The sequence below is a fragment of the Myxocyprinus asiaticus genome, chromosome 9 (genome assembly GCF_019703515.2).
Source record: "Myxocyprinus asiaticus isolate MX2 ecotype Aquarium Trade chromosome 9, UBuf_Myxa_2, whole genome shotgun sequence".
NCBI lineage: Eukaryota > Metazoa > Chordata > Actinopteri > Cypriniformes > Catostomidae > Myxocyprinus > Myxocyprinus asiaticus.
This window is the reverse complement of record NC_059352.1, coordinates 5,865,761-6,118,747: the sequence shown is the minus strand read 5'-3', so window position 1 is coordinate 6,118,747 and position 252,987 is coordinate 5,865,761. Positions and strand designations below refer to the sequence as shown.

At 37.1% G+C, this 252,987-nt stretch overlaps 6 protein-coding genes across 11 annotated transcripts; 2 read left to right on the top strand and 4 right to left on the bottom strand.

The window, feature by feature from the left end:
• Positions 1-18,858: 18,858 nt before the first annotated feature.
• Positions 18,859-79,780, bottom strand: LOC127446431 (angiopoietin-4-like). The gene is made up of 9 exons (XM_051707333.1): positions 78,352-79,780; positions 43,403-43,558; positions 41,798-41,919; positions 31,815-32,047; positions 29,439-29,551; positions 29,205-29,306; positions 24,951-25,117; positions 24,696-24,826; positions 18,859-20,899 (listed from the first exon to the last, which is right to left on the bottom strand). The coding sequence occupies exons 1-9, from the start codon at positions 78,661-78,663 to the stop codon at positions 20,739-20,741; spliced, it is 1,497 nt and encodes a 498-aa protein (XP_051563293.1). The 5' UTR covers positions 78,664-79,780; the 3' UTR covers positions 18,859-20,738.
• Positions 79,781-100,633: 20,853 nt separating this feature from the next.
• Positions 100,634-130,537, bottom strand: LOC127446438 (R-spondin-2-like). 3 transcript variants are annotated; one of them, XM_051707341.1, is made up of 5 exons: positions 130,402-130,537; positions 122,847-123,029; positions 120,555-120,692; positions 120,084-120,281; positions 100,634-102,143 (listed from the first exon to the last, which is right to left on the bottom strand). In XM_051707341.1, the coding sequence occupies exons 1-5, from the start codon at positions 130,502-130,504 to the stop codon at positions 102,052-102,054; spliced, it is 714 nt and encodes a 237-aa protein (XP_051563301.1). In that variant the 5' UTR covers positions 130,505-130,537; the 3' UTR covers positions 100,634-102,051. The 3 variants fall into 3 exon arrangements, with proteins under 3 accessions (XP_051563301.1, XP_051563300.1, XP_051563302.1); XM_051707340.1 differs by lacking the exon at positions 100,634-102,143 and adding an exon at positions 114,832-114,964; XM_051707342.1 differs by lacking the exon at positions 100,634-102,143 and adding an exon at positions 118,435-118,714.
• A 13,072-nt stretch (positions 130,538-143,609) lies between these two features.
• On the top strand, positions 143,610-159,950 carry LOC127446436 (proteasome inhibitor PI31 subunit-like). Its single transcript, XM_051707338.1, has 7 exons — positions 143,610-143,991; positions 145,752-145,904; positions 145,992-146,074; positions 149,625-149,813; positions 158,399-158,452; positions 158,585-158,743; positions 159,172-159,950. The coding sequence occupies exons 1-7, from the start codon at positions 143,863-143,865 to the stop codon at positions 159,221-159,223; spliced, it is 819 nt and encodes a 272-aa protein (XP_051563298.1). The 5' UTR covers positions 143,610-143,862; the 3' UTR covers positions 159,224-159,950.
• Positions 159,951-161,961: 2,011 nt separating this feature from the next.
• Positions 161,962-168,942, bottom strand: LOC127446441 (transmembrane protein 74B-like). Of its 2 annotated transcripts, none has more exons than XM_051707345.1 (2): positions 168,866-168,942; positions 161,962-168,086 (listed from the first exon to the last, which is right to left on the bottom strand). In XM_051707345.1, the coding sequence occupies exon 2, from the start codon at positions 168,035-168,037 to the stop codon at positions 167,333-167,335; it is 705 nt and encodes a 234-aa protein (XP_051563305.1). In that variant the 5' UTR covers positions 168,038-168,086; positions 168,866-168,942; the 3' UTR covers positions 161,962-167,332. The 2 variants fall into 2 exon arrangements, with proteins under 2 accessions (XP_051563305.1, XP_051563306.1); XM_051707346.1 differs by lacking the exon at positions 168,866-168,942 and adding an exon at positions 168,768-168,860.
• A 5,338-nt stretch (positions 168,943-174,280) lies between these two features.
• Positions 174,281-177,207, top strand: LOC127446444 (bladder cancer-associated protein-like). Of its 2 annotated transcripts, none has more exons than XM_051707348.1 (2): positions 174,281-174,383; positions 176,307-177,207. In XM_051707348.1, exon 2 carries the CDS (start codon positions 176,427-176,429, stop codon positions 176,688-176,690), a length of 264 nt encoding a protein of 87 aa, XP_051563308.1. In that variant the 5' UTR covers positions 174,281-174,383; positions 176,307-176,426; the 3' UTR covers positions 176,691-177,207. The 2 variants fall into 2 exon arrangements, with proteins under 2 accessions (XP_051563308.1, XP_051563309.1); XM_051707349.1 differs by having other exon boundaries at positions 174,283-174,379.
• A 3,946-nt stretch (positions 177,208-181,153) lies between these two features.
• LOC127445997 (RIPOR family member 3-like) lies at positions 181,154-249,929 on the bottom strand. Of its 2 annotated transcripts, XM_051706572.1 has the most exons (26): positions 249,655-249,929; positions 247,926-247,947; positions 247,018-247,052; positions 244,256-244,292; positions 219,593-219,701; positions 206,222-206,371; positions 205,970-206,048; positions 205,759-205,782; positions 204,809-204,862; positions 204,564-204,713; positions 204,071-204,134; positions 203,932-203,975; positions 200,588-200,713; positions 198,063-198,208; positions 194,543-194,672; positions 194,022-194,228; positions 192,637-193,014; positions 192,309-192,451; positions 191,557-191,713; positions 191,177-191,306; positions 190,771-190,926; positions 184,579-184,737; positions 184,155-184,357; positions 183,926-184,009; positions 183,270-183,360; positions 181,154-181,746 (listed from the first exon to the last, which is right to left on the bottom strand). In XM_051706572.1, exons 1-26 carry the CDS (start codon positions 249,712-249,714, stop codon positions 181,649-181,651), a joined length of 3,036 nt encoding a protein of 1,011 aa, XP_051562532.1. In that variant the 5' UTR covers positions 249,715-249,929; the 3' UTR covers positions 181,154-181,648. The 2 variants fall into 2 exon arrangements, with proteins under 2 accessions (XP_051562532.1, XP_051562533.1); XM_051706573.1 differs by lacking the exons at positions 244,256-244,292; positions 247,018-247,052; positions 247,926-247,947; positions 249,655-249,929 and having other exon boundaries at positions 181,156-181,746; positions 219,532-219,678.
• Positions 249,930-252,987: the final 3,058 nt, after the last annotated feature.

Below are 252,987 nucleotides of genomic sequence, written 5' to 3'. Positions count from 1 at the left end.
CAAGACTCGAAAATGCTAGGCTAATTCTCTTCTGAGAGTTTTAGGACTACAACATAAAGAGCTCATTGTTGCCTTTTATGTTTCTATTTCTGAAACAAAGTTGATACTGAAATGAAACATAACTGAGAACATTATTTGTGAGCTATGAAAGAGCAACATTTGAGCAATAAAATTGTCTTCTGAGTTAGGTGTAAACAACACAAAACGATAAAGGAATATTTCGGGTTCAAAATAAATTAAGCTCAGTTGACAGCATTTGTGGCATATGTTCATTATCAAAAAAAAAATAAATAAAAAAATAATAATTTAGACTCAGAAGCAGAAATCGAGGTTACAATGAGGCAGTTACAATGGTAGTGAATGGGCCCAATTTTTGGAGAGTTTAAAGGCAGAAATGTGAAACTTATGATGTGGTAAAAGCACTAATATTAATTCTTCTGATAAAACTTGTGTATTTGAGCTGTAAAGTTGTTTAAATCTAAAGGGTTTAGGATTTACAGTCTTATATTGTCATGGCAATGAATTTGTAAAATTTGATATAACTTTACACAGAATAGGATAGTAAGTGATTTGATCACACAAAATCGTATAAACATGCATATTGTTTATGTCTTGTTACTATACTTTTGAAACAGTAAGAATGTTTGAAGAAGTTTTGAAAATTTACAGTTTGGCCTACTCACTTTCATTGTAAGCACCTCACTGTAACCCAGATTTTATTTATTTTTTATAAAAATGAGGTACAAGTCGGCATCAACATTATAACACAAATACTGTCGATTGAGCTTAGCTTGTGTTGAACCCGGAATATTCCTTTGATGCTGTTAGCATTAAAAATACATATAATATTTCTCAATAGGCAAAACACATAGACATTCAGCATCCTTGTACTTTCCAATGGCTAATAATTTGATTGCATCTTTAATCTCACTCTGGCATTAGCATTAGAGATTGCACCATAGCTGCATATATCATGTTGTCTCCTTTCATGTTGTCATCTCATTAACTGGCTGTGAGTAATGGCTAATCAACACTGTGCTACATTGTGACATTAGCACTGCACAGTAGTAAGTCGTCTCATTTACAGGACTACATGTCACAGCAAACTAGCTTAAATACACAGAGCAATGGTGGTCTGGCAGCTTGGGTATCATTACAAACTAGCTTGGATATGACAATTAGTGTCCTCATAGTCCGTTTGGTCCCCGTAAACAAGCCAGCCCTGCATTTTAGTGCAGAATTAGCACACAGCTGTATTGCTAATTGCTTCTGTTAATGCTAACAACTGAAAACATGGGTGATTTAAAATGTTTAATACTAAAAAAATGTATGTGTAGGACAGTGTGCTTTTTATGGTCTCAATGTTGTTTATTTTCACACAGTGCTCACTATTTACATATACTGTGGACTAATTGGCATAAATTAGTCAAATTTTTCAGAAAACACTAATTTTTTTGTTTTTTCCCCTTTTTTCTCCCAATTTGGAATTCCCAATTCCCAACGTGCTTTTCAAGTCCTCGTGGTCGTGTAGTGATTCGCCTCAGTCTGGGTGGTGGAGGACAAATCCCAGTTGCCCCCGCATCTGAGACTGTCAACCCATGCATCTTATCATGTGGCTTGTTGAGCGCGTTGCCATGAAGACATAGTGCGTGTGGAGGCTTCACACTATCCACCGCAGCAACCACGCTCAACTCACCACGCGCCCCACCGAGAACGAACCACATTATAGTGACCATGAGGAGGTTACCCCATGTGACTCTACCCTCTCTAGAAACTGGGCCAATTTGGTTGCTTAGGAGACCTGGCTGGAGTCACTCAGCACACCCTGGGATTTGAACTAGCGAGCTAGTGAACTCCAGGGGTGGTAGCCAGCGTATTTTACCACTGAGCTACCCAGGCCCCCCGAAAACACCCAAAATTAAAAAAATGACTCAATTTGTTCATAAATAATATTGTATAGGTTTACAATATTATGGTGAATAGAAATATTTTTTTTTTTATTACAGATCTGAACTGTTGGTGGCGCTCACAGATGTGCGTGTCCATAACATTCAGTCTATTTTCATTTCATGCACCACCCCCATTGTTTCATCGAATATCTCAGCCTCTGAGTGGACTAGAAGCTCAATCAGTATGTCATTAGAAAGCTGAGATAATTTCCTTTGCAATTTTATCATCAATAGTCAATAACATATATTTCAGATGATTTGTTTAGCATGCTTTTCCTGCTGGACTGCATATTTTGTTCTAGACAGATATGAAGTTTTTAGCTATTTGAGGCTTACAGAAGCAGTTATCGGTGCAGAAATCCTATTTCACTTTGTGAACTGTGGTATTAGGGCAAAAAAATAAAGTCGCATTCCTGAGAATGAGAGCTTTCATTTGACATATGATTTGTCTATTTAATAGGAATGGATTTTGGCCATTTTGTCTACTCGATTACTCGGACTAATAACTCGTTGAGTAACTCGAGGGACAATGACATGTACATACCTGTATATATAATCAGGGTTGGGAGGGTTACTTTTGAAATGTATTCCACTACAGAATACATGCTATAAAATGTAATTTGTAACGTATTCCGTTAGATTGCTCAAGGTCAGTAATGTAATCTAAATACTTTGGATTACTTCTTCAGTACTGGTAGATTTTTTCACTTGTTTTGACTATAAAAACTCTGCCAGTACAGTAAGACAAAATACACATGTTAAAAATACATTCTCTGAAAAACCTAAATATCTTATGCAGTGTTGTTTCTAAAACAAGATAAATCAAATTGATCTTGTTTTAATTTTTACAGGAAAACAATACAAACATTATTGTCCAGAATACGATTTTTGCCCAAATATCAAAAGTCTTACTAGAAAAAAAGAAATTATGATCCAACATGTATTTTCTTGATAAAAAGTATGATCGTGCCTGGTAACGTGCATGTAAAATGGCTAGAAATAGCATTTAAGCTTAGTGTAAAGCTGACAGTTTACACAAGGTTTATTTCTATTTCTTCTGCTCCAAACTTACTTCAAACTTACTTCTCTGTCTGCTCGTATGAATGTAACACATCATAAGAAATTGTTTCACCGCTGTTCAAATGCACTTTGGATCGCATCATTTATATGTATAAATGTTTTCCATCTGAAAGGACTAAATATTAAATGAAATAAATGACAATAAAATGTAAAGTAATCTCTTCAGTATTCAAAATACTTTTTGAATGTAACCGTATTCTAAATACCAATGATTTAAATTGTAACTGTAGTGGAATACAGTTACTTATATTTAGTATTTTAAATACGTAATACCGTTACATGTATTTCGTTACTCCCCAACCCTGTATATAATAACATGTCTGACAAACTTTTTTGGCTGATGCATTGCGTCTTGTTGTTCCAATGTATCCTCTATTCATTATTATTGGCTGTTATAAAATAATCTGTTACAAAATGTACTAAAGATTGCATAATCAAAATATAATGCATCATACATGAAGATTCGCTGCCCAACTCAATGAAAGAATGTGCACAACGTGCATCTGTCTATTCTTCCTTCAGGTTACCATAGTAATCTTAGTAAGCGTGTACTAGTTTTTTTGTGACAGTCTAAACCATATATTTTCAAATCGTGGTTGACTTAACAGGAGACACCATAACCATTGCGTTTTAAATATGCGTATTAAGTTGAAGTTCAGTTTTTTAAAGATGCTGCATTCTGTTCCATTTAGCTGCACTCTGTATAGCTATCTGAAACACTCGCCTGCTGTATATGCGTTAAGTCCACTGCCACACGCCTTGTGTATGTGAGTGAGTGTGTGTGTGTGTGTGTGTGTGTGTGTGTGTGTGTGTGCCCAAGTGTTCACTCCTGTGGGGAAATGCTCCATATTGTTGTTGTTGTGGTGATTCATGAAGTGTTCCATTCAACTAGGAGAGTCGGAATTTCCACCTTTCAGCTGTGGATAGTACAACGGAATGACACTTTATGTTGGACTTCTAACTTGAAAAATTCGACCGGAAATCTTCAACTCCCATTTCGTCGAGACACAGGTGTGTGTTACGCAGTGTTGGATAAGCTACTCTAAAAACGTAATTAATTACTAACTACTAATTGCATCTTCTACACTGTAATTAGATTACTGTACTAATTACTCTGTCTGAAAAGTAATTGCATTACTTATACTAATTACTTTCTAAAACCCTTATCAACCTCGACAAGATGAAAAATATAAGGATAGGCATGAAATCGTTCTTTTAATTCTTTCAAATAAATCATATAAAATCAAGTAAATTATTCATGAACTGGCCAAAGAATTTTAGGGGGCAGTGTTAAATTAGAAAAAAAATATTTTCACATTAGACGTTAAATTTAGATTTTTCAATTCACTATCGTTTTATATAGAATTGTTCTAGAGTCTATAAAGTATTTAACACAATTTCATTAGAAGTAACTGTAATTAAATTACTGAGAAATTAAAAGTAATCCCTTACTTTCCTTTTTTCAATGGAAAAAGTTATTTAATTACAGTATTAATTACTTAGTAATGCACTACACCCAACACTGGAGTTACGTCACCCAGGGCAGGGAGGTTTACAGTCAGCGACAAACATTCACATTTATTAAATAATATCCATTAATGAGTCAAAGTTCTTACATTAAATTAAAAAACGTTTTGCAGAGACTGGTGTTCAAAACACGGTTAATTACACTCTCTTCTGATTATCTTAACGATAGTATTGCAGCGTCGTATATTAGTTTGGTTGCTAAGAGACCTCTCTGACAATCAGTGTACCCCTCAAAATCACAACGTAATCAATCTCAAAATTAAAAATAAGCTCCCTCTTTGACATGTTTGTGTTTAGTTGTCAGGTTATTGTCACTGAATTTCGAATTAAGTGAAAAGTAACATCATGCATGATCACCATCGATCATCGTTTTCATGATTGATCATTGCTGCCATGTTCGAGTTCTCGAGTACTAGAGTACTTGTGCCCATCCCTACTATTTAAGTGCTATTTTAAGACTTTTATATTCATATTAATACTTCTACCACATTACCTCTAGGTGGTGCCTTATTTTGTGATTTTATGTAACATAAATGAAGAAGTGATGGTTATCTATGAAAAGTTCAGATTCTAAGTGTTCAAACGATACCACATATGCCTGACTTATGTATATGGGAACATTTTAAATGTAAAATTTTTTGTGACATAGTGCCCCCTTTTGGACCAGCCACCGGGTCCGCAGAGTTGAAGAGGCTAAATAAAAGTAGACTGTTATATAATGATTTTTTAATGTTAAATATAATGTCATTTTTCTTTTGATTTTGGGGTAAAAGATGACATGATTTTGAGAGATTCACCCTCAAATTTGATATCATATTTGTTCCATGGTACTGCCAACATTTTTTGTAAAGTTTGTTTTCTTGTCATAAGCAATAGTTTATTTATCTCATGTAACATCACTGTTGTGGCAGGAACCCTGTGTACATGTTTCCACGGTGTAAATGCAGAACTATATTTTCTTGTTTTTCCAAACATAATGAATGTACTCTATTAATATTGGCTTACTATGACTTAAACTTATTCGCCTTATTGATAATTTTAGAATGACATCAGATAGTTGAAGTCACTCAGTATTCGTGTCTGTTCTATTAATGGACAGCCTGATCTACAAAGTGCATCCTTGAACTATATATTCACAGCAAATTATTTTACCTAGCTATGTCAGTAGCTTTGGTATGCTTGTTGTGCTCTCACCATGATAGCTATATTGTTTCCTTTCATTGTCTTGCTCTCTCCTCTCTCTCTCTATCTCTCTCTCTCTCTCTCTCTCTCTCTCTCTCGCCAACTATTCACACACAGGAGTACTGAATTTATCAATTTACAAGCAGATTCATTTTATATTTGCATTTCACTAACAAAGTATGAAAAATTACCATGGTATTACCATGTTTATTGGGACAGTGCCATTGTACTACCAAGGCATTATTTTAAGAGCCATGTTTAAACTAAGGTATATGAATATGGTAATTATTCACTAACAAAAAAGTACTAAAAAGTTTTTTGTTTTGTTTTTTGGAAAAGTACCATGGTAATACCATGTTTTGGGATATGTACCATGGTAATTATATGGTATTCTTTGAAAACCCATGTAAATATTATGGTATATAGACATGGTAATCATTCATCATTACAGAAAAATGATAAAAAGCACTTTAATATTACCATGGTTTTTCTAACATGGTACCATGACATTCTATGTTTTTTGGATATGTGTAGTACCATAATAAAATACGATAATCTTTGAAATGATATGTAAATATTATGGTATATGGATATAGTAATCATTCACTTTTGGATCTGCTACATGGTAATACCATGGTTTTGTACATGTACTATGGTAATACCATAGTATTATTTGAAGAACTATGCATATGAATATGGTAATCCTTCACTAACAAAAAAGTACCAAAAATGCCATGATATTACCATGTTTTTTAGACATGTACCATGACAATACCATGCTTTTTTGGACATATGCTGTATCATGATAATAGAATCAGAATCAGAATGATCTTTATTGTCATTATACACAGGGACAATGAAACTCTGTTTGGCTTCTCTAGTAATTAAATAAGACAACTAAGTAAAAACAATAAACACAATAACAATAAAAATAAATATAAATATAAACAGTACCAAAATATAGCAGCAACTTTGGAGAAGACAGCAGTAGCAGCTACATGTGCTGAAGGTGACTATTTTCAACTGTAAAAGTGACGTAAGTGCAAGCATCTTAGTCCTTGATGTATGTGTGTGTGTGTGTGTGTGTGCTCACAGTTCTTTTCACTGCTCTGTGGGAGGGGTGTGATGGAGGCCACAGCTCTGGCATAGAAGCTGTTCCTCAGTCTATTGGTTCTCGATTTTATTGTCCTGAACCATTTGCCGGACGGCAGCGGTTCAAACAGGGAGTGGCCGGGGTGTGTGGTGTCTCTGATTATGCTGCTTTCTTTCTTTCTCAGTTGGCATAGATGGTGTAGAAGCTCTATCCCGACAATGCGTTGGGCCGCCTTCGCCATGCAATGCAGGTCTTTCCGCTCGGTGGCTGTGCAGCTGGCATACCACACTGTGGTGAAATTAGTCATGATGGTTTCAGTTGTGCCCCTGTAGAAATTCAGCAGCAGCTTCTGTGGGAGTTGAGACTGTTTCAGCTTCCTGAGGAAGAAGAGTCTTTGTTGGGCCTTTTTTTTTTTTTTTTTTTTTACCAGTGTTGAGGTATTGGTGGTCCATGTCAGCTGTTTTGACATAGTGACTCCAAGGAACTTTAGGCTTTCCACACTCTCCACAACTTCTCCATGTATATGGAGGGAAAGGTGTCCTTTGTTCTCCTGAAGTAAATGATCATCTCTTTTGTCTTTGAGGTGTTAAGGACCAGGCCGTTGTCCTTACACCACTCAGCCAGATGATCCACCTCTAGCCTGTAGGCCATTTCATCATTGTCCAAAATCAGAATTTGTCTTGGTGACAGGAGCTTCCAGTGTACAACAATACAAAAACAGCAGCAAGACATAGATAATAATAAAAAATAAAAAATAGTTATACACATACGTACATACACACACAGACACACACATACACATACGTAGTGCAATCTAATACAAATCTGTTATCTGTTCTGTACAGTGCAAATACAAATCTGTTATGTACAGTGCGTTTTTTTTGGGGGGGTTCCCAGAGGAATGAAATGGCAGAAGAGGTTGGATGTGTTGGATAAATATAAAAAAGACTAAACTGTGTATTGCACATAGTTATTGCTTAATGGGGCAATTTAACTGTTCATGAGATGGATAGCCTGAGGGAAAAAACTGTTCCTGTGCCTGACAGTTCTGGTGCTCAGAGCTCTGAAGCGTCGGCCAGAAGGCAACAGTTCAAAAAGTAATGGGCAAGGTGAGTGCGGTCCAGAGTGGGGGGGGGGGGGGCAAGGGGCAACCAATAATCCTCTCAGCAGTCCGAACTGTCCTCTGTAGTCTTTTGATGTCTCCAGATAGATATTGAAGTGCAGAGGACAGACTCAATGACTGCTGAGTAGAACTGTATCAGCAGCACCTGTGGCAGGTTGAACTTCCTCAACTGGCGAAGGAAGTACAACCTCTGCTGGGCCTTTTTCACAAATGGAGTCAATGTATGTCTATTGGATAATACTATGTTCTGGGTTATGTACCATGGTAATACCATGATATTATTTGAAGTACCATGTAAATACTGTGGTATAATGTTATACTCATTCATCAAAAAAATAAAAAAAATAAAAAAATAAATAAATTTAATTAATTAATAAATAAATAAATAAACCTAAAAAGTACCATGATATTACCCTGTTTTTTCTAATATTGTACCATGATATTCAAGGTTTTTTTGTAAATTGAACCATGGTAATACCATATTCTTTGAATACAGTATGTACCATACTACAACTATGGTAAACTCTGAAGTACCACGTAAATAACATGGTATGTGAATTCACTTTTGGACCTGCTACATGGTATGTATTTTTACATGTACTATGATATTACCATGGTAATCTTTAAAGTACCACGTTAGTTCAGTGGTATATGAATATGTAATCCTTTACTAACAAAACAGTACCCAAAAATACCTTGATATTACCATGTTTTTGGACGTGTTCCATGACAATGGCAGTTTTTTTTACTTTTACAATTATAATACCATGTTTTTGGATATGATCTTTGAAGTACTATGTAAATAGTATGGTATAGAATGAATAGAGTACTCACTCACTTGAAAAAAAAAAAGGTACTATGATAGTACTATGATGGTTTTTCTAACATGATTTTTCCATGATATTCCACAATTTCCATTTTTTTTTAATTGGTACCATGAGAATACCATGTTTTTGGATATGTACCATAGTAAAACTATGGCCATTTTTGAAGGACAATGTAAATACCATGGTATGTTAATATGATAATCTTCTTATAACAAGAAAGTACCAAAAATACCATGATATTACCATGTTTTTTGAGCCAAGTTTTTGGACATGTACCATAGTAATACCATGGTCTTCTTTGCAGTACGTTGAAGTACCATGAAAATACCATGGTACAGTATAATATATGGTAATCATTTAGTACTAATGTATACATCACAGTAGGCCTACCATATCTGACATCATCGCTGTGCCATGATATCAATACAGTTATACAGGCCTTTATAAAAGAGCATGGAATAATTCTCCAAGCTCTCAAGAAAGAGATGGTATTTTACCACATTGAGAAGACCACTCTCTAATCAGCACACACTCAGACCTCTCCCTCCCTCTCTCTCTCTCTCTCTCTCTCTCGCTCTCTCTCTCTCTCTCTCTCTGTATTTTGAAAAGGCTGGTGTAGTTAGTGAGTCATTTCTGTGTGACTCAGATCAGATCCTCAAACTGTCCTCAGACGCTCAGCACGCCACAGCACTTGCTTCAGTTGCACACTCCAAATAAACCTGCTCTCAATTTTCCCCTCTCACCTCCCTATCTTTCTCCTTCTCTTTTTGATTCCTGATTCCGTTTCACTTTTCTGCGTTCTTTCTCTGGTTCTTTCTCATATCAATAGATGCAATCAGTACTGAATCGGGTGTGTGTTGCGACCCCCGACCGCATGCAGACGGAAGTCACTGATTGTGCTTTGTTGCACTTCTGATAGGAATTGACAGGTTATCATGTACAAGATTTCTTTTTTGCATACAAATTTCAGCTTTTCGCAACCATTGCTTCCCGTGCATAACTGAATATTTTATTTCCCTTTAAATCTGCAGCTTTTGTTCAAATTAGTTTTCAAGAAAGTGAAAGAGCAGGAAAGTGGTTGAGGAACATTTTCACCTCTCTTGAACTTCTATGACCTGTTTATTCCTGTTTCATGCAGCACTTTTTGTAATTTAAGAAAGTACTTCTATAAAGTGTGTACCAAACTTTCAGCATATGCTCTGGTCAAGCACTTTGTAATTTTATTAAGTATAACTTGATTATTTACACAATTTGCAAGAAAATTTACAATCAGGATGGAGCAAAATCATAAGATATTGTACGACTTAAGCCAGAAACACAAGTACTGTATGTGTACACAAATGTGCGGTCCAGTTGAACATGCTTAAAATGCTAATTTTGCTATAGCGCCCCTTGTGGCAGCATTGAGAATGCAACACGTACTTGCGTTGTGTTGTGAATATTGAATATTCTCAGTAAACTTATTTTGTTTAAAGATTTCTGTTAAAACAACAAAGAAACACCTGGAATATTTAATAATATATTGCAAGTTTTTTTCTGTTTTAAAGCCAGTGCATAGCACCCAGGGACATAGAAAAAATGACAGTATCTACTCAAAGTAGTGAAATTATTTAGAATTCACCCTTGGTTCACTTAATGTAATATTGTGATGAAAGAAAACTAATAACTAATATGATTTCCATCTTCCAAAATTAGTTTAAAATTTTATTCAATAATTAAAACACACATGATGGGACATGAAAATGTAGTGCAAGTGCATAGTTAAAACATCCTTGTGTGGCCTGTATGCAGTGCACAAAACTGATAGTAGTGCAGCACCAGATGATGCAACAGAGAATTCTTTATGTCTGTCGCACCGATCAAAAGAGAGACTCCATAATGTTTGTCTTTGTGTTATTTGTGTGTTTGTCTGTATGCGAGATCACAGAGCCATGCTACCCCCAAGACAGGAACCTGCACTGGTTAAATGATTTATCGATCTTCCTATTATAGCCTCAGCATATATTTACTTTATAACCTCTTGGACGGCAGATTGGAAACATGTAATGAAAGGTGAGGGAGACAAATGCTAAGTTAAAGTGTCATGTCTAGTGTTAGTGCATGAGATGTGCAGACACTACCAGAAAAAAACAGCACAGCATGAGTTCATTACAAAACATATATACTGCAGTTGTACACAATTTTCATGTTTGATTATACCTGTATGTGTCTGCTTACTGTGATTTTTCATTATCAAACAGAATACCATGTGTGATAAATTAATGAAATACCACAGTTTTTTTACCCACTATAATCAGTGTTGACAACTGCAAATATAGTGCACAAATGGTTCTCTGTAATGTAAAGGTCTTTTTGTCACTGTCACTAGGTTTCAATAAGCCTGATCTCATGAAAATTACATGACTTTGGCGACATTTTTGCAAAATGATATAACATGGTTCATTACATGTATTGCGGCAGTTTCAAGGTCAAATGTCCATTGTGTAGGGCTTAAATATTCCCTGATGGGAGTGGCCTCTTTCAGCAGGATAATGCGCCCTGCCACATTGCACACATTGTTTGGGAATGGTTTGAGGAACATGATGAAGAGTTCAAGGTGTTGCCCTGGCCTCCAAATTCCCCAGATTTCAATCCAATTGAGCATCTGTGAGATGTGCTGGACCAACAAGTCCGATTCACGTCGGCTCAACCTTGCAACTTACAGGACTTGAAAGATCTGCTGCTGTCTTGGTGCCAGATACTACAGGACAATTTCAGGGGTCTTGTAGAGTCCATGCCTCAGCTGGTTGGCGCTGTTTTGGTTGCACGTGGAGGGCCAACAGCATATTAGACATGTGGTCATAATGTTTTGGCACATCAGTGTATTTATATACTGTAAAGTAATGTGCATTAACCTGCTAGCAGCCCACCAGCTCGCAGGCACATCGTGAAATGTCCCGACTCACCGTGTGGCCAATCCGACCCTGTGGGAGATCAAACATTTTCATAATGACATTCGCCTGAAACGGCTCATGTATAATTTAACCTCAGTGAGTCAGTTTGTCAGTGGTATAGATCTAACGAGTTATTGATAATAGACTAGTGACGTTAGATGATCACGTTTCTAAATAAAGAATAACTAATAACTTACATTCATTGGACACATATTTTAACTCAAGTGCCCTTACAAAAAAGTCCTGCAACTGTGATATACCATGGTGCTGTATGATTACCATGATTTTTACATTGTACTCCAGTGTACTTCAAAGGATACTATTATATTACCATGGTATCATGTCATAAAAAAATAAATAAAAAAAATAAATAAAAAAATCATAATAAAGCTATGGTACTTTTTTAAACTTGTAATTTGAGACATTTTCAAATGTTTTTTAATTCTATAATCCCAAAATAATACAAGCCAAACAAAATACATAAACATATAGCCTACAGTACAACGTCATATGCTAAATAAATACCATGCAGTCACACAAGCATACAGTTCAGTATAAAAGTCTTCGAACTATCCATACCTATAATTATGCTTAAGTATGATAAAAAATAGACAATCATCAGAGCAGCCATTTTATGTCAAGCCAAACAAATATAGAATCAAATTAGGCGAGCGTTCTGGAATTCGCTCTAGAATGTTTACGATCACTCTAGAATAGCTAATGCAGATTGTATGTACAGAGCATTAAGAATGACAGGCCTGAACAGCTGCATCACCAACCCTTGTTTTGGAAAAGTGTTTAACATGCCAACATTGTGGACAATTTTCCATTTCAAAGGCATATGGGCATGGGTCACATCCGTGACAGGGTGCCCAGAGTGAATTGTGCTTACATTATCTTACCAGTTGCTACCTGATAATTTAGATTAAAAAAGAACAAAGGGTTAGGTGCTTTTTATTGGTGCGTTACATGTCCCATTACCATTTTCAATGGCTTAGGTTGGGCGGAAGTTCCTATAATTATAATCATATTGGATCTGTTTACTTTTTATTTTTTGTGTTCTCTTACTGTAAAAGACTATATATGCTGGGTCATTCTGTGTATGCAGTGCCTTGTTTTGTCCCTAAGGTTAATCATCTCATATAACATTTAAAACAAGGACTGAAATTGGACATGGGTGGTTCTTCAACTTTGGGCTATTTAATGTTCCAGGTGTTGATTTCCATCAAAACAAACAGTTTTACTTATTTCCCTTCCTTTTTGATATATGAGGGTGTTATTAAAACTGAATTAGAAAGTTTTTACCAGTACATCATCATTTATTTCTGGTACTTTTTTGTCCCAGATCCAGACTTTGAACCAAACTTCACCCTGAAAAAAACAACTGATAATTTTTATGGACACCTTTAACATCTTCACTGACCCCACATATGACTCATGTGATATATTAAATGTTTTCTAAATTCAAACGTAAGTTTTGTGTGGGTAACTGACCTACAGACCGAAATTGCACATGTTGTCAGCCACTGACTGTCTTGTGAGACACAATATTTTATTCCTTCAGGGGGCGCTTGACGCTCTGAAAACCAAAGCCTCCATGCATCTGCATTTAAATCTCAGAATGTTTTATATCTCATTGGAGAAATTTTACACTGGATAGTATTTTTTAATCAAAACTGATAATTGCTGAATTCATACCTTTGAATCCTCCTCTGCATTATATATAAAAGCATTTTAAAAAATACTCATCCAGTGATAATGAAACTGTGATTGGCCCATCCTGGTCAGCGCTGAGAAAAGTAAACAGTAAAACGTGACACCGCCGTCTACGCTAGAGAGGGATTGCGCGACACTAGTTGGGTGATACCTTTTCATACATCGGAGGGGGGACTTCAGTTTTTTGTCTAATTATGACGGACTCACAGTCACACAATTGCAAGGTATCTCATACTAAGTTTTTTTTAGCATTGATAAAGAAATATATAAACAAGGACAGATGCATTATTGGGGGGACAAATCACCCCCATGTCCCCCCCAATTCTATGCCAGTGTTTTTTAACTAACATTAACAAAGATTATCATTAGTTCATGATACCTAATGCATTAACTAATGTTAACAAATGGAACCTTATTGTAAAGTGTTACCATAATTGTTTTTTTTTTTTTTAAATAAATATTGTCCAAAGAACTTTTTTTCAACATCTCTACTAATAGACCACTATCATTAACTGCCCCATACTGGTGAAGTCTGACAACATTTCTATAAAGAACATTACAGTTTTTCAGAATGCAGAGGGCATCTTGCTAAATCTACGAATTAAAAAATAAATTATAGTCAAAGAGAGATAAGCCAGGGAATGATGTCTGAGCACCTAGAAGGGAGAAATCAGGGGGCGAGAACCTAAGAAAAGTTTTTGCTTTTTAGTTGAGACATCATAACCTAGATTTCCCTCAAGCTTCTTCAGACAGAAGACAGAATCGAGGTCGAGGAAGAGGGGATGGTTGGAAGGAGAGAATAAATGAACAAGAGAGAATGTCTGAAAAGAAGGAGAGCATCATGGATTTTAAGCAGCTGATTTAAAGGAATGTTCCGGGTTCAGTACAAGTTAAGCTAAATCGACAGCATCTGTGGCATAATGTTGATTATCACAAAAATTAATTTCGACTCGTTCCTCCTTTTCTTAAAAGAAGAAGAAGAAAGAATCATGGTTACAGTGAGGCACTTACAATAGAAGTGAACGTGGCCAATTTTTGGAGGGTTTAAACAGAAATGTGAAGCTTATAATTTTATAATAGGACTTGCATTAATTCTTCTGTTAAAACTTGTGTAATATTTGAGCTGAAAGTTGGTTAAATTGTCATTTTTACAGTAATTTTAGTTTTTTTGTTGTTGTCGACTACATTATCATGGTAACGAAGTTGTAAAACTGGCTATAACTTTACACAGAAAAGGTTTATAAGGGATTTTATCACACTAAAATCATGTTTACACACATAACCTTTATGTCTTGTGGTTAAACTTTTGAAAAAGTGACTATTTTAACGTTAAAAAATTGGCCCCCCATTCACTTCCATTGTAAGTGCCTCACTGGAACCTCGATTTTTTTATTTTTGTTTTTTTAAAATCAAAGGTAATCAACATTATTCCACAAATGCTGTCGATTGAGCTTAACTTGTATTGAACCCGGAACATTCCTTTAAGCTCACATATTGCCTTGACTGAAAAGTGTTGTCAGTACAGAATTCTTCAACCAGACCTGCGATAAAACTTTTGAAATTTGTACAAATAATATAATTCTTCATAAACATTAATGATAGTTTTGAGGTGACTCTAACTGTGCTAAATTTATATCAGGTGTATTAACTGGGCTGGTCACCAGATGGCGCTAGAGAATAACTGCTCATAAAAACATTAGCCATTATCGCAACACGTTACTTTTAGGGTCCATAACAATGCACTAGTTAATCATTAAAAAGAAATGAATTAATAATTAACTGAATGTAGATTAAGGATATCTTAGCCATAATTTACAACTTATTAAACATGTTGAAAGTAATGCAATTAATGCCCAATTTCAGAGATCCATCATAAATCAATTTCACTAAACAAAATTCAGCCATTAATTATGGCTAATTAGTATTGGCTTTATAAAGCTACTAATAAATAACTAAAATCTTCTATTAAAGACAACTTGACCCCTGTTCTTAATTTTACCTAATTAAGTTATTATTATTTTTTTGCATTTATTAGGTGATATTCAAGTGTATTTAAATATATTAAGACAGTAATTATTGGTACTGGCTTTGCTAAATTGTTACCAATGAACTACTACAAATGAACTAATTTCATTCAATGAAATGAATTTTAAAATAGGCTAAAGACAATTTGATTTATTTGTTAATAATTTGTTTGACATTACATTTATTTACAGAATTTGAAGTAAAAAAAAAAAAAAAAACAGTTTTATTTTAATTGAAACATACATAGATTTTATAATTTATTAGCAACAGATTTGAAAGGCCAATACTTATTAGCCTTAATTACTGGGCTTAATATTGTTTAGTAAACTTTTGAAATTTGATCTTTTAAACAGAGCATTAACTACATTTCTTTACACAGAAATAAGACATTCAGTAAGTTGTAAATTGTGGCTAAGATAACCTTACTTTACATTTAGTTAATTAATTTCTATTCATGCTTAACTAGTGCATTATTGTGGGAACCTTAAAATAAAGAGTTACCGACATTATGTTTGAATGCTGTCACCAAGGTTAACTAGTTACTGGTCATATGGGCCCTCCTGTTTTCAATATTTTTTTGAATGAAGTAGGCTACATTTGTTTTTAAGTTCATTGAAATGTATGAAGAATAAGCCAGCTCATACCTTGGAGTGCCCACGCTCAAAACTGTTCTGAAGGATTGTGAGGACCTACTTTGGGTTAAATATTTCCGAACCTCAAGGGCTATGAAGGTAAAATAGTGCCTAAATGATTTCCATATGCAGTGTAAGATTTGTGAAAAAGTCAATCAAATTGCAAGTAAAAATAAATTGCATGCGCACAGAACGTTTTGTAAAGGTGTAAATCAAGTTGCAAGCGTAAGAAAAAAATATTAGCAATACTTTAATGCTTTGCATAAGTGTAATTCATGTGTTGTAATTACGTAATTTGTAATTACGTATTAACACAAAGTAAATTTTTCTGACTTCCTTTTTGTCACACTTACACTTTTGGCACTGTTTTTGTGCCTAAACACGGCCAAAAACATTGCAAATCTGCAGTCAGCAAGTGTAACCAAGTTGAACAGTTCAGTTAATATGTAATTACAGATTCACAACACATGAATTACACTTACTGTATGCAAAGCATTAAAGTATTGCTAATATTTGTTTCTTACGCTTGCAACTTGATTTACACCTTTACAAAACGTTCTGTGCGCATGCAATTTGATTTATGCTTTCACAAATCTTCCTCTGCGCATGCGAATCATTTAGGCACTATTTTACATTTACATTTATGCATTTGGCAGACGCTTTTATACAAAATGACTTACAGTACACTTATTACAGGGATAATCCCCCTGGGGCAACGTGGAATCAAGTGCCTTGCTCAAGGACACAATGGTGATGGCTGTGTGAATTGAACCAGCAACCTTCTGATTACCAGATACCCTTCTGATTTTACCTTCATATTAATGCGCATTTTAACTAATGCGAAACTCTAGAAAATCCACCTCTGCCTAGCACATTAAATTTAAAGTGAGGAGTGTTTGAGAGTTGAGAGTTTTTCGCATATCAAGCGTTTCCATTCAGGATTACTTATGTGCAATTTCAAAATTCGTATCTGAACTTTTTTGCGCACATAAATCCTACATACTTAAGGAACTGCAAGACGGAGACCCGCCTCACAGGCTTGGCACTTAGAACATTCACAAAGACTTTGGATTAAAAAAAGTGAGTACTGAATGAATTTGACACATCAGGGACCAGGAGGTTGAACTTTTCACTGTAAGGTGAGCATTGGTTACTTTAATCAGAAATGTTATGTATATTGTGATGACAGGACAGTTGACAGATTGCACGCATGCAAATTATTGTGCAAATGATCTGTCAACTTAAGAGGTTTAAATGCAAGTTTATCATAAAAAATAATTTAAATTAAGACTAAATTAAAATATTTAAATTAAAGTTAAATTAAAACGCTTGGAATTAGAAAGCATAATGTAATCAAATAACTGCTGCTGGGGTTCAAATACGAGTATTGATTAAAAAATATTTTGTCTTCTGCATACCATGGATCAGAATCCTGCGGGCACCCCTGGTATTAATGTTTGGGTGTGGTGTTTTAAAAAAAAGTAAAAACAAAACAAAAAACTATGTTACATGTCCAAAAATATAGTAATTCCATGGTACTTTTTTGTGTGAATTATTTGTATATTTTGGCTGTAAAATGACTTTACCTGCAGTAATGAGTTGTTTACCATTGCTGCAATGCACATGTAGAACATAATTAGGACCTTCTTCATCGCTGGCAAACAGGATGCAGTTGCAGGTTTTGTTTCAATAGTGAACTTTTCCATTGATTCAAACTGAATCACGAACCGTTTGTTCAATTCCTCAAAAAGAACCGGTTCAAATGAGTGATTAATTTGCGAATCGGGTTTGACTAGTTCTGATTTTGAAAAGCCGACTTTATATACACGACTTTATTGCTGAAATATTGTCAGAGAAATGTAAAGTTAGCTATTGTATGCGTGTTGTTGTCATTTAGTTCACCCAAAAATAAAAAGATCTCATCATTACTCACCCTCATGCCATCCTAGAAGTGTATGACTTTCTTTATTCTGCTGAACACAAACGAAGATTTTTAGAAGAATATCTCAGCTCTGTAGGTCCATACAATGCAAGTGAATGGCGACCAATACTTTGAAGCTCCAAATAGTACATAAAGGCCACATCGAAGTAATCTATATAACTCCAGTGGTTTAATCAATGTCTTCTGAAGCGGTTTTCGGTGAGAACAGACCAAAATATAACTCCCTTTTTACTATAAATCTTGACAACAGTCTCCATACTGATCATGATTTCAAGCTTAATTACACTACCTATAGCAACATCTAGCGCTCTGCGCATGTGTCAAGCACTAGGAAATGTAATCAAGCCTGAAATCATGATTGTGCCTAGAGACTAGAGAGAATGGCAAGTGAAATGTACAGTGAAAAACAGTTACATTTTGGTCTGTTTTCACCCAAAACTAATTGGATTGATTTAGTTTTATTTACTGTTTTATTCAATGTTATTTTCCTTACTGGTAAGACACTGTGTACAAAAATATGGAACAAATCGTGCAAATAGCGTTTCATGTATTAATGAACTCTTTTTGAAGAATGCAATGGTGTATCTTCGCCTTGATTTCCCAGTGTAAATCAAACTTTTTTATATTTAGATAAATTTTTTATTATAATCTATTGTAAATTTATAGTATCATTCTTTGTGTTGTATAACCCTGTCATTAATTTTCACAGGTTTGAACCTGCAACCAGTGGGCTGAGCTTGATGTGTGTGAGTTGTTAGAATTGTAATGTAGTATAAAACTCATTAAGATGGTGACAACAGAATGCACCCAACATTAATGTAATAGGCACTTTATTGCTCATGTAGACCTCTTAAAACAAAACAAAATGCATATCTTAATGAAAAATTGGCAATTTGCAGTGAGAATAAAGCATGATGAAGAGGGAATGTGTTTCATATGCTCTTGTTTTTGCTGTTCTTGGCAGTAAAACGGAATTTAGTTCAATAAAAAATCACAAAAAACATATGAACTCGGAAGCTCGGACCACAAAGAGACAGAGAGGCCTTTGGCGTCTTCAACTTTTGTTCAGGATAGTAAAATAAACTTGGGAGGAGTTGAAAGCTATTATCCAGTTTGACTGTAAAGCTGATCTTTGTTGCAGGGTTTATTATCAAAAAGTAATGAAATGCAATAAAAGATTTATGGTCATAAAGTAGCTAATATGTGTTGAAAGGTTCATGCTCTAAAAGTAATAAGGTATATACCATAGTAGCAACTAATAGCATCATTCATATATACAATGTTAGAAACAGTCAATGTGTATCGTTTTAAAATGTATGACATTTTTGAAATGGGAACAACAGGTCACATACCAAATGTAAAGAATTTAAAGACATCAGTAAACAAAATACAATATCTTTCTCTCTCACACACACAAACACACAATACGAATACAAATCACACATGTAAGGCCAGCACAGACAAGAATGCATTTTTGTACATATATAGAGTATGTTTCAGGCCTAAGATGGACAAACAATTGAAAGATATGCACAATATAAAAATATCCAGTTATTGAAAATACAAACAAAACTAGGCAATATCAATTTAAATGAATGAATGAATGAATATCTATCTATCTATCTATCATCTATCTATCTATCTGTCTGTCTGTCTGTCTATCTATCTATCTATCAATCATCCAATCATATGTTCAGAAAATTTTGTACAACCTAAAAATATGAAGGTGCACATGGTCTTCATCTGGGCATCTTTGCCTAAATTCTTGGCATGTAACCATCCAAAAAAGTTTAGAAATTCCCAGGTTGGGTTTCTCGTTCCTTCAGTCCTCCTTTAGTTCGAAAAGTTCTCCTGGGCATGGGAATTACTTCATGTCACAACAGTGGACTCTTGCCAGCAAGTGGAAGTTATCCAATGAAATCGCCATTTTCTTGTTTGTTTTTTCTTTTTAGATTTTCTCCCCTTTTCTCCCCAATTTGACATACCCAATGTGCTCTAAGTCCTCGTGGTGGCATAGTGACTCGCCTCAATCTGGGTGGTGGAGGACAAATCTCAGTTGCCTCCATGTCTGAGACAGTCAATCCACGCATTTTATCATGTGGCTTGTTGAGCGTGTTACCGCGGAGACCTAGCGTGTGTGGAGGCTCACGCTATTCTCCACGGCATCCACGCACAACTCACCACGTTCCCCACTGAGAGCGAGAACCACATTATAGCGACCACGAGGAGGTTAACCCAACGTAACTCTACCCACCCTAGCAACCGGGCCAATTGGTTGCTTAAGAAGCCTGACTGGAGTCACTCAGCACGCCCAGAATTTGAACTTGCGACTCCAGATGTGGTAGTCAGCGTCTTTACTTGCTCAGCTACCCAGGCCCCCCAAGACCATTGTTAACATTGATTTAGGTTGTGTGTTGCCTGGATTAATCCAGACAAAAAAAGTAGCTGGGAAGCGTGTAAGTGTTTGTGCATGTGAAAGAGAAATTGCAACGTACAAAGATGTCAAGTTTTTAGTCTGCTCTCTTTTGTCCTCTTGAACTCTCTGATTTGCAGTAAAACATCACCATTTATCCATCAAATGACAGATGGTTTATCAAAATGTACACTCTATCTGCCTCCACCAGGGTTTCCTAAAGCAACCCGATTTGAAGTCCTGTTATTCAGTGTGATGAGTTTCAATGTGACAACATTCAATGTGATTTCTCCATGTCAGAAATCCGCTGGTCGGATCATCATGGAAGTGGACTGGAGTGAATAGCTGGGTCCTCGGAAGTGATGCCACTTTATACCGTTGAGTTTGCGGATGTTGTGACCAACTGTGTAGTAGATTCCATTGAGGTTGGAAAGGCCGCATGCATCGAACCACCAGCCTTAATGCATGAAAAATATAATGAGACTTTATTAAAACAATATATTGTTTAATATAAAATAATAACTATATGCTTCTGAATTACAATCTGGTATTGATTTTGGGTCCACAATTTTACTATTAACAATTTCTGTTAAAAGGTCAACTGTTTAAATTTTTCTGATTTCAAATTCTGGCTCAACTAGTGGCATGAGTTTGGGACTGGATTACCTGCAGTTCTGTTTGATGTCGCTACTGTCATAGAAATTATACACTTCACCTTTAAAGGAATAGTTTACGCAAACATTTTAATGATATCATTGTTTACTCACTCTCGTTCGCACACGTTCAAATTTTGTAATTTGGTAATTATACAGGGGACCTTCTAAATTGGTACATTATGAAAATATTAATTTAACATTTTGTGTTTTATCATAATTTAATTATTTTGGTCATATTTTATGCTTTATAATTTAGCTTTGTTAAAATGTACAAATTCCATGTATTCCATTAATAAATATGATGTCTTGAAATAGCACGTATTAGCCTATATATATATATATATATATATATATATTTATATAGTATATATTGTCACATGTTCATTGTTTGGATGCATAATTTGCACTATTTATATTGATATTTAGAAAAAGTGCTCAAACGATACTGTCTCTTTAAATGTGCACTCAGTAATTTTTTCCTCATTAAAAAAAGTTTAACTCTTAAAGACATGAATTGTAATTATGAAATCATGACCACTCACATTAAAATGAAGACTCCAGTCATATCAGTAACCTTATAAAAGCGGTTTTATTCTACATGGAGAGGGTCCGCACATGGGGGCTGCCATATTAGAATCACATGACCAGCCCAATACTACTCGCTTAATCTCAGTAACCGTCCTGTTATTTGACACTTTCACTCATTGATTAAAGTAATCATGGCTGACTGTGAATACTAAATTTCAACAAAGTCATCTGAAACTGAAAACGATTGACTTTAAATGATGCTGCATCCAAGCTACTAGGTGTCGGTGTAAGTCCAAGACCGCATCTGTGCTATGTGTGAATAAAATCTAATTTTTTTGATCAACAACTGACTGTACAGAACAGAATGGATGTTAAAAGAGACATTATTCAATGACAAATAGATTGCGTGGATCTTGTCTTAGGACCACCCCAGGCCACCCATTTGAATACGCCCCTGCTCTCAACACACGGTGAAAGGATCTTGGCGTGGAACTTCTTCACCACTATAATACTCAAACACTGGTGAGTGAAATCTGAAATTTTCAGACATTTTTAGTCACATAGCATGAAATTTGGTGGCATATGTGAGTTATTTACTCTCAGTGTAAAAGATTACGCATAGAGTAAAAGGTCAATCTTGGAATTTTAAGAACCAATATCGAGATTGCTCAAATGAAGATTGCTATTTATCAGAAAATTAAAATTTTTACCCAGCCCTGGGTAAGACATTTGAGAACCAATGCTGAGTCATACAGTTTTGGAACAACATGAGGGTGAGTAAATAATGTCAGAATTTCTATTCTTGGTGATCTATTCCAACAGTATAAGGATAAAAAATGTGGAGGTCAACTGAACTGAAACATACATCTCTGCAAAACAATCCAACCTCTTTACCCATCTGTCTAAATAATGTACATTTTCTCGTCCCTCTATTTCGCTGGGTATTCTTTTTCTGTCTACAGGCTGTAAGTGTTTGAAAGGGCATGTATTCCCAATGTGTGCAGGGCGTCTCGGCAAGACCTGTCAAAGCAAACTGTGATTCTTCAATAGAAACCAGGCTTTCTTCTGAGAGGATACTGTCGATCTAACCCTGATTAAATCACTAACATCTCACTCAATGCATGTTTAGTTTGGAAAGTGCACACCGATGCATTCGTCTTTGGATTTTCTGATTACGATTTGAAATGCAAACATAAAGGGCACTCAAAGGTCTGCAGCCATAGCGATGATAATTAACTCCAACAACTTTCATAATCAATTGTAATGCGCGCTATTAAAAAGCTGTTTATCTTGGACTCCAGAGGTGTGGGATCTGCTGTTGAGTGCAGCCTTCAAGTAAATTGTTTGCATAGTGGGTGTTGAACTCTGGATGTGTTTTACATAATTGTGCGATGAAGTTTAGATTTCTTCAATCAGCAGAGGATCAGACGGATTGGGATTTTGGATGATGGCGTCGTCTTCAGATTCAGAAAAAAAGTGAAGAAATGTGACTGGAGCATCTAGAATCAGATAAGTGTTCTCGTAACATGTATTGTATTTCAAATGACCCAACGGATGTGGCAGGACTATTTATACTCTAAGATGAAAATCATTATTCTACTAAAGTAATGTAGTTGTATTCTATTCAGTGTTAATCTCGTCAATGAACATTTTCGTCAGTAATTTCGTTGAAGAGATTAACATTGAAAAGAATAGGTCTACATTAGAGAAGTTTTTTTTTGTGTGTGTTAACATGAAGATGAGACGAAAAGGACGCATCGTGACAATAATCAAATGGTTTTATATAAAATATAATATTGATGAAAATATGATGAGAAAAAAATTATATTGCAAGATATTAACAATGCACTTACACTGTTTTTATTCATTTATTTATTTTAAAGAAAGACAAATCTAGGAAAAATTTCGCTAAACACCTGTAAAATTAACTTTACTAACGGGTTAATTACCTCACTCAAATGCATCCTATATACAGGTAATATCCACAACATAAACGTAATATTACAACTTATATCTGCACAGACAATGGTACGAATGAACAGTTGAACTTGAAATAAGTTCTTTAATATGTTTGATACAAGTTTATATAATTGTAAGTATTTTATACGCTTTTCAAAATGTTTGAATATTTGGTTAAAGTTTGGTCTGTTACAGTTGGATTCACGTTTTTGTCATTTTGCACATTATCGTCAATAAAAATGTTATTTCTGTTGACTAAAGTTGACATGATAAAGACAAAAAAAATTACTAAAATATTAACACTGATTCCATTGCAGTGGGATTAATGAATATTACATTTTAAGATTTAGAAAAGAAAACATTTGCATTGTTTGCTAAAATACATCCAATAATGATGGTTCAACCTGAATATTTTTCTATAATTCTATGCTCAAATATATAACTTTAGAATCTTCTTTAATTCTGTTTAATTTAGCTAATTTCATAGAGCACATGGGGATTTTAAACATGTCAAACATGTTCTTAGATCTGAAAGGAAAAGATGATCTATTTTAAAGGAATAGTACACCCAAAAATGCAAATATTGCTAATGACAGTCGTTCACGAGATATGAAAAAACTCCCCAAAAAAACATGTTCGATGTCATTGGTCAAAATCTGACATGGTGCATCTTAACGTGCCATATTTGAATGCACATAAGTGTGACTAAGATTTGAGAGCCATGACATAGGAGAACATTTTCAGTAAATAACTATTTAAACTTTGTTGTCTTCCTCACACAAAGGTCATATGGCTTCAGAAAACTTTGAATATAGTGCACAAGATGAACAATATGCGCTTTTTGTCATTTCTGGAGCTCGAGAGCCCTTGTCGCCATTCAGAATTGTATGGAAAAGAGCGGCCAGGACATTCTGCAAAATAACACCTTTTGTGTTCCACAGAAGAAAGTCATACAGGTTTGGAAGGACATGAAGGTGAGTAAATGGTTTATTCATTTTTTGGGTGAACTATTTAAAACTTTCATACAGTAGCTGCCCTAAGATCACATCAGAGTAACTAAAACTTTTGTGTTTTCAGAGAAGTTAAAATATGAAAATCTACATAGCTCACCTCCGGTCATCATGAGGGCACACTTGCAAACACACTTATCGTTGTCAGCATCGCGAGTGCTGAAGCCAGTGCCGTTTGATGCTAAGCTACTTAGCTGTCCTGCTGTTCCACTATAGCCCCCTGATGAGAGTCTGAAGAATGAGAAAACACAAAGTTCACAGCAATTGGTTTTAGTTAGTTAGCAAAAAGTATCTCAAACAATTTAACAAAGTGAAATCTATCTTTTATGTTGAAAGCAGATTGACAAAATGATACCTGTACTGCTGTTTTTCACTGGCCAGCTGGAATTTGTCATACAGTGCATAAACGCCGTTATCTTCCCAGTCCTTTAGTTCCACTCGGAGGGAGTACTGGGCTTGACTGGTGATCAGGTGAACAGCCTCATTACCCAACCAATGCTCTCCACTCGGATCACCAAACCCCTGCATGGACAGAAACTAGGGTTGTCAATCGATCACAGTTTTTAATCAAATTAATTACATGAAGTGCCGATTAATTAATCGAATTAATCATATATCAATATCTACTAAGAAAGGCCCCCAAATAAAGATATTTTCATTTAATCAGTATATAACAATGCAGTTTGCATTATAAAATATTATAATGCAAACTATTCAAATACATTACATCATATACATCTATTGTGGCAGAAGGCAAGTAAATTATCTAGACCAGGGCTGCATTTCCCAAAAGCATCGCAAGCCTAAGTAGATCGTAGAATCCGTCTTACGATTCATCGTAGTTTTGTGGCCCATTTCCCAAAAGCATCATAACTTAAGTAGTACTTGAAAATGCTCATAGATTTACGAGTGCTCTGGAGTAAATGTACAGCGCTAAGAACATCGTCAGGACACAGGCTTATGCAGACACCTGCAGGACAATCATGAAATTACACCTGATACAATTTAAATACCTATAGCTACACTTTATGCTCATTTAATATCAGTATAAATATGTTTTATATTATTATTATTATTATTAACCAACAAGGCTAAAAATAATAACAAAAATAAATGCAGAAAATGGTTGGTCAATATTGGAAGAACAGATAAACTAATAAGTAAACAAAGATATTTGTAGACTAGTTGGTAACAACAAAGTGGTGGCATGATTGTTGCAGAGAACTGTAAAAATTAAAATCAGAGATAGAAGGAAAAAAAGTCAATAACTTGCTGCCATGCATGAAAATCGTCCGTACAGTATATTGGCTCCTCATCCTCGTCTCCTCTTCCTCTCTGACACATAAGGGCGCTCTCACCTGCACCACGCATTGTGTAGTACCGCACTTAGTGTGCAGCATTGCTGTTACTGTTATCACTTTTGGGAGTAAAGAGCAGATCTCCCTCTGATTGGTGAATGTCCCTAAAGCTCAGCTTCCATGTGTCTCCTTATTTTGCGCTCCGCAAAAACATGGTGAACCTCATTATATTCAATTCATGCTTAATGCGGTTCAAAAACAAATTATATTTAAACAAAATATCAGTGCATTATGACTGCATAATAATATGCAGTGCCCCCGTGTCAACAGGCCTGGCCCCCCCAGTGGCCCCCCTAAATTGGAGTGGTAGAATGGTAAGAGTGGTTTTCTCATTTTCCATCCCACTGAGAGTTCAGTGACCCCACATCATAATAAATAGACCAAACAAATTATATTTAAACAAAACCAACGCATGATGACTGCATAATAATATTTAGTGGAGTAAAGTTTAATTAAAGTTCAATATTTATTAAATATTAGCTTATGGTTCATAAGAGATCGTCTGAAAAGTACACACACTGTGCTAAAACGTCACTGGTGGCCAAGTGTTCAATGCAACTGCCATGCATGTTCTGTCTTAAACACTTATTAAAAAAACATTTACACTTTCTATAAATTGTAAACTGTATGCATAACTTACACTCTAATTAAATGAATAAAATGAATACTTGGACACTTCCGACGTTTTAGCACTATGGGTGGAATTTTCAGTCGGTCCCTTACAAGCGCTTGTTAATGAAATCCCATCAGAGCACTTTTAGGCATAATTCTCGAGCTACAACAAGCGTTGACCATTTGAGTTCAATGTTTTATGCCTGTATGATATAGTCATATATTCTTTAACCTAACTGTGCTAATGATATGTTGTAAAATTGTCAGCGCCAGAGAAAGCGGGTAGGAGAAACCGAATGTAAAACGAATAATGAGCCAACAACTTCTGGAGATAAGGTAGAATTCAGCGTTAGTTTCGCATATTTGGACGTGCCAGCTCCAGTTTCAGTTCTACATAATATGGATTACACGTGCTGGTGTAAATGTAAGTGTAAGTTAAGTTACTTTTGTAGCACAATTTCCCACGTTATTATCACGAAACCAGATCTGGATTTTCAGCCTTATTGAATGCACCTGATCCCAGCTCGTTAGAGATCGCTCTTATATGGAAAGCATTCATTCTAAAATATATTTTGTATGTGTATCTGTCGGGTTTTCATTTCTGGAACAACATACAGTACACACTTATTATAAATAACATGAGGTATTTTTTTTATCACTGTCTTTAATTCAATGTTTTGCACTGTGCAATGCAGAAATGAGACAAATGTAGTGCAACAAGTTTGGCAAAACAAAAAATGAAGCAACTCTGCTGAAACAGCACGCTGGAACAGATGTAAAGAAACAGGTATGAAGAAACAGCAGCTAGTGTTATACAGGTCCACTGCACCTGCAATGGCAAATTTATTATGAATACACTTAAAAACATAAAATTGGAACCCTTATAAACCACCCCACTAAAGCCCAAATAAATGCCTTACCTTCAGTGAGAAAGGCTCTTATACACTAAGCTCACCACATCAACACACTTCAACCTAATAATATATATAGATTGATACTAGTAGACTTCTGTTGGGTACAGGCGCAAGAATAAAAAGCAATCGCACAACTCACCAGGAGAGAGAGAGAGAGAGAGAGAGAGAGAGAGAGAGAGAGAGAGAGAGAGAGAGAGAGAGAACAAAGCTGCAGGGTTGCAAACGAAATGCAAGAGAATCACTAAATAGTTTACAGGGAAGATAACAAACACAACGTCCTCTTTATGAACACCATTTATCAATCAAATACTTAATGCGTGGTGCAACAATCACAAGGGAGAGGTACACATGTGCTCAGTAATGGAGAATTGAGCTTAATATTAGCAACCACATTCTCTAATAAGAGGCGCACACCAAGCACGCCTAGACACTGACAGAAATAATAATGATAAGAAAAAGCACTTTAAAGGCATCTTATTGGTCACTTATAATTACGATGCATGCAACTTTTTAAAACCCATAGTAATTGAGATAGATAAATGCATTTAAAAATTCACTTGTTACACTGGACCATTTAAAATTAACTAGTGAATTAAAAAATGTAAAAAAGAATCTTAAAGGAAATAGTGACCATTTACAAGACCTGTGCATGCTGAATATAGCCTACTGATTAAATTCTAACCTAAAATCTTGATGCCTATCATTCATTTTACCCAAGACTTTTACTGCATTAGTCATTCTAAAGAACAGCATGGCAACATGGTTTAAAGTTTGTGGGGAAAACCAGAATGTCAGGGTGTATTGACTAATTAAAACATCTGTCATGAGACTGTTTATATATTTTAAATTTTTTTTTTTTTTTTTTTTACTCAAAATTACTGAATCCTTGGTTGTCTTTAAAAAATTGCATGTCTGCAAATATTAAAACAATGAAACAATTTTTTTATATGTGTACAGGGGACATTTAAGGCATAATACTGTTGCCCCCTTACAAGCACACCCAGGCCCCTCCCTGGCCCCCCCAGTCAAAATGGTCTGGAACTGCCCCTGATTAGCAGGACCATGATTTAGCACTTCTTTAACTTTTTTGCACTTTTGTTTTTGTCACATTTCACATATTATGATTATGAATTATTATATTTACATGCTTTACATTTTTGAATTTCATTCATTTTGGTCAGTATTTCTTTATATAACACACAGAAATTATTATAAACTTAATACAACACAATAAATGTATGTAATTAGTTATAAATAAATCACTGTTTTTTTCATAGTAGCGTTTTCATGCTTATGCAATCATAAGCAATAAATGGCGATATGAAAATCCAATGACTGTTATTGCCGATTTATATCGATGGTTATAGCTGATGGTTTTAATTTGGTCCGATAAATATGGTGCATCCCTACAGATAATATTTTAATAATTCATTTTGTCTTCAGTACAATAACAATATAAAAGCTAATTATTTAAATGGAATTTATAATATCACACTTAAAATGTTTCTTAATTTTTCTCTGCTCTTTATATGCATAAATATATAGTTTATAAATTTTAGGAGGGGGTCCCTTGTAAGGTAATTATTATATTTGAGGGTCCTTGGCATCAAAAGTTTGAAAACCCCTGATTTAGACAATACAAAAAGTGACTTAAAAGTCAAAGGTATTGTTTGTTTTATTTCCATATCATTGAACATAGGCCTATTATTGGCCTACATCACTTACCAGTTTATAGTCTTTCCAGCCTCTCTGAAAGTTCATGCTGCCATTGACTCTACGTTGGAATAACGTCCAGCCGCCTCCACTTGTCTCCATATCACAGAAGACCTATCAGAACAATATCATACATCTCAGAGTCTCTCTTCCCCTTTCATTCGCTCTCAAGTCCTTTACACGCTGCACATCACACCCGAGTTTAAACTCTTATTTCCCATACTTAAGAAAGAACGCATCCCACACCTTGGTTGGCTCCATCATGTCTCCAATGTAAATGTGATAGATTCCACTGGTGTTGTGACCGGATTTATAGGCCTCTGCACAGTCTCGGAACCGCTGCTCATTTGGCAAGAACCCTGTAAGGGAGAGATATAGAGACTTTGGGGTTTAACATTTATATAAATGCAAGATAAGCAAGAGAATCAGCCAACAAAAATATAAAAAACAGTCAAATATGTCTTTGAGCTGAAGGGTAGTGGTTCGTGCATGATCTCCAGATGGATGCTGGTTTGAATCCAGCCAGCGTCATCACTCCCAATACTTTACGCATAAAGGCACTTAAATGAGGAGGGGCAATTCTTTCCGAATGAATTGTGTCCGCATATAGCATTGTTTCTTTACATGCACACCAATGTGATCCAAACACCTGAATCAGAATGCCAAAAGTGTGCTCGACTACACTGTGCATCTGGATATATGTTTAATCATAATGCTTTACTCTCTAATTTGATCACCATTTGTGATCAAATATCTCTTTAAAAAAAAAAAAAATCTGTGGAAAGCAGTCGGAAATAGTTCTATGCTAACTGAATAAGGCAAATAGAAAAAATACGATTTATATTAATTACGTGTTCTTAACTTTTTAAATATAAAGTCCTAGTCGTCTGGTTTGAGATGAGACATTTAAACATTTTTGTTTCAACAGAATGTGTTTGTTCATCAAGCTTCTGAGAGCTTATTTAAAATAATTCAGTACATTTGGTTCTTAGAGTGAACCTCCAAATGAGCATTTATAAACTGACATGTATTCAGTCTGTATAAATAGTCCGATTCTTGATTTAGCAGAGCTTATCAGCGTGTGCTGTTATGACGCATGTGAACTTCATCCAAGACTCGAGAGCACACTGCCAAAGACATCATCAGCTTATCCTTTCTCTCTCTTTATGAATCATGGCAGCTCGATTTATCATTAATGTCAGTTTTAATTAACCAGAAATTTGAGGTCATATAAGAATTTGCCACCAGATTTAAAGCCTATTGTAACCCCCAGATTAAAAGATGTCTTCGTTCTGATACATGGATTATCTAGCTGTCTGTCTGCTTAACTATCCTAAATCGACAACTTTAATTGAAAATGAATGACTTGGTCTTTTTGTCACTACACTGTGAAAAATTTTCATAATTTTAACAGAAAAGAATGCAAAAATGCTACAGAAAAAAAAAAAAAAATTGTTAACTGGTGGTAACGTATATTATTACCTTACCATATAAGGTGAAAAATATTATATATATATATATATATATATATATATATATATATATATATATATATATATAAAAGACAAAACATGTCATTTACTTTAAAAAGACAGTAAAAACTGATGAATTACCTTATAGTTAAAGGTGAAAATGTACATTATGTTTAACAAGTCATTTTTTTTTTCTTTTATGGTAAACTATTGGTAAAATTATGGTAAAAAAAATAAATAAAAAAACAACTATCAGGCATTCCCAGATATATCTGCATGACTCATAACATTTGATTGTATTAAGTTGAAATATTTATGTTTTGTCTTATTTTTTTATATCAGTTGTTGTATGTACATTGGGGTGATTTATGTTACATTTAATGCTCTTTTATTAATGTTTATTGCAATATTTTAGTGATGTGTGTTATCCCTATGGTGTTATGTCTTGGCATGTGTAACGTGTGTAGTTTCTTTATATGTTTATTGTCATCATATGGCATTTCGTTTACAACCTATGTTACTATGGTGGTTAATAGTACATTTTAAAATACAAAGCAGATTTTAGTAGTTCCAGTAGGTTAGTTTATTAAAGGAATATTCTGGGTTCAATACAAGTTCAGCTCAATCGACAGCTTTTGTGGCATAATATAGATTACAGCTAAAATAAAATAACATTTCTTTAAAAAAAGCAAAAATCTGAGTTTCAGTGAGGCACTTACAATGGAAGTGAATGGGGCAATGTTTGGAGGGTTTAAAGGCAGAAATGCGAAGCTGATTATTTTATAAAAGCACTTACATTAATACTTCTCTTAAAACTCGGGTATTATTTGAGCTGTAAAGTTGTTTAAATTGTTGTTTTTACGGTCATTTTAGGATTTTAGGGTTTACGGCGATGACCTCACGTAATGCCCAAAACAGTATAACTGTATTTTTTTTTTTCTTTTTTTTTTTACAGAAAATGTTGTTTTCATAAAAGAAAATCTGACATTTTATGATGAGTTCTCTCATACTAGACATATTAGACCTATGTGAATAATTTCACAAGCTTACATTTCCCACAATTTGAAATGACAATAAAATGCAAACAATACAGTACATCAAAGAACCAATTAAAGGGATAGTTGACCCAAAAAAGTGTGTGTATTGTAACCTGTCCCAGCAGACACCAGGCCAATGAGTGTGTGGACAGACTTCATGAGCTGTTGATGTTGTCTCTGCAGGACTGAGTTATTACTGCTGGCTGCTCTCAGCTGTCTCTCCAGAGATGTTATATCAGCTGTCTGTCTCTTCACCAGGTCCTGCAGTCTCTGTTTCTCTTCCCTCATGTCCTCCAGCTCCATCCTCTGCTGTGACTCCAATACTAAGACTTTACTCTCTAAATGACTGAGAGAAAAACACAACATACAAGACATTCACAAATGACTGAAGGGCCATGGTTCTTGTAGCAGTTTGTTCAACTTGGTATGGTAATGTTATTCAGGAAAATCTTTTATTAATGGTTTGAGCCGAATATCATAGAGAAGCTTTATAAGAGGGCCTTTGGCTTTGTTGACATATTGTGAGGTCACAATTAGGGATGCACCGATAAGAAAATTTTCAGCCAAAGCCGATACCGATTTTAGCAACAACAAAAAAAAAAACATAGGCCGATACCGTATTTTGCCACTTACCATATTTTGTCATCAGATAGTTTGGAATTATGCTTTAAAAATGTACAAAGAGGTACACAAGTTTTTTCACTGTTCTAACAATAAATTATTTCCATTGAACATGGATTGGATCTATTGAACACATGACAAGAAACATTTTTTTTAAAAGAGAGTCACAATGAGGGGGTCTGGGTAGCTCAGCGAGTATTGACACTGACTACAACCCCTGGAGTCGCGAGTTCGAATCCAGGGTGTGCTGAGTGACTCCAGCCAAGTCTCCCAAGCAACCAAATTGGCCCGATTGCTAGGGAGGGTAGAGTCACATAGGGTAACCTATTCGTGGTCGCGATTAGTGGTTCTCGCTCTCAGTGGGGTACGTGGTAAGTTGTGTGTGGATCACAGAGAGTAGCATGAGCCTCCACATGTGGAGTCTCCGCGGTGTCATGCACGACGAGCCATGTGATAAGATGCGTGGATTGACTGTCTCAGAAGCGGAGGCAACTGACACTTGTCCTCCGCTACCCGGATTGAGGTGAGTAACCGCGCCACCACGAGGACCTACTAAGTAGTGGGAATTGGGCATTCCAAATTGGGAGAAAAAGAGAAAAAAAAAAAAAATCACAATGAAAGATAAATAGAAGATCTAAAAAAAAAAAAAAAACGACATATAAAAACTTGATGACTGATATGAAAAAAGGTTATTTTGTACTTCTAAAATATTTTTGTTTATTAACTGACTTAAGTTCTGAATGCAGAAATGCAGCCTTTTAAGGTTTAATAATCAAGCAAGGCCATATTGCGATTTTAATCTTTCTTCAATCAATCATGCAGGATTAATGGATATCACACCGATGTCTCAGAAGTGAAAGTCTGCTGGTTTCAAAGCTTTTTGGATGGTTTCCCTCATCATGTAGCCTATAGATAAGTACCGTATTCACAACTGTCAAATCCATTTATGTGACATTTATGAGTTTTTTTCCGCATTAACATAAGAACGAGAAAGAATAAAAATTAAATATGACATGTTCTTAAGAGTGCCAACCCTTCTACATACATTTGTGGCTATTATTATTTCTGGATTGTGCATTTGAATTCACAGAGTTTTTACAAAGTGTGTTAGTAATTAATTAAAAATCAACCATCGGTTTTTCATATCGCCCTTTTCATGCCGATATGCCGGTTTTAATTTGGTGAATAATTGGCCGATAAATATCAGATGTTTTTATAAATCTATAGATGTTTTTCGAGAAATGTGTAGATGAAGCAGAAATGAATGCTGTCATTAGGCCTCTTGTGATGGACATCAAATGGAACAATCACCAGTCATTACAGTTTAAAGAATGAAATTTGTGACAGAAATGTCTCCTGAGGTGATAAATTATGGCTGAAGCAGGGTAAAAAAAAACAAATGAGTTAAAATATGACTTTTTCACCCAAATCAGGGGAAAACACTGATAAAAAAAAAGAAAAAAAAAAAGAATAATAATACAAATAAATAATAATAAAATAAAGAAATAATAATAATAAAATATATGGCTCTTCAACTACTTTCTTTTAAGGGAAAGATTATGAAGGGGAAAATTTGAGGGAGCCAGACATTTTTTACAATATTAGTATAATGAATTTCAATTAACATGAAAAAATAAATAAATAAACACTGTTGATACTGTGCAAATATTTTCATTAAAATAGTAAAGGGTATTTAAATCTTTTTTTTTTTTTTTTAAGGTTTGGCCAAAAATTCCTTAAATTAACAAAATAAGCATGACCACATCTTAAGCTGACAAATAGGTTTCGATAAACTTTACATTAAAAGTAAATATAATCATAATTCCCTATCTGTTACTCACTTGATATTGTGTCGATGTGGTGACACTAGGGGTCACTTTTGGGAGCCCCAAACACCTCTGATCTTTTTTTTTTAAAAGGCCAATGAGAATTGACGAGTGGAATTTGCATGCCACTCCCCCGGACATACGGGTATAAAAGGAGCTGGTATGCAACCACTCATTCAGATTTTCTCTTTGGAGCCAAGCGGTTCTATTCATTGAGCTGATTTCATCCGCCGAGTTCATTCACCTCTCTCTGCTGGATCTTACAGCACATTTCAGTGGCTTCTCCCCCTCTGCATCTGTGGTTTGCAGAGAACGTCCCTGGGCATTTCGGCAGAACATTTAAAAAGAGTATATTCTAATAGAGTATATTTTCTTTCTGAAAGAGCGGAACGTCTTTTTAAAGATGCCTTTCCGTTTGTGTGTTATTCCTGGTTGCGATCGTTATGTCTCCATTTCCGACGGCCAAGATCGCTGTCTTACGTGTCTGGGCTCTGCTCACGCACTGGTCCTTCTACCTACGGGTTTGAGGCTGCGTCGGTTAGCGCTGGGGGCGATTTGGGGACCTCAATGGGACCACCTCCGCTGGGTATCCCCCCACGGACCTCCCATTCCCCAGCATGCTTGCTTGCCCCGGTCGCGCGCTCGGGCTCTCGTTCAGAGCCCGGGAAGAGGACGAGCACTCGAGCGCAGCATCGGAGAGCGGGCTCATCTAGTCTGATGCAGAGGCTTCGACTGAGCTTCCTCCTTTGTGAATGGTCGCCCAGTCCCAGGCTGACGCGGAAATGACGGACATGCTTTCCTGGGCGGCCAGGTGGAACCCTCCACTCTCCCCTGAACCCTCGCAGCTCGATGATCTGTTCCTGAGCTCGGGGCGCCGCTCACAGCCGCGTCCCGCCCCGTTCCTTTCTCGTGGAAGTGCATGAGGAGCTGACAAGATCGTGGGAGGCACCTTTTACTGCCCGGTCCTGATCTTTCAGCTCCCCCACTCTCGCTACCCTCGATGGTGGAGCGGCCAGGGGGTATTCGATGATCCCCCAGGTGTATCCCCTCATGGTGCACTTATGTCCACAGAGCGCTGCCACCTGGCATGGGCGCCCAAAACTCCCATCCAGGGCCTGTAGGTTTACGTCGTCCCTGACAGCTAAGGCCTATGGTGCCGCTGGACAAGCCGCCTCTGCCCTGCACGCCATGGCTCTCCTGCAAGTACACCAGGCCAAGGTGCTAAAAGAACTGCACAAGGGTAGTTCTGACCCAGGATTGATGCAGGAACTGCGCTCGGCGACCGACCTCGCTCTCCAGTCAACGAAGGTCATGGCGTAGTCTCTCGGGCAGACGATATCCACCCTCATGGTCCAGGAGCGCCACCTTTGGCTCAACTTGGTTGCGATGCGAGAGGCTGACAAGGCAGGAAGCAGACGCCACCTGTCTCACAGCCGGCCGCTAAGAACCCAAGGAAGGCTTTGAAGCGCCCCTGAGATGGGCAACCCAAGGGCAAGGAGACCCGCTACACTGGAGCTGGTGAGCAGACCACTCCATCCCCCGGTGGAGGGCCGGGAGGAGAATCTTTTGTTTCATTTTCATTTAATTTTGCCGCATGCCCAAGAGGCTGCGGTACCCAAAAATTCAAAAGAGCAGTTTCCTTGTTCCGTGGATCACATGTCCGGTGTGCACAGCCATCGTCACTGCCACCGTCCACCGTCCCATCTTTGCAGGTATGGTGCTCCAGCGGCGGTACCCCCGCCCCTGTGCGCCCAGCTGTGGCACAAACACGCCCACACGAGATTGGGTCCGGTGGACTATGGGGACGAGACTCCTCCTGCCCCCCCCTTCGGCCAATCTTATGGTGGGCAGCAGGAGCCAGGTAAGTGCTTCGATGTCCCTGGACTCAGCATGGCCACGGGGCTCGGATCCCCTCGAAGTGGCACCTCAAACTCCGCCCCCGCCACGAGACCCCACCCGCCGGTACGTCCGACATGATCATTCCCTTGGTCCCCCTCGCCCGGAGTTTGGGCGCGTGGCTCGCGCTTTCCAACCCGTTGCAATGGCTGGTCTGGACCGTCCAACTCAGCTACGTGATTCAGTTCGCCGGGCACCTGCCCAGGTTCAGCGGTGTCCGTTTCACCTCGGTGAAGGGCAAGAATGCTGCTACCTTGCGTGTGGAAATTGCCATCCTTCTGCGCAAGGGCGTGTTAGAGCCTGTCCCTCCAGTCGAGATGAAGAAAGGGTTCTACAGCCCTTACTTCATCGTACCAAAGAAAGGCAGTGGGTTGCGACAAATCCTGGACCTGCGAGTACTGAACCAGGTTTGCACAGACTCCTGTTCAAGATGCTGATGCAAAATCGCATTCTAGCAAGCGTCTGGCATCAAGATTGGTTCACGGCGGTAGACCTGAAGGATGCGTACTTCCACGACTCGGTCTTACCTCGACACAGACCCTTCCTGTGATTTGCCTTCGAAGGCAAGGCGTATCAGTAAAAGGTTCTTCCCTTCGGCCCGTCCCTGTCCCCTCACATTTTCACGAAGGTCGCAGAGGCAGCCCTTGCCCCGCTAAGGGAAGTGGGCATCCGCATCCTCAACTATCTCAATGACTGGCTGATCCTAGCTCACTCTCGAGAGTTACTGTGCGCACACAGGGACCACGTGCTTCGGCACCTCAGCCGACTGGGGCTTCGGGTCAAATGGAAAAAGAGCAAGCTCTCAACGGTTCAGAGCATCTCTTTTCTCAGTTTGGAATTGGACTCAGTCTCGATGACAGCGCGCCTCACGAACGAGTGTGCACAGTCGGTGCTGAACTGTCTGAAGGGGTTCAGACGGAGAACAGCGGTTTCACTGAAACACTTTCAGAGGCTCCTGGGGCATATGGCATCCTCAGCGGCGGCCACACCGCTCGGGTTGATGCATATGAGACCGCTTCAGCTCTGGCTTCAGACTCGAGTCCCGAAATGGGCATGGCACCATGGGACACATCGCGTGACCATCACACCAGTCTGTCACCGCCTCTTCAGCCCTTGCAGGTCTCCAGGTGCGTCATGGTTAAAACAGACGCCTCCAAGATGGGCTGGGGCACCGGATGCAATGGGCACACAGCCACCGGCTCCTGGACTGGCCCGCGGCTGTGTTGGCACATCAACTGCCTAGAGTTGTTGGCAGTACTGCTCGCCCTGTGGAGGTTTTGGCCATTGATCCAAGGCAAGCACGTGTTGGTCCGGATGGACAACACAGTGACGGTAGCATACATCAACCGCCAAGGTGGTCTACACTCCCATTGCATGTCACAACTCGCCCGCCGTCTCCTACTCTGGAGTCAGCAGCCTCAAGTCGCTACGAGCCACTCACATCCTGGGCGACCTCAACACTGCAGCAGATGCGCTGTCATGTCAGGTTACCCTCAGGGGAGAGTGGAGACTCCACCTTCAGGTGGTCCAGCTGATTTGGCATCGATTCGGTAGAGCACAGGTAGACCTGTATGCTCCCCGGGAATCCTCCCACTGCCCGCTTTGGTACGCCCTGACCGTGGCACCTCTCTGTATAGATGCGTTGGCACACAGCTGGCCCCCTGGACTACGCAAGTATGCATTTCCTCCAGTGAGCTGCAAGGTCAGGGAGGATGGGGAGCAAGTCATCCTAGTAGCACCCTACTGGCCCACCCAGACATGGTTCTCGGATCTCATGCTCCTCGCGACAGCACCCCCCCCCCCCCCCCGGCAAATTCCCCTGAGGAAGGACCTTCTTTCTCAGGGACAGTGCACCATCTGGCACCCGCGACCAGACCTCTGGAATCTCCATGTCTGGCCCTTGGACGGGACATGGAGGACTTAAGTGGCCTACCGCCCGTGGTGGTAGACACGATCACTCAGGCTAGGGCTCCCTCTACAAGGCACCTGTATGCCTTGAAGTGGCGTCTGTTCACTAAGTGGTGTTCTTCCCGACGCGAAGACCCCCAGAGATGCACAGTCGGATCGGTGCTTTCCTTCCTGCAGGAGAGGTTGGAGGGGCGGCTGTCCCCCTCCACCTTGAAGGTGTATGTAGCCGCTATTTCAGCTCATCACGATGCAGTAGATGGTAAGTACTTGGGGAAGCTTGATCAGGTTCCTGAGAGGCGCTAGGAGGTTGAACCCCTCTAGACCGTGCCTCATCCCCCCGTGGGACCTCTCTGTAGTCCTTCAGGGTCTTGAGTTTGCGGAGAAACTCGCTGCCAGCTCAGTAAGAACGCTAATAAGGCCCTGTACTGAGGTAGGTGCTCCGCATGTGCTGGTTCCCCCGAAGGCAACCCCATGTGATATTTTCCGCAAAATTGTTTCCCTGTCGGTAAACAGCATCTTCCTTGGGCAGGGGCCCCTCTGTCCCCGGTCACCATGCTTTGTAGAAACTCCTCCCCCTTTGGGTAGGACCTACCATGAGACCTCTCCACATGACATACTTCCGACAAGGCTCGGTAAGACCATGTGACGTATTTCCACTCAAAATACCCCCCCCCCTTTTTTTGGGCGGGGTGTGGTCTCCGTGGTGTCTTCCCCTTGGGAGCTCCCAGTCAGTTAAAAAATTCCACTCTTTTTGGGGAGAAAAGAGAAGGAAAAGAGGTCTCGGCTGGGCAAGCCTGTCCACCTATTCGTTGGGCAGTCGACTTGTTCCTGATGGACTGTTCAACACTCATAAAGAACACTGGGGGAGGTTACGTGACGGCCTGGTGCACTGGCTACGAGGCTCACAGCAGTCTGCCCATCACACACCGCCAGTCCACGTAACACAGTTCAGTTAGTTGTGGCATTTTGTATAGGGACCCCTAGTGTCACTACATCGATACAACGTCGAGTGAGTGACAGATAGGGAACGTCATGGTTACTTTCGTAACCTCCATTCCTGCCACAATGCTGAACTACTGCTGAAATGGCCGGGACCTTATCTCGGCTCCTCAGCACAAAACCTGAATGAGTGGTTGCATACCAGCTCCTTTTATACCCATATATCCGGGGGAGTGGCATGCAAATTCCACTCGCCAATTCTCATTGGCCTTTAAAAAAAAGATCAGAGGTGTTTGGGGCTCCCAAGAGTGACCCCTAGTGTCACTGCATCGACACAACATCTCGTTCCCTCCATCAGGGAATGGAGGTTACGAAAGTAACCATGACATTTTAACATTTAAAGGCTATTGTGATATGTATATTTATATATATTTACACTCACTGAGTACTTTATTAGGAACACCTCTACACCTACTTATTCATGCGATTATCTAATCAGCCAATTGTGTGGCAGCAGTGCAATGCATAAAATCATGCAGATACGGGTCAGGAGCTTCAATTAACCATCAGTATGGGGAAAATTTCAGTGATTTCGACTGTGGCATGATTGATGGTGGTTCAAGTATTTCTGTAACTACTGATCTCCTGCGATTTTCACGCACAACAGTCTCTAGAATTTACTCAGAATGGTACCAAAAACAAAAAAACATCAAGTGAGTGGCAGTTCTGTGGATGGAAACACCTTGTTGATGAGAGAGGTCAACGGAGAATGGCCAGACTGGTTCGAGCTGACAGAAAGACTGTCAGTAACTCAGATATTTGAGTCAGTAACTCAAATATCTGCTCTGTACAATTGTAGTGCGCAGAATAGCATCTCAGATTGCACAAGTTACATCGAACCTTGAGGCGTATATACTCTCTCTCTCTCTCTCTCTCTCTCTCTCTCTCTCTCTCTCTCTCTCTCTCTCTCTCTCTATATATATATATATATATATATATATATATATATATATATATATATATATATATATATATATATATATACACATACTCTTTCGCATCCCATACAGTAAGGACAAATTAGCCGTTCTGCAAATATGTAGTATCACATTTGTGTTTCTGTGTATTTTACTTTTTATACAGCAGGGGTGTCAAACTCATTTAGATTGAGAGCCAGATTAAAAAAGTTACATTTTAAAATAAGTTAAACATTGGTTTGCCTTTGCAAAGCTTCTGCAATATGCACAACACACATTCTTCTGGAGCTAATAAAGTCCACAATCAGAGATGGGACTAAACCAGTCGCGTTTGCTGTCTAAAGAATTTATAACAGCACAACAATGAGCCACTGCAACAAAAATGAGTGTCTGAGGAACTCAGTTCCTGCAGGCTTCAAACTGTGTGTGATTGTGTGTGTGGGGGGGAAGGGGGGATAACACCACCCCAGGGTCGAAGCTGAAAATAACTGGAAACCAAATCAAAAATCCATCTAGTCATGTAACCCAATGCTTGCTTTGTTAAATTACAGCACACACTCGTTAAAGATGCTTTTGTTGCCAGCTGATGAAAGGTTATTTTTATCAACTATACAAAACTGATTGTTCATGATTGATTACACACATCGTTTTCACACAATCAATTGGCAAACCCCATTTAAATTCCTTGCCAGAGCTTATAATGTATACACAATGGTTTAAGTGGTGTACTGTATATCTACTGGACGTTTGTTTGTTGGCTATTATGTTATTAAGCTGACCCTGGCTAAACTTGCATCAGTTCTGCAAGCAATTATGAACACTTTTCGCTTGCACAGTTGTACGTTGGCTTGGAAAGGTCGACAACTCTCTGTTCTCACTCAATACAAGCAAACATGAAATACTGAATAGCTTTGGCTTGTCTGTAATGTAGTGGTCCATTATAATTGCATCTGATGCCCCCATACAGCTACCAAAACACTGCTTACAACACAGTTCAACTGGTCGTCGAAGTTGAATGACAACAAGCGTTATCTGATTAATCTAGCGAGAGCCAAGTACAAAGCTTTCTGGGAAAACCCTTTGTCCGTCTTTGTAAGTGTGCAAAGGAAATTTGCCTGGGGTCTGCTTTGTGTGCTGTGCTTATTCCGGAGTTATTAAACATTATAAACAATCAATTAAGTGGCTGATTATTTCCCTTTACAAAGGCTTCACCCCTGTCGTGCTCTCCAACTCCTTCAGAGCGGGACGAGTATGGGAAAATACAGTTTTTGAGCACAACAAGATCTCTGAGACAGCCAAAAGTTGCTCAACATTGTAAAAAGTGACCTTTGAGTTTGTTTGTTTTTTACCTGATCTGACCCTTAAAAATTTGTTTTATTGGCGAAACCCAATGTTGATTGTCCCCAGGGAAAAGATCGTAACGGAGTCAAATTCCATAATGGAGTTCTCTGTAATGTTTAAGTATTAATTTTGTCTCAGATATTCCTACATTTTTTTTAAGAGAAATTAAACTAGACACAAATTAGACAATTGTTGCTAAACAGAGTCTAGAGCTATAAAAGTTATGTGGATAGTATAGCTAAGATAATTTGGTCTTGGAAGAATTTGATGAAAAATGTTTATATTTAAATCTCAAAATTTTGATTTTCAGAATTTAGTGTCAGAGACATTGTTGAGATCTCTTCTGAAACTCAATATAGGAGATAAAGCATGTGAGATTTTCTCAGGAGAAACATCTGAGATGTCTCTGTTTGCTCTCCATTTAATCTCATTGCTGTCTAGTAGAAACAATCGAGACAAAAAAAGATCTCTTTTGTGATTTTTATTTCCAATTGGCTAGGTTGATTTAATAATATTAAATACATTTGTTGGCTTAATTAAAGACAGTTCAAAGATAAAATCTTAAAATGATAAAAGATAAAACCTTACCTGTTCTTCTCTCGAAGTTTTGAAATTTCAGTAATCTGTGTCAAGAGCTCCTTCTCCAGTTTGTTTGTTGATAATGAACTCTCCAATAACTGGATTGCAATTCTTGATGTCTGGTTTATAACCTTCAAACAGCAAAGAATTAAAGGGTTAGATCACCCAAAAATGAAAATTCTCTCATCATTTACTCACCCTCATGCCATTCCAGATGTGTATGACTTTCTTTCTTCTGCTAAACACAAACTAAGATTTTTAGAAGAATATTTCAGCTCTGTAGGTCCATACAATGCAAGTCAACATGGTCCAAAACTTTGAAGTTCAAAAAAGCACATGAAGGCAGCGTAAAAGTAATCCATACTGTATGACTCCAGTGGTTAAATCCAGGTTAAAACTTCTTCAGAAGTGACCTACTGGGCTGGGAGGAAATTTTATAGTAAAAAAAGATTTAAATTTTGATCTGTTTCTCACCCACACCTATCATATCACTTCTAAAGGTATAGATTACTTTTATGCTGCCTTTATATGCTTTTTGAGCTTCAAAGTTTTGGACCCTGTTGACTTGCATTGTATGGGCCTGCAGAGCTGAAATATTTTTCTAAAAATCTTAATTTGTGTTCAGCAGAAGAAAGAAAGTCATACACATCTGGGATGGCATGAGGGTGAGTAAATGATGAGAGAACTTTAATTTTTGGGTGAACTGTTCTTTAAAGAAGATGAGATTAATTTAGATCAGGAATACTGTCTTTGGTAAATATAAGGGCTGTCTATTAAAATTTGTAAACAAATTCAATGAATTATATAATGTACCAATTATTTAATTAAATTAATCACATATCAATATTTACAGTGAAGTCCCCCAAATAAAGGTAAATTAGAATATAATAATTTAATTAATTATAAAAACTATATTTAACAAATACTATAATTCAGACAATTCAAATACATTACAGCATATACATATATTGTGTCACGTCTCACTAGTTTGCAGATCCTCTAGTTCCAAAAAAATCCTTAGGATGATGTGCAAAGTTAATTATAGTTTGAAACTTTGAAAAATGTGTCTGGAGATTCCAGCTCGGTCCAACTGTCTTTTTGTGTGCAAAAGCATGTCTGTAGAAGGCCACGATGGGAGAAAGGTGCCTCAGGTTGTTCCTGGCAGGGTACTCAGCCTTACAGGCTCTACATGGTTAAGATTAGGGATGGGGGCGGGGTTAGGGCATCTGCTGCCTGCCAGGAACAAACCCAGGCATCTTTGTACAATGGGCGTGGAAGGCTGAGTTGCTTGCTTGTTGGTTTCAGGAGGCATGTTGCCTGTACATCTGGAGCACTGATTGCCCCCTATTGCATCAAGGAGGTACATCAAATTTATATTTGGGTTGGGAGCATGATAATTGCATACATTTTTCATTCAATGAATCATACTAAATCAACACATTAAATTGACAGCCCTAATTTATTTAATATATACAAATCTCAGTTATAGTCAACATACAGTAAATCATTTAATATGACTTAAGTATTGTCATGATGCCATGATTCTATAATCCTCATAAATCTGCTTTTCCACATTTTTTGCATGTTGTGACTGCTGATGTTAAATACAATTACCTTGGCTTCAACTACATTGAGTTTCCTGGTTTGCTCTGCAGTCTGTGTGAGCAGGTTGGTGCCGATCTCCAGCATTGTGGCTGTCTGGTTATGGACTGCATCAGCTTGGATATGCACCATCCCTGTCTTTACATTCTGCTGAATATATTTTTCTAACTGTTGACAAAACAAATGAGAAACAGAGAGACATGGTGATTAAAATGAATTTGCACTTTGCAAAAATGTTGGCAACCAAGTGATAGATTGATTAGCAAATTGTGATAAACAAGACCTTCTTTGCATGCACAATGCACATGTACAGTACATTTGTGTCATTTTCAGCATTATTACTGTATCTTTCTGTAGAAACAGTTTACAGGAAGTTGCTGTACATTTTTGTTACAACCAGAAATAAAGGAAAGGAGAAACTGTACCTTAACCTCATTCTTTATCGTGTGTCTCGTGATTCTGCCAAGTGTTAACGAGATTTGACAGTTAAGGCAAGATTTTCACCAAATAATGACTCAGTCTCTGTTCCAAATGATGCACTTAATGTGGACTTGCGGTCTCTTAGCCTTCACTTGCCTTAAATATCTGTCTGTTTCTCACACAAAACTATTGTTTGGTTTCAGACGATTTGGAATACAGTACACAATAGAGATAGACCGATATATCGGTTTTAATGATTAATCAGTGCCGATAGTTGCTTTTTGGAACGATCGGTTATCAGCTAAAATGTATGCCCATAGTTGCAGATAGTATTTTTATTTTTTTTATTTCTCCATGTTCTGAAATTAAAGCGAGGGAACCTACTGTATATATTTATCTGGTGAATATATAGGTTATAAAAAGCTTAATTTGGTAAATACTTAGTGTTTCATTGTAACAGAGTCAAGTCTCTGTCATTTCAAAATAAGAGTCCCCTGTGTATTTCTGGCTTTTTATAGATAAATGTACAGAGTTATGCACTAAATCTTACTTTTTTCTGGTTATAATTGGGATTATGGTTGTACAGTAAACTGCATTTGGACTTTCATTTCTTTGGAATTTTTTTTAACATTCTTTAAATTGATTTTTAAGACTATCGGCCAATTAATCGGTTATCTTCCTTTTCCACCTCCATAGTTATTGGTATCAGCAAAATGCACTCAGTCGACCTCTAGTACACAAGTTACAGTTGAAGTCAGAAGTTTACATACACCTTAGCAAAATACATTTAAACATTTAAAAGTGTTTCACAATTCCTGACATTTAATAGTAGAAAACATTCCCTGTCTTAGGTCAGTTAGGATCACTACTTTATTTTAAGAATGTGAAATGTCAGAATAATAGTAGAGAGAATTATATATTTTAGCTTTTATTTCTTTCATCACGTTCCCAGTGGGTCAGAAGTTTACATACACTTTGTTAGTATTTGGTAGCATTGAGTTTAAATTGTTTAACTTGGGTCAGACGTTTTGGGTAGCCTTCCACAAGCTTCTCATAATAAGTTGCTGGAATTTTGGCCCATTCCTCCAGACAGAACTGGTGTAACTGAGTCAGGTTTATAGGCCTACTTGCTCGCACATGCTTTTTTCAGTTCTGCCCACAATTTTTCTATCAGATTGAGGTCAGGGCTTTGTGATGGCCACACCAGTACATTGACTTTGTTGTCCTTAAGCCAGTTTGCCACAAATCTAGAGGTATGCTTGGGGTCATTGTCCATTTGGAAGGCCCATTTGCGACCAAGCTTTAACTTCCTGGCTGATGTCTTGAGATGTTGCTTCAATGTATCCATATAATTTTCCTTCCTCATGATGCCATCTATTTTGTGAAGTGCACCAGTCCCTCCTGCAGCAAAGCACCCCCACAACATGATGCTGCCACCCCCATGCTTCACGGTTGAAGCAATTTTCCAAGCTGCTTAAAGGCACAGTTAACTTAGTGCATGTAAACTTCTGACCCACTGAAATTGTGATATAGTCAATTACAACAATCTGTCTGTAAACAATTGTTGGAAAAATTACTTGTGTCATGCACAAAGTAGATGTCCTAAACGACTTTGCAAAACTATAGATTGCTAATATGAAATCTGTGGAGTGGTTAAAAAATGAGTTTTAATGACTTCAACCTAAGTGTATGTAAACTTCTGACTTCAACTGTATATGGAATACATTTGTGGAGCTATTATGTCCTTTTAGAAGCTTCATATGTATGGTTGCAGTCTACTTTCATTTGGCCATTCTGATAAACATCTCCTTCTGTGTTTTCCACACACACACACACACACACACACAAAAAAAAAAATCAGTAATCAACCATTTTGGCCAAAGTATTGGCTGTTAACCTGTCATCCTTAAATACAGCAAATGATCTGTGAACATTTCTGCTCTGACAACCTAAACTAAATCTTTGTTTACATTAACAAAGCCTGATAAAAGCCCTCAGCATCTTTCAGTTACAGTGAGAAAGAGCCGAAAATTTGATCAAACACAGTGTTGCTCCCTTGTCAGTGAGCTTTGATTCCTCAGGGATAAGATCCAGTGCCAACCAAAGGTGCTGTATAGCAACCTTCTTAGTCCCAACAGACTGCAAAATAAATATGCCATCACCAGAATCACATCGACCCTGAGAGAGGGACTAATGAAGGATAATTTTATCCCAGTGGAAATAAACAGGTTGAACCCTGAGGGTTCAGTATGCAATTTAGATGCAGTATAAAGATATGTTTGATGGAGAGACTTCCTAATTTGTCAATGTGACATTTTAACAGTGTTTGGGGAAGCTACTTTGAAACAGTAACTTCCTAAGCAACAAGCTACTTATATTCGAAAGTAGTTAAAATACAGTCAAGATACTCTTTTGAATAAAGCAGTTAGCTATACTACAAGCTACAAACAAAAAGTGACTAACAACAGTAAATATACGTCAAGAGAAACATCTTTTTAAATATACAACTATACATTTAATCCATTAATCAGAGCTGCATTTTCTGGTTTTGAACGAATTAACTGTCTCATTAAATGTAACAGCACTTAATTTGAATATATGAATTTACACTAAATACAACTAAAACTAGAAATATACACCCTAACTGCAACGTAGTCACATAGAATGAACATTACTACAATTGCATTTTTGCAAACTGAGTTTTACATGCCTCATTCTACATTTGCCAGTTTCCTGGTGAAATTAACACTAGATGTGCTACAACAACTGTAAGTTATTTTCACTGTCACACAAATCAGGAGTATAACAGCTGATTATGACTTTATAAACACTTATTTTTTGGTCTTTCATTTACACACTGCTATGTTATGATATCGAAAAACTTTTACTCTAACACATCTTTTGAAAAATTATACATTTTAACGCTTGTATTACAGACCCACCTACATTTACACACTTATTCTAATATCAGCTTTTGCGGTAGTTCATCTGGTAGAGTGTTTGACTTTGGACATGGAAGACCATGGTTTGAGCCCAATCAGGACGCAAGCTGACACGTAAGACGAATGTGTCATAAAAGTGACACGAAATGACGTGGTTGCTTCAGAAACTATGCTTTTCATGTCACATTTGCTTTTAATACTATCGGTTATGTTTAGGTGTTGGTTTAGGGTAAAAGTTGTCTATTTTGTTCACCTCTCATTTGCTTTTAAGACACTATTAGTTAGCTTTAGTCTTACGTTTTAGGTTAGGGAATTTCACTCACTTTTGGTGCCCCCCGCTGGACATTGACTGGGAAACTGCAGCTGCAGAATGTGTTCTACAGCACGTAATTTTGGTTTGCAAAAATGTGGCCATGGTCACGAAATTCCGAACAAACTGATTGTTGACCGTTTAGGTGAGTGTTTTTTCAATTATTTCCTCAGTTCTCTTGGCTTTAAAGCATATTACGCAATACAATGTGCCGTTTTGTTGTGCTGCACTGCTATTTGTTGGAAAAAGTATGTCGTTACTGAAAGAAAGTCATTTCGGGTTTCGAACAATGACGGTGAGTAAATAATAACATTATTCTGACTACCACCCCTGGAGTCGTGAGTTCAAATCCAGGGCGTGCTGAGTGACTCCAGCCAGGTCTCCTAAGCAACCAAATTGGCCCGGTTGCTAGAGAGGGTAGAGTCACATGGGGTAACCTCCTCGTGGTCGCTATAATGTCTGGTTCTCGCTCTCGGTGGGGCATGTGGTGAGCTCCGTGGATGCTGCGGAGAATAGCATGAAGCCTCCACACGCGCTATGTCTCCGCAGTAACGCGCTCAACAAGCCACGTGATAAGATGCGCGGATTGACGGTCTCAGATGCGGAGGCAACTGAGATTCGTCCTCCGCCACCCGGATTCAGGCAAGTCACTACGCCACCATGAGGACTTAGAGCACATTGGGAATTGGGCATTCCAAATTGGGGAGAAAAGGGGAGAAAGTCCAAAAAATGTATACAAAATAAATAATAAAAATAATAACATTATTCTCATTTTTACATGACTATTCCTTTAAGTAGTGTTGCTACTTTCAGTTAGTTCCCAAACACTGCATTTTAATATCAAACCATATTAAGTCCATTCAGTGCACCGGCACACTCCCTTCTGCTTTTGATATTCACAATTAATGCATATGATGGTTGGTTTAGAAAAATGTATTAACATAAACATGAAACCAAAAGGTGGGGATTTCTTCTGTTGTTGTTGACTCCCCAAAGACACAATTGACCCAAGCTTCCTGCCCTGGATTAAAATCACACAAGACAAGTACAGTTTGGGAACACTGATCTGGATTCAGTTGGATCAGTGTTACGAGCACAAACCAAAACCAGATGTTTCATCTCATTTTGATTGGAACTTAGTCTCCATACAGAATACAAGACATATCAATCCATATAGTGAGTTTGGAAAACATGGCTGCTCACTGTGGTTTTGCTGGTCATTATTACCGGTAGGTTTTGGTTTGCCAACCCTGACAGAAAAGACACTCTTTTAACATCAAGAGATTTATCATATTAATTTGAAATCATTTGAAAGCACCTCGGAACATACAACACACTGCGGAATTAATTCGTTATTTAATGTACTGTTGTACTAGTCGTTTTTTTTTTTTTTTTTTCGTGAATGAAACTGTGTTTTTGAAAGAATCTTTTAATGTTTTTTAAAAAAGTATTTTTGAAAGAATCTTTTGAACCAAGCATGCACCGTGAATCATACCACACACTGTGGATGTAATTCATTATTTTATGTAATGTTCATCACCCTTTCATCGTTTTGTCTAATCTTTTTCACTTTTCTAAAACACTAGTGTTTTGTTCATGAACAAATCTGTGTTGTTGATCGACTCTTTAAAGTGAATAAATAATTTTTGTTCACTTCCATTTTTTTCGGTTGTGAATGAGTGTTTTTTAACGAATCAGTTGAATCAATGATTCAAAAACTCACGCAATACACATTACACACTTTACACCTACTGGTTCAAAGATGTGATCTAAAGAAATGGTTACTGACCACATCTCTGAACCAATTTCATTGGTGAACAGATTCAAAAAGACTCGAATCAGTTGGATGAATCAAAATCCCTGTAATATTGTGACAAGCACTTTGGGGGGTTGAAACCCTTATTCTAGTGGTCCATTTACTCATCTTTATACTGTCTCTGTTGAGTCATAGAGATCTGCATGGAGTCACAGCATATGAATTCATGACATCATCCCTTGATCATTCACCTCAACCACAAATGTTTAGAAGACATAACTTTGGCTAGAAAGTGTCAGCTTGTTTGGTTAAAGATTCAGAGACCCACATTGAGAGAACAGATTACATAATTGTATGGTTTGCGTTTTGCTTTTGCTCAGAAAAAGCTTCACCATAAACAAATATAAGCTTCAGCTTAGTGCTGCATGGCCTCACACAATGAAAATGAGTCATTTTATGTTTTAAAACTTGTTACTACTTTGTAATTTAGCTGTCCCCCCGCCCAAATGTGATTTACAGTACATATATTACAATGATAGTCCCTAAAGAATAACCTGGGGTTAAGTGTTTTGCTCAAGGGCACAACTGTGGTAGTGACATCTTGAGGGGTTTGAACCTATAACCTTTCTTTCAACAGCCCATGAACCCAATTCTGAACCACTAGGCTACATCACCCACGTGGTATGGGTGAAATAGGATTAAATGCTTAAATGCAAACCTTGAAACTTTTACATTCAAAAATTAATTCCATGTAATAAGCAAAAGAACCAATATTCTTCTCAATAATTGTCCACCAGAAAGTTTTAGAATGAGGGAACCCTTACACTCTAATAAATAAAGGTTCTTCAATGGTTTGGCAAAGAACCCTCTTCTTATAAAGACGATTTTAGTTATATCCAGTTCTTCTTAAGGTGGTTATATGGTTCTTTGTGGAATAAGTTAGCTTGAGCCCATTTACTTTCTTAATACACATTTCTGGTCTTATTGTGCACGGATCATCAGTGCAACTTCTTCCAAAACATACAAATTTTAATCTTTGTAATCTTTCAATTAAATGTAATGACCGACTCTGAAACAATTTTTTCTGTTCGGCTATTGGTTTATTTTAATCCACAACCAAATATCTATTTAGTACTGAAAAGTTGTAATGCAATGCAACAGTGCCTGCCCACTGCTTCCAGCTGTCTTGGTTCTGGAAGTATTTTTCCAATTCATATTTTCCATAGGCCATTAACCAAACCAATCAGCTCTGAGGTGAATCACAACTTTACAAACTTTGGTTTAAAGCCAAAAATTATCTGAAAATTGGACAAAAAGATAAAAGGTACAAGACTGTTTACCTAACATCTTTAATGAGGGCAAGAACTAAAATCCCATAAAGCACTGCCATTGATGTAATCTAATTAAAAATGATGGAAAAATAAAAAAATATTTATTTGAAGTATGGAAACAATATACTTGAATTTTATTGAAAAATATTCATATATATGCAATAATATACAGTAAGTAGTTTGAAGAGTGTAGGGAGACTTGCTGCAGAGCTCTTTTGGCGCACTTTGATTGCTGCAATTTTCTGGATTTCTGTGGACTGATGGCTTCAACAGAAGCATACACTATCGATTAACAACCTTGGAGCTCACGGTAGGTCTGTCTTTAAAAGTTATCGTTAAAAATCCATTTGTATATTGAAAAATAAAATTATTCGCTTTTTACTTGAGGAACCCAACAGTTGTGACCGATTTTTTTAAGATTGGAGGAAAGTAGAAAGATGACTTGATTAACCTTCTAATTAAACAACTAGAAGAAATAACACATCAGTAAATTCGAAGGCAAATAGCTGAGGGTGTGGGCTGGAAAGTATTTTTGTCTCCCTGCTGGTCATCTATATCTCCACACAGACAAAATCCCATCTAATCCTGGCTCTGGGGCCCTCTGCCATCTCAGTCCTTTCAGTCCGACATCTACCATACACCCCGAGAGCTCTCCAACCATCAAAACAATCAACAACTTCCCGCAGCACTCTTTCTAATACAGGCCCAGCATAACCTTTAGTTTTTAATCCACTCTCTCTTCTTGTTAGTCTCCAGGGGTATGTCTAGACACATACATAGCAAACCCTCCCAGGATGACAGCCGCAAAATTTGTTTATAGCTGGGTTCTGGAATGCAGTGGATTACTGAAAAGGTTTCCCGTAGCTAAGGTATTCATTTCCTAATGAGGATTATTGAGCATAATAGACGGGAGGTTTCTCTAATCTTTATCTAAACAGCGAGGGAAATATGCTAAGAAAAATGTTTGGTTTAAAACTAATGGACCGTAGCGTTTTGCTGTAGTTCATGTACGAAAGACACATGTGCTCAAAGGCAGGAAATTGGCTTTAATTTGCATTAATCTTTTATTATTTTTACATTTCCAAACAGAGTAGCTGAATATTTCCATGTTAAAAAAGGTTTCATGTAACTAGATTTACATTAAGATTTAATGTTTCTTAATACACATTTCTGTTCTTATTGCGTACGGATCATCAGTGCACCTTCTTCCAAAACATTACATTTTTTATCTTTGTAATCTTTCATTGAAATGTAATGACCAACTCTGAAACAGTTTTTCTTTTCGGCTGATGTCAATTAAGTTGTGCAGGCTATTGGTTTATTTTAATGCATAACCAAATATCTATTGAATTGAAAATGCAGTGCAACAGTGCCCGCGCACTTCTTCCAGCCATCTTGGTTCCAGATGTATTTTTCCCATTCATATTTTCCATAGGCCATTAACCAAACCAAACTTTGGTTTGAAGCAAAAAAATATCTGAAAATTGGACAAAAAGACAAAAGGTACAAGACTGTAATTGCTGTCAATATTAAGCCTGTTTCACATGCTTGACTCTGTTCAGTCATCAAACAATCTTGTGATTCGATTTCATTAATTAAAACAAGAGTTCTAGTTTTGTCATGCCATGTCGCTCACTCTTAGTGTAAAAGGAGATTAGAGCACCATTCAGAAATTGTATATATGGCAAATTGATAAATTTGAAGTTTCTTCAACTTCAGTCACTTTTAGAACTGTAGACTTAAAGAAAGTAAAGTCTCGTTAAAACATTTTTCACACTCTCACTAAATTGGCAAATCTGTATTCTAACAATGTCACACAGTGTATATACATGCTTTTTTTTTTTTTTTTTTTTAAAGTCATGAAAATTCCCACCACGGCGTCATTTCCAGCACATCTCAAATTCTGTATTGTGTATAATGGAATACTGTGATTTTTTTTTTGTGGATTTTCTCCCCTATTTGGAATTCCCAATGCGCTCTAGGTCTTTATGATGGCGTAGTGACTCGCCTCAATCTGGGTGGTGGAGGAAGAATCTCAGCTGCCTCCCTGCCTGAGACCATCAATTCGCGCATCTTATCACATGGCATGTTGAGCATGTTACTGCGGAGACCTAGTGCATGTGGAGGCTCACGCTATTCTCCGCGGCATCCACGCACAACTCACCATGCACCCCACCGAGAGAGAGAACCACATTATGGTGACCACGTGGAGGATAACCCAACATGACTCAACCAGGCCAATTGGTTGCTTAGGAAGCCTGACTGGAGTTACTCAGCACGCTCTGGATTCGAACTTGCGACTCCAGGCGTGGTAGTAAGCATCTTTACTAGCTGAGCTACCCAGGCCCCCAGAAATGATATTTAACTTTTTTGAAATAAAATGGCAGAAGCCTTTGTCTTGCTAATGCTAATTTCATAGCTAAGATTTTATGTATCCTACGTACACACAATTTAATCATATGTTCACACTTTTTTACATAATTTGGCAAAATTACAGCTTGATTGGAAATGACCACAATTAAAATATTATGCTCCCAAGTGATATTAACCTTGATTTTTCTTTGTTTTCTTCAAACATGTCTTATTTTTTCTCTCAAGCAACTTGGTGTGGTGGAAATGACACCGTAATTTTTGAAAAATTTATAGAAATCATTTCCCCTCTAAAAATATTGAAATGGTTTAACTTTTTGTTTTGTATGGTACAAGGCTAAAATCTATACATAAAATGCATTTAAAAAGTACCAAAAAAATAAATGATAAAAGCCTGGTTTTAATGTGACCTTTATATTACAAAAAGAAAAAAAGTGTGTCCGCTTTTAAAAAAAATTTTTTTTTTTTTTTTTTTTAATATTTGTGACTTATTTTATATCAATAAAAATCTGAACATCAATATTATATACAGTATACTATATGTTTTAAATATATTGACTGTATCAGATTTCAGTATGGCAATGTCTGAAATTGCTAATGTCCTTCTGGATTTTGTCAGTAAATCAGGCTTGATTTTAGTTAATAGAATAGATTACAACATACAGTATGACTTTGAAATAGAGGAGGATTTGTAACTCGAGTTTTATTTTTCCTCCCGTCAAGATTTGCTTGGACATTCTCCGCAAGGCCCGGAAATCCCAAGATCGTTTTTAATTCAATGACTTGAGGGACTTTTTCCTTGACACCTTTCTGTAATTAATTACAGATAGTGAATGAGTTATGGAGATATGTTACTGATGTGTGGACAGAGGTTTTGGCTTAAGTTCAGTATTTTGCTCAGGAAGTCATGAATTCATCATATATCACTGATCAAAGTGTCAATCAGAGGATCAGGAAAGCATGGCTTGTGTTCTCAATGTAAGCTCCATACTTGAGATCTGTACAAATTATATTATAATATATAATGTTATTATTATGTTTAAAGCGATAGTTCACTCAAAACTGAGTCATTTACTCACCCTCATGCTGTTCCAAACCCATATGACCCGTATGTAGCTCACCTCCCCTCAACAGGTTGCACGGTTTGAGATATCATTCATGCAGTAGTAATAGTAATGTTTGCCTTAGTCAAATATAAAATTAAATTGAATTCAATTGAGTAAACTAGGAGGGTTCTTATGTAGATTATTGGGTCATGATTTTGCATTATTCATAAAAATTTTAAAAATCTTTTGTTATATTCATGTTGGCAGCTTTAAAATATTACCCGTCAGAAAGTTCACCCTTCAGTTTAGCACATACCATTTTTTGTAGTGTTTTTAGGGGTTAGCGCACCAGATTTTACCACAAATCATATCCAGTTAGGTCTTGCAGTGTAGATGACCTGTGGAGGGAAATGTCTTTTTGTGTGTGTGAATGGGAACATATATCTTGATTATTTCCATGTTTTATGTAATAATAGCGATACTGATCTTTTGTATGCACTGAAGCAGGAAATTCGATATATAGAAACATTTCTGACAGGCTTGTGTGAGAAAAGCGCTCATTCTGTCAAGGGTCCTTATGGAATTTTTTTTTATAAAATCTGTGTGGTCTATAAGAAGGGTCTTCCACCCTTATTTGATATTCTGTCTGTTTTGCAAAGCAATAAGCATCAGCTTCAAGCACAGGTGGTCAAGCTGTGACATTAAACACATGCGTTGTATAGCTACAGTATACAGAAACAGCAAACTACCATAGTACGTTTACTAGTATGCAGTATACAGGTGCATCTCAATAAATTAGAATGTCGTGGAAAAGTTCATTTATTTCAGTAATTCAACTCAAATTGTGAAACTCGTGTATTAAATAAATTCAATGCACACAGACTGAAGTAGTTTAAGTCTTTGGTTCTTTTAATTGTGATGATTTTGGCTCACATTTAACAAAAACCCACCAATTCACTATCTCAAAAAATTAGAATACATCATAAGACCAATAAAAAAAAACATTTTTAGTGAATTGTTGGCCTTCTGGAAAGTATGTTCATTTACTGTATATGTACTCAATACTTGGTAGGGGCTCTTTTTGCTTTAATTACTGCCTCAATTCGGCGTGGCATGGAGGTGATCAGTTTGTGGCACTGCTGAGGTGGTATGGAAACCCAGGTTTCTTTGACACTGGCCTTCAGCTCATCTGCATTTTTTGGTCTCTTGTTTCTCATTTTCCTCTTGACAATACCGCATAGATTCTCTATGGGGTTCAGGTCTGGTGAGTTTGCTGGCCAGTCAAGCACACCAACACCATGGTCATTTAACCAACTTTTGGTGCTTTTGGCAGTGTGGGCAGGTGCCAAATCCTGCTGGAAAATGAAATCAGCATTTTTAAAAAGCTGGTCAGCAGAAGGAAGCATGAAGTGCTCTCAAATTTCTTGGTAAACGGGTGCAGTGACTTTGGTTTTCAAAAAACACAATGGACCAACACCAGCAGATGACATTGCACCCCAAATCATCACGGACTGTGGAAACTTAACACTGGACTTCAAGCAACTTGGGCTATGAGCTTCTCCACCCTTCCTCCAGACTCTAGGACCTTGGTTTCCAAAATAAATACAAAACTTGCTCTCATCTGAAAAGAGGACTTTGGACCACTGGGCAACAGTCCAGTTCTTCTTCTCCTTAGCCCAGGTAAGACGCCTCTGACGTTGTCTGTGGTTCAGGAGTGGCTTAACAAGAGGAATACGACAACTGTAGCCAAATTCCTTGACATGTCTGTGTGTGGTGGCTCTTGATGCCTTGACCCCAGCATCAGTCCATTCCTTGTGAAGTTCACCCAAATTCTTGAATCGATTTTGCTGGACAATCGTAAGGCTGCGGTTCTCTCGGTTGGTTGTGCATCTTTTTCTTCCACATTTTTTCCTTCCACTCAACTTTCTGTTAACATGCTTGGATACAGCACTCTGTGAACAGCCAGCTTCTTTGGCAATGAATGTTTGTGGCTTACCCTCCTTGTGAAGGGTGTCAATGATTGTCTTCTGGACAACTGTCAGATCAGCAGTCTTCCCCATGATTGTGTAGCCTAGTGAACCAAACTGAGAGACCATTTTGAAGGCTCAGGAAACCTTTGCAGGTGTTTTGAGTTGATTAGCTGATTGGCATGTCACCATATTCTAATTTTTTGAGATAGTGAATTGGTGGGTTTTTGTTAAATGTGAGCCAAAATCATCACAATTAAAAGAACCAAAGACTTAAACTACTTCAGTCTGTGTGCACTGAATTTATTTAATACACGAGTTTCACAATTTGAGTTGAATTACTGAAATAAATGAACTTTTCCACGACATTCTAATTTATTGAGATGCACCTGTATATACTGTTCCATACATGCAGAAATCTGCATACTATGCACAATATACAGTACATACTACATACTGCAAAAGAGTAGTATGGTAGTGTGTTTTTCAAAACATAGTAATTACTTCACTGGACTGCCAAAAGTTAATATACTCTTTTCTCTCTAACAAAATTGAGAATAGATTAGAATAAATCATGTACACTGTCATTTAGCTTGCAAATCTTTATTAAATCATGATTTGTTAAGGGATCTTCGTCAGGCAGTTTTTTATAAAAGTAAAAATCCAAAATAACTTTATTTCTGAGATGATAACTATACACCACTTGCTGAAATTAACATGCCACGTGATGAGGTCATACCATTTGAAACGTTTATCGTTTCGTATTGCATACGGTTTCGTAATAAAATAGCAGGCAGTACACATTACTGAACATACTGTGCAGTATGCAGTAAACAGTATGCTAGTCTTCTATTCAAAACATAGCTTTCATTATCATTCCAAAAGATTTTGAGGAACAATAATATAAAATTTTATATTTATTCAGTAGCGATAGTCAAATGACAAAGGTTGTGTTTGAAACCTTAGGGCAGAAATGTACATTAGGCCCGGTTGAACATGCTTAACATGCGTTCTTGCGTTACTCTGGCGGTAATTAACCTCAAGACTCAAGGGGGCGATAGAGTTACCTTAAACTGAATGTGTTATTATTCAGGCAAGTTGTTATAAATATATTGACTTTAAATTACTTGCTCAGCAAAATCCTTTTCAAACTGTTTCTTCGCCATGGCAGTAGTTGGCTTCAAAGAAGAAACTTGCCATAGAAGTGGACAGATTGAGAAGGGTCTGTCTGCATCCTGCAAGACCACTACAAGACACGCCCACTTCAAGGCACGCCCACTACTAGTTACACCCCCCTTTCAAATAAACAGCGAATGCTTAAGTCTTGCAACTGTTGGATGTCACATTCATACAATGTGTTTGTTCTGTTTATTTAGAGTCCAGCAGCAAACCTACCCCTAAACCTAACCCTAAGCACAAAGATTAAAACTTGAAGTGTGTGAAATTATTACATATGCCACAACTTAAAAACTCTATCAATTAGAATCATCTATATAACTAGGTGGCGACAGTGAGGAGATTTGTCATGAAAATTAAGAGTAGAAGAAGCTAGCTGTATGCTAAGCTAATTGGCTAACTGGTTAGCTTGTGAGCTAACTGGAGAAAAGAGAACAGTGAAATGTTTAATTCCAACATTTATATCTCCGGTTTAATAATATGATATGTCACATATATTTTAATAGTTATTCTTGTTATATAAACACAGTTAAGACAACAGGGATCATAAAGCGATTGCATGGGATTTTAATAGCCCTTACAAAAAATCTTTCTGGCAAACTAGCTGCAGATGTGCTGTAAATTTGCCACTAATATTTTTCACAGGCAAATGAGCTTGTGATTTGCTGCAAATATTTACCACAAGTTTACAGCTCTTCACAACTAGTGGTGAAGCTGCAGCAAACCTTTGGCAGCAAAGCTCACGTGCATGTGAAAATAAACAGTGGCAAATTTGTGACAAGTTAGCTTTATGATCTAAGGAGGGTGTTACTTGGAGTGGGCGTGTCATGTAGTGGGTGTTCCTATTATCTTGCAGGATGCAGACAGATAGGCTGAGTTCAGATTTGCATACTACCATACTACTCTTACTATTTCTGCCATAGACATATATGGCAAAAGCAGTAAGAGTAGTATGGGTAGTATGCCATTCTGAACTCAGCAATAAACTTGGACAGATTGTTTTAACGTTGATAATGCAACACCTACATGCGCCAGTGGCGCCTGCAGCTGTACGGCCATACGCACTGTTTGTACCATGAGAGCTCTGACTGACCTGAAAAATGTGTACTCTCAGAATATTTCACCATTCATGAAATGTGTCCGGTATTATAAAAAGAACTAGCAATGCCCAGTTTGCGAATGAACAGTTCTTTTGAGTCGGTTCTTTTCAGTGAATTGCCCAAACGAGCAATCGATTCGTGATTCAGTATAATTCGTTCAAAGCGCTCTCTCACTGAATCATTTGGAGCGGTTTCTCACACAGAAAAACAGTATCGGGATATTTATGAATACTGTGGTTGATGCAGTGTAAATTTACCTACAGTCAACTGAAACAAAAGGCTGTCTTTTTGAGAGGTAACTTTGAGAAACTTCTGCTGTGTCATGTGAACAAGGGGCTGTTCAATCTGAATGTATTTTTGCATCCGCTCGTGCTGTTTTTCAATCCTTTTCCATATAAACATTCGCTAGATGGATGTCTTTTGACAACTGCGTCACGTTTCATTGTGTATTTAGCATCTCTCACTGGAGCGCTGCATTTTTAGATGCTGTGTCAAGTTAAAAAGAACTTCTTCAACTGATAAAAATGCATCTCGATACACCTGCATTCTGCTTTATTCGTTGTGGTGCATTTTGCTTTTTTAGCGCGAAAACGCATTTGTTCTGAACGGTTTCTGGAAGAAATGCTTTAGCCAATAGTTACATGAACGCTACTCATACTCGAGAAAATAAATAAATGCTTATCTCAAAGTCACCAGAATTGAATGCTTTGGTGTTGTTTTTTGCAAAAACAAATCTCATGGGGGAGCATGCCCCCGGACACCCTAGGTATAAGGTTTATACTTGACGGGACCCAAGAACCCGTCAGGTTTCAGATCGGGTTCAGGTTTGTAATTAATGAAAAAATAAAAAGGCCTACTGATCTTGTTTCGCGCACGCACTCTCACTCACAGACATGCGCGAACAGACGAGTTAGGGGCTGTTCACACCAAATGTGCTTTTGCACACTTCTGTTCTGTTTTCCCATTGTTTATACACTTGCTGGATGAATGTCTTTGACATTTGCACCGCGTCTCGCTTTTTCTTCAGCATCTCGCGCAGGACCGTTACTATTTAAACACCATGTCAATTTAAAAAGAAATTAAAATTTTCAAAAATGCATGTTGAGGCAACTGTTTCATTCTTTGCGCTATGTCTAGATTGTTTTTAGGGCAGTTGTCACAAAGATTCAACAACCTGAACAAGTTCAGGTTGCATAGAGGGGACTGTTGCATTGTTTCATATTATTTCAGATTTCATATTATTCACTCCAGGTGAAGTTTCAGAAAATAAATGGTAGGGCAATGCTTTTTTCCCTTCTGCTCTAGTGTACTAAGGGGCTGATATGCCTTGTTAAAACTGTTTATGTTTACTGTTTCAGTACTGTACAGCTATACTAGTAGAAGATACTACGAGAAGAAATTAGATAGTAAGCGATTTTAGGTTTGGGTCAGGTTCGGGTTTAAAATCTGATGGTATCGTTCGGGCCGGGTAGGGTTGGGCCGCACGGTCCCGGGTTCGGTTCGGGTTCGGGTTTCATTTTAAAGCCCGTGCAGACCTCTATGCAGATTTCTGTGCATACCCTCAGATTAAATCCTGCAGGCGCCCATGACTTGCGCTGTGTTATGAATTGCGGTCTGACACATTTTGGAACACAACAACGCACAAAATGGAGTTTGCGTAGCTAGAAGCATATGTTTCGGAAATGAAATTGTCCAAAGTATTAAAATTAGTCATTGTTTAACATTGCTCAATTTTACAACATCCCATTACATGAAGTAGTGTTTATCTTTCTGCACGGAGTAATGTGTTCTCCCCAAATATTGCTTAATTCTAAAAACATTTTTTTTAATAAACATTTTTTTTAAACCACTGTTTAGGTTTAATGTCTGCAAACAAATCCTGATATTTTTATTAGGGATAACATTAAGAATATCCTTTCATTTAAAATATTAAACATCCTTTTGAGGATTTCATTTCATAAATCTGTAGGTGTGAGAAATATGGCTCGATAGACGAGATATTTATACAGACCCGTCTTCTTCTGGATTCATTTTATCCTGTTACCTTTCCGCTTTAAGTCTTCGGCATGCCCCACAGCTTCAAAACACGACTTGACCTTTCATGGCTCAGCTTGACACCGTGTGGCACGACAGGGTGTCAAGGCCAAGGAGCAAAATTAATAACATGACTAACATGATTAACAAGACTAGGTTTGAGCTAAACTTAGCAGGACTACTTTAGTCTCAGAGACATTTTTGAACTTCCTGGACTTGAAGGTTTGTATTAATACTTGGACCAACTGTACTAAATATTAGCTTGTGTAGGGGCAGATAGAGTCGAACCGGGGCTGACCCACAGGGAATAATTCTAGTAACAATCATCTCACACATCTAGGTCTTAAATCAAAAGCAGATGGACAAAGTCTGTTCTGGTGAGTCTTTTTGGAATTTCCTTTTCTTTTCCAAAGAGGCATATTGGTTTTTCCACCTGCCTGTCCATTTTGCCCTACCACTCACCTTCTTTCACACTAAAAAAATCTAAATAGAGTCACAAATGTCAGTTTGAGCATTTAAAACTGAAGTGCAATTTTTTTATGATAAAATACTTTCTCTTATCCCAGCTTATAATGCAGAGACATGTATAAGTAATTTGTTTCTGACCAGCCTATTGCAACCAATCAGGTGAGTCTGGGGCGGTACTATCTGTTTGGATGACCAATTGAAGACAGGGGGAGAGTTCGGGAAACCTCTTTGAAAACAATCATTGTTTTCGCAGTTCTGTTTGGTGATGCTAGTGGCACAGAAACTACACACTTATAAAATTAACAAAAGATGCAGTCCAGATCAGAATCCACAAGGCATTTTACAAGAAAAGTATCAGACAATGTTATTTTAAAGAATTGTTTCTTTTCCAAAGAGGCTTTCTAAAGGAACGTGAAGAGTATTCTAATTAGTATCATAAAATCATATAATAATAAACATCTTAATTTTGTATATCATAATCATAATGGGATCAAAGAAGAATCCTCTAAGAATCAAATAAGATCCAACTGGATAAACTGCAATTCCTCCAGGATTTTTTGTCATTTTTATTTGATTCTTAGAGTCCTATTAGATATTGTGCTATCTTTATCAGAACCCTATTGGAATAATGTTAAACAATGTGGAATATGTTGCTATTGGACATTTAAAGTGGCTCGTCATACGTATCGCCAGGGGCGGATTTAGGCATGGGCGACATGGGCAGCCGCCTAGGGCGGTATCTTGCCGGGAGCGTCACAAGCTTGTTCAAGCGTGATCTAATTGCACGGTAGCTCAACTGTTAGAGTCAAAGTGGCACTTGTGATGTTAAGCACCGGGGTACGAGTCCTGAAGAGCATGCTAGTCAACACATGAGCTGAAAGGGTCATAGAAGCACCAAACAATGCATTGATTTTTCATGTCACGTTTGCTTTTTATGACACTATCGGTTAGGTTTAGGGTAGGGAGGTCGGTTTTGTTGATTTAACAAAATTTTAATTTTGTTAATGCTCGATAGAGCATTAACCTTCAAAATCTCATCTGTTTGGAAGAAAATGTAACTTGCTTTTAGCACCACACAGAAGAAATTTTACCTTAGAACTGCTGTAATATCGTTTTGCAAAAATGTCGCCACAAACAGAATTTGTATCTACATTTTCATTTGATTTGAATCCTTTAATATATTATCATTAGGACCCTTTGGGATTTTTTTTATGCTTTCCAAAGCTTTACAGGGATCTTTCCAAAAGACCTCAGAGTGTAAGTGTACTGTAAATGGTGAATTAACAGTGCATAAAATCAACTGTGTTGATGGTTGAGCTGTTTAAATCCATTGTGACAATATGTTGTTGACAGTGAAGGAGGAATGCGGTGCAAAGAAAACAGACTGGTCACATATATTTCCAGCTTGTCCATCTCAATTCATTGGTGAACTGTACAAACATACTATCAAAAGAAGAAAAAGAGGGATGTTATGTACCCCTAATGGCTAAAGTGTTTGGAGAACCTGTTGAATGTGTATGTAGGAATACACTACAACCCAGTTGCTTAGACATTCAGAGTGGGGTCTCTGAGTATCTACACACTCACACACACACACAAAAACTTTCAAAGAACCCAAAGATCCAGCCTCTATTCTCTTGTATTGAATGCTCCAAAAATAGCCCTTAGTCTGAGAACATCCTTTTGCTCATTTTACCAGCATGGCCACGGTGAGCTGCCACACTGTCACAGACACTGGTGACTTCAGTGATAGCGACGTTTGCATAAATAGCTCTCATTGACACATACACCATGGCTCATTAAAGAAAAGTTGATTTGAAAAACTTGCATGCATTTTAGAGGTATTTCTAATGTCCCTCTTTTGCTTAAATGACAGCATGCACATGAGCTGGCATGGACTCCACAAGTTTGTGCAAAACCTGATTATCTATGTTATCCTGCATGATTTGAGTATGTTCCAAAAAGCATTGTGTTCTTCAGTGGAAGAGGTAAAATCTGACCTTTTGTACAAAAGAGTTAATATGCTCAAAGTCTCAGATTTGCTTATTTACGGTAATTAGCCAACAAAAAATAGTGCAGAATTGTAAACATTTCTAATTCAATTTGACATCATACATTTTCTTTGTTTATTTTAAGGTTTAAAAAAAAAAAATCAGATTTTCATTGTTTGTCTTAGAATTTTGGACCCTACTGTATATACTGAAAGGAATATTCCAGGTTCAGTACAAGTTAAGCTCAATCAAAAGCATTTGTGGCATAATGTTGATTACCACAAAAATTAATTGTGAAAAAAGCACAAATCTGGGTTACACTGAGGCACTTACAATGGAAGTGAATGGGGCCAATCTGCAAACATTAAAATACTCACTGTTTTAAAATTATAGCCACAAGACGTAAACAAAATGTGTGTTAACATGATTTTAGTGTGATAAAATCACTTACTAACCTTTTCTGTGTAAAGACATATCTAATTTTACAGCTTCGATGCCATGACGACGTAAGACCGCAAACCATAAAACAGTAAAATGACCTTAAAAACAATTATATAGACAACTTTACAGCTCAAATAATACACTAGTTTAAAAAAAAAAAAAAAAAAAAATGAATGCAAGTGCTTGTATAAAATTATAAGCTTCACATTTCTGCCCCATTCACTTCCATTGTGAGTGCTTCATTGTAACCTCGATTGTTGCATTTTTTAAAGAAAGTTTTTTGCATTTACTACCAGAATTAGCTTCTGTATTGAGACTAGAATTTATTAAATAGCCAAAGAGAGAGAGCCGAACTTAATGCGGTAGGCCACATTTACGATTTCAAGTCTTTTGTTTATGAATTTATCATGGAGATGCTTCAAAGACTGAGCACACAGGTTTATAGAAACGAAGGCACACAAAAACAAATCTAAAATCCAAAGCTGTGTTAAAAGATGTGCAACGTACGATTTGTCAGTCAACGTTAATATATGTATTGCAGCACAGCCTGATAATGTCTTCAGGGAGAAAGCAATCCATCAAAATCTCTATGAATAAAAGAGTCACCAGCAAAGGAAATAATGGATATTATATCATGTCATATTTTAGTCTTTTATTGTAAATCACCATTTCTGGTAATGCAATCAGAAAAAGACTGAAAATGTATCAGCCATAAACAATGACATTCAACATGCATCTCTGAATTATGTTTCCACCTTATGTATTTTTGTGAAGATTTTATTTCTTAATAGATTAATCTGGTAATGTGTAGTGTATTTGACTGTTTTTTTTATTATTATTTTTTTATTCCAGGCATCCAAATATTCAATCCAAATATCAGACTGTAACAGAATAGGCTAATACTATACAAGTATTTATAAGTGTGTATATATACTGTAATTATAGCATATTAGGTGCATTTTTGACTATTACAATGGCTAGAATAATGGGCTTAAATTTTGACTATCAGCATGATGAAAAAGCAACATATCACAGGTTTTGTTTTTATGTATGGTGTACTGACAGGTTTATCTGAAATAAAATATATCAATAATAGAAAAGCATGGAAAAACTCTTTCAAAATAATGTCACAGTCAGGCCACGAATGAGTGAACAGAAAACACCCAAAAAAGTAGTGCAAAATGTGTGTAGATTTTGTAATTTCTGTCCATCCAAAAATAATAAGCAGATTATTTCACAAACATAGCACAGAAAACAAAGAAGAATATAAAATTTCCGACAGATCATGTGGTAAATTCTGCAACAGTAGGTCAAAAGTTTTGCTGCTGAAATCAATCTGTGCTTACTGAAATTAAAATCACTGCCCCCAGTAGCCGAAGCTGGAGGTGTTGTTGAACATTCTCTTAAGTGTGAGCTCCAGTTTCCAGGTAAAATGTCCACAAGGTGGTGCCAAAAGCAATCTGTACTTTTATGATGTAATACATTAAACAGGAATGCATATTTTATTAACTCAACTCCCTAACTCAACCCCCAACCCTAAACCTAACCATCAGTGGAGCAAACATGCATCATCCGAATTGTGTTCACCATTGTTTATGCCAACAAGATTACTTCCTGGTTTTATGGGACCAGAACCATGTCTCGGAGGTTGCGCAACACGCTATCAGTAGTTTACAACCATTTGATGGCATTTTATTAGTACCGAGGTAGTTGATTTCCCATGATGCACTCCAGTCTTTGTTCATTTGTTCTTTTTATTTAATTGTGTTTATAACAGCTGTTATGCAATTGTTTCTTATCTATTCAGGCAAGGACACATGTTCAATTGATGCGCTTGTTATTGTTATTTTTTTAAATGTTATTTGACCCCTTTTGGTTACCATTGATTAGAACCTGGTTGTTTTGATGGCTTAAGGGTTGTTCCTATGAGTATATTGTGCATGTTTATATAGTTTTTGTTTTTTTGTTTTTTCACAAAGTGACTGCATCATTATGGACCCACTTGCCTCAGCACAAAGAACACACATACAGTAGTGTTAAAAGTCTGAGATCTCTAGTGAAAATACTTCTATTTAGCTTTTTTTTTTTTTTTTTTTTTGTGTATAAATTTTAATTTAATGTCATTGTAAACCCGTTTGAATTTTAAGCTTATAAATGACAACAAAAAAAAAAGTATCATAAAGTAGTCAATGTGACTTGTGTGTAATATTCCAAGTCTTCTGAACGCAAGCAAAAGGTTTTGGTGAGAAACCTTTTGTTCACAAGAGAACACTTTTTTCTTTTTTTTAGCACTTAATAGTAGTAATCTAAATAGTGTAGACATCTAAAATATTTCTTATTCATTTTACATCAAAATGTTTCTTAGATTCAAATGTTTCAAAATCCAAAAACGTTTTTTGAATCCCAGATTTTCAATGTGGACTCCACTGTATTCAAACAAGCAATTATCCAACATCTATGTCAGTAGATCTCACTGTGAAACACACTTGGGAGATTGTTGCAAAAATGTTTTTTGTTTGTTTAGACGAGAAAAGTCGAATGAGACACTCCAAATGACTGTGACTTAATTAGTTTTTTCTAATCCTGGGTTTATTGTTACTCCAAGGTGGAAGGGTTAAGACTATATTTGATTGAGCCAGACTCTACCATCAATTATAATTATCAAAAGTTACTGCTTCTCTGAAAAACAACCATGTTTTCTTTGCAGTGCAGAAAGAGCTGCAACCAATCAGAGAGTGCCTGTTGACCCTGTGGCGGGTGGGGAGTGCAGCTGTGCAGCCAGAACTGTGATTCCTCTCTCGCTCTCTGAGCTAACATAAACAAACTAACTGTGGGCTAATGCTCGAGACTGGGGACAATCCACCCTGGAAGACAGGAAGCTGATTGGGTAATATTTAAGCACATAGAATCTTTTTGCTTTTTTTGTAAGTGGTTAAGATTAAAGGATGAAGAATCGGTTTTGTATTTTATAACGCTTGCAACGACAGACAGCTAGCAAGCTACATATATAGACTCTACATTTTTTTGTAAAGTAGCCTAAAAATAGACAGACAGACAGATAAATAGATACTGTAGACAGACAGACAGACAGACAGATAGATAAATAAATGGATAGATAGATAAAAATGAAAGTAATGTAACCAAGACTCCCATCTGTTCGATTTCTTGTAAAAGCATTAATTTTATTCCACATCACAGATTATTGCAATTGTGTAATGTGCTGTTGGAAATTCTGGCAGAAACTACCAACTGAAATTCTATATGAAAGTCCTTCACATCAACAAGAACAAATAGAGGAGATCTGACACAGTAACTTAGCACAAGAAAAAGTTCAACAGATGGTCCAGTACTTGACTGTTTTTCCCTTTTTTAATACTTGCTCTGGGAATCAACACTAATGGGCTCTCAAGTGGGGACTGGACAAGGTGAAAGCGTCTATTTCCATGTGAACGCAATGTCTGAGTTCTGCTAAAACAGAATGAACATTTATTATCCTGTTGTGCTGTTCTTCTTATTCTAATGCCTCATTACTTTTTTAAAGGAAATTAAGGGAGACGGTCATCTCAGTTTTAAAGAAGAAATGCATGTGCGTAATTGTGCAAGTAAATTGCTGCTACTGGTTAGAATGAGTATACCTATAAAACTGCCTTTGATCATACAAAGAAAAAAAAAATGCTGTGCCTCATTAGAACAAACAGAAAACTTCAAGAATCTAATCATTCATATCTAATCTGAAAAACACAACCACAAAAAGACCAATGAGCTACTGGTCTGGAATCAGTTTCTGCTGCATTTCCAGGTGTAGGATAGAATCTGTTTTTTTAAATAAAGTCTTGCTGGAGCATAAGGCTGATTTCCAGGTTTAAATGGGGGTGGAGGGTTGGGGGTGATCCATGATTTTCAATGAGGTTTCAGACTTTTGGATCTTATTTATGTATTATACACCAACTGCAAATACCCAAAAGCTAAGTGTAAATGCATGCACAAGAACAGAGTATGAGAAGTACTGACTCAAGCAGCCATAATCACATGTTTCAGGACACTTCTGATGTTAGCCAAGAGCAGTTTGCCAGTTATAAAGAACAAGCCATTTAAGCGAAACCAGGTCTCTAAACCGCTCTGAATACAGCCCATGCTTACGTGAACCATGTTTACCTTAGGTCCCTCACCATTACTGAGACAAACTCCAGATTACAAAGTATGATTAGGCCCAAAGTTTATCATATTTCTGCATGAATATGTACTTAAATGCCATGAAAAAATGAGCTAGTAATAATATCAATCTTCACATCTTGCAAAATCAATGCAATACTACATTTATCAAGCATGTAGAGGAAATAAGAGCAGTATCTTCTCAGTGAGAAAAATGAAACACTTGCATAGTTTTGATAAAAAATTGTAACAGTATATAATCAATTAAGTTGATATTCTGACAAGGGATTGGCACGCCTATGTTTCAGAAATGAGTTTTGCATTTGTGGAAGGTCTCTTTGGGTTAGACACTGTGCAAAAGTGAACCATAAAAGCCAGAGTACATTCAATGAAGGGCTAATGAAGGGCAAGCTGAGAGGATAGTGTTTTCCTCTTTGCATTGCACAAATGCTATTGGGTTCCATATTTCATGATTCGTCATAAAACCCTATTTTCAATAGGTAGACACACACTAATGTGACTATACAGTCATTTATATCACATACACAATTAACATAATATAAAACACGCTCTAACAACACCGCAGATGTCTGTCACAGTACAGATATCACAGCATTATTTTCTGTACAGTTGCTTTGAGATTATGTGTATTGTGAAAAGTGCATGCCACACCCTCAAAACAGATATGATTTCATCAAACACTCTATCAGATTGTCAACGTGTTTCATAACCAGATACATTTTAGAGGTAATGAGCATTCCGTCAAACACTCTTTAACACGTTTCGTAATCTGATTACTTTTTGGAACTAATGAGCATTCCGTCAAACACTCTATCAGAGTTTTAACACACGTTTTGTAATCAGATTACTTTTTGAAACGAGTAACCATTCCATCAAACATTCTATCACAATGTTAACTTGCTTCATAATCTGATTACTTTTTGGAAATAACAAAAATATTGTTTAATACGCTATCAGAATTTTAACTTGTTTCGTAATCTGAGTACTTTTTGGAACGAGCAAGCATTCCATCAAACACTCAGAGTGTAAACGTATCTTCGTTTGGAATCAACAAGCATTCTGTTTAACACTACCAAAATGTTAATATGTTTCGTAATCTGATTATTTTTTGGAACAAACGACCATTCCATCAAACACTATCAGAGTGTAAATGCGTTTCATTTGGAACTAACAAGCATTCCATTAACACTATTAAAATGTTAACATGTTTTGTAATCTGATTACTTTTGGAACTAATGAGCATTCCATCAAACACTAATCTGAGTGTTAACTGCTTTGTAATCTGATTAATTTTTGCAACATGCATTTTGTCAAACAATTATCAGAGTGTTAGCGCGTTTCGTAATATGATTACTTTTTTGAAGTAACGAGTAAATAAAAAAAAACTTTTTGAATTAACACCACAATGTGTTACTTCTTCAAATAAGTAAAGTGCATTTCTTTTCTATTTAATAATAATACGTTTATTTTACATAGCGCCTTTCTGCCAACTCAAGGTCGCTTTACAATTCAAACAATTCAACACATAAGAGAGAAAACATACAATGCAAAAGTGAAAGACAACACAATACAAAAATAACACAATATAAGATATAATGGTATATCAGACAGGATATCAGCAATTAACCAAGAAAAGTTAAAGATCATGGAAACAGTTAATGAAAAGGTAGGTTTTCAGTTCGGTCTTGAAATCAGAAATGGTGGAGATATCACTGAGAGTTTTTGGTAGCGAGTTCCATAATTTGGGGGCTGCAACACTAATCGCCTTGCCGCCAAGTGATGACAGCTTAAAGAGGGGAGTAACAAGAGAACCAGAGCCAGATGAACTGAATGCACGAACCGGAGAATAAGGGTGAAGGAGGTCATTGATGTATTGTGGAACAAGTCCGTGTAGGGCTTTGAAAGTGATGAGGAGGATTTTATATTGAATCCGATAGGAAACAGGTAGCCAGTGAAGGTTATGGAGAATAGGAGTGATGTGAGAAAACTTTTTGGAATAAGTGAGAACCCTGGCAGCCGAGTTTTTAATATATTGAAGTTGTTGAGTAATTTCTTGGGGAGACCAAAGAAGAGAGCATTACAGTAATCGAGTCATGAGGTGATAAAGGCATGAACAAGGGTCTATGCATCTTTGGAACTGAGGATGGGACGGAGCCTGGCAATGTTACAGATATGAAGAAAGGCAACTTTAATGAGAGAGGAAATGTGAGAAGTGAAAGAGAGTGAAAAATAAAAAATGACACCTAGATTGTGTGTGAGGGTTGGACCATAACTCCATCAATATAAACAGACAGACAGATTGTAGTATGTACTGGTAAAATTATTGGTACCTACAAGTAGGATGTCCGTTTAATCAGTATTAAGTTTTAGGAAGTTATGAGTCATCCAGTCCCTGATTTCTAGAATGCAGGCTGTTGTATGAAGCGGGGGGTAGAGGGACAGTGGGTTTGGAGCGGACATAAAGTTGTGTATCGTCAGCATAGCAGTGGAAGACCATGCTTTCGAATAATTTGGCCAAGTGGGAGTATGTAAATAATGAAGAGTAAAGGGCCAAGGACAGAACCCTGAGGAACACCTTGGGAAACTGGAAGAGCAGGGGACTTTGACTGCTTGATGGATACATAGTGCTGATGGTCAGAGAGGTAGGAGTTAAACCAGGTTAGGACAGTACCAGAAACACCAATAGCAGAGAGGTGAGAGAGAAGTATGCAATGTGAGATAGTGTCAAAGGCTGCACTAAGATCTAACAGAATAAGCATTATGAGTTCACCAGAATCAGCAGCAATTAGCAGGTCATTAGTTACTTTAATTAGTGCAGCCTCGGTGCTATGTAGAGGACGGAAGTCAGATTGGAAAATTTCAAAAATGTTGTTGGTAGAAAGGTGGGAGTGTAACTGTGAGGCAACAGCTTTTTACTGCAGTTTGGAGAGGATAGGGGAGGTTTGAGATAGGGTGGTAGTTATTGAATTCAGATGGGTCCAGACCAGGTTTTTTTTAGGACTGGGGTGACAGCAGCAGTTTTTAATGGGACTGGTACCATACCAGTGCAGAAACTCCTATTAATTAAGTGAGAGATAGGTGTTGATATTAGAGACAAAGAGTGTTTGAGCAGTGAAGTGGCAGTTTGTAGGGTTGGAATATTTGATTAGTTAATTTATTTATGCCAGACAAGATACAGGTTATGGTAGTTAAACAGTTAGTGTTCATCACACGGGGAGGCGGCCGAGTATACAGTCTATTGGGCCAAGTGGATGGAATAGCAGAAGCAGTTGAAGAGTGAAAGGAGAAAAAACGGCAGGTGGAGCAATGAATGTAGCGGGGGCGATGGGCAATTCCAAGCGCACTGTAAATTTTATAGTAGCAGTATCAAGTTGTGGTCGAATGTTCATGCAGTGAAGTTGAAACGATAAATAACTAAGCACCATAACAATGACGCAACAGAACAGCCGGGCTAGAGCTGAGGCTCTTGCTAGTCCAGTGGCAGATGATTTTATTCCAGTTATACTCTTATTCAGATTCATAACAGATGGTGCTAGAGGTATGCAGAAGGGTTCAGGGCATAATCGCTACTTAACAAGGTTAATATTGACGCTAACACCAACTAGCAAGGCAACAAACCTAACCCAACCAGACAGTGGAGGACGGATGATAACCCACCATCCAATGTCAGTCCGCATCAGACTAGCAAGAGAGTGGAGACTCACTCACCAACTGAGAAGAGAGTGGTAAAGTTGAGAACCCACTGGGGAGCGCCAATGGCAGGCAGTAGATGTAATTAGTAGCTTGTAGGAGTAGCAGCAGAGCCCCGAGCAACTTCAAGAGTCCAGCCGCTAAAGAAATCTTAGTCGTAGGAGATAAACCAGGGAGAGATAGCTCAGAGTAGTTCGTCATAGACCAGTTATACAAGGAACACAAAAGATAAATGTAGCTTGTAGCAGGTGCTTAGCAGTACTCGCGAAGATCGATCAGTAGGTGTATAATTCAGAAAGGTTTGTAGTAGTCCAGGAATCCAGGAAAACGATGACACTTGTAGCAGATGCTTAGCATTACTCTTGGTGATCGACCAGCGGGTGAATAATCCAGAAAAGTTCATAATAGTCCAGAAATCCAGGAAAACAATGACAATGGATGAAGCGCTTAGCTGTAGTAGTAACTTTACCAGGAGCTATAGTATCAAGCCACCAGTGCAACTGCAGGTAGCGACAGAAGAATAAACAGTAGATGTCCAGACTGATTCAAAAGATGCACAAAAGTAAACATCCAACGTGAATAAAAGGATGCACAGCATGTAGAAAAGTTAGAGAGTTTGAAAGGTGTAGCAATGAGAAGCGGCAGCCAAACACGCACAGCGTACTCTCAAACAGAAGTGACGGCTATTTATTTACTGACAAATGAAATCGCAAAACCTCTCCCTTTTCACATTGTATAGTCAGTTGTCAGTGACTGGACCAATGCAAGTTCAGCATATAAAACTAGACACCCATAATTCTAATTAACAAAACTGTCTACACTACAAGTGGCGTAGCATTTAATGTAACATCTCCAATTGTGGTAGCAGACCTGCATTTCAGTAATATTTTAATGTCAGCTGAATTTGTTCAGTAGTGTGTAGTTGATACAGTGCTGGTGCCAAAAAAGCTGCAAAGTTCATCACTATCAGTGAGGCTGTTGTCACTCTGTAGGAGTTCTGGCTCCACTGGAGATCTCCTAATGTTGACTAATGTCAGTGAAAGCAACACGACTGAGCCCACACTCAATTCTTCCCCAAACCCGACAACTTTTTGCTCTCAAAGACACTTCCCCAAGAATGATAAACATGGGCTAAATGTTTGTTTAACAAGCCAAAGCCTTGTGCTGTGATCTGAGCCAAACTCAACATACACACACACGTAGTCACACAAATAGAAATATGGAGAGAGTTAAAACTTATAAAAGACAAGCACTCACATATATACTGTACATTAGGGTCTAAAAGTTGAAGACAACATTGACAATCTGGGATTAAATTTTCATTTAAACCTGTAAATTAAAAAAGTTTTAGGATCAATCAATGAAAAGTTATGACATAAATTGGAGAAATATTTAAGGTTCTGAACTATGTGTAGGTCACTAATCAAATGCAAACAAATTCATGAGATTGACCATGTTAATTCTTTTGCGAAAAAGGACAAATTTCCATTGAAGCACACACAATGCTCTTTGGAACATTTTCAAAGCATTCAGGGATAACATAGAACATCAGGTTTTGCACAAACTTGTCCATCCTAGCTCAAATGCATGCTGTCATTACAGCAAAAGGGCGAAATATTAAAAACTAATACATTCTCAAGTTTATGATTTAAATTATATATATTATATATATATATATATATATATATTCATATTTATATGATGTATTGATTTAGAAAAATGCTTTTTCACTCGTGGTCTCAGACTTTTGGATCCCTGTGTTCATGCAAACACACACATTTCTTTTTCTCTTTTTTTTAAATCACTCCTGTTGTGCGTATTAATATTTATACTAAAAGTATTGCTGTGCCACTGGACTCCTGCAGAGATCCAGAACATTTTGAGTTTAACGAGGACAGTAAAATACTTTCCCTCTTGTTTTCCATTTTCTCTTTCTACCTCTAACAAGCATTTGGCTTGAGCAATCATTGCTGTCAAAAATTTTAATAGAATTCAACAGCAGATTGAAGTGTACTGTATGTACAACTAATTGAAACAGACATTAAATTCTGTCTAGACCAAAAGTTATGTCACAACAGTCATGTTTACAACATATATTCAAGTTTTGATTACTTGGACCAGACTAGTCTCTAATTCTCCAATGGGTTCCCCAACATGTTTGTATGTTTCCCTAAAGGGTATGGCTTTTATTTTAAGCACCAGAGAAAATTCTTTACAGGAACATGTGCTGAGTGAGAATTTGATGTGCACGGCTCTGATTCGGCACATTGATAGTGAGATTAATCAACAGTCCGGCTCTTAGTCAACTCCGAAGGAAGCCCCACAACCGTGCATTTTATGGGGTCATTAAAGACAGTACCAAGACACTGTAAACTCAGCAGGCTTCCCATGTTCCCACCCTCTCCGCCAGCAATCCTTCCTTCAATCTCTCAATTCTCCATAGAGATATAAAATGAGTAATAGACCAGAGAAAAAAAAAACTATTAACAGAGACACAAGAGGCTTGTTAATGTGATGTTGCATTAGCAGGAACAGCACATATTAAAGCCAGTCACACACTGAGAATTTTTACTGCATATTTAAAAAAAAATAAAAAGATTGTTTCTTTCATTTTCGTAAGTAGTTCTTTTATGGAGTAGCTTAATAACTAAGTCACCTTTTCTCAAACTGTTTAGAGTGTGTTCAGCTCTAAATGTTGTTTTCAGACCGTCCAAGTAAACTCTTGGAAATTAACATTGATTGCAGTGATGAATGCTCAGCCATTACCAAATTACAGGTCTTATTTCAATTGTGAGGCCTTCTGACCTTTGTCATATTGCCAATAATTAGTGGTGTTTGATAAGCCGAGCATCACTATTATTGCTCATATTAACGGTTAGGGATTCATACTAAACTCCTAACCCTAAGTATTAAACGTGCTGAAATTAATATTTTTTGAACATCCATGCTTAAAATATCCCAAAAACAGGTGTCTTGAGAAATCACAGGTCTCTGTGAGCACTGTAGAAGACCCTGTAAACAGCAAAATAAGAGTCAGGGAGAGGTGGCTCACACTTTTTTTAGCCAATCACAAAATGTATGGCAAGCTGAAACATCTTTGGAGAGTGGGGCTTTGGATAGAATGCGTGCGGTTGAGGCGAACTCTAGCGGATGTTAGAAAAACAGCTGAAATCGCTTACAGCAGCTTTAGACTTCATTGCATAAATCTCACAATCTTTGTGCAATAGATATGGGTAGCTAGGTTTCCATCCACATATTTTTATGCCAATTTTGGGATATTGCATCAAAATACTGAAAGGAAACACAAAGATGCGGGAAAAAACTCAAATAGGTTCTTAAACCCGAAGTAGGAATTGTTTTACATTTAATAAAAGAGCCACAGTGGCTTCAACTTAATTTTTTTTTTCGCACCAATTTCCCCAGAAGTAAAAATGTTGTTCTATTAAACACTGCATGATTTGCATATTATTTTTGCGAAATTTTTCATAAATTAAATTCATAATTTGGATGGAATCATGACTAGTGATACCTCAAATTGTGTAGCATGTTGAGGAGAGGTGTGCTATTACTTTTCAATTAGCAGTCAGATTACGATTTTTGCCTGGCAGACAATAAAACAGGCACATGCAAAAAAATCCCAGATTTACATTGAATGAGGGTCCCGAGCCATATCTAGACTAGGGACCAGAATATCATTAACTGCTTTCCACTATCGGGTCAGTGCAAGCCAGGGCTATCAACTGGTCAGCCGGACCAATAGCCTTGGACATCGAGCCACGAAATCAAAATCGATCTGCGTTCCCACCATCAGGCCAATAGTCCCGCAGTGCTGCACTAAAACCCACCCTTAACACGCTGCCCTGGTGCCAGCGTTACACACCCCTCCAATTTACAAGCAAGAGGGAAGCTCAAGCTGAGGTATCATGTTATCTGGTTATCTAGAATATTGAGTTTTTACCGTTTGTAATCATTAGCTAGCTAGCAAGATAAGTTAGCGTTGACAACTCACTGACTTTAACTCCCATGGTGTCCCGAGTGGTCTCTCCACTAATAGCAGGACAATGTCCCAGCACACCATCCATGATCTCGAAACATGGAAAGTTTTTTCTTTGGGCACCGCTTTGTCCATTGTGAGTTTTAACAGATTTTTACTGTACCGTTGCGCGCTGGATACACAACCTGGCAAGTTCGGAATTGACCCTGCCTCACTCCCCAATTGGCCTTTTTTGGCCTGAGGGTAATCGGTGGGCCAAAGGCCATTGGCTCCGAGAAAGCTCCGAGGTGACATGATGAAGCCCCGGAAGTGACAGCGGGAATGCAACTGGCCCTGGCACGCACTAGCACACCCTCATTTGGCCTGACAGTGGAAACGCAGCAATTGAGACTTTGAGGCCAGAAAGCAACCACCCAGAACACCCTAGCAAGCAACCACCTGGCAATGCCCTATAAATCACCCCGAACACCCTAGCAACCTAGCAATGTGCTAAAAACCACTCAGAACACCTTGGCATCATGGCATCAAGTTTTGCTCTAACAAGCACCATTCACATTTTCTTCAATAAATGTAAAAATCTACTTCTCCATAATACTTGTATTGTGCGACCCCACATAGTGGAACATAAGCTAAATGAATCAACATAAAATAAGATGCCTAAACTAGTGCACATAATTTTAGAAATGGCAAAATTTTCTTATGAAATGTTTGTTATCAGCTTCACATTATCAGTTGCTTCTTTTTCCTCGACTGGTGGAATCGTGTCACTGGAAGGCAAATCCAAAGTGTTTTTCTCTAAACCAGTCAGAGTATTAAGCTGAAAGTTTGTGAATTGAGGTTTGTAAAGTTCTTGCTTTAAATGGGACGTACAATCACTAATCCCCCTGGCCTTTGAAGAACTCATTTCCAGAGAGCTTTTGGTTCAAGGTCATTAGACAAAAAATAAGCAAAGACTTAAAATGGCTCCTCATGCTATCCATATACCCCTATATACACACCATACACCACCCGCACTCCTCTTTCCTCTTTCAACTATTTGAGTCAGAAGCAAGGTATGTCGTCAATTGCTTGTGAATGCAGTTATCAGGTAAGGGGTGAGCTGCGGGAGCAATCTAAGGGAGCATATTCGTTTAGTTTCAGTCATTTGCCAGTAAACTAAACACTCCTCCTCTATAAACACTTTGCCCAATTATACAGCCATGCCAACACATCTATCAGACCCTCAAAGGATTTGAATAAACTTGCATAACACCTAACATTCAAGTCAGAACTTTCAGGGGCCAGTTTAAATCATTGCTTGTGTGCAAGTTAGAATTGTAGACCCATGAAAGATTTTCAGAAACAATTAGTCAGTATATACAGTGGCCCCAAAACATATCTGGACAGTGTGATGAGGAGGAGGGCGTGGCTGGGCCATGAGGATGCATGCCCGGCATGGAGTTACCTAATCAGCGGGAGGGAGATAAGGGAAGAGCCGGGGATACCAGAGAGATGGTGCCTGCTTCCTCCTTTCCCAACCGAACAGAGATCCATTACATTGATCTCTGTTCAGTCAGGAAAGGAGGAAACAGGAGCCTGATCCACATTCATCAAGACTTTAATTAAACAGAACATCAAACTGAAAACACAGCAACATAAACACACACACAAAGTGACCGTGTATGTCTCTCTTGCGCTCCCTCTGGCATCCATGGCTTTTCCCTTATCTCCCTCCCACTAATTAGGCAACTCAGCATCGGGCGTGCATCCTCACGGCCCGGCCACGCACTCCTCCTAATCACAGACAGATAAGTTACACTTATGTTAGATATGTGAATGTCATTGCATCAGACAAAAAAAAATAAAAAAATCAAACCAAGTGAGGATAAAGAAGGAGAACAAGCACAGACAAAAAGTCAAGATGAGACAAAAAGTATTTGGACACTTTCTGGTTGTCAGACTTTAGTGTAACATGTCCATAATTAAGGTAATGGACTACACCTGTGGTTACTCTGAATTCAGAACTTGAGAGAAACTGACTTCATACATCTACTTAAAATTGCCTTCACACAAGTTGGTTCAAAGTAATTGCAAAAACGATTTAGAAAAGTGAAGTTAGTTCTGAGAAAAGCTCTAGGATAATTTGTTTGCAGATGCCATTAGTTTGATATTTGGTATCTAATGCTGTGACATTCAGAATCAGATATTTTAAGCATGGTTTAAGTGCCCAAATACATTTTAAACACTCCCTTTTATTGTATAGAAAAAATAAATGCAATGATAGTGAACAGTGACTAAGGCAACCTAACAATCCCCCTCTGTGCTCCACAGAAGGAAGGAAATCATATGGGTCTGGAACAATATGAGGGCAAGAACATTATGACAGAATATTTTTTTTTTTGGGTGAACTATCTCTTTAAGTATTACATACTTATTGCTTTTTACCATCAATTTAATTTAAAAAAGAATTCCATATATTTGGCAATGAAAACAGCAAATGTTTATAATTAAAAAGGCTCTTATCATGATCTGACCTCTTCTTAACCAGAGTCAAGGTTCACGCCTCTTCTTTGGAGGTGTGAATGGACTCCCTTTGAGCAGTATAGATTGTTAACTTGGGTGGTGCACTGAACACACAGACACAAAACACGCACACATGGCAAACTTTCACTCGGCACTCTAACGCTTCATCCATTCATTAGCTCAATTAGTGTCAGCTAGCAAAATTCCCTTGAAGTGCCATTCAATCAATCAATCAATCAAGACTTGCATTCTTCACATTTGAATGGAGCAATAAATCAATCTGCGGTCACTTATGGAGATCAAATGCTTCTCTGGTGTTGTCATCTGGCTCCTGTTTTAATTAAGAGAAAACACTCTCGGATTATTGCTGAAAAGATTTTCTGCAAGCTTACATTGATGTCTGAAATGTTGCTTAATCACTGCACTTGAAAATGGAGATTAAATTGCATTTGTCAGTTCATAGAAATAGCACATGGCAATTTGTCAAATGACCGTGTTGCCTTTCAACAGGATGTATTTTTTGATTTTATGCAGTATTAAGTGTTCAAACAGATTATTCCTCTCATTCAGCTTTCATAAATGTACTTACATCGCTCAGTTTCTCAAACCCTGTCAGCCATCTGGTTTTTTGGCCACTATCTGCAGCCTAACAATTCATCTATAGAAATATAAATGGGCTACAGGTTTTTTCAGATAATAACCTCTGAAATAGGGCTGTACATTTTTGGTCTGACCAATATCTGATTAGATTTGATTACGATTATTTACTAAATGATGTAATACATCAGGGAATCTGAAATCTGGTCAAGATTTGGATGATTAGATTATTTTGGTCTGATTCATATTTATGTTTTACATTTTATATTCTTTATTTTCATAATTTTATTATGCTTAAGACTTTGTATTTTAGCATTTTCCTGCTGCCATAGAGAATGATGTCATACGAGCCTGTTGCCTCATAAGCCGGCTAAATCAGAAGTACTTTTTGCCAAGCTTTATCGCCAGTCTTCAACAGTACTCAAAATGTGTCCATTTTTTTTTAGGGAGCGTAAAGCTTAAATCCTGAGTTTCCCACTGATAATTACTGTAAAGTTTTGGTGTTCATGTGCACCCATCTTGTAAATACAATCATTCCAACATGACTTGAAGGCATCATTACACCCTTACTCTAAAATACAGCAGGGTTTGAGGAAGTCAAGAAACTAACAATGCTGACAGGCACCAGTATCCAATTAAGATGTCATTCTCACCTTTTGTATCCACTGCGTGTTGTTCTCCATGGCCATCTCCAGATTTTGCAGCTTTTGAGAGGACCACTCACTGTCCCCCGGCGATGCGTCCCGCTGCACAACGTTAGTCCCACTAATCTGGTCCGCTCCACCCTGACAGCTTTCTACCTCTGGCAAGATGAAGGTATAGCTGCACTGCCCGTGCTGCATTCGGTGAAGCTTCCTCCGCCTCTCGCCTCCCCCGCGTCTCTGACTGTTACCATTTCCGCAACTAACCAGGCCAGTCGTCGCCAATAGCAGTGCCAAGTGCCAGCCGCTTCTAGCAAGCCTCATTGCAGCAAGAGCAAAGTTCACGTTTCTGGAAAGGCCACCTGCGGTCAACGGATTGTGCCAACTCACCAGTTCACACTCATTCAGTAGATGAACACATGGCTAGATGTAGATGTGGCTTCTTTCACTTTGTTTTGGGTTGCGTTCTCTGTTGCAAGGACTTTTAATTGGTTTGAGTTCTTTGCTTCATGACCTTTGATGGCATTGGTTTGCGTTCTGTGCTGCAGGACCTTTGATGCTGTTGGGGTATGTTCTTTGCTGCAGGACCTTTAATTCCGTAGGGTTGCGTTCTTTGCTGCTGCACTTTTGATTGCGTTGGGTTGCCTTCTTTGCTGGAGGACCTTTGATGCTGTTGGTTGTTTTTTGCTGCCAGACCTTTGATTGGGTTGCGATCTTTACTGCAGGACCTTTGAAGGTGTTGGGTTGCGTTCTTTGCTGCAGGATCTTTGATGCCACCAGGTGGTGTTCTTTCCTTCAGGATCTTTGATGGCGTTGGGTGCTGCTCTTTGCTTCAGGACCTTGGATGGTGTTGGGTGTATTTTTTGCTTCAGGACTTTGGATGGTGTTAGGTGCGTTCTCTGATGCAGGACCTTAAAATGGGTTGCGATCTTTGCTGCAGGACCGTTGATAGTGTTGGCTTGCGTTCTTTGCTTCAGGATCTTTGATACCATTGGGTGGCGTTCTTTGCTTCAGAACATTTGATGGCAAAGGGTGGCATTCTTTTCTTCAGGACCTTGGATGCCGTTGGGATGTGCTCTCTGATGCAGCACCTTTGATGGCGTTGGGCTGCGTTCTTTGCTTCAGATCTTTGATGGTGTTGGGTTGCGTTCGTTGCTTCAGGAACTTTGATGGTGATGAATTGCGTGTTTTGCTGTAAGGCTCCTTTGATTGTGGACAAGCTCTTGCTTCTTTTAGACACTCTCCTGAACTTCTAGAAGAACTGTGCAGAGGCTCTTAACCTTGAGTAACCACAATATACTCTTAAAGATAGATAAGAAGGGAATTAAAAAATCTAAGAGAAAAGGAGACAGCCAAATTAGTTTCCCAGTCTGTGAGCTCTTAACACGAGAAAAAAGTAAACAAGAGAGGAGAACTTTGCATTCTATCCCGGAGCGGTGTGTGAAATGACCAGAGTGAGAGAGTTCTGCCCTCTTATCTGGGAGCAAGGGAGTGTTTGAGGGTGTTGAGGAGAGGGGGGAGGCTGAGGGAGGTCCATTAACACACGTTCTGTCTCTCGTCTCCTCTGAAGTATTCCCCCCCCCGCCTAGAAGATAGATAATCTTTCTCCGTGTTCTGTGCTGTTCTCAAACTGATTATGGGTCAGACTTTGTTCATTAACAAACATGGAAAAAGCTTACCAAAGTAATAATTAGTAGTGCTTGCTAAAGTAGGCATCTATTAATGTTTATATAGATTTGAAGAAACCCTTAACAGTAAGTATTAAACCTTGGAACATAACTCATCCCATACCGCTTACAGACAAGAATGATACCTCATGAGGCTTGTTGAGGAGAGTTGTGCTATTGCTTTTCTAAGTGATCCTACATATGATTTTTACCTGGCAGATGATTAATCTGTTGGGGGAAAAAAATCCTATAAACTTGAAGGAGAGTCGTGAATATCGTAGAGACTTGGGGTGGGCTCTTTTGACTTTTGGCCAAAAAGCAACTGCCCAGAACACCGTAGCAGCCACCCAGAATACCCTAGCAACTGTAAAGCACTAACTGCCACTCACAACACCTAAGCAACCAAAATGCAACACACTGGCAGCCACGCAAAACACCCTTAAATTGTGGAAGAGATTTTTTTACGGACTAAAATATTTACAAATTTTATCTAAATATTGAACAACTGCTAAAGAAAACTTTGAAGATAAGTGATGCATGACAAATGATGTAGTCATTCAGAATATTACATTATATTATGGGGATGGTTCACCCAAAAATGAAAGTTCTGCCATCATTTACTCCCCGTCATGTTTTCCCAAGTTCCAGTTTTTGAGTGAACTATCTCTTTAAGATGCCACATCTGAACCAGAAATGGCACGGATGCAGTTTAAAGTAATTGCAACGGTTCACCTTCATTTGTAGATTACATAAATGCTTTTTGAAGGCTTATTTCAGACTGCAGATTGATGTTAGTTTTCATGAGACTTTTTAATGCACTATGCCCCTTACCCACTTGTTTATTTTTACATAATTCTTATTTTGGTTCAGTTTGTGGTGAGGCTGTGCTCTTGGGGATAGGGGTCAAACCGAGTGACTCTTTGCCCCGACTGAAATCATTCTCATGGGAAACATGGGACAGAGAGAGAGGCAATGCCAGAACACTCCTTGCAATTACTGAAACTTTAGGGCCCTTTTCTGTAGGTGAAACTTCACCTTTCCTTTTGGAATACCAAAGGCGGATTGATCCTATGTTTGTTTTCACATGTTGTGCATAGCTCTCCTTCACTCTAGGGTAGCTGTGTTTTATGGAGCCTCCATCTCAGTTTTATTAAGGTGTCTTACCAAATAGCATCTATGTAATCATGATACTATGTAATTGCAAAGGATCAACTTAATGTAAGTTTAAGAATGTGTTATAGTTTAATAGCAGCAGTGTTCTGCAGTGTAACATGCTGTACTCCATCTATAACTGTTTTAAATAACATTTTGTTATACTAATGTAATCATTAGGCAGGCCAGTTTACATTTTCAAAAGTAAAGTAGAAGAAATATTTCATGTAGCCTCTTAGTTGCTGTAATATAAGGTCATAAACCCTCATACTACAGCAACTAAGAGGCAACATGAAATATTTCTTCTACTTTACTTTTGAAAATGTTTCCTGAAAATGACCTGAATACAGGTGAATAACTTTAAATAAATAGTGACCAATTAGTTACAGCATTTACAATATAATCTTTACTTGTATGCATTCAGATAAATTTAACCTAACCTAATTTAACATAATCTTAATAAAAAAATTTAAAAAAATTGAAAGTTCAAGTCCATGTTATTTGTAAACCCCACAACCATACTCAGTTAGTTAGTAAGGAATTGTTAGATTCAACAATACAATATTAAAGTTGATGTGTCTATGAATGCACTCAGTTCACATTAAGACTGCATTGCTTTTCTGCATTTCTGTTGGCCTGATTCAATCAGGTCTGCTGAGTCTGTAAGGACAAGACAGAATGTAGTGACCTAATGTAGAATCTGAAGATCAAATCTTTGTTGTACAACAATAGAAAGAGTCTAATTCAGTTCAGACTTGAGCAGGCAGGGAATAACAGCTCCCTGTCAAAAATTATCGGTCCTGAAAATTCACTCAAGGTAATCTGTCTGGACAGTTCCACCGTTGTCCTTTTATGGAGCCCTTGTCATCCTTCAAACTGTAGGATTTAATTTCATTAATTGTGTAAATAGTTTGAGATTTGCTGAACACTTATATTAGACTAAAGTGCATGAATAAAAGAGAATTTATATTGAGGAAATAAAACTACTGTGGTGTTTCACACCCAGAAAATGTATTGTCAATTAAGAAGGTTAATGTACAGGTCACGAATTTAATGTAAATCTAACCCCACATCAAAATTTGGCTTTGTCTTCATAATGATGTGCTCTCTACAGTTAGTACTATCATACATTCTGTGTATTTGATACTGCACATCAGTTTTCACGCGTATATGTCCTTACATGTAATTATTCTGGGTGAGAGCAGCAGCGTGCACTCTTTCAAAGGACTTTCTCTCTCTCTCTCTCTCTCTCTCTCTCTCTCTCACCCGCACGCGTGCTGTATGTGTGTGCGAGAAAGAGATCGCCACACGTGCTCTGCTACTCTCATCCAGAAATATCAATAATGTAAGTACACTTTTAAAAGTAAGTTCCCCAACTCTGCAAATTATTAAATAGTACAAATATTTTATCAGACTCACGTTTCTACGCAAAGCCATTTCTAACTGAAAATGTTGACTATCGAAACAAAATCAAATATGCTAGATATTAGGGATATTTAAACTAATATGACGGATGAAACAGACCATGATGGAAATTGTACAACTCAGTCTGTTACATATTTGTTGTGCAACCTCTGTGTGTTACCTGTATAGCTGGCACTTGCGTTTCAATGGGAAAAAAGTCAGAAAATACAATGAAGAACAGAAGTCTCTGTTCACCTATTATCCATACTAACTATAATGTGAAAAGAACAATATGTCAGCTCAAGGACAGCTTGTCATAAAAACATTTGATCTTAACTTTAGGGAAGTAGGCTACACCTGGACACAGCAGGAGGATGGAAAAGTATGAAGTGTAGTAGAATAAAAATATATTTCTAATGGTATCTGATCTTTTCTGTTTTTATTTTCTGTTTAATTTTATGGGCATTATTAAATGTTTTAATATTACCATTTATTAAATGAATTAAACACATTAAATGTATATAATTAATTACATTACATGTATTTCACCCATAATTTTAGATAAAACTAAATTATATTGAATGGACAAATTGAAAATGAAGTAGAAAAAAAAAAAACAAATAAAAATTTGAAATAATAACAACTCTGGTTGTAATGACTAACGCAGCTTTCACTTTCTTTAGTCTATGTTTGAGTGGAGGGGAAAAATCAACAAATAATTGAAATGTCAACAGAACGCAATAAGAAGTGTGTTGAAGGACAGTTTTGTCTTCATACACCTAAAGCATATGCTTTAATTCTGAAACCAATTTGAAGTTTGTTCAACAGGATACTAATCATAAAATGTAAATGTGAAATGCAACAGAGGTGTTTTTGTTACATTTATATTGAAAAATTGTTTTTTCTTGTGAAGGTTAAAATATTGATGTTGAGTTTACGGTTACAATTTTAATTCAGATTCATGAACAGTTTATTTCGGACTCCACTCGGACTCAGCCTGTTATGGACTCAGACTTGACTCAGACTCGACTGTTTAAAGACTCAGACTTGACTCGGACTCAACTAAGGTGGACTCGAACCCAACACTACTACAAAGAGAGTTTAGTAGAGGCTTTAAGCATTATAAGAACAAAGCAAATCTATCATTTCCCTACAGTTTGTGAGCTGCTCAGCATGACTTTTATCAAAAGACAACAATAATAGTCTTATAATAATTTTGAGTTTCAATAAGGTCCATATGTTTTCATGTATAAAAAAGTGTCTAAATATCTACTGACTTCAGTAAAATGCATGTGTTCTAAGAACACAGCAGATCTATCTTTTTCCCTACAGTTTATCAATTGCACACCAACACAGAGGTAAAAAACAGGAGCTGATATTAAAAATAGCTTTTCATATTTAACACAGATCTAGTAATCTGCTTGAATTGGCAAAAACAACCAATCAAACTATTACCTCAAAACAATAATGTAAAAAGCATAACTTAATGAAGACCCAAGCGCTGATATAAACTCCACTTACAATGTGCTTAAAAGAAGGATTGTCCTTTGTTTGTTTTTTTCTGCAGTGCATTTCACGTAATACTGCCAATCAAGAACGATATGCAGATAAATAACTCTCGTTTGTGTGTTCCTCATGTCTAGATTATTAATTTAGATCAACATCAATGCCGATAAAAACATGGATAAATGAGCATTGTTGAAAACAATTTTGTAGAAATTAACAGAGCCACGTTGATTAGACTGTCTAACTGATGGCCTATTACGTCAGAGTTGTTTCAGCTCATGAAACTCACCTGTGATTGGTTGGATGGTCGCTAAATCAGCCCACAGTAACAAAATGCAAATAATACTGTATACAAATCCACCATTTGGACTCGATATTGGTTTAGCTTGAAAAATACGGGGGACCAAATCACCTTTTTAAAGAGTGTGGGGGATGTGTCCCCCATGGCTGCTACGCCCTTGGTTGGCATAAATAAAATGACATGTTTGATGTACTTTAGCACCGGAACATGACACCTTTGTTTGGCAGATTCGACAAGCTGTTACACTAAAATTTACTTGCCATTTGCCATTGGTGTTCAAGCTCTCAGCTCGCCTATGTAGACTAGTTGCTCTGTTTTCCTGTGAGTGCTCAGCGCCACCTATCTGGGGAGGAGACCATTTTGCAGATCTCAGTGTTGTATTGCTTGGATTTAATCACACTTATGTATTTATTTATGTATTGTATGACACATATGATATCAAATCATGAGCGTTGTGTCGAACGATACAATATAATACAATATTTTTTTATACCCCTGTGTGCATCTGCTGTTCACACAACAAACAAATAAACAAATCTGAGTCGAATAGACCAAAAGCCTGAAAATCTGAACAAAGCCTTTGATATCAAAACCTACAATATGCAGTTATCCCTGCTGAAATATTCGATTTATCTAGTCCCATAAGGTAGTATATTGACTCTGAGTGCCATAACTACTGCAACCCAAGGTAAATGTTGAGAAATGTTATGTTATGTTTTTTAGGGGTCTGACGTCTGGCACAACAGTAACACTGCTGGTACTCAAAGTGAAAGTTCTTATCATGTCTAAAGGGACCGCTAGCTTCCAACAAGCAATCGACTGCATAATTTATCAGTAAACTGCTGATTTATCATGCTTGCGTTTGTGGTTCCAACTTACGACAATGTTTAGAGTACAGATGACGATAAGCAGAATCGTAACGATTCTAAAAGTTAATTTCACTTTTAAGCCTCGTTGAATCAAAGCGCTCTTTGTTGAAGTACAATAGTGATTTTTAAGCACATCTGACATTTAAGTCAACCAATCATGTGTGTGATTTGTGCTGATATTGGCCTCTGACAAATACTGCTAAAATGTTTGAGTAACCCTTAGCAAAAATTTCCATTATGTGTTACAAATGGAAGCACACACAGCCTTACATTTGTTTCATCAAATACAAAGCATATTCAAAATATGTTTTTACTTCTAAGAGGTCTCTTTGAGAGATCAAACAAGTGTGAAGATTTATATTTAGACAGCATTCATGTCTGAAAGCTTAGAAAAACTGAAAACAATACTGATGTATAAACCAAAATTATAAGTCTTGGGCAATCCACACTTTCTTTTTTGGTTGACTTGTCCTCTCTCATTTTCAAAGATTAGGTCAAGATGTGCCTCACTCTCTCAGTAATGTTCTCCACCTGCACAAACACCCACACGATGCACACACACATTTAAAGCCTAACAAAAATAAAACCATCAGATCGGTACGACATCTTCCCAGTTTGAGCTGTCTCAGTGTGATGATAAGGATGATTAATTTACTTCCCCCACAATGATTTAGTAACGTTTATGGTTCTCCATAAAAATGCATGAAACTCTTCATTAGGTTGATGGAAGTGAGCATATACCCCTGAGCAGGCTTTAAAAATATCTTTTTAGAGATTTTATTTGACTAGAATTACAGTGCTCAATTACAGTCTCTTCCTTGGTATCAAGTATCAAAGAATAGTTCACCCAACAATCATCATTTACTCATCCTCATATCATTCCAAACCTCTTTTGAGGCTTCAAGGATTTTTTTGAGCTAATCACCCAAGCCGTAATATGACATGTGATAAAATACTCTGGAGCTGCAGGAATTGCAACACACTAGTCCCAAACCCTTCACTAGCAATCATCCTGAGCTGTGAGCCTGTGCCATCAAAGGCAGCCCATAGGGAAAAATATATTTCCACCTCTTGATTTTAAGAGCCCTACACACAAAAATGGTTAAATGGTGAAAAACATGTGCTATATATTATAATTAAATATTGGATTTCTAAAGTTGCTTGCTTGCAAAAAATATATATATATATTTCATCAGGAAAATACATGTTACTCCAAGAGAAGTCAATACAATCACACAGGAAATCGATATGTTGATACCTAATGTCCCGGCACTCTGAAATCAACCCCATTCTGCTGAATTACTGACAAGCGGCATCCCCCATCAGACATTTTTACATCAATTGAAATGTGTTTACATTTTCCTGTGCTGCTACAGATAGTGTGTTGCACGAGAATCCACAGATACATAGGTTCTGGTCCCCTGGGAACCAGGAAGTAAACATGTTTTGCACTTAAACAATGACGAGAACAATTCGGAGGTTGTATTTTCCCTTTAAAGTTCCATGTTTACTACACTGACGGTTAGGTTTATGATTGGGGTTTGGGCTAGAGCATAGGGTTATTAACAAATGCATTCCTGTTTACAGTATTACATGATTTACAACTAAAATACAACTCGATTTTGGCACCCCTTTGTGGACATTTTCCCATATGTTCAAAAACACTTCCAGTTTAGGCCACTGAAGGGCAGTGGGTAACTGGCCCATGCCAATGAGTTTGGCATCAATGACATCAAACCTGGTGCAACGTATTTTCATGTACTATACTTTGATATGTATGAACAGTAAACATCTGCCATTAACAATTTACAACACTTAGAGCTTATAACAGCTGTAACACTAAAAAAATTAAGATAAATTTGTAAAAAAAATAATTGACTAACTGTGTAAAAAGAGTCCCAAAAGTAAAACGCTTGTTTTAGCATATTATGTTGAAAGTCTTATATCATTATATCAGTCTTATATCATGGAGTGGTGGTGGCGTAGTGGGCTAAAGCACATAACTGGTAATCAGAAGGTTGCTGGTTCAATCACAACAGCCATCACCATTGTGTCCTTGAGCAAGGCACTTAACTCCAGGTTGCTCCAAGGGGATTGTCCCTGTAAAAGTGCACTGTAAGTCGCTTTGGATAAAAGTGTCTGCCAAATGCATAAATGTAAATGTCACTGCCAACAGAAACCCCAACAATTAGTCAACCAATACCCTGATGCATATCTCACTTCTCAGAATATTCAATCAACTGCCTGCTGTTTGGCCCAATTATTTGATGAAATCATGATGAAATCTTGACAAGTTGGCTTAGTATACAGTTAATTACTTTGGATTGCTTTGTAATCATTATCCTCAGCTCTAATCCCAAATTGGTCAATGTGACGACTGTAACCAGAGAGCTACAAGGAAAGCTGTCCTACAACAATCTGTTTTTTTTAATCTTGTATGTGATCTACAGTAGTCACTGCACTGTTCTGCGAACCAGCGGAATATCATATGAAAGTCAGAGGGAAGTCATACCTTTGGTCCAAGCTGAATTCATCAGCATTTATTACAATGGCATTGCAATTAAGCTGGTTTTAGTATTTAGGGCCCTATGATTTCCCTATGATGGAATCACGGAATCCAGTCATAAAAACGGAATTAACTATGTAACATGGAATGTCATGGATTTTGACATATTTGGGATATAATGAATGTATTAATGCTCGGTTAATCAAATTAAAATAGTGATATGTCCTGGTGTGATGAATAAACCACAAAATGCGAGATATAATTAAATATACAGTCTGAATGTGCTGCACGCTTCAAAGGGAATGTGTGAATCCAGCTCATACACAATTAGGTGCGTTTCATGCGTATGCAATGAACACAATCAATCTCAGCAAGCACTGTGTCAGCAAGGGCTCAGCCCAGGCTATATACAGCACTTGTTCTGAACTGGCGAACTGCTTGATATGGAGAAAAGGAGGCACGCAAGGCTTGAGCCTGTGACAAAACCCTCCTAAAATCTCTGCACTCTATATCCCATCCTCTCGCGTCTCACTCATGCAGTCCCTCAGAAGCCACAGAGGAGCGTTAGTGAAAGGAGAGGGGCGTGGCTTTGGCCTTCAGAACAAAAGCGAGCTGAAAGTCAAGCATCATGAGTTTCATGTGCTCATAGTGAACACAACTAGTCTGAACACAATTAGTCTCAATGAGCACTGTTTAGAAAACAGCGCTCATGCCTGTCAAACAGACGGATATATTGCTCATTTTCATGTGCTTGTGGAAAAATTTACAAAGATGTAGCTAAGCAAAAGGCTCTTTTAGTTTCTTTTCACTGAAAGAAAACACACAATGCAAACAATAAAATAACACAGAAGTGTTCAAAGGATACGCTTCGCTTTTTGTTAGAGCACACAGGGAGAAGGAGTTCTACTCGCTGACCAGGTGCAGATTAGAATAGAGAAGTGTTGGAATTATTTGCACTACTTAGCAGGTGCACAAGGTGGCAACACTGACAGACGAGCCGTTGCTGTCACGAAGATGCGCTAAAAGAAGATATAATCGCCAGCAGGAGACGAATGTGAAAACAACAACAGTGGATGTGCACGTCAAAAACACTTGTGTGAGGAGGTCTGGAGATACCTGCATTTGTATAACTCGAGTCTGAAGGAATATAAAGACATTTGTATGTGTCTTAACTCTTAAAGATAAATAGTCCAGCATCTCATAGCAATCATTGCGTGCATGCACCAACTGCTTGTGAATGCGCACAGTCAAATTAAGAATAATTTGACAGGCTCACGTTTGACTGTATGCAGACGCTAAGCGTTCGCGTCAAAACCGACGTATACTTTGGGCTTTATATGCAAGGGGTGACGCATGCATAGAGCACCAGTCGTCACAAGCCAATCAAATTGAAGTGATGATATAGGGTTTCAAGGTCACCGCCCCTAGGAGGAGCTCCCACAACGTCAGATACTGACACAGCGTCGAAGTTCCAACTTGAAAAGGAACAAATTCCAACTTGTTACACATGAACAGACGAAGGAAACTTTTTCAGGCAGATATTAATATCAGAAATACCAGGAGAAATAGGCTATTATTATGAAAAGGCATACACAAGGCATATTTTATTAATTGTAAATGTAAGAGTAACATTTAAAAATGGGTGTTTCATTTAGTTTTAATGCATTTCAGGTTTAAGCCCCGCCCACAACCGGTTCTATCCAAATAAAGAGACAGATAATTTTGTCATATGACCAAATACAAATAAAGATACAGATAATGACTTAGCTTCACACCCCTAGTGTTTACCATAAAAGTACACATAGATTAAATGACCATGAACTGTAGCCTTGGATTTCGGGTTTCTGTCAATAACAGGAAAAGACAAAATAAGACAACAAATGTAACGAGCAAATGGCAGAGGTAGTTGACAATTTTAGAGTGATCACATAAACATACTAGTTCCCATGACAACATGAACCAATTCAAATTTAATTACCATGCCAACTTCAGGCTTTTTGATTATTCACTGTTTATCTTAGCCTCTGGTGCTTTTTTTTTTTTTTTTTTTTTTTTTTATCAACCAGTAGGTACTTAATTGTGCATCGCAATTATCTTCTGAAGGTCAGCAATCAACTCGTTTCTCTTGCGATTGAATCAGTTCGCCTTAAATTAGGGCTGGGCTCTAAAAACGACTAGAATGTTGCCATTTGGATTTCTGGCTGTGTTTAAAGTCTGTGTAAATCCTATCTTATCGTTGTTTTTCTTACAAGATTGGAGTCCGTTTCTACGAAATCAGAACCACTCGTAAACACGTTCTCTACAAGCTTTGTTTCCCTTGGAGTGACCATTGCTCGTAGCTGGCAATGTGAATGAGATTTGCAATCTCAAAAACTGAGCCAGCAAGAAATTTGTTTAAGGTTTAAGGAATGACCTTCTAAATATACCAGAGAGAGAAAATATAAACAGTTTCAACGAAAAAACAATCAATCTTTGCATTGTGCTTTAGCTATTTGGAGGAGTGCAGTATCAGCTATTCAAAAGTGATGTTTTACCCACTATATGTTTTTTAATATATCATTCCATAAATTAATATGTGAAAAAACTGCACTTGCATGTGTTTTGTTGATCTGAAAACAATGACTAAGTAGGGGATAATGTACAGTCACACTGTCAGGGAAATGCAAGACCCCCATACATTATCCCGCTTATTACACAGCTACTTAACAAATAAATAAATAAATGGACATATAGATTTAAGAATTATGCAATTTGACCCATCAAAATCAAGTATTCCTTAGAGCTATGAAATAAATCATAGTTATCAACATCTGTCTGAGTTAAACATTTACAGGAATCATAGAAAACATTTAAAATCTCATCTTGTGTTGACATAAGACATGAATTGTATGACTGGAGCATTTCAATAAAAAAAAATAAAAAAAGTGATTGTGAAGCTTTACTCTAATTAGTCTAAACTAATTATCAATTGGTTTCCCTGACATTTAGCACAGATGGTGATTACATTTGAATATGATAGTAAATAAAACATTCTGACCAAAATCATCAGCTGGCATTCTAAGGGATTAACATGTGAGTTAACCCATCTAAAGTGGGTTAAAACATAAGACTATGTAAGACATTTTTTTAGAGTTCATTGTACTATAAATACATAACTTTCGGAACTTCCTCCACAGTCCAACAACTCTATTGAAAATTGAACAGAGGTCATTTACATGTTGATTTTACAGTAGCAAAACAGACCTTTTTTTTTTTTTCTAAATGGTCATTAAAAAACAAATGTATTAAGTGTATTTCTGGTGGAAAATAAAATGATAAAGTAGGATATGATGCCTTAAAGCTACTGATCCTGATGTACAAAGAATACCTTATCTGCATCAGTTTCTATTTTTCATTTTCCAAATCGAATTCATGATTATTGTGTTATTTACATTATACTACTAACAGTATCACCATCATACAAAACATGGTTTGAAATGAAACACACACACACAAAAAAAAATATCAGTCAAAGCAACTGTTAAATGGCTTACATACACTACTGTCTAAATATTTTGTTTTCATGCAGTATTCCTAGTGAGAGGTTTGGTTTCAATTTCATTAATAAAACTGAAACAAGTCTGAAACTAATCCCTTGTTCATATGAAGATCCCTGCCTTATCAGTTCAACAATATATTGTGATGACAATTCAAATATGGTTCCCAAGTAATTCCCAGTACCAGTTGATATTAGATTAGTATACTTTTGTTCACTTGGGATAGTTTTTAAATGTAAAACAGTGTCAAATCAACTTTTCAAGAATTAAACCAAATGGACGTTGTTAAATTTGACAGCCCTCAAACAGGTTTTCTCAAAAACCCCTATTTGATTTCCTATAGTCCAAATACAACCTGAAACTACATCAGTATGAGAGGTTTAAAGGGGCATGTTTAACTATGGCCAGAGTTTCTAAGGGTCTGGGGTCTGTGTAGTGTTCAAACTTCCCTCATTAATCCTCTTTTGAGTAAGAAACTTCCTGCAGCTAAGAGCACTGCTCCCTAGAGAGATGTAATTTACAGACTACAGCACAATTGCTTCATGAATGCTGTCCACATCATTCTCTCACACATATGCACACAAGCCCCACATAAGCCCAGTCTCACACCCCTCCCCCACTCTGATCTTCACTTCACACACACCAACACCTCCGGGAACCCCCCTCCTCCCCCTCCTGCTACTCAATCTGCACTTATGATCTGTGAGGGGGATGTGTGCCGGGCATTTGAAAAACAAAAGACTAGGAAAGCTTCAGGCCCAGATAGTGTTTCACATGCCTCTGAAAATCTGCACTGACCAACTGGCCCCCATTTTCACACAGATCTTCAATAGATCACTGGAGCAGTGTGAAGTTCCCTGCTGCTTCAAACTTTCCACCATCATTCCGGTCACATGACTTAATGACTACAGACCTGTCGCTCTCACGTCTGTGGTCATGAAGTCATTTGAGAGACTGGTTTTGGCCTACCTGAAGGACATCACTGGACCCCTGCTGGACCTCCTTTAGTTTGCTTACCGAGCAAACAGGTCTGTGGGTGATGCTGTCAGTATGGGACTGCATTATATCCTGCAACACCTCGACAGACCCGGGTCTTATGCAAGCATCCTATTTGTGGACTTCACTTCAGCCTTCAATACCATCATGCCTGATCTTCTCTCAACCAAACTGACCCAGCTCTTCGTGCCCACCCCAATCTGTCGATGGATCACCAGCTTTCTGACAGATAGGCAGCAGCTAGTGAGACTGGGGAAACTCACATCCGTGACCCTCACTATTCCTGGTGCTCCTCAGGGATGTGTTCTCTCTCCACCACTCTTCTCCCTGTACACGAATGACTGCACTGCAAAAGACCCCACTGTCAATCTCCTGAAGTTTGCAGATGACACCACGGTCATCGGCCTCAGTCTGCATACAGACGGGAGGTTGATCTGCTGGCTGTCTGGTGTGGTCACAACAACCTTGAGCTTAACACACTCAAAACAGTGGAGATGATAGTGGACTTCAGGAGAAATCCTTCACCAGCTGAGGAAGTTCAACCTGCCACAGGATCTGCTGACACAGTTCTACTCGTCCGTCACTGAGCCCGTCCTGTGTATATCTATAACTATCTGGTTTGGTTCAGCCACCAAATCAGACAGAAGGAAACTACAACGGACAGTCAGGACTGCTGAGAGGATTACTGGTGACCCCCTGCCCACCCTCCAAGACCTATACATCTCCAGAATGAGGAAATGTGCAGGTAGAATCACTCTGGACCCCACACACACCCTGCCCACTCCCTCTTTGAACTGTTGCCCTCTGGCCGGCGCTACAGAGCACCAGGACATCCAGGCACAAGAACAGTCTGTACCCTCAGGCCATTTTCCTCATGAACAATTAAACTGCCTCAGGACTCCCCCATAGTGCAATAATGTAAATACATATCTCATGTACATATGTAAATTCACATATGTAATTCAATAACTGTACATACCCCTACCTTACACATACATTACCTCTTACACATGTGCATACACCATTCAGTTATATGTCCTATTATTTGTATGTCTGTTTATACTCTTACCTTGTTTTATATTCAGTGTCTCACTGTAATGTTCTGTGTGCACTTGTTTTTCCTATCACCAAAAAAAATTCCCTGTGTAAGTGAGAACACTTAGCAAAAAGCTGATTCTGACAAACACCAACACACACATGTCCTAACCATAGAAAACGGGCAGTACATGGTTGATGTACTTTCAGGTCAAAGCTGACACTCTCTCAGAGGGGTTGTTTTGCAGTTTGCATTTTGACAATGGGAAAATATTTTCTAGAATGTTGCTGTAAAGGAACTTAGTTCATGGGCAATGGAGGAGTCAGGAGACAACGAAGCAGGTTCAAGGTCAATCCTTTTAGTCGTAAACACACAATCGAAGGTAACCGCCAATAATAAAGAAAGCTTTTTAAATAGATGAAATGCACTCCAAGTCATAAACACTCTCTTGGTGCTGTTATGCTTTCTAGTCACTCTCTCTTCTCTGACACTCTGGTGTGCCTTTTCAGGTCTCCCTCCGCCATCACTATAATGAGAGACAGGTGTTAGAGATAATTACGACCCAGGTGACAAGCCTTACCGCTCTCCCTCACCCGCAGACTGACACATGACGACGTCCCCCATGCCACAGTTGCCCTAAAAGCAACACAAGTGTGAGCAATAATCATAGTATGTGAATATGTGTGTTCAAAGAATTATAATATCACTCTTGGTCCACACAAATACGTTCTCGTTTGAAACAGCATTAATTTCACTGTTTACTCCTCTCATCCACACTAGAACAGTATTTCCCTCCACTGAAAATGGAGACTTTTGAAAAAGCTCTCCATAACCAAATACTTTGGAAACTAAATCTGAAAACAGACGTTTTAAACTGATTAGTGTGATTCTTCTTAGAGCTGTTTATGTCCTTGGACTCAGAAATTGTTTGTTTCTGTGGCAACATTCATGATGTCAATATGGATCAAAGTGTGGCTTTATTGTTGATGTTAGCAAAATATGTAATCACTACATTTATTCTTTAATTCACCACTATATTTTCTCGTAAAATGTTTAAGAACAAAGAAAGCACTCCAGGTAACACTGGCTGTGGCATATCAAACAGAAATATGTGTAAACTATCCTTAAAGTTGGCATGAAATCAAAAGTCCATCTAATCATTTTCTCAATGCATGTTACTGGTCTTATTGTCAATGATTCATCCTTGCATATACAGTATTTTTTTTTTTTTTTTTCTGTATTGCCAGATGTTTCATAGTCTTGCATGACACCCCACCTTCTTGTCTGTTCATTATTAGTTTATTGGTTTCACCTGTTCCCCATTATAACCTGTTTGATTTCTCTCCCTTTATTAGCTCCTACTGTTTGCTGTCCTCTGCTGGATTGTCTTCACTCTTTGGTTGGTTTTCTGCTTTGTCTGGCTCTCTCTCTCTCTCTCTCTCTCTCTCTCTCTCTCTCTCTCTCTCTCTCTCTCTCTCTCTCTCTCTCTCTCTCTCTCTCTCTCTCTCTCTCTCTCTCTCTCTCTCTCTCGTAAGATTGTTGTTATGTTTGTTTTGTTTTTTTTTTTATTATTTTAAATAAAAAGCTCATTAATGCTATCTATGATTGGGTCCTTCCTTTAAACACCCTGTTCCATGACACATTTAATCACATAATCTGCTTCAAACAGTAGCTACTCTTAATTTCCATAAGCTTCGGCAAATCTAATCAAGTTTTAGACTAGCTCTTCCAACAATAATAGCTGCCTGGTAACTTTTAAGCAAAGCTTTGTTGACAAAAAAAAAAAAAGTTGCCATTTGGATTTAAATAGGCAGATACTTAAGAGCCTTTGATTGGATCATTATTGCAGTGATTTAATGTTTCAGCTGGCAACAATTCTTTTAACCATAACTGATGCAGTGTGTAGCTTCTCATTTCTTAAACAACCATGTAGGAAGACGTATCCTGTGGTCGTTGAAAAGATGTTAATGTGTTTCAGAAAAGGCAAATTATTGGCCTGCATCAAGCAAAAAAAAAAAAAAAACTAAGGAGATTGCTGAAATCACTGGAATTGGGTTAAGAACTGTTCAACGCATTATTAAAATCTGGAAGGATAGTGGTGAACCGTCAGCTTCGCGGAAGAAATGTGGTCTGAAAAAACTCTTGAATGATCGTGATCAGACATCACTAAAACGCTTGAAGTCACATCATAAAAAATCAACAGAAAAACTCACGGCTATGTTTAATAGTGAGAGCATTTCCACATGCACAATGCACTGAGAACTTATAGGATTGGGACTAAACAGCTGTGTGGCCACAAAAAAGCTGCTTGTTAGTGAGGCTAATTGGAAAAAATAACTTCAATTTGCTAGGGAGCATAAAGATTGGACTATGAAGCAATGGAAAAAGGTCATGTGGTCTGATGAGTCCAGATTTACCCTATTCCAAAGCGATGGGTGCATCAGGGTAAGAGTCCTGACCTTAACCTCATTGAAAGTCTCGGCCAATAATTTATGCAACTTGAAATGTAAATAAATGTTTTGATGTTGCATAAGGTTGTCGAAACAATGTCACAACGAATGCGTGCCATAATCAAAGCTAAAGGCGGTCCAACTAAATAATAGAATATGCAACTTTTTTTTGGGCCAGTCAGTGTACTTGCCATGAATGGCCTGTGGGCATTCTATGGGCATGCTATGTAAGACTGAGATTAACCTTTAGCACTGAGCAAATTTAAATCTCCTTGAAACTTCATTGTCTTAATTGTAATGTTTTACAACTATAACAACAACATATGATAGAGCAAAATAAATTATCAATTGCCTTTAAATTAAACCCATACCCATAAAACACTTCTATATAATTATCACATATTTTATTACTATTAATATACATGTTAAGATAAATTATAGCAATTTCTAAAACTCCACCAGACCACAGAATATGTATTTTCTTATTTTCTGCTTTGAAATTACTTTGATTTTTAATAAAATGTTCACCCAAACATGAAAATTCTCTCATCATTTACTCACCCTCATGCTATCCCAGATGTGTATGACTTTCTTTCTTCTGCTAAACACAAACGATGATTTTTAGAAGAATACCTCAGCTCTGTAAGTCCATACAATGCAAGTGAATGGTAACCAGAACTCCAAAAGATCCAAAAAAAGGAGAAAAGTCAGAATAAAAGTAATCTATAAGACTCCAGTGGTTTAATCAATGTCTTCTGAAGCGATCCAGATGGTTTTGGGTGAGAACAGACAAAAAAATGACTCCTTTTTCACTATAAATCTTGACATCAGCAGTGTCCTTGAATCATGATGCGCATGCATCAAGAACTAGGAAGTGTAATCGAGCTTGAAATCATGATCGTGCCTAGAGACTTCAATGACAAGATTTATAGGGAAAAAGGAGTTTGTTGAGAATTTTGGTCTGTTCTCACCCAAAACCAACAGGATCGCTCACGGTAACCTATGGCTTTTTATAAAATTGTTTTTCAACTTATGAGTAAAATAAGGTCTGTGGTAAACATTAACGTGGTCGTTTTGTTCTACAACATATATTACACACTTTCATACCTCAAACGTGAGTTTTAAAGCCATATTGAACTGCACACTTTATTTAAAAAACACACAGCGGCTTCAAAATGCTAGTGGATCAGCTAGTTTTTTATTTCCATGCAGTTACAGAGTTTGGAGCACAAAAGCTTCCATCCCTATCTTTTCTAATTTCACGTAAAAATTGACGACTAGGCTAAGATTTATGTTTACATTTACGCTCTTACAATTAGACAAAGATTAACTTAATCTCTATGCACAAGATGTACAATGCAAGGCATTATTGATTTTAATACTTGAAGAAGTGCTAGTTTAATTATCAAATAAATCTGTGAGGACTCTTTGTGTACTTACATGGCAAAGAGAAAAGAATGGCCCAATACTTATTAAATAAGGAGACCTATTAATAGTGCTGTTTGTTGAAAGTTAACACATGGTGTGTGGTGCAAGAGTGTGTACGTGTGCTGTAGGGTTAAAGGGTCACAGGTATTTGATCAATTTAAAAAAAGCATATGGACACACCTGTGTAAATGCAACTTACAGACAAATGAAAGTGACTCCACTTCAGTTCTTGGACGTGATTAGTTTAATAAAGAAGAGAGGTGTCGATGGCCTACTGATTGAAACCCTGGGCTAATAGTGTAAAAATAGAGGGTTTAATACGTAGATAAATGTGTAGTATGGGAGGTTTCAGAGAAAACCTGAATCCTATTATATGCCCCTAAGCATAGTAATTATCTTTACATTTTGTCAGAGTTCGAGCTCAGTGGTTAATTTAAGCAAATAATGCAAAAATTGTAGGTTCAAATCAAACAGATGGTACTATAATATTAAGTGTACATTAAGTCACTTTGGATAATAAAGTCAAATGACAAATAACCAACATGATCACACAGGAAGTCGGCATGTTGTTTCAGGGAGTTCCAGTTCCATAGGATCGGTCACATTCAGTTGATAACGTATGGGCAATGTTAATGCTGTTAAACCCACAAATAAACATATCATGGGCAGGTGTGTACACAATCCAACAGGGAAAAAATAGGAAAAGCCTGCATACTGCAGTAGCTTGCAAATCTTTATTAGAATCAGAGAAGGTAATGGTGGTGGAGATCCTCCTGCTGGCGTGAACTAAAAATTTTTTACACTAAAGCTTAATGCCAAACCATTTTTATTGAGCTCTTGGATTGTTTGATTAACCAAAGATCTTCCATTGACAGCAAAAAAAAAAAAAAATACAATGACAGTTAGTTCATAACTTTATTTAAGACACTATTGTGTTTGCTAAATAAAAATTTTATGATGTGAATGCACATCATTTACAAAATCGATTTCATTACTGTTCTGCGTAGATATTTAAAGCATTTACTAGCGAGTCTGGTGCCTTCCTTATATGGTGTTTTCATGGGCATGGATTATAATTGTGAATTGAACATGCACACGCCCCATTTATTTTTTTTTATTCACTAACACACAAATGAAAGAAAAATTCTGGGGTGTATGCTGTGTTTGTGAATCCGGAGGAACATTAACCTTAACCCTACCACTAAATTTAACCCTAAACCTAACCTTAGAAACAGTGAATGAGACTCCCGAGACTTAGGTTTCGGTGGTGTTACTTTCTAGACACAGCAAAGTTTACCTTCCCTTGTGGTGCTATGGAAGTACATTGCATTAGTAGCATAGGAGACCTGGGTTCCAATCCTCTTCTGAAACAAGGAAGTCATTGCTTTCGCATAATCAGTAATAAGTGCAATTTGGAGGTTGCATTTTTCCCTCTAACAGTAAATTTTTACCCCACTGATGGTTAGGTTTAGGTTTGGGGTTGGGATGGGGGGTACAGTTTATAAAATACTGTATGCATTCCTTTTCACTTACTACGTTTACACAGACACCAGAAAGCGGCTTATTGTGAGAAAGCAGAGTTGTACTCTTTACGCCCATAAACATGCTGCTCGGTCAGTAAACAGCTTTCTCCACAGCTACGTAATTTCCCAGTGAAATAACAAACATGTATAAATAACAAACATGATATCCAAGGAAGGCTTTGCTATTTTATTCTCCGTTGCTTCACTTTATTTCCAGATATTCCGGAGGTGTGTCTTCTTTGCATTGTGACCTGCAGCGGAATTGCACGGGGTTCCCCTCTTACTTAAAACTCAGGGATTCCCCCAATGTACAAGCACATACACGCGAACGAGGGGACCGTTGATATTTTACATTGGTGTGTATAAATGGGTATAGTTTATAGTGTATGTTTTCCCCTTTTCTCACTGTACTCTGAAAAATGTTGAATTATTTTCGCTGTGTTGACTTGTTGTTCGGCTCCATCCTATGATGTTTGTTATTCAGTCGTTTCACGCACATGCACACTCTTCAAACACCCATCAGAACGCCACATATGTGTTTACATGGCCACATTAAGCCACATTCTCAAGAAGAAACCTATGTGTGTTAAACTGGTTTCTCCTAATCCCTTAAGCGGCGTAAGAAAATCACAGTTCTTGTTTACATGACGTTTCAGAAAGCCTCTTATCTGCAAAAACCCAGGAATAAAATGCTTTCTTAAGTGCATGTAAACATGGTCACTGCATTACAGCCTGTACAAATGAAAACAACTCACTTCACAACTTGCTTTTGGTGCCCCACTGTGGACATTATGCTTAGAAAATGGAGCTCATATGCCAAGCAACACTTACCTCATTGGCCACAGGGGGCAGTGTTTCGAATTTAGGTAAGCACAACCCGATTTTAACGAAAGAAAAGTAAACTTCTGTTTCATATTTCACTGTGAGATCAGTCTAAAATAACAACAAACTAACAAGGAGTTGATATAAAATATAAGACCTTATAATCTGAAACCATTATCATGTTAAGCTTCATGTGTCAGGTTAGATCTGTTTGCACAGCATAAGGCTCACAACACATCATATAATGTGTCATCTCACATTGTTTTTGGCATGTTTTCCCAAACACTCCCACAGAGATGTTTAACGTTTGTTGAGAAGTTTCTTTGGGAGCTCGTGACCCTCGTGCCTCTACTGAGATGTAGAAACAGCCCGTTTGAAGTGTCTGAGTTCATTTCCAAATAGAAACCTCACTCAATATACTGTATATATATATATATATATATATATATATATATATATACCGCCATCTTATGGTTGAATATGGAACAATGAAATTCTGAGTAGAAGCTGTTTATGCAGCAAGACAGGTAATGTGTTTTCTTATTAAAAATCAGGAACTCTGTAGTATTTTTAAGGATGTCTGATTTGTTCAATTTGTTTTAGTAAAAAATCTCTGAAACAACATCCCGACTTCCTGTGTGATCATGTTGGTTATTTGTCATTTGACTTTAATTATCCAAAGTGACTTATTGTACACTTAATATTATAGTCCTATGCATTTGATTTGAACCTAAAAGTTTTGCATTATTTGCTTAAATTAATCACTGAGCTCGAACTCTGACAATTATTAAAAGTATTTTTATAATATACAATATACACCCTACAATAAACATTTAACAAAAGAAGTTTAAGTTAGAAATGATTATATATCGAATATATATTCAATATATTATCATTTCTAACTTAAACTTATTTTTGTGAAATGTTTTGTATGAAAAGTATACTTGTGCTATGTTTCCTTAATACAAATGCCACTTGCTTGATATTTTATTATTTAATGCAGTGACATTCATAATTTTTAAAGGTGGGTTTGGTGTACAAAATTTCTGGGGCCACTGTACACCAAAAAAGCATTGTTAACAACTGATATACCCTTTAGAAAAAGTGTTTATTCTCTGAACACCTGATTTCTTTGTTTCATAACACAAAACACCCCTTTCTCTTTTCTATCACTTTCAAAATGCCCATTTGGGGCTAATCACTTGAGAAACATTTCTCTTACAAACTGTGATTTTTCCAGTAAACACAATTCAACAGCCTGTGAGAGTAATGTGAAAACCAACACATGGAAAGTGCAAATAAATCACATCCAAATCAGTAAATTCCCATCCATCTAAAAACAAAAGCAACATGTTGAAGAATATTTCATTTTTCACAAGGGGACAGTAATCAGTTGAAATAAAAGAGTGATCCAATGAGCCTGGGTTTAAGAGTACACACGAGGGTATAAGAAAATAAAGAAATATTACTCTTGAAATTCAGCTCGATAAACTAAGTATGCACAATAGTGGTAAGTTAACTTACAAATGTACAGGACAAAACAAATTAATTTATTATCATAGTTTGTTTTCTTTATACAAATTAAGGAACAAATCTGTGCTCATTGGGTCACATGACAGGTCTACAGCCAATCACATGGCTCGATTCCACAGTCTCTTATGACAGGAGATTGAATAAATGGATTGCAAGGCCATGACCTTGGCATCCTTTTACAACACAACATTGTTCCGTGTCTTTTTTCTCTAATGCCGTTATAGTGAAGAAGTGCAAATACAGGGAGAGTATGCAGCTGGCAAACACACAGGAGAAAAAGATGCCCAAACCACGTACAGGAAGCGCTGGCCACATGACAAGAGATTGACGCTGTCTGTCTGTTATACATCAAACAGAAATGTACAGTGTCATAGCCCAACATGCATTTTGTCTTTGTTAAACCACACTGTACTGTAGGTTTAAAGGGATAATTCACCCAAAAATTTTAATTCATAATTTCAAAAAGTCATCATTTATTACTTACTCATGTAATACTAAAGCCCATTAGACCGTTTACTTTAGTTGTATAGTAAAAAATAAGTAATGAAAGTGAATGGTGACTTAGAGTAACATACTGCTTAACATCTCATTTTGTATTCCACTAAACAAAGAAAATCATATGGTTTTGGAACAACATGAGGGTGAGTAAATGATGACAGAAGTTTCGGTAGTCATATGGTTGTGTTGGGTGAAACCCTCCCCAACTTGTCAAAAAGAATGCATAAATACAGGTTATGATATTCCATAGTAATGTAAACAAAACTTAATACATAAAAAAGATTTTCAGATGTGTGATCTCTCGTTACATGTCATATCCTGATTTTTAAAGTAGAAATGTTACAATTAACATATATTTATACAAATATAAAAAATAGCTTGTTTATGAAAAAAATAGTTTACATATACAGTATTATCAATTAATAAAACATAACAAGTGCGACTGTCTCCTCATCCTGCTGAATCTTCCCAGAATCTTACGTTCCTCATGTATGTTCCGTGACGGTTCTGTTACTGAAGAGCTTCAGCTTTTTCTGTGCCTTTCTTCTTTCTTCTCTCCTTTCATTCTTCCTTTTATCTGTCAAGATTGAATGATATCCACATGAGGCCGTGAATAATACAGTCTACAAGCCACTTTAATATAGGCAGTGGTACCATATACTTAATTTTATTATTTATATGACATCTTTGCATAAAAAATTCAGTTTGATCACTTTAACATGTCTGTCGCATCTATAATCTTGCCCGTGTGACATTTGTATTATATGATTATTTTTAGGGATGGGAATGAGATGGGTGATTCTCACAAAAGCTGTCAAGAAAATATTGTGGTCATATTTAAATGCAAATTAATACATAAAAAAAATATGACTTTATATTTTGCATAAAGTAGAACCGTTAAGATTTTTGGCACTGTGACATTATTTTCAGGACACTTAGGCACAATTTACCCCCTCAATTCTCATTACCGTAACATATCTGAATGTTTTACTTTTACTATTCTCAGTTCCATACAACACTATGATCCTCATTACCTTAACACAGCAATTTTTAACTGTATAACAGTAAGAAGAAAAAAAAACTGTTGTACACTGATTTTAAGGGAGTACTGCTATGATGTATAAAAACTTATCAATTTAAATTATAAAGGCCAACACTTTTTTGACCATCATAATGACCATCTTGTTTTGCTTTTTCTTTTTTTATGCATCGCAATAACAAAAAATGTGGGGTAAAATGTGAAGAATTGTCATGAAGATAGTGTCACAATGTAACATTTCTTACAGTAATGGCCCTAACAGTAGGTTTCACTTTCGTATGCTATATATATATATATATATATATATATATATATATATATATATATATATATATATATATATATATATATATATATATTATTATTATTATTATTTTTTTTTTTTTTGGATTTTGGAGTAAAACAGGAGCAGGACATTTTCTTGACAAGTTTTGTAAGAATCATCCAAATTATTTGCGTTTTAAACCATATTTAAAGGGATTGTTCACCCAAAAATTACTTTCTTTCTTCTATAGAACACATACAAAGATTTTTAAAAGTATGCTTCAGCTCTGTAGATTCATACAATGCAAGTGAATGGTTCCCAGACATTTGAAGCTCCAAAATTTGCAGAAAGGCAGCTTTTTGGAGCTTTGAAGGCCTGATCACCATTCACTTGCATTGTATGGACCTACAGAGCTGAGATATTCTTCTAAAAATCTTTGTTTGTGTTCTGCAGAAGAAAGAAAGTCATTCACATCTCAGATGGCATGAAAGTGAGTAAATGATGAGAGAATTTTCATTTTTGGTTGAACTATTCCTTTAACAATTTTCCATGTATGCTGGACACATGTTGGCTGCTTTTTCTTTCACTATCAAGTCCAACTCATTCATTAAAAAATATAATTCAGATCATATCTATCGTTCATTCATAGCATCCCCTTTGGCATGACGAAGCTGTCTGAGTTTTGCTGTAAACCATGGTTTGTCATTGTTGAACGTTATCCTAACGTCATATATCAGTTTCTGTGAGGATATGTGCATTCCTACTAGGATTTTTTTGTTGTTGTTTTTTTCAAATTGGAATCCCAATTCCCAATGCACACTAAGTCTTCGTTGTGGCGTAGTGACTCACCTCAATCTGGGTGACGGAGGACGAATCTCAGTTGCCTCCTCTTCTGAGACGTGGCTTGTTAAGTGCGTTACCGCGGAGACGTAGCGTGTGTGGAGGCCCACGCTATTCTCTGCGGCATCCATGCACAACTCACCATGCACCCCACCGAGAGCGAGAACCACACATTTTAGCGACCACGAGGATGTTACCCCATGTGACTCTACCCTCCCTAGCAACCAGGCCAATTTGATTGCTTAGGAGACCTGGCTGGAGTCACTCAGCATGCCCTGGATTCGAACTCACGATTCCAGGGGTGGTAGTCAGCGTCAGTACTCGCTGAGCTACCCAGGCCCCCTCTCTAGGACTTATTTAATGTTCAACAATGACAAACCATGGTTTACAGCAAAACTCAGACAGCTTCGTCATGCCAAAAAGGATGTTTACAGAAGCGGGGATAAAATCATGTATACACAGACCAAAAACACACTAACTAAGGAAATTAAAGTGGCTAAAATAAGCTACTCTGAGAAGATGATAAACAAATTTTCAGCTAATGACACTGCATCATTGTAGAGATGAATGTGTTTTAATGTAGATTTGAAAAGCCCAGTCTCACACACCATGCCCGCTCTGACACCTGCAACCACCCTCCTTTCCACCCCCCCAACCCCCCCAACCCCCCCCCCCCCCCCCCCCCCCAACATTTAAGATCTATGAAGAGGATGTGTTGCAGGTCTTCCGGAAACAAAAGACAAGGAAAGCACAGGGCCCAGACGGTGTTTTACCCACTTGTCTAAAAGTTTCCTGTGTTGACCAGCTGGCCCCCATCTTCACACAGATCTTCAACAGATCACTGGAGCAGTGTGAAGTTCCCTGCTGCTTCAAACGCTCCACTATCATCCCTTTCCCAAAGAAACCAAAGATCTTAAGGACTTAATGACAACAGACCCGTCGCTCTGACGTCTGTGGTCATGAAATAATTTGAGAGAATGGTTTTGGCCCACCTGAAGGACATCACTGGACCTTTCTGGATCCCGTTCAATTTGCTTATAGAGCAAACAGATCTGTGGATGATGCAGTCAACATGGGATTGCATCATATCCTGCAAAATCTGGACAGAGCAGGGACAAATGCAAGGATCCCAGCTCTCTGTTCCCACGTCTATTTGTCAGTGGATCACCAGCTTTCTGACGAATAGGCATCAGCTAGTGAGACTGGGGAAATACACTTCCAGCACATGTACGATCAGCACTGGTGCCCCCCAGGGATGTTTGCTCTCCCCAATACTCTTCTCCATGTATACCAATGACTGCACTGCCAAGGACCCCTCTTTCAAGCTCCTGAAGTTTGCAGATGACACTAATGTCATCGGCCTCATCCAAGATGACGATGAGTCTGCATACCGAAGGGAGGTTGAACAGCTGGCTCACTGGTGCAGTCATAACATCCTGGAGCTCAACATTCTCAAAACATGATTGGAGATGATTGTGGACTTTAGGAGGAACAAACCAACATTAACCCCGCTCACCATTCTAAACAGCACTGTGGCAGCAGTGGAGTCATTCAGGTTCCTGGGCACTACCATCTCACAGGACCTGAAGTGGGAGACCCACATTGACAACATTGTGAAAAAGACCTAGCAGAGGTTGTACTTCCTTCACCAGTTGAGGAAGTTCAACCTTCCACAGGTGCTGCTAATCCAGTTCTACTCAGCAGTCAATGAGTCTGTCCTCTGCCCTTCAATATCTGTCTGGTTTGGTTCAGATATCAGAAGACTACAAAGGACAGTTCAGACTGCTGAGTGGATTATTGGTTGCCCCCTGCCCACCCTTCAAGAACTGTACACTTCCAGAGTGAAGACAAGGGCTGGAAAAATCACTCTGGACCCCACTCACCATGCCCACTACCTTTTTGAACTGTTGCCTTCTGGCCGGCGCTACAGAGCTCTGAGCACCAGAACCATCAGGCACAAGAACAGTTTTTTTCCCTCAGGCTATCCATCTCATGAACAACTGCCCCATTGTGCAATAATTACGTGCAATACACAACTTAGTCAATTATATTTATTTAACATATCCTACCTCTTCTGCATTACATTCCCTTGCACTGTATATAACAGATTTGTATTTGTACATACGTATGTATGTGTATATATATATATATATATATAGAGAGAGAGAGAGAGAGAGAGAGAGAGATAAATAGATAGATAGACACAGTTGTACTCAAAATTTGCACACCCTGGCAGAAATTGTGAAATCTTGGCATTGATTTTGAAAATATGACTTTTATTTAAGGATAGTGATCATATTAAGCCATTTATCATCACATAGATGTTTGGCTCCTTTTTAAATCATAATGATAACAAAAATCACCCAAATGGCTCTGATCAAAAGCTTACATACCCTTGAATGTTTGGCCTTGTTACAGACACACAAGGTGACACACACAGATTTAAATGGCAATTAAAGGTTCATTTCCAACATCTGTGGCTTTTTAAATTGCAATTAGTGTCTGTGTATAAAAAGTCAATGAGTTTGTTAGCTCTCACATAGATGCACTGAGCAGGCTAGATACTGAGCCATGGGGAGCAGAAAAGAACTGTCAAAAGACCTGCTTAACAAGGTAATGGAACTTTATAAAGATGGAAAAGGATATAAAAAGATATCCAAAGCCTTGAAAATGCCAGTCAGTACTGTTCAATCACTTATTAAGAAGTGGAAAATTCGGGGATCTCTTGATACCAAGCCAAGGTCAGGTAGACCAAGAAAGATTTCAGCCACAACTGCCAGAAGAATTGTTCGGGATACAAAGAAAAACCCACAGGTAACCTCAGGAGAAATACAGGCTGCTCTGGAAATAGACGGAATGGTTGTTTCAAGGAGCACAATATGACGATACTTGAACAAAAATGAGGTGCATGGTCGAGTTACCAGAAAGAAGCCTTTACTGCACCAATGCCACAAAAAAGCCCGGTTACAATATGCCCGACAACACCTTGACACACCTCACAGATTCTGACACACTGTAATTTGGAGTGATGAGACCAAAATAGAGCTTTATGGTCACAACCATAAGCGCTATGTTTGGAGAGGGGTCAACAAGGCCTATAGTGAAAAGAATACCATCCCCACTGTGAAGCATGGTGGTGGCTCACTGATGTTCTAAGGTGTGAGCTCTAATGGCACGGAAAATCTTGTGAAAATTGATGGCAAGATGAATGCAGCATGTTATCAGAAAATACTGGCAGACAATTTGCATTCTTCTACACGAAAGCTGCGCATGGGACACTCTTGGACTTTCCAGCACGACAATGACCCTAAGCACAAGGCCAAGTTGACCCTCCAGTGGTTACAGCAGAAAAAGGTGGAGGTTCTGGAGTGGTCATCACAGTCTCCTGACCTTTGTATCATTGAGCCACTCTAGGGAGATCTCAAACGTGTGGTTCATGCAAGACGACCAAAGACTTTGTTTGACCTGGAGGCATTTTGCCAAGATGAATGGGCAGCTGTACCACCTGCAAGAATTTGGGGCCTCATAGAAAACTATTACAAAAGACTGCAAGCTGTCATTGATGCTAGAGGGGGCAATACACAGTATTAAGAACTAAGGGTATGCAGACTTTTGAACAGGGATTAAATTTTTTTTCTTTGTTGCCATGTTTTGTTTTATGATTGTGCCATTCTGTTATAACCTACAGTTGAATATGAATCCCATAAGAAATAAAAGAAATGTGTTTTGCCTGCTCACTCATGTTTTCTTTAAAAATGATATATATATTACCAATTCTCCAATTGTATGCAAACTTTTGAGCACAACTGTATATACAGTTGAAGTCAGAAGTTAACATACACCTTAGCCAAATACATTTAAATCCAGTTTTTCACAATTTCTGACATTTAATCGTAGAAAACATTCCCTGTCTTAGGTCAGTTAGGATCACTACTTTATTTTAAGAATGTGAAATGTCAGGATAATAGTAGAGAGAAAGATTTATTTCAGCTTTTATTTCTTTCATCACATTCCCAGTGGGTTAGAAGTTTACATACACTTTGTTAGTATTTGGTATCATTGCCTTTAAATTGTTAATTCGTTTTGGGTAGCCTTCCACAAGGTTCTCACAACTGAACTGAACTGGTGTAACTGAGTCAGGTTTGTAGGCCTCCTTGCTCGCACACGATTTCTGCCCACAGATTTTTTATCAGATTGAGGTCAGAGCTTTGTGATGGCCACTCCAATACCTTAAATTTGTTGTCCTTAAGCCATTTTGCCACAACTTTGAAGGTATGCTTGGGGTTATTGTCCATTTGGAAGACCCATTTGTGACTGAGCTTTAACTTCCTGGCTGATGTCTTGAGATGTTGCTTCAATATATCCATATAATTTTCCTTCCTCATGATGCCATCTATTTTGTGAAGTGCACCAGTCCCTCCTGCAGCAAAGCACCCCCACAACATGATGCTGCCACCCCCATGCTTCATGGTTGAGATGGTGTTCTTCAGCTTCTTCAAGCCTCACTCTTTTACCTCCAAACATAACGATGGCCATTATGGCCAAACAGTTCAATTTTTGTTTCATTAGACCAGAGAACATTTCTCCAAAAAGTAAGATCTTTGTCCCCATGTGCACTTGCAAACTGTAGTCTGGCTTTTTTATGGCAGTTTTGGAGCAGTGGCTTCTTCCTTGCTGAGCAGCTTTTCCAGTTATGTTGATATAGAACTCGTTTTACTTTGAATATAGATACTTGTCTACCTGTTTACTCCAGCATCTTCACAAGGTCCTTTTCTGTTGTTTTGGTATTGATTTTCACTTTTCGCACCAAACTACTTTCATCTCTATGAGACAGAATGTGTCTCCTTCCTGAGCGGTATGATGGCTGCGTTGACCCATGGTGTTTATACTTGCGTACTATTGTTTGTACAGATGAACGTGGTACCTTCAGGCGTTTGGAAATTGCTCCCAAGGATGAACCAGACTTTCTGAGGTCTTGGTTGATTTCCTTTGATTTTCCCATCATGTCAAGCAAAGAGGCACTGAGTTTGAAGGTAGGCCTTAAAATACACCCACAGGTACACCTCCAATTCAGTACACCTCCTATCAGAAGCTAACTGGCTAATTGTCTAAAGGCATCTTGACATAATTTTCTGGAATTTTCCAAGCTGCTTAAAGACACAGTTAACTTAGTGTATGCAAACTTCTGACCCACTGGAATTGTGACATAGTCAATTAAAAGTGAAACAATCTGTCTGTAAACAATTGTTGGAAAACTTATTTGTGTTATGCACAAAGTAGATGTCCTAAGCAACTTGCCAAAACTATAGTTTGCTAATATGAAATCTGTGGAGTTGTTAAAAAAATGAGTTTTTATGACTTCAACCTAAGTGTATGTAAACTTCTGACTTCAACTGTATATGTGTGTGTGTATATATATATATATATATATGTAGTCTTTTTGTGTATTTCTATATATACATATATTTTCTATTAGCTTTTTATTATTATTATTATTATTATTATTATTATTATTATTATCTCTGTCTTGTTGCTATATTGTTTGTGCACTGGAAGCTTCTGTCACAAATAAACATTTCTTGTATGTGTAAGCATACATGGCAATAAAGCTCGTTCTGATTCTGATTCTGATATGTAGGCACAATTTATATCTGTCAACAAAATTAATATAAAGCATTTATGCATAAGCCTTTAAATCAAAAGGGTTTTAAAGAGATAGAAATTCCATCATCATTTACTCACCTTCCAAAGTATTATGACTTTCTTACATGGAACACTAAAAAGATGTTAGGCAGAATATTAGGGACTGCCAGTTCCAAATAACTTTCATTTTATGGAAAAAAGAACAGAATCAACATTCTTTCAAATTTAAAATGGGTCACACGGGTTTGGAATGACAAGTAAAGGGCAAGTAAATTACGGAATTTCCTTTTGGGGTGAACTATCCCTAAGATATAATATCATGAGAAACATAAATTCAGTTAAGTGTATCTAAACTTTTAAATGGTATTGTATTAGGAATGATTATTTCAAGATCTTTCACATCTATAATCTTGGCTGAGTGACATTTCTAATGCATCAGCACAAAAATGACATCAATTTGCAATGTTTTTAAGTATGTGGAGGTCATTTATTTGCTGTCACGCATTGGATGGCTCAGAACCTGAGAATGGTGCACTGAGCTCCCTGTAGTACTTCAAACGTTCATGTCTGGTTTGAATTTATGTTTCAAAATCAACAACAGAGGAGCTCTAGGGTGGTATGTACTGTCTTGGTTAGGAAAAAAATATTTTGGAGCTAAAGCAGAACAAATACTGAGCAGAGGTGGATACTTCAGAGAATTTATTCTCATTTTTTTGTGAGCTGAAACCAAATAATAATCCATGTTTGTCTTTGAAAGGGAGCATAATAAGGATGTCATAAAACTGGAGTAAACAGTTATTATGACCTAAGGAATTGGGTCTTTGGTCTGGAAAACACCATGGCCTGGCTAGAACGTGCTTTTTCTCCATCATTTTGCTTGTTTTTCTCTGATTCATTCTCTCTGGTCTTTTTTTTTTATCTCTCTCTCTATCTGTTGTCAATTAATCTCTGCTTCATCGTTACAAATCAATAAATAATTTTTGGCTCCCATCTATGCATTTAACTTTTTTTCTGAAATACCTCTTTCTACTTTTCCATCTGTCTTAACATCTCTAAGTCATTTTCGTTCTTTTGGTTTCCCCCTCTTTATCAGCCATGTTAAAAACACACTAACTTCTTCCATCTTCTCCAATTATGCTCATGCTCTTAACCTTCACAGAGCACTAAAAGTCCATATTTACTGCCACAAATCATCTAGTTTTAAACCAGCCTCTGATAACCAACATAAATCATATTAAGATCAGATGTTTGCAGTTTATGATTTGGGCAGGTAAGTTTGAGTCATGTATTGAAGTATTGTGATCTGTCATGAGATGTGGTGTCTGACTTTGATTAGCTCTTGGGGTTTAAACTTGGACAAAGAGAAGAAAGGAAATTAGTCTTTGTTAATTTGAGGACATTTTAGGTCACAATTAATGCATCAGTTCCCCATTGGCCACCTCTCAAATAAGTCTTTGAGGTGTCAGCTTCAGAGACAAACCACAAAGGTACTGATGGGGAGCACAGTGTATTCTGTATTCACACACTTAAAACAGTTACTTGTAAGATTTACTTTTATTTTGCAGGTTTTTGCACATTTTATTTTAATGGTATAAAATTAAGTAATATCTACTTAACTTCAAGATGTATTATTGATCAAACTGAGTGAGTACATTTTGAAACTTAAACATTTCAGTTAATACAGTAACTTTTACTTACAAATGTAATGTACATGGTACTTAAATTTAGTCAAATGTAAATGGACATTATATAGGAACATTTCCCATTTTGAACTTTCTCTGATAAACACGTTAAATCATTTACCACATGATATACGGAAACCTTCCACAGGGAAGCTTAATGCATGCTATATAGTCTAATAGACAACATCATCTTGCATTACTGACAATAGAAACAAAATACTGAATAAAATCATTAGCTGTTCAATTGTACAGGGTCTTTGTTGTCGTATGGTGTGCTTCATAATGCGCCACACATTCTCAATTGGAGACATGTCAGGACTGCGGGCAGGCCAATCTAGCACCCACACTCTCTGCTTACACAGTCATGCACTTGAAATCCGGGCAGTATGTGGTTTGAATTTGCCCTGCTGGAAAATGCAGGGACTTCCCTGGAAAAGACAGTGTTGGATGGCAGTATATGTTGCTCCAAAATTTGTACATATCTGTCTGCATTCATGGTGTTCTCACAGATGTGCGAGTTACCCATGCCATGGGCACTGACACACCCCTGGCCCATACAGACACTGGCTTTTGGACCTGACACTGATAACAGCTTGGATGGTCCTTTTCCTCTTTGGCCCGGATAACACAACGACTTCGTTTTTCAAGAACTTTTTGAAATGTGGACCCTTCAGACCAAAAAACACAGTTCCACTGTTCTACTTTCCATCTAAGATGAGACCGAGCCCAGAGAAGTCGGCAGCGCTTCTGGACAGTGTTGATGTAGGGCTTCTCCTTTACATAGTAAAGTCTTAACTTGCATCTGTGGATGCAGCGGCGAATGGTGTTGACTAACAAAGATTTACTAAAGTAATCCCAAGCCCATGTTCATGATATCCATTACAGATGAATGATGTTTTTTAAGATAGTGATGTCTAAGGAATCAGAGATCACGCGCATTCAGAAGTGGTTTTCGTCTTGCCCTTTACGCACCGAGATTTGACCAGGTTCCTTGAACCTTTTAACTTTGAACCTTTGAAGCATCTGTTGGCAAACTGACAAGTCTCGAATGATCTTTGCGCTTGAAGGACTAGGCTGTTTTTGGAGGTTCCTTATATACTATGACACGATTGCCTCACCAGTTTAACATCTGTTTCACATCGCCTTGTTATTTCAACTCATAAAATTGTGATTAGTCTTAAATTGCCCCTGTCTCAACTTTTTTGGAGCATGTTGCAATCATCTGATTTGAAATAACTGTACATTTTCAAACAATAATGAAATTCACAAGGTAAAACATCACATAATGTGTAGTTGTAGTGCTTTCAATATAGCAAAGGGTCAATATAATTTACAAATCACTCCTTTTTGTTTTTATTAGCATTTTTCATACTGTCCCAACTTTTTCGGAATTGGGGTTGTACTTCACCACAAAATATTTTTTAGTGTATGTTTTAAAACAGTTTTTTACTATGATAGTTCAGATGAGTACCCGAGATGACAAACATCTGTTCATTTGTATATTTTCTTTATGGGAAGACTGCTCAGTCCTTCTCCTGGAGGTCAACCTTCCAACCCTGCTCTAAAATTTACTGTACTGAATGCTGGTGTTTGGAAAGTATCTGCTTTTGGGTATGTTGTAAGACCAGTATTTGGAAGTACTACCAGGACACCACAGACTGTATGCACAGCATACATGCATACTGTATGTGCACAGCACTGGCATCTGGCTAAATTAATCAACTTAATATTCATTATTATTTAAATGTAAGGTTCATACATTTATTGTGACAGCTTCAGTCTCACATTCCTTTACACTGTTCTTTAACGGAAAATGTGAACCGTCACAAATTCATTTTCATCCGTTAGCTAAACAAAGAGTTGGAGATGATGTTAGCTGAAAAAGCATGGGAGATTCACACTTTAAATATCCACTCCAAAAACATGCACATGCATTTCTGCTGAATCAAATGTTTTGGTCATGCACTGAAAAAGAATTTGGAAAGTCATTCGACTTGTTTAAAGCTTAATTACAGCAGCTAAATGTTTATTTCTTCATCACGTTTCCATGACTTAAAATTATGCATTTTATTGCCTTTGTGTATGGTCTATACTTCTGTTGCTATCCTTGATGGAACATCTTCATTGAGAAATTAGGCAAAGGGTAGCAAAAGATAATAGGTTGGTTCTGTGTGCATATATTTACTTACAGTAATAAACTAGAATAAAGTCCTCAATCTTTTAATAAATCAAAGTGAAGTTAATATGGGTTATAATCTTATCAAAATACTTTTATACTATGGGACAAATCTGTCAACAAACACTAACAAAGGGTCCTTTCCCTTCACTTACTAAGGCCAAAGAAAATAGCCTTATTTGCGCAATCAGATTGTGACATGACTATGATATGTCTTTTGATAATTTGCAGAAATTTGGAGCAGAAGTAAAGTTTAATATGCAGGAGTCTCTAGGTTTTTATATTTTAATGAGAGCCAGAAAGCTGACCTACTGCTAAAAAGAAACTTTTGTTTTAAGGATCTTTAAACCAAATGTCACTCACCGGTCACAGTGATGTACAGTATGTTGAAACGAACAAATAGGCTTCACACACTCAAGTCTATAAAAAAATAAATAAAAAAAATACTAGGCATATGTGAAACAGTATGCTATATTATTCTCACATTACATCACTTTGTTGCATGTAAAATTCAGCAAATTAAGTAGTTATTTCAGAAGTAAAGTTATTTTGCATTATTGATCCAATTTTGTGCAAAAATGTCAGTGTGGTTAAATACATAGTTTAAAAAAATAGATGTTAAAAATCACAGTCTATTACTTCCAATTCATTCGTTACACTAAAAATGGAAGGTCAGGTTGAGCGCATTGCATTGCGGGATATAGTATTCCACGCAGAAAACTCTGTTGTTGTATACTGCACAATTTGGCAAATAGGTCATCCTGGTATTCCATGCATACAAAAAAAAATAATATTTTAAGTTGCCATGCAGTCTTTGCATCACACATGGGTGTCATTAGCGGCGTCTGAAGGCGACAGAGATCACATGTATCCTTTTCTTAATGCCACCAGACATCTGATATGTCAGTGGTAATGATCATTTCTGCCAATAAATTATTTCCAGTATAGCATCAAAAGGAGACAAAAGACAATTTACCAAATTTAGACAATGAAAATGACCAATTTCAGCTCTTCAAGAATGTTTGGATGTGTAGAGCTCGGGACAGCGAGCCACTATTATAGATGTGAAATCGAGAGGTTTCATGAGCCAACAAGAGAAGGCTTAAGGAGGATATTCACTAAACACGGCTAAACTAGCATTCAGATGATTAGCAAAAAACACTGTATTTATCTTGTCACATTGTGTTTATTTATGCCACAAACAATTGAATGAAATTCTGTCACTCTCTTGCAAATGTGACAACATTATTTGTGATAAAATGTGATGTCTTGGCCAGACAGATGGTAATACCATGTTTTTGTTGTTGTTGTTGTTTTGTTTTGGACATGAACCATGGTAATACCATGTTATTATTTGATATATAACCAAGATATGTAACATGGTTTTACCATGTTATTCTTTGATAAATAACCAAGTACCATGGTACTACTTTGGTTTTTGAAATTGCACAATAGTAATACTGTCAGGACCAGTCAAGGAGGACCCAGAGACCAGGGAAATAAATTCCAATGCTTTAATGAAAACCAATAAGCGACAGAGTCAAACAGTCAAAACTAAACCAACACTCAGGTGAGCAGAGCAGGCGGCAGTTGAAGCACAGGGCTGATGGGAAAGATCCGTCCAGGTGATGTTAGCAGAGAGCGGCAGGGCAGATGTGGAGAGCCACGGCTGATGGAGAGGACGAGGGAACCAGGAGAACCAGGGCAAGAAGGTGAGCGATTACGGCAATGACAAGGAGGAATTGGCTGGGAGCTGAACACACAAACACAGGAATAAAACAGCAAGAACCGACCAACAGAGACAGGAGACCAAGCCTGGGAACTGGGGAGAGTCACAAGACAGTCTTTATAACGAGGAGTTATAAATGGTAAAGGGAAATGGGGAACAGGTGCCGTTGATCGGCATAACGAGCCTGCCGACCCTGCGAGGAAATCCGGTAGCGACGATGAGCACATGGCATCTGTAAACAAACACACAGAGATATGTGGGGAAACAGGAAGCACGACATAACAGAGTGACTCACCACCAGATCAACCGGAAATCCAGACAAATACCAAGGTTTTGGAAATGTACTATGGTTTACCATGTTATTCTTTGATATACAACCAAGTACCATGGTACTACTTTGGTTTTTGGACATTGCACAATAGTAATACCATGTTTTCCAGGAGGCAGGTTTCTCGGAGGCCAGAAAACGGAGCATCCGTTCCAAGTCCTGGTTAGCCCGCTCGGTCTGGCCGTTAGTCTGAGGATGAAAAGCAATGACAGACTAACGGTGGCCCCTAACTACTGGAAAAATTCTCTCCAAAAATGGGAGACAAACTGCGGGCCTCTTTCAGAGGCCACATCCACCGGGAGGCCATGGATACGGAAAACGTGGTCTATGACAGCGGTCACCATCTCCCGGGCAGAGGGAAGCTTAGAGAGGGGAATGAAATGGGAAGTCTTGGAGAAATGATCCACCACCATTAACACCACGGTATTGCCCAGGGACGGGGGAAGACCAGTAACAAAGTCCAGGTCAATATGGGACCAAGGATGGGAGGGAATGGGAAGGGGCTAGAGGAGGCCAGCAGATGGGCAATTGGAGGGTTTGTTTTGAGCACAGACCGGACAGGCCGCCACGAATCAACGGATGTCTCTAGACATTGTTGGCCACCAGAACCTTTGACACACCAGCGCCAGTGTGTGCCTGACTCCCGGATGACAGACAAACATTGGAAGCATGGCACCACTGGAAGACAGGCAACTGGACCAACTTGGGAACAAACAGTAGACCCCCCCCCCGGACACCCCTTCTGAGCGGGTACCGTCCTGAGCGCTCTCTTGACCTGAGCCTCGATCTCTCACGAGACCGCCACAACCACCTGACTGGAGGGGACGATGGGGCCTGGACAGACCGGGGTTCGGGTCCAGGAAACACTCAAGAGAGTGCATCTGACTTAGTATTTTTGGAGCCCGGATGGTATGAGATAGTAAAGTCAGACCACACAAAGAAAAATGCCCAACGAGCCTGCCAGAAATTCAGCCTCTTAGCTGATTTGATGTATTACAAGTTTTTGTGGTCAGTCGAGACCACAAACAGCTCCTTGGCTCCTTCCAACCAGTGGCGCCACTCCTCAAAAGGCCAGCTTAATGGCCAAGAGCTCCCAATTGCTGATGTCATAGTTCCGTTCAGCCTGTGAGAGACGGTGGGAGAAAAAAGCACAGGGGTGAGTCAAACCATCCAAAGGAGACTGTTGTGAAAGGACTGCTCCAATGCCTACCTCTGATGCATCTACCTCCACCACAAAACGATGAGATGGTTCTGGGAAAATTAGAATAGCCACTGAGGTAAATAAAGTTTTAAGCTTATCAAAGGCCACCTGGGACTCGGCAGACTGCAGAAACTGTTCCTTGGTGGAGGTTAAATATATCTATAAAAGCTGGAAAATCCCAGAAACCTCTGCAGGGCCTTGCGGGAATCTGGGATTGACCAACTGCAAACAGCCCTTACATTGCCAGGATCCACGCGAATCCTCTCAGAGGAGACTACAAACTCCAGGAACGGAACTGACCACATGTGGAACTAGTAAGCAGGTCCAACTTTGTAAAGACGGTCTCCCCCTGCAACAACTGAAGGCTGAAGACATCAAAGGTAAAGGATACTTGTTCTTGATAGTGATGTCATTTAGCCCACGATAATCAATGCAGGGGCAAAGCGAACCATCCTTCCCCACAAAGAAGAACCCTGCGCCAGCAGAGGATGAGGCAGGGTGGATGAGCCCCGCTGCCAGAGACTCCTAAATGAACTTATCCATGGCCTCCCGTTCTGGACCAAGGAGTAAGGACGACCCCGTAGCGGAGAAGTTCCTGGCAGCAGACCCACAGCACAGTCATAAGGGCGATGCAGTGGAAGAGATGCGGCAAGGGACTTGCTGAACACCCCTGCCAAGTCATGGTAATCGACCGGAACCCCCGTCAGATCTGCTTGTTCAATCTGAAACAAAGGAGAGGACAAGACAGGAGAGGGTGCAGCCCCCAGACAATGCTCAAGGCAATAGGAACACCATGAAGAGATGGAGCCCTTATCCCAACAAACTTGTGGATTGTGCTTTACTAACCAGGGGTGCCCCAATACTACAGGAGCAAAGGGCGACCTGATTAGATAAAGCTCAATTCCTCCTCATGTTTGCCGGAAATAAGCAGACTCACAGAGGCCGTGACTTGGGAGATATTCTCCAATGATCTTCCACTGTGGTCACTGGCTGTCTGAGGAGATGGCAGAGACAGGATGGGCAGGCCCCACTGGGTGGCTAAGGAGGAGTTGATGAAATTCCCCTCAGCCCCAGAGACAATGAACACTGAGAAGTGATGTTGGCCCTTCCTCCAGCGGAGCATGGCAGGGAGGAGAGTGTGATGGACAGGGGCATAATCAACAGACATTGCACTCACCAGTATGCCCCCATTTAATAATGAGCGGTGGCTTTTACCGGATACACATTGGAGAAGTGTCTGGATTTAGCACAGTACAGAGAGAGCCCTTGCGTATTTCAACGTCACCTCTCCTCTGCGGATAGACGAATTTGAATCTGGGCTCAGCTTCGGGAGGCTCTGATGTGGGTGAACCCTGGGACCTAGGATTGCCATCATAGGAAGGAGGCGAGTTGAGCCGTGGTTCAGATCTCCGCTGGACAAGGGGGCTGGCAGGAGGTGGAGGCGCAGATGGAGGGGACGCAGCAGAAGAGATGGATTTGGCCATGTTCCACAGCTGCCGTATCTGCTCTGTAAGCTCGGTCAGTTGATGAGCCATAACTTCGAGAACCTGGTTGGTGGAGGACAACTGCTTCTCATGGCGACCCAGCAGGGCTCCCTTATGCGAGACCACCATCATTAGATCCAGTTGCTCAGGGGGGTCCATGATGGCCAGACTGTAATGTCAGGACCAGTCAAGAAGGCAGAGACCAGGGGCCTGGGTAGCTCAACGAATAAAGACGCTGAAAAAAAAAGAAGGCAGAGACCAGGGAAATAAATTCCAATGCTTTAATGAAAACCAGTAAGTGACAGAGTCAAATAGTCAAAACAAAACCAGCATTTGGTTGAGCAGAGCAGGCAGCAGCTGAAACACAGGGCTGTGGGGATAGATCAGTCCAGTTGATGTCAGTGGAGAGCGGCAGGGCAAATGTGGAGAGCCACAGCCGATGAAGCAGATGAGGGAACCGGAAGAAACAGGGCAAGAAAGTGAGTGTAGTGATTACTGCTGGAACTGGATGCGTACGGCAATGACGAGGAGGAATTGGCTGGGAGCCGAACACACACAGGAGCAAAACAGCAATAATCAACCGACAGAGACAGGAGACCAGGACTTGGAACTGGGGAGAGTCACAAGACAATCTGGCACAAGACAGCAAACACGAGGGAGTTATAAAGGGAAAAGGGAAATGGGGACAGGTGCCACTGATCGGGATAAGGAGCCCACCGGCCCTGCGAGGAAACCCCGTAGCGACAACGATCACATGTCATCTGTAAACAAACACACAGAGACATGTGTGGAAACAGGACTCGCCACCAGATCAACCAGAAATCCAGACAAATACCAAGGTTTTGGAAATGTACTATGGTTTACCATGTTATTCTTTGATATATAACCAAGTACCATGGTACTACTTTGGTTTTTGGACATTGCACAATAGTAATACCATGTTTTTTAAATGTACCATGGTTTTACCATGTTATTCTTTGATATATAACCAAGTACCATGGTACTATTGTGGTTTCTTAACATTGCACAATAGTAATGCCATGTTTTTGGAAATGTACCATGGTAATACCATGATATTCTTTAATATATTTGCAAGTACCATGGTACTACTGTAGCACTTTGCACAATAGTAATACCAAGTTTCTGGACATGTACCAGGGTAATAATATGATGTCCTATTACATAAAACCAAGTACCATGGTACTGCTGTGGTTTTTGGACATTGCACAATAGTAATACCATGTTTTTGGACATGTATCGTTGTTTTACCATGTTATTTTTCATATACAACCAAGTACCATAGTACCGCTATGATTTTTGGATATTGCACAATAGTAATACCATGTTTTTGGAATTGTACCATGGTAATAACATGATATCTTTTGATATATAAGCAAGTACCGTGGTAATAATATGTTTTTTGGACATTGCACAATAGTAATAATACCATGTTTTTGGATATGTGCCATAGTTTTACCATGTTATTCTTTGGTATAAAAAAAAAAAGTACCATGGTACTTCTATGGTTTTGGGACATTGCACAATAGTAATACCATGTTTTTGAAAATGTACCATGGTAATCCCATGTTATTCTTTGATATATGACCAAGTACTATAGTACTACTATTGTTTTTGGACATGTACCATGGTAATCCCATGACAGCCTTTGATATATAACCAAGTAACAATGGTAGTACTATTGTTCTTGCAAATTTCACAACAGTAATACCATGTTTTGGACATGTAGCATGGTAATACAATAGTATTCTTTGAAATACCTTGCAGTGCCATGTAAATACCATGATACATGAATATAGTAATTATTCAGGAGTACGGCATATGATTTTTGGAGTTTGTACCATAGTAATATCATGCTTTTATAGACCTCTATTATTGCAACACCACGCTTTTTGGACATACAATGGTAGTACTATGGTATATAAATATGGTAATCATTCAGTACCATGGTATACATCAAAATTCCATGGTATTATCTGATACTATCAATGTACCATGGTACCGCCACAATAATTTGCAAGTTACAACTCATTGGTCAGCATCACTGGTTGACTTGAAGTTTGAAAGCATAGACTTTTCCAGTCTCACTGTCATTTTTAAAACAATTCTCACCTTTCAGGCACCTCTTCTTCATACGGCACTTCCTGCTCTCAGTCTGAGGTGGACACAGTGTCTCTTTCTCTTCCGGCATGTTACTTGACAGCTCACGGGTCCTACTCTGTTGACCCCATCTGACACCACAGCTCAGACCATTGTGCTGACAAGAGCTCCATTCACCCCAGAAACCAATGGGACTGAACACACATCCTTCTGAAGTACAAAGAGATAAACTTATAAACTCTTATATAACTCTTATATAAACTCTTTCTTTTTATTTGCACTCATGTTGAATTCTGTCTTGTAAACAACCTGATAAATGTAAGCAGGAATTTTCTCAAAGCTCATACCTTGCTCTTTATTGCCACACTTGAGGAAACCTCTTGATTTAATTGCAACATGACGGATAGGCTTTTTTCAGCATGGTAATGAGAGTTTAATGACATCTACCCATAAAGAAAGCCTTGAAAAGAATAAAGCGCTCACCAACACAGTCTGTGGACTGGCGAAATGTGCCTTCGGGGCAGCTTTTGAAGCATTTGCCTTTGAAGAGCAGATAGCCTCCTTTGCACTTGGTGCAAAAGTCTTTGTTGAAGCACATCTCACACTCTGGAGCTTTGCATTCTGGGAGAAATATGTATCATGATTAAATGTATACAAAATTTGGCAAGTTTTAAAGAGACATATGGCCCTAAAAAGAACTTCGGGGACTAATCTAAAGAAATATTAGAATTTTACATGGATTAATTTAGCAGACTTTTTTATTTATCCAAAGCCACTTACATTGCAAATGAGGAACATAGCATAGGCAAAACATCTCAAGGAGGCAATAATACCAGAAGAGCTCTAATGCAAAGTTCCAAATAATAAAGACAATTTTGGGTTACTCTTTTGAGATTAGTTACTAACACTAATTAAATGTCAACCTTGGCTCTGAAATATGAGTTGCAATAAATTACAAGGGATCATGCTTTATTTGTGAATATAGTCATGGCTGAAGGGCATTATAGCCCAAATATCTGTTCCACATATTTTCCCTCAAAATCTGTGCCGAAAATGTGAATAAAATTCTATCAGTTCAATTTGGTTGTAGTAAATAGTTGCCGTTTGCGTTGTTGACAAATAATGTTGTCTTAAATGAGAAATCGGTAACACTTTAAAATAACTTTAATTAATAAATCATTAATAAACATTACATAATGCTTAACAGATCATTAGTTAGTGTACAGTATATTCAAATATTAAAATACTAATAATTTCTGAAACCTGTGATGTAATGTAAATGTAAAAAGTGTATGAGCTCATTAATGAATCATTTATGGAAAATGTTATTAATATTTTAGCATTAAAATGTATTAATCTGTTAATTATGATATAACATTTGATAAAATCATTTGTAGATGTTAAAAAGTGCAAGGCCATATATGAATGAAAGTTTAATAACATTTGTAAGTATTTAAATGCTCAACATCTCATTAGTTAATGTTATTTAAATGTATTAGTAAACTTTAACAAGCACATTATCTCATACTTCTAACTATTTGAATACACATTAACTTATGAGCTGTTAAGCATTACATAATGTTTGTTAATGATTTATTAATGACAGTTAGTATAAAGTGTTATCGAGAAATCTTTTAAAAATTTAGTTTTAAACATTTGTAGTAGAAATGTCCATGTGTTTGTGTTTGTTTTATACTTTTTTTGAAAAACATTTCTAGCATTTTCTACAAAATAAATAAATAAATGGATTTAATGACTTTAAAAATATCAAATGGTGTAACCATCAAGTAAAATGTATTAAAATACTTTCCTCACTCCTTGAATACACGTGAGTGTACACAACTTAATCATTAATGTCAAAAAAGCTCAAACAAAGTTTTTTTTTTTTTTTTTTTTTTTTTTTTTTACATATATCATGCATTTTAGAGTCTATGAAGAAGGAGAATAATACCAGGGTTACTCAGTTTGACGTGAATGAATTGTACCTTTTTATAAAAAATGTCAAAATATTGGAATTTTTTTTTAATTCCTTAAGGGCCCCTCTGTGTTTTTTTTTTTTTTTTTTTTTATTTTTTTTTTTTTTTTTGTCACATGAAAACAGAATGGCTTCCTGCATGTTGCTTACACCACCTGACTTTGATTTGGTGGACAATTTTTGTTTTGTTTTTTGTTTTGTTTTTTTTACAAATAATAAAATTTTAAAATAAAATTGTTTCCCTTTTTATTTTTTTAAAGAAATAATTTAAAAATATTACTCTGCACTACTCATGCCAACATAAATTTTTCAAAAATTTCAGCTTTTCATTTGATTTTTATTTAATTATTTATTTATTCTACTGTCTCCAGAGTTTGACCCTCAGAAAAAATGTCAAAATAACTTTGAACTCAGAAATTGAAAACATGTTCATTATTGTAGAGCTGTTTTTTCTAGTAATTGTTTTGAGTGTGTTGCAGTTTTTATGTATTTCTGAATAACAGATCCGGACCAAATATAAGCACATCACATCATTGACCCGTTTATGAATGTTGTGCAGTGATATATACAAAATAGCTAGGTAAACCGATATTTTGCGTCATATATGTAACTATATTGTGAATGTTAGGATGGCTGGAACACTATGTTGACCTGGAGCATCTAAGATCGCAAGTATCCTTTTATACATAGGATTTATAACTTTAGCAAGAGGTTTGGACTGTTAAAAATTATCATAAATTGATTTGATATGAAACGTTCTTACAGTATGTTACTGTAATTAACATCAACGATGAACTCACTTATGCAGCGGTTGACGTCTTTCCCTCGGAGGCCAAAGTGTCCAGAGGGACAGGAGTGAAGGCAAGAGCCGTGGTGACTCATGCCATCTCTGTTGAGGAAAAGGAAGAGCCGTTCAGAGCAGCGCAGACAACCGTTTTCCTTCGAACACTCCAGACAGCTCTTGCAGTCCTGTTGCCAGCTCTCTGCGGTGGTTGAAGATTTACAATAATTAGCAGAAAACAGGTAATACAGCGCTGCAGGTACAGTAATGCAACACTGGGAACTCTATTCAAGATTGTGTGTTGGGATTTACAGCATATAACTTGATTCCGCTTATTCCGCACCTGGACATGATCGATACCCAAAATTGTGCAACTTAATAAGGAGAAGTGAGCTATTACTTCCGAGTGATCGGATTTACAATTCTCAAATAAAGTTGAATTGAAGAAAGGACTTCCTCTCTCTCTCTCTCTCTCTCTCTCTCTCTCTCTCTCTCTCAGCAAAATGTCAAGTCAAGTCAGTTTTATTTGTATAGCACTTTTTACCACAGATATCGTTTCAAAGCAGCTTTACAGCAAAACGTGCCATAAAGCCCCCAGTAAGCACGGCAAAAACTCCCTGAAATGTGTTCCTAATGTACAAAGTTCATGCTTGTTTACATCCGACTGATGCCAAAGCCAAAGACAGGCAAAGAAGACCCTTTTTTACCAGTCTTCTGTCAGTCTGCCACTGCAGAGGGGTTACGGAGGGAGATATGAAGAAACTGACACATGGTTCTGATCTTCATTTCTTTCATTACAGAAATAAAGACAGACACCACTGTCTAAAATAACTTGACAAGACCATTGGAGATAAAGCCACGACATTCTCAACATTATATTCTTCAGTTTTGGACATGGATGCCAATCAAATGAAATTCAGAAAATCTGGGGAAAATACTAATAAATAAGAAATGAGGACCAGACACTTCTAAAATTTGTATATGGAGGAGTAAATATGCTCTTTGATGTAGCGTTTTCAGGTTTGGAACAATATAAGGGTGAGTAAATGATGATAGAATCTTCACTTTTGGGTAAACTATCCCTTTAAATCTTTATCTAGTAATGGCTATTAATCAAGTTTAACAGAGTGGTCTCTAACTTGATTGAAAAAGTAAACAAGAGGATTTTAACCACTTCAAAGCTGAAGTGAATAATTTCTGCACAACTAGCATCACCAAGCAGAATTGCATATATTATCCCTGTTTTCAAATAGGTTTCCCAACCACTGTTCTTGTCTTAAATTGGTTTTACAAACAGATAGTCCTGCCCCAAACTCACTCCAATTGTTGCACCAATGTTGCTGGCTCAAAAGGATGCTCAAACAAGCAGAGCAATGTTTTGATAACGCAACAGAGGCACAGTGTTACACTTTTTGGGGGAATCAACTAACAAAGTTGTAGTTGTCTCTGCATATTTAACTGGAATAGAGTGTCCCTAAAGCAATGTGTACTGACTTAAAGGTAAGACTATTTTATGAAATCTGCAATCATAGATTCATGCTAAGGCTTCATGACTATTCTGGAAAGACAGTGGTAAAGAAACTGACTGATCTTGCCAACATCCACCAAGATTTATTAACAGCTTGTCTATATTTAGGTCTAGTTCTGCAGAAAATATGCAGAAAAATGCTCATACATAAATATCTGCTATACACTCCTAAACCCATCATGGTATATGTGCACGAACAAATAAGACAGCAGCCCCAACGTCATCTGTGTTTGTTCTGTATATTGTCTTTATGTAATCTTTGCTGCATAAAAACAATATCTGACTCTGATTTGATTTAAATATGTGTATACTGCATATGCGCTATTTCCTATTAGAGCTCAGGTTTAAAGCTTAAAAAAAAATTGACACGGATTATACTTGGAAGTAATGGCTGTTTACAAAATAATAAAAAAATATGATATTAAAGGAATATTCCAGGTTCAATACAAGTTAAACTCAATTGATAGCATTTGAGGCATAATGTTGATTACCACAAAAAAACCATTTTGACTCATCCTTCCTTTTCTTTCTAAAAAAAGCAAAAATCTGGGTTACAGTGAGGCGCTTATAATGGAAGTGAATGGCCCTTACAAAAATCGAGAGTTCATGGCAAATTTGCCGCAAATTCACCACTGATAATTTTCACAAGCAAATGAGCTTTGCTTTCCATTGTTGCCAAAGAAACTTCTGGTAAACATTTGCAGCAATCAAAAGCTAATTTGCATGTGAAAATAACGAGCTGCAAATTTGCTACAAATTTGCATCAAGTTTGCAGCTAGTTTAGATTTTTTGTAAGGGGGGCCAGTTTTTGGAGGGTTTAAAGGCAAAAATCTGAAGTTTATAATTTTATAAAAGCACATACATTAATTCTTCTGTTTAAACTCATGTATTATTTGAGCTGTAAAGTTATATAAATCTTCATTTTTACAGTCGTTCTAGGGTTTTAGGGTTTGTTGACATTGCATCGTCATGGCAACTATGTTGTAAAATTGGCTATAACTTTACACAGAAAAGGTTAGTAAGCGATTTTATCGCACTAAACTCATGTTAACACACATATTGTTTATGTCTTGACTCTTGTGGCTATATTTTTGAAACAGTGAGTATTTTAACGTTTTACAGATTGGCCCCCATTCACTTCCATTGTAAGTGCCTCACTGGAACCAGATTTTAGCTTTTTTTTTAATGAAGAGGAGGGGCGAGTTAAATTTTTTTTGTTTGTTTGTTTGTTTGTTTGTTTTTTGTGGTTATCAACATTATGCCATAAATGCTTTTCATTGAGCTTAACTTGTATTGAACCCGGAATATTCCTTTAACCTCTGAAAGAATTGCAAGAAAAACTATAACAATTATGTTGTGTTTAGTAATGCTTTAAAAAAACATGATGGATGGGGTGTTTAATACTTTCCTACTCACTATATTTGCTATCCCTAATAAAATGGTTTAAATTGAATTATTTAAGTGTTACTGTGGTTTCAAAATTATATACAGGCCAAACATTTCTTTACAAGCTACAATTACGCAATATTCTACATAAAATATTGTAAGTGCTACCGTACCTCTGCAAAAAGAACTAAAACATTGGATGCAGCCTTTAAATTATCCTTACAAAGTACATGAGCAAGGGCTGCACAATTAATTACATAAAAACTAGATTACAATTACAGCTGCAACAATTACTAATTGTGAAAAATGTCCATTGGGGCATTCCATTGAGGTCTACTACTGATGTGGGGAAAAAACAAATCTATTTACAACATGTCTTTGCAGCAGTGGAGCATTACAGTTGACTTCCTCGATTTCTGTGTATTTTATCAAAATTGTAATAATAGTTGTGTTTTTCATGCTGCAAAGAGGGCCAATTGATTGTTGAACTGTTGCATAAAATAGCAACAAAGTAATTCAGGAACACAGTTCTCAGCTTGTTTTTACATGTGTAACCTACATAAAGAATATAGCTTGCTGATGTCCCAAACAAATATTTATTTAATGCAAATCAAAATGAATAACAATTAAAATTGACAATTATGATTTCTGTCATAATCGTGCTGCCCTAACATGAGCTCAGTAGTTGTAAAGCTGTACAAATACATGCACTTTAGCTGTAGTAATCTAGGAATTACAATAAAAAGCCATGTCTGATATAATTAGCAGCAAAGCCCTTGGCACTTTGACGTTTGACTTCTCAAAGCATTATAAACTGAAGTCTGCTGTTAGTTCTTTGTCTACCAACTAGGCACTTCTCTTATCAATGCAGAATGAAGCTCACAAAGCTTTTTTTTGTTTTTCTATTATTATTATTATTATTTTATTTTTTATTTATTTGTTTGTAATTTGGGCAAAATTTGTAAGTACTCTCTAAAGTGATTTTTTTTATTTTTTTTATGAAAATGTACTTATTTGTACTTTGAAGGGCTAAATGTAGACACTTTAATCATTTACTTATTTCAACAGGCTATTGTCACAGTCTGTCTCCCTCATTTTCTTCATTTTCTTCAAGGACTCTTATTTTGTAGTTTTCCACTGGATTAATTTCCCATAGTTCACTGCCCTAATCACTTCCATCTGTTCCTTATTACCTTCACCTGTATTCCATTCCCTCATTTAGTTCTGTGTATAAATACCCTCTAGTTTTCTTCATCATTTGTCAGTCCTTGAAGTGTTACGTTGTGCTAAAGTTTGCTGTTTAGATTTCTAGTTTGTTCCATTCCAGTGTTTGTTCCACTCCAGCGATTACTACTGTTGAGCCTTTTGTTTGTTCCACTCCAGCATTTGTTTCCACTCCAGCGTTTGTTCAACTTCAGTGATTATTATTTAAAGATTCCACTCCTGCGCCTCCTGTCTTCCACTCCTAGACACCCAACGTTACAGAAGGACTGACCCAAAGCAAAAAATACGGATTTATTTACCTGCTCCTCCAAACGTCTTCCTCTTCCAGTGACCCTTCTGATCCTCTTCCAGACCCACAAATCATGGAGTTCACTGGATTATTCATGGACTATACCGCCAAGTTCTGTCAACTCGCCAATTCCACCCCTATCCCGGACCCATACCTCTGTGCCATTTACAGGCTTGAACTTCCACCGTCCCACTGCTCTTCTGGAAGTGGATAATCTTTCCTTCTTAGAATACGTCCAAGCTACACTTATCCATTATCCCTCAATATCATCCGTTTGGTGGTGGTGGTGGTGGTGGTGGTAGTAGTAGTAGTAGTAGTAATGGCACAGTCTGTCTCCCTCATTTTCTTCAAGGACTCTTATTTTGAAGTTTTCCTCTGGACTTCATTTCCCATAGTTCACTGCCCTAATCACTTCCATCTGTTCCTTATTACCCTCACCTGTATTCCATTCCCTCATTTAGTTCTGTGTATAAATACCCTCTAGTTTTCTTCATTTGTCAGTCCTTGAAGTGTTGTTGTGCTAAGTTTTGCTGTTTAGATTTATAGTTTGTTCCATTCCAGCGTTTGATCAACTCCAGCGTTTATTATTTAAAGATTCCACTCCTGTGTCTCCTGTCTTCCTCTTCCACTCCTAGACACCCAAAGTTACAGCTATCAAAGCAACTTGACACTACTCGACCCCCTTAAATATACAGTAAAGTGCTATATTAAGGCAAAAAGCTACAAGACGTTTTAATAAAATCACTGTAACACAGCCTTCAGTGGCTTATTGCTTTTATAAAAGAGACTACAGCAACATGATAAGAGTCACCTATTATTTTTATAAATAGTTAAGTTTATAATTTTAAAAAGAATAAACTGTTCTGTTGCCGAGTAATTTACAGTGTTTCATTAGTCTAACTGTAGGCTGTTTATGATTCTCAAGCAATGTAGCAACTTGGTATATTAACATAGAATTGATGTACAGTCACAGGTGTGTTATCTGCCATTTAAACATTTTTGCAGCCTCATGTTCTCATTCAATCAGATTTGAGAGTCAGAACTATCTGTTTTATAATTGTTACCCTCTTATGTGCTCCTGTGCATACTACACAGATATTTTCATACTAAACATGATTTATCAATGAACAGAGGTGTAATATTGCTGAGAAATTGTACTTGAGTTAAAGTATGGGTGCTGTGTCAAATGTTTACTCAATTAAATGCTAAAATATCTTGCCAAAAACATAAAAAAAAAAAAAAAAAAAAAAAAAGAAAAATCACATTTAATTCCACATTTAAAAGTATAAAGTAATCTCTTCCTTTTTTTTTTTTTTTTACTTAGCTTTTGAAATTGTCTGTTTCTTATCAAAGCAACTTTGATGCACATTTTCTAAAGCAATAACATGGTGGAAAATGACATTTTACATTAAAATGGATTAAGTGATAAATGTAATTTAATTAAAGGTGGACCAAGAAAACAAAATTAAGTCATGCCGTCCTGAAAAATATGTACTTTGTACTTTAAAGGTCAAAACGTAACCGTAAGGAGTAAAACAAGTATCCTTCGAAATGCAGTTGATTAAGAGTACAAGTTTTCAGTTCCAATAGTACTCGAGTAAAGTACAAATTCCTGACATAACACTTAATTAATTTACACTGAAAAAGAATATTTTGTGATGAAATAAATATAGCAGAAAACATTAAGTACTTTCTACATTGAATAAGTTAAAGCATGAAATTGAAAATATTAAGTAAATTCTACATTTGTACTTGATTCAATCATGTAAAAATGTATGCTTTAGCTTATTAGTAAATATTATTAATTATTGTTTATGTTTACAATGTGTCATCATGTATCACTCCTAAAGTAGATAACCTTGTCATATTAATTTGCTAATTTGAATACATTTTATAGGTAAATAAAATAAGTACATTTTACTTGACTTTTCAAAGCTAGTGTTCCCAGCATGCACCGGGCTTAAATAATGAATGCACTTGCATGGTTTCACTGTTTCCAAGTTTATTTACACTGTTGTATTGTTAATTTTGTAGTTCTGTTTGTTATCTTCTTGTTTTGTGCAGTCTGATGTTCATTTTTCTATTCAAAAATACACTGGTGGCCAAAAGTTTGGAATAATGTACAGATTTTGATCTTATGGAAAGAAATTGATATTTTTATTCACCAGAGTGGCATTCAGCTGATCGCAATATATAGTCAGGACATTAAAAACATGAAAATTACTATTACAATTTGAAAAAAAATAAAACATTCAGAACTTCTTAAACTACTTCAAAGAGTTCTCATCAAAAAATCCTAAATGTGCAGCAATGACAGCTTTACCGATCCTTGGCATTCTAGCTGTCAGTTTGTCCAGTTTGACCTTTCACCCCACACTTCCTGTAGCACTTGCCATAGATGTGTCTGTCTTGTCGGGCAATTCTCACGCACCTTACAGTCTAGCTGATCCCACAAAAGCTCAATGGGGTTCAGATCCATAACACTCTTTTCCAATTATCTGTTGTCCAATGTCTGTGTTTCTTTGCCCACTCTAACCTTTTCTTTTTGTTTTTCTGTTTCAAAAGTGGCTTTTTCTTTGCAATTCTTCCCATAAGTCCTGCACCCCTGAGTCTTCTCTTTACTGTTGTACATGAAACTGGTGTTGAGCGGGTAGAATTCAATGAAGCTGTCAGCTGAGGACATGTGAGGTGTCTATTTCTCAAACTAGAGACTCTGATGTACTTATCCTCTTGTTTAGTTGTACATCTGGACCTTCCACATTTCTTTCATGATAAAAAAAAAATATATCTGTTGATTTTTAGCTTATGTTACCTGTGGAAGGCTTCCGTGTGTCATGTGGTACATAAAGTACGTCAAAAAAGTATTTTTAAAAGCAAGGCACATATCAGTGCTAAATTGCATGAGTAAAATGTACAAACAAAGAGTGAGTAAAATTTACTAGAAAAAGAGTAATGCAAAATTAACTTTACTTGAGAATTTCTAATTAAAGCCACCAAGAATTGTGTATTTACTTGAAAATATGGCCTGTCAAATTTACTAGCAATTTCTGTGTGAAAATTGTTTCCTAGGTTTTTTTAAGTAATCATTACTCCAATTCTTTTTCCATTGTAGATTACACCGCTGTCAATTAATTAAAATGTTCTTACCACGTTTTATCGCAGCTAACGTCAATATAAGCATCTGACAAAACAGGGAGAGGAGAGCCAAGAGTTGCCAATGCATCTGGACAAGCAACAGGTTGCGTGACATCTGTCTGCCTCACAGAGTCTCTCAAAGACTGCCTCTGAAAGAGAGAGAGAGAGAGACTGCCTCCGCCTCACGGAAACTCACTGTTAACGACTTGATGCTCACCCTGCCCATGTCACCTGATCTTTAGAAACATCAGTCCAGTTCACTTTTGAGCTGTTGAGTAATTGTACTGCTTTCACAATGTTGTTTTGCTTGTATTCCACCTTTTATGCACTGCATACTTGAGGCTGCTTTGATATGGCACAAATGCATGTCTGAACTTTTGACCTTTTTGTACAGACCATAATAGTTAGCCTAACTATTTAATCGCTCTTTATTTAGATGGTTTATAAATCTAAGATTTTTTGTGTGTTTTTTTTTTTTTTCAAACACAGTGGACTTTGGGAATGCAGACTGCAGTTAGAGATGTGTTTGCTGTGGTTGCGGTGCCCTAAATTGTGCATAATTTTTGTATGTTATCCAGAGCTTTGAGGTTAGGTTTATTTATTTTATCATTTAAAGTTTAGGGTATCATTAAAGATCTGAGGAATAGAGAGACTATACATATGAAAATACACCTTGTAACTGGTATCTGCACATCTGTAGTTTTTCATGGGTTTGTCTTAACAAATAGCAAATGTTTCACCAAAAAGTTAAAATTAGACTGGAATTGAGGAGATATAAGCAAACAAGTAAATGAAAACAACTTTTTTGGTGGGTAATTAGGCTACTGTTGCCTCCAAATATTCCTGTTTACAATATGGTTAAAATTTAAATTTGTATGTCGTTTTTATTTTTATTTTTTTTAGGTTTTACCCTCACTACTGGCATGGGAAATCCATTTCCAGTGTATTTATGAAGAATCTTTCTTTCCTTTTATCATCACAACATAATAAATCGATTCATATGTATTTACAGGCTTCCCATAGTCATAAAAAACCTATTTGGGAATTTTGAAATTGTGATTTCCAAGCCTGGAAAATTCATGGAACTTTATTGAATATTGTAGTTATGCTCAGCTCTAACATATTTCATCAGCTGCAATATCTATAATATGATTTTCAAAAATGTATATGGTATTATCATGTGTTAATGTATTCTTTGATGTATTATTGGAGTACCATTTCAATACCATGTATGACTATGGTAATTATTTAATACCATGGTATATATCAAAGTACCATGGTATTACCATTTAATACCATCATTGTACTATGGTATCGCCATAATGCTTTTTTTTTAAGGATCTGCTGTCAATGATTTGCATCAAATTAAATCCCATTTGACTGGAACCTTAAAGGTACATATGCTTTAAATAATGTTTTGTTTAAGCTGAAGTATGCAACATTTTCGGTGTTAAAATACTTTCTTCTATCCCAGCATAAAATGAAGAGACAACAATAAGCAAGCCATTTATAGATTAATTTTCTCATTAACTGTAAACACAGTGTCTTTGTGGCAGTTAAAATTTAATGTGTTTGTTCTGAGTAACCTGCTTAGACCCGCCCCAACAATGTTGCTCAACCAATAGCGTTAGCTGGAGGGCGGGACGATCTGACCATTTTAAAAACAGTAGAGGAAGGGTGTATTCGGAAAGCTGTTTTGAAAATGTAATTTATTTTGGCAATTCAGCTCTGTGGCACTAGTCGCAGAAATTACTGCACATACATTTTATTCAAGTCAAAAATATTAATTAATAATGACTAGAGCTTTCAAAATTAACACGTTAATACATGTAATTAATTTCAAAGGTTAATGCGCTATTTTTTCTTAATCACGATTAACCAAAGGCATCATTTATGGGTGGGACAGGTCCCTATCTCTTTTTGCCTTTGCCAGTTTTGTCCCCACCATTTTTTAAATAGCTTCATTCAGGTAAATGTATAATGCAGAAGAAACATTGTCAGCTCTTGAGCATGAGTTTGCATTTCATTCAGTAAAAGATTTATTACATTAAAAGATTATTTGAAATTATCTTTCCACACCACTTTATAAAACAAAGTGATGCCCTTGCAATTAACGCATTTACCATTAATACATCATAAACCAGCATAAACACTGGTTTGAAGGGCGGAACCTTTGTGATGTGTCTGCCTGGAATCATAACACTGACGCACACATCACAAACATACATAACAATCTGTCAGTGATCAAATGAAGGCACGTTTTAATTACCACATGCACACTAACTTAACACACTAGTCTTAACTAATACCATAATGCAGAATGAGACATTTTTGTCTGCAAGCACTTATCATGAGGAGTTTAAAGTGGCACTGACGCCCTGATGCAAATCATGAACAAACAATGTGGATAGCCACAGTCTACCGGCAAATTAATATTGTGGAGGTTGAGAGTTTAAGAGATTTAATGCATATTGCAATCAATATGCAACCTATGGGTACTAGTTATTTTAATTAGTCAAACTCCCACTTAGACTTTGGAAAACGTTTAATGTTACTTGAATTGGTGCTATTTTAGTGCATTTCTATCTTTATACTGTGAAATGCTTTGTTTGGAAAATGTTAATAAAGCATTATATTGTTACAAATTAGTTTTTTTTTTCTTTCCTAAGAAGGAAATAAATGCATTTTGAAAAGAAGTATATTTAGAGTCATATTTAAGCACTTTCAAAATCTGAGATTAAGCACGATTAAATACATAAATTATACAATTCATCGAGATTAAAAATTAATTATCACTAATAATGACTTAATCAACTTGATTACAATTAGTAAAACCAATGGAAGTACATCTTAACGGTCCTTTCATACCAAATGTGAATTTTCACTGCAATTTCTCGCTGCAATGAAGATTTTGAATGGAAACAATTGATTCCTGTGGAGTCTTTCACACCGGGAGCAAACATTCTTCTGCCCACAAAGCAAAGATTTGTTTTTTTACGGTGAGTGTGTCTAATTTTTTTTTTCTCGCCCAGCGATGAAATGCCTTTGGATCACATGCCAGGAGCTTTTGCCAACCAGCGCAACTGGTGGCGCTAAAACACAGAAAGCTGTTTTGTCCATCGATTTTAAATGCTAAAGTATCTCAAGGAATAAATCCTGAACCAGAAGTAAAGATGTATATTTTGTATGTATCAAATGTCTCAAAGTTATTAAGGCACGGTCACATTTACCTTTGCATGGCAAAACTTTGTTTTTGAAATACAGTGATTTCTATGGGAATCCACGCGTTTAGGAATTTCAACTGATGGACTTCCCGTGGCTATAAATTTCGCTCCACAAATGTTTTGTGCAGCTCAATGCCTTTTTCACCGTTCATAGGTAACGGGGTCCATTGTCCAGTGATTCCCTCAGCCATTGTGAATATTCTATGCATATGACGCACTATCCAATGAGAAAGAGAGTCAACAGCGCCATGTTTTGTGGGAAAGGAGCTACTGACATGATTTTGCCTACAGAATTTCACAGTGCAAAGGTGAATGTGACCGTGCCTAGCAACTGCTCGAACAGATTTATATCACAAACACAGCTATGAGGTGTACAGCTGATTTGAGGAAGGTTGTGAACTCTTGAATTGGCACTGTGTCTGAAAACTGGGCTGTAAGTGTATGGAGGGGGGATAGGCGCCGTTGCGCTTATGACATCCCGCTAAATGCGTTCCAGATGCACCGGGTAAGATACTGGCCAATCAGAGGCACGCCATGAGCCAGCGACACAACACATCTCTGTTACACTCTCTTCCAATCAGTGTTACTCCATTCCATTCAGTCCAAGGTCTGTGGTGATGTCAAGGAGCTCACGTCCCTGCTGGTTCTCATTCATTGGATCGTCTCTCTTTGGTTTCCTTTGAGGATGTTATGAATGTAAAGGTGCAGCTCGCATATACTGGTTTGTAGCTTTTGATACTCAGTCTCAACAGAAGATAAAGACAGACTTAACATATAGATAGCAGATATATCATATAGTCTTGGCCAAAAGCATTACCTCTATGACTAAGGCAGAGAGATCACAGATTTGTTTACTGTAGTTTTCATGATAACTTTTATTATATTCAAAGTGAGGCTGTCTGTAATGTGTTAACTGAGTGCGAATAATTAAATAAAAAAATAAAAAACGCAAGTAAAGGGATAGTTCACCCAAAAATTTACAATTTTCTGATCATTTACTCACCCTCAGAACGTTGAAGGTCCAAAAAGCACATAAAGGCAGCATAAAATGTATCCATATGTCTCCAGAGGTTAAATCCATGTCTTCAGAAGAGATATGATATTTTGTGGGTCAGAAACAGATCAATATTTAAATCCATTTTTACTCTTTGAAATCTCCACTTTCACATTCTTCTTCTTTTGTTTTTGGCAATTCACATTCTTCATGCATATCACCACCTACTGGGCAGGGAGGAGAATTTCTAGTAAAAAAAGGACTTAAATATGGTTTTTGATTATTTATTTTGGATTTGGAAGATATGGATTTATCCACTGGAGTCGTTTGGATTACTTTGATGCTACCTTTTTATGCTTTTTGGCCACCATTGACAGAGCTGAGATATTTTTAGAACAATCTTTGTTTGTGCTCACAAGAACAAAGAAAGTCATAAACATCCGGGATGGCATGAGGGAGAGAAGTTTTATTTTTAGGTGAACTATCTTTAACTAGACTTTAATTATGTAGTTCAGTGAGCCTTACAGCATGTTCAGTATTATGGAAATAAAACAAACAATATATTTACTTCTAAAGGGAATTTTTTATTGTGTAAAAAATGCTTTACTTGTTTGCCACAGTAATGTAATGTCTTTGAATTATATAAATCATAGCCTATTTATTATATGCATTATATTATATTATTTGTAATTTTATTTTTATATAATGACTTATCTTTATTTTGGGGTCTTTCTCAGCAAATATTGATATACATGATTAATTGTGTTTAGCTGAATTATTTAATCAACATATCATGTAATTAATTCCATTAAAGTATTTAATCGATTGATCGACAGTCCTACTTTAAATTAAAAAACAATCGCTACACACTTTAAATTGATAGGTTATCCAAAGAAATTTTAATTCTGTCATGATTTACTCACCCTCATGTTGTTCCAAAAACCAAATCATGTTGATCCAAAAAGGGGATGATAGGCAGAATGACAATCTCAGTCACCATTCACTTTCATTGTATGAAGACAAAAAGATGCAAAGAAAGTGAAAGGTGACTGAAGTTATCATTCTGCTTAACATCTCTTTTTGTGTTCCATGAAAGAAAGTTATATGGATTTGCAACAACATGTGGGTGAGTAAATGTTCACTTCAGATTCACTTGAAAACTGAACTTGCCACCTTTTCATGTCCCATTAGCCTGAACCCCATTCATCACTTGACCTTACAACATAAAACTAGCCTGTTGATTGACACACTATTTAAAGTCATCAGTTCTTGTAGAATGTAGAATGTATGTGGAATGAAACAGACATTCACACAAGATTCCACATAGAGAATCATGAGTTTATCTCTATTGCAGATATCCTAATTTCTGTCAAACTATCTAAAACACAGTAGTATGTGGGGTTTTGATGTACTCCAATTTTCTATTAGGGTATTTTTTTGATTAATAGTTTTGATTCGTAAAAAAAGCAAGGGTCATTTTAAACTCCTAGCAGACATTTTCAAACGTATGATGGATATTTCAATTGTGTTAGTTGAATGACAAGTTAAATAGTCTGTTTGGAATAATAGTCTCCCAGGTCCTTTGTAAAAGACTGTAATCTATAATGATTTTTAACATACAGTAAAATAACCACAAGGCTGACATTTTTGAGAAAAAAAGAAGTGAAGAATGACGTACTCTCAGGTGCAAACTAAAGAAGTTCAAGCATTTAAGTCAGACCTTAGCTCAGAAATAAATTAGGCAGTAGGGCTTCCTAAAACGAGGACCATATGCTGCACCTGGGCTGTGTGTGTGTGTACTCTGATGTGTAATGTGCTCAACAGGACAAGGGCAGCCGAAGCACGCTATCAGACTAAAGAGGCATCACCTCATCAAGCCAGTAAGTCAGCCGGCATCTCACACTCTCAATGGCACTATGAGAAAAATAGTGACAAAGTCATAATTCACACTCTCATTGATAAAGCAGAGTTTTTATTTATGTATTATTACTAAATTAAACTCAAATTAATATGGAATATCATACATTTTGTTACTTATAGTGTGCAATTCAATACTATCTGTGCAATTAAAATACCATTGTACAGTATCTATCCCTCTGTCTGTCTGTCTGTCTATACTGCAAAAGACTTCAGCTGTATTAAAAGAGCTGGAATCCCTTTCAGTTTCATGTCTTTAAGAATTCTGGAAGCTTTGTTGAATTTGGTAGTTTCATTGCCTGTGTATTTCAGGGCAATGCTGAATTAAGGACTTCATGCATTCTTTGGTAAAATTTGATTTCCCTTCAATCTACTAGCAACCACATTATTACAGATTTGTCATGCAGTGAAAACTTTACTCAATAAACACAACTTATGGTTTATAGAAATGTTATTTGAACGTGTCCAGTATCTAAACTTCTGCAGATCTATGGCAAAGTGGTAGGTAAAACCAAAGAAAACAGCATACTTGCAGTTTGGTATGTTTAATCACAAAAATAGGTGCAATTTATGAGTGAAATATATACAGTGTACACTCACTGAACACTTTATTAGGAACACCCGTAAACCTACTTATTCATATGATTATCTAATCATCCAATTGTGTGGAAGCAGTGCAATTAATAAAATCATGCAGATAAGGGTCAGGAGCTTCAGTTAATATTCACATCAACCATCAGAATGGGGGAAAAAATGTTTGTAACTGCTGATCTCCTGGGATTTTCACACACAACAGTCTCTACAGTTTACTCAGAATGGTGCCAAAAACAAAAAAAATTCCAGTGAGCGGCAGTTCTGCAGACGGAAATGCCTTGTTGATGAGAGAGGTCAAGGGAGAATAGCCAGACTGGTTCAAGCTGACAGAAAGGCTACAGTAACTCAGATAACCGCTCTGTGCAATTGTAGTGAGTTATGCCAAACCTTGAGGCGGATGGGCTACAACAGCTGAAAACCACATTGGGTTCCACTTCTGTCAGCCAAGAACAGAAAGCTGAGGATGCAGTGAGCACAGGCTCACCAAAACTGGACAGTTGAAGACTGGAAAAACGTAGCCTGGTCTGATGAATCTCAATTTCTGCTGAGGCACACTGATGGTAGGATCAGAATTTGGCACCAACAGCATGAATCCATGGACCCAACCTCCCTTGTGTCAACAGTCCAGGCTGGTGATGGTGGTGTAACGTTGTGGGGAATGTTTTCTTGGCACACTTTGGGCTTGTAATCACCAATCAATCATAGCTTGAATGCCACAGCCTATTTGAGTATTGTTGCTGACCATGTGTATCCCTTCATGGCCATAATTTACCAATCTTCTAATGGCCACTTCCAGCATGATAATGTACCATGTCACAAAGCAAAAGTCATCTTAAACTGGTTTCATGAACATGACAATGAGTTCTCTGTTCTTCAGTGGCCTTCCCAGTCACCAGATCTGTATCCAATAGAAAACCTTTGGGACTTGATAGAATGGGAGATTTGTAGCATGATTGTGCAGCAGACAAATCTGCAGAAACTGCATGATGCCATCATGTCAACATGGACCAGAATCTCAAAGGAATGTTTCCAACATCTTGTAGAATCCATGCCATGAAGAATTGAGGCTGTTTTGAGAGCACTGTCAAGCCCTACCCAGTATTAGTATAGTGTATATACAGTACTGTGCAAAAGTCTTAGTCACATAAGATGTTTCACAAAAGCATTTGTCTTAAGATGGTTATTTATATACTCTAGAAGAAAGTCCAAGGCACATCTTCTGGTCCCAGAAAGTTAAAAATCCTTTATTCAGATCATGGCTATCACAATACAGACATTTTTATTTTTTTTTATTTTTTTGATGTTTGTATTGTGATAGCCATGATCTGAATAAAGGATTTTTAACTTTCTGGGACTGGAAGATGTGCCTTGGACTTTCTTCTAGAGTATATGTTTGAAATCCAACCAAAGAGCACATTCTGGGATTACTTTACAAAGTCCTTTCAGCAAATAGTGTTCCAAGAAGCTTTCTTTGATCTAATGGTTATTTATATCTTCAGCTTTAGTGTGTCAATAGCAAATATAAATTTTAGACTCCCACACATTCCTTTTTAAAATAGAATAGAGCAGAATAGAAGAACAGGGAGCCCTGCAACAGATGGAATGGCACCCACAGAGCCCCCCACTAAACATCGAGTCATTCTGGGATTACATGAAGAGACAGAAGCAATTGAGACAGCTGAAATAGATAGAAGAACTGTGGCGAATTCTCCAAGAAGCTTGGAACATCCTATCTGCCAACAACCAAGAATAACTGTGTCCAGATGTACCTGAGAATTGGTGGTGTTTTGAAGACAAAATATTGGATTAGCTTTTTTATGTTTATTGAAATTTGTATGATGTTAACTGATCCATTAAAACTACTTATGGCATTGTTTTTTAAGAAATCCTGATTATGCAACATTTTCTCAAGTGCCTAAAACTATATATACAGTATAAGTGAAGCATCATTTGTGTCCAAAAACAAACAAACAACCTTTTCATTATTTTTAAAGACAGATTAGTGGCTTGTTAGTGGCTTGTTACTACACTGCGTTGTAAAAAGTAGCTGCATGGAGCTGTTCTGGCTTTGGTGTGCGAGTGAATAGCTCATTTTCACGATAATGATGTATCATGTCTGGGCCTCATTAGGTAACCATCTGAAACTTCCACACATGGTGGCCCCATTCACAGAGAATTCTGAACCTGTGTGGACAAACCTACTATGAGACCTTATGTTCCGTATGTGTACAGTATGTGATCTGAATTCAACATATGTTCTCAAGACAGCTGGCTCTAGATAGCTTCATAGCTACAGGTTAAATTAACAAAACTTCAGAACAGAATTTATCTAATCTTTCAAGCTGAAGATCTACTGTCTTTAACGTGGGTGCCGTGGTCTCATCACGTGATGGAAACTGGAAATGCAAACACCTGTTTTGGGTTTTCCAGTATGTCTGTTTGCTAAAGGAAATACAACTGACTATTGCTAACGTATTGTGGGTGGTTTCTAGGTGGTTACTTACTGTCCCAAGTCAAAAGAGCCCAGGTCTCTCCATATTATGGTCCTAAGATATTAGTCATAATAAAATATATATATATATATATATATAATTTTGCTGCTTGTTCAGTTTACTTAATAAAAATTACCTAAAGCAACACAGTTCTAGAGCGTTTAGTCACAACCTGAATTCACTGCATTCTATCCATTTTTATTTGTAAAATGGCAATATACTTAATCCATATGTGTTGGGACAACATGAATACTTTCTGCTACTCACACAATGGCAATATGGTTTGGAATATTGTTATAGTGCATTTTTAAAAATAAATTAGAGTGACTGTACTTTATCTGCTTGTTACGTCTTTTCTATTGTTGAGAACTGGTTAGGTTTAGGCATAAATATGCGGTTAGGTGCTTAATATATATATATATAAATAGTGTAATATATATCAAATTATTGTTACTAAACTTAAGTGTCTCTTTCATCTTTTATATTGTTGATAATTTGTTAGGTTTAGAAATGGGGTTGGGTTAAGGGATTGAAAATATTATATATGATTGTATAATGTAATATCACACTAATACATGAATATGTATTATAAAACATTGAGGTTTAGTAGATAAAATAATATTCAAAGATTTATAACGGACGGCAAAATTTTCTCGTTGAAAATAATAGGGTTTCGCACTGCGTCAAGGAGAGGAGGCCAGAAGGTACCTCTGGCGTCATCATGCAGTCGCGGACGGCTTCTGCACAATCGTCAAAATTGGAGGCTTAGGTTAATGAGAACGGGTTGGGTGTTAATGTAGCACTGGTGAAACTGGGCAGGGGATTTCCATTTCCCAGCATGCTTTATATGGGACTTGATAGGGAGAGAACATGTTAAAAGTGTTATTTTATGTGTTTTTGTGCAAGATGAATATAAAGGAGGATACTTGTTAGTGTTTAATGCTTTTTTTATGTTGAGATTTAAAATAGTTTATGTTATGCTGGAGTTTTGGGAGTTCCCATTATGGTGAAGAGTGGAGTTTGAGCTAATGATGAGGACAGATAAACGTCACACATTAAATGTGTTGCTCGCTTCGTTGAGCAATTGCTGTTACTAAAGTACACTTTGTAGTGCTTTCAGCCTGAATGTACTGTATTTAACAATGTTAGCATTCACTTTCACTATAGCACATAATGATATAAAAGAGATTTATTTGAGTTACGTTGACATGTCTAATTTTGTTAGGTTTACCCAATTCAACTAAGTTCTTTCTACACAAAGTGTATGTGTTGAGATATCATAGTCATTTTGAATTAAGAAAACTCATTTCAAATATGTGGAACCACTGTGTGGTGTCTTTCCCCTTTTTAAGAGAACACACTACATGCAGTGTAAAACTCAACTCTATCCTTTATTCCTCTCCTCAGCATTACTCAACACAATTTACTCACTAGAGCCCCTAGTGGTTCAGTTCCACATTACATGTATTATAAGAAGCAAGTACTACGAATTGAACATCAAATACTGTATACTTCTCAACACAACACACTGTCCACGATTTAATCATGTTCTGCCAAAGAGCTGTTTTTTTGAGTGCAGTTTCCTCCTTCCTTTAAAAATCTATGAATTTTTTCCCTGTTTGTGTTGTACACCATTTGAAAATTGTAAGTCTGATTACTTAGAAAAGTAATATCACATCTCTCATCAACCAGCAGCATGATCTGAGATATCATTCATGTTCAAATAGCACAAACGGTGTGGAATGAGTTTCGCCCCGAAATTTAAAATTTAGGTTTGGGGTAAACAAGATTTCCATCAGGCATAATTGTATATTCTGCTATAGTTTTGTCTGCTAGAGTTACGTATGTATGAAAATAATCTGTACTTGTTACTTTGGATGGATTACAACGTCTATTTCCCACTATGTTGCTGTGCAATTATTTGAATAAGCTTTTTCCACAACAGTCAGATAAGCCCTCTGAACAGCACGTAAAACAAATCAAATCCACTATTCTTTCCATGACTTCCCAAAAGAGGAAAAAAAAAAACAGGAATAGATGAATTACAGCAGTTTACTGTCATTTCCTCAGCAGCTGTATGAAACTCCATCACAGCAGTGTTGACTAGTTTTTTAAATCAATGCCAGTGTAATACAACACATAGAGTAATGTTCTAAATTAATAAAAAATGTAATATAAAAAAGTTAGGTTAATCTATTCCACGTGGGCCTGCTGATATGGTTTAGAGACAACAGCCTGAGAACATTTGCAGATTCTTTTAAAAGTTTTCAGACCCTTTTTACCAATGATCTCATTACACTTAATCAGTAATCCGGTGCTGTTTTGTTCTCTGCAGCTTTTATGTCAAAGTGTAACTCAAAGGCTTTCTATGTTTGTAAGATGTCTTTGAAGAAACGGGTTACAGGTTGTGCACAAGATTGTGGCAGGCAAAGGTTCACAGGGATCTTGTAAGTGCTGTAAATTAATGTATGCAACAATGGGGTATTGGTTAGATGGTAGGCCTGCTCTCTGACATAAGCTTCTGTGCAATGTGTTTTCAATGCACTGAGTTAAACCAGATGCTGATGTTATCATTTCTCTAAAGCTTGAGAATGTCAGGCAAAGCCACAAACGTGAAGGTTTCCATGATTTCTGGGGCACAAAAAGGCCCATACTGAAACTGGAAATTTATGTACAATTATAGTTAAAGTGCGTGGGCATATATATAAACATATTACCAATTCCTCTATTTGTTTGTGACATATATTCTGAAGCATGTGCTAACATGAAGCGGAGAACATGTTTGTTTGTTTGTTTGTTTGTTTGTTTGTCTGTTTTTTTTTTTTTTCAATTATACAATCTAGTATCCATATGTGACTTTGTGGGAATTCTTGTAAATATAGATGTGTATTTGGGAAAATGTTTTTGTAAAAATATGTGTTGCATATATGTAAAGCTACATAGTGCACATATTTGGTGCTGATATAAAAATATGTGCAATATAAATCTATACATGATCATACATATTGTACAATACTGTACACACACACACACACACATATACACACATACAGTATATATATATATATATATATATATATATATATATATATATATATATATATATATATATATATATATATATATATATAAATATACTCATTTATTATTCACTATGGGGAGAAAAAAATAATAATAATAGGATATCTATCTAATTCACTTCATAGTAAACTAGTGTTATTAGTAGTAACTCTTTCATCTTTGCTACATTATTTTAATAATTTCTCTTATTTAAAAATAAAATTACAAACTGTAATAACAAAAACAAAATAAAAATAAACAAATAATAAAATAAAACAACACAAATAATATAACTTTTATTATTTATTATTTATTATCAGTGCCCCATCATTTACACAAACACGTTTAATTTCCTTTTCATAAAAAACAAAAAAAAATTTTTTTTAGATAAATAAATAAATAAATTATCTGTATAAAACTTAGTAGTATTACAGCACAAAATCACAAAAAGTGTAATTAGGAATGACTCTTTGGTCTTTACTACTCTCTTAATATAATATTGTAAACATAAACAAAACAGTAATGAATACATTATAAAATAAAACAATACATTTCTGTCACTATTTATTTTCTAACAATGCCCCATCATATACACAAACTTATTACCGGAAATTTCCTTTTCACCCGTGAACATATTTTATACATAAAATAATAAAAGAAGCCTTCTAAAATGAGTACAATATGAATCACGTCTTTTAAAAAGTGAACAAAAAAATGAAAGCATTTCATACTGTATGATCTTCACAAAGAAAACAGCTTATTTTTTTTTTATATTTATTTTTATTTATTTATTTATTTATTTATTTTGTCAAACAAACACTTCTAAAAAAAAATCCAATGGTTAAAAGTCATGTTAAATATTTTAAATATTATTTTAAAAAACAGTTTCCCCTTCGCAGTTTCTTTCAGCAGAATAAACATTCGCTCAGTTGTTTCACTCCGGACGTTTTTTGTCATCGGACCTCTACAGCATGACCAACAAAATTAGAAATGATCATTTGTGGATTTTACCTTTTAATAAACTTTACATTTCTTTCAGAACGCTCGTCATAATTAATTTCAGACTGAATAATAGTGTCACAGCTTTATGAATACATATGTCAGGTACACAGAATAAGGTCGCGCTATATGTGAGTCACGCGGCTGGTTTGTTTAGGTTTCATTTCTTGTAAACATAAGTGTGTTTTTAAAGATGGCAGGACTGGAGCTGCTATTTAACTACGTGTCAAACTCTATAACCACCTCTCAAGATGCTTTGATTTGTTTTGTACACTGGGAAATAGTGAAAAGCGGCTATAAATGTCAGGGGACTGGAGATGAGGTGAGTGAATGATGATTTAACTGTTTGTTTATGATAATCTGTTACAAAACTAGCCGTCATCTATCTATGTGAGGATGTGAGTTTTGTTACTGAAATGTCATACAGTGTTTTATTTATACTGGTAGCCAAAAGTTTGGAATAATGTACAGATTTAGTTGTTTCGGAAGGAAATTGGTACTTTAATTCACTAAAGTGACATTCAACTGATGTAAAAAACAGCACCATCACTATTTGAAAAAAGTCGTTTTTGATCAAATCTAGACAGCAGCCATCACTCCAACACCTTATCCTTGAGTAATCATGCTAAATTGATCATTTGGTACTAGAAAATCACTTGCCATTATATCAAACACAGCTGAAAGCTATTTGGTTCATTAAATGAAGCTTAACATTGTCTTTGTGTTTGTTTTTGAGTTGCCACAGTATGCAATAGACTGGCATGTCTTAAGGTCAATATTAGGCCAAAAATGGCAAAAAAAAAAACAAAAAAAAAACCTTTCTCTAGAAACTCATCAGTGAATCATTGTTTTGAGTTTCAATGCTTGAAACTGCCAAAAAAAACTGAAGATTTCATACAAATGTGTCCACTACAGTCTTCAAAGACAAAGGACAACTGGCTCTAACAAGGACAGAAAGAGATGTGGAAGGTCAGATGTACAACTAAACAAGAGGATAAGTACATCAGAGTCTCTAGTTTGAGAAATAGACACCTCACATATCCTCAGCTGACAGCTTCATTGAATTCTACCCGCTCAACACCAGTTTCATGTACAACAATAAAGAGAAGACTCAGGGGTGCAGGACTTATGGGAAGAATTGCAAAGAGAAAGCCTCTTTTGAAACAGAAAAACAAAAAGAAATGGTTAGAGTGGGCAAAGAAACACAGACATTGGACAACAGATAATTGGAAAAGAGTGTTATGGATCTTAACCCCATTGAGCTTTTGTGGGATCAGCTAGACTGTAAGGTGCGTGAGAAGTGCCCGACAAGACAGACACATCTATGGCAAGTGCTACAGGAAGTGTGGGGTGAAATGTCACCTGAGTATCTGGACAAACTGACAGCTAGAATGCCAAAGATCTGCAAAGCTGTCATTGCTGCATGTGGAGGATTTTTTGATGAGAACTCTGAAGAAGTTCTGAACCTTTTTTTTTTTTTTTTTTTTTTTTTTAAATTGTAATAGTAACTTTTCACGTTATTAATGTCCTGACTATACATTGTGATCAGTTGAATGCCACTTTGGTGAACAAAAGTACCAGTTTTTTTGACAAACTTTTGGTTGCCAGCGTATATACAGTGACCCCACAAAATATTTCAACACTTAAGGCACACTTATATTTGCATACTAAATCTGCAAACAAATTATGCTAATTGAGCTAATTTCTCTTTAAACAGTATTGTTTTAACCTAACAAGTTTCTTTTTATTAAATCTTTTGCTTGAAACGTGTGCTTGTGCTGTCTTTCTTTAAAATAAATGCCACTTGGTTTGAAATTTTGTTATACTGTATATTGCAACTACATACATTTTAAGTGTCTCTTTAGTGTCCAGATTATTTTTGGGGCCACTGTTCTTTGCTTTATAAATACTTACTTTGTAAATTCACATTGTTACATTAACTTTGCAATGCCTTAAGCACATTTGTAAATAATCAATCCATGCCTAATGAAAGTTACCTAGTAAATGAGGCGTTAATAATTTTGTTGCAAGTTAGCACAAACATTTGCTTGTTTCTTAATTAATCTTGAATCTTTCACGCAGCCTCGAGATGGAGAAAAGAAATCTGAACTGCTTCCCTCCGGCTGGAATGAGAGCAAGGAACTCTACACACTCAGATACAGATCAAATGATGAAAAGTCAAGCATACTGCTCAAAGCCTTCACAGTGGATTCAACCCTCATCTTCAATTTAATGGTAATCAGTCATTGCTGTAATGCATGTCATCATGGGTAACGCTAGATCGAATGGCTTTCCACAGTTTTTTTTATTTTGTTATTGCAGGACTCAACAACAGAAAAAGTAACAGATCTCACAGTTAACGTCAGCGACTATGTAGATGAGGCTAATCTACAGACATTTGAAAGGTTTGTGAAAATTTTACATTAACCTATCTGGTTAAATTTAAAAGGCAAAAGAGCCTTGTTGGTGAAATTGTTTGGAAAATATGGCTCATATATATATAGTCATATTCTATATGTGTGCCCTATATTAAAAATATATTGGGATGACATGATTAGACAGATGAATTTAATATTTAACTGTACACTAGAAGTCCATTCGGAAAACCTTATTCTGGGTAGACTCACTTTGGCTTTAAGGAACGAAACAGAACAATATACTGTACATGTAGAGTAATTTGTATGGCAGCCTTAAAACAGATCACTAAAACTTGGCTTAAACCAGAACCCTCACAATCTCAAAGATTGAGGGAAACGATTTTGGAAATAAAAAAAAAATTAGAAACCAAAGTTTGAAATGTAACTGATGGGAATTGCTTAAAATATAATTATACTCTAACATGGATAGATTTTTATTTTTTATTTTTTTTATTTTTGAAACTAATTAGTTAAAGATGAGATGAATACACAATGCTTAATTCATTAGATATTGTATGAAGATGTGATGCTTAAGTTGTTTTAAACAATGTGTGCTAAAGGGTTAATTCACCCAAAAATTTGAATCCTCTCATGATTTGCTTATTTTAAGCCATCCCAGATGTGTATGACTTTCCCTCTTCAACAGAACCGAAGTGAAAAATTTTATAAGCACATTTCAGCTCAGTTTGTCCATACAATGCATGTAAATGAGTGCCATCAGTCTGCTGGCTGTTTGATGGTCCAAAAGGCATATTTAGGCGTATAGGTAATCCACACGACTCCAGTCGATCAGTTAATGTTTTCTGTAGCAAACCGAAAGGTTTTCATGTTTGGGTAAACTAACTTTCTAAAAGGATTTTAGTGATAAAATCCCTTACTAACCTTTAATGTGTAAAGTTATATCAAATTTGACAACTTCATTGCCATGACGACGTTATGCAATAAACCCTAAAACAACTGTAAAAACAAAGATTTAAACATATTTACAGCTCAAATACAACATGAGTTTTAACAGAAGAATGAATGTAAGCGCTTTTATAAAATTATAAGCTTCACATTTCTGTGTTAAAATTATCTAAAAATTGGCCCCATTCACTTCCATGCCCCTCTGTAACCACGATGTTGAATTGTTTTTGTTGTGGTAATCAAAGTTATGCCACAAATGCTGTCGATTGAACTTAACTTGAATTGAACCCGGAATTTTACTTTAAGACACTAAATCTATGCCATTTCACTCTGTATTAAAAAGCCACTTTGTAAAAAAATTTGTCTGACTTCTATGGAACACAAAAGGAGATGTTAGTCACACAGCCTCAGACACCATTCACTTTCAATGTATGGAAAAAAACGCAATGAAAGTGAATGGTGTCCATCCATATGTTCACGCAGGTTTTCCCAACATCGTTATATTCTGCTAGGTCAGTCATGTGGCAAGGTGAGACCAGTAGAGGGCACGTCAGGAGGTGGTCCATGGTTTGTTGGTCTGTCCCACATTCGCAGTTGGTGTCTCCATTTAAATGTCCACATTTTGCTCTGCCGACCTTACATCTTCTGGTGCATGACCTCAGGCAATTAAGACACCTCCACTCTCTCCATGAAGCATCAGCTCCCGGTGGTAGGTTCTCACTGGCTAGTAGCTCCATGGAGACGTTTGGGGGCAGGCCCTGGAGTCTCTCCTGCCACATAGTTGTGCGCATAGTGCTAGCTGTTATGGAATCTGCTTTCAGCACATGGTGGAGGAAGGCCTTCCTTGATAGAAGCCTTTGTTCTGCTGGTTGGTGGCTAAAGAGGGGGTGTCTGTGGTCGCTGACTTGGATCTCTCTGTTCTGCTCGCAGCGGCTCTCCTCACATCTGCCAGCGCAATACTTGCCAGGATGTAAATACTGTCCGTGTTGGTAGGTCTAAGACACCCGGTGATCATTCAGCAGTTCGTTGTGAGCGCAACTCTGCAGGGTCACTTTATATATAGCCTATACATCTGTGATGAAACCATAAAATAATACAAAAACACATTCATCTCGAACCGTGATTTATATTTCAGTGATAATTATCATCATTATAATTATTATGTTTACATTTATAATTGTTTTTATATCTTAATATGTATTAATAATTTTCCGCCGTTGTCATAGACGGATACTTGAGTGACGGTAAATGGAAAGGTGGTTAAATTTTGTTGTTTTTTTACCACTTCATTATTTTAATTGCTTTTTCATTTCGTTTGAAGTGCAATTTGAATGTCTTTGGTTTAAGTTTTTTGTTTTTTAAATAAATAAATTTAATTTTCAATGTAAAATCACTGAAGCAAGCATATTCACCAATCCCTCAGCCGGGGGTTAACGATGTAATTGGATATTGTGATATATATATATTTTTAATAAAAAATTGTGAACATATCGCCCAGCCCTAGAATGGAACAAAATGAATTTATTCACACATTCAAAGTCATTACCCTTCCGAAGCAGCTAAACTGGGTCCTGGGATGAAAGGTAATAAAAAGGCAACATTAAACCCACAACAACCCACAATAAGTGATGTATTTGCCCAGACAACGAAATACCCGACCGGTAGAGAATGCACAGATGAAGTTGGTTCGTTGCCAAAGAGATGTTGCCCTTCACAACTGATGAAAAGCCATCTTTCAAAAAGTTGAACAACACACATTTTAATTGCACTTCATTTTTTTTCCAATTTCATTTGAATTTTTAGTTAAAATAAATAAAAAAATAAAGTTAAAAGTTTGAAATCAAGCTGCCTTGCATATTGTGTAGGCTATTGCTTAATGAAAATTGCCCCATAGGACCACCTAGCATCCAACCAGCGGTAATACCGGTGTAAGTCGGTTTGAACATGAAGACTGCACCAGTGTGAAAATTATGATAACGTGTCCAGTCTAATCCAGGGTGACACCGAGGTTCACAGGGAACTCATAGGACTCTAATGGAACTCCATTCCAGGGATGAGGCGTTCATCAATAGCTGGTGCAAGACGGTTCATGTAGAGGCGCTCAAAGAGCTTGAAAGCAGTGAGATGGGTTTGTAGCTCTTGGGGCTAGCGGAGTCCTTACCAGGCGTCAGTAAGGCAATCACGTGGGCTCTCTTCGAGATTTTAGGGAAATTCTTTGTTGACAGGCAGTGGTTGAACAGTTCTAGAAGCCATTTCTTTGCCTCTGAGCCAAGATGTTTTATTTCTTCAGTTGCAATCTTGTCTAGACCCATGGCTTTCCCTGGTGTTAAACTGGCTATTCTAGCTTCCAGTTCCTCTGTGGTAAATGGCTTTGTGAAACCATGGTCATCAGGGTACTTCTTTCTGTCAAGCTTGTTCTTTCCCTTCTGTCGTTTTTGCTTCTTACCACAGTGAATACTGCCTAGACTAACATTCTGTCTAACATCTCCTTTTGTGTTCAACAGAAGAAAGAAAGCCTTATGGGTTTGGAACAATATGAGGGCGAGTAAATGGTCACAGAATTCGTATTTTTCTTTAAGAAGTCATTTCAAAATAATTGAACCATTCATACTTTTCAATGTCTCTCACACAGCGTGTTTAAGAACCTAGATGAGTTGACCAAGAAGCTGAAGACCTCACTGTTGCCTTCTGAAAAGGACGAGCGTCAAGCAAAGACAGAGAAGAAGAGAGAGAGTGAAAGAGCCGCAAATTCAAGAGACTCAAACAGCGATCCTCTCCTGATACAGACCAGAGTTCCCCCAACCAGACACCCACCAAACTGGTAAACATGCATTCATTCTCTCATTCTTTCTTTTATGAAAATTACACAATGACCTAGAAGGGGTCAATTTTTCTTTTGCTAATTTTCTTGGTGCTGTCTATGGATTATTGTGTAGCATATTTAGCCGAATTACTGATCCTAACAGAAAGCACATAAGCAGCCTTCTGTTGCTATGGTTACCACCTCCGTTGGGCCCCACTTGTGTTCACGAGCATCTGTTTGGCAACAGGCGTTAATGCACACACTGAATAACTTGTAATTTAACTTGTCTACAGAAGTTTTTGAAAACACAGTTGAAACATTCATGTAATATGTACTGTTTGTTCTTACGCCATAACCTTCTGTTTTGACTTACAGAATCCCAGTGACCATAATTTCAAGTTATTACAAGTTCAATCCTATTATTAATTCTATTACACCATAACTTTTCAATGTGCTGACAGTGGTATACGACTAGATTCCTTTAAATTTAATGGTGAACTGTGTACATTCTGCGCCACCAAACTGTATTGCAAAAATAATGGTTTCCAAACAGATAGATCCACCTTAAACTTACGCCATTGGTTGAGCCAGAAGTTGACGTACCGGACCACTCAAACAAAAAGAGCAGTGCTTTAATAATAAACCACAAATGGCTTACTTCTAGTTGTCTCTCCCGTTCACACATGCAGCGACTTCTAGTGGCAAAGCGACATGATAACATTCATTTTCAAAAAGAGCTGGTGACATGAGCGACCTCTGGGGACTAGATGTGGGCGTGTCAGGCAAGTTCAGAAAGTTGAGTAAAGTTGCTTTTATGCAAATAAGGAGTCACTTTCAGCAGTGACAACCAATAGGAGTGACGACGGTGTCAGTGGAGCTGACGTCATCCGTCTCCTGTGTGATAATGGCATCGAGTGCAGGCAAGACAGCGAAGAAGTTTCTATGTGCGATTTCACTGTTCTTTTCACCTTATGCGCCAGAGAAACTAGTGCGCAGCCATCTTGAAAATTTTGTCTCAGAACTTCCGTTCTAGCAGTTCTATATAGGTTTCAATGCTGTTGATGTCAAAGTGTGATTAGCTAGTGAAGTGGATTTACATGTTATAGAGTTGTCAAACGCTATCATGAGTATTTTAAAGTGTTCAAGGGATGTCATAACAACTGGAAGCAGAGCCAAGAGGTTTTAAAACTAGAGTACTTAATGCATAAATCCACAAGATCCTACCTTCATGCTGTGGATGTAATGATGTGCCTCTGTGCTCATGAAACTCCAAGAGACAACACAAAGTCATTAAAAACATCTCTGTAAGACACCTCTGACCATCTTCTCGTGTAATTCACCCATCGTGTTATAGTTCAGGTGAGTAGACTTTTTGAGTGTTAAACCGGGACGGGGGAAGGGTGCCACTATATTTATACATACACACACACACACACACACATGTGAAAGTGTATGTTTTATTTTATATTCCATTTACAACTATTTTAATCACATTTAAGCCTCTTAAAAATGTAGGGTGACAAATTAATTTAAAAAAGTACAAATATAAATTTCTTTAATGCTATGAACTTGCATGTAAAATAATACGAGCTGACATTGTTTGAAATTTCATATCAACTACACATTTTAACACAAGTTATTAACAAGTTGAAACCTAAAAATGAAGCAGAATTACACGTATAACAGTTAAATGCTTGTATTATGAAAAAATGCAGTGTGTCATAGCTGTCTGAATGTGATCTGCCAGGTCCAATTTACCTCCGTAAGTGTCGAAAAAACAAACTTGTACAGTGACAGCAAAACACCTCACGAGCATTTTCACATATTAAAGGGGTGCTGGGTAGAGTTGCACCAGCTGTGCGTAAGTTCTCACGTAAGTTAGGATGTAAAGTTCACACTAAGAGCTTAGTAACTACTGGTTAGTTTGTAACTAAGTCAGTGCTTAATTTGGTTGCACCACCTGCTCTTAAGGCAAGATTTAACTAGTAGGTCGTAAGCTCTCCGTAATGCATAGTCGCATATTATGACGTTTACCCATATTTATCCAATAAGCAGACTTCATATTTACACACAGAAGTGTTAAAAATCCATGAACTTCAATTTAATCTTGTTACGGTTGATGTTCAAACCTTGTTTGTTCACGTAACTGTCAGCTGTAATAAATAAATCCCCAATAAAATACGATACGTCATAAAAGTAGATTTAATAAATAGTATATTTGCTCTGTGTAAATAACAATATATAGGCTAGGAACTGTATATAAAATAAATAAGGGGTGATAAATTAATACTAATACAACAGGCTGGAAAAACAGACATTTATTCATTTTAATATCCTATATATATATATATATATATATATATATATATTTGAAATGTGTTGAAACTTGACACCGGGTGACACACCCTGAAAACTGCACCGTTAGATCGGTTTCATGCTGAAGAGCCGCTTAATGTATGTTTTTTTCCTCTCACTCTCATAAATGTCAACATCATAATGTATGTTGAAAGGACTGATGCCTGTCACGCAAAACATGAGCTCATTGATGTAAAAAAATATCAGTCTGCTTTTTAAATTCTAACAGTTACTCCTGGTCGGAGGCTTCCATAAATATTTATTTTATATGTAGGGTTACATACTACCTAAGTTTAATGGCGCAACGCTCAAATATTTAGTAGTGCGTAAATTGTGACTTAGCGCCCATTTACGCCACAACTAGGCTAAGTTGTAACATACGTGTAGCTGGTGCAACCGGCCCCTGTAGACTCACACCATCAACTCTTATGTTTCTTTGTCAAATTAGAATGACGTTTTAGAAATTGTTGGCAGACTGAGTGAGTTTGATTAGTAGATTTTATACATTTATAGGTAGTTCATTTGGTTAATGATTTTGCACTGCTGTAGTTTTTATTAAACACTCTCTACGGCAGAATGTTCATTTTTAGCGACAAGAAAACAAATTCCTTTTCAAATTAGAATGAAATCTTAGTTGTACCAGCAATATACACTATATTGCCAAAAGTATTCACTCATCTGCCTTTAGACGCATATGAACTTAAGTGACATCCCATTCTTAATCCACAGGGTTTAATATGACATCGGCCCACCCTTTGCAGCTATAACAGCTTCAACTCTTCTGGGAAGGCTTTCCAAAAGGTTTAGGAGTGTGTTTATGGGAATTTATGACCATTCTTCCAGAAGCGCATTTGTGAGGTCAGACACTGATGTTGGACGAGAAGGCCTGGCTCGCAGTCTTCACTCTAATTCATCCCAAAGGTGCTCTCTCGGGTTGAGGTCAGGACTCTGTGCAGGCCAGTCAAGTTCTTCCACACCAAACTCGCTCATCCATGTCTTTATGGACCTTGCTTTGTGCACTGGTGCGCAGTCATGTTGGAACAGGAAGGGGCCATCCCCAAACTGTTCCCACAAAGTTGGGAGCATGGAATTGTCCAAAATCTCTTGGTATGCTGAAGCATTCAGAGTTCCTTTCACTGGAACTAAGGGGCCAAGCCCAGCTCCTGAAAAACAACCCCACACCATAATCCCCCTCCACCAAACTTCACAGTTGGCACAATGCAGTCAGACAAGTACCGTTCTCCTGGCAACCGCCAAACCCAGACTCATCCATCAGATTGCCAGATGGAGAAGCATGATTCGTCACTCCAGAGAACGCGTCTCCACTGCTCTAGAGTCCAGTGGCGGCGTGCTTTACACCACTGCATCCGACGCTTTGCATTGCACTTGGTGATGTATGGCTTGGATGCAGCTGCTCGGCCATGGAAACCCATTCCATGAAGCTCTCTACGCACTGTTCTTGAGCTAATCTGAAGGCCACATGAACTTTGGAGGTCTATAGCGATTGACTCTGCAGAAAGTTGGCGACCTCTGCACACTATGCGCCTCAGCATCCGCTGACCCCGCTCTGTCATTTTACGTGTCCTACCACTTCGTGGCTGAGTTGCTGTCATTCCCAATCGCTTCCATTTTGTTATAATACCACTGACAGTTGACTGTGGAATATTTAGTGACGAGGAAATTTCACGACTGGACTTGTTGCACAGGTGGCATCCTATCACAGTACCACGTTGGAATTCACTGAGCTCCTGAGAGCGGCCCATTCTTTCACAAATGTTTGTAGAAGCAGTCTGCATGCCTAGGTGCTTCATTTTATACACCTGTGGCCATGGAAGTGATTGGAACACCTGAATTCAATTATTTGGATGGGTGAGCGAATACTTTTGGCAATATAGTGTATCTCATCTGTGATTATATTTTCAAAAGACATGGCCATACTTGGATTCCACCAATAACATTAGAGTGACATCAGTAAGAACGCTCACTAGTGACTTCACAGTAAAGAGACTAGTGACTTCAAGCTGTATAGGGGCTGCATGTGTGAATGGGCTTAATACCTGCTTCCAAGTCTTTCTAACTTCAACTCACTCATGAATTTTTAGTATTTTTAATTGTAAATGCAAATTATGTTAAGGTTAAAATAAACACCCTTAAAACTTAATCAGAAAATCATAACATGGGTGTTTCTCAACATCAGGCAATTTCATGCCCTATGGGTTGATTTTTATTAAAACTAACAAATTTCTACTTTTCTTTTGTTATATGAAGTTCACTTAAAAACTAACTTTTTACCAGGCCTTCATCATTTATTTATGATGCTTTTCAATTGCCTTTTATGTATAGATTTTATTGTTTTAGCCTTGTCCCGACACAGACTTTTAGAGTTAAACTATGAAAACCCATTATTAATACTAATTATTACATGTTTATAACTATGATAATCTAAACAAAGAGTGAGAGAAACATAAGCCAGTTTAATATTTGTGTGAAAATTATTTTGTATAACCTTTTCTAAAGTTGTGACTGTCCCACAGTTGTGGCATTTATTCCACCACACCAAACAATTATGCCCCTAATAAAGTTTTTTTCAAAGGTTAGTGTACTTGTTAACCAAGTGGACAAAAGTGTCAGTGTAGAGCGTGAAATATGAGACAAGTAACGTTTAAAGAAAAATCAAGATAATAATCACTTTTGGGCAAGAAATTATGCAAATACTGTGAAAATAAGATTGAATACATGAAATAGGATACATGAAATGTTAGCTATGAAGTTGGCCATAGCAAGACAAAGGCTTCAGTCGTTTTATTTCAAAAATGTTAAAAATGTCATTTATATCAGCGTCATTTCAAACACAGAATTCGATTAAACACAATATAGAATTTGAGATGTGCTGGAAATGACACTGTGTTGTATTTTGAAGTCGTGTGAATGTGTAAGTTAAAGCCCATTCGTAAATAAAGGCAGAACTGGGTGTGTATGTGTGTGGAGGACATTATGGGGTGTTTTGAGAGAGAGTTGTGTGAGTGTGTGTGTTGTCTAGGTGTCAGCTCATGTCCTTTGTCTTATTTAATATTTAAAGCACGGGTCCTGACAGAGCACTCACTGCTGCACTAAGTCTATTTTTTTGCAGCACTGAGGGTTGTGGGAGGGTTGTGTGTCTGGCACGGCAAACTGTGGAACAGAGCAAAACAGTGTGAGCCAATATAGGAGATGCACTGAGAATTAGTTCACAGTTCAAATCCACCCATACATTTCAACCTTAGCTGATGCCTCTACTGTCTCAGTAAAAATGGCTGCAAAATAAAATAAAAAGTTTGAAGCAAGAAATTATAGGGGAGACATGTAGTTGTGTCCTTAAAGGCATTTTCTGGGTCCAATATAAGCTTAATCTACAGCATTTGTGGCATAATGTTGATTACCGCAAAAATTGGTTTCGACTCGTGCCTTCTTTTCTTTAAAAAAAGCAAAAATCTAGGTTTCAGTGAGGCACTTACAGTGGAAGTGAATGGGGCCAATTTTTGGAGGGTTTAAAGACACAGATGTGAAGCTTATTATTTTATAAAAGCACTTACATTAATTCTTCTGTTCAAACTCATGTATTATTTGAGCTGTAAAGTTGTTTAAAATGTCGATTTTTTGACTGGACTGCTAAATTACCAGATTACAGTGATAATGGCACAGAAAAGGTCAGTAAGTGATTTGATCACACTAAAATCATGTTAACACACACATTGTTTACGTCTTTTGGCTATACTTTGTAAACCGTGAGTATTTTAACATTTACAAAGATTGGCCCCCCATTCACTTTCATTGTAAGGAAAGGTAATCAACATTATGCAACAAATGCTACCGAGTGAGTTTAACCTGTATTGAATCCAGAATGTTCCTGTAAGGACATGGCAGAAACCCAGAGATGGATTTAGGTGTTTGTCTTTCTTTGTTCATGGTGACCCCTATCAGATTCTTTATGATGGCAGTGATTTATCGACTTGGCTGTTGCTGTGGGCAGGATGGTAATTCAGTCTGCTGCAGCCACACAGAAAGTGTCTCAATTTAAAGTGAAAGAGTCTGTGGCCTTTAAAAACATTTAGCTGAGTCACACTGGGAAATTTGGTTATGTGGCGACACTACAAATAATATATGGAGATTCAAAAATTAAGTCAGAACTACAAGCTTCATAATTTATAATCCAAATAAAGATGTATAGTAAATACTTCAAAAAGTAAGGATAAACCTTGTTTTTGTTAAATATGTTGTTTTTGATGAATTGTTCAGCAAAGTTATGGATTTAAATGTGCGTTAAGTAAATGATTTCACATAAAGGAATATTCCGGGTTCAGTACAAGTTAAACTCTATTGAATGCGCTTTTGCTTTTATTGGAGGTCGCTGTGTCAAGTTTAACGTAGTTTCAAACTTAGAAAAACACTTCTTGAGATCCCTGCCTTTGGATTTGCGCTCCATCAAGTGTTTAAACGCAAGAACGTTGTGCTCTCTGCCGCCGGTGTGTGTGTGGTTTGTTCTCTGTATAAGCTGCGCATTGCCTGTACAGCTGGAGTTTCGATTTCCTCAAGCTTGAATTGCTCAGGAATCTTCCTTATTAAGGTCTGGGGACATGATTCATTGCATAAATGTTAACGCAATATTTTTTATATACACTGGTGGCCAAAAGTTTGGAATAATGTAGAGATTTTGCTCTTATGGAAAAAAATTGGTACTTTTATTGGTACACCAAAGTGGCATTCAACTGATCACAAAGTATAGTCAGGACATTAATAACATAAAAAATTAATATTACAGTTTGAAAAAAATGTTCAGAACTTCTTATACTACAAAGATTTCTCATCAAAAAATCCTCCACATGCAGCAGTGACAGCTTTGCAGATCCTTGGCATTCTAGCTGTCAGTTTGTCCAGATACTCAGGTGACATTTCACCCCACACTTCCTGTAGCACTTGCCATAGATGTGTCTGTCTTATCGGGCACTTCTCATACACCTTACAGTCTAGCTGATCCCACAAAAGCTCAATGGGGTTAAGATCCATAACACTCTTTTCCAATTATCTGTTGTCCAATGTCTGTGTTTCTTTGCCCACTCTAACCTTTTCTTTTTGTTTTTCTGTTTCAAAAGTGGCTTTTTCTTTGCAATTCTTCCCATAAGTCCTGCACCCCTGAATCTTCTCTTTACTGTTGTACATGAAACTGGTGTTGAGCGGGTAGAATTCAATGAAGCTGTCAGCTGAGGACATGTGAGGTGTCTATTTCTCAAACTAGAGACTCTGATGTACTTATCCTCTTGTTTAGTTGTACATCTGACCTTCCACATCTCTTTCTGTCCTTGTTAGAGCCAGTTGTCCTTTATCTTTGAAGACTGTAGTGTACACCTTTGTATGAAATCTTCCATTTTTGGCAATTTCAAGCATTGTATAGCCTTCATTCCTCAAAACAATGATTCACTGATGAGTTTCTGGAGAAAGCTGTTTTTTTTTTTGTTTTTTTTGCCATTTTTGACCTAATATTGACCTTAAGACATGTCAGTCTATTGCATACTGTGGCAACTCAAAAACAAACACAAAGACAATGTTAAGCTTCATTTAATGAGCCAAATAGCTTTCAGCTGTGTTTGATATAATGACAAGTGATTTTCTAGTACCAAATTAGCAGTTTAGCATGATTACTCAAGGATAAGGTGTTGGAGTGATGGCTGCTGTATAGATTTGATCAAAAATGAATTTTTTCAAATAGTGATGGTGCTGTTTTTTACATCAGTAATGTCCTGACTATACTTTGTGATCAGTTGAATGCCACTTTGGTGAATTAAAGTACCAATTTCCTTCCGAAACAGCAAAATCTGTACATTATTCCAAACTTTTGTGCCATCAGTGTAATTAATCGCACAGAATTAACACATTAAATCGACAGCCCTCATTTACACACATCAGTGGTCTTGAAAAAGCTATTTTATTCTACATAAGGCGGGTTGCCCCCTAATGGTAGCCACCATATTAAGATCACATGACCAGCCCATAAATGCCATGATTGCTCCAGAGATGGTTGGGGCAGTAGAGAGGCTAATGCTGTCGTATCGGTTGCTTTGGATGATGAATGAAAGCAACGAAACATAAACATCTAATTACGTAGTGCACCTTTAAAATGCTAAAACAATAAAATGTCTGTTAAGATCAAACACTTTGTTGTCATTATAGGGAAACAGAACTCTTTTAATCCTGTTCTTTGTGTGTTGTTTAAGGCCTGACCCGATGGCTCCATTTGCTGCAGGAGGTGCTGACCTCGATCCCTTTGGGTGAGCAATTCATTAATTTGCTTAAACAAGCATCTGTATATGCGTATGTCCATATAATGATAGTCTTGATTAAGTTTCTTAAAGGAATTGTTCACCCAAAAATGAAAAATATGTCATCCTCATCCTTTCCAGGGGAAGGGCTGGAGGAATGATTGTTGATCCATTACGTGCCGGGTTTCCTCGATCAGGGTTTGACCCCTCATCTGGGATTCCTGGAGTCCTCCCGCCAGGCGCTGTGCCCCCTGGTGCCCGCTTTGACCCCTTTGGTCCAGTTGGGCGTCACAGACCTGGGTAAGAGCCGTTGCACAAAGATAGTGCCACAGTATTAACACTTTTCAGGGGAATTAATTAACCTACGAATGGCTCACTCATAGCTGTCTCTGCAACCTGTGATGGGACAAATTATTTTAACATTTGAATTACACACTTTACCTTTAAAGGAATATTCCGGATTCAATACAAGTTAAGCTCAATCAGCATTTGTGGCATAATATTGACTGCCACAAAAAGTAATTTCGACTTGTCCCTTATTTTTTTAAAAAAAGCAAAAATCTGGGTTACAGAGAGGCACTTACAATGGAAGTGAATGGGGACAATCTGTAAACATTAAAATACTCACTGTTTCAAAAGTATAGCCACAAGATGTAAAACATTATACATGTTAGTGTGATATTTGTGTGATAAAATCGCATACTTATCTCTTATGTCTTTTGTTTCAGGCCAGACCCCGATCACATGCCCCCGCCAGGTTATGATGACATGTTCATGTAGAATGAAGATGCACCACTTTTCTGTTCTAGGGAAAAAACTTTTTCCATAGCTTTCCAGACTACTCCCTGCCCCACAGAGACATGCACTTTGCATTTGATTAAGCCTACTTAAAAAGGTTGTGATGAATTTAACACAAAATCTGTATTGTTTTGACAAAGCAAGCACGGATAATTAATTTTTTTTTAATCATTGATTTGCATTTTTCCTGTTTGTTCTTTTTATTAATAGTGAATTGGTGAAATAAACTGCTTTTTGTCCAGCGAAACTGTTTCCTTGTTCTGATAGATCTTTCATTAAAGATATATAAAAAAACAAAACAAAACCAGGTAAGTCAAATACCTGCTAAGTGAAACGGTAATAGTTGTTATTGAATAAACGAAAAAGACACAGATAAGCCTCAAAATTTAAACAGATAAAAGAAAGATTCCTGTAACTTTATTATAACTTGTTATATTCACAGTTTGTCTTGTTGTCTAGTCTCTTTCCACTTCACATTATCAATAGATGAAACTGTAGCTGCTGGAGATGGTCACTTAAGTGAGAGGGACATGGTGAATGCTGCAACAGATGTAGAAGAAATCAATGTCTGTAATGGTCACTGTGAGTCACAGTGAGCCTGCAATGTCAATCCAACTGTCCTCTGCTGACAGACACACTGAGTGTCCATAAACAATGACTGGACTAAAGTACTGCATATCACTATAAGAATAAAGTGCCAATTGGTTTAGTTGTGTTTAGTGTTCTTGGAAGATAGAGCTGGTAGTCGTGATAAAGAAAAAATTGCTGTCTCAATCTTCTTTTGCTTCACATTTAATTACAAAATATGTGATAAATTAGAAATTTACTGAAATTGCACTGAACTGAGATGTATGGGCCTTAATTTAAAAAATACAATAATGAAGGTAATTCTAACTTTTAAGTTTGTAGAGTATCAAATTATGTCATGCTGATTAACCCTTTAAGCTTGGATAATAAGATGATCAAAATATGAATAACTACAGTCTTGACCAACACAAAAATAGGTATTGTTTTAAAGCTTTGAAGCTGTACTTTAGAATGCATGTAGTCATTATGACCAAAACTGGACAAGTGCTTTGAAATTTTTAGACAAATCAGAAATGTTCCGTTTTGATAATGTATTAATAATTTTGCACTGGACAGTTTAATGTAATCGGTAAAAACATCAAACTGATCAAATAGCCATGTCCATTTGTCTTTAGAAAGCTCTCAAAGAGTAGAATACAACCAGCCTATTTGTTTCACTCACAGACGGAAAATATAGCGAGTAATGGCTGTATGTCTTTGACATACGTTTACATGTAAACAGGTGAGGCTTATATGCAGCAATTTTGCTTATAATTTCACGAAACATAAACAGAACATAAAATATCACATACCATTACATAGAGGAGGCGATTATCTTTAAAATAAAGACAGTGTAATCAGATGCATAGATCATTAGATAATCCACACATGGCACATTGTGCTGACAGCACATAATGTGCTGTCTGGCTAAAAACACGTTAGCTTTCCTGAATCAGATGACTTCATTGGAAATGATGTAGTAGGTTGTCCAGCATTATGGAAACCAATCATATTAGGATTCAGATTGCTTCAACCAGAGGTGGAAGTCATCCAAATATGGGCAGAGAGGATCATTCACTCTAATTACATATGAACACCAGGAGATGGCACCATGTCCATGACACAGACTCAGTGATGTCTCAGATGACACAGAATGGAACTGAATGAGATCTCATAACACGTGGGGCAGGGCGGGGACGGGTCGTGATTCCGCACACACATAGAGAGAGTTACGGGCAGCTGCCCGACACCTGTGTGTGTCTCTTTTGGTTCAGTTTATAATTCAACTATTATTTATATTACCAAGCCGGTTCTTGCCTCCTCCTTTCCATTGAGAGTGTTATATCATGCCTGCATGCTTTGGAGAGAGAGAGCATAATTTTAGTTGTTGTATTTGCATGTCTATTTAGTTCTTATGCACAATTATCTTTTATTTGTTTGGAGATGTTTTTGGACACTAGAATAAATTATTTTTGTAATGCTATAAGTTTTGATTGCTTTGTCGTATCAACATTGTACTCAGTTACAGGTGACATGAATAGGAACAAAACAAAAGCAGTTTTTCAGAGCTACCTTATTTACACCCTAAGATATATAATGTCAAATCAGTAAAATAAGAAAAAAACATAAATTTTAGGCTAGAGTTTTTGTTTTGTTTTTCAGTGGCTTCTTTGGCTGAAAGTCTCAATATATATCATAATGTTTATTATTACAAAAATGTAAAAGTTTTCTTTAAAATTATACCAAAAACTTGACCATCCTTTTATTTATTTTTTTAAGTAGCCTTTAATTTTGGGTATGCCACTGAAGCAGGAAATCTTTAAAAACACTTTCAGAGCTTAAAGGGCTAAAATTCATGTTTCATGTATTTTGTAAATTGTTCAGATTGTCATATACTACACTGTAATACAACTCTATTTAAAAAAAAATGTTTTATCTTACCTGTTTTATTTCACAGCCAAGCTGTCATCTTGTACAAACACTGACAGCTTCTGTACATAAATAAAATTTACACTAACAAAAAAGTACCAGTTTTAGTATCATAGTTTAGGAATATGGTAATCATTTAGTGTCATGTGAAAGTGCTATTTCACACCATTATTGTACCATTGTACCACTACAGTAATTAATCAGTCAATTCAATTGAACGGTATAGCAACAAATAGGTTTATTTCACGCATGGTAACAGTATAAAAAAGATGAAACATTTGCTTTTAACATATAGGAAAACGTACAGCCTTGAAATGCACAACTCACCTTGTACACATGCTAATTCAAATACCCCTGCTTTCTAGATTCAAAGGCAGAGAAAAAGAGTGACTGACCCAAAAGTACCATGGTACTGCACTCAATTTAAAAAAAGAAATAACAGTCAGTATGGCCCACACAAGTACTGTGCACACTGTTTAACCTCTGCAGTATGAGCTCTCTAGGAATTATTTAGCTTGCTGCCATTGTTAATCTTCACAGAGTTTATAATTATGTTAATTTGGTAAGAAAAGAAGAGCAGCTGCATCTGATTATCCCAAACAAGGACAAGCTTCATAATTGTGCTCATTTGGAATTTCAGGGCCCGGATGTATTATAGTTTGTTCTCTGGCTATGATTGGAATGGCATACTACTCTTACTGTTTCTGCAGTAGGTAGTATATATACTGTGCTTAGAATGCAAAAATGACAGTACTTTTGCCTAAATGTGCATTTACAACAAAACACACTGCGCGGAATGCCACTGTGTCCCTCCGTGATTTTTAACATCACTTTTGTTATTCATTATTTGAAAAACTATATTTAAAGATAATAACTTACTGAATTAAACATGCTGAGGACATATGACAACAATGTACCATAGAATTGGTTGAACCATTTATCGTTGCATACAGTTTCACATATTTGTTTATTTTAAAGTAAGCAAAGTATATAGTATATACCATGCAGTATGCTAGTATTCCATTCCCAACATAGCCAATGTGACTTTCTCTTTCATGTTCAGTTTAAAACACCCATCTATAAATTGACCCTTGGGGTTATAGCTGTTGAGACAGTAAAACACTTCATAATGCCACTTCAACTTTGAGTGAAAAACATTCATATAGTGGCTTGTGCATGAGCAACGCGATTGTGTTAAAAGACCAACAGTAGGTTTGTGTACAACAGACTTGGTGTAATGGCCAGATAAATGCTTAGCGTGCTCAATACTAATGCCTCTGTGCTTACAAGACTATATTTTAATTTAAGACATAAAAGCAATTTACCATTTTCCGCTCTCCAGGTATCTTTTCACATCACACTATAACCAACCAACATCTTAAAGTTTATAAATGACATATATTGACTATAATTTTGTGATGCAATGAAAAAAAATTATTGGATATCAAAACATAGTACAGCAAATCCATTATACTTTCATCAGCATTTAAACAGCACAAAGTAGTGATGCATCAAGCAGCACATGAATGTCGGTTTTGACATAATATTCTAAACAGAGTTTTAAAATCCATGTTAGAGGCATCACACTTTATACACCACCAAATTTTTCAAAAGGACAATATATATAGTAAACTTCAAACAATGATTAGACTTTCATTGTCATAGTAAATGTATTATGTAAAGATTCATATTTAAAACCTGGAATGTCATTTACTTTTCCTAGAAAGTAAATAAACAATGATTTAACCATTGATATTTTATTCATAATGCTATTGGAGTGATCTGCCTTGGATACTATGTGCTCACATTAACCACTGGATGCCAACTGCTTTACATTTCAGTGTAACAGTGACAAATATTTGTCAAAGTCTATCATTGTTTTTTCTTTTCTCAAAATTTTACCCTGTCTTGTTTGTTTCAAGGAATGGTACGGGCTTAATACAAGTTCAAGTTTAAGCTCAATCGACAGCATTTGTGGCATAATGTTGATTACCACAAAAATTAATTTAGACTCGTCCCTCCTATTCTTTAAAAAAAGCAATAATCTGGGTTACACTGAGGCACTTACAATGGAAGTGAATGGGGCCAATCCGTAAACATTCAAATAATCACTGTTTCAAAATTATAGCCACAAGACATAAACAATATGTGTGTTAATATTATTTTAGAGTGATACAATTGCTTACTAATCTTTGCTGTGTACAGTTATATCAAATTTTACTACTTCGTCGCCATGGTGACGAAATGCTGTAAACCCTAAAATACTAAAACGACCACAAAAATGACCACAACATCTTAACAGCTCAAATAATACACGAGTTTTAACAGAATAATTAATACAAGTGCTTTTATAAAATTAAAAGCTTCACATTTCTGTCTTTAAACCCTCCAAAAATTGGCCCCATTCACTTCCATTGTAAGTGCCTCACTGAAACTTCGATTTAAAAAAAAAAAAAATAAAAATAAAAAACAATAAGAAAAGGATGGACAAGTCAAAAATATATTTTGTGGTAATCAACATCACAGCACAAATGCTGTCAATTGAGCTTAATTATAAAGTTATTTTAAATGTTCACACACACACACAAAAAAAACAAAAAAAAACAAGAATTCATAACCACCTTAATTCTACATTGACCTGAAATACAAATTATTGTTAACTGATTAGTGAAATAATGTTCCATGAAGTAAATCAAGTGCACTTTTGAAAATGCTTTTGATCATTTTTTGGCTTTATACTCTATTAGTTAACATATGTATTAGTTTAGCCAATTGCTCGTATAAAGCTGTGCTGCACAGAGAAATATTCTATGAGTGTACACATTTTCTATATATACCACATATCCGTAAATATAACATTACAGGTAAATCTTTACATTTAAGATGGGTAACACGTCTGCCATTCTTAGGTTTATGCTTTGTTTGATTACAATCTTGCTGTATTTTTAACAGTATTCTTTAAAAAATTACTACCTCAGCTGGAAAATGAAGCTATAGGTGCAGACAGCTTTATAATCAAGTACACATGAATGTCAAATATGGTCGTGATGTCCTCTGCTTATGTTACAATAACTTTGTCTTTAAAGGGGTGAGCAGCATATTATTAAAGCATAAAGTATAGCTGTTTTGTCAGTTGTCCATTGAGAAAACAACCACCAAAGATCTTTTTTAACCTGAACATTGATATGGCAATATATATTTTCTACTGAAATCTAGGCAATTTGCACCATTACAGTAAAAGTTCACATTTTTGTTATTATTCAGCACAAATCTACTAAATTACCATATATGGCAGATATTGTAAAATAGATATTTTGTTTAAAATGTTAAGCATTCATATGTCTGTTCCTTGGTTGCAATAGACATTGTCCTCTACTCCAGCAGTACGAGGTGATGAAAGTGAGTGTCTGACAAGTGTATGACCACATAAACATTAAAGTCCTATGCAAAACACTAATAGCATACAAATACAAACAAGCCTAAATGTGTTCACGGTATACAGAGAAAATTAGTAACGTTTTAAGGCATATTGCATCCTTGGATAATAACTGCTTGCTTGTATATATTACACTCATAGTGCCTTTAAGTGATGTTATAGATTATAAAGACATTTAGTTCAAGTTATGTAAAGTAGCTGATGGCGGTTTATTTTGCAGCATGTTGAGTTATAATATGCCTTTATGACCATTGGCCATTGTGCTTTCATACAAAGGCCTGCTTTCAATTGTCTTTTTGAATGTTTAAATTCTCTTTCAGCACCAACTATCACATTTTGTGTTTCGCACATTTTCCTACAGCTTGATGATTAGTACTTGCAAGGCAGCACTGTACTGACATTCTTAAAATACTCTATTTGTACTTAAAAAACAATTTCAGGCCACATCCACACTAATACGTTTTAATGCATTTTGCTCCACAGAAAAACGGAGTGTTTCAAAAACAATGACCTTAGTAAACTGAAAACTGAGTTTTCGAATGGAAATATATTAGTGTGGATGTGGCATCGGTCTATTTTTAAGATGTATGCATTTTAACTGTATGACAAATTTCCATCAAACTGAATTGAATAATAGATTAAATATTCTGCATTTTTGTAAATTAAGCATGAATTTGAAGTATTTCAGTTTATTTACTTTAAGGTGCTGTAAGCGATTTTAGTCATTGTACTTCCACCAGATTGAGCCGTTGAATTAGCCACGCCCCCTCTTCCCAAAACCCGGCACTCCAAAGATACCAAATGAGCTTTATTGAGGCTAACATTATGCAGAAACAGTTGTTAAAAACAACAGCTGCAAAATAGCGCCCTCAGCTGACAATTGTTATGAGCAACATGGCATAAAAATGGCAGTAAGACTCAATAATTCGCTGCAACTCCAATACTGTGAGAACGAGCAAAATGTTTGACAGGTCGAAAGCATCAGAGACTGCGGCCCGCGGACACATTTTTGTTTGTTGTTTACAGACTCTAGAGTTGTCACAGAGACCAGTGAGATATCTCAGGACACTTATTTCATTAATATCTCTCAGGGAGTAGGAACATTTTTTTACATAACTTTCCAAGAAAAAATTGCTTACAACACCTTTAACATTATGCTTCATTCATTATATGTACATTTTGTTCAAGATTACTCAATTCAGTTTGATGGAAATGTGTCATACCTAAAAACCGACTGAAATATTTTTTGAGCGTTTCTTCTTGGCAATTTTCTGCAACTAATTGAGCAGGATTTTTTTTTATCCAAATATTCAAACCTTTTTCAGTTGTCGATTCTCACTATGCCGAGCATTTTATTGGACAAAATTTGGCTACACCCACAAGTGCAAGATGATGTCATCAATATTTTGGTCATTTTTCCAGGAAGATAAAGACTGTCGATTTTAAATGTGTATATCGGCGAAAAGAAATGTTGTTAACTTTTAAGAGTAGCATTGGCTGAAATCCACACAACTCCAAATCTGATCTTTAAAACTTTTTACTACCTGCAAGCACTGGTATTTCCTTAATGAAATGTATGGAGTTATATATGTGCCACAATTCTGCACACGCAAAATTATCTCTGATAAATTTCTGCGCTTGCAAGATTAAATTTTGAGTGCACAAAAAGTTCTTTTGCACGATGATATTTTGTGTGCAAAAACATTTTCTGCATGCGCAAGACGATATTTTGAGCGCTCAAAAAGTTATTTTGCATGCGCACAATGATATTTTGAGTGCAAAAAAATGTCTGCATGCACAAGATGATATTTAAGGAGCACAAAACATTTTCTGCACGTGCAAGATGATATTCTGAGCACACAAAGAATGTTCTGCACATGTAAGATGATATTTTGAGGACATAAAAAGTTATTTTGCACACGCTTGAACCCAGTTTTGTAAAGCAATGTATCTTCTTGCAACGATAAATTCATTTTGAGCAAACGAAAAGCAATTTTGCGCTTGAGTAAAGTTTATTTGAATGTGAATTTGCTCAGGATTCTTACATTTTGCTTTCTTCTCCTACCCACTCTGCGTGCAAAATACCTTTTTGTGCGCTCAAAATATTATTTTGTGCGTGCAGAATTGTGGCACAAGTATAACTCCATAGAAATGCAGTTCTAGTTGACCGTAATTCGGTTCTGCTTCGTGTTTTGCGTTCCAGAAGGAACTCGATTACCGTTCGCAGCGTCGGCGGTGGCGTTCGGTTCACATTCCACGAGCGTTTCCCGCCCTTCACCCTCAGCCAACTGCTTCATTCTCATATTAATAGATCCGTACGATTTCATGGGTCTTCTAGCGAAAGTCCTCCGTCGGTACAGTTCACCTTTGCATATAGAGACCATTAACAAAATAGATAACAACATTCCTCCCATAGTAAGCAAACCAAGTCCCGCAATAATGCATTTGTCGAGGTGAGAACCGAGTTGTGCATAGTACATCTCCAGTTTCTCCATTTGGCGCGCTGTCACTTGGTCCGGATTGACTTTAGCCTCTCTGGGAATCATATAGGCGATTACCACTAACACAATTCCGCTCACGAGGAACACCAGCGCGAATATGAACCCATAATCCACCGAATGGTCGTGATACTCGAGCTCATGTTCGTCGTCGGAACGCGGTGACGGTACTTCCCTATGAGTAGGCAGCGATGCGGGTCCAGATTTTCTGGAGGTAACTCGAATTCTCGTTCCCGTTTCCTCATCTTCGAACGAGGCGTTTTCGATGCCGGTGGCCGCTGTCCGTGGTCCTGACGAGGCCTGATGAGGATCTCGCCTGCTCCCATTCCCCAGTTCACGGAGCTCCACTGCGTTCAGAGACTCCATCGACACCGAGCGCTTGCACTCATGTTGAATCAAATGCCTCTTGTTTCACCTGAGAAGAAAAATAACAATAATAGATGTTTTGTGCCATAAAAGCGTGAAATGAACGTGTCTGAGAGGTTTAACACCAATCAAATGTCACACCATCACATAATCAGCATTGTCTGCTTTTTCCAATGGCGATGTAGTGGCTTCACCAATAGGCTGTTTTAAATATTAGTGGCTAGTTTTTACAAAAATCGTATTTTGTTTTAGTTTTAGAGCATGGAGACATGGCTATAGCCTAAAGTAAAATATGAAATGTTTCAAAACCGTTCACCAATGCAACATCAACTCATCATCAGCCAAACTGAGCCCCGTTGACGTTCGTTGGCATTATGAATTAACAGTTTGTCAACGTCAGATACTACCAGCTGTGCATTCAATTCGTGTTAAATGTGACTAACGTAATGCCTAATTGCTTCTCAAACTGAAAGGGAACATGGTCAATAAACCAAAACACCATGGCAGCTGTAAGCGTGCGCGTAAAATCAATTTTCTCGTGCGCTTTCGCTGAAACTACTATATTATCGACAATAAGCTATACTGACGCGTGCACGCTTATACTATGCATTATACTATGCCTGTTTATTAGGCTATTCTCGAAATGACCTTGCAACACCTCAAGCGTTTTTTTCTTCTTCTTCTTCTTTGAATAGGCTTGTATATAAATAACCAACGTTTAAAAACATACCTAGTGTGCGATAAAGCTTTGATCGATTCTCACTTTATAGCTTCACCGGTGTCGGTTCGTAAATGTTATTGGCAACAATAAATAGTACGCCTTCCTACCTTCTGGCGCGATCACTCCACAGATATCATCGTGACGGTGAGAGGCTGAGAGGAAGACCTTTTCCACGGAGATCTCTGGAGAAGATTTAGCCATGCGCGGAAAAAAAAGGCGTTCAGTTTTCAGCGGAAAAACAAAAGCATATACAATTAAATTCTGCATGTGCACATATGCCTAGGTTATTGTTTATGTACTGTATAGTTGCACCTTCCTTCCTATTATGTCCCTCCCCTGGATCAGCTTCACTGGTGTCTGTCCTCGATGAGGTTTTGTTTAATATATATTAATTCAACATGTCAGTCAGTTTTCCAATCAATGTGTAGATTATTAATAGCCTCAAACAAATTATAAACAGGTTAACCTTCGTTCATATTTTCAATTGCATGGCAAAACGCATGCATTATGTTACAAATAAGCTATAATTCAATAAAACATATGAATTAAGGTTAACCTGTGCAACAAATATATATATATATATATATATATATATATATATATACACACACACACACACAATATAATGCATACATATATACAATACAAACTGTATGTAAATTTTGTGTGTAATTACAAATATTAATTATATATACATACATACATATATATATATACATATATAGTTCATATTCTAACACCATATTAGTAACACCATGGTTAATTGCATTAAACTATGGCTTCCATAGCGGCCTGGGTAGCTCAGCGAGTAAAGATGGGTGAGTTCGAATCCAGGGCATGCTGAGTGACTCCAGCCAGGTCTCCTAAGCAACCAAATTGGCCCGGTTGCTAGGGAGGATAGAGTCACATGGGGTAACGTCCTCGAGGTCGCTATAATGTGGTTCGCTCTCGGTGGGGCGCGTGGTGAGTTTTGCGTGGATGCCGTGGAGAATAGCCTGAGCCTCCACACGCACTATGTCGCTCAACAAGCCACGTGATAAGATGCGCGGATTGACGGTCTCAGACGTGGAGGCAACTGAGATTCGTCCTCCGCCACCCGGATTGAGGCGAGTAACCGCACTACCACAAGCAAATTGGGAATTTGGGCATTACAAATTGGGGAGAAAAAGGGGAGAAAATCAAAAAAAAAAACGAAAAAAAAAACAATTTGGCTTCATTTAACATTTATGTTTCCTTTATGTGATTTTTGGAGATACAAAGGTCTGATCACCATTCACTTGCATTGTAAGGACCTACAGTGTTGAGATATTCTTCTAAAAATCTTTGTTTGTGTTCTGCTGAAGAAAGAAAGTAATACACATCTGGGATGGCATGAGGAAAAATGGCATGCAGTTAGGATCCAGTAGCCTATATGAAAATGCTATATAGCTATTTGGCCCATTGCCCTCTTCTCAGCATCAGGTGCTATGGTAACAACACCAGATGATCTGCTTTAAATTCTGTTAATTTGCAGGACCAGACATGTTCGTTTTCCAATCAATAGCAGACAACTTTTTTAATCAGTCTGCAATACCATTTTTTGATGTCATTAAAAAGGTGCATCATCACAATGGTGTTAAATCTAGTGCTGCTGAAAATTCAGAAGAAATGCCGAGATTGTCATGGAAACATAAGACATCAACTGTGCATTATTTATTAAGTGGTTCAGACCAAGAGACTCCTTTTTCTTAATCCATCTTTCCAAAGAAATATATTTGCATTACTTTTTTTCCAATACTGCATTGACATTGTTATCCCAGAGAGGATGTTTGTGTTTATAAGAGGAGATAATGTTCATTGATATCCAGCTCTTTATTGTATGTTTGTTAATTCTATGACTGACTTATGAAGCAGTATTTATGTCAAATTTCATGCAAGGATATATCATATGACAAGAATACATTATATTACAATTTGTAGAATTTTGTCTACTAATATAACCTCTAAAAAACATTACAAATGTAAAAGTTTGAAGTATTTTCACATATTACCCTAACCCTGTATACTTAGGCAGAACATTTTCCCAGTCACACCACATTTATACTGATGACATATACAGTACCAGACACTACCAGTTTGCATTATCAATAATATTATGCATGGAATTAACAACGATTCAATTTGTCTTCCAACCACATGGTTACACATACATCACCTAAATGTATATTCTCTGTGTGTTTACATCTGGAAGACACCTTTATAAGCTAATCTGCAATATGTCTATAAGACTTTTCTCTCGGATGTCAATAAGACATTCAACAGATGTTTTTGAGACATTTATGATTTAGAGTGTTTGTAAATTTGATCTTTTTAAGATGTTTATCAGATGTTAATAAGAATGTGATGCTTTCTAGATGAAACACTCTCAAAGAGACATCTCGGAGATTTACATGTGCTATCTGGGATTGCATATTGCCAAATATCCTATATTTAGTTTAGTGACTGGATTTGGTGGGCAGTAGTCTATGCACATTACACTACACTGTAAAAATTGTATGTTTTTTAAACACAGTACCATGATAATACAGTATTTTTTGACATGTAGTACAGCAATACTATGGTATTCTTTGAAGTTCCTTGGAGTACCATGTAAATGGGTCAATGACATGAGGGTAATTTTTTTGTCCACATCTAATAAGTTATTCAAAAATGCATTACAAACGCAATTTACACAAAACAATTACTTTAATACACCTCTTCAATGATGAACATGTTTTTAATTACTGAGTTCAAAGTCATTTTAATATTTTTTCTGGGGCTTAAAGTCAAAAATGTCATGGTGTGTAACTGTCCAGAGACAGAGAAATAATAATAAAAATAAATAAATAAATAAAAATAGTTACACTCAGGACCTTAAGGACAAAAATGTCCCCACTGAAACCCATTAAACTGCAATATTTGATCCCAGTGCCATTACAGTTTTTCTCGATTGCTAACACGCATTTCTTGAATGTGTACTACGTTTTCTCAAAACCCTAAACACATGTCTTGAGACTCACACCATTTTGGCCAAACCCTTGACTTTTGACCCAAAAGTAAACATTGTAGTCAAAACCATATTATCTGTCGTAGAAACCAAACTTTTCATTCAAATTACACACAAAACCATCAAATACAATCAGCCTTCTGATTACCCTTTACACACTGCTGAGAGGAATTGAAAAAACTATTATAAAAAGGTTTTCGTGAACCAATAACTAATGTGTCCCTGAATTTCAGATATGTTCCACTCCATGAGTTTGACACCATGTGAATCATACAATCACACAAATACTACAATTGTCCTTCTTACAGGATGTTTATTTTCCATTCAAACATTCTACAGTACAGTACTGCAATTACTTGTTGAACAATCATGCTTGTCACTGTAGTGGTCACAGTAATGTACTGTAAGTCACCAACACAAATTCGCCAAAAATGGAATTTGCGGAAAACAAAGAAGGCTAAGAAAACAAGGAAAGAAACAGAGCATTTTCACCTAGGTAAGAGGGTTAATGTACGCCACAGTACTGTAATAGCAATAACAGTTCATTCTGGGTCAGCATCCTGTCTCCGACCAGGATCAGGCCAGAGATTTTCATCAACATCACAGGCTATGTTTTCCCTAGCCAAACATCCCTGACAGGACTCCACAGCAATGTCCCCACAAGCTTCCTCCATGGCTTGGAGAAGGTTGTTTTGAACATAGGGATTTGTCATAGACCTTCCACTGCCATGCTGAGAAGAACTCCTCTATCAGATTGAGGAAAGGATTGGTTGTCTTTCAATTCTGCAAACAAACAACAGTGTTTGATATTGTCACACACTGACAATATGAATCCTCAACTTCATGTCATTTTCTTGTATTGTCTGCTTCTGTTACTGTAATACATATAGTTTCGTGGTACGTATAGTTCAGAAAAGTACAGCTTCTTAGTATGGTACCTGTTTTCATCCCTGAAAGTCCGGACAATCGATGCAACACTGAAACGGCTCAGGATTGGCTGTACTCTCAGCCCAGCTTCCCTCATTGTTATACCATGTACAACAACATGGTCCACTACATTAGCACAGATCTCATTTGAGATTGTTGTTCTTCTTCCTCGTCCTCTGCCTCTCCCTTGTCCACCTCCTCTCATTCTTACCATTCCTCTGCCTCGTTCTCTGATATTTGCATCCATGACTCCGAAACACAGGTGAGTTTACCTGTTGCCCTTTTTATTCATTCCAATCTCCTAATTGCTTGTTGAGTAATTTTGGTCATTAGTGCTTACACATGGACACATGGAGTTTGTTAACTGTGTTTGAATTGCGCTGGTTTGAGTTTACTTTTTGAACGGCAGTGTTTTCTAAATGAAATGTGGCAAAAAGGGTAAATAGTGTTTATAGACTGGGGTACATGGTCTTTCTGTGAATTGACAAAATGGTTTCGTAAGGATGGCTTACACTACCAATTTTTGTGTGTTAGCAATCGAGAAAAACTGTAAATACTTTTCACCAGATAGCGCCATTTTTCTCATGTTTAACCTATGGAGCAAATACATGCTTTTTTCCGATTTTCTATTTGCTGTATTATAGAGCACTGCAGGCCAATTGAATAAATTATGCAGCTAAAATTATGTGGGTGTGTTGGTATGGATGTCAGAGTGTGTTTTGTATGTTTGTATTGAGAAATGTGTGTGTGTGTGGGTGGGGGGGATAGGTTTGGGTGGTTTACGAGGAATTTTTTTTAGGTTACAAACTGGTAATTCCAAGGGTATTATGCTATAAATGTGGTTTATGAGGACATTTCTAGTCTCCCCATAATTCAAATTGCTTAAAAAACATACTAAACGATGTCTTATTGAAAATGTAAAAATGCAGAAAGATTTTTGTGAGGGTTAGGTTTAGGGGTAGGGTTAGGGTTAGGAGATAGAATCTATAGTTTGTACTGTATAAAAATCATTATTTCTATGGAGAGTCCTCATAATGATAGCTGCACCAACGTGTGTGTGTGTGTGTGTGTGTGTGTGTGTGTGTGTGTGTGTGTGTGTGTGTGTGTGTGTGTGTAAAAAACAACAACAGTGGCATTATGTAAACAAACTGGCATTTAAAGGGTTAAAATCCTTCAAATGAATGAATATTTGGTAGTTATTATCAGGACTGATGTTGGTTAAAAAAAAATTAACTCACTGAAAGTGGAAAATAATATTAATATATAATATTATTATGGCAGTTTTTTGACGTGGACATTTTTGTCCTCTAAGGACCTCTGAGTAACTTAAACGCACAAGGGTTAAACTAGATTTTTAATTAACACCTCGGATAACTTTATTTGTCAATGACCCAAATAACATATCAAAGTATCAAGTTGTTACCATCACAGTACTTTTTGTAAGCGAATACAGATATTTAATAAACCATCTCATCACAAACCAACACAAATCTTTGATAATTTAGCCTACATGTTTTGGTAAATTTCGGAGAAGAAAAGTTTTCTTTAATTATGATCAGGCACTTGTGAGACACAAGGGGTCCTTTGAGTTGCACAAATCTACGCAATCACCAGAAAGAAAGCAATGGCGGCGGTGTACATGCGAGATCAAGATTGACTTTTAAGAATGGCAGGTCTGAATATTGTTATTGGTGCCTTTTCATGTTTTCAAGCTCGTTCATTTAAGATTTAAACACTGATATATTTCCAAATTTGTGATTGGACGGTTTATTCCGCTGCTAACACGTAGCCACATGCTAACGCATGCTAGATATCCGGTTAGCCATCAAGCTAATATTACTGTTTTTATTGTTTACATCTTTTTTCTTTTCTTTTCTTTTTATTTCTTTTTTTTTAATTTTTATTATTATTATTTTTTTGGGGGGTGATATACTCAAAACACACAACCTGGAATCTTGTTCATATTCACAATGAAGTATTATATCACACTAAATATCAAATGTGTACCTCTTTAGTAGTTTATTCGTGTAAACAGTATTGCCAGAAATATTTTCTAAATGTGAAGCTTTTGTTATTCTCCTAAAATGTGTCAGTTTATCATGTCTATTAGATCGCTATATGTTTTTTGTTTTACACTTGGCAAACATTTAAAATGCTTAGTTGTTATTAAAGTTCACATATATTTAGATAGTTTGGAATTATCGAGACCGTGAGCTGGTAATGTTAGTTTATAAGACATTTAACACTGCTTTGAGTGTTTAACTTATTTAACCCTTGTGAGTAACTTTAAAAAAGTTACTCAGAGGTCCTTAGAGGACAAACAATGTCCGCGTCAAAAAAACTGCCATAATATTATATATTAATATTATTTTCCACTTTCAATTAGTTAAATTTTTTTTTTAACCAAAACAGTCCTGATCATAACTACCAAATATTCACTCATTTTCAGGATTTTAACCCTTTAAATGCCAGTTTGTTTATATAGTGCCACTGTTGTTTTTTATGAACCCCTCCCCCCCCCCCACACACAAAAATATTATTTTCCATATACTAAATGCTAAAGGGGGGGGGATTAACACAGTCTGGGATATGTCAGTGATTAGCAACAACATTGATTTTGATGCATTATTATTTTTTTGTGCAGTGTCAGATAAAAAAAAAAAAACCTCACACTCAGGACCTTAGAGGACAAAAATGTCCGTGTCAAAAAAACTGCCATAATATTATATATTAATATTATTTTCCACTTTCACTGATTTGTTTTTTTTAACCAGCATCAGTCCTGATCAAATATTCATTTTCAGGATTTTAACCCTTTAAATGCCAGTTTGTTTACCTAATGCCAATGTTGTTTTTTTACACACATTTCTCAATTCCCACATACAAAACACACTGACATTAATACCAACACACCCACACAGTTTTAGTTGCATCGTTTATTAAATTGGCCTGCAGTGCTCTATAATACAGCAAACAGAAAATAGGAAAAAACCATGTATTTGCTCCATAGGCTAAAAATGAGAAAAATGGTGCCAAGGTTCGGGAATGAAAGCATAATATCGTAGAATTCATGATTTTATGCTTTAATGGCACTGGGATCTAATATTGCAGTTTAATGGGTTTCAATGGGGACATTTTTGTCCTTAAGGTCCTGAGTGTAACTATTTTGTGTACACTGTGTATTATAGGAACTGAGGTTGAAATATCAAAATTCCCCCCAAAATACACACCTTTGGCAAAATGTATGCCGTTGGCATTAACAACCAAAATTATCGAAAAAATGAAAAAGACAAAAATGTCTCCAAGGTCGCACAAGGGTTAACTAGTCCAACATGTTTATATAGATTGAAGTTACACTGGCTGTCATGTTAGCTCCATGTTTCATCATCTAGAACTCAAGGCCACGAACTAAAAATAGCTTTCTGGTGCACAATTTCCTAAAATACACACCGTTGCTTTTTTAAAATACACACCTCGATGCCTTCTATGGTTTTGACTGAGTATAGCCTTTGACTGTAAGAGAAGCTTGAATTTCTTTGCCTATAAATGATCTAACTATATGTATTCATTTGTTTTCTTTCTCTCCGTTTCCAAAGGCCTCGCCCTGTATTTGGATTTCAAGTCTAATCCCTTGCAGATACACAAGGGATTTGTCAGTGTGTAGTGTCACGTTGGATATCTGAGCTCATTCTAGGCCACCCCACACCACAGACACAATGTACTGCCTCCAGTGGTTACTCCCGGTTCTCTTGATCCCTAAACCGTTGAATCCGGCCCTGTGGTTCAACCACTCCATGTTCATGGGCTTCTACCTGATCAGCTTCCTGTTGGAGAGGAAGCCATGTACCATTTGTGCCTTAGTCTTCCTGGCGGCGCTGTTTCTCATCTGCTACAGCTGCTGGGGAAACTGCTTTCTGTATCACTGCCACGACTCGCCACTGCCAGCCTCAGCACACGACCCCAACATTGTGGGCACCTAGAAGTCCAATGGCACTCTTACACAGACCCCGGTTAATCTCAATCCGGACTGTGAATCCAAAACCCACCATAAATGCTGGGACGTTTAAGTTCTTTGTACCCACACTGTAACCCATAACGAACTGCCCTCGTTCCCTGACTCAGATCTGTTCCCCATGGCACAGGGATATCTCAACTTTGGTTAAGGAGTCTTGACGCTTGCATGGGTTACCTCTAGGGTTCCTTTCTTGTTGTGTTCGGTGCACACTCTTTAATTTCTGGATGCTGAATTTTTTTCTGAAGGGTAGATGATAATGTGTGCGCGTGTGTCAGAGTTTGTATATTGTGATTTTTGGGTTTCTGTTCTTGTGTCAATAATCGGTATTAATACAAGTGTTAAGAGGATAGAGGTGAATTAAAGTTGAGCTAAAGGTGTGGAGCGCATCGTAGTCCCCGATGGGCTCTTGTTTCTGCACTGCTGAATTAGCTCAAATGCTGTCACAACTTTTAATTCAATAAAGTTTCTAATGATCTAAGCAAGCAATATGGTTGAATCATTAATCCACATTTAGTTCCAAATATGTGCTTCATTTTTTTTGCATTCAACTTCAAGATTTTAGAAAACTGTATATTTTAGGTGCTGTAAGAAATCGAAACATTTCTATTCCAGTTTACTTAAAGGGAGAGTTCACCCAAAAATGAAAGTTCTCTCATCTACTCACCCTCATACCATCCCAGATGTGTATGTCTGTCTTTCTTCTGCAGAACACAAGCAAAGATTTTTAGAAGAATATTTCAGCTCTGTAGGTTCATACAATGCAAGTGAATGGGTACCAACATTTTAAAGCAACAAAAAGCACATAAATCAGCATAAAAGTAATCCATAAGACCCCAGTGGTTAAATCTGTATCTTTAGAAGTGATATGATAGGTGTGGCTAAGAAACAGATCAAAATGTAAGTCCTTTTTTACTACAAATTCTTCTCCCTGCCCAGTAGGTGGTGTGAAAAATGTGAATCACAAAAAACAGAAGAAAGTGAAAGTGGAGATTTATAGTAAAACAAAAAAAACAAAAGGGCTTAATATTGATATGTTTATCACCCACACCTATCATATCGCTTCTGAAGGTATAGATTTAACCACTGGAGTTTTATGGATTACTTTTGTGCTGCATTTATATGCTTGTAGCTTTAAAATGTTGGTACCCATTCACTTGCATTGTATGAACATACAGAGCTGAGATATTCTTCTAAAAATATTTGTGTTCTGTAGAAGAAAGTAAGTCACATCTGGGATGGTATTAGAGTAAATGATGAGATTTTTCATTTTTGTGTGAACTATGACACATTTTTAAAAATACAAACAGTTCATGTAGTCTCTCAATATGAGGTCATTCAAACTGCTTGTTTTTTTTTAATGGTTTTAGATTAATTATTTACATTTATGCATTTGGCAGACGCCAAAGTGACTTACAGTGCACTTGTTACAGGGACAATCCCCCTGGAGCAACCTGGAGTTAAGTGCCTTGCTCAAGGACACAATGGTGGTGGCTGTGGGGATTGAACCAACAACTTTCCGCTTATCAGTTCAGTGCTTTAGTCCACTACACCATGTCAAACTTCGGGACACTGTTTGTGAGAAAAGACCATTTCAGACATTAAAACCTGTTCACTGTGTCATTAAGTCAAATTTTTCAGCATGGATGTAACTGCATAAGCTGTTGTAATATTCTTTATTAGGAAGTCTGAAACTATTGGCTGTTTTATTGATGATTAAAGAGATGATTAAATTTGCTGATATAGTTTAGCATTCCCTCGCAATACCTTTATCCATCCCTAATGAAAATTAACCATGGTTTTACTACAGTAACCGTAGTTCAATTATGGTATTTTAATTGGAACTGTAAGCACTAAATTTACGATAACTATACTATATTTGTAGTAAAACCATATTACTAGCAGGAAAAACAAAAAGCACACAGTTAGGCCATATACAGTTTAACTACACCATGTAGTAAATAAAATGCCCATATGAAAATTAACCATGGTTTCACTATAGTAAACCTACAGAAACCATGTAACCATATTACCTATACCACAAATTGATCATGTTTTTTTGGAAGTACGTTTGATTTTTATTTGTTTTTGTTTTCCTGTATTACCACAAATATCATGGTTAAAATATGTTTACTGTAGTAAAACCATATTTAATTTTCATAAGGGATGAATAAAGGTGCAGAGCCCCTTAGAGGACAGGGCAGGATTTTTTTTTTTCTGAAATAGTTTGCGTTCCCTCACAATAAATTTACCATGGTTTTACTGCAGTAACCATATTTTAACCTTGATATTCACAGTAAATCCATAGTAATAATACAGGAAAATGAAAACTATAAATCATAATTTTTTGTTTATGGTTTTACTACAAATACTGTGGTAAAACCATAGTAACCACAAGATTAGCTATGGTTAATCCATAGTTAAACCATGGTTTAGATACATATATATATAAATAGATAAAGTATACTGTACAAAAACCATGGTTTCCGCCAAAAAACATTGTTACTTTTCATGGTTATTATAATATTACTATAGTAAAACAATGTTTCCACAAAAAAAAAAAAAAACATGGAACTGTCATGGTTGCATATAGTAAAGCCATGGTTTTACTCCAGTTACCACAATTTAACTATGATATTTGTATAGTAAAACCATAACCACAAAATTATAATTTTTATTCCCATAGTTTTCATTTTCCTGTATTATCACTATGGCTTCACAACGAATATCATGGTTAAAATATTGTTACTGTAGTAAAATCATGGTTAATTTATTGCAAGGGAACAAACTATTGTGAGAGCATACAAAAATATTTCAAAAAACAATTCTCGCCCTCTCATCCAAGCAGCTTCGTACTTTTCACTAACAATGTTTTTCTGTAAAACAAATACAGGTGCATCTCAAATTAGAATGTCGTGGAAAAGTTCGTTTATTTCAGTAATTCAACTCAAATTGTGAAACTCGTGTATTAAATAAATTTAATGCACACAGACTGAAGTAGTTTAAGTCTTTGGTTCTTTTAATTGTGATGATTTTGGCTCACATTTAACAAAAACCCACCAATTCACTATCTCAACAAATTAGAATATGGTGACATGCCAATCAGCTAATCAACTCAAAACACCTGCAAAGGTTTCCTGAGCCTTCAAAATGGTCTCTCAGTTTGGTTCACTAGGCTACACAATCATGGGGAAGACTGCTGATCTGACAGTTGTCCAGAAGACAATCATTGACACCCTTCACAAGGAGGGTAAGCCACAAACATTCATTGCCAAAGAAGCTGGCTGTTCACAGAGTGCTGTATCCAAGCATGTTAACAGAAAGTTGAGTGGAAGGAAAAAGTGTGGAAGAAAAAGATGCACAACCAACCAAGAGAACCACAGCTTTATGAGGATTGTCAAGCAAAATCAATTCAAGAATTTGGGTGAACTTCACAAGGAATGGACTGAGGCTGGGGTCAAGGCATCAAGAGCCACCACACACAGACATGTCAAGGAATTTGGCTACAGTTGTCGTATTCCTCTTGTTAAGCCACTCCTGAACCACAGACAACGTCAGAGGCGTCTTACCTGGGTTAAGGAGAAGAAGAACTGGACTGTTGCCCAGTGGTCCAAAGTCCTCTTTTCAGATGAGAGCAAGTTTTGTATTTCATTTGGAAACCAAGGTCCTAGAGTCTGGAGGAAGGGTGGAGAAGCTCATAGCCCAAGTTGCTTGAAGTTCAGTGTTAAGTTTCCACAGTCTGTGATGATTTGGGGTGCAATGTCATCTACTGGTGTTGGTCCATTGTGTTTTTTGAAAACCAAAGTCACTGCACCCGTTTACCAAGAAATTTTGGAGCACTTCATGCTTCCTTCTGCTGACCAGCTTTTTAAAGATGCTGATTTCATTTTCCAGCAGGATTTGGCACCTGCCCACACTGCCAAAAGCACCAAAAGTTGGTTAAATGACCATGGTGTTGGTGTGCTTGACTGGCCAGCAAACTCACCAGACCTGAACCCCATAGAGAATCTATGGGGTATTGTCAAGAGGAAAATGAGAAACAAGAGACCAAAAAATGCAGATGAGCTGAAGGCCACTGTCAAAGAAACCTGGGCTTCCATACCACCTCAGCAGTGCCACAAACTGATCACCTCCATGCCACACCGAATTGAGGCGGTAATTAAAGCAAAAGGAGCCCCTACCAAGTATTGAGTACATATACAGTAAATGAACATACTTTCCAGAAGGCCAACAATTCACTAAAAATGTTTTTTTATTGGTCTTATGATGTATTCTAATTTTTTGAGAATTGGTGGGTTTTTGTTAAATGTGAGCCAAAATCATCACAATTAAAAGAACCAAAGACTTAAACTACTTCAGTCTGTGTGCATTGAATTTATTTAATACACGAGTTTCACAATTTGAGTTGAATTACTGATATAAATGAACTTTTCCACAACATTCTAATTTATTGAGATGCACCTGTATGTGTTTGATACACATTCTGGTAAGATGCACAAAAATAGAACATGAATTGGACTCCTTGGGAATGTAAAAGGAAAAATTATGCAAACTAATCAAAATGGTAGGATATAGATGTTTATAGTCATGAACGATTTATTTTTTGGACCTCGCATAGGTTGAAATTATAACTAAACAGCCATCAAAACAGATTAGTTGTTGCTTTAATTAATGAGCAACTCTGAGAGCTGATATTTACATTTATTGTCAATACGTTTTATGCTATATATCATACATATATAATATAGAAAACAGTTTATTCATAAATATTTCACTTCAGTTAAAATAACACAAAATGGAAATAATACTTAAAATGCATATTAAATACCAGGCAATATACGTACAAGCACACATATGGAATGTGTTTTATCAAAACCGGCCTGAGCACTAACCAATCAGATAAAGTCAAATGAGTTTCTGGTGTTTCTATAAGATTGTGATTTCTGTTTCCAAGTTCTTATAGGCCTCCTCTTGTAGCTCATAGATCTGGTCCATACGCTGAAATGCCATATGGCCTTTCTTACCTAACAATGGGAAAAAACATAACAGAAAAATGACAGATAAGTTCAATTTTTCCATTGTACTTAGGACAGGGATAAGTTAGTTTTCGATTTTAAATACATGACAATAAAAACAACAGTAGCACTTAAGCCACATATTAAACATTTATGAAATTCATTGCATTAGAGAACAAAATCTCAAACTAAGTGGTTAACACTGATTTACATCAGCGTAACTAAGTTTTCAGCATAAAACTTCATGACATCCTCCACAGAGGTGATCTGAACCTGACAATGCCATTTTTTTTTAATTTCATGTATTTATACACATCGCTACAAAAAAGTCACCACCCTGGTACTTAAGTGTCAAACTGACCCTTTTTTATGTTCAATTTCAAAAGCTTATAATACAAGCTCTGTTTGCACTAACTCTCTACTTTTGGTCTTAAATCGTTGTTCTACGTGCCAGCTAACACTAGAAAAAATATATTTTTTCTCTATCACCTTCTATTCCAAAATACACATCTGAAAGACAGGGGATGCCTCAACGCAGCTTCAAAAATCGTGTAAAAAAAAAAAAAAAAAAAAAAATAAAAGGCTTCAAATGCTTGTAATAAAGGCCCTGTTTGCTCTATCTCCCTACTTTTAGGGAGATAGAGCAAAGTGGAATGTCTTAGATCATTCCACTAGATGACAGCAAACACTAAAACATTTTTTTTTTCTTCTATCACAACATACAAATTTGAAAACCAGGGGGCGCCCCAACATGGTTTGTGACTCTGCCCCTAGTCATCCAGACTTTTTTGGAAGCCCCACCCTTTTCCCATGTTTTGTAGAATATCTCAGCCACTGAATGGACTACAAATGAGATCTTGGTGTCATTAGAAGGCTAAGAACCTCAGGTTTTTATCATCAATATTCAGTAACATATTCAAACATTGATTTGTTTATAATACTTGTTTTTGCTGAACTTTATTTTTGTGTTTGCATTTGTGACTGTGGTCAATGAGTGTGGGTGTCTGTCTGTACTTGTGTGCGTGTGTGTGTATGAGAGAGAGAGAGTTCATATAATAACATTTTGACCTTTTCTAAAATTTTATTTAGACTTCTCAAAAAAGACTGGATGTCTATGGGCGGAGTTGGGGCTCCCCCTGCCTTTCTGATCTGTATATTGTAATAGGTGATAGAGAAACAAAATATTAGAGAGATAGAGCAAACAGAGCCTTTATTACAAGCTTTTGAAATTGAACATAAAAAAGGGTCAATTTGACCCTCTAGGTTCAAAGTAGGGACTTGATCGTTAAGACCACGGAAGGGTTAAAGCATGATAGCACAAGCACACTTTCCAAACAACATTTCACAAAAAGTAGTAAGGTTTTTTTATTAATTAATCCAATGACATTCAGACATTTTTAATTGTAGCTTAAGTATCCAAATACTGTAAATTGAGCTATCTGCATTAGCTAATTTAAATGGACTCAACTGCTATATGTAAAGTTGTCTTAAAGATATGGTGAAATTGTAGGAACAGCTTTAGTGTCAGTTACCAAAGGACAGTATGGTCTCCCGTGCGGCGTTCCTCAGGTCTTCATCTGCTGAATACCACAGCTCGGCCACCTGCTCTGCACTCTCTGAGGCCTGAGAAATGCACATCACAAACCACTTCGTCTAAAGCAGTCATATCAAGAGACAAATGCCCTGCTTTTGGGGCAAGTTGTCACAAAAGATCAATGTGTGTTCAATGAACTGTATCTTTATTTCTGGGCAAGAACGGTGAAAATATTCATAAGCTTTTTTTGTTGCCAAGACCTTGAGGTATGTGGCCATGCAGAAATTGACTTCTAAAAGTAAACCTACTATAAAAATGTTCAATGGAGTAAAAAAATGTGACAACTAGCCCCGGTGTTCCCTATACTTATAATCAATTCAATACTGAAAAGTATTACATAGATCAAAACAATAGAAATTTTACCCAATCAAATGATCGACAAGAATGATATTTCAAATTGTGCGGCTTATTGAGAAGAGGTGTGTTTTTACTTTTCTAAACGTTCATCACACTTAAGATTTTCCCCTGGCAGACAATAAAACGGGTGTAAAAACCCCACAGACTTACACTGAAAGAGAGACCTGAGCCATATTTAGAGACCAGAATATTATAGAGACTTGGAGGTGAGCTAATTTTACATTGTATAAAACTTACCTTCAGACATCTGAGAGCCAAACAGGCTTCATGTTGCACTTGTGTGTTGCTGTTTTTCAACAGATCTGTGTAGTGAACCACTGCCTATAAAACATGAGTAGATCACACAGAAAGCTCAGCACTTTCAGAGATCATCCAAAGATGGCCGTCTAGCGCACGTCTACATAGGAAAAACGGATGTAAAAATGTGTTTGGTGTGAACAGCCCCTTAGACTTGTATCTTCTTTACCTTTGCCCTGAAGGATTTGGATCGTGAGGCTCTGTTGAGACAGGAAGTGGCTGCCGAGGCCACCTTGTGATTGGCGTCTGTTTGTAGTTTGGCCAACAGTTGAAGTGTGTGTCCCGTCGGCTGCAGCTCAGAGATCCGTTTCCCTTTCAGCTTCTTCAGGGCATGTCTCCTCTTGGGACTTTCCAGACAGGCTATCAGATACACTGCAGTAAACCAATCACAGAAACACAGGGGGAGTCTCTTTATGAGATCTGTTGGGAAGCTTTTCGGATTATTGATTGGTTAAAGCCAACTGGGAGAAACCAATGAACTCACAACCAACTGGTGGAGAGAAATCTAAAAGTACTGTATGTCAGAAAAAGTTGCTCTGAAGTTTGTATGTGTAATCCTAGGGTGGGTATATTTTGAAAGTCTGTGAGGTTACCTTCTTTAGAGAGGATAGAGATGTGCTCTCCAAAGTCAGTTATACTCCATCTGTTGAGGTAGACTAACAGCTGAAACACAGTGACTCTGTCTGTAGTGCACTGAGTCACTGATACCATCATACAACTGGACTGAACCTGATGCAGCAACTGACCAAACACTACAGGAAAGAACAAAACACTGGCATCAGTAAGCAACAATAGAATAGAAATATTTATCCTTTACCAATTATTTTAAGGGACGAATAGATTAGAATAGAAATATTCTTAACAAAAAGTTAAATAGAGTTTTAAAAGTTTGTTAATGACATTCTTAAGGACCAATAAAATAGAATAGAAATATATTTAAATTGTTAAATTGAGATTTAGCCGTTTGTAAATTAGTTTTAATAGTCTGAGAATAAATTATGGAACAATAGAGTAGCATAGAGTAAATCCCTTACAAAATGTTACATTATTTCAGCAGTCTGTTAACTGTAAGATTTAGCAGTTTGTAAATTCGTTTATTTTTTTTTCTACCCTTTTCTTCCCAATTTGGAATGCCCAATTCCCAGTGCGCTCTAAGTCCTCATGGTGGCGTAGTGACTCACCTCAATCCGGGTGTTGGAGGACGAATCTCAGTTGCCTCCGAATCTTATCACGTGGCTTGTTGAGTGTGTTACCGCAGAGACATAGCACGTGTGGAGGCTTCACGCTATTCTCCGCGGCATCCACGCACAACTCGCCATGCACCCCACCAAGAGTGAACCACATTATAGTGACCATGAGGAGGTTAACCCATGTGACTCTACCCTCCCTAGCAACCAGGCCAATTTGGTTGCTTAGGAGACCTGGCTGGAGTCACTCAGCACACCCTGGATTCGAACTCGCAACTCCAGGGGTGGTAGTCAGCATCAATTCTCGCTGAGCTACTCAGGCCTCCTAAATGAGTTTTAGTAATTTGAAGAAATAGATTTCTGGAGCAATAGAATAGAATAGATCAGAATAGAATAAAAATATCTCTTACAAAATGTTACATTATTTCAGTAGTCTGTTAATGGAATTCTGAAGGAACAATAAAATAAAACACAATAGAATAGAAATATTAATCTTTCACAAGTTGTTATAAAGGAAGAATATATCACAATAGAAATATCCTTAAAAAGTTATACTGAGTTTTAGTAATTTGAGAATGACATTCTTAAAGAACAATAATATAGAATAGAAATATCTTGAAATTTTAAGATTGAGATTAAGCAGTTATCAAATGAGTTTTAATAGTTTGAGAATACAATTATGGAATATAATATAATATAATAGGGTAAATCCATTACAAAATGTTACATTGTTTCAGTAGTCTGTACTGTATAGAACAGAAATAGGTATAATTTACAAATTGTTTTAAGGGAAGAATAAATCAGAATAGAATTATCCTTAAAACGTTACACTGGGTTTTAAAGGGGTCATGAAGTGCTTTTTTAAAATAATTTCATTATCTTCCCTGAGGTCCAAATAAAGTTTTTTTTTTTTTTCAAGTGTCGGCTTTTATCGTCTGTAAACTATCAGTTTTACTTAAGTTTTGAAGCCCAATTAATGATGCATGACTTATAGAATTCTGTGCTGTGTTTGATTGTGTACAGACCTCCTAAGACCTCCTAAGATTTGATTATAGAATTTTCTGACACTTTGTCAAATATTATTTCTATCTCATATAATATTTTAATTGTGGGAGATTTTAACTTTCATGTTTGTTGTCCTGAAAAACCTTTGGTATCACAGTTTTCAGATTGAGTAGATTCTTGTAATTTCACTCCTCATGAGCAGGGTCACACGTTGGATCTGGAATTATCTTTAAGTCCTCAAATTTGTAATGTTGAAACTAGTAATTACTGTTTGTCTGATCGTATGCCTGTGATTTTTAATGTCACTTTGAATTGTGGATCATCTAGCTATCAGCCTTCTGCTTATTGGTCTAGACTGAACACTTCATCTACATCTACGGCTTTTACAGATGCTTTTTAGCCTCCTCCTTTACGTCATTTATTGAGTTTCCCTCTTTTAAGGCAGGTCCTGATGAGCTGTTACTGTGTTTAGTTAGAGGTTAGACAGTGCTACTCGTGCTGTCAGACAGGAGTGTAGAAAGGCTGAATGGAGGTGGAAAAAAGATAAATTGTATGTTTCACATACATTTTTGAAATATCAAAAGGTTGTGAAGGATGCAAGAGCAAATTATTTTTCTAATATTATTTCTTTACACTCTACTCTCCCAGAGTGTTGTCCAACACCATTAATCATTTACTGAACCCAGAGAGAGTTGATTTAAACCCCTGACATTTTTTGTTGATAAAATAAAGGAAATAAGGTTGAGTTTTCCTCCTCCAGTTTTCGACCCTGATCCGGTGATAGTGACTGTTAGTGATGAGATTTTTGATCAGTTTCACCTTGTGTCTCTCTCAGAAGTAAAATATATTATTTCTCATCTGAAGCCTTCTAATTCCCCCTGTGATGTTGTTTCTGTGCACCTTCTCAAGGAGATGGTAGATATCATTAGCCCTAGCATTAAGTCTACCATCAATAGTAGTCTTGTTGACAGTGTAGTTCCTCTCTGCTTTAAGTAAGCAATTGTTCAGCCTCTTTTGAAGAAGCCAAGTTTAGATCCTTTGGATCTGAAGAATTATTGGCCGATCTCTAAGCTGCCAAGTCTTTCCAAATATTTTGGAGAAAGTGGTTTCATCTCAGCTGAAGTCTTTTTTAACTCAGAACAAATGTCTTAGACAAGTTTCAATCTGGATTTAGGGCTGGTCACAGTACTGAGTCAGCTCTGTTAAGGTAGCAAATGATTCGTTAATAATTGGTGACAATTTTGATACTATAGATCATCGAGTTCTTATTAGCCTTCTAAGGCATGCTGTGGAGTTACAAGGTACAGTTTTAAGATGGTTTATATCTTACCTTGAAGGTAGATCCTTTTCGGTAAGGTTTGGAGATTTTTCTTCTTCCTCAGAACCCATTACTTGTGGTGTTCCTCAGGGATCTATTTTAGGCCCGATTTTGTCTTCTTTGTATATGCTACCCCTTGCAAAGCCAAGTGAAAAATCTGGGTGTTGTTTTTGATTCAGCACTAAAATATGACAGACGGATTAAGGCTGTTGTGAAAAGTTGTTTTTATCAACTAAGAGCCATTGCCAAAATCAAATTGCCAAATCGATTTTATCATTCAGTGATCTGGAGAAAGCTGTACATGCTTTTATCTCTTCCTGCCTTGACTACTGCAATGCCCTTTACTTACTAGATAGTCATCTATGTCACTGTTGCAGCTAGTCCAAAATGCGGCTGCTAGGCTGCTCACAAATACTAAGAGGAGGGACCACATTTCACTGGTATTAGCTTCACTACATTGGTTACCGGTACAGTATAGAATTCAACACAAGGTCCTGTTATTTGTTTTGAATGTGGTTCATGGTATGGCTCCTGGTTACCTCACTGAGCTTATACATTTGCATTTTCATGTAGATCATAAAGATCGGCCAATCAATTACTGTTGACTGTTCCCAGATCTTACTTAAAGCTCAAAGGGGATCAAGCTTTTTCAGTTGCTGGTCTGAGGTTGTGGAATGGTCTACCTCTTGACATTAGATCCTCCACTTCTGTTTCTATTTTTAAATCCCGTTTAAAAACTTTGTTTTCATTGGCTTTTAATAATTGATGGACTCTGGGTGTTGTCTTTTTTATGTTTTGGTTATTGTGTGATGTGTTTATAGTTGTTTTTATATTTTATTTTCAATGTACAGCACTTTGGTGCTACAGTGTAGTTTGAAAGTGCTTTATAAATAAATGAGACTTGAGATGGGTCCACTTTGGTGTTATGTAAGGAATAGTTAGCCACACAAGGCCTGCCATCTTGACTTGAACTGCATGCCAGTGGACGGGGCCAAGGGTGCGATGATGCATGTTGTGGGACGTGCAAGTACAAGTGAGCAATGTGTTGTGATGTCATTAACACACAGATTTCAAAACAAGATGTTTCATTCAGTGTGGCAAATATAAATGCTCTTTTTAGACTTGGAAGGATGTTTTGAGTTCTGAAATTTACAGTATGTTTTTATAGTACCTCTTATATGTCTAAATATCAAGCAAAATTTTATTTTCCATTTCATGACCCCTTTAATAGTTTGCAAATTACATTCCTAAAAGAACAATGTACAGTTCATTCAGAAAATATTCAGAACCCTTCATTTTTTTCACATTTTGTTATGTTGCAGCCTTATGCTAAAATATTTAAAAAAACAATTCACATCAATCTACACTCCATACCCCATAATGACAAAGAAAAACCAGATTTTTAATAACTTTGTAAATTTATTAAAAAAGAAAAACCGAAATATCACATTGACATACTTAAGACCCTTAATTCAGTATTTATTTGAAGCACCTTTGGCAGCGATTACAGCCTCAAGTCTTTTGGGGTATGATGCAACAAGCTTTGCACACCTGGATTTGGGGATTTTCTGCCATTCTTCTCTGCAGATCCTCTCAAGCTCTGTCAGGTTTGATGGGGACCACTGGTTTACAGCCATTTTCAGGTCTCTCCAGAGATGTTTGATTGGGTTCAAGTCCAGGGCTCTGGCTTGGCCACTCAAGGACATTCACAGAATTGTCCCTAAGACACTCTTGCATTGTCTTGGCTGTGTGCTTAGGCTCATTGTCCTGTTGGATGGTGAACCTTCGGCCCAATCTGAGGTCCTGAGTGCTCTGGACCAGGTTTTTATAAAGGATATCTCTGTATGTTGCAGCATTTGCTTCAACCCTGTCTAATCCCCCAGTCTCTGCCACTGAAAAACACCCCCACAGCATGATGCTACCACCAATATGCTTCACCGTTGAGATGGTATTGCACAGGTGATGAGTGGTGCCTGGTTTCCTCCAGACATGACGCTTGGAATTGAGGCCAAACAGTTCAATCTTCGTTTCATCAGACCAGAGAATCTTGTTTCTCACAGTCTGAGAGTCCATTAAGTGCTTTTTATATGTGTCTTGCACTGAGGAGAGGATTCCGTCTGGCCACTCTGCCATAAAGCCCAGATCGGTGGAGTGTTGCAGTGATGGTTGTCCTTTTGCAAGTTTCTCCCATCTGCACACATGATCTCTGGAGCTCAACCAGAGTGACCATCGGGTTCTTGGTCACCTCACATACCAAGGCCCTTCTCCCCCGATCGCTCAGTTTGGCCGGGTGGCCAGCTCTAGGAAGAGTCCTGGTTGTTCCAAACTTCTTCCATTTAAGAATTATGGAGGCCACTGTGCTCTTGGGAACCTTCAATGCAGCCAAACATTTTGTTTTAGCCTTCCCCAGATCTGTGCCTCAACACAATCCTGTCTCTGAGCTCTTCAGGCAGTTCCTTTGACCTCAAGGCTTGGTTTTTGCTCTGATATGCATTTTCAGCTGTGAGACCTTATATAGACAGGTGTGTGCCTTTCCAAATCATGTCCAATTAATTGAATTTGCCACAGGTGAACTCCAATCAAAGTGTAGAAACATCTCAAAGATGATCCAGAGAAATGGGATGCACCTGAGCAAAATTTCAAGTGTCATAGCAAAGGGTCTGAATACTTATGTCAATGTGATATTTCAGTCTTTTCTTTTTTAATGAATTTGCAAAGTTTTTTGCTTTGTCATTATGGGGTATGGAGTGTAGATTGATGTGAAAATAATAATTTAAAGCATTTTAGCATAAAGCTGCAACATAAAATGTGAAAAAATGAAGGGGTCTGAATACTTTCTGAATGATCTGTAATAGAATAGAAATATCCTTTAATTTTTAGATTGAGATTTAGCAGTTTATTAATGATATTCTGAAGGAGCAATTAAATAAAATAGAATATCATAGAAATATAAAAAATGTTACATTAAGATTTAGTAGTTTGAGAATAAAATTCTGAAGGAATAACAGAAGAGAATAGAACAGAAATATCCCTTACAAATTGTTATATTATTTCAGTAGTTTGTGAAAGAAATTATGAAAGAACAAAAGAATAGAAATATAATTTACAAATTATTAGACTGAGGTTTATTAGTCCGAGAAGAAAATTCTGAAGGAAAAATAAGGTATAATAAACATAGAATAAAATACCCTTTAGAAATTATTTGATTATTTCAGTAATTTCAGAATGAAATCTTGAAGAATAGAACAGAATAGAATAGAATAGAATATCCAAACCTGCATCTGGCTGTCCAGGCTGTTTGGCTTTGACTTTGTGTATGTGATGTTTGCGCAGTGTCCTGAGAAAGCTATCGGTGGAGCAGCAGAAAAGCGTGTCACTCTCACTGCACTCCTTCCAAAATATTGCAATCCTCTTAGGAGCTCCACACAACACTGAAACACATGCATACCACATGATTAATGCATACACACCGCTTCATATTACCACAATATACAGTCTGTGACCAGTTACTATTTTTATTAATCTATCATAAATTCTTTAATTTCTCATTTTAAAAGAATAGTAGTTATTAGAGCAATTCATTCACCTCAATGATTAGGACCCAAGCAGAGATTTCTTAGCACTTAGATCTTACATTTCTTAGGTCTACTTATTCAAGGCTGAGGCTGTTGTGATACTTACACTCATTCACTGAAATCTCATCCGTCCTCCTCTGTGACAGAGTACTGATTTTGTCCAGCACATCAACTTGACGTGAAAGCTCCTCCATGATGTCTTTGTGCACAAGATCGGAGTCAGAACACTTCAGAGCCTGGGAGGTAAAAAAACATGAGCACTGAATGTATTGCATGAATGTCTACTTTCTACAATAAATGTAGTTTGATATATAATTGTCCAAGGAAATGCCATCTAGACATTTTTACATTTGGCTGAAGTCTTCAAAAAACTTTTTGGGACCACTATTTGTGTTTGTTTCACAGTGATATTGACCACAGTGAAGTAACAATGGATACTGAATTTTGTCTGCTCGATTGACTAATTGAAAGTGACAAATTTCTCACCCTCAACAAAATAGTGCATATACTAAGGTGAGTTTCAAGAGCTTGATCCAGACTGTAGACCCCTGTACTGAGTGATGCCTTCAATGCATTGTCTCCTCTCTGTCGGTTTTGTCCTCTCTCGATGTCTTCTGAGGTGTTCTCATGGAACGAACCAATCCTGAAAAAAAAATACACAAATTGTAATTTTATTTACCTTTATAGCTACAGAATAGACACTCAGTTGCATTTTTCATTATACTAATGGATGCTGTATTTCCATATTTATTATTAATTTAAAAAAATCTATCAACACAAGACTGTACTTGTCCAATAATCATTTTATATAAGTATATTTTTAATTTAAGATATATACTATGTGCAATACCATAATATATTTGTTAAGTACAATTATACGTCATATTTAAATATTTTAGAACATTAATTACATTTAATATTTACATGTGGATATACATAGCATGAGCTCTTTGTCTGCGAGTTTACAAATAAATGCGAGCATGAACATTTCATGCTAACGTACCTAACTTCGTCCACAAGGGGGCAAAATGAGCCTTCATCTATGATGCAACGCAGCAACTAGTGTTTCGATACATGCAGCTATTTTGCATGCATAAATATGTCTTATTTATTGATTTATATGGTCAGATCACAGCTAATGATCAATATCTATTTATTTTACTAATGCATTAGTCATTTTGTAAGCATGTTTATGTTATAGTGAGAATAACTATCGAGTCAAAGGTTTGCTGGCTTACCCAGTGTTCCTGTGTCGGACGCTACCCATGCATGAGACTTGATCCTCATTAAAATCAGTAGAGAGGAAATCGAAACTGCCCAGCACTTCCTCTTCCTCTACTGCTAGTGTTTCACATGAGGGCATCTGAGGAGGCTCAAGGTCCTTATAACATGAACAAAGATACAAAATGAGTAGGAAGAAGAGAGAAGCCTTGTTAAAAACCTAGTGAGCTGCCCTGCAGTACTGACCACATCTATCTATGACTGTCTGTCTGTCTACAGTATCTCTCTATCTATATATGTCTGTCTGTCCGTCCATCCATCAATCCATCCATCCATCCATCCCACCTTCAAGACCTCATGTAGTTGCCGTATCTGCAGATCTAGTTTCTTTAACTCGGTCTCTACATTGCTCATCTCTTGCAGTGCTGCATGCAGATCCTCTAGCAGTGAAGTAATTCTCTTCATCACAGCTCTCCTCTGGGCTCTGCTCAATCCTCTGTCCTTCACTGGGAATCTCTCTTCAAGTCCCTGCTTGAACGAGGTCTCCTCTTCGGTCGTTCTCTCTACCTCTCCCTCACCTGTGCTTGTGGTCACCTCTCCATTCTGCCGCAAGATGTCAGGTGTGCTGTAATGGTGAAAAAGGAATATGGAGTCTCTCTTGCTTCCTGCAGAACTGGGGGAAGGTGTCTCTGTCTCTGAAGGCCATTCCACACTCTCTTCTGGCTAGGGTTATGATGGGAAAGAAATTAATTACTCCTGGATTTCTACATGGGTATACAGTATATACTGTATATAGTGAGATCCAAAGCAAGGTCAGAAATTAAGTTTTCCATTAAGGGGCAATATTTGCTCCCTGGCTTTGATTTTTAGGGGCACTTATACCTTTAAATGGCAAAGTTTTCTAAAGAAAACCGTGTAACCCTTTTATGTCAAATACTTAAATTTAATACATTTACATTAATTCTCAATTCTTAATTCAATTAACATCAACTCACTTTGTACAATAACATGTGTAAGTATGCCTAAACAGAGAAATTCAATATGGGGACATTTTTTTGCATCCATATTTTCATCCATATTCTGCTTTAATGACAGCATGCACACGTTACCACAGCAAGTACTGTACTAAGGCATTAACATGGTTACAAATTACTTACATTTGATTAGTTACCTAGAAATAGTGCAGAATGTTAAATATTTCTTTATTTTATTACTTCTTCATAGCTCTTCTATGTTTTAAAATGTGCAAAATCCTGAAACATTGTTTATTTCTGGGTTTAAATGCAAAGAAAATACCAGTTTTCACTGTAATATCAAACTTTTGGACCTGCCATGTTTGATTTCAGTGCTTTATTAATTAATTATTCAAATTAATTCTGTACATCGCACAGTGATCGTATGGCTTCAGAAGACTTGGAAAATAGTGCATGAGTCTTACAGATTACTCTAACTGTGGTTTCATGGTGCTTTTTTGTATTTTTTGGTGCTCGACAAAAACAAGTCACTATTCATTGTCATTATGTGGCAAATAAACACTGTGAAGACTTTTGGAAAAGTCACCGTTTGTGTTCCATGGAAGAGAGAAAGTCATACAGGTTTGGTGCAAAGTGAAGGTGAGTAAATAATGACAGAATTTTTACCTTTGCTATCTTTCTCCATTGACCACTAAATGAAAAGCCTTTAAAAAAAAACTAGTAAAAAATAAATAAAAAATTCACACAATTTCATACATCTCCTGGGGGCGTCTTCAGTACATCCTGTAATTTGGTGTCCGGAGCTGAGTGGGGCGTGGGCGGTGGAAAACCTGTCCTCTCATAGGCTGGAGGACTGAGGGCCTGGGTGGAGTCTGCCAGGTAGCTAATTAAAGAAACACCCCTGGATTCACGAGAGCCAATGGAGAAAGAGCCATCTGCATCCTGTAGCTGATGCATCATAGACTATAGCACAAGGAGATGGATCGAATCATGTGATGTTTTTTTTAAACTCTTCAGTAGAAAGACAAGAAAAGAACATATCATCTTAGAAATGTTTACAGAACTTATAGCAGTTTATAGGTATTTAAATGTGAAGTGTATAATTTTTGTGCCACAAGTGGCACTAGTGTTTACTTTAGGAAGTCACCCTAAAATGGCTTACTTATAATTGTCTATATAAGTAAGCCTATGGATAGAGAGTATTTTAACGTTAGGAAAATTACACATTTCACCTTTACAGCTTCTTGTGTGTGTGTGCATAAAGTTCATTAACTCACTAAAAAGTATTTCTCTGTGAAACTGGGTGTGTTGGGAGGTGTCCAGCTATATACAGATCCTTTCCTACTGTGGATCGACTGGCGGCTGACAGATGCAGTGATGGGCCGCACCTCACTGCTATCAAATGGACTGCAAGGAGAAAAAGACAAATAGTAAGAGAGAAAGAGAGACTTTCATCAAAAGGCTGGCTCCACTCAGTGTTAAAATTGTTAACGATAACTAAAATGAAAAATAAATGAAAGCATATTCGTAAACAGCAATAAAAATAAAAACGTAATATAAAAAACTGAAACTAAAATAAATTTCACAACTCCAAAACTAACTAAAATGAAATAAAACTGACCACTTATGAATTTGTTTTTGATACAAAGTATATTATACAATTTTAAACTTTGACAATATGACTTCATGAAAATTATAGCTATCAATAACACTAAAAAGGCCACCAGGAATGTAATGCACTTAAACATATTTAATTAAAGGGACAGTACACCCAAATATGAAAAATCTCTCATCCTTTACTCACCCTCATGCCATCCCAGATCTGCAGAACACAAGCAAAGATTTTTAGAAGTATATTTCAGCTCTTTCATTTCAATGCAAGTGAATGGTGGGCAGAAATCTAAAGGTCCAAAAAGCACATGAAAGCAGCATCAAAGTAATCCATACAACTCCAGTGGTTAAATCCATGTCTTCAGGAGGGATATGATAGGTGTGGGTGAAAAGCAGATCAATATTTAAGTCCTGTTTAACAGTAAATCTCCACTTTCACTTTCAGATTTATAGTAAAAAAGGACTTTAATATTGATATTGTTTCTCACCCACACCTATCATATCACTTCTGAAGACATGGATTAAACCACTGGAGTCGTATGGATTACTTTTATGCTGCCTTTATGTGCTTTTTGGAGCTTCAAAGTTCTGGTCACCATTCACTTGAATTGCTTGAACCTACAGAGCTGAAAAATTCTTCTAAAAATCTTCATTTGTGTTCAGCAAAGACAGACAGTCATACACATCTGGGATGGGATGAGTAAATGATGAGAATTTTCATTTTTGGGTGAACTATTCCTATAACGCATTAATTTACAGAAAAAATCCATTAATAAATAAACATACAGAAAATATAAAACAAAACAAACTAGATGTTTCTGAAAAAACTAAAACTTAAAACAGTCATAGAGTGAAAACTAACAAACACCACATTTAAATGACAAACTGAAAATAGAAAAAGAAATACAAATTAAATTCAAAACTGAAAACTATAACAACCCTGACTCTACTGATTACTGATTAAGACATGCTCCTAGATATCCAAAACAACAAATGAATTAATGAAAAGATCAACTCAAAGGAAGTGGCTAAATATATTGTATTGCTGGATATATGGGTGTTTGGATTTAAACAGGAATTTAAATTGTGTATGGAGCTAACTACAGCTCAAGCTAGCTCTATTCTTATCCTCACCCCATACCTAGGTGTAACCCCACCTCCAACATTAACCACAGTCCTAAACATAACCCCACTCCAACCCTAGAAATAAGCTTAACTTATACAATAAACTACCACCTTATGCTCAAAATGTGCACTCAAGTGAAGTAACTCATTATAAAAAGCTTCAGGTTCAATATAAGTTAAGCTTAATTTACAGCATTTGTTGCATAATGTTGATTTCCACAAAAAATTATTTCCCCTCATTTATTTAAACAAAACAAAAATCACGGATACACTAATGCACTTACAATGGAAATGAATGGGGCCAATCCATAAACATCAAATACACACGGTTTCAAAAGTATAGCCACAAGACATAAACAATATACATGTTAACAACATGATTCTAGTGTGATAAAAATGCTTACTAATCTTATTTGTGCACAGTTATATCCAATATTCCAATTTGACAACACCGCTAAACCCTGTATTCTGCAAATGCTTTAACACAAGTAAATCCCTAATTTTATCACACTAAAATCATGTATAATGTTTAATGTCTTATGGCTTTACTTTTAAAACTGTGAGTATTTTTACGTTTACGGAATGACCCCAATCACTTCCATTGCAAATGCATCAACATTTTTTTGTATTTTTTATTTTTTGTGTCGAGTGGCAGTTTGTGTTTAACATCACTGGTTGATGAAGAGTGACACTGTTGACAGAGACTAACCAGAACCACAGGAAATGAGATCACACACAACAGCAAAAAGAGACGATGAACAGGCTGTGAGATGTTTAATTTAGCGACGCTGTAAAAAGAGGCTGTGAAAAATCTTTTCCACCTGGACTGTTTAAAGACCAATTAAATTTGATCTGTGTGTGTGCAAGAGAGAGATGGGGTATAGTAATGGACTATTTTTCCATCACTCTCTCTCTCTCTGCAGTCAGCTGTTCTTCCACAGCTGGTGTGTGTTAGCTGATAGCAGAGCCTTACTTACAGGGGGGGTGTTTGTGTGTGTATAAGAGATGGAGAGAATGATCTACAATATGCTGGGAGTAGCACTCCTAATGTAAGTTTTCAACAGCTTTAAGACTGTGCTTGCAAATTCAAACCATTAGAAAATTAAACTAACCTCAAACATGCTCTTAAAGGAATATTCCGGGTTTCATTCAAGTTGAGCTCAATCAACAGCATTTGTGGCATAACACTGATCACCACAAAAATAATTTTTCTTTAAAAAAAAAAAAAAAAGGCACTTGCAATGGAAGTGAATGGGGCCAATTTTTGGAGGGTTTAAACACAGTTATGTGAAGCTTTTAATTTTATAAATGCACTTACATTAATTCTTCTGTTAAAACCTCTATTATTTGAGCTGTAAGTTGTTGTGATCATTTTTGTGGTCACATCACCATGGCAACAAAGCTGTAAAATTAAATATAACTTTACACAGAAAAGGTTGGTAAGTGATTTTATCACATTAAAATCATGTTAACACGAATATTGTTTACGTCTTGTGGCTAAACTTTTGAAACAGTGAGTATTTTAACTTTTAAGAATTGGCCCCATTCACTTCCATTGTAAGTGCCTCAATATAACCCAGATTTTAGCTTTTTTTTTTTTTTTTTAAGAAAAGGAGGGACGATTTGTTTTATTTATTTATTTTATTTATTTATTTTTTGTGGTAATCAACATTATGCCACAAATGCTGTCGATTGAGCTTAACGTGTATTGAATCCGGAACATTCTCTTAAGCTTTTTCAGTGAGTCCAGGGTTAGTTGTCACATTTTATCCCAGTGATTTTTTTCTTACAAAGAAATAGAAATTTTTGAATAGACATTCCTTGACAAATCTTTCCTAAAAAAAGCTCTTGAACATGACTACCATTATTGCACAAGAAAAAATTTACAGTTTATAAAACACGTTGAGCATGTTGTCACACTAGTATGGCGTTAATTGTCACAATGGGAACCTGCTGATTATTTACACTGGTTTAACAAGGATACCTTTGTATGTATGAATTATATTTAAAAAAAAATGTGTTACTACTATTGTCTTGTAAACACCACCCATGTGCACTTACTTCCAAACCACCTCCAGCTGTAGCTTGATGGTTCCCAGTTCTGTAATGTCAACAACCATCAACTGTGGTCGTGCTGTGAAAAAATCTGCACTTCTACACGTCACCATGCCAACCAGGATGGAGCTCAACCCCTTGACTTCTGTTACCTACAGGATAAGAGACAGCATGGTGTAACATGACTGCATTGAAGGTATTATATAAAACTCTTATTATATAATAAAATAATACTTTGATCACACAGGAGAAGCATAATTGTGAGCTCACAGCAAACAGGGATTGTGAAAATGCTGTGAGCTGCCGAAAAGTTTAGGAATTAAAGAAATGTCTTTAAAGGTGCACTTAGACATTTTGTTGTTGTTGTTTATGTTTTTCTGTCAGATATGACAGTAGTCTTGCATTTTATATTGTATGTTTGTGTGTTTCTTAAACTTCAGGCACTTTTATGCTCCAGGGGTTGATTTCTATTAAAACAATCAGAGTTCATTTTTTCTCTTTTTGTTATATGAAAGTCTCATTAATAATGAATTTAAAAAATATATATATTTTGGTATGGATTTTACGGTTTTAGCCTTTTCCCAGACCCAGACTTTCAATATTAACCTATGAAAATTAGAGCTCTCAAAGTGAACGTGTTAACGCAGGCAATTAATTAAAAAGGTTTAACACGTTCAATTTTCTTATATGAGATTAATGCATTTACTGTTAATAAAGCATAAACCAGCTAATACACTGGTCAAAAAAGACGGAAGCTTTGCGAAGTGTCCACCCCAAGTCTTTACACTGACGCACACACCACAAAACACACACAACAGCCGTACCAGTGATCAAATGATGGGCAAAGGACCTCTTAACACTATTTGTTGTACAAAACAAGCCCAGATGGGACTCGTCACAGAAATAGTGCATTGTAGACTGTGTAAGGCGCAATTTAATTACCACAAAAGCATGTAAATTCTTAATTATCACCAAAAGGCAGAACGAGACGTTTTTTTGCAAGCGCTTTTCATGTGGAGTTCAAAGCGGCGCTTGATGCTGGTGTTTACGTGCTGACACGGATCATTAATACGGCTTCACGATTGCTGTAGGATGACAGTTTAAGAGATTAAATGCACATTGCAACGAATATGCCACCTATGGTTGCACAGTTCTTTCAATTAGTCATCCTCCCACTTAGACTTTGCGAAACATTTAATGTTACTCGAATTGGTGCAATTTTAGTGCATTTTTTAACTTTATACTGTGGAAGGCTTTGTTTGGAAAATGTTAATAAAACATTATTGTTACATATTGTTTTTTGAAACAAGTCCATTTTGACAGGAGAATAAGTATATATAGAGAGTAAAATTTCAGCACTTTCAAAATCTGCGATTAATCACGATTAAATATGGAAATGTGTGCAATTAATCGCGATAAAAAATTTAAATCAACTGACAGACTAATGAAAATCCATTATAAATAATACAAATTATTACATTGTTTAAAACTATGATAATCTGAACAAAGAGTCAAATAAAAAAATCCATTTCAATATTTACTGTGTGAAAATGATTTCCATCCGTTTTTACAAAATTAAGAGTGTCCCACAGGTGTGGCATCATTTACACCACACCAAACAATTTTGCCTCTAAAAAATTTCTTTTTTATTAAAATTACTTAAAAGTTAGTGTTCTTGTTTACCAAGTCAACAAAAGTCTCAGGGAATAGCATGCTTAAGATGAAATATGAGACAAGTGGTGTTTGAAGAAAACAAAGAAAAATCAAGGTAAATGTCACTTTATCAGCAGAATATTTATTTTGGGCGTCATTTCCAACAAAGCTGTAATTTTGCCAAGTTATGCAAAAAGTGTTAAAATCTGATTTAACTGTTTGTATTTAGGATACATAAAATGTAAGTTATGCAGGTAGCCTTAGCGAGACATAGCAATTCGAATTTTTTTTTTCTTTCTTTTTTTTTAATGTTAAAAATATCATTTCCATCACTGTTATTTCCACAACAGAATTCTATTAAACACAATACAGAATTTGAGATGCGCAGGATATGACACAGTGGTGCATTTTGGACATGGTTAGTAGAGAAATTAAATTACTGAGAGTGAAAAAAAATGACTTTATATTCTAGAAATACACAGTGCTAAAAGTACCTGAAGTTGAAGAAACATCCTTTTATAGTATATTATTTGTAATCTTATTCTGAATAAAAGAGATTTATTAAAGGGAATAGGTAGATAAAGAGTAATATATCATTTTCATTTTATCCGAATCTATTTTGGACAGTGAGACCTTTCATAAGCATCATGTCTTTTGCCAAAAAGCTTCAGAGAATCTGTTAAACATCTCTATCGTTCTCTCTCTCTGGGGTCTGTGGGAGGTCTCTGGTATCATATTAAACTCTATCTAGATCTAAAAAACAATATATGGACAAAAGGCCTGGAAGCATCTGTCATCTCAACCCCCACATGTGACCTTGACAGGAAGTGGTGTTTGCACAGGTGTATGTGTGTGTGAGTATATGTGGACAAGCTCACCTTGATCTCAAAGTTCCCATGGATGTGAGGGAGGAAGACCATCTCCTCTTCATCCCACAGCTGTCTGTCATCCGTCTGGATCCGCCCTCTGATTCTCCATCGCTGTCGGCCCAGTCGGATCAACACCTACAAAGAATGAGCTGTTCAATGTGTGTGTGTAAAATGTTTACAATGGCCCCAAAAGGTATTTTTGGACACTTAAGTCATACCTAAAGAGCTAGTTCACAAAAAAATGAAAATTCTGTCATTATTTACTCACCCTCATGTCATTTCAAACCTTAATTTCTTCCATGCAACACAAAGGGAAATGTTAGGCAGAATGTTAGCCTGTCACCATTCATTTTAATTGCATCTTTTGTTTTCTCCATACAATGACAGTGAATGGTGACTGAAGCTGTCAGTCTCTAACATTCTGCCCAGTATCTCTTTCTGTGTTCTACTGAACAAAGAAAGTCAGACAGATTTGGAACAGGGAGGGTGACTAAATGACAATAACTTTAAAAAAAAAACCACATAAATGTCATTGCATTAGGCAACAAAATATCAAACCAAGTTGCATTAAGCAGTCTAGTTTAGCTGTGTCTAAAGTGTTCAAATACATTTTGGGTCTACTATATGTGGATGTGTGCTATTGTGCATTACCACATTCCATTGTGTATGAAGTCACTGGAAACCTGGCCTTATATACATGTATGTAGTCCAAATAGGAATGTCAGTTCGGCCTAATATTTTAACATAAAAGCACCATCGTGCATTACAGTTTCTTGGTTAATAGGAAAAATTTTGTTTGAACAGTTAAAGGAATAGTTCACCCAAAATTTAAAATTCTCTCATAATTTACTAATTTTCATGCTATCCCAGATGTGTGTGACTTTCTTTCTTCCACTGAACACAAACAAAGATTTTTAGAAGAATATCTCAGCTTTGTAGGTCCATACAATGCAAGTGAATGGTGGCCAGACCTTTGAAGCTTAAAAAAAAAAAAAAAAAAAAAATCACAAAGGCAGCATAAAAGTAATCCATACAACTCCAGTGGTGTAATAAACTCAGCAAAAAAAGAAACGTCCTCACACTTTCAACTGCTTTTATTTTCAGCAAACTTAACATGTGTAAATATTTGTATGAACATAAAAAGATTCAACAAATAAGACATAAACTGAAGTTTCACAGATGTGTGACTAACAGAAATGGAATAATGTGTCCCTGAACAAAGGGGGGGGGGGGTCAAAATCAAAAGTAACAGTCAGTATCTGGTGTGGCCACCAGCTGCATTAAGTACTGCAGTGCATCTCCTCCTCATAGACTGCACCAGATTTGCCAGTTCTTGCTGTGAGATGTTACCCCACTCTTCCACCAAGGCACTTGCAAGTTCCCAGACATTTCTGGGGGAATGGTCCTAGCCCTCACCCTCCGATCCAACAGGTCCCAGACGTGCTCAATGGGATTGAGATCCGGGCTCTTCGCTAGCCATGGCAGAACACTGACATTCCTGTCTTGCAGGAAATCATGCACAAAACGAGCAGTATGGCTGGTGGCATTGAGGGTCATGTCAGGATGAGCCTGCAGGAAGGGTAGCACATGAGGGAGGAGGATGTCTTCCCATTGCCTGCAATGACAACAAGTTCAGTCCGATGATGCTGTGACACACCGCCCCAGACCATGACGGACCCTCAACCTCCAAATCGATCCCGCTCCAGAGTACAGGCTTCGGTGTAACGCTCATTCCTTCGACAATAAATGCGAGTCTGACCATCACCCCTGGTGAGACAAAACCACGACTCGTCAGTGAAGAGCACTTTTTGCTAGTCCTGTCTGGTCCAGCAAAGGTGGGTTTGTGCCCATAGGTGACGTTGTCGCCTGTGATGTCTGGTAAGGACCTGCCTTACAACAGGCCTACAAGCCCTCAGTTCAGTCTCTCTCAGCCTATTGCGGACAGTCTGAACACTGATGGAGGGATTGTGCGTTCCTGGTGTAACTTGGGCAGTTGTTGTTGCCATCCTGTACCTGTCCTGCAGGTGTTCTATTCGGATGTACCGATCCTGTGCAGGTGTTGTTACACATGGTCTGCCACTGCGAGGATGATCAGCTGTCCTCCCTGTCTCCCTGTAGTGCTGTCTTAGGTATCTCACAGTATGGACATTGCAATTTATTGCCCTGGCCACATCTGTAGTCCTCATGCCTCCATGCAGCATGCCTAAGGCACGTTCATGCAGATGAGCAGGGACCCTGGGCATCTTTCTTTTGGTGTTTTTCAGAGTCAGTAGAAAGGTCTCTTTAGTGTCCAAAGTTTTTATAACTGTGACCTTAATTGCCTACCGTCTGTAAGCTGTTAGTGTCTTAACGACCGTTCCACAGGGGCATGTTCATAAATTGTTTATGTTTCATTGAACAAGCATGGAAAACATTGTTAAAACCTTTTACAAAAAAGATCTGTAAAGTTATTTGGATTTTTACAAAATTATCTTTAAAATACAGTGTCCTGAAAAGGGACATTTGTTTTTTTTTTTTTTTTGCTGAGTTTATGTCTTCTGAAGTGATGCAATCACTTTGGGTGAGAAACAAATCAATATTTCAATAGTTTTCTACTATAAATCTCCACTTTCACTTTCAGAATGTGAAAGTAAAAGTGGAGATTTATAGTATAAAAAAAAAAGGACATAAACATGGATCTGTTTCTTACCATTCCTATCATATAGCTTCTAAAAGACATGGATTTAACCAGTGGAGTCATAAGGATTACTTTTAATGCTGCCTTTATGTGGTTTTTGGAGCTTGAAAAGTCTTGTCACCATTCATGTGCATTGTATGAACCTACAGAGCTGAGATATTCTTCTAAAAATCTTAGTTTGTGTTCTGCAGAAGAAACAAAGTCATACACATCTAAGATGGCATTAGGGTGAGTAAATTATGAGAATTTTCGTTTTTTGGGTGAACTATCCCTTTAAATCTTGGATTAAGGGTGCTGGTTTGGAGTCAAATGCCTTCGTCTTTATGTATTAAAGGAATAGTTTACACAAAACTGAAAATTCTGTCATCATTTAATCACTATATTCCTCACAACATTCCAAAACCATGACTTTCTTTGTTCTGTGGAACACAAAAATATCACACAAAGCTATCATATGGCTTCAGAAAACTTGGAGTATGTCATATTATGGACTGCTTTCATGGAGCTTGTAAACATCCATTCTCTTTCACTCAGAAAAGAACATTCTGCTAAACTTCTGTTGAGTTTAGAACGACATGAGGGTGAGTAAAAGACGACAGAACATCCATTTTGGAGTGAACTATCCCTTAAAGTGTATAACAACAGTAACTGGTTGATTTGGATTAAAGCTCTTCACCTCGTACTGATCTCCTGGGCAAAGCCGAGCGAAGCCTATCAACCCTGCCTCGGAAAAAGAAAATGAAATGGAGGGGAATGATTAAGAGCCAAATATTCATCTGAAACTCAAATTACTGCATATGTGAGGTGCTTTGTACCTTTCATTTTGATTTGTAGTTCTCCCAAAAGGATTTCCAGTTCTCCTTCCATTGTACACATGTCCTGCAGGTACAGATGAGTGTTAACTGAAGACATTTCTGAACTGAGACTGAAGTTTCATGTCTCTTTTCTGATGATTAAGCTTAGCTGTTGCAAGTTAGAGGGAGACTACTTAAAAAAACCTTTTTTTTGAAAACGCTCTTAATAAAGAATAAAAAAAGGGCAAGAAGCCACAGGAGGCAATGCAGTACAGTAATTTTACCACAAGTATAGGGTGTTCACAGGTAAAAGTTCCATAAAAGTCATAGAAATTAATTGGTCAATAAGTGTGCAAACCCTTTTTTTCTCAAGTCAAACAATATTACAACTGAATAAGCCTAACTACATTAGGTTACACCAACAAGAGTAATTTTAAGGGTCAGATTAGCTACAAATAGCTCAATAAAGGCGAGCGCGTATGTATGTGTGTATTGTATCCAAGAGAGGCTTTACCTCCAGACTGTGCCTGTGGTTACGATTCAGCTCCAGTAAACTCTCTCTAGATTGTCGTGAAGAAGGAGAAAGGGAGAACGCTCTCTTCATGTTCAAAGCCCCCTGGCGCAGTCGCCATTGGATACAATAGGACTCGTACAGTTCCTCTACCTGATTATAACACACAACCACATCAAGTACAGTCAGATATATTGTTACTATGCAATTTGAAAAGACCAAATGAAATGAATATTTTCAGGTGTTACCTTACTAATCTGAAACTCTAGACGTCGTATGTATCTCTCTAAAGCTCGTATCTCCTGTTGTTGGTAAGCAGAAGATAAAACATAAAGGACTGACAAATAAGGTTGTTCAAAGTGATACAAATGAGAAAATCTAGTTTAAAGCACATATGTCAAGTTCGAAGGAATGTAAACTTTGTGTCTATGTTGGTTTCATAAAAAAAAACCTTTATCATTTACTACAAAAAAATTAAAAATTAAAAATTAATGGCTCTAAAAATTTATTATTTTTACAAATATCATGCATTTTTGAGTCACAAATATCAAGATGTTTTCTTAGGGTTTTTCCTTTTGTGCTGAACAAAATGTGAATTTTTCATACCAAAATACAAAATATCAGAATTTATTTTTAAATTTCACACACGGTCATGATGAGGGTATAAAGGTTTTTTTTTATGCTTTTTTTTATTTTTATGAAATATTAATAAAAACTTACTCCAAACTACCAATGCTAACATTTTTTTTAAGAATTTCAGCTTTTAATCAGACTTTTATTTATTTATTTACTTATTAATGTATTGATTTTAAGTCACAGAATTTTTTTATTTTTTATTTTGATCTCAAAAACTGAAAACATGTTCATCACAGTAGAAGTGTATTCAAGTAATTGTTTTGTGTGAATTGCATTTTTAATGTGTTTTTTAATAACTTAATTGATCTGGTGTCACATCATTGACCAAATTAAATTGTTAAACATTTGGCTTTAATACCATATTTAATTAACTATAGTTTATAAAGTTTGTAAAGGTTTATATAGTTTGTAAACTGTAGTACAGCACAAATATATTACAATGGTTTTACAGTACCATGGTAGTACCATCTGACACTATTGTCCCATGGTACCACCACTGTACGTTTAACAACACTAAAACTATCAAACTATATGCATATAATTATTGTTAATGAAAACGTACCTTTTCCAAGTCATAGAAAAATGCCTGAGGAATGAATAATAGATCATATTTTATATAATTTAAATACACAAATCGTATAAAAAAAATATTAAACAAAAATCAATGAATTCCTGAGATATTAGACATTTTTAAGTTGTCAGTTAAATCAATGCAGTGGATTAAGACTAAAGTAGCTAAAGTTGGTCCAGGATCAGTGTAGAACACATCTCACCAGTCTGGAGTTCCTCTTTGTGTCTCTCTGCTGGGATGACAGGAAGTCCAGCTCTGTTTGATGGTTTTCCAAGTAGTCCCTTTATATAAAATCAGGCATGAAGATGTTATTAACATTCAAAACACTTGTGTTTTCTTTCCAAATAGCTTCACTACTACTACTAAGAAATTCAAAACAAAATCCAAAAAACTATCAATGATATCTTGTTATATATATGCAAAGCGCTCTTATTCTAACAAATAGTACACATACTTGAGTCCTTTTCTCAAGGCCTGGAAGATTCTGTCCACCTGCTCAGGCTGTTGACCCCAGACACTGCTGCCCATCCGGCTAGAAGAGGAAATTTTGGGAGATTTCCCTGCCATGACTTTTGTGCGGAGAGAACTGCGAGCCGAGGAAAGTCTTCAGAGTGAAAGAATATAGAGAGATGAAGAATGAAGAGAAACGCTTGAATTACTACATAAAAGGGGGGCCAATGACAGAAATAATTATCATTATGTAAAATCTGATTATGGCTGTTTCTTAAAATTCAGGCAATTTTAATGTCCCAGGGGTTGATTTTCATTAATACTATCAGAAACTAAGTTTATATTTAGTTATATTAAGGTCATATTAAAACTGAGACTTTTTTACCAGGACGTTTGGTTCTTTTTAAATGCATTTTATGTATATACACATATCAGCCACAAAATTAAAACCACCAGCCTAATGTCATGTAGGTTCCCCTCGCGTCGCCAAAACAGCTCTGACCCGTCGAGGAATGGACTCCACGAGACCTCTGAAGGTGTCCTGTGGTATCTGGCACCAAGACGTTAGCAGCAGATCCTTTAAGTCCTGTAAGTTACAAGGTGGGGCCTCCATGGATCGGACTTGTTGGTCCAGCACATCCCATAGATGCTCAATGGGGTTGAGATCTGGGGAATTTGGAGGCCAAGTCAACACCTTGAATTCTTTGTCATGTTCCTCAAACCATTCCTGAACAATTTTTGCAGTGTGGCAGGGCGCATTGTCCTGCTGAAAGAGGCCAATGCCATCAGGGAATACCATTACCATGAAGGGGTGTACGTGGTCTGCAACAATCTTAAGGTAGGTGGTACGTGTCAAAGTAACATCCACATGAATGCCAGGACCCAAGGTTTCCCAGCAGAACATTTCCCAGAGCATCTCACTGCCTCCGCCGGCCTGCCTTCTTCCCATGGTGCATCCTGCTGCCATCTCTTCCCAAGGTAAACGACGCACACGCACCCGGCCCCACATGATCTAAAACATGATACGGGGATACGCAGCCCCATACGCAGCAAGCTGCGATGCACTGTGTGTTCTGACACCTTTCTATCATGGCCAGCATTAAGTTTTTCAGCAATTTGTGCTTTAGTAGCTCTTCTGTGGGATCGGACCAGACGGGCTAGCCTTCGCTCCCCACGCGCATCAATGAGCCTTGGGTGCCCATGACCCTGTCGCCGGTTCACCGGTTGTCCTTCCTTAGACCACTTTTGGTAGGTACTAACCACGGCATACCAGGAACACCCCACATGACCTGCTGTTTTGGAGATGCTCTGACCCAGTCATCTAGCCATCACAATTTGGCCCTTGCCAAAGCCAAAAATTTCTGTACATCCAAGAATTTTCCACTTTGTGAAGTTTCATCACATGCTTTCTGCAGCACTTGCCATAGGTGTAATAATTTTGCAGGTGGAGATGGTATACCATCCCCAATAAAAGCACCCACAATAAAGTCTACATAATCTTCTATATTTCTGTCTAAACAACCATGTTCTAACAGTGAATGCTTAGCCAGCATAATAAACCCAATGACTCTGCAATGTAAATAAACAGTTCTCTTTGCACCAGGGAATGCATTCCTCAGTGCTGCTCTGGGGGTCAACACATAACACAAGCCCTGACTCTCACATCAGCATATGCATTCCTGCCTTCATCACTAACATCTCTGCTGTAACTCGAGAAGCCTCAGTGGTCAGTGACAGATATGTCGCCTTTTTAAAGATAAAGAGCTACACTCTCTTTACGCAAGACTTCCTCTGTTGATGTACAAAGTGTTTTATTTTTGTGTTTTGAATAAGACTGTCAATCGAATAATTTAAATGACATGGCGATTAATTAATCGCAATTTGCTGAGAAAGGCCCCAAATGAAGATAAATTATGTATCATTTATATTGAATTAAATAATTATACATTTAATATATATAATATTATAATTCAGATTGAAAATTATTTTATTATTATGGAATTTTATTATGGAATTTACATAGGGGTCAGGGAGCATAATTAATTGCATTACTTTTTATGTAATTAATCGCACTAAATTTAAGTGTTAATCGAAAACAACAACAGCTTAAACCAGCATATCGTCACTGTCTGATGAAAGGCACGTATCTCCAAAAAATTCTTTTTTCAAGGGCATGTAAAAAAACTCATAAACAATCTTACAAAATGAATTGAAAATAGCATAATTAGTCACCTTTAGCATCATAAATAGAATTCTATCATTACACATCTGTTAGTGAACTGTTCAATATTTTCCATAATTGGATATGGATTTTTGCCAGCGAACGTAGACATGGTTCCCTTGATTCAGTTCAATCGACATTGCTGTAAGCACTATGGGAAGTGTCCTTCTTCACGACCTTGCTGAAACCCTTATACAATCACGCCAATCCTCTGATTGGCAATGGTGTCTGAGCCCCTCCCCTTCAGGTGCTCAGTTGGCCTGAGAAGGTGCTCAGTCACCATTTCTTCAGAATTTTCTTCCTTCAAGCCTGCAAACTTTGTCTTCGTCTTGGAACCCTCTCTGCTTCGCCATAGAGATACGTACACTTATAGCAGACGGAACTTCTCGGCAAGATGCAAACAGGATGACTGTCGCCTGTGTTCAGCGCCTGCATCAAGAGACTTACCGCTCCCCTGTGAGTTCCAGTGAAGAGTTCTCCACATCGCTCATCGTTGATCAACGCGGGCCATAAGGCATACCTTGTTGATGCTTTATAACGAGACCATCAAGCAGCTGCATGGCTCTGCATCAATGTGTAATAGACCAGTAGAAATGTCAACTGCTAGAAATGTATCAAGTATCATGTCTATCATGTCTATCGTGGTTATGCAAAATCCGTGGCAATGCACGTTCCCGAAAATCATTGTATTATAATCGTAATTTTGCATTTTTCACGGCCATCGATGATAGTGCTCTCTCGCAGTGCTTACCCTTAGGGTGCAAGGAGAGAGTATGTATCCATGGCAGTGATATACTGTATGTGTAGACTTATATATAGTAGAGGGGGCTTCAAGGTAAAAAGATTGGGAATGACCGGACTGGTGCATATTTTCATAGAAAAACAATAATAAAAAAATAAAAAAATAAATAAAAAAAAACAGCATATACAGATGCAGAATAGCTTCTTTGTGGTAGTTTATGGCATATAAAATATATTAACATTGTATAACTTTCATGAATAACCCATTAAGCATTATTGCATTATACAACGCTTAATAGTTCAAACTGGAAATACATTAATGTAGTTATGAATGTCATGAAAAATTGATTTGAAAGATTTAAATGTTGATGAACTAGCTACTAATCTGTTAAGAATGAGGCCTATCTAAAGTATATGTTTGTTAATGGCAAATGGAAGTATAAATTGTCATCCCATCTCAAAACCTCAAGGGTGAGGACCCCCCATAAGACTGGAATAAATTCAGGCGAAACTCCTACCTGCTTCCCACAGCGCTCCGGCTGGAGTTACTGTATCCTTATACACACACACATATACATATATATATATATATATATATATATATATATATATATATATATATTATACGCACACACACACACACACACACACACACACACACACACAATATTAACTAAAAAGCCACGTCTTTTTAAAGATGTCGTTCCGCAAGTATTCCCTATGTGAATGGCACATCTCGCTGCTTGATGAGCACGAGAGCTGTGTTCACTGCCTGGGCCGTGCCCACAAGAAGCTCTCATGGAGACAGACTGCCCTCTATTGGAGAGCACATACACATTAAGTTTGGTGGCTCTGATGATGGGGATGATGTCAGGCGAGTGGTCCACAGATGATGTTGCCACCCCTTCCCCCAGTGAGGGTGAAGAACGTGCACAAGCCACAGACAAGGAGCTTCTTCGCATCCTCACGAGGGCGGCTGAAGAGCTCTGTCTTGAGTGGTCCCCTCCAGAACAGCCAGAAAATTCTCGCCTGGGTTAATAGTTTTTGCAAATCGGCCATCGACAACAGACCGCGGTCTGGAGGAGTGCACCATTCTTTCATGAGGTCCACATGGAGCTCACAAAGACCTGGTGTGCGCACTACTCTTCGCGCACTCAGGTCGGAGGTGCTGCATTCCTGGACCACGTCGAAGAAAAAGGCTACTCAAAGCTTCCCCCGGTGGAACAGGTGGTCGCAGCTCACCTCCGCCATAATACTGCCATGGGATCGAAATCCCGCTCTGCCCACCCCTCCAAGCTGTGTTGACTGACGGCCGCACTGGCTGGAAGAGCTTATACAGCAGTGGGCCAAGCTGGTTCAGCACTCCACAGCATATCAGTGCTCCAGGTTTTTCAAGATAAGCTCCTCAAACAAATGGATGAGCAAAGCTCCGATCCAAAGCTGTTCATAGAGCTCCGCACTACTACAGATATGGCGCTGCGAGCCACGAAAGCTACTGCTCGGGCCATCGGCAAAACGATGAGCAACCTGGTGGTTCTGGACCTGCATATTTGGTTAACTCTCACGGAGATGCATGACGCAGAGAAAGCCACCCTCCACGACACCCCAGTGTCGCCTGACGGTCTCTTTGGCAATGCCGAGGAAGGCTTTTCAGAGCGCTTTATTGTGGTGCAAAAGCAGTCTCAAACGATGAAACACTTTCTGCCAAAGAGAAGTAGCACTTCCCTTTTCCCAGCACGCTCCCGATCTAATTTTGGTCAGTGCCCGGCAAAGAATCCATCTCTCGCTGCCCCAGCGCTGCCGAATGTTACTACTGAGCCATCTGTGAAGCCACTCAAACCGTGGCCCAAGCATAAGCACCCGCCGTCTCAGCGCAAAAACGCACTGATGGAAAAACCCCGGCCGGGCAGCAGAAACATTCCTGACATGCCCAGCCCCATGAAGAGGAGCCCAGAGTTTGCTGTTATTCACGGCCCAGAGCCGAAGAAGGCTTGATTCGAGGCACAGTGTTCCTCCCCTCTTCCCCAATACTGTTCATTGGGAACAGGACATTGTTCAAAATGTTGCTTCTGTGTGTATTACTCAAATAAATATTGTTCTCACAAAAGAGAAAAAAGCACCCGTTGTACAAATCGGGATGCTCACACATTCTAAGAAAATGGGCCATTTCTCTTCACGTATCATTCACCCCACACATTATACTCAACCGCTTCCCTATGGTGAGCGGTGCTCTATCTCCTATAGCGAGCAAATCAATAAGCCTGCTGTCCCTCTGTGCGAATGTGTGGCGAGCCCTCACAGGCGTGTCAGACTGGGTGTTAAAAACGATCAAGTATGGTTATACGATTCAGTTTGTACACCGGCCACCTTGCTTCACTGGTGTTTTGGAATCTGTGGTCTGACCCCAGGATGTGCCGGTGTTACATGCAGAGATTGCAGTCTCCTCGCAAAAAACGCGACATACACAGCGGGGTTTACAGCCATTAATTTCTCATTCCAAAGAAAGACGGCGGGCTTCGGACCATTCTAAATCTGAGACGCTTGAATCGCGCGCTTATGAAGTGCCCGTTGAAAATGAACGGTGTGCGTATTTTGAATTTCCTCGACGATTAGTTATTACTAGCCCAATCAGAGGCACTACTGAGCAAACACAGAGACTTGCTGCTTTGCCATCTGAAAAATCTGGGTCTGAATGTCAACTGGGCGAAAATCACACTTTTCCCCAGCCAGCAAATCTCCTTTTTAGGAGTTCATCGCACCTCATGAACGAGTGTGTACAGACCATTCTTCGGTATCTGTCTCAGTTCAAACTGGGGAAAGCATTGCCACTGAAGTCATTTCAGAGATTGCTGAGTTTCATGGCGGCAGCATCCACCATCATACCGTTAAGTCTGTTACACATAAGACCTCTCCAGTACTGGCTCAAATGACACATTCCACATCATGCCTGGAGCCACGGGCGCATGCACATTATGGTGACTCATCGCTGCCTGGCTGCTCTAGCACCATGGACAGCCCCATCCTTCTACCAACAGGGTGTTATGCTGGGTCAAATTTTCAGAAGAAAAGTGGTGACCACAGATGCAACCAACACAGGTTGGGGCGGGGTGTGCGATGGACGCCCGACTTTTGGCACCTGGACAGGAGCGAAACAGGCGTGGCACATCAACCACCTAAAACTACTGGCTGACTTAATAGCTTCGACAGCTTTTTATTCCGACATTGTGAATCACCACATTCTGATTCATTCGGAAAACACAACAGTAGTGGTGTACATAAATCGCTAGGGCAGACTCTGATCACCACAATCAATGAGCATGACACAACACCTCCTCCAGTGGAGCGGATCTGTTGTCACGCCTGGGAGCATTAATGAAGACTTCATCCTCAGACAGTGATGAGGATTTGGGAAATATTCGACAAAGTGGAAGTCAACCTATTTGCCTCTGCGGAGAACGCCCACTGTCCCCTTTGGTACTCCATGTCCCAAGCCCCACTGGGCGTGGATGCACTGGCTCACAAATGGCTGGTGAAACGCAAGCATGCATTTCCCCTGGTGTGCCTCCTTCATTCTGTCAAAGTCCGAGTGAACATGGAAACAGTTCTGTTAATTGTGCCAAAATGGCCCGATCAGTCCTGGTTTCCGGAGATTATATAAATACTAGACGGCTCTCCATGGGCAATACCACTGAGGAGAGACTTTCTCTCTCAAGCACAAGGCACGATTTGGCATCCCCAGCCAGAGCTGTGGAACCTTCATGTGTGGCCCCTGAACGGAGCACATCGGATGAGCCAGAATTGGCTCAGTCGGTGATAAAAACTATTTTACAGTCTAGAGCACCATCCACAAGACGCCACTATGCACTTAAATGTCACATTTTTACAAACTGGTGCTATTTACATGATAAAGACCCGGTGAATTGCCCCATATCTGAGATTTTGACATTCCTTCAAGAGCGGCTGGACGCTGATCTTACTCCGTCAATGCTCAAGTTTTATGTAGCAACTACAGCCCTGGAGGCTGGCTCTTCGATAGGCAAACATAATGTAGTCATAAAGTTCCTTAGGGGAGCGAGGCGTTTGAACCCCCTTGCCCTGCTATGGTGCTGACTTAGGACTTAAATCTGTTGCTGAAGGCACTCACAAACCCGTTTGAGCTACTGGAATCTGTTGAGCTGCGGATGCTTTCCTTAAAAACCGCACTCCTATTGGCTTTTAAATGGGTGGGTAACATGAGGGTGCTGTCGACTGACAGCTTATGCCTGGAGTTTGGTCCAGATCGGTCAAAAACCACCATTAAACCTAGAAAAGGCTACCTGCCTAAGGCTTTATCAATGCCCTTCAGGGCACAGGTGGTTCGTTTGCAAGCCTTTTCCACCACCGTTTCATTTGGACGAAGAGCAATCTATGCATATGTTATGCCGGTGAGGGCATTGCATACATATGTCGAGCGCACCCATACCATACAGTTATTTTGTTACTAGCAGCGGAAAAATAGCAAAGACATGTTCGCGTGAGATTTTTGCTTGCATGAATTAGTCACTATCCAACAAATTTGTGTACACAGTGTCAAGATAAGTAAACTATGTGACTATGAAATATTTGAGCTGAGGATTTTGAAAAGTTCAGTGAAGACGCACATAAGATCGTTGGTATGTACTGCTCATTTGACTACGCCCCAAATCTCAGTTTGAACAAAAGCAGAATAAAGTCTAAAAAAAGGGAAATACTTTTAAAGAGGTATTTTGAAAATCCTAAAAAGAGAATGCAAATCCTATAACAATTTACTCAACCAACAAAAGTCAAAAGAGCACATCTAATCTATTTCGTTATAACTCTAAAATCCACAATCTTATGCGGATTATGACTTATGCAGATGATTAAGGGGTAGTTTACTAAGCGATTTAATGCTTAAAAAGCATTTTCTCACAATAAAGATTTGAACAGCTTTTGCCATGGAAATAAAGAGTTTACAAATTGGAAGCAGAAAGATACATCTCTGAAGTTGTTTTAGCCTTTGTCTGCAAATCATTTAGTTTCAATCTTTTTCTTGGATGGAAATGCAGGAATGTAGTGTTATTGTGACACATACAAGGAAACCCTGAACAACAGCATAAATGCACACACATACACACAAAAGTAGCTGTGTTTACTTATATAAGCTGACACACTGCTCACAAAGGATGCTTGAACCAGAGTACGAACTGAACATCCTTTCAGGACCTTGGGTCCTTAAAATAACTACTGCCATTACATAATAACGCTTGCTTGCTTACATTTAGGACTGTGTGGAATGTTGAATTACAACCATAGGCAATCAAAGAAAAGATTTAAACCAAACTAGATTATAAACTTTTTCAAAAACTAGTGAGATTCCTTCCATCTAGTGCCTATATAGGTTAAAATGAAGTCAGAAGTTTACGTACACCTTAGCCAAACACATTTAAACTCAGTTTTTCATAATTCCTGATATTAATTGTAGAAAACATTCCCTGTCTTAGGTCAGTTAGGATCACTACTTTATTTTAAGAATGTGAAATGTCAGAATAATAGTAGAGAGAATGATTTATTTCAGCTTTTATTTCTTTCATCACATTCCTAGTGGGTCTGAAGTGTACATACACTTTGTTAGTATTTGGTAGCATTGAGTTTAAATTGTTTAACTTGGGTCAAATGTTTTGGGTAGCCTTCCACAAGCTTCACAAAATAAGTTGCTGGAATTTTGGCCCATTCCTCCAGGCAGAACTGGTGTAACTGAGTCAGGATTGTAGGCCTCCTTGCTTGCACACACTTTTTCAGTTCTGCCCACAAATTTTCTATCGGATTGAGGTCAGGGCTTTGTGATGGCCACTCCAATACCTTGACTTTGTTGTCCTTAAGCCATTTTGCCACAACTTTGGAGGTATGCTTGGGCTGACTGTCCATTTGGAAGACCCATTTGCGACTGGCTGATGTCTTGAGATGTTGCTTCAGTATGTCCACATAATTTTCCTTCCTCATGATGCCATCTATTTTGTGAAGTACACCAGTCCCTCCTGCAGCTTCACGGTTGGGATGGTGTTCTTCGGCTTGCAAGCCTCACCCTTTTTCCTCCAAACATAATGATGGTCATTATGCCCAAACAGTTACAGTTTTGTTTCATCAGACCAGAGGACATTTCTCCACAAAGTAAGATCTTTGTCCCCATGTGCACTTATACACTGTAGTCTGGCTTTTTTATGGCGGTTTTGGAGCAGTGGCTTCTTTCTTGTTGAGCAGTTTTTCAGGTTGTGTCCATATAGGACTCGTTTTACTGTGGATATAGATACTTGTCTACCTGTTTCCTCCAGCATCTTCACAAGGTCCTTTGCTGTTGTTCTGGGATTGATTTGCATTTTTCACTCTAAACTACATTCATCTCTAGGAGACAGAATGCATCTCCTTCCTGAGCAGTATGATGGCTGCGCGGTCCCATAGTGTTTATACTGGGTACTATTGTTTGTACAGATGAACGTGGTACCTTCAGGCATTTGGAAATTGCTCCCAAGGATGAACCAGACTTGTGGAGGTACAATTTTTTTTTAGGTCTTGGCTGATTTCTTTTGAATTTCCCATGATGTCAAGCAAAGAGGCACTGAGTTTGAAGGTAGGCCTTAAAATACATCCACAGGTACACCTCAAACTGACTCCAATTAGCCTATCAGAAGCTAATTGCCTAAAGGCTTGACATCATTTTCTGGAATTTTCCAAACTACTTAAAGGCACAGTTAACTTAGTTTACATACACTTCTGACCCACTGGAATTGTGATATAGTTAATTAAAAAGGAAACAATCTGTCTGTAAACAATTGTTGGAAAAATTACTCATGTCATGTACAAAGTATATGTCCTAAACGACTGCCAAAACTATAGTTACTAATATGAAATCTGTAAAGTGGTTAAAAAAAATTTGTTTTAATGACTTCAAACTAAGTGTATGTAAACTTCTGAATTCAACTTCAGCTGCCTTCAGAATCCTAACTGCAATGAAACTTCATAATGTACTGAAAAAAATTATGACACACATGAAATTGAAAACACATAATCTTCCCTCTAGCTCACACAAACAATACAATGGAAGAAAAAAAAAGATTTAGTGGTGAAGTAAACTCAGAGGAAAAGATTAAGTACTTTCTAAATTGAATAAGTTGAAGTCTGAACTTGAAAATATTAAGTAAATTCTACATTTCCACTCAATTCAAACATATATAAATGAATGCTCTAGCTTATAAGTAAATATTATTTATGATTGTTTGTTATCTTTACAATGCGTCGTTATGTATCCATCCTAAAGTAGAAAATCTTGTTATATTTATTCACTAATTTGAGTTAATTTCACAGATAAATGAAACAAGTACATTTTACTTAACTTTTCAAAGCTGGTGTTCGCAGCATGCTCCTGGCTTGAATAATTAATGAGCTTGCCTGTTCCTGTTGCTGATGGCACGCTGCACGAGTGTTTGTAGCTTGCTAGCCTGCTTAGCTGTTCATCCTTTTATCCTTTGCCATTTTACTGCGTGCTTCGGGTTTTTCCGCTTTTCTACTGTTTCATCTGTGTGTATTATAGGGCGCACACTCATTTCTCTCATTTCTTTTTTCCGCTTGTCTACATCTCGCGTCTCGACTGCATGCATTTTTTTTCTCCACTGTGTTTTACATGGATTATTGCATCAATCTCAAACATCTACTGATTAGGAACCACATCGATCTCAAACCCTCACCGCTCAAGAACAACCATAGCAAAAACAACAACAAACAATTGCAGTAAGTCATGGCATCCGCTCATGTTATTGCTTCCTGCATTACATGCCACATGTTTACTATTGCTTCTTCCGTCAGCAGTGTGGGATTTACATGTGATAAATGTGATAAATGTAAGGAATTATTCAGGCTGACGGAGAAGGTTAATGAGTTAGAGACTCGCATCCGAATGCTAGTGGAGTTCAGTGAGAAAGAGAAGCCGGTAGATACGGTTTCGGATGCGGGTAGTACAGCAACCAACACACACACTTTGGTTCCGGCTGAAGAGCCCCCGCAGCAGGGCAACTGGGTGACGTCTTGGCGGCATACTCGCTCAGCAAAGCGACACCACTCTCCCATTCTTGTTAGGGTTTCCAATCGATTCTCCCCACTCAGTGATGCACCCACTGAGAATCATGTTGAAAGAGCCCTAATAATTGGTGATTCTATTGTAAGGAACATGGAAATAGAGACTCCAGCCAACATTGTTAAATGCATTTCGGGGGCTCCTGCGTCTGACATCAGATCAAATGTACAAGTGCTGGCAAATGCTAAACATAGATTTTCTAAAATTGTTATTCAAGTCGGTACTAATGATGTCCGGCTTCGCCAGTCGGAGATCACTAGAGATAATGTTAAAGAGGTGTGTGAACTTGGAAAAACGATGTCAGACACTGTAACATGCTCTGGCCCCCTCCCTGCTCATCGTGGTGATGACGTTTATAGTAGATTAGTGTCACTGAATGGCTGGATGTCTGAGTGGTGTCTGGAGAATAGCATAGGATTTATAGACAATTGGAAGAGTTTTTGGGGTAGACCTGATCTGCCAAAGAGAGACAGACTCCATCCCTCCAGGGAAGGTGCCACTCTCCTCTTTAGTAATTTGGCTCATAGTCTTAATAATGATAGTATTTGACTAACTGGGCCCCAGGTCAGGAAGCAGACAAACTGGTTAAACCGAACATCTGCTAGCTATCTTGAGACATCACATAGGTCACATAAACTACAACACATAGAGACTGTATCACCTAGATATCACATAGAGACTGTGTCTGTTCCCCGAACTACCAAACACAAAACTCTCACTAAATAATGTACAAAAAAATCTGATTAAGGTCAAACTTGGAAAAAAATAAATAAAATAAAAATTAAAGATAAACATCATATAAAGTTAGGGCTGCTAAATATTAGATCTCTTTCTAACAAAGCACTAATTGTAAATGAAATTATTACAGATCATAGTTTGGATGCTCTCTGTTTGACTGAAACCTGGTTTAAACCAGATGAATATATTAGTTTAAATGAATGTACTCCCCCAGGTTATTGTTATAAACATGAGCCTCGTCTGAAGGGTCGAGGAGGTGTTGCTACAATTTACAGTGAAGTTTTGATGTTAATCAGAGGACAGGATATAAATGTAAGTCTTTTGAACTAATAATGCTTAATATGACACCATCAGATATAAATAAAACATTTATGTCATCTTTTGCCCTTGCTACAATATATAGATCACCTTACCCAACGAAACCAAATGAAAATTCACAATTCTCCAGATTAGCAGATTGTATCAATGAAATCAATGATTGGATGGCCAGAAATGTCCTTCTACTCAATTCTGACAAAACAGAGGTACTAATGATTGGACCAAAAACCTCTAAAAATAAGCTGCTAAAATATAATTTGTCTTTTGGATGTACTGTTACATCGTCTTCTTCAGCAAAGAACTTAAGTGTTATATTTGATACCAATTTGTACTTTGAAAATCACATTTCCAGTGTTTGTAGAACAGCATTCTTCCACCTGAGAAATATTGCTAAATTACGACACATGCTCTCTGTTGCTGATGCCGAAAAATTAATTCATGCGTTCATGACCTCAAGGCTAGATTATTGTTATGCATTACTGGGAGGAACCTTGGATTTAGGATGGACCACACCGAACCTCACCGAAATGACTTGCAGGTTTAACTGAATTGCACCTCATTAATCTCTGCCTGCATCACCTTTGTCTATTGATGGACTACACACTTGAAATGGAATACATAGACTATCATTTAATTGCCAACAAAATCCTTCGTCAGCCATCTAACAAAGGACAATGCATCTATGTGAACTTCTGCAGTTAATCCAAGATGGACTTCAAAGTCTTGTTTTTGACTTGCACTGCACACAAATAACTAATATTGGCATTATATTCATGTTGTTTAGGCAGAGGGGAACTGGCCCCCACAATGAGCCTGGTTTCTCCCAAGGTTATTTTTCTCCATTAACCAACATCTTATGGAGTTTTGTGTTCCATGCTCACAGGGGTTCTAAATACAATTATTATATAATTATTTAATTTCTGTACACATTTTACAATCATATTTAATCAAACTACACAGTGATCACTGTAAGACAGTATAGATAAAACAGTTTCATTTTTTGTTTTTGTTAATGCATGATTTTCTGTAAAGCTGCTTTGAAACGATGTGTTGTGAAAAGCGCTATACAAATAAAAATGACTTGACTTGAAGTTAAGTTGATTTTACATAATCTTATACCATTAAAATTAACATATGAAAATAAAAATTTGCAAAAAAAAGTAAATCTTACTTGTCTTTTTTTGTGTGTGTGTGTAGTGGACACACACACACACACACACACACACGCTTACCGTCTCCGGCCACCGAGTGTGTTTACTCCAGTAAAGGAACGGCTCCTCTGTACCATTCCGCCATCAGCCGGACAATCAAATTTCAGCTTTACTGACATCTCGTCTCCACCTGCAACACACACACACACAAATATTACACTGAATTAAACTGAAATATACTGCATTTATAAATAGAACACAAGAGGAGAAACGTTTTGTTATATTTTGATGCTGTTCTTTTTCCCTTACAATAAAAGTGAGTGGTACCCATGCTGGGTGTAATCTGATTACCAAGTATTTATGTACAGTAATCTAATTACTTTTTAGTCAAATAGTAGTGTAACACATGACATTTTAAATGTGTGCAATTAGATTACAGTTTTTGACTTTCAATTAAGTTCATTACTTTTAAACACATATTTGTAAAACAATATTATTTACAGGTATGTTGAATACAATATATTGACGTTTATGTGACAGCTGAAGGGCCCAAAACAAGTCACTGTAAGGGAGAAACGTGTAGTGTATGAGTGAAATACTGACATTTGAATTTGTAGAGAGAAAAACAAAATATTTTCTGTGAAAAGTGTTTTGCAAAGTAACTTAAAAGTGAAGTCATTAGTAATGTAATTACTCTCCCCATGAAGCAATCAGTAAAGTAATCACACTGCAATTTTAGATAAGTAATTAGTCATTTGTAGGGGATAACTTTTATGAGAAACTTACCCAAAATTGACAGTACTTATGTGCTCCACAGAAAAATGAAAATCAAACGGGTTTAGAACGACATGAGGGTGAGTAAATGACGACAAAATTTGTATTTATTTTTTACTTTGAATTGTCCCTTTATGGTAACAACTGCATGTTTTATGACTTTGTTTTTACCTAAATTTGAACCCGTGGCCCAGCGGTAAGTACACATGCTTTAGACAGGCTGTGTTGCTCAAGTGGGAGATCCAGGTTCGAGTCTAGCCTATATTGTGTCCTCATCCCATACCCTTTCTCTCCCTCATAATTTCCATCTCTTCTCAACTATCGCTATTATAAAAAGTGACAAAAAGCCCCAAGAAAAAGGAAATATGTGTTTCTAAAATCAGTTTTTTGCTTTCAACCTTTTCAACTTAACCCCTAAGTCTCTTATTATTCAACTGACACGAAAGAGCGGATATAACCTCAGTGACACTCACCCTATTCTCCAACATGAGAAATATCAATGTCTTTGTTCTGTCTCTCCCCATGCAATAATTCATTTCTTCTCTGTTGTAAGCAAATTTTGAAAATTCTTCAGACTCAGAGGCCCCAAAACACCTACAACACCCAACAAAATTATCTGAAAAAGTCAAGATACATGCTGTATGTTTTTTTCAGTTAACCTAAAAATGCACAATGCACTTACTCCAGTGCATTTAAAAATGCATGTCATTGCATTAGATAACAAAATAAGTGGCATTTATTTTTAAGAAACATTCCTTTCCAAGCAAAACATTTCACATACAAAGTTTTTATATTATAAACCAATATATTTATCCTACTGTTCAAACTGGACACAACATGTATTTGGACACCTTTTGTTTGTCAAACGCAGTGAAACTACACCTGTGGAAACGTTCTGCTAGGACTACAACCATCGAGAAAGAAATGCTTATCAACACTCTTAACATTCATATTATTTAAATAATATAAGTGTATCCCGCTATATGCATATATATCCATAAAATAGACCTTCGCTCACCATATTCAGCCAATCATGCCAATTCGGACCGGAAGTCAACCGTCTTAGCTTTGAACGTTGGGTGTTTAGTTTGTTCTTGTGAGATTCACAGGTTTTAAACGGACATTTTAAGCACCTCAGAACATACAACACACACTGTGGACGTGGTTCGTTATTTATCATGATGCACTTGAATCCGTGTTTTATTTGTTACGTCATACTTTCGTCGCGTTCCATCTTTTTCGCTTTAACTTGACCGTTTGCTACAAGCAGAGTTTCGTTCGTGAACGAGTCGTTGTGTTTAAACGACTCTTTTAAGTAAACAACTTCCATTGTTTACAACTCGGTGTTTTTGAATGAATCAGTTGAATCGTGATTCATTGACTCCTTAATAGCACAGCTAAGACGCTCATTTGTCTCTACCTAATGGCGTATTCTACAGAAACGGTGACTGAATGAGTCTCTTTGGTGAATGAAATCAAAAGACTCGAGTCACTGGGATGAATCACTACTACAATACACCGTAATATCGCGTCCCCTACTAGTTTAAACCCCCTGTGTGAACTTGAGGGGAACTGACTTCATGTTCATACATAGAATCACCCTGACGCCAGTTTGATAAAAATAATTAGCAAAAACACATAGGAACGAAATATCACAAATGAGATCTCTAATATCTGATTTCTTCTCCTTGACGTTACTCATTAGTAAACTTGTTAGAGTGTCATCAAGCCTGCTTGTGGTTATAATGCAACAGATGAGGACAGACTTTCAAATTCGGTCAAAATATCAACGAAATCAAATCTTGGATCTAAAACCAACGACAGGTTCATTTAAAGGTGTTGGAAACTATTTTTTTATGGAATGGTATGCAGAAAATATTCCAATTTCCTTAAAGATATCACTGAAATAAGTCACTGTAAGGGAGAAACGTGTAGTGTATGAGTGAAATATTGACACATGAATATGTAGAGAGAAAAACTAAATATTTTCTGTGAAAAGTGTTATGTAAAGTAACTTAAAAGTAAAGTCATTAATAATGTGGTTACTTTCCCCATGAAGCAATCAGTAAAGTAATCGCATTGCAATTTTTGCAATTGTCCTACCGGGGTCTCTGTGACAGCACTAGACTCTGTAAACAAAAATGTGACCGCGGGCCGCAGCCAATCAGACAATCAGAAGGCTTACTTTCTGTCTGTCAATCATTTTGCACGTTCTCATAGGCCACGTTCACACAGCAGCAGAATACGGTTGTCAGACCTGTTTTGAGAGCTTAATATGGTTGCATTCACACACAAGACAGTTTATTTACGAGTGTGACCTCCGCGTTCTATAACCGAACTGACACCTGCAAATTTTCAGGACTCACAACCGCATTCTCGGCAAATCTGTGCTGTGTGAACGGAATCACACTGGACAACCAGTTGTCCAAATATCAAATTAAATGTGCTGTGAGCGATGTTAGCTGTTGAATTAGCCACGCCCCCTCTTTCCAAAACTCTGCACTCCAAAGATACCAAATTAGCTTTATTGAGGCTAGCATTATGCAGACACGGTTGTTAAAAACAACAGCAGCACAATAGCGCCCTCAACTGACAACTGTTATAAACAACATGGTATAAAAATGGCAGTAAGCCTCAATAATTCACTGAAACTGCAATACATTGAGAACGTGCAAAATGACTGACAGGTCGAAAGCGTCAGAGACCGCGGCACGTGCACACATTTTTGTTTGCTGTTTACAGGGTCTAGCGCTGTCAAAGAGACAGGTGAGATATCTCACTGCATTTATTTCAGCAATATCTTTCAGGGCTTAGGACAGTTTTTTGCATACCTTTCCATGTAAAAAAAAAATGCTTACAACACCTTTAATTTCATATTCAGATTCATAACAGATGTCAGCTGAGGGAGCTATTTTGCTACTGCTGTGTTTAACAGCTGTGAGAAGATGCCGTGCTGTTTGGTTTCATTCACAATGGTACCTTTGGAGGGCGGTGTTTTTGGAAAAGGGGCGTGTCTAATCCAATGGCTCAGTCTCCTGGAAGTTCCATAACAGCTAAAATCGCTTACAGCACCAAACTCAAGGAAGAAGCAGAAATTGGAGTTGTTCTACACAGGTGAGTACGTTTGGTCATTGTCTGTAGATGACACTGCATTATTATACTTATCTGTCAGGGAACCATTCTTTTGAGTCAGTTCTTTTCAATGAATTAGCTGAAACAGTTCACAAATCGGTCTAAATGATTCATGATCACGGGTATTTTCAAAGTGGCGGGCCACACAAAGAAGTGCTAGGGGGTCAGCGGGACATTTTAGAAAAATAAAAATAAAAATTATGTAAAAGAGAAAAGTTGACATTTCATAATTTTTACGACTATTATTGACGTCCATAGCTTTTAACTGTGAAATTAAAACAAATCTGCAAATTGTTGGGGAATAGGCTACAGCTAAACCCAGTAATAAGACCAACAGACCCAGACTCAAAGTTTTAATCAGTTTCAGGGAGCGAACTAACTTATACGATTTTCTAACATTCTGACTGGCAAAAAATAGGAAGATTACAGAAACTGCCCCAAACATGGTATATGCATCCGAATACTTGACAACAGTAATTTTAAGACATAACATTAATTATCATAACCATAACTAATTCTAGCACAAAGGAAGATATCATGAGTCGTGGGGCCTCTTTACTCATGATGTCCATGAAACATCCATTCCGTGGTAGCTGATTGGCTCAGAGGCACCACATTAACAAAAACATAGTCACAAGCCCAAACATTTTCTGGAGGAAAAGATGATTAGAGAGAACCAACAGGTCATATCGTATTTTATCAAGGTTACATGGCACCCAGAGCTGGAATGCAGAGCCTGCAAGGAGACTTGGGAAGAGCACTGAGAAAGCAACACACTGATACAAACCAGAATTCTATATAAAGGTTCCATTAATGATTAAATAAGACATGTAATATAGAATAATCTTCAGTGATTAATGGAACTAGAAAGAGCTAAACATGTTATTAATGTAATTAATGAATGATTAAACTTGAGAAAAAAAGGGTACAGCATCAGTGCATATCTATTGTATAGATGAAGCTAGGTTAAATGAGTTAACACTGTTACTGCACTATATGAGTCAGACCCTCAGTCACTTCTCAGATATGAAATACTGTATACACATTGCTTGTGAAAATAATAGATGATTAATTATTGAATTATAATATAATACATTATATAACATAAAAAAAAATAACATAAAATAATAATAATAATGCTTGTTTTTTTTTATCTCCTTTTCTCCCCAATTTGGCATAGGTCCATGTGGTGACGTGGTTACTCATCTCAATCCGGGTGGCGGAGGACAAGTCTCAGTTGCCTCCGCTTCTGAGATAGTCAATTCGCGCATCTTATCACGTGGCTCACTGTATATGACACCGTGGAGACTCACAGCATGTGGAGGCTCATGATACTCTCCGCGATCCACGCACAACTTACCACGTGCCCCGTTGAGAGCGAGAACCAATAATCGTGACCATGAGGAGGTTACCCCATGTGACTCTACCCTCCCTAGCAACTGGGCCAATTTGGTTACTTAGGAGACCTGGCTGGAGTCACTCAGCACACCATGGATTCGAACTCCAGGGGTGGTAGTCAGCGTCAATACTTGCTGAGCTACTCAGGCCCCCAGTAATAATGCTTGTTAATACATTTGTTCAATTCATCCAGAACCATAGATAGAAGCATAATAAAATGAAAGGTAGAGATATTAAATCCTTCCTTTCAACGTATATACTTTCAAGAATATTTTGTATTTGTGTTGTATCTTTGTCACTGTTGCCTTTAGCTTGCTAACTGGGGGTTGTTCGGCAATATTCTCTGTAAAACTGCTTTGGAACAATATTTATTGTGAAAATTGCTATACAAATAAATTTGGTGTCTCTTCAGGTTTATAGCTAACATTAACAGAGACAAGAATTTAATAGAAAGAGAAAAAATAATAGATTAATAGAAAACAGGTGTACAATTATTACAAACTAATACAAAGTAAATATTTTCCTGATAGTATTCTAATAATTTATTTTAGCTTTAGTACAATGACAATATCAAAGCCAGTTATTTCAATTTAACATTATAACAAAATGCACTGAAAAAATGCAAAATCGCATGTTGTACCGTTTACTAAATCATATTAATTGTGATCTACGCAACAGATTGTGTTTCTCTTCTAAACTTGTTTTCTTTGCTTTCAATTAATGTAATTCTCTAGAATGTGCATTCTACTAGATTAAATTATATAATAGTGAACCAATCAAGTTTGTTCAGTTTGTTCAGCAACAGCGCAAAATTATTTATGCTGCTCATTCAGTTAACTTAATTAAATAGAGCTAATGCAGCACAATTCTTGAACATTTTGTCACAACTTAATTTCATTACATTTAATCTATAATTTTACTTAATACATTTGTGTTGGGACTACATGAATCCCAAACTGGGCAAGGGATTTGTAGTTCCTGTATGCTTTGCATGGGACTTGATGGGGAGAGTAAAAACTTTGAAATTAAGTATTTTATGTATTTTTGATCAAGATGAGAAAAGAAACTCAACACTTGATCGTGATGTTATTTTGGGATTTAGAGCTAATTCTTTTATGCTGGGTTAGTATTGTGGTGAAGATTGGAGCTTTTACTTAGGTTGAGGACATGTAAGAACATGCTGTAAGTTGCTTTACTCAAGGAGCAATTACTACTTACCATTTAGTATGCTTATGTATGCTAATGCTAGCTAAAAGTTAGCTTACTAGCGTAACCTTGTTATATACAGTAAACCAATATTGTAACAAAAAAATCACGTAAAACAAAAAATAAATCATGTCAGGGACACATATAAAATCAATTTGATGCTACTTAATTTGGTCATTTGAAATTGTATTATGTTGAAATTACATTAACCAATTAAGTTTTCTGGCAAAGAATTAATGTTGTAAATTATGTTGATGTAACTTATGCACATGATTAAACCGATGTACATGATAAAATCATGTGACTCCATGTGAATCTTTTTTATTATATTATGTTTATTATATTAACACAATTTTAATGGGTCTTTATACATGAAAATATATACTACGGTAGCTACTTTTATAGTTTAGTATTGTGAGGGTCCCTCACAAAGTAATCATCCTATTTGGTGGTCCTAGGCATCAAAAAGTTTAAAAACTCCTGCATTAGCAGACCAGTCTGAATAATTTATTTATTTATTTATTTATTATTTTTTAAATCTGTACCCAGAAATCAATAATACCTGGAAAGGTTATGAAACTGTTATGGAAGTTCATAGGTCAAAAAGGTTGGGAGATTAAAGTTAGCCTAGTTCTGAGAAAAGGTTTGCATTATTTGTTTGCACTTTGCAGATGCCACTTGGTTTGATATTTTATTATCTAATGTATTGGAATTCATATATTTTACAATTGGTTTAAGATTGGCCAGATACTTTTTGGGGCCACTGTGACCTTACATCTCCTTTCTTATCTTCTCTGTGGCCAACACACTGCTGTTGGTTGCAATTTTTGCTTATGGATTTTGCACCTGTTTGCCTCAGGAAAAATTTTGTTGACAGTGGCACACAAGAGAGAGAGAGAGAGAGAGAGAGAGAGAGAGAGAGAGACTGGGGTGGTAAAAGGAAGACAGGATGAAGATGAGACACTAGAGGACAGGAAAGGGACAGACAGATGTCTTGATTACAAACACAGAGGTGAGTAACATTCTCTGCTGCACAGTAACTCATGATTCTTTTCCTACAAGAGGAAGAGCGAGATCTGTAGGGCAGATGAAGAACTGTGGGGGGTTGACTGGCAATGGGTTTGAGCTGTAACCATGGAACCACAAGTGTACACGTGCAGCGTAAGGAGTGTTAAAAAATAACCTCCAATGTGATTCTTGCTCTCTTTTTGTTTTCATTCCCAGAGTTTTGCCCAACACAAACTGTCTGCTTCATGCAATTCAAAATAATTTTGAGCAAGTGTTGTCAATATGTAGCATGAAATAGAAGAGCATAAATGTTGAACCTCCTCTGGCTAAATGAACTTAAGCACTAAGGTTAACCAAAACCCAGCACAATGATGTAATTATCCCAGTCCATGTTTGTTATTGGCTGTTTTTTTCTTCTCCCTAAACCACACTAAAAACAATTTTTCCCCCCTAGAAGTAACATGGTGGGTTTAGACACAATTAAAAAAGTAATTCATTATATCCTTGAAGATATAAACACCAAAGACACTGTGAGTATCTGGAGTAGAAGAGAGAATGTTGTAAATGTTTTGGTTTGCATGTAAACAGGTCACAAAGAGTCATTATAGTAGTACATAACACCATCACAATTAGATTCACACGGAATTGCTCTCTCACTTACGCAACAGTAAGTTGCTTAAAAAAGCTTAAAGCTTAAAAAAGGTCACAAAAGTAGTCCATGTTACATTCCTAAGTGTTCTATAGGCATACGATAGGTTTTGGTGACAAACAACATGAAATGTAACTAATTTAAGTGACAGTTTTGACGTCTATTGTACTTTCATGGATAAAAGAAGCTTGTTCACAGTGGCACGCATGTTTACGCGAGAACTTGCACTGTTTTTATCGCAAAACACGTGGAAGACATTTTTATCCAAAGCGACTTACAGTGGTATATAAAGTATACAGTGCCAAGAAAAAGTATGTGAACCTTTTGGAATTACCTGCATTTATGTAGACATTTTTCTTAAAATCTGTTTGATCTTCATCTAAGTCACAATATTGAACAAACACAAACTGTTTTAACAAAAAACACGAATTATTGTATTGTTCTTGTACGTATTGAATACATCATTCAAACATTCACAGTGTAGGTTAGGCTAATGACACTGGCAAACCTGGCATCCAATTAATGAAACGAGATTGGAGGTGTGGGTTAGAGCTACTTTGACTTATAAAAAGCACTCAAACATTTTGAGTTTGCTATTCACAAGAAGGATCTGATGATGTAGACTGTGTTTCGCAAAAAAGAGATCTCAGAAGACATACGATCAAGAATTGTTGCTTTGCATAAAGCCGGAAGGGGTTACAAAGTTATTTCAAAGAGCTTAGATATTCATCTGTCCACAGTTAGACAAATTGTCTATAAATGAGACGATTTAGTACTGTGGCTACTCTCTCTAGAAGTGGTCATCCAGTCAAGATGACTCAAAGGGCACAGCGAAGAACGCTCAATGAGGTAAAAAAAAAAAAAAGAACCCTAGAGTGACAGCTAAAGACTTGAAGGAATCATTGGAACTGATTAACATCTCTGTTCATGAGTCTACTATACAGAAACATTAAACAGGCATGGTGTCCAAAGACAGCATTGACACTTTACAACGCTACTGGAAAAAAATGTTGTGGACTGATGAAACTAAGGTTAAGTTGTTTGGGAAGAACATGCAGCACTACGTATGCACCGCACCGCATATCAACATAAAAACATCATCCCTACGGTGAAGTACGGTGGAGGGAGCATCATGATCGATAAATCCAATTCAAAACAAGAAAATCCACCTTTTGGAGTGGCCCAGTCAGAACCCAGACCTTAACCCAATAGAGATGCCATGGAATGACCTCAAGAGAGCCGTTCACACCAGACATCCTAAGAATAAGGCTGAGCTGAAGCAATTCTGTAAGGAATAATGGTCCAAAATCCTTTCTGAACGTTGTGCAGGTCTAATCCGCAGCTACTAGAAACGCTTGCTGCCAAAGTAAATAAATACAAGGGTTCACTTAATTTTTGCACAGCACTGTGAATCTTTAATGGGATGTGTTCAATAAAGGCATGAAAGATTATAATTGTTAGTGTGTTGTTAGCTGAAGCACACTGTGTATGTCTATACTTGTGACTTTGATGAAAATGAGATCACATTTTATGACTAATTACTGCCTTTATGTGCTATCGGAATTATCCTACTTCCCACTTCTGAAGTGGTAATTACGAGTATGACACGTTCAAGTGCTTTGTTGTCAGAAAGAACAGGAAACATGGCCGATGCCAGGTTCATTCATACATATTTTTAAGGAACTTTTATTTTGACAGCAGAATATATTACTCAGCCTGCTGACGATACTGGAATTTTGGTCAAATACAAGCTATTAGCACAATGCATCAAATGGTTGCTGATATACATAAATTAATATGACCGAAACTGCAAGTGTTGACAATTAGCTGTATTTAGAAAAATTAATAAATAGTCATTCACTAAAGAAACCGTAACCTCTTCCGCCATGTTGAAAGTTTACAACTCCTCCCATCTCGGAAAACTTGGATATCAAAATTATCTCAGAGTTTCCCAGTCATAATTACGACTTGAGGAGTCGTTCATGTGCAACTTCCAAGTGGGAAACTCGTATTTACTATAATTATGATAGCATGTGAAGGCAGCATTAATACAGAAAACCAGCTAATTCCAAAGGGTTCAAAAACTTTTTCATGCCATTGTACATTTTATTACTTTGTCTGTTCCTTAAGAATAGAACCCATTACCATGGCATGGCGAATTCTAGTGCTCTACCAGTTGAGCGACAGGAACCCTATATTAACCCTATAAACATATCAGAATACTTAGTTGTAAATGACATCTCTAGTCCTGTCTATAGTATTTATTTATATATATATATATATATATATATATATATATATATATATATATATATATATATATATATATATATATATAGTAGGATGCATAGTAAGACTTCTGAGGGCTGGCCAAAGAAAATATTAGCACAGGGATCATGTCTAGCATGAGAAACTGCAATACTAAAACTTTTTCCAGTTTGTTTTTTGGCAGAAGGAAGAAAAACAGAAGGAAGGATAGGGGAGGTATCATGGATTTATTGGCTGGAACCATGATTCAGAGTATGATTGCTGTATTTCAAACAAATGCAGGGAAATTTGGCTCAGATATTTGTTGCACTGCAGCCATGTGGGATAATTGAACATGGCAAGAGTGTTAACAGTTACCAATAACATTAAGCATTCAAGTATGTGAATCTTCCTGGAAACAGCCTGATGGCCATCAATCATTTGTACAGGGGACTTATGGGATTTGAGCCAAAGGGAATAGATCACTAGTCCAGAGCACACAAAGCCACGTATCAAGAAAAGCACAGGGTAATGATGGCATCAAAGGGAGGGAAGGTTCACATTGTAGGTCAATTTATTTTAATTGAGAGGAGCAGACTTTGTAGGACTTTACAGGACATATCGCACATGAGGATTTGTAATGATTGATATGAAAGCCACCATTCTGACCATTTCTCTTGTAGTTATACTGTGAAAACTAGCAAGGGATGTAAACAAACTCCTAATACTAAGTACTAAAATTTGGCAAGTACTCATCCCTTGCCATTTTTGCTACAGACATGAATGATAACTTAAATCGTCAAGTTTTTTAAAAAGAGGAGTGCTGTTATTTTTCAAAGCGATCAGACTTACAATTTTCACCTGGCGCATGATAAAACAGACTTTCACTGAAGAAGGGACTCATGCCATGTCTAGGGACCAGAGTATCATAAGTCATGTTTCTGTTCAAGTTACAAATTTAATTTATGCTCAAAATCGTAATATTGCTAAAACATTTTGAAAATAAAGCAGTGTTTCCATCTCATGTGTTTACTAAGAGAATAAAATTGTCCAGCCTGATCCCATGAACATTATGTGACCATGGCAAAATTTTTGCAAAACTAAATTACGTACTTCATTCCAGATTTCGCTGCAGTTTCTTAGTGAAATTTCCAGCGGGGGGCGCCAAAAGCGAGTGAAATGGTGTCGAAATCAGACAAGGTTTTTAAGGTGAATGTTAGATGGAGGTTTTAATGAGTAAAATGTACATCCCTAACCTAAAACTTTTACCTAAACCCAACCAATAGTTTTCTAAATGGACAAATGAGACTAGACTGTTTCCAACAATGTGATGCTTTTGCAGGAACAAAATGCTTATGTGGCAAGCTGCTTACAACTGCACATTGCATAGAACTGAGTCAGAATAAAATACAGCAGTGATCCTCAACTGGTGTGTCACCACCCAAAAATGGGTCACAGGTCGAATGTGATTGACGGACGACAGGGGAAACACTGCTGAATGCAAATAATATATGCATCTGACCCCATAATCACGCAGAGTTAAGACAGCACAATGGGCATAAACATGGATCGTGCATGAATTTTTGTTTGATTGTATGAATTAAAGTGTGAAATTCATACAATTTCAATTCAGTTTTGTACAAAAAAACTGTATTTGGGTCACCACTTGATGTTCAGTGTAAAATCAGGGTGCTGCTATACAGTACATTCACCAAAGGAAACATACCTATTATTAGGGATGGGAATCATTATGAATTTGAAAATTTTTCGAGTTCCAATTCAGCTTAACGATTCCGGTTCTCTAGCAGTTCCATTACAATTATTTTAGTACTTATGAGGAAGAAATATCTGGAAATAAGAAACACAATATTGGTTTTACTGCCCACAGCAGCCTGTTACCAAATGATGAGATGATTTCATGTTTTAATAGAACAGATTCTTGCAAAAGGTGTTTACACAGTGGTTTTCATTGAAGATATTTTATTAATGCATACATTTTTGTAAAACGGCACTAATTACAACAAAACTTCTACTGTGTATCTTTAACTACACATTGTCATATCAACAAGCATCCAGTAATAACGCTAATCAAAAGTCTCACAAGCTTTAAACTCTAGTGCATTTTTGGGCTGCCGCCTGCAATTTTTCCACACTCAAATTTAAAAGCTCACCATTCACACGTACTTTGGGGTAATTGCAAAAATTTGTCTAATTTTTCAGAAATCCCCCGAAAAAAAAAAAAGATTCCAATTATTCATAAATAATATTGTATGTGTTTATAATCTTATGATAAACAGACAATTTTTGTCATAACTTTGTAAGCATGTAATTCTAGTTCTGTTTACTCTATTTCACTTTGAAAAGTCTCATTTTATTCCACTAGATGGAAGCAAGCACAAGAAAGAAATATTTTCCTATATCACATTCCATCACAATATACAGATCTGAAATGTAGGTGGTGCTCTAATGCATTTTAGCCCTCAGATGTGCTCATCCATAAACATTTAGTTTAATTTTCTCTTCACGCACCACCCCCATTGTTTTATTGAATATCTCGGCCTCTGAGTGGACTAGAAGCTCAATAGGTGTCAGTAAGCTAGGTGTTATTAGAAAGCTTAGATCCTCCCCTTTCTGATGATATATAACATATATAGTCAAAAACATATTTTTCTAATGATTTGTTTAGCATGCTTTTCCTGCTGGATGGCATATTTTGTTCTGGGTATCTAATATATAACATTGGATTATTCAGCCAAGCAAGCTCACAGAAAAGGAAAAAATGGCTCATTTTGTAGAAAACAGATATAAACAGATATACGTAAGAGCAGATATAAAGTTTTGGGCTATTTGGGGCTTACAGCAGCAGTGATCGACGCATAAAAGAGATGTTTGTATTTGATGACTTACAGAAAATATTTCACTGTGTGATTCTTTTGAAAATCCTTCAACCTGTGGTATTAGTGCAACAAAATAAACTGTACAGTCGCATTCCTGAGAAATAGAGCTTTCATTTGATATATGAGTTGTCTATTTAAGTGCTATTTGAAAGACTATTATATTCATATTAATATTTCTACCCAAGTACCCCTAATTTGCGACGCAGTTGTTTTCAGGCCTTATTTTTTTATTTTATGTAACATATAAATGCAAAAGTGATGGTATTCTCTGAAAAGTTCAGATTTGAAGCTTTCAAATGATACCTCATTTGCCTGACCTATGTATACGGAGACTTTAACGTTTTAAGTGTAAACTTTTTTTGTGATATAATGCCCCGCTTTGGACCCGCCGGTGGATCCATAGAGAGGTACACAAAACTGGTCACGCGTACTGTATGTTTTGTGCTGTAGATTCAAAAGAACCGACTCATAGGCACCATTTGTTTGGGAATCAGACTGCACTGGTTGCATTGTATGAGTATTTTAGTTTGGTGTTCAATACAAATCATCAGAAGAATGCACATTTGATGTCATTAAAATAATTAGTTCGAAACTGTACTGCATAGGAATAATTTCTTGGTTCCAAACCTTACTTAGCAACAACATCTCTTATGTTTTTGGACTGTAAAAATATCCCTCATACTCTCGCTTTAATTCACGCCAAATTAAAGCATTCCGACCAATCTGTAACATTGGCTGAACCAATGCTGTGAGTTTGGGACGGGGTTATCTGTTTATTCAACCAATGGCATAAGGGGGGAGTGATTGGGAAACCTGTTTGAAACTGCTTTGTGAAAATGACTTTGTAGAGCATTAAACTACATGAAGTGTAGAGTCCACCTCCAAATCTCACTTTCGTGAGAAACTCGAAAGCATTTCGATGTGAATTTATGTGAACTTGTGTACCGTATGTTGTAAATTAAGAAAGATTTGTGAGCTCACTGATTGCAGATTTTTTTGTTCTGACTTTTGTATCTCATGGTTTATGATTCTGCTGTGAACTGGAACTGCTCTTGAGTCATAGTTTTCACCCTTAAATAACTTTCAAGAAAGAGGGCTCAGGGGGGTCGTAGCTGTGAGTGAACTCTGCCCCCTTTCAACTAAACCCCAGAGAACAAACACACACAGTTTCCTTATCAGTTTACCCTGGAACAAAGCCATTGATGACACATACACTTGACTTGAAAAAATGACTTGACATAGAACATGAATTAATGTAGAGCTGAAACTTTGCTGCGCTTGAAGAAAAATCATCAGCTCATTGAATACTACCCAGTACAAAAACATACCACAAACAGATGGGAAACAAAGATGTGTTTTGTTTGTATCATCAAGAGGATCAGCATGGAAAGCAAGTATGGAAGCCAGTTACTGCAACAGTTTCAAGTGAATATAAAAGTCTGAAGTCACAATAACTATAGGTTATACTTGGCATAGGGGATTTGAACAAACCCCTAAACATAAAAGAATAGTTCACCCAAAAATGAAAATTCTCTCATCATTTATTCACCCTCATGCCATCCCAAATGTGTATGACTTTCTTTCTTCTGCTGAATACAAATGAAGATTTTTAGAAGGATATTGCTGTTCTGTAGGTCCAAACAATGCGAGTGAATTGGGCCAGACCTTTGAAGCTTCAAAAATCACATGAGTTAACATAAAAGTAATCAAGATGACTTCAGTGGTTACATTTATATTTTTAGAAGAGATATGATAGATGTGAGTGAGAAACAGATAAAAATGTAAGTCCTTTTTTACTCTAAATCTCCACTTTCACTTTCACATTTACATCTGAAAGTGACATGTGGTGCCTGTTTAGTTTCACTTTCACATCTGAAAATGAAAGTGGAGATTTCTTCTAAAACATATTTGTGTGTGTGTGTGTGTGGGTGTGTGTGTGTGTGTGTGTGTGTGTGTGTGTGTGTTCAGCAGGAGAAAGAAAGTCATACACATCTGGGATGGTACAAGGGTGAATAAATTATGAGAGAATTTTAATTGTGGGATGAACTATCTCTTAAGTATCAAACTTTGGTGCATTATTTGTTCTGCAACGTTTGTGCTACAGACATGAATGATACTTCAAATCATGTGGCTTTGTGAAGTGATTTTCACCTGGCAGATAAAAACATGGTGGAAAAAATCCCATATATTTGCACCAGAGCCATATCTAGGGACCAGATTATTAAACCAACTTGAGGTGGGGCTAAAAACGCATTAAAAAACACTAAGAACACCTTAGCAACCATGTCAACATCCTAGCATTGTGGCAGAAAATCCTACTTGGGCAAGCACTAATCTAGTTACCACTAGAAGTTAATAAGAACTGTGAGGTGCTATGTTGAGGTCATAAATTAGTAAACATGCCCGATAACCTTCTGTTTAAGAGCTCTTGTGCAGACATTAACTGGGGCGTTACACACATCAAGTTCTTTAGTAAAACTGAAATGTGGGAGACAGCGAGCAAGGTGTAAAGAAAAGATAATTGCCTTGGGATAAACAGGAATTTGACAGACTAGCAAAACAAAATCACTAAAGATCTTATTTTTGTTTGTTAAGCACAGCCATCTGAGGACGTACCACAAGAAAGGAGAGCAACAATATTTTGCCCATATCTCATGAAAATTATGTGACTGAGATGGCATTTCTACAACATATTATGTGGTTCCTCAATAACGGCATTTCTAAGGTGAAATGTCCACTGTGTGGTGCTAAAAGCAAGTTACATTTTCTCCAAAACAGATGAGGTTTTAAGGTTAATGCTCTATCGACTTTAAAATGAACTAAACCTACCTTAAACATGAACACAAATGAAAAACACATCTTTTTGTGGTGCTTCTATGATACTCGCAACTCACATGTCGACTCACATGCTATTCAGGACTCATACCCCGATTGCATCACAAATGCAATGCTCTATCAGTTGAGCTACCGCCAGGGGCGGAGCTACAGGGTGGCCTGGGGTGGCCATGGCCACCATGGACCAAAGACTGGCCACCCCCTCGCAATTGCCGTTTTGGTCATTTTTTTGTCCCCCATTTTTGCTAGTAATACATTTAACATATAATATTATATTGTGACAATTTATATTATATAGATCCACCCAGTGCCAAAAAATGTGACCTGGACATTTCTGTATGTAAATCATCGTTATACGAAATATTATATACCTAAGAATAATAATAAGGCCATTTTGCACAACTTTACCCGCTCTCTCTCTCTCACTCTCTCTCTCTCTCGTCGTCTCATCTCTCCTTTTCTATCTCTCAAATACTCACATGCATAAATGTTAACAGTCATTAGATGAAGGCATTGTTATAATGAGAAGGCCCAAGAATGTGGGTAGGTCATAAACCTCTGTGTTAATTTGGTAACTTAAAACCACATGTTTCACTATTACAACAAACCAGCTCATAATTCCTTCTAAAACACAAAATGTGGCAAGGCTTAACATGTTCGTGGATAACGGGGAGAGTCTTTATATAAGAACTCCTGATGTTTAGTGGTTGAGTGGAATGTTTTCACCAGATGTTGTATCTCTTCTCATATCGTGATTCATGACTTTGTCTCTCAATAATCAGTTCCTGATTTCTGTCCCATATTTTGACTGCGCAAAACAAGGTTCCTCTGTATTCTCATGATAGTAATACTGAATGATTGCTTATAATTTTTATGGGGCTGTTTTTCTAATCCAAGTCAATCTTGGTGAAATGGATAATGCAATGTCAGAGTAATACTGTATTGGTCACTGAGGTTTGCTACATGCTAACAAGCTGTTGTGCATCAATGAAACAAAAAAAATGCCTCAGTTAAATGTGATGTGATTTACATAGGTCTGTAAATAACTGCTTCACATCACTGCAACATAGTCTGATGATAACTCGTAATAATTCGTATGAGATGGCAAAATCGTAAGATATCACATAACATTGCTCGTATACGAAAAGATATAAAAAACAGAATTTCAGATCGATATAATACAAGCATGAAATTTTAGCTAGCCTCCTATCCAACACTTTATTAGGTTTAGGATTTGGGTAATGGGTTAGTGTTTATGGTTAGGTTCAGGTTCGGGGTTAAACATAGGGAAAATTTTAGATCATTTTTCTCTATGGCAGTAAAAGTCGTACATTTATGTATAAACCAACTTGTATAATTTCACCAGTTATTACAACTTGTCATGAGACTGGGATGGTTTTACATTACTTCTGTCTTCATCTGCTCACTGAGGTGTATTTATCCATGCCATTATTTTAATACAAAGCAACTTACAGTACACATAATACAGCGACTCCCCCCTAGAGCAACCTCAAAGATGCAATTGTGATAATGTGATGTCAATGGTCTGGTTTACACCTGGTATTACATCCGTCTGGGGTGATGCGATCACAAGTTGTCAGTTGAGACCGATTGCCGTTTACATCTGGTATCAATATGGGTCTCAAAATGTGTTTCTATTGACCACTTGTGTATCTTATATTTTATAGAGGACATGGTTTTTAATTTCCTGACTATATACATCACTTTAAGTCAGCGTGTCACTGCATACTGATATCATACATACCAAAGATGTTCTGAAAAGTCGTTACATGGGCTATTTGTTCCAAATGTTTTGATTGAATGGTTGTTCTTTTATAAAGCCGTGCCTTTCAAATCCTTCTTTTGTCACAACTGTGATTACATGCAACTGAGTAGGTGGACGCATCAGAACACAATAGCGTTTACAAATTCAGTGTGGCCATATGCATCCCTGACCACCTCCAAAAGGTTTAAGTTATTGTTTCACAAGACTTTAAACCTGACCTTTTATCAACATGTGATTGAATCACAGAGACAGATGTTAATATGTGCACAGGGCCAATAACTTCCCAATTGATTTCCACTTGGCAACCATTGCGTTAACAATGAAACTACCACCACAACCCATATGAAACTCATTGTTTTCATTGGGAATGAGCTGTTAATATAAGATGTAAATATGCCGTCTCATGGAAACATATTTGTATTAACATCCCAGAAATGACTCAAACCCATTGTCTCCAGCTTCCAAGGCTGGAGCTTTATCTATTAGGCCAGAGGTTTTCAACTGGGCTCTGCAATTGGGTGCAATTGGGGTTCTGCAAAAAAATAAAAAATAAATAAATAAATCACTAGTTGCATGACACTGTTTTTATAAGGCGGCTTTGCAACAATATCTTTGGTGAAAATCGTTATTCAAATAATTTTAAATTGATTGAAAATGTTACTTGAATTCTAATATCAGGTAGAAAAAACTTGACAACATTCAGCGTTAAATATTTTCCAGAAAGTATTTTAATTTGTTTTGGGTCATTCCACATTAACTCATGCCATATTATGATCAAAGCCAAATATTAAATGCCATTGATTAAATTTGAAACAACGTCTTTATAATATTTTTCTCACACAGTAAAAATGGGGTTGTTTACATGAAAATATTTACCTGCTATTATGCATTAGGAAGGGGGTCCCTCGAAAGGGTATTGTCATATTTAGGGGTCCTAAGCATTAAAAAGTAATGAATCTGAAACAGTAGGATGACTTTTCTTTAGCTAAAATTCTGAAATTCGTAACTCTAACCCCAGTGGCCAAAGCGGTAACTGTTGTTGGACGCTTAGGCACGTGTAACGTGGGAGCTTTATTTCCCAATGCCCACAGAGGGGCGCCAAAAGCTGTAGTGGAATACATTTAAAAAGTAACCCTCCCAACCCTGAGAGGAAGGCATATTTTATAAAGTGAACCCCATAATCCAAACCCTAAACCTAACCATCAGTGGAGTAAAAATTTTATGTTAGAGGGGAAAATACATTCTCCAAATCGCACTAGTCAATAATTATGCGAATGCGATTACTTCCTGGTTTTGACACGGGATCTGAACTCGGATCTCCAACGCTGCTGATGCAACACACTTCTTGTCATGCCACAGGGGAAGATAAACATACTGGAGCCTATGCAGAAATGACTGATAGGAGATTTGGCTTGAGTCAGCATAATGTGGCCGATCCTAGGGTACCGGAACTCTCGAAAACAACATGCCAGCTTCTCGTGTGATTATGTTGGTGTTAGGCTACTGGGCCAAGTTGGATAATGGTTCACACTTGAAGTTGGGCTTTCAATGTAAACTGATGGTCTGTTCACAGTATATACATTGGGAAATTTTCTCCAACCAGCTACAGTAATTTATACAGTACACTCTACCTCCATTAGTTGTACAGCAAATTCTCAAGGAGATATTTTAGTGTTTATGCACACAAGAGGATTTGCATGTTCTGGCAATAAATATGTATGTCTGGAAATCTTACAGTTTTCTTATTGGTGTGCCTATATGATATTCAATGTTTCCTGAAAAGAACGTCCAAGAACCAAAACCAGAATGCCATTTTAATTACCAGCTTACCAAAGGAAATCATTTGTTTTTGGTATCCAATCCCATTTGGCAGTTTATGACAGACAATAAATTGGTCAGTCTCAAAAGTTCAGGTTCTAATCAAATCCACACCAGTGGCTTAGAAACTGAAGTGTCAACTTTGACACTTTTTTATAAATAAGTCCATAAAATCTCATGCTGTCTTCAATCCGATAAGTTGAAGATAACACTTTGTGTTACTGTAATGAAGAAATAAAATAGTGAAATAGTAAAGTTCTGAGCCAATGAGAAAGTAGGGTTTTGCCAGAGGATGTGGGTTTACATATCGTCAGTATTGTCCCCAGTTTAACTAAACTGGTTCTGAACTTTTCTATTTTTTACTTTCTGTTCTGAATTCTGGTGAAGACAGATCATTGCCTTCTCTGTTTAAAGTCAAGCTCTGAAAATGTTCTTGGACTGCATGAAGTGGGCCAGGGTTTAGAGGTTAGACAGCTGATGGCTACAAGCTGAATTCAGGGGAAATTTGGGGTTTGCCACCACGTGATTTGTTCCGTAAACTGTTATGAGGTTGAATAGTTTTAATGTTGCTTAGTCACATGCTTTGCTAGCAGGTTTCTAGATTTTCATTCAAAATCCATCAGTAATTGGTCCAATATATATTGTTGGTCCTTTCTGAAGAATAGATCTTTTATCTTTGCAATTTGTGCAGTTAAATTAGAACTCGTTATTTTACTTGAGTTCCTCTAAAGTGATGCTTGGTTTAAATTGCCACATGTAACATCATACTTTAGAAAAACTGATTCACGTTGATGCCTATACAGTGCAATAACACAGAACAAAACTAAAGGCCAAAGTATACTTTGGATTTCTGCATGTTGCCACGTGTTGCGCACAGCGACAATCGCAGTCATCCAAGTATGTCCTCAAATGCAGAACAGCACAACCGCTTTAAGATTTAATTATTTATTTGATTAAAACAGGAAATGCACTGCATGGAATGTCTTCAGCTCCATTGTTTGTGCGTAAACAAATCCAAATGAGAACCTTGTATCTCAGCGGCAAACCAATGGCCACTTGAAAGGACAAGGGAGGTTTCAAAGCAGACAGTGGAAATGCCAACCAAAGGGGATTCTTTTATTAGTTTGTTTGTTTGTTTATTTATTTATTTATTTTCGCTCTGACTGCATTTCTGATGAGTCTTAATAGATCCCAGAGCTTTGGGGAAACTCTGCATCTTGTTTGTGTGTGGCATATGGGTTTAAGTGAGTGAGAGGGCAGTCTGTAAAGGAGAAGTACAAATGCAATTACTCCTCACCCGCTCTCTTTCAGTTCAATTTTCATTTTTTCCAGTGTAATCGTTTACAGTGATGTTCCTATTGTGCTTCCAAGTCAAGTACAAGTCATTTTTCAGGCTCTTCGGTTATAAGGTGACTGACGTGCAGTCCTAAAATAAAGTCTTCCTTTCATGCAAATATCATGGGAATTTTATTATGCAGTTTAATTCAAGGTAATTAATTCTTGCCCATCCAAAACTTGTTGCCACATTTCTAGGTTGTTCTAGGTGGTGGTTAAGGTGTTCTGTGAGGCTGCTGGGGCATTTCTAGGAAGTTGCTAGGGTGTTTTGGTCTGGTTTGGTTGAAAGGTGGTTGCTTACTGGCCCTGATTGAAAGAGAAACATTTTAAAAGGGATATTTCACCCCCCAAAATGAAACAAATTATTATAATTTACTCTTTACCTTTATGTTGTTTTCATCTGAGGAACCATAATTTAAACCAAACAGCCAAGCAGATTCAAAATGCTTAATGCATGGAATATAAATCCAGTTAAAAATAATGAAGACATGTTTTTCACAGTTTTGAACACAAGGAAGAATTATATTTATCTAAATGTGCCAATATAACAATAGTCATGAAAAGCAATATTTACCTACATATGTTTTTTACTAGAATATTATTATAATACTAAATTATTATTATGGGACCCAGTCAAGTTTATTATTTCAGTGTAATACTTTTTATGAATTATTATTATTATTATTATTATTATTATTATTATTATTATTATTATTATGAGGATTAAATTTGTTTTATGCAATAGTAATACATATCTGTCTTATTTACTTCATCTTCACATGGGTCTTTTATTTTGGCGGAAAACAGAAAGTGCAGTGTGTACCTTTTACACAATGGGGGGGGGGGGGGGGTTCCCTTTTTTCACCCAATTTGGAATGCCCATTTCCCAATGCGCTTATTTATTTATGTGATTCGCCTCAATCTGGGTGGCAGAGGACGACCGTCAACCTGTACATCTTATCACGTGGCTTGTTGAGCGCGTTGCCACGGAGACATAGCGCTTGTGGAGGCTTCACGCCATCCACCGTGGCATCCACGCTCAACTCACCACACACCCCACCGAGAACGAACCACATTATAGCGACCACGAGGAGGTTACCCCATGTGACTCTACCCTTCCTAGCAACCAGGCCAATTTGGTTGCTTAGGAGACCTGGCTGGAGTCACTCAGCACACCCTGGAATTCGAACTAGCAAACTCCAGGGGTGGTAACCGGCGTCTTTACCACTGAGCAACCCCGGCCCCCAGTGCAGTGTGTATTTGACAGTTTACAGAGTTCTGCATTCCAAAACTGTTGAAATGCTGTCATCTTCTCCTTTTCTGTCATACAGTTGCATTCGTGGATTTGTATAATAACTTGTAGCATTTACAAATGTTTGGAATTATGCAAATGTGTAAACCTGCAGAGCTTTGCTTTCACAATACACACCCAAAAAATTATTTTAAGATTTACACATTTCAATTTCATACCAAAATTCCATGTTATCTTTAACAAAATCAAATAATAAAAAATAAAAAATAAATATTTAAAATTTTACTAGGCTAATTACACTTAGTAAACAAATTACACAATTCAATTTAATGACTTTTTTTAATTGAAATTAAAATGTGTAAATATAAAAAATTGGCAAAACAATAAAAAATAAATGTAAGAGTACACAAACTGCTCAGAGGCTGCTAAAAACAGCATGTCATGAGTCTATGCACTCTGAAGCGCACACTGACCATTGGATTTTGATGTTATTTTGATTCATTTAGCAGCCCTGAAGAATCATGAAATTAGTCTAATGACACGGTCATATGGAAACGTAGTAAAAAAGTGCATTAAAATCAACGCAATATTCATGATGTTGCTTAATTTTATATCACCAGCAAAATCGTCGTGACTATATCGTGAATATTCAAAATATCGCCCAGCCTTAGTCATGAGGGTGAGTAAATGATGACAGAATTTTCATTTTTGGGTGAACTATCACTTCAAATTACACAAATAACTTTTTATTCTCTATTTCTACCCTGTATGTACTGGTGCTTTAAAGAACCCAGAAACAATATCTTTTTTATTCTTCTTCAAAGACCCATATAACCAACTCAAGAACCCTAGTAAAAAATAGTTCTCAATAAGAAGATGCTTCAAAGTACCTTTGAAGAACCTTTTATCTTTCTCAACTCAACAGCTTTTAGCTAAATCATGATATGACCTCATTGACACCTCACAATTAGTATCGCTCTGTGGATGGAACTACGTCCCGGTGTGTTTTTACAAAGTGGGGCTTTCCGGCCTGGCTTTGGTCCACTAGGGTCCACCTCCCTTTAAGTTCTTTTGACCAGAGTGATTGTATTTTTGGCTTCATGTTTGATCTGCAAATCCCACCTTTCTTCTACACTTCCTGAAATTCTCTCCTTTGTTTTTCTTGTGTAAACGAATAAAGAGTCGCAGAAATGGAGTGAAAAAAAGCGAGTTCATAGAGGATGAGAGTGTATTAGATATGTGGGTATCTCAGCAGGGTGTACCACCACTGAAGTCAATGACTGGATGTAACAAAAACAATGTTCTCTCTCCTTGCACACATAAGTTTGCATGCATGTTCGTTCTTGATGTGCTTGCCCATGCCACACCTTTTTAAAAATAAAATCTCTGCTTACATTCCTGTACTTTTTGTAAGTTATATAAACATATGGAAATTGTATTTCATATCTGATTGAATAAAATTGACATTCACCTCTCTTGGCATTTCTCAATGCATATATGTAACAGATATGAAAGGGTCTTACCCCCTATGGTATACCTTGAGTGTGGCAATACACACACATTGAAACATACACCTCTCTCTCGCTGTCAGATCTTGCAGCCCACCCCGTAGCCTCTGAAACTCATAAATCGTGAGCTTCAGTTTTTTTCTAACATCACAACAGAGAGCCATATGCTGCGGGCACTCACACATGCGTGACCATATTTTGGAATTTCCAGACTGTGCTTCCAACAAACTCTCCATCAGTCCAAAGATGAGGCACGTTTAAACTATAGCTTAAAGCAGGGTCATAAACTCAATAAATTTTGAGGGGGCGACATTAGTCTTACAACTATTTTTATACTTCAACCTTTGGTTCCCCCACTCTTCGCAATCAGTTATGAGGCAAGAAAAAAGCAGCGCCATTTGGTAACACTGAGCACGTTTACATGCACTTTATAACACCGATTATGCTTAATAAGCCTACAACATATGTGGTCATGCAAAAGCATTAAACGATGTTCCTTTATCGGTGTAGGGTCATAAACGGCATAATAATAAACCAATCAACACGTGTAGATTTTTGCCCATTAAACCAATTTCACGTTGTATGTAAGCACCTTAATCGCTGTTTTTACCAGCTTATTCAGTGTGCGCACATGTTGACAGTTTGATGTCAAAAGCAGAGAATAATGTGATTATTTTAAATGTCATGAAAACGTAGATTTTTTGCTTTGTAAGATTGTTTAAATAAGCTGATTTTTGGGAGTTATCAGTGTATTGATGTGCATGTAAATGTGCTCACTTAGGGCTGGCTAAAAAAAATCTCTTTTCCAATTAATCGCAATCTTCACTTGAACAATCCTGATATTGATTCTTAAAGGGACAGTTCACCCAGAAATGAAAAGTCTCTCATCATTTACTCACCCTCATGCCATTCCAGATGTGTATGGCTTTCTTTCATCTGCTGAATACAAATAAAGATTTTTAGAAGAATATTTCAGCTCTGTAGGTCCATACAATGCAAGTGAATGGTGGCCAGAACTTTGAAGGTCCAAAAAGGATATGAAGGTAGCATAAAAGTAATCCATAAAACTCCAGTGGTTAAATCCATGTCTTAAGAAGCGATAAGATAGGTTTGGTTTAGAAACAGATCAAGTCCTACAGGCCAAGTTTGAAATATGCGCAAGCACAAATGAGATTTGAGTAGAGGACAATATTTTAAGTGAGTAATGAATTGAACTTCAGTCCATTCCTCACACAAAGCTATCGTGTGGATTCATAAGACTTGGTATAAAGCACACAGTCATAATGGACTACTTTGATGGTGCTTGTTTTTAGAGCTTTCATTGTATGGAAAAGAGCAGTGTTAACAATGTTCCTAACATCTACTTTTATGATCCACAGAACAAATTAAAGCCATACAGGTTTGGAACGACATGAGGCTGAGTGAATGGTGACAGAATTTTCATTTCTGACAAACTATTACTTTTTAAGACTGTTTGTTGAGCACCCAATAGTTCCTGATTGATCAATGTGAACTGGTGAGCTGGTTTCAGACAGATAGTAACATGCGTTTTTTTGCCTGGTCATATGCTATCTGAAGAAGACAACCAGTTAACTTTGGAGGAACTGCCTATGTGTGTAGGTGTAGATAATGTGGGACACACACAGACATGAACGCTTACACACACATGGTCGTGCATAAACAGGATGCAAGAGTTTTGTACAGTAATGAAATGGGAATCATAGTACAGATTAGGTTCTATTTCCTGCACAGAAAGGCCAATGAATTTACAAAGCATTTTAGAATGTTTGTTGAGGGTTTCAATTAGATTACGAGGGTGTGTTTAATTCTCACCGGCAACACTGAGGACAATATAACTTTCGAGATTATTACTGCCTGGAAAAGCCCCACCAACTCGCACAGATGTTGAAGAATCAGTCATGGTAGCTCTGAGAACAACAAAGAATTTGTTTGAAATTCTTTCAGACTCAGCTACTCTTGTTGCAGAAAATTAGATAATTTTGAAGATGTGCAATGTAACATCATGGTAACAATATGGCAGTCATTCTATGGTATAGATCAAAGTATCATGGTAATACCATGGTTGTCTTTGAAGAACCTTGGAGTACCATGTAAATATGATGGTACATGATTATGGTAACCATTTACTACTACTGTGTATTTCAAAGTAATATGGTATTATCATTGTTTGGACATGGTACAATGGTAATACTGTGTTTTTTAGACCTGTACCATGATAATACTGTGGAATTCATTGAAGCACCTAAGAGTAGGTAAATACAATGGTAATCATAATCATGTCTACTAAGATATTACCATCTAATGTCACCCTGATACCATGGTAATACCATGTTTTATTTTTTTTTGGGGGGGGGGGGGGGGGGTTGACCATGTCCCATGGTAAAATCATGGTATTTTATGAAGTACTTTGGATTGCCAGGTAAATACCGTGGTATATGAAAATGGCAATCATTTAGTAAAATGGTGTTATGATGTGACTCGGAAACATGGTAATACCATGGATTTTGGATATATACTATGGTAATACCATGGTACTTTGATATATACCATGGTACTGAAATTCATGTACAATGGTATTTATATGGTACTTCAAAGTACCTTCAAGAATACCATGGTATATGTCAAAAAGATTAAAAAACATGGTTCTACCATGGTACATGTCCAAAATTCCATGGTAGTACCATGGTACTTTCAGTACATGTGGTATTTATAAAGTGTCATCATTAAGGGTGACTCGGAGCAAAAATGCCACAAAAAATGCCCTGAATGCCCTCATAATAAATTCTTCTATTTAGTTATTTTTTGTTAACATCTGATATAGTTCTTAATTTTATATTACAGTTAAAGATATTATAGCATAAAATATGAATGAATGTGGATTTTAATACTTGGGGTAAAAAGTAATTATTCTCAATCTTGAGAATTTGTATTAATGAATCAAATGAATTTAAGTATTTTACATAAGCAGATGAGATACAGTTTATGTTTTAAATGATTATAAAAAAGGATTCCCTAATAAATGTAAAAAATGCCCCTGAAAATCAAATCCAGGGGGGGGAAATATTACCCCTTACTGTAAAAGTTAATTTCTTTCACTGCCACCTGATACTGCCAGTGAACCATGGTACAACCAAAGTACTTTTTGTAAGGGATATAATTTCTTAGACATATCTATACCTTAAAATAACATAAAAGCAATCAAATGACATTAAATCACATTATACTGTATATTTATAATCTATAATAAGGCCTCTGTGGAAGGGTGTAGCATCACATTTATGTCCTTATTTCCTTATTTAAAAAGGTGAGCAATCACAATCCTGCCCATACTCACTGAGATAAATAACATAACCACAGTTACCAAGTCCTCCAAATTTCTTACTGGTTTCTTAATATAACACGACAACCCTGTAACATGACTATCGGCTTATTTCCTTTCACACCATGAGGGAACTGCTGCTTGTGATTGGAATCACAGATTCTTAGATTCTTTTATAGGGTGTTGCTGTCCATTCAGAAGGAAACAAAGCCAAAAAAAAAAAAAAAGAGAGAGAGAGAGAGAGAGGAGAGGAGAGCAAGAAACAAAACAGGTTAAATACATGTTTCACCCAAAATGTAAATTATGTCATTGTTTATGCACCTTTGTTCCACACCCCTTTGACTTTCTTTCTTCTGCTGAACACAAACAAAGATTTATTGAGGATTTCTGCTCTGTAGGTCCATACAATGCAAGTGAATGGTGGCCAGACCTTTCAAGCTCCAAAAATCACATAAAGACATCATAAAAGTAATCCATATGACTTCAGGGGTTAAATCCATGTCTTCAGAAGCAATATTATAGGTGTGGGTGAGAAACAGATCTATTTAAAGTCTTTTTTTATATAAATATCCTCTTTCACTTTCACTTCCACATTCTGAAATTGAAAGTGGAGATTTTTAATAAAAAAGGATTGATATATTGATCTGCTTCTCACCCAAAGCAACTGCATCACTTCAGAAGACATACATTTAACCACTCGAGTTGTATGGATTACTTTTATGCTGCCTTTATGTGATTTTTGGCGCTTCAAAGGTCTAGTCACCATTCACTTGCATTGTATGGACCTACAGATCTGAGATATTCTTCTAAAAATCTTTGTTTGTGTTCAGCAGAAGGAATGAAGTCACATATCTGGGATGGCATGAAAGTGATTAAATTATTTGTATTTCTGGGTGAACTATGCCTTTATGAACAGACAGAAATTTAAGTTGTTATTCACTTGACGATGGAGAACCAGTGGTGTTTGACTTTAAATGGCATTGACACCAATTTTTTAACCCCATAAGTCTTTTTAAAAATATTTTAGAGGTTCTGCAGAGAAGCAGGTTATCAGCTCACAGAGAGCTATCATATGATTTAAGAAGACTTACAATATAATGCATTTGTTTTATGGATTAGTTTTATGATACTTTTCTCACACTGTTTTGTCATTTTGGAGCTTGACAGACCCAGTCCCTATTCACTTTCATTATATGGAAATGACCAGCAAGTGGATTCTTTAAACTTACCTTTTGTGTTCCACGGAAGATACTGTAGATGAAAAAGGAAAGTCTTATAGGTTTTGAACAACATGGGGGTGAGTAAATGATGACAGAATTATAAGAAGACTGCTTAGCAGCATTTTCGGTTAGCTCAGTTGTAGTTGAGTTTCATATTCCCACAAAAGGGGCATCAGAGGGAGAGGGAGAGCTGGGGAATTTAGGAAAATGGAGAGATGAGTTAACCAGGACTGTGAAGGAGTGTAAATTGAAAAACGTGAGGAGCCTCTCTGTGAACTCATTTTTAGAGGCCAATAGAACCTGTTTTGAGGGTGTTTTATTTTGTCCACAACCGCTGGTTTGCATAAGAGCATGACAAAAAAAAACCTCAGTTAAACTTAATTTATCATCGTGGAGAGGTTAGCAGAATCTTTCAGTGCCTTTGGTCAGAGAAAATGAAAGTGAAGGTTTTTAATGATGTACATTTTTTACAATCCGTGCATCTTTGAATCCCAAGCTATGTTTGGAAAAGCATACTAACATACTACTCATTATTTCTGCAGTAAATAGTATGTATTTTGTGCACAGTATGCAGATTTTCTGTAAGCATGTACAGTAATAACCATAAGATCTGCTACATTTGCCAAAATGTGCACCCAAAGCGATCATATTGCTTCAGAAGACATGGATTAAATCACTCGTATGGATTACTTTTACCCTGCCTTTATGAAATTGTAACGTTTTAGACCCCATTGACTTGCATTGTATGAACAAAAACACATCATAAATCCTTCAAAATATCTTCATTTGTGTTCTGCAGAAGAAAGTCACACGACAGCATATGATGAGAATTACCATTTTCTGGCAAATTATTCTTTAAGGTCAGCAAGTATCTTCAAATATCAGATTATTTCCCCTTTTTATGACATGGCAAGTTTAGTCTATGTTTGCGAACAAAGTGGAAAGACTTTATCTGCACCACATAGCACATGGATTTTATAATACAATCTATTTTGAGTCTATTTGTCAGAAAGCTAGTTATCTGAATATGTCCTATTTGAATCCCCCATACTTCTTCTAGCTCAGAGATCCATTGTTACTTTTTCCAAGAACACATGCCAACAGCTGGAAAAATAAACATTAACACTGCACTAAGAAAGATTTTTAAATTATTTACTGAATATACATATACAGTATCTGTTTGTGTGAAATTTAGTGCAACAGAGGCTTGAAGGGATGCATGGGAAACTCTGACTGCCTTAAAACAGCTGTGATCTTTTGATAACTGGCATGGCACTGACACACTCAGCCTTAAAACAGCTGTGATCTTTTGATAACTGGCATGGCACTGACACACTCCAACACATAGTCTCACAGCCCTTAAGAATAAGAATTAATATCTTAAAGGGACAGTTCACCCAAAAAGGAAAATTCTTTTAAGCCAGTGCTGCTATATTTGGCTGGTCGGGATGCTCCAACAAACAGAGCGATGTTTTGATTGAACTTACACTTATACATTATAGTTGTCTGTGCACATTAAGCTTGGATAGAAGAAACTATTTGAACAGCAAAAACTGACACACATCACCTTTAAGTTTTAGTAACCTACTTTTTGTTTTGCCCTGAAACACACTATCATATTTCACTCTCTCAGTGAATAACATTTTCTCTTTCTTGCTATAAGCTGAAAACAAAGGACAGCTCAAATGGAGATGCAAACCACATTCAACAAAATGATAACAGTATGCATTTCTCTTACCTTATTCAAAGCTCTTCTATCCAGAGCCGGGTTACGTCTGACAACTAAGCGAACACACATTTGGGTTCATCTCTGCAGCAGCGTGCATGCGTGGGTGCGTTTGTGTGTTGCAACAGATGTCTGTTCACTCCTGATAGCATGTGTTTCTCACTACAAGACTCCAAGACGCAGAAATGACACCTGATTCTGAGAAACTGCCTTTAGAGTGCAAAACAAAAAGTGACTGAACACATTAAAGTGGTCTTTCTTTTCTCATTCTGAACTCAGCCGGTCTCACATTACTGATTACTCTTTTCTGCTCCTGCTTTAACTTTACACTATCTCTCTCTCTCCTCTTTATCCCCTCCTATTTTTGTTCATATGAGTCTCACCCGCACTCCCTTGTCATTTCTCTGCTCTGTCACACCATGCAAGCAACACATCAAAGCTGTAAATCCAGAATTCCCATTTTTTCATTTCTTTTCTTGGCAGCTCTTACACATTTGGCAGTGTGACTGCACTGGAAAATTTGGAACTGTTTTCTTGCAAACGGTACAAGTCCATTAAACATCCTTTTAATACACAGAGGAGACACTTGGCCAGGACCCCTAATGGCTTGGGTTTAAATTAAACTCTACTACTTTCCACATATTTTAAAATATGGAGGAATAATTCCTTTTAATAGGTGAATGGGGTATGCACACTGGATTCTGAATGGACAGATATCTGAGGGGCAGTAGAGCCTTTAAATTGCTAAATATACACCCATCACAAAGGAGATCTCTTTAATATCTCAGTTGTTTCTCCTTGGCAGTAATGTAGTTAAATTGAGAGCAAATGGAGACTTTCCAACCCTCTACAATGCAAATAAATCAATCGCATAGAGTGTGCAACCCAATTTCACACTAGGCGACTAAAAATGTCTGTCATTAAATAATTTGAACATTAAATAAAGTCTCTTTAATATCCTCTCAGCTCATAACAGACAGTGGTTGATGAAAAAGTGAAAAGAAACATTAATTCTAATCACACACAGCAAGGATACATTAAAGAACCTGTTCAACTAAGACAATGATATGTGTGAGCTGCTCGCTGAACCATCACTATTCTTAAAAAGACATTACCATTTTAGCACTTGTCCTACATTTCGATGTAAACTCAGTGTAAACTCTTGTGAATAGTACAAATAATGATAAAAAAACAAACATGTAACAAAATGTTTACAAAAATTCTAAGGGGATTGAAATATATTATGAAATATTTCAACTTAAAAAAGGTAAATATTAGAATAATGCAATTGAAGAATGCAACTGACTTTATACATTTACTGTAAAAAAATAAATACAAAAATTTACATTTATGGTAAAATACTGACAGCTGTGGTTTGCCAAACAATTATCGTAAAAACAAAATATGGTGACCATGTTTCAGGCTTTACGGAATGTAAATGTGATGTCAGTATATTTTACAGTTCACTGTTTATATTATTAATTGATATAAACTTTATAATCTAACTTCATAAACTAAACTTCTGGAACTATAAAATCTGCTTTTCACTTTAAAATGTATTGTAAATCACCATAGTAACTACAAAAGGCCACATGATGATTTAAAGTTTATCAAGAGTGACCCTTCCAGGAGAAATAATGAATACACATGTAGATACAGTGCACAGTATCACTCATGCAAACACAAAACACCATCAGGGTAAAACATGTTACAATAAAATAATGCAATAAACATTAGCTAAACTATATAAAATTTAACACAGATCACCCCAATGTACAGTTGCAATCGAAATTATTCAATTCAATTCAAAGTTGGCAGCACCATTCATACATTTTTTTAAATATGGTACAACAGCATCCTTCTTGGGGTGTGGAAGAAAGCAAAACTTCACCAAGAGAAATGTTGACTTGAATATTCAAGAAGTAATTAGGAAAGACCTGTGGAGTCCTGGAAGAAGGTTTTATAGACGTATGACGCTAAACTGAAAATGAGTTTTAGACCTATGGGTCAGCAGTACGTCTGGAGTAAGATGACAAGGTGATGACAAGAACGACACCATCCCCACAGTCAAGCATGGAGGTGGGTCAGTCCTGTTATGGGGGTGTTTTGCGGCTGCAGGAAACGGCTATTCCGACTATGTGACTGACACCATGGATTCTTTCAGGTATCAGGCCATTTTGGCATGAAAAATGTGATGCCTTCAGTGTGTAAATTGAAGCTCGGTGATCACTGGACTTTCCAGAAAGACAGTAACACCAAGGATACATCCAAGTTGTCCAAAATCTGGTTCAGGGATAGGTCGTGGAATGTCCTTAAATGGCCCTTTCCGTCCATCATTAAAATCCCATTGCAAACCTTTGTTGGGATTGCAAGGAAGCAGTGGCAGCACAGAAACCAAAGAATGTCAATGAGCTGGACGCTTATGAGAAATGTGTAAAAATTCTAATAGAGAGGTGTCCGAAGCCTGAGAACACTTCCCTGAAACATTTATTTGATGTTATTAAGGATAAAGGATGCTCCACAAATGATTGACTTTGGGGGTTGAATATTTTTGACATGACATTTGTGGAGAGAATTAGTTACTGTTTATTTTAAAGTTTGGGTAAACTGAACTCTTTGTTCTCAAAATCACTCAAATGTGTATTAAAAACTTACTTTGACTGTTTACTGAGGTTTTAGTTGATGTGTTTTAATTCACATCACCAGAATGTATTGCTGGTCAGGGGGGTTGAATAATTTTGATTGCGACTGCACATAACTGATATAAAAAAAAGAATAAACATAACTATTTCCATAAAATATTGATGAAATGTGATTCATGGCTGGGAATGCCTGCTTATTGTTTTACATGTATTCCTTGTTAAACATAATATACATTTTTACTGTTAATTATAGAGTAAAATCATACTTTTTACATCTAAAAAACATTTTACTGTAAAATTACATGTATTGTCTTGTTAAATATATTATCATTTTTTTTACCATATATGTTAAGGTAACTTACTGTAGCATTTTTACAGTCTTTTACCATTAAAATTACGGACTTTTTTTTACAGTAGAATTTATATATATATATATATATGCGCTATATATATATATATATATATATATATATATATATATATATATATATATATATATATATATATATATATATATATATATATATATATATATATATATATATATATATATATATATATATATATATATATATATATATATATATATATATATATATATATATATATATATATATATATATATATATATATATATATATATATATATATATATATATATATAAATTCTATATATTATAATTTTAAATTAAAATTAATAAAA

Excerpts from the sequence above, each read along its gene's own strand:
- LOC127446444 (XM_051707348.1), top strand. The coding sequence starts at position 176,427 with ATGTACTGCCTCCAGTGGTTACTCCCGGTTCTCTTGATCCCTAAACCG.
- LOC127446431 (XM_051707333.1), bottom strand. The coding sequence starts at position 78,663 with ATGAGGCTTGCTAGAAGCGGCTGGCACTTGGCACTGCTATTGGCGACG. Across the intron at positions 41,920-43,402 it reads TCAATGTAGTTGAAGCCAAG|GTTATAAACCAGACATCAAG; the intron begins GTAATTGTATTT and ends TGCTGTTTGAAG. Across the intron at positions 24,827-24,950 it reads AGTGAAAAACAGCAGTACAG|ACTCTCATCAGGGGGCTATA; the intron begins GTATCATTTTGT and ends CTCATTCTTCAG.
- LOC127446441 (XM_051707345.1), bottom strand. The coding sequence starts at position 168,037 with ATGGAGTCTCTGAACGCAGTGGAGCTCCGTGAACTGGGGAATGGGAGC.
- LOC127446438 (XM_051707340.1), bottom strand. The coding sequence starts at position 130,504 with ATGTCACGCAACCTGTTGCTTGTCCAGATGCATTGGCAACTCTTGGCT. Across the intron at positions 120,282-120,554 it reads CCAGTCCACAGACTGTGTTG|AAGGATGTGTGTTCAGTCCC; the intron begins GTGAGCGCTTTA and ends TTTGTACTTCAG. Across the intron at positions 114,965-120,083 it reads GAAGAAGAGGTGCCTGAAAG|CTCCCAGCCAATTCCTCCTT; the intron begins GTGAGAATTGTT and ends TTGTGTGTTCAG.
- LOC127446436 (XM_051707338.1), top strand. The coding sequence starts at position 143,863 with ATGGCAGGACTGGAGCTGCTATTTAACTACGTGTCAAACTCTATAACC. Across the intron at positions 145,905-145,991 it reads CCCTCATCTTCAATTTAATG|GACTCAACAACAGAAAAAGT; the intron begins GTAATCAGTCAT and ends TTGTTATTGCAG. Across the intron at positions 149,814-158,398 it reads ACCAGACACCCACCAAACTG|GCCTGACCCGATGGCTCCAT; the intron begins GTAAACATGCAT and ends GTGTTGTTTAAG.
- LOC127445997 (XM_051706572.1), bottom strand. The coding sequence starts at position 249,714 with ATGTGTGTTCGCTTAGTTGTCAGACGTAACCCGGCTCTGGATAGAAGA. Across the intron at positions 247,053-247,925 it reads TCTTCCGTGGAACACAAAAG|CAGAAGAAAGAAAGTCAAAG; the intron begins GTAAGTTTAAAG and ends GTTTGTGTTCAG. Across the intron at positions 200,714-203,931 it reads GCCCAGGAGATCAGTACGAG|GTGTTGATCCGACTGGGCCG; the intron begins GTGAAGAGCTTT and ends CATTCTTTGTAG.